Source organism: Drosophila ananassae, chromosome 2L (assembly GCF_017639315.1).
Source record: "Drosophila ananassae strain 14024-0371.13 chromosome 2L, ASM1763931v2, whole genome shotgun sequence".
NCBI lineage: Eukaryota > Metazoa > Arthropoda > Insecta > Diptera > Drosophilidae > Drosophila > Drosophila ananassae.
Window position 1 is genome coordinate 5,032,447 of NC_057927.1, and position 242,555 is coordinate 5,275,001.

A 242,555-nucleotide genomic window follows, 5' to 3' on the forward strand; every position below is an offset into this window, starting at 1 on the left:
GCTTAGCCCCCAATGGGAGTCGTGACTTTTGCCAAATCGATTTAATTTATTTGCAGATTTATCATAAAACGACTTCACGCAAAACAATTTGTTATTTTCATGTTCGAACTTCAGATTATTTTGTTTCACTCTCGATTTATGCTTTCGTTGTCAAATCAATGATTCGAAATGGAAGTCAGCATGTGACTTTCCCAGCAGGAGTGTTTCCATTTATGCTAAAGCTAATTGCTTTTCCAGCCGCCATGCCGCTTGGCATCGTGGAGAACTTTAAGCGCCGTCACAGATTCTAGCGCCCCGACAAGAGTGACCCATTTCTGGTCCACTTCCAATCAAAAGTGAAAGAACTTACCTTCAAATGCATCGCGATAGACATCTCGATGCAGTCGCCATATTTGCCCAAGATGGAAAAAGTAACTCATGGCTTCGCTTTCCGTACTGCTGTCTGTAGTCTGTAGTGTGTAGTCTCCATGGAGATTGTCATTCGCGATAAACATGTGGCTGCGAGGCCCAATCTAAATGAAATCCAGATACATTTGTATCTGCGACCCAGTTTTCATTCACATAATGAAAGCAAAAACTAAAACAGACGGAAAAATAGAGAAGTAGATAGATAGAAGAGGGCCTCTTGTGTAAATTGACTCATAGGCAAATTTTACTTTTCTGGGGTTTTTGCTTTTTATCTTTAGTTCGCCTGGTCGCGCACCGCCTAGTGTTTTGGTTTTTATCGTTTGCCATTGAAATTGCCATACTTCAATTGAGGCTCATAAATTTTTACAGCCTGACGTTTTGTTTATTTATCTAAGCATTCGAGCGTGTCTATTTTTAAATGGCCTGACTAACTGACTTTCGCACCCCGTCACTGCAGCTAAGAAGAAATTAACCCGCCCACAGCCCACCCGACCGAGTTGGCAATTAAACGACATTTGCCAGACGCCAAGACAAACAATGACAATTACATTTACAATTGCTAAAAATGTAATAAATATCCATGATGGGGTCGACGGAGCGGGTATTTGCAATTGTTCTTTAAATTCCGGGTGTTTCTGGGTGGGTTGGCTGTTGTCCCCAAGTGGGTAGTGGGTACTGGGTGGTAGTGGGTGGTTCGGTGGCTGATAGCTGATGGCTTCTTGGCAACGGGCAACGCCCTCCAGCGAGCTATTAATTTTCTCACTGGGAAATTTTTATTGTTCAAACAAAGAGTGGCATAAAGTTTATTACACACTTAGCATTACTCAAATTGAAGTTTTGCCAGTGGGAGTTGCTAAAAGTTGACGCCTTTCTTGGTTGGGTTGGCTTGGATTGGTTCGGTTTGGTTGACATTAGCATTCGATTGCCATTCAACCGTGTTCCATTCATTGTCCGCAATTAATCATTATAATAACGATATGCAACTTAAATGGAATTTGTTTATGAATATTTTAATTAGGCTTTGACAGCGGAAAGTGCTTATCAAGATAATTCACAATATATATTCAACAAATTCTAATTTATCCAAATGATTTTTTAATATGACAGGTATTTTGATAAATTACTATTATTTGTTTATTGATTGATTCTATTTTTTTTTTTTGTGTTAATTAGGGATTTGAATAATGTGTTATATTTAAATGAATAGGAAAGTAATTTAAAAGACTTAAAGCTTCAGATAATATACCCTTTAGTAAAATCATTATTATATGTTTTTTGATACAGATTATGATTATATTCTAAAGTAAATTGAAAAAATAATATTATTTTGCCAGAAATTAATAAATTAAATTCTTCATAAAACAATATTGTGCAATAAATTACGTTGAAAAGTGCAATATCTACTAAAGCTATACCTAATATTTTAGGCTCCCAGTAATCAATCAATCACATACACCACTTGCTTGCAAGACAACACTGACAATAAATTAATGCTTCGATAGCGGCTATCAGCTATCAGACAGACCTCCATGGTGCTGTTGAAATATTGTTTTACATTTACAAACAGTGCCTACTAATTGGCAAAATATTCATGTGCTCTATCTGCACAATTCGAGCAATTTATATTGAAAATTCCACATGCAGTTTCTGCCCCAAAAAGTACGCAGAGCAGCAAGAAAATGAAAAGAAATCGTTGGCCAAGCAAGCAAAAGGGCCAACCAATCCGCCCCCTGACACCATCCCGCCCACACCCAAACATTCTAAATGTTTGGCGCGCTATCCAACAAATATCCGTTCCATATAAAACATGGGATACATCGTTCGTCGTGTTTGGTTAAATGTGCGAGATGGATACAGCCATCTGGAGGAGCACATGCCGGGGCTCCTTTGGGAGCAACTGGGTTGAAAATGACACACCATGAAATTACATTTATGCCTGCAGTGCAAATACTTTACAGTTATGAACATGTCGCTTTCTGCCACCACCGACCTCGATGGGGGGCTGGGACTTCTCTCCACGAGACTGTGTCTAATACACTTGAAACTTTGTTGCCTGGCGTCTCAATGGGTCGACACCGCCAACACAGGCTACGACGAATTGAGGCTTCCAATGTGCGTCCCCAGCCAAATGTCACTCGTGCCACTCGGTGCTGCAACTGCAGAAAGTGCTGCAAAATATTTATACAGTTGCTCCTATATCCCATGCACATTGCTCATACGCAGCGTATGACTATTTGATTAAATTAGTAGGAAAATACACACTCTTCGAGCTTGTGTCCCGGCAGATAGGTACATATTTGTAGGGCAGAGTGGCATAAGCATAAATGGGGCTGCCATGTTAATAATTAAGCTGACAAATTACTTCCTGCGGGATGGCCCAACATGCTCATAGATATCATCTATTTCCCTTCGAGTTGGCTGGAAAGTTGTGCAAATATTTTGCTGCCCCGACAAATAACTGTGTCAACTTCTTGGTCGGCTGCCGGCATTTCTGGGCAGCACTTGAGTTGACTGCCGTTGGCTTAATTAAAAGCGAACTGCAAGCGAAATTCTATCAAATTGCAAATTGTTTCCGCCCGTAACCCGAGCTGGTAAGTCCGGGGGAGGGAGAGACCTGCACTTCTTTGGCTGGGGTTCTGGGGTGCGGCCAGTCAGCTAAACAAACAAGCCGAATAAACGAGACCAAAATGTCGGGGAAAGGGACGAAATGGCTGGCCAGATATATAAGCTTGCAACACCTCATTTAAGCGCTTTGTGTTGCAAATTTTTTGCGTATTAAATTACAATTTGCCACGGCTTGTTTGTTGTTCTTGTAGCTGGAGCAATAGCAGTAGTAGTAGCCGTCGCAGCACCAAACCAAAGCAAACAGTCCGGCGTCAAAAGTTGGGGGAGGGCCGAGGACAGCAGACGGGGAAGCCAACTGAGGCGAGCCCTGAAACTGAAACACAATGCCAGCTAAATAAACAAACAAACAGATGCAATAAACGAGTGCGATTCGGTAACCATATCCCGTCGAGTTTATGCACTCTGTGTACAGACAGCAGATTGAAATGTATCTATAAGTGGAGAGCCCCGCCCGCCTGCTCAGTCCATTGCCAATGCCAGTGGCGGGGTGGAGTAAATTTTAATCTACGTCGACTGACAAAAGAACTGGCTGTAATCAATTACCATCCTGCGAAGTCACACACTTAATTTCCCCTCGGATTAAATGTGTATATGTCACCGGATGTCCGCCCTCGCATATTAAAACATATTCGCCTTCAAAAATCGAACAACAACAGGAATACTCTGGATACTCAAAATGCAATTAAAAGTAATTGCATATCAATGGCAATTGCCTTTTTTCTGACATGAATTTAATGGAATGTCTACCTTGAAGATATTTACTTTAAAGGTTTACGAATTATGAGTGGGTGTGGGAAAGAAATCCACCGAAAACTATTATTCTGAATCTTGGTTTAAAGCGGTTAACCCGCATCATGACTGGAATATCCAGCTGCAACTTCAACTACATCGAATACACCATAAAAAATACAAAAAAAAAACACACACACAAAAATGCAAATTTTGAACGGCAGTGAATTTTTCTTTTGTTTTCGCTGCACTGCAACTTCCGCATTGTTGACCATGAATAAAAACTTAAGTTCTTATTGTTGGGGACACAAGGCACGTGGGCTGGGAAGCCAGCCAGGCCAGCAAATAAACAAACAAACCAACAAACAGAGTCTGGCCATGTTTGCCTCTTCTTACGCCCACGAAGAAGAACTTGTGCTTCATTGATTTTGCGGCTTCTTCTGCATCAAAAACCCTAAAAAAACACAAAAAACTAAAAAGAAAAGACCATCTCTTGGGGTCAAGTGGAGCGTTAGGGGAGCTCTGAATTCTGCGGGATTCTCTCGGTTTCTAGACTTTCTAAATCCAGGACGCCATTAATCTACCAAGTGTCCAGCAGTATGACTAAATTAATTTTTGTTCTGGTAGCCGGCGAACAAGGCTGGAGAACTTGTACTCCGGTCGTGATTTATAGAGCACTCATTTAGAAAGTTGCTCAACAAGCGGCGATGGCGATGGCGATGGCGATTCAGTTGCCTGTTGCCTGTTGCACATTGTTTGGCCAGAACAGTTCCTTGTTACAGTTTTGTCGTGCCGGCCTGCCTGCCTGCCTGCCTGGCTGCCACAGTTGTTGTAGTTGTCGTTCCTATTGGTGTTGCTTTTCCTGGTTGTGCCTTGGGGCCACTTTTCGGCCTAGCTCGTTCTGTCTGGGCCTTAATGAATGACATTTGCTGCTCGAACAGAGTTTGATTGAGTTGTTTTTGACTAGCCATGATGGGCAATTGGCGGTGGACGATGCCCCCGATGGTGGCCCGTTTGCTGCCCCATGCCTGATACCTGATGGCCGATCCACGATAGGCGATTGCAACTGTCAACTGGTTAATTGGAAATCACATTCATCGATCGGTGGTCTCCAGATGCTCAAGTATACCAATTAACTGCCACAAAATAACCTGTTGAGGCGCTGCCCATTCATTCATAAATTTGAGAGTGTAAATCATGATTTGTAAATGGCCAACTGGCCTATGGCTTGCTCTATGGCTTGTTCCATTTTTATCAGCTCTCATAAATTATTAAATGCGCTTAAACGTTTTATCGCACTTTAAAGGGAATGCCTCCCACAGTGTTTATGACAATATTTTTGGCAGCAACAATATTTTATATAGTACATGCTTCGGACGTATGTATCTTCTCATAACACCCCTCCCCCTTATTGGCAAGTGGCCAAAGTGGCAGCAAAAATATTTTTGTATTTTATGGGGCTCTTCGGCTAAAAGCGAGTTTTTATGGCTTTGTTGGCGCTTCGAAGCGCCGCAACATTTTAAGGGTCAGCCGAGAGCATGTGACAAGCTCCATCAGCATCAAGGGCCGGAGTCATCATGAATGTTGTCACATTATATGGGATCATATTTGGTGCATCACGAGCTGCAGTTCTGTTATGAGAAGCTTTGATGGGAAATGAGATTGGTTGGATGTCGTTTCGTTTCATTTTGGTGTAAAGTCTGACTCTTTTCGTTAGAATTGCCAAAGTCACGTATTGGTTGAACTATTTGAAGCTTTTCGGGGCTTGGATTCATGTTACATTCAAATAGGAAGTAACTGAAAACTATCCATCATCCAACTAAGCAATTAGTGCATTTTTTCACACAAACAACAATCATGTCGTGTATTTCAACAGTCTTTTAAAGCCATTTATCAACTTTTCTCGCAAAGTTTTCGTTTTTTCAACACCAAAGCTGTATTAATTGTTTTTGGCCCCAGCTCCACCTCTGGGCATGTCCTTCATAAGCCCCCAAAGGATTCCTGGACGACCTGCCGGTGCTCAACTAAAGCAAATAAATTGAGTTTTGAGCCGGCCATTGAGTGGGAGACAAAGGATGTCCGGCTGCAGGCGCATTGATGTGGCTTTAAGTGTCAGCAATCATAATGAAATATTGGCATAGCTGGCCAACAGTAACCAAAGAAGGTAGTCGGCCCGAGGGCGTGGCTGGGGGGGCTTTGCTTCTGTACAAAGGCCCATGCCACTCGGTGAACAGGATACGCAATACGACAGTGGCAGTGCCGGGACCAGGACCAGGATATGGCGAAAACCCCACTCAAAGGCTCAAAGCAAACAGCACTGGCAAAGAATTCGTTTCATCAACTCGATGCAGTAAACCAACATTGGCAGCAGCAGCAGCAGCAGCATCAACAGCAGCAACAGCAACAGCAGCAGCAGCAAAAAACTATGTACGCAATTCGTGATAAGTGTCAGGAGTGTGGAAATTGGAATGCTCCAAAGGATGCAATAGTCCGGCCGAGTATCTGCATCTGCGATGAGTGCGGATCCTTGTTTGTGCTCGTTTGCTCGTCGCACATGTTACAACATTCGATATGCCTTTTGTGACCCAGTTGACAGTGGCGTGGCCAATAACCATATCGCCACCTGAATGGCGACAAAACAATAACAACCAAGTGTCCCCCAACCCAAGCAAATAAAACGAAACGAGACACAGAAAACGTCAGGCTTTGTTGTCATTTGTGGCACGTTTGCACGCTGATTTGTTGTTACTTTCAAATTGGATAATTGCTAAATTCTTGCTTATTTTATTGTAATGGCCGGGACGATAAATGTAATAGCAGTCATTAGGAGCGGCAATCGGAGCTGCTGCAGCAGCAGCAGCAGCAGCAGCCGTAACATCAACAGCTTCCGTGCTACGTAGGAAACCCAGCAAAACCCAACTGCACGGCCAGCCAACTCCAACTCCAACTCCAACTCGTTTGCCTGGCCAAAGATCCCATGTCTTGGGTACGAGGTCCCAAGTCTGAGGTTTGCTTTGCATGCTGCCACTCATTAATATTGCGCCCCTGGGGCGAGCGACCAAATTGCAGTTACGTGTGGATGTTGCTGAGGCTGCAGCATCGTCGTCATGATGCGAGTACACTTTTATGGCTTCGATTGCAATCTGCTGCGAAATTGAAATCGAATTCAATTGGCAGGGCATCGCACCGAGCGGAGCGTGATTGATAAACTCCGCCTCGTCCACCGATCGTCGACAGCAACGGGGGGCTATTGACACACTTGCCATAAACAATTTGACATCGACTTCTTGTCACTCGCCTAAGCGGGCGCGTTGTATTTCACGGCTGATTGATGGACTGACTGAACTGAACTGTCAGATGGATGGCCAGTTAGTCGGCTGCTAAAACACACCTGGTGGATGGTTTATAGAGCCAAATGTATACGCTAATGATAGCGACATGTCCACGCCCAGTCGAGCGGAAAATGCCCTTATTAACTTAAAAGGTTCCACTGCCACGCCACCGCGAATTACACGGCCATCCACAAACTTTGCAGCCACAAACAAATACGAAAAAGATAAAAGTGCAGGCTTATTGAAAAAGTTTTGCGACAACTTGCACTGCCAACTGGCAGACAAGTGTAAGACAAACTCTGCCTCAGAAGCGACAGTTTCGCTTTGGCCTTTGCAAGTCATGTTCAGAGGACTCTCGACTTTTCCTTTTCTAAGAAAAAGTCCATGGAGTATTTAAATTATTAGAGGTTCCAATATCAACAAGTAAAAAGTAGAGTAGAAAAAGTAGAAAACAGAAATTTTGGCTAAGATCTAGCACTTATTTTTAAGCATTTCTCAGGTAATCTAGAGCATTACCCGTTTCGGGTATCTTCAAGATACACTCTATACTACACTCGCTTTGAAGTTCATCACTTGAGCTGAACTTTGGAGACAAGTGGCACGCCTGGCAGCAGCGAGTCTCTGGCATTTCAATTTCTCAGAGTCTTTTCACCGAAATAAATGTCCCCTCAACCGAGCTCCATTAAACAAATGTTAGCGGGTGTGCGGAGCGGGGGGGGGGCTGTGGATGACAGCGGGTCGCATGATTAATTTTAAAGCTTTGTAGTGATTACAAGGCGGCGTTCTACTTAATTCGGTGCGAGCATCATTAACGAAGCGCACTGCTCCAGTTTCGCCTGACTTTTGTGCTCGTTCTAATGAAATTATTTAGCACAGTTTCCAGGCAGAGCCTCATTACTCGGCGGCTCAATTGAAACTCTTGCCGGGCCAAAGAGGCGGCGGAGCACAATGATGCAACCACCCACTTGGCGGTACTTGACTTCCCGCTTCAATTGAAATGCAGCTTGGGAATGCAGCCAAAGAAATGCCAGTACACACACATGCACTGTGTGTGTGTGCAAACACTTCACAGATACACACATCCGAAGGAGCACCACTTAATTCGCTTGATTTGCCTGAAATGCTCCCGGAGATGCCTTACAGTCGGAAACTGGCAGAAGATAAGGTGCCAAGTCCCCCCCAGGCGCCTCTTCATTTGATAAATTCATTATTTTTCCTTTTTGGTCTGATTTTATTTATGCTCAGTGCTCGCACACATTCTGGGTATTTCCCAGAATCTGGGTATTTTTTTTTGGTGTTTTCATGCCAGCCTTGACAACTGTTGCCATTTACAACTTGAGCACAAATCGAGAATGTACCACCACACGTATCACGTGCCACATGCCACGTGCTTCACGCTCCTAATGCGTCTCCATGGTCTCGTTGTGTGAGTGTTCGCGTCTCTGGTTTGACAGAGTTTTTGGCCATTTACGAGCGTGTATATAGTATATATTATATTCATGGTTGGTGGAATCAGTGGTTTTTGAGGTGGTACTGGAAGTGGGTAGCTGTTGTCTGTTGTAGTCTGTGTGGTAAATCAAATGAGATTCGGCTGAGATACATTTACATAAATCCAGCCAGCCAGTCAGCCAGCCAGCGAGCCCTAAATATTATGACTCTGGAAAAACACGACTCTATCCGCTCCAAATTCAAATAGAAACCGAAAAGTGCCAGCTCGCAGACAAAAAGTTTCGATTCGGCCCAAGTGCAAACAAACAATGCTCTCGGCAGACTAATTATTTTAGCAGCCGGCCAGGAGTGCGACGAAGTCAGTCACAAACTAATCAAAATATTTTCGCAACTTTCCATTATAAAGTGGGAAAAGTTGAAGACGAAGACGCTGATGCTGATGCTGGAGCTGATGCCGAGGCGGAGCAGACATTGCTCTTGTCTACGTTTGCATTTGCATTTGGATGAACAATGAAAGGCAAATATTTTGCTGCTATTGACATTCATCTAGAGAGCAGCCGACAAAGTCTTGCTCCTCCCCTCGTTTGATCCCCCTGCCTCCCCCCTTGGGCATTCAATTAAGACAAATTATGAGCGCGTCCTTTCGCAATTCAAGAACTTCCGCTGGAATGCACAGAAATAGTGGGGTAGTCTTCTTTTCACATACAAGTTTTAACAACTTTATTTAATAACTTGGCATTTATTAAAATATTTTATATATTAGTTAAAAATTTAATAATTAATATTAATAATATTTTAAACTTTTTTCTCGGTGTCCCAGCATCTGGTCAAAGCCAAAGTCAATGATGAAGCTGACAAAGATGATGTCTTCTTGACAATCTACAAAGTGGTCCTTGGACCATTCGGATAATATTTTTATGAACAAGTTTCAGAGATACGCTCGCGTATAGTTATTTTTCAGTTTTTGAATTGTGTGTACTTCTTTTGGAGCCCTGCCCTGAGCTCCATGGCTCCATGTTGCTGGTGATTTATGAATTTAATTAAAAACGCCAAGACGACGACACGGCGAGCACTTTTCGTTTGTGCCGCGACCAGCAGACAGAGCAACGTCTTTGTGCCAAAATAAGACTCTCAATGGCCACGACCCCTCCGAAATGTATTTATGATGGAAAATACGAGTAAAATTGGTGTAGTCCGAATACCACCAGCTTTTGGTTTGAGTTATGTGGGTACGTGTTTGTATTTAATTAGCCACGGCCATGCATCTTCACAAATGTGCGTTTGCTCCGCTATTTGGCCATATTTAAAATGCGCCTTTTAAGCAATTATTTTGGTCCAACGGCCATTGTACAACTCTAGGTGCTCCAGCTACTGCTACCGCTTTATTCTGGTCTTTATTTTGGGACCTTGGCTAACAAGATGCTGCTACAAAGTTGCTACAATGTATCTATATGCAGCCAGAGGAGTGCTATGCGGCAAGTATCTTATTTTGGCTGATGCTGCCGCTGCTGATGCTGATGCTGCTGCTGCTTTTACTGTACCCACATAATCAAGACAAAGCCAAAAGCACCACGACAGACTAAACGCCCCCTTCTCAACTGCCAAGCCTCCCCCTGCCTCACGCCCCATGCCCCACGCCCCACGCCCATGGCCCTTTCTGCCTTTTGGCTTTGTCTGCGCGCTTTTGGCGTGCCATGTTTATCTTTTAACTAATTTTTTTCCATGTTGCTTTTTGGCCCGCGTACTTAACTTTTGTGAGCGCGTGTGTGCCAGAGTTCTGATGTTGAATATCTTTAGTGGAAGTAATGGCCAAGTCGCCAAGTTGCATGCTGCAAAAGTTTGTTTAGCCCGGCTCGTTTGCGGCAAGCGAACCAAACTGCCAGAAGCTCGAAACTCTGCCGCCAAGACGGTGCAGTATCTTTATCAGCGATGAGACTTGCCCGAGTATCTGAATCATTCACAAATGAGTTTCAAATTGAATAGAAGTTTATTTAAAGAAAGGGAATATTAAATACATGCAAGTGGTTATTCACGTTGCTAGAAAAGGTATTAGTCCTATGATTTTCATATTTCTTCTTTTAAAGATTAAAGATCAAACCCGAGATGCGTGATTCCTTTTAATGACTTCCAAATAACGCATTGCGTATGTGGACTAACTCTGGGATTTAGACGCATTATATCATGAGAAATCTTACCCCAAAATACTAGTCATCATTAGCGTGATTCTCCCGAAGGTGGTAAATGATTTTCCCTCCAGACAGTACCAGTCATGACTATTTACCTCTGCGACAGCTAGGGGAGCAGCTAAGCGCACTTGGCGCGATAACCGCGACAGGTTGATGCCGTACTTGATTACCATTTGACAATGTGGCCGGAGAGGAGCAGTGGTTGCAACTTTGGTGGCGCCAGGCTGAGGCAACACCACCGATATCGTGTTTAATTAAATCCGACTTGCGGTGAATCAATTTGTGGAATGGCCTGAAAGCATGTCACGGTCTCAAATTAGAATGGCGAAGGTCTGGGGCAGCCAACCCTGTTTAATTTTTTTTTCTGGTTGCTTCTTGATGCTCAAAGAGCCAGTCCGGCAGTGGGCCATAAATTGCGGATAAGTGCCAGCATATTCGGCTGGGTTAACCCACAATTCTGGCAACTTAGCTCCAGTTAAGATAGTGTCACACAGTGAGCGAAACGCTTCGATAAGATCGGGCCACGTTAACATTGTTGTCTTCTCCATTTGTGGGTTTCCCGAGGCGCACCCCCGCCATATATAGTACACTATACTACAGTATTAAAACGAAGTGTCCACAGATACCTTTGTTTGGTACACATATCTATGACAAATGTACGAGTCGAGTGCGCCAAAGATAAGCAGATACTAATTAATAACTGCCGCCCTAAGGAAAGTCTATGGTGAAATGGATAGGGGGTTCACGTCACATGTTTACTTGCAAAACGTGTTTTCCAGGGGAATGTTTTAAAACTATATTAATTTAAATTCATATTTTATTATTAGTAAAAGAGAAATTAAACTAAGATATGTAGCAATAGCTCACTATCAAAAAATGACACCTCGTTTGATATAAATTTATCTTTCTAAGTTCGTCGTCAGAGAACTCTTTTTAGGGAATTAAAATATCAAAATTCATGAATGTCTCTTGATAAAGAGTAGCATGTAAACTACTTAATACCCTTTTAAGTCTGCAAGGAAACAAATTTTTGTAAGTGGACTGGCAATTTTCATTAATTATGACCGCAGGAGGGGCGCCCCGATTGCAGCTTCGCTGGAAAAACGTGCAAAACGTTTGGCGCTCCGGGCGATTTCAAGGCTTTAGCCAAGTGAATGATTCAAATCTCTGTATGGTGTATGGGGCATGGTGGTGGTGCAGCTTAGGCGCCACCGGTGCCACGGCAGCTGTGGTTGCATGCACCTAATCGGTCGGCGCCATCGTCATAGTTCGCCAAAGATTATCATGGGTCAAGGCAGCGACGTCTGGAATCTGGCGGCCTGGCGATCGCAGCCTGCTGGCGGAACCTGCCTACCCATCAACGCACTGCGTTCACATTCCATTAAATTAGCCGCAAAGGCAACTCCTTATTAGCACCATAATTTAGAATGCACGCCCACAGTCGCCCTGCAACGGCGGCACCAAAGTGGGCGGCTACTGTGCGGTCGCCAGTTTTGTTTGCAATTTGTTAATAGGTTGTGGCATGCAGCATGTTAATACCTAATGTCGTGGACCAAGACATGGCCCAGCACCAGCACCAGGAGCCAAAGCTGGAAGCTGCTAGGAGTTGCATGTAGACGTGGCACAAAGCTGCTGCAGCATTCTCATTAGCCATGCGGTTTGCCCGGACAACTGGCGGACCGGCAACCGGCAACCGGCTGGCTGGCAACTTAATCCTCTGGACTAGCGCTTATGCTAATGCCCCTGCCATGATGTGCATTAAATTTGCACACGGCTATGGCCAAATTAGCCAGAATTGGCCAGTTATTTAAGGCATCTATTAGTCATAAAATCGATTGCCTCGGAGTCTGTGTCTATGTCTGTCTATTGCCCTGCCTGTCTCTGTCTCAGTACCGGGGCTTGGGCTCATTCGCACGCCTCGGCCAAGTGGACGGCAATGGCCCGTACTTGACTTCTGAACCAGCGCCCACCGAGCGTGACTGGACTGGAAATGCTGGCTGAAATGGAGCCGCACCAAACCCAGACCAAAACCCCAAAACCCCCGGACGAAAGACAGGCTTCAAACACGGCCTAAGACAACACAACATGGCACAGAAATTGGCTAGCCAAAAACTAACAACAATGAGCACTGCTCCCCTTCTTGTTGTTCTGTTCAGATAGCCGATCTAAGTTGAGCGCGCTGTTTCAAATAGAATTTTTCCCACCATCTAAAAATAAACTGACTAATGCAATGAGTGTTTACATGAGGGTTGGATGTGGTCCACGACTATATAATGCTCTCCAAACATACTTCTTCAAATCCTCGAAAGTGCAAGATAAATGGGATATTTGTCGTTTATTTGTAAGCAAGATGGGGCGCACATTTATCTTTGATGTAAGTGGGTCTAAGACTTTGGATTCTATTGAAAATAAATGAGGAAAAAATTGGAAGGAAGATCTTGAAGATCTATTCTACACCTAATTCCATTTAATGCAAAGGAAACATTTGTATAATTATAATTACACCTTCCTCCAGGAAATATAGACGTCCAAAATATCAAAAATATTTATTGAAGATGTTAATATTATTAAATATTCATTTGTATTCTAGTCCTCATGGCGCTTTTATCGTTTTTCTATATACCATGCCATAAGTACACCATTACATGATGGCCACACCGAGTTCAAAGTCTAAGCAACGCATTACAATAATTCTGGGCTTCGTGTTGGTTCTTTTGTTCTGTTTGGTTGTTTATTAATTTACCCACTTATATAAAATTTTTGCCCGCTTGCGGTTAAAGCTGGAGTTGGCATTTATTTCATGGTTCAGAGACGTGGGGACGTGTGGGAGCCTCCGAGCGGTCGCAAGTGACTGCAAATTATACGGCCGGACCACATAATAATAAATGAAAATGTCTGTAATTCTCATGTGCAAAAGCAGAAGCCCGGGGAGCTCAAACTGGCAGAAAAGGAAAAACAAACGGACTGAAGCACTCGCTTATTATGCAGCTCATTTGCGAAGAGGAGCCGGCGATTCCCGCGGTCTATACAACTCCCTGTCTTTTTCTCAGCCTCTATCCCTTTCTCAGTCTCTGGCAGAGTCTCAGGCCCAGTCTGGGGAATCGGAAGTTAAGCTAAACAAATAGGCGGCGTGTAAATGAACTCTGCAAGGGGTTGGCTACTGGGCTGACCCATTATTGTCCGCCTGCCTGCTCTCAATCGATAAAGAAAAGTGCTGTTGAGGGAGTTGAGTCTACTCGTACATGAGTACGGGTGTTTGGGTTTTTTAGCACCTAAAACCCAAGACCGGGAGTCGTTTGATAAGTACACAACGGACAGCTGTTCGGGCATCTATCATATGGTAGGGCTTACCGTATGACATGGGAACATCCGGTGGCTGGAACCCAACGATCAGCCCTCGCCCTCGCTCTCGCCAGGGGTTCAATAAACTTGTTGAGCCTCAAAAGTTTCTGGCCTGGAACCTGCCAGTGAACGAATTTTTTAACTTACCTCCTCCAAAAGGGAGGTGGGCAAAAAAAAAGAAGGCTAACAAATTCGAAAATTGTGAGTGGCCAATGGCCAGTGGCCAGTCTGGAGTCTGAATCCCTCACTGGGGACCAGCGATACACTTAATTTTGACAGATTACATCTCATTATGTACACCTCGGGGCCAAAATGCAAGGCAGGCGGTTAAACAAGTTCGACTTCCAGACCGAACACCCCGAGATTGATGGCCAGATATTCGGTTTGCATAGTAATGCGGCCTGCCACAGCATCAAATCGAATTGATCCAAGTTATGGACACTGAAAATTAATTCCCGTTCTCACCGAGAAGAAGGCGATAGCGAAGGCGAAATTATTTGGCATCCATGCCATCCATGATCGCAGAAACAGAACCTAGCTATTCACATTGTTTATTGCACAGCGAATTGGAGTTCATTTATAAGGCAATTTAAAATCAATTTACGTGTTGCATGTGCCGTTAATTTATCAAGAGCAACCAGTCCCTGGAAGTCCAATAGCTATAGCTGGGATAGCTGGGATCTCCGACAAAAGTGGTCGAGGAGCAGCCCCAAGACCGCGACTTTTCAACAGTCCCATCATGGGCAATTAATTAAAAATCGAGCAGACAGTGAAAACGCTTCACGAAGTGGAGGGGCGTGCTGGCATTATGATTTTTTCATTGATACAAATATCGCGGGATGTCTGCTTCTGGTTGCCCCATCATCGCCGCCAACTTGTTGCCCCAGCATGCACTCCCTTTCCCATTCCCAGACCCATTCCCAATCCCGCCTCCGATTTTTATTGCCCGCCTGCTTCTAATAGGAACAAATTTATCAGCTCTGTACGTGCGTTCGACTTAAGTTTGACTAAGTAGAGGAAACTCGGCGCATATCAAAATACGTATATAATATATAATTTATTAGAAACAAATACAGACTACATAACACGTACGCCCCAACCGGAGCAGGGTGTATCTATCACCTGTCGGGGCTTCTTTAGGCTGACTAAGGCTAGGGCTCTATTTCATAATGAGGCATTAGATGAGGATGCTCCAGGATCACAGTATCGCTCTATGGCCGGTCGCACCTCACAGGCAGTAGACCAAGGTCCAGAACAGGGCATTGAACACGATGAATGCCACCGGGAAGACGAACCGCATCTTCCTGTCGATCCACAGGGACACCTCCTTGGGGGTCATGGTAGCGAAGGTTTGCGGGGGTTTCTCCTTCGGCGTTTCTCCCGACGTGTTGCTGGAGCTCTCGTCCTGCTCGTCCAAACTGATGGCAGAGTCCTCCCGACTGAGACTGCCTCCTATAATAATCGGGGTCTCAATGGTTATGACTGTGTTGTTGGGACCACCGCAAGACTTGTCCATGCTGGTGGTGCTCATGGTGCTATCTGTGCGCTTGTATCCATGTCGGCGATGCTTCTTTATGTGTGGCACGAAAGTGGACTTGACAATGTACTTGGTGGTGCGCTTCTTCAGTTCCAAATTGTTGTTCCTCCGGAAGATGGTGTTCACAAAGGCAAACTCAACTAAGCTGCCGAAAATGAAGATGGTGCAGACCAGGAACCACACCTCCGACATGGTCACATAGCCCGTCTTTGAGAGATTGGCCTCCTGGGACAGCGATAAGGTGATAAAGGATAGAAGTGTGGTGCATCCCAGGGTGGTACGGGCCGGTGTTTGATCCGCCTGCAGCCAAAAAGACACCCACGAAATACACACTATCATTATGGAGGGCAGGAAGTAGTCGATCACATAGTAGCCCACTTCCCTGGTCAGCATTATGTTGAATCGGATGGTACTGTAGTTGCCCACCAAGGCGCCATGGCTCATATGGCTGCCATTGGATATGCGGATGGACTCGTTGGTCAAAGAACCGATCAGGTTATATTCCGCCAGTTGCAGCTCGGTGTCGAAGGTCACTGCGTTTTCAGTCTCCCAGCGGAGTTGCACCAGCGTGGTGTTATACATCCAGCTTTCCAGGATCGTGGTGCAAGTCTGGTCGTCAAACGGAAACTTGGCAAAGTTCATCCAACAGTACAAGGTAGCCTGCAGTCGTGTGGATATCAGGACGGTGCCATTCGGGTAGATGGTGGTTAGCTCGTCAGGTGAGCTCGTTCCCAGGACACTGGAAGTCTGTTCGTTGGTAAGAAATATGTGCGGCACCCAGATCATCTTCTTCAACGAGGTCTCCCCCATGATCGGCTGATTTCGGTTGGGCACTAGGCTGGAGAAAGCCAGGCGGGGGTCCTGGTAGCGCAACTGCAGCAGACCTTGGACCATGAACTGTAGAGTGCTCGACTCCACGTTCTTCATCACGTAGATATAGAAGCGAGTGTACACTCCCAGGGGCTGCACCTCGCCATCCTTGTTGTAGGACGTGGGAGGATTCAAGTTATCGTACCGACAAGAGTCGGTCAGGCGCTTGATTAACTCCATTTGCGACAAGGACTCTGCATTGTTCAGCGAAGGACAATCACTGCTGCTCGTTTCTGTCAGATTTATGGATAAATTGTAGGTATTTGAGCTGTTCGATGGGGCCAAGAGCACCGATCCATTGGCGGCTGAAAAGAAATTGTGAATAGGATACCATAAGTGTCAGAAAATAATATGAACTCCTTAAATATTGGCGCATAAAATCGCGTGTGCTTTAAATTTGATCGATGCGTTTTTTTAAGCGATGGAGATATTAAGTATTAAATCGACAATGTCAAATTGTGATAAATGAGGGAATACCTAAGTAAAAATTTTCCTTTCCTATAATTTTGAATTAATTTTTGAATAGCTGTCTTCAATAATAAGATTTAAATTTATTAAATTTAATTTTTTCTATTGAGATTCTATTAAAGCAAGAAGTCTCGAGAAATTTCTACCTTTGTGTAATGAAAATCTTTTCAAATTGAATAAATATGAAAAAATTGCACAATATTCAAGCCAACAAATTCTAAGGATTACTGCTGCATCCTTGAATCCAAATATTAAAAAAAAACTACAGCAACTTCTGCAAATAATACTGATTATTATCCCAAAAATTGACTTCCTAATTGGATAAAAAGGATATCTGTCTGACTATGACCTTAAAACCTACCCAAATTCAAACCAGCTTCGTTTAAACTCAGAACTCCGGCAGCGGTTAATCCAAAGTAGCTGAAAAGTATCAAGAATCCGGGTATATCCATTTTCCACTTAGTCATATTTTGCACCGAACTCCGGACTAATCACGGGACTTAATTAGCAATTTCCTTGGAGTGCGATTCGATTTCCGACGATTTTCTTTTAGGCGCGCTACGATTTCACGGCCAGCCGCCTGGCCTTTTCTCGATGAACTATTTGGCGACAAGTTCGCGGCCGCTTGTCCAGTCCAAAATCGGATGTCGGACGGGTTCGGTTTGGGGTTCGGGCCCGTGGAGCGGTTCGTTCTACGTAATATCTATTACTAACTTATTTATTTTAATTGCGAGCGGCTTTTAATTCTTTTGCCACCCATGACAGCTTGTTCGGGCAATTATTGTTTGGCCTTTGTGCCAGTGACACTGACAGTGGCTCACGGCACATGGCTCCTCCTCCGTTGGCTCTTATCATTTCTGGCCAAAATCGGCTGTAAGCAAAGTGGGGGCTTTTTCGTCAGCCGCCGTGTAATGCCCTTAATTGTGGCTATCACTGGTGCGGGAGAGCGAGCGAGAGCTGACTGGGAATACGAAATGTTTGCTCATGTCTCGGCCTTTTGATTAAGTGGCCAACGCCGCGAATAGGCCAACAACAAAAAAAATACAGCAAGTGACTTGTCGACGCGATTTTTATTATATTTATATATAGTATACCCCAAAGATATACGCTATCGTACTTCAGTTAACGGAGGCGATCGCATAATTGATGATGACCCGATGTCAGAAGCGGTTCGCTGGCGATTTATTTTTGGCACAAGAATTTTTGCAATTGTCCAGCAACAACTAAAGCTGATTTGATTAGCCGGCGCTGGTTATCCAACGGATGTGGATGAGTGCTTTAGTCTAGGGCAACCCACCGAAATCCCCCCAGCCAAAATAGAAAAATCTGGAACACGCAAGAAAGACTTGAGTTGAGTTTCGCTTTTACGCAGCATCTCAAACAATTTCCTTGTCAGTTGAAATGTAACCTCTCCTGGCAGGCATTCCCGTAATGCCCGCCCCTCATCAGCACTTTAATCAAGCGTTTGCAGCCATTGCCCGCCCACTTTTACGAAGAACAACAGCATTGCCGCCCGCTGTTTTGTTCATGATACCCATAAAAATTTATGGCTACAAAACAGATCCAACAGACAGACAGAAGCAGACGAAACTACGCCGGAGTGCATTACGCATGACTGCATCCACACCTCTCCCCGGGATGTCCTCCTGCCCCTCTCGTCTCAGTACCCCGCCAAAAGTATTTTGGTCGTTAATGCACTCGGAAGATGTTACTTCTTCGAGAGGCACGTGGCACGTATGTTCTCAGCCCCGTATCGATGAAGATAGCTGCAAAATGGGCGCAGATTGGACTCTTTAACTCTCAAATGGATGGCTATATCAAGTGTTTACCCGTTTTATCAAACGGCTGATGTTGCATTGTAGAGGTTATAAGGACAAGTGGTCTGGAACTCTATATAACTATTTCTTATTTATTATTTAAAGTCAAAGAAATTCCATGCCAATGTAATTAGCCTCACAACTTGACAGATACGCCATTATTATGGAGAGTATGCAGCCAATTGACTTGAAAACCACCTGAGCACTAACAAGGCAAATTAAAAATGTTTACAATCTCATTTCCACAACACTCTACTGTGATTTGGCTGAAAGTGGGCGTGAAAGTGGCGTTGATTAGATAGAGCCTAACTCAACGATTGTCAATGATTTATGACCGGGTGGAGGTGGAGTGGGCAGCAGTAGTTGGCCTCTTCAAATCAATTAAAATCACTCACCGCCCCACACTGAGCATCAGGCCATGTAAGTGCAGAAAATCCCTTCAACAATTTAATCACCTTTTTGCCGTACCTTCCCAAACCCCATCCCGTAATAGAGTTGAATACTCGCCCCCCGTTCTCGTTCATATTTCATTTTTTGTGTACCATGCTTTTTATTTTGTTTGCCCGAAGTCCATGCTGGCGCATTAATTTAAGCCGCCGGGAACATAAAAGCTGCTCGCAAAACTAAGCCGATTTAAGAGCACATTTGAATTCAAATGCCGCTCGGCGAAATAAAAACTAAACGGATCCCTTAGACCCGTTCCCAGTTCCGCCGCAACCTGGAGTTTAAATGGCACAAAAACTGTCTGCAAAGTTTGCGTCTGAAGTTTTTAGTTTTTGGGCAAATGCAAAAATTATAATCCTTTAACCGGCAATCGAGCGTTGTGCACCGCCCCGAAGATTAAGCCCGAGAAGTGCTTTGTAATTATGCCCTGTAATTGACAATAAACGGGGGATTGGGGATCTCCCAGCCAAGCAGACATCAGGGATAGTTCATTAATTTTTTTACATCAGCACGAAAAACAAAATCAAAACAACTTTATTGATTAAATCTTAAAAATAAATGATAAGGATTTTCAGGTTCTTGCTTTCTTGGAAGTCTTAACCTTACTGGACGTTGCAACTCATTCTTGGAACAAATCTTATCTCACCTGTGGCTTTTATTGTTGCCCATTTTTAGCGGGTATTACCCCGTCGAGCTGGTTTTAGAGAAAGAGGTGAGTAATAGTCGCTTTTGTAATTGTTTTAGGGGGCGGGGCAAACCGCCATACCAATTAAGCCTGGCCAGACTGCCAGCAGACGATGCTGGACCAGGTTGACATTGGACATTGGACACTGGACCCTAGACATTGGACACTGGACAATGGCATATAAATCACACGAATCGCCAGGCAAGGACACCGTGTCCTGGCGTCTTGCTAGCTGGGTTGAGTGCTTGTCATGCATTTGATTCTGGGCGGTCGTTTATTTCCAGTTGCTCAGCTTTTTACAACTGTTTCAGCTGGTGTTTTTCTGATTCCATTCCATTTTATTATTTCTGCAGATTCTCGCTGCTTTTATCGGTTTTTGTGTGTGTACGGAAGGCGGAAGCCGGCAGCGCTATTTTCCGCTTTTCCTTTTGGCCTTTGGAGCTGCTTTGGCCCTCCTGCTTTGGCCCGCTTCGATTTGGCTTTCTTTGTTTCTGGCTGGTCCTCCATTATTGTTTCCTTTGATTTATTTTCGGTTTCAAGTGATTTCCGCCAGCATTCAACACTTTATGTTTGCTCTCTGGGTTGTTTTCGACGCTTTTTCACTTTTTTCCTCAAGTCATTTTCCGTTTTTTTGGCGCTTTTCTTGTTGCATTTTAAGCAAAACTCAGTGCCAACATTTGTCATTTGCGGGTTTGTGTTGGATTTCCATTGGGGGTCTCCTCCGGTTTTTGGTTTTTGGTATTCGGTTTTTGGGGTTTCGGGGTTTCCTTTTGCACTTTTGCTTGGCTTTTGATTTGCGGTGCTTAATCGTTTGCAACGTCTGCGGATTTCGCTTGCTGTTTTTAAATGCAGATCTTGAACGCCCCAGCATTCTGGCCATAAATTTGTTTGGCTCTGCCTGAGAGCTTGAACTTTTTTGGTAGCCAGCACACGTAATTGAAAGCAGCAGGGCGGCAGTGGATTCGGCTAATGGTCAATTCAGTGAGCCAGTTTGCATTTTTCGGTCCAAACTCACCTCGGTTCAATGGCATCGCCTGCACAGAGGCTATTGATTAAGGTCCTGTCTTTCGCTCCCGGCTGGTGGCTTACCAAAAACTGGCCTCGGGCAGCCTCTTCGGGTGCCTTGTAATCTGTCAAAATTGGCAGCATTCTGCTAAGCGGAAGTTCGCACAAAAAATGTGCCACACTAAACTGGTTATTTAATGGTATACTCTTCTGCCCAGATCCGAGCTCCCAGGTCCCATCGCCCATCTCTGCCCAGTTCAATGTCCTCGGTGGGCGTGTCGATTGACTTTGAAGACCGCCTAACTCCTCGTGCTTTTTGAGTTTTGCCATGGGAATGGCATAAACTGGCATTTGAATGAAGCCAGTCTCACACACTAATCTCACAGCTGAGAGCATTTGAAACCGAAAGTTTTAGGCCCGGTCTGGCAAACAATAATTAAAATAATCAACTTTCACACAGAGTCAACGACATTATCTGCGACTTAGGCTCGTTTGCAGCTGTAATTGATCGCGGGACGACAAATATTTGTACTGAAAACTGAGTCCCAGACAGACAGCAGTATCTCTAAGCTGCACAAATAAACACCGAGAGCAGCAAATTCGTATTAAGCGATCAATAATCATTGTAAATACGCCAATGTGACGCCGGCGGCGATAAGGCCAGAAATATTAACGCACCAACAGGAGGCAAGCAGCAGAAGGAGGAGGAGGTGGTAGGACCACAGACATGGATATTCGAGCCGAGGCCAAGACTGGTTTGGGCCTGGCTTGTTGCAGATAAACAATAGAAAAGCATAGACGGAAGGGTCAAACGCTCGGGGCTGTGGAAACCCAAGATATCGGGCCAGGGCGTTCAATGCAACAGAAACCACAGAGATGGGCAGGAGGATGCCCATTGCCGATGCCGATGCCCAATGATGATGATGATGAGCATAGCAAATACAAATTATGGTAGAAAAGCGCTACGTAAATACTGCAATCATTTTAATAGACCAAAAACGGCGGCGCATAAGCCATAAACCAAACGCCAGTGCCCCGACCACAGAGCTTGGACCTCAGACGGAGTCTTGGCCTCGGAGTAAGTGGCCAAAAGCGGACAGCCGAAAGTTTCTATGACTAGTCATGGAGGAGGTACTCTACTTTCCTGGAAGGGTAATCTTAATATTTTAAGTTTCATAGCTTATTTTGAATAACTAATCCAGTCACTCTTATTGCGAAATGTTAACCAAAATGTCTACGATTTCTTTAAATTTCAAAATTTTAGAATAGATTGTTAAAGTGTATCTAGGATAGGTACTACCTACTATTTGCTATCAGCAGTCTGTGAGAAATTGAAGGCGTTTTGAGTACCAAGCAATGGGAGATGCTAAGATGTTGCAATGTTGCGATGTTGCAACAAACTGGCACGCGAGCAGCGAAAATTGCAGACAGCAGATGAGGCGGTTTCCTCCTGCACTTGCCCAAGTTTAGCTCCGAAATTAGCGTAGATAAATATTTTTGCGGAAATTCCCGAGCCGATGACCACTGATCGGGCCGGGTGTATAGTAGTATTGTGTGCTTTTGAGGATTTCAGAGTGGGAGAATGCGAATTCCGATGTGTCTTGATCACTTGCGGTTTACAAATTACAGGCAAAACGCCATGGAGGAGCATTTGTCTTGGATCGCAGCGAAGGGGATCGTCGGCGGTGTGGGGGGTGATGGCTGTCGGTTTCATGGCCGTCTGATGGATAGACAGCTACAAGCGCACTTAATGCGTTCCGCAGTCGTATCTGTATCTTTAGCTATCACTCGCGCGTAATGCCTCAGCGGCGTGCAAGATACAAAGCAGATGCTCACTAACCCCAGTAGTGGGCCCCCTCCTCCTCCTCCGTGCACTGCTTATTGCCCCTCCTGCCACAGAACTCATCCAACTACGACTGCCGCCCCTGTGGATGTCAATTTCGAAGCATTTATTTTCGTAGTCTTTGCCGGCTGCCCGGCTCTCTCCAGTTCCCCACCATCCCCATCACGCTCTCGGTGGAGTTGCTGGGTCTCTCCCAGTGGGCGCATGCGCTCTCCAAGTCTCCACAGTTTGTGGTTTGTTTTGCTCCACTCATTCGTAACATAGCTAAGAAGAGAGAGATTCGGATTGGATAGTATCTTTTATCTGAGAGGTTTTTCAGATATCTTCTATCTTTGGGATATTTTTAAAGCTTGTTATGAATTCAGGCTCTTAGTTTTAATAAGAAAATTCTGATAAATGACCAATAGACTTTTGAAAAACTTAAACAAACTAACAAAGTCTGTTGAACTAAAAAATCAACCTCAAGACTTTAGGTAGAAGCATTATTATTGTGTCACTTTCGAATCAATCGCCTTAGACGGGACTTCCACGAGATTTAATTGACAGCTGAGTTGATAATTCCGTCAAGAATTTAGTGGAACTTATGGAAAACACCCTTAGTCGCATCTAAGTTCCTGGAAACCGTCGAATAGCAGGAAATGGTCCGTTATCAATCAAAGTTGCTGCCGCTAATTCGGCGATTTAAAGTTGGTATTGGAAGCAAAAGTTTCCTAAGCGCTACTTAATGCCACAACCCGTTTACACGTGCTAGCTCGCTCAGCGCTCTCTTGGCGATGTCTCCACCGGGCGCAGAGCACAGATACATCGACAGCCGGCATTTTAAAACTCTCCAAAGTTGGCGCCAAAATATCCCGCCTACTCCACTGACTGCCTCGCAGCAACACCATCCACCACACACTCGCACACAGCGAAGGCGCTCCACGACACAGGTTCCACAGGGGGCTCAGCAGCGCGGCTCCAAGTCGAATTCCGAGCATTTGCTGTTGGACCGTCGCACGTATCGCACGCTTACAGCGGAAGTATCTCGGTCCGGTGTATCGGAGTATCTGTCAGATTCGTATCGGACGCGTACTGGTAGCCAGAGCTTGGGCCTTCATTCGTTGGGGTTTTCGGCTTTCGGTTTCGGTTACGGATTCGGTTTTTTGGTCGGTTTTGGTCCGCTTGATCGGTTGGCTGGACAGTTGCAAGTTGCAACCTCAGGGGTTTTCTCGGCTGTTGCATTTGCATTCGGCAGCTGGCCGCGATTGATGACTCAAAGACTGACTGTCCGTCAAATGGACACTTGCCGCAGCGGTCTCGGTCAGTTAGGTGGTAGCAGTGCAGTCAAGTCCGGCGACCTCTGACCCTTGACATCGAATATAAACCTCTTGACAATCAAATTTTGTGCTGCCAGTTTATTGGATTGAAAGCCAGCAACCGGGTGGGATTTTGTGGCGGTCCCTTGACCAATTCTAAACGTAAAATAAAAACCATCAAAGAGAAACAAGCCAACGGAGAAATATTTCAAATAAAAAGTTCAATTTCGCTGCTTTTATTTTTTTGAAGCTCCACTGTTTTGCCGGTTTTCGGTTTTGAAGCGATATTCGGTCCTGAGCTTGTCGTCGAAGTCGTCGTCGTTGGCGTTGTTGGCGTTGTGTGCGTGGGCTTCATAAATTATACAAGAGCGCATTTTGCGAACGACTTGCAAATAAATAAGCATTTACGCTTTTATTATTGCCCGCCCGCAATCCCCGGACGCGGAGTGTGTGTTTACTGTGAGAGTGTGTGCGGGTTTTGGGGCTTGAGTTCCTTGGAAATCGCTCCCATGTGGCGCAAGCCGAAGGAATAAAATAAAAGCAGCCAGAAGCGGTGGAGATCCAGGCGCTGGCGGTGGAGCAGCCACTTAAAATATCATTTTTTGCATACAATCATCATATATCTATAAATGTGTGCGCCGTCTATGCATGTATATCGAGATCCGCTCTGATTTGTGTGTCCTGATAACGACGATTCCCCCCCAGTGATTGCCTGCATTAAAACAAACAAATAAAATTGCAGGAGCGAAGAGTGTGCGGGACGAAAATCCCATATAAAGCTATCAAGCAGGTAAGCAAAGGCGAAAGGCCTCATATGTATAACCCAGCATGTCTCTCGCACGCACATTGAACTTCAAACCGAGCAGCTGAGCTCTGAGCAGCTGAACACCGAAAGTGCAATGACATTTGCCCATATTAACTCACACGACGGCACTCCCATCAAGACGTCATTATGCAAATGTGTAAATAGCGAAATGAACAGCCGTGTGCCTGCATCCTGATGCATCCTCATCCTCATCCTCATCCTCCATCCTCATCATCGTCGTTTGCATCCTCAACGATCTGCATAATTAGAGCACAGCGGCAATATTCTGGGGTATCTGGTGTATCTGTGCGACCGTGCTGGGTGTCTCTAACTGGCTCTAATGAATAAATAAGTGCCACTAATAGTTTTCGCACTTCCTGTTGTCAGGCGACCGGCAGCTCATCAAATTGCACTCAGCCTCATCTGGTCCTGCACAGTGAACAATTTTTGCCATTATTTCTAAGCCAATTTATACTAGATTCTAAATAAATAAACATTCCAACTCCTAAGAAAATAATACATATTTACACTCCTTAAAAAATAAAAGAAATAACAGACAAGTATTTCTTTTGGTGTCTTGTCCAAGAATAGAAACATAGCAGCCAAGTTAACAAGAGCAGCAGCATCAATATCGCAGAGTAGCTGCAACATCTGCGGCAGCAACATTGCACCATCCATGTTGACAATATTTAATTATGTAGCAGCAGCAACAGCTATATTCTAACTGTCTGACTTCCATACTTTCCACTGGCTCTCTATAGTTCTGGGGGCTGGATAAGTGAATTGCTTTATTGTGGCTTTTGCAGTCAAAGTTGCTGATGTTGCTGTTGTTTCTCTGGGGCGCCGCTGTCATCGTCAACGTCATCATCGTTGTCATAATCATTTTCATTGCTCTTTCCCACACAAATCGGCAAAAAAAGTGTTTTCATTTTCTGCATTTACTTATTTTGCCTTTAAAAGTCCAACTCGACAAAGCGAAAAGAATTTTTTCTTTTGAAAAATCTCAACAGTTGCCATAGAAAATGTTTTTGCAATTATTTCTGAAAATATTGTTATTGCCAACATTCCCATTTCGACTTTAAAATTGCCTTTTCGGAAATTTCTTTTATTAGATTCGGATATGGGAAGAAATTAGATTTGATTGCTAGTTGAAGTTTGAAGTGGAAATGGTCTGGGGCATCGTTCATCGTTCATATAACTGCGACATTGTCACACATTTTATCGCTCGCTTTATGCATGCGAACTTTTTATTTGCACCTCAAACAAAAAAACATTTCCTGTACAACTATTTTGTGCAACGGATGCCGCCGGACCCCGAGACCCCGAGACCCCGGGACCCGGCCGACGACCCTCCTTCCGACTTTGGAGCAACCGGCCCATCATAGACACGCAGATAGGCATCAGATAGAACGCTCGACTGACACGGACAGCGACGAGAGCCGTGCAATGACTTGCGCAAATACTCAACTAAAGTTGGGAAAAAATGAACACAAAAATAAATAAAATTTTTCAAAGAATTTCTGACGGGGGGAACCGCGCAACTTCCTCATTTGCTTATCAGACCATCAGGGGGAATCACAAAGGAGGCGGTGGACTTGGCTTGGTGGGCAGCCTGGTGGGGGGGTAGATGGCTGCGCTTGATTTCACTCACGCAGACTCATCAACTTTTAATTAGTTGTAATTTGTAAATTCAACGTCAAACACCGGCCACGCAGTCAGTCAGAAGATGTCGCCGCCTTTGAAGCTGCCGCCACAACGTGGCAGTCGGATGATGATGTTGCCGCTTTGTTGCCACACTGACAGATTGCTGATAAAAGCCTCCCCAATCCCGAAGCCCACTCCCGAGCGCGTGGTTAACCCTTTCAGCCGCCTCTAATCGCCGGCCAAAGTCAAGCCAACAGTCGCGGTCGCTCCTCCGCAAAACTCCTCGCCATTCAAAACGCCCATCCATCAGCGATGAACGGCAGCTGTCAGCGGGTTCTGGGGCTCTGGGGCTAAAAGGATTGGCCTCGCCCCTGACAATCGAAATTGGCCAGACATTTGACAAAACAGTTTCGGTTATAAATGATTCTTTGATGGTCATAAACGATGCTTAAAATGAGAAATTGATTGTGGGTATTGGACAGGGGCTAGGGGGAACCCAAAAATCATTTCGGATGTCGCATTAACCAGCCTGACAACACATTTTAAAGCACTTTTAAAGCACACCACAATAAGTTGTCTTCGCCGGGGAGTTAAATGGGCGTTGGGAGTTGTTCCCACAACCCTAATCGCTCCTGGGTGCCGTAAATCAACTCGACTGATTCCCATCTTGGCTCGTAGGAGAGCAATAAAATAATGCTCCACCAAATTACTTCAGGTTTCTGTGTCCGCTTTTTTAATTAGTGGCATTATAAATGTGGATATACTAAAACCAAAAACTTTACGAGCTAATTTTATGGCTCTTGCAAATTTATAGACCTTTGGCTCATGTGACACAAAACTAACAACAGCAGCGGGAAAAGCAGCAGCAGCAGCAGCAACAGCAGAAACTTTTCTAACAAGCTCTATAAATCCCCTTTCAGAGTCGAGGCACTTAATTAATTTCTGTAAAAACTTTAAGAACAAAGGGCTGTTCGCAGTTGCCGTTGATGTTGCTGCTGATGTTGCTGTTGCTGTTGCTGTTGCAGTTGTTCGGTTGTTCGTTTGTTCCGCTCAGGTCCTAGCCTAGTTGTTGCACGTTAATTTCCAATTTGAAGCGAAAAGAAAATAGACAAAAAAAAAAGTATACAAGTAATGTCATACGTAGAAGCAACAAAATCAAAGCCCAAAGACGCCAAAACCAACAACAAAATCAACGACAACGACAACTTCTACGGCGGACAACAACAGCAGTAGAACTAACTGCAAATTTGCAGTCAAAGCATTGAACAACCCAGAGATTCAGAGACCGAGGAACGGGCCGAAACGCAGCAGAAGCTTGCACCAGTTTTCCAACTGCAGCATCAGCCGCTCTTCAGTTTGTTGTTGTAGTTACCTGGAACAGTTACCTGGGCGCTAAACAAAAAAGAAAAATAGAGAAAAAAACGAAAACATTGTGAAAAACTGAGCACCGTAAACAACTAAAGCTAAACACTGAACAGAAAATTTTATCTCAAAATTACATATTTTAACTTAAAAAATATATTAATTTCAACACACCTGTAATAGAACTTTTGTGATTAAATAATCCTTGGCTAATGAAAGCCAACTTTCTTGGGAGATAATTTTTTTTTCAATGTTTCAACATTTGTTGGATGCTGGTGAGGCAAGGAAAGGCTTTAGAAAGTAGCCATAGGAGGCAGAGGAGATAGATTGGAGGAAACCCGTTGGCAGCCGCCTGGCTCACTTCGCCTTGCGTGATGCAATTGCCGGGGCCGGAGCGCCAAAAGATTGAAAGCAAACGACAGCCACGTAACTAGAACACTTGACGGTGCTGCTGCGGATGCCTCTGCTGCAACAATTTCCAATTAAAGCAGTTACTGCTGCTTCTGGGAGTTGAAGTTTGAGTTTGGCGAGTTGCTTTGGGAACTAAGACCCGGGAGCTGGGAGCTGGGTGCTGTGAGCTGCAAGCTGGTAGCTGGGAGTTGGCAGTTCGCTTATGTGTCGCTTGCGCAATCATCATGCAGCCACTTCTGACAGCTCCAACTGCTCCGACTGCTTCTATTTGATTTTCTATTGGATCGGCATGGCCTGGCTTTTCTGGCTTCTGGCTTGTGGGCCCTGGCCAGTTTCTTGCGACAGGAAGCCATCTGTAATGGGCCTTAAAATACACATTTTATGCCCAGCTAACCATCCCCAATTAGAGCTTTGGGCTAATTGCAGTGACGCATAGTTGCTCATTACGTTTTCTGGCATTTCCCGCACCCCATCTGGACAGCTATCAGCCATTCATCCATCCATCCAGTATGAAGTTAGATGGGACGCTCCCAGTTGAAAAAAAGTCGGAAGCTAACGGCTCGCAGCGCGGTTCAAAGCTAATTGATCATTAGGTCTATTTCCGCAGTGAGATGGCAGACGTGAAGTTGGCGTTTTCAACTAGTTTTTACCTTTAGTCAGCTAGCTAGTTTATTTTTTTTATAAGTAAGTCATAAAGTGGCAACTTTTATGACAACAGCAACTGACGCGGTCGCGGCCGGGGTCGGGGCCGGTGCCGGGGCGCATGTTGCACGCAATCCTGGACAAACCGAAATTCTTCCTGGAGTTTTAGCTTTTAGTTAGGGTTTGAGCTGGGTTGGGCCAGTAGTTCCATAAAGCACATTTCCTCACATCGACAGTGGCAATAGTTTTTTATAGGTTCTGTAAAGCCAAGAAAGCCAAGAAAGCCAAGAACACCAACAGCAACACAGAATGGACAGCAGCAACAGAAGGCCATAAAAGAAAATATGCTGCATGTAAGAAACTGAAAAAAGACTACAGAACTGGGTGAAATCGATTTGTATACGGTATGTATAGTTCTTTATTACAGTTTTTCAAGTCCGATGAAGACTTTTGTGGAACTCCACCGAAGAAAGAAAAACCTGGTGTAGTGGGTGGGGAAAATGTGCCTTGCTTTTCTCTATCCCCTTGATTGATCATCTAGAAGATACAAAGGTGGAATGGGGCTGGCAGAATGGAAAGACGAGTAATCGGAGATTAGAAGAGTTGCGTGGTCCAAGACAGTGACTAGACAAAAGCCATAACTACTTCAATTTGCACAGAAACAGGTAACAAGCTAAAAACTATTCTGGCTTTTAGATTATTGAGAAAGCTTTAAACCACAATTGGCTTTAATTTTTCGCTGTGCATTCGAGGAGAACGTTAGTGCCTGGCAACCCACCTCGAGATCATTCGAACTCCGAAGCATCAGCGTTGACTGATAGATTTCCCGACAGTCACTGACCCACTGCCCACATGCAAATGAATCCAGTCGAGTATCTCACGGATACACGCGCCATGTATCTGCAGCGCTGATGCAGGAGTGGGGCGATGGGAAATTGGGTCTGCAGCATCCAGATTCGGTATCCACAGTGCCTTGAGCTATGCGTTCGGTGCGTTGGCGTTGAGTGAAGTCTCCGCATTGCCTTTCCATTTTTGGTCAGCCCGGTGGTACACGAAAATAAAACAAGAGGAACACATTCCCCCGAAGTTGGCTGGATGGCTGGCAGGCTGGCTGACTGGCTGGTGCTTCTGTTCTGTTGTTTCTGGCTGAATCTTTTGTTTACTTCACGGTTATTTTTTGCCGCCGAACACATTTGGTTTTTGTTCCACGAAAGATGTTGTTTCTGCTGCTTCAGCTTCAGCGGCAGCAGCATCAGCATCAGAAGCAGCAGCAGCAGCAGCAGCCCAGAGAGGCCAAAGAAACAAAAAGAAAAGAATGGAATACGGGCCAGGCCAGAACAAGCGATCTTAATTTACGTTAGCTCGTTAGCTTGAACTACCGTTAGGCCGGGGGACTGCTCTTTTACTTTTTGGCCTCAAGTGCAGGCCTTGCACTGGGACATTCGGGCCTAGCCTGGTTTTTTTTTTGGCCAAAATGCCGATACCTTTTTTGGGCATTCAACAACGCCTCTACTGTGGCTCATTGTGTCTGCGCCGCTGCGGTTGGAGGGCGCGTGAAAATGTCCATGTCTAGTATCTCAGGCCGGTAATCAACAGTTTGTGGTCAACAAATAACAAAGCCAACTAGAAAAAAGACAAAAAACAAAAACCAAAAAGACAAGAAATAGAAAGAAGTAATGCTATTGGTTTCGCATGCTTTATTGCCAATTGGAAAGTTGGCGAGCCAACTAAGAAAAAGGCTAAGAGAACCCACAGCCCCCAGAGAGTGCCAGAAAGCCATTGAGGCGAAGATTGGTGTTAGAATGTTTTACGGGCCATTGTCTAAGCTGGCCGTTATTGGCCAGAGTTCCAGAACCCCTGAGCCAGAGCTAGAGCCAGAGTCGGAGCCAGAGCCGAGATGCACTCCATGCAAAGTCATAAATATGGCAGCAAAAGCGCAGTTAAGTAATAAATTGTGAACGGCAGGTTTAAGAAAATTGATTTAATAACTGCGCATCATTAAAATGTCTTAATTGCATTCTTCCGCGTTGCAGCCAGAACCAAAGTCCGGGCTAATCATCTCGGTTGGCCATCGTCCGGAGCCATCATCCGATTTAGAGATGGACTTGACCATTCATCAAAGCATCTTTGAGAATCCATCAAATGCCGCCTGAATGCCAATGCCATAATTTTCCTTATCCCAAGCCAGTTTCTAGCTCCGTCCGATGCAGTCGGCTACGGGCAAGTCAATCAATTAGGCATTTCAACACATGTTGTTTACAGTTCTAATTCTAGAAGCGTTTCATTTAAATGCCATCGTGTCTGCGGCAGATATTGTTTGTGGGAGAGTTCGTTAGAGGCAGGCTGAGCTGGCAGGCAGGTGGAGGGGCTATGCGTGGCACGTTGGCAGTGTGAAATATTTTTAAACATGCCGCTCGCTAACGATTTCCTGTTAATCTATGCGGCATTGACTTTAAACTAAATGGAAAACTTTGGGCTGGTCGATTTATGGGGCTTCGTCTAGTTTCGGGATGATCAGCCACAAAACACCCGAAAATGAACTCCTAAATAGCCGCCAGTCACGCTTCATCTTGGGTAATTGAAGCACCTTAAGCCCCTAATGATTGTGTTTAAAACTAAGACCACTCATCAGGGCGACTCTAGCTCTTCTTGGCTTAATCGACCCCCTAACCCATAAATGTTGCTTAGAAAGAAAAGAAAGAAAACGACGGCCAATCAATAATTTCTCAGCTACTCAAAAGCTCATTAGCTGCCGCATTTTGACTGGAAATCACTCTAATGGACCAGCTTGGCGAACAAAATTCCCAGAACACTTGGACAAATCTCCGACTCCGACTTCGACTCCGACTCTGACTGTTTGCTGACCACTTTCGCTGACGGGGCACAGAGATGCGAAATTAAAAGTGTAAAGCATCTCTAATTTGGGCAGGGAAACCGGCGAAACGTGTCTCGAATGCAGTTGAAAAATCAATTAGCAGCGAGAACGGGTCTGGTCCGGTGTCCGGAGTTCGCAGTCCGCAGTGTCCGGACCCGGGTTGAGTGATTAATGATGTGCCAGGTCGAATCATCTACTCGCGGGGGTGCCGAGGGCTACCAAACAAACATTGACAGCTCCCATCAAATGGAGTCGGTTCGGAGCTGTTCTGTGCTCAGCGGGCCCGGAATTTTCTGTTCTGGCCAAATCAGCTTGGCTCATTTTGGCCGGAGTTTGCTTTGGCAAGAGCCAGTTTCCAGTTATCTGCTAGACAGATTTGATTTATTTGCCCGCCCACCCACGAGCAGCAGTTCAACAGCAGCCGCAGCCTCAGCCCCGGCCCCGTCCGTTCGAACTTCAAAGTTTATAAATGTTTTACGAGCGGCATAAATTTAAATTAGCAAGCCAAAGTCTTAAAAATGATGTACATGTATGGCGATCAAAGCAGAAGTAACGATACCCTTTCGAAACCTTAGAACAAACTTTTTTAATAGGAATTAGTTTCAGGTTTTCGTGAAAATCAATTTCCTAAAACGATTTCAGCTTTAATGGGTTTTCAATGGAGATTTCTCTCATAATACAAGATATGAATTTCTACAAATTAAAAACCTTTGATTATGATCATGGACATTACTATAAATAATTTGGTGGCTTAATAATTAATTCCATCTTTCCTTAAGTATATTCGTTCATCATTAATTCCAATTAACAAAAATCAACGAGAAGGAAGATAATAAAGTCTCCCATAAATTAGTTCCATGAGTTTTTCTATTAATGTTAACCGAGACTGGCTTTTAGACTTGAGGTTAAGACTGTTATTACAAGAGTTATTTAATAATTTTTATTGATTTTTTATTGTACTGGTACTAAGGCTAATAAAAAGTCTAACCCCAGAAAAGTTAGACATTCGAAGTGGTCATGGTTGAAGGTTCTGCTCGTGGAGCGTAAAGATTCCCACTGATCGTATAATTATTGGTAGTTGGGCAGGATAGTATAATTTATTAAAGAGCTTTAAACGGTTAGTTCTAAGCCCAATACTAGCGAGACACATTCGGTGGAGAAGAGGCTCTTAGCCGGGTGGAATGTATCCGGGGTTGACCCGTATTTCTGGTTACGCTCGTGCCGGGGAGCGCTTAACCTTGACACCGACCAAGCTAACTTGGCTAAAATCACCGGCCGCCTTCCCTCTCACTCTCTCACACTCTCGCTGACCCCCGTCCCTCAGTAGGCCCCCTTCGGGGCCACCAATCCGTTAGAGTCAAAGTGCGGCCGTTCGTTCCGTCTTGCCGTTAGATTTCGAGTAATAAAAAGTTTTTTTTTTCGTTTCGCTCTCGGTCGTAGCTTCTTTTTTTTTTGCCATTTTGCGCAACTTTAGGTTTTTTATTTTGCTTGCGATTCGCTCAGACAATTGCCCGGCATGACTCAAAACCCAAAAAACAGAAAAAAAAAATAATCATAAAGCTGGAAAAAAAATACAAAAATAATCCAAACGAAATAAATTGCAAAATCTTTCGCAGAGCCAAAGCTCAAAGAAAAGTGCGGCATTTTTTTATGATTCTGTTTGTTTGCTTGCCCCGATATCTTGGCCCGGACTGGCCCGGCCCGTCCCGGCCTGGCCTGGCCCGGTTGTTGGTGTAATTTTATAGTTAGCTGTGTCTTGTAGAACGTGATGCTATTTTCTTTCCGTTGCTATTCTCATTTTTATTGCAAGTGCCCGGCGAGGAGGTGGGCGAACTGAAAGAAATCATAAATTTGCAGAAGCCAAGAGTCTGAATATTTAATAAACTCGATGGGAATCAAGGCAGGAGGTCGAACATAAAAATCATTTCCAATGAATCGCAATTACTTTCCCGAAATCCCCGTCTCCCGTTCTTCCGGTGACTCTTTAAAAATGTATGTCAATTGGTCAATTTCCTCCCCCATGCGAGTGTGGGCCAATTAAATGTCATTTACCTTCTGCAATGGCCGACAGTCCCCTCGCCGATCTGTCCACTTAAACCGACTTTACTCCCATTAGCCATTCGCCTGGGCCAAAGCCTGTTTAAATATTTATAATACAAGCCCAGTGTCCCTGTCCATCCGAACTCACCTCCTGGCCGCATTTGGCTAAATTGCACCGGGGGCATTTTAATTAGGCAAATGGCCGATTTGACTTCATAAATGCAGACATGCACAAAATTAGCGAAACTATATCGCAATGCCCGGCGGCGATTGACAGTTCAATCAACTCCGGGGCGCAAATTGCCAATGCATTGCAATAGAAAATCAAATATTACGTATCCCCCCCAACATTGCCAACATGCCGCCAGCCTGCTGGCTGACTGGGTGACTGGCTGACTGCCTGACTGCCACACCACTCCGCACAGCTACGACCCATTGTTGTGTCAGCGATAACCAAAAAAAGCAAACAAACATGATGACGACGGCGGCGACAGCGACTCCAACACCTTTGGAGTGGCAATTTGTTGGGGCTGCCATTGGGAAGCCGCTGCGAGCTGGCAGCCTGCTCCGCTTTGGCGACAAGCATACTGGGGCGAGTAAGAGTGTTGCAGGCTGACCGGCAATACCCTAACTCTTTAGTATTTTGTCCAAGACACAAGTCTTTTTTAAATTAGTCACCTAAACAACATTTTTCTAATCGTTTAGTTTCAAATATACTATTATTTTGTGAAGAAAGAAACATAGTTTTTAGAGTATTTCAACTTCGAAGTGCCACAAATGGTGCTCGGCCGCTACTTAAAACCCGTTGTGGTCTATGACTCAAGCAATCAATTGCCAGCAATGGCAACAACAATGCATCCATACTGGAGTGGAAAATCAGCAGTCGAGTATCTTAAGAATGACTTAACGGCCTGAAAAAGTTTTCCAGTAGCGGCAGCAGTTATAGCCGCTAAAAATAAAACTGAGGAAAGGCAACAATGAGAGTTGCTAATAGCTGGCAACTTTTGAATTGAGATTGCGATTGCGTGAATGCTTTCAGACGTGTTGCATTTCAGTTCCGGCCAACTTGAGCCTGAACCAATGGCTATGGGGTATGGGGTATGGGTACGATTTCACGTCGGGCTTCAAATGTGTCAAATGCATCGATGGATATATCAGTAATTTGAATCGCTTGCAAAATTTCCATTCGCATTGCGCAAAAATGGCAACGGCAACGGCAAAAATTGCACACAAACAATTATTTGGAAATTGCTGTTGTCGTTGCCAAGCTGGCCATAAATTGTAACAACTGTCGTTTGCATATAAGTATCGAGTGTATTGGGACCCAGTACTCCATACCCAGTACCCAGCAGATGCAGATCCAAATGCAAATGCATCGAAACGAGAGCAAAGGACACCGTTGGGATTGTGGGGGACAAAATGCCAATTTTCATTGCGTTTATTGAGTGCCTGCATGATGATGAAATGAATAGACTCAAGATGGTTATGGCTCTTTTAACTCGAACGGAATAACCCATGATGCTGAATAGAGCTATGATTCTTCTTAGTCCCTTAGGCGGAATACGCAATTAATTATTCATTAAACATATCCTGTCATGTTTTCCATTAATTCTCAACTCTTTTCTGTCGATTCCAGTCACAAATCAAACATATCCAACCAGGCAGGCCCCATCTATCCATTCTCCCTTTAATTAGACACCCGAAATAAATTGAATTAACAGCATGACCATAGACCATACACCATACACCATAGACCATAGACTATAGACTATAGACCGTGGAAAGAAGCGAGATACATAATTGCTACCATGGCCACAAAATGTTTAATTTGTTTATTTTTCGGTTTCGGCGGAGCTCGTACCGCAATTTATTAGCAGGCCGGGGAAACAAAGAAAAAAATTGATTGATCTACCACTGGGCAGGGTTCAATCAAAATGTGTAATGAACAAGCCGGAAAAAAATAACACAAAAAAAACCTTAAACACACAAAATTCTCGATAAAGTTGGTAAGAGATTGGAGGAGGGTGTGTATGAGTCTGGTTTGGTTTTCATTACACTGCCGTTACGCTGCTGTTCGTAGCGGGTTCTCATTTTAATGATACAATTTAAAATCAACGCAGACTCATGATTTTGCATATTTCGAGCATTAAACTTGCCCCGTCTGTGGCGGCAACTGCTGTTGTTGTTTCTGTTGCATTTAGTTTTGTTTTTTTTGGGAGCTGTGCGGAGCATAATTCAGGCATGGTTACCGCAGTTTCCACAGTTCTCAGTTGCCAGTTCTCGGTAACAACAATCAATGCCCCGACGCCCGCTGTGATTTGACCAAAAACTGACGGACTAGACTCTCTGGCCGGGATCTAGCTGCCAAAGCTATCAAATAAATAACCGCGGGACCCGCAGTGAAAGAATGGCATGCCAAGCATTGCCTCTAATGCCCACGCCGATGCCGATGCCGATGCCGCTGCCGCTGCCGATGGGTGTGTCCTGACCGCCTCCCACTTTCCTCCTTTTTTTTTGTTTTCCTCCACCAGCTCCCTGAGAATGGAAAAGAAAAAGAGGAAAAACATTTTGCCTAAATGGCGGGGCATTACTTTTAATTAAAACCAACGCGAGCAGTCCGAAAAATTGAACTTGAACTCTATGACTGCCCCGTACTGCCCGGCACTGTGTATCTAATTTGAGTCGGAGCCAGAATCGAGGCTGGAGCTAAAGCTAAAGTTGGAAAACTGGAGATGCTGGAGTTGAAGGTCCATGATTACACATAAGCTGACATCGCCTCGTTCCACAGTTCGTTGCACAGAGCGCTTCACAGTTTGACTTTAATCAGTTTGCCACAGCAACAAACCCAAGCCGGCTGACATTTGATGTTAATTTGCACTGAGCGAGACGTTGAGCATACGCAGCGTTGCCCGGCGGTATGTCGTTCTGTTGGCTAATTACCTCAAACCGAACTTGTAACGAAACCAATTTACAAGCCATAAAGCACACACGACATCTCGTAATGTATACATTTTAATCGTGAACGCATTAATTAGCTTCATGTAAACCCGCGTTCGTAGGTGTAAATAAAAAAAGAAGTACAATTACAAAAAATCCTAAAACCAAAAACCTGATAATAAAATAAACAAGTTTGTGAGCTATTCCAAATGCGTTTTAATAACCCCGTGTCTGGCTGGATTCGACGTGGATTCTTGCCGCACTGACTTCGCCCAGCCCACGCCCGATTCCAGTAAGTAATTAGCATAAAGCACGTGCGCCGCCAACTGGGTCCCGCCTGCCTCATTGGCATGCTGGAGCCGTGAGCTGGGAACTGGAGGTGGCCGGCTACCTGTTGGTACCTACCTGGTTCGTATCACTCACCTCCACTCACAGGTGCGTACTCGTCACGCCCCCCAAAGCGCTTTGGCTAAAGTCTCAGCCCGGTCTGCTGGCCATCGCCCAGGGCATGTGGCCAGAAACGAACAAGAGCTGGCTAAGCCGCCGCGTCCAGTCGGACGACAGACGTTTGCACAATCCATTTCATTTCGTTCTGCTGCATTTCATTCGGATTTCTCTGCCGCTTGATTTATGCCAAGCAGCCAATGCAGTCGGTTGGGAGATACGAACGATGTCGAGGATATCCTGTAAAGAAAAATAATACAAAATATATAGGTTATAGTTTAAAGGTTAAGGACTAATTGTGTCCAGTTGGATTGCACTTGTGTTTGCTCCAATTGGGGAACCAATTTACCTTCTCCCAACAGCCTGGACGGAGCCAAGTTAATTATAGGGTACCAGTGCCGTGCCGTGCTGACATTTCTAGTGCAAAATCTCGACACAAATAAAGTCAGCGGTGATGGCTAGCCGGAGCAGGAGGAGTGGGAGATTATTGCATTTATTGTCTACCTGCAGATTTATGATCATGCAACGAGCGTGCCGCTTCCACGGCACCTACTCCCAATCCATTGTGGTTGGCCGAAGTTTCGGCCATTGTTACCGGAGTTGGAGCGGTCCATTGCGGTCTGTCCATTTCACGCTTTGCCAAATTGCCAACTTGACCGGCACCAGCACCAGCTCCGGCACCAGCACCAGATGAAAAACAGATAAAGTAATGAAAATGCGGGCAGGCGTCTGCGGTGCCAGAGTCTGTTCTCTGTGCAGCAGAGCTCAGAGCTCTTGTATCTCGTATCTCGGCCAGTGCGCGAACATAAAATGTTATTTAAAGCGAATTTCGGGCACAATTTGTTGTTAATGAATGCAATGTAAGCCGCAATGCTCGGCTGGCCTGGACCGCTTGCCACAGATTTTTTCCGATTTATTTTCCTTTTTTGCCTTGTTTTTTTTTTTCTTTTTGTAGATTTTCAGCTAGCGAGCAGGCGAGCAAATTGCGCCCACAAATGAGGTCAGGCAGCCGCACAATGTGCGCCCCGTTAGCTGCAGCCGCCTCACGTGCTGACTTGTGAAAGTAAATGCCCCCAACCAGCCCCGGACTCTGCTGCGGATCCACTATAGATGTCGGGCACCTCCCCCGTCAGTGGGCCAACCTGCATACGCCAGCAATTTCGTGTGAGCCTGCAACTAACCTTCACATAAATTATTCCCATCAACAGCTGCAGATACCCAACCGCAGCACAGCAGAGTCGCAGCCGGGCAAGTCGGGCATCAAGGCATCATGGCATTCAGGCAGCAGTTTAATGTTTAAGACATCGTGATAAGCTGCAGATATTTATCTGGCTAGCAAATTACATGAGGCAACGCCTCGGTGGGAGAAAGAGCGAAAAACAAGTGCCGGCACATGCAACATGTTGTTGCCACGAAATGAGGTGTCGAAACAGTTGTAAGCCAGTGCTCATACGCCCCGTGGTACGTGGGAAAGAATCCTCCGGCAAGTGCTCCAGCAAGTGACCTTGAAGTAGAAAAGTGGACTTTTTTCGATTCTGATATCATTGATTTATTGCCGTCGTAAGCCCCTTAGCATCTCACTTTAATTGGCTGGCGAGAAATCAATTTCCATGTACGCTGGGATTTGCCCACAAATATTTGCGTATTTATTGTCGGCAATCCATAAACCAAGCCCATTTTTTCCATAGGCCTGCCAAGAGCCATGTACTGGCAATCATTTCGATAACACTTGAATACAAAATGAGGGTCATTAATTTTATAACAAACTATGTTGGCCCGGTTCGGCCAGCTCGGAACACTTGAAAATCCCCATACATACCTTGGCCCATGCCCATGCCCATACCTCCATCCCATTCTCCCCATCCAGATGGAGGATTGCGGCTTATCCGCCTGCCAATGTCGCCTGTCCGACAGTCAGTCAATCATAACCCGTTTTGGCTGCCGTTGCCGTAGCTGCTGCCTTGGCGAACAAATCAAAACTTGTTATCGTTCCAAAAAGATCTCTAGGACCAATAAAATATACGGCTACGGCCTGAGCTCTGGGGCCAGTCCACCTCTGCCTTGTGCCGATTTTTTTGTTGTTCGCTCTTGGCTTGCCGCAAAGAGTTGGCTGAAATTGTCAAGCTTTACGTGTTCGCCCATCAAAATGCTGCACGCCTCATCAGGAAAATGACAAAAAATAAATAAAAGAAAAGATTCACAGAGGACAGTGCCATCAGCGGATGGCAGCAGTTTAATTGCAGTGACTGTAATGTCATTTCCATTTGAACTTGGAGTCAGGGTGTCGCTGCCGGTGCTGCTGATGCTGCCGGTGCTGTTGCATCTCTCCTTCTTTTTGGGTCATGTCTGGCTAATCAAAGACTAGCTGGGTCACGCCCACAGCCATTTATCAGCATCAGACACAGTCGCAGGCTCAGTAGGAGTCATCGGTGTCTCAGTCTCAGATGTTTCCTTTATTAAAAGTTACTTTTCCTATACACAGAGGCAAAAGTTTGAAAGAACATGAAAGGATTGGAAGAATGATTTACTTTTAATTTTTTCTTAATAATCAGATAATAAGAAGGATATATTTTATTGTCAACTCCATCTAACATTGCTAGAGTCCTTAGCCTAATTTTTCAATTTAATTTTCTATTTTTGGTCACTGTACCTTTGGTTAGGCATTTTTGTTTCGCTGCGGCTAGGCCAAACGTGAGCTTATGGTTTATGGCGACTTAATAAGGCTATGACCAGCTATCAGCCTGTTGCCCCGGCCGGCCACGATTGCAGCCCTGTCGGCATCTCCGGCTAATGGCCAAACGGCCAAACGGCCAAACGGCCAAATGGCGAATGTGGCGGATGGGATGAGGATGCCCGGCACATTAGGCACAGCTGTGGAGGGGGAGAGCTAGAATCTGCTAAGAAGTTATGGAAGCTGGAGAAGCTCAGCACAGGGATGCCGCATGATAAACAACCGAAGCGTTTTAAACGGCTTCATTAATCTTATTCAGCTCTGTGCTGCGCTTGTCTATTAAAGCCTTGTAATGCCTGGCGAGACTTCGCCTCCTGCTCAGTGTCTCACTGCTCACTGCTTATAGCTTACTGCTCGGTGCTGCTGATGATGAGCAGCTGTGGCAACCGCAATCAGCGAGCTGCGGCTGAAAATCTACTACCTGTCAGCTTCATGTCATTCCGGCATTTTATGAGCTGTTACTGGAGTCGCAGTCCTGGGCTTGGAGTTAGCCGCCTGGCAGACCGCAAATAGAAGTGGCATTGACATTGGCTGAGATAGAGGGCCTACGAGTGCCGACTGTGGGTAACTGTATATGCCGGCTACTTGCCACTTTCTGGTTACTGTCACCGATGGGTTACCAGACACCGATGGCCAGGCTTTCCTGCAACTGTACAGTGTGTTCTCCCAGCTATCTGCTAGAACGAGTGCTAAGCAATAATTCAATGTTTCAACAGGAGCGGTAATTGGAATTTGAGTTTGTTTAAACAGCTTATTTTTTAGTCAATGCTTTTTAGCCCGCAAATATGCAGTTATCGCATGACGAGACCCTGCATCATTTGTGAGTTCCTGTGTCAGACAGTCTCCTATATCAGTGTCTTCTTCAGTAAACTTGTCACGTCCGTTGGTGGACTGCAGATGGCCAATACTGAACCTTATCGGCCGATTTCCTCTCTGGCAGCGGGCCTCATCATCATCATCTCCATCATGATCGTCATCCGGAACATGACAATTTTCCACGGGCTTATCATTTCATAATGAATTTGTTTTGTCAGCCAATAAATTATGGGCAACACGCCGTTGGTCTACCTACTATACTAGCTATATCCCCAAGCCCTATCCGCATCCACAAGATGTAAGACGAAGAGCAACTACATCATAATCATCTAGCAACATCATTGGCGGCGGCAGAAAACAGAAAACCGAACAAGAAATTGTTGTCCTCAGACTGTGGCGGCTGGGCTTTATCGTGAGACTCGTTGATTTAGTGGCCCGCAGTTTGTTTAGTTATTAGCTTTTGCCCTTTCTGGCCCAGAACAAATTGCATTTTGATTTATACGCCCGGAATGAGTTTATCTACACGCGACACAAGACAGGAAACGAGCGTCAATCCCACCGCCCACATCAAAAGCAAAGGCCTCCTCCTAAGAGCACTGGATGGATGGAAAGGAGGCTGGAAAATTCTGGGGAAAATGCCAATCTGCCACATTTCCACTGTCCCCCCTTCCGTCGCCCTGGCCACATCAAAGGGCATTCAATTTTCAAATAGGTAATTAAGTAAAACGCATAAACCGCACTACACGATATACCCGGCTCAGGCAAGTCGATTATTTACACTCCAGCAACGGCAATGGCAACCGGCGACCGGCAAGAGCAAAAGCGGCAACGAAGTATTCAGATTTCAGTTTGTCAATCAATTTGCCTTCATTTGGCTTCGCTCGCTCGCTCGCTGGCTCGGCGTTTTCGTGTTCAAGTGCAGCACACGGCAAAGTGTATTAAAACAACCGCAAAACGAACGCTTACCTCAAACACATGGCTGAGGGGGTGGATGGGTGGATGGGTGATGGCAACACGGAAGGGCCAAACAACTTGAATGCCACAAACAACCGGCAGCGCACAGCATACAAATTGTAATTGAGTCATAGCTGGTTGATGGGGTTTTTTTGGGGGCGATGATCGAATGGTGGCAGGAGGCTGGCGGGGATTTAAACCAGGAACCGAAATCCCCAGGGCCCAGATCCGGGCTCATTATTTCCAGAGAGCGCTAAGGCCGGTGAACCGCAACAGGAGCTGCGGCACTGCGAAACCAAAAACCAAAACCAAAATGAAACAAGAGCCAGTCGTCGTCAGTAAATATTTAGCCGAACCATAGCCATCCTTTGCCACTTGCTCTACTTTTCCCATTTGCCGCAATTAAATACATTAACGAGGGACATTTTTTAGTGCCTAAATGCCGCTGCCGCCGTCTGTTGACCTGATTCCCCAAAGACGCTTGTCGTTCAGTTTTTCGTGGCAACAACCGCTGGCCAACAGACCTGATGGCGGTATTGACCATGGTTTCCCGCATTCACACTGTACAAAATTTAAGTATTCTTTATAGATATTAACATGCAAGATATGCTAGTCTCCCACTACCCAGTTCACTCAATTTGTTGATTAAATTTGTAAAACATAATGCCATAAAGGGATACTTTTTATGATGGCTTCACTCCAACTGTCCGTGGCTCTTATCGCCTGTCATCAATCTGATGTTGTTAACTAGCCACCCCCTCGGATACATGCTACTTTCCTAGTATCTTTGTGACAGTTGACATGCGCCCAATTAAAAAGTACACTAAGCCCCAATGTTGACTTCCCAGTGACTCATTGTTGGAAGAAACTTTTTTAAAAAGAGGTCTAAGGCATAGACTCTATTTCAATGGATGCACACAAACTGCAGCAGCTGCCACTGACTTCCAAGCCATTAATCAGAATCAGAGGAATATCGAATTTCTAACGAACAGGAATCTAATCGGATTGCCTAATTGCTTGAATTATATAAACGAAACATAACTCGCTTTCAGTGTGTTAATTATGCAAATCGATTCAACGTTCCTGACCCGCATTTAACTTTTGTGTGATTGGTTCACTGAACTCCCCCTTTCTCCTACTCCGTATATTTCTCAAAGACTTCTTCTGAAAAGAGGAGAAATGGGTCAATCGAACGAGACGAAACGAAACCTGTTAGTCAACTCAGAATTTAAATAATTTTCTTATTAATGTGCAAATGAGCTTTGCCATTTGACACTTTTGATTTGGCCAAGAACAGATTCCAAGTCCCCATGGCGCAGCATAAATGTGTGCTAATGGCTAGTCTTTTTTTTTGTCCCCACTTTAGGGCTTCAGTGTCGTTTGACATAAATTTTATGACTTGACCAACCGCCTGAGAAGACGATGATACGACACAGAGCCCTTTTGCTTTGGGCCATAAATACGAGTGTGCTGGGTATTAATGCAAGCCGATTCAATGCAAAATGAAGTGCCAGCTTCGTGGCCATAAAACCGCATCAAATAGGGCTTTGAGATGGGTGTTTAAACATCAATTAAAGCCGAGCGACTAATTGGAGCCAGCTATGTGAAGTATACGCCTAGTTGGCAGATCGCTCGAATGGAAGTAGAGAAAGGTAGCAGCTGGCGTTTAAAGACAGGGCTGAGTGGATGGGCGGGGAAAAGATACAGTGCCTCAAATAAGTAAATTGGATTTACCCCGACCCAGAAGATGCGGCAACTTTGCCTGATTGCCTCGTGGCCTGGGGACTCTCCTGGGCGCCACCTTCGGCTCCTACTCCGGCCGGATACGGCTTCAGATCCAGGCATAGCTATAGCTTTGGCTTTAGTCTCCTCGAGCTGTTCTATTGCTGCTATTCCTGCTACTTTTACAGCTCAGCTGACAATGTTGCCAATGTTGTACGGTAATTTTACATAAAAGCACATAAAGTGCAATGTTTGATCGTAAAACTTTTTTACGACATTTTTCCTGTGCGCATATATAAAAATGCCTTTCAGCCCGGCCAACAGCCAGCAGCGGAAAGCGGATGAACAGGAGGTAGGCCAAGACGACAGCTGACTCCTCTGTGGGTATTTTCCTTTATCTGTTGTGGCGCTTATATTATATTCCCTCCCCTCGTTTCCGGCCGCCCCATCCCCGCCGCATCCTGCCCAGAATTGTTTGCTCATATAAAATTTGTAACACGTGTGTCGCAAAAGGTGGCACCAGATAGAGGAGGATCTGGATCTGGGGCTGGAGGTCTTTGGACGAAGACTCTCCTTTTGCATTTCTATTTCGTTGCGTAGGAAAATTTATGTTGGCCTGCTTTATTGTTTGGCAGCAAGTGAAACACTTTGGAGAATTGCTGCTGCCACTAAATCGAATGCCAAGGTGCGGGCCCGACCCCCCGACTGGGGGTCTTATGTTTGGGGGCGGAGTAATGCCGGCAATTTACGAAGGAGGTTGGCCTCATAACTGCAATTGCAGTTTCCGTTACCTTGAGCTGCAGCTTCTGATGCTGCAACTGCTTCCATAGAGCCATGGCTTCTTCTGTGGCAGTCTTCAACATTTAAGCCCTCATAAAGTTAATGACATGCACAGAACACCATTCCCCGGCCCAGTCATCCTCATCCCATTCCGTGGCTGGGATTGTGCATTGTGTCTCGGAGCTATGCAAATGCAACATCAGCTGTCCCATTTAGTTGCCCCTGCCACGCCCATCGTGGGAGTCATTAAAAATAAAGTAATTTTCACGCATGTGCCAGACCGAATAGAAAATAAAATGCATTTTCCGCAACATGACGAATGGGTTGATTCTATTTTACAGTTCGCAGACGGCCCTTTCCCCGTTAAGGAAAAACAAGAAAGAATATTTCTCTTTTTCCTTTTATACATGCTTTTTTTTTTTTATTTTTTTATGAAAGAAAATGCACAAGTGCAAGGCTGGGAGGAGGCTGGGTGGAGGAGCACTGTTGCAAGAATGATGACGTTACCTTCGTCGCAACCACAGGCTGCCACCACACGAATCATGATAGCCGAGGGCTCTGAATACCCTGCAATCAGCGGGAGTTTGTCTGATTTCCTCTCCGAGTCTCCCAGTTGTATGAATGATTTGTGTAAACAAGCAATTCCGTGAATACGCGCAATTGGAGCCGAGGTGTTGCAGGGTATGCAGAAACAGGCTTCGGGCTGTTGGCCTGTGGCATTCTCAGAGTCACAGGCACGCCCCCTCACAGCCAGCCAGTCAAGTTGTCCTGCAGACGAGACGCTATACTAGCAATTTCTACACTCTGAAAATTAATGGTATTTATTAAATATGATTTTGTTTTAAACATTCTACAGTAAGCTAGGTGTTTCTTAAGATCTTATAGTATAAAAATATTAAATACCTCTGACTATATCAAGTCCATGGCCTTAGTTATGGTCTAAGCTGGGCCCGCGTTTCCAAGTGCAACTGCGACTGCGGTGCACTTTAAGCGAATTTCATTTGTCTGCAGCGTCAAGCACTTGACAATCACTCACATGGCCGTGCAGCTTCCTGCCACCCTGCCGCACTGCCACAGTGCCACTCCGACATCCTCCGGCACCCTTTTGGTCCGACCCCTCTCGGCCGATCAACTCTCTCCCGGCTCCCTTGGCGCTTGTCTGACTTTGAGCTCGCGTCGGTGTTCGGGGGCAGGGTCTCTTTTTGGCCCGGACCGAGTCTGGGCTGTGGGTTGTTGTTTCTGCTGGTTGGTGTTAACAAGTTCCCATGCAACCGCTTAAATATTAACGCACACACACCGACCGACTCATTGGAGGCAGCTGTCGTCAGCAACGTCATCGTCGACGATGTCGGCAACTGTAAATAAATACTCATACAGCACACGGCGCGCAAATCTTGTGTGTCATTGCACTCGATGGTTGTCGCTTGCCAGCAAGGATCCAGCTGAAAAGGGGGGCATCCAGGTGCCGGGGGGATACGTGACTTTACTCGGCACAAGACGACAGCAAACGAAATATTTGCCCGCAAACCGCTACAAATCATTAAAATCATCGAAATGCCAGCGAGGCATAATTAACTGCAACTCAATCAGCCCGCAGAGTGAGGATATGTGAAGGATATGGAGTGGGGCTGTGGTGGTGGCACCTCTCAATGTCATTCCGGGGCACAAGCGTCAATGCAATTAGAGCCCGGCTGTCTCGGACAATCCAATGGGTTCCAGGCTCATTACGTGCCAAAAATAAGTGAGAAAGAAACTCGCTGGCTGAGGGAAGTGGCTCTGATTGTGGGGGCCCCCGTCGAAAGTGGGCGCCAAGACACGCCGTCGACCGTGTTAATTTCTGCAAATGCCTCAAGGTATGCTGGGGCCCCACGCCCAAACTACCCCGTGCCCCGTGTCCCTTGTCCCGTGCCACCATTCCGCCATGCCACATTACTTGTGCCCACTACCACCCTCTGAACACATCTCGCGCATGGTGTATGTAATGTGTGGTGGCTGTAAAATTTATGCCCGCCTGCGGATTGCCAACTTTGCCTGCTTTGTGGCCACGTCCGTGACGATAGCTCTAGGTGCACCGTGGAAAATTGTAAACTCTTATCTAGGGATACTACAAGCCGCACCTAGAGAGAGTCTATTACCTTTTCTTGGCAGTGTACTGCCATGGCCATGCATATTGCGGCAAAGGAATGAGCCGAGCTAGCAATTCTTGGAAATTAGTCGGAGAACGAGACGAGTAACTCGTGAACAAATATTAAGTAATTTTGCACACGCATATCTCAAGAGGAGCATCGAGTGCGTTCAAATGGGAATATTTTTCCTACTAATTCTTGTCGGGATTATGTCATTGGTCGGCTGCATCTTGAGGATCGCCCTTCGCCAGAACCCTTCCATACATAATAGTTCCGACAGTGCGGAATTTCCCCCAAGTCATGCCATGCTCGCACCTTCCATTAACTCTCAGTCATTTGCAGAGTACAAAAAATAAATGCCTTTGCCCTTGGCTTCAATTTTCCAGCTCATTTGAGAGTTATTTACATCTTAGTGCCTGTCCCGGCCCGCCCCCAAACCAATAAGCTCCATTTCATAGTCAAATCAGCCAACTAAATAAAAAAAACGAGAGGCAACCAACAGAAAATCACTGCCTGAAAGCATGGGATGCCATACACCTTCGATATCCTTCCTAATGCCAAAAAAGCCGGCGCGCATTTAATCATCATTAAAGTCTGGGACTGGGACTGGTTCAGTGCCTGGTTCGGGGGATTCATGTTCATGTTCAGGGTCGCTGTCTGGGCTTGAGCAATCCTTCTGATTTCGGAGCTCCCACCTTTTGCCATTTGCACTTTTCGATGCTTTCACGTTTTTCATCATCATTACCAGCAGCTTCTACGCACACAGCCACAACGACAGCCAAAACGCAGCAACGGGAGCGGCAAGTAATAAATAATTTCGTTTAGCCAGCGCTAGAGCCAGGGACAGGGATAGGGCCAGAACCAGGACCAAAACCAGACCAGAAACCTGCCAGACATTGCCCAAAGTCCGCCCCCTCACACTCCAAAGCAGATGTATGTGCTAAAAGTTTGTTTGCCTTTCGCCTGGCTTGGTGTTACTTCCGCAAACATAAACCGGGGGAGAAGCCGTAGGACGACTGGGAGTGGAGTGAAGGTTACGGATCCATTGAAATATGACAAAATGCTGTTTGAGACATTTTCAGTTATTGATACGCTCGTCCGTCCGTTCATCAGCCAAGAAAGGCAGCCAACATGAATGCAAGTAGGGAACCAGAAGGGAAATAAGAAGTCGGGAGGTTTATGATGATGTGAGGAGTGAAGAAAGGCAGACGACTGCACAAATATTATTAATATAGCTTCCAAAAAAAGCACAGGAAAATACAAGGAGCAAAAGCAAGTAGGGGAAAAAGTAGTAAAATCTGACGGAAAATTGAAAGCAAAGTTCGGTCTGATAAATAGACGCTGCCGACGGGTAGGTTAGCTCTGCCAAATGCCACACGCACTTTATCACAAATCAAGCCAAGTTTTTCCCAACCACCCCCATCAGCAGGGGAGCCTGATGGGGGGGGTTCTGGCCAAAAGTCACGCCTACCGCCTACCACCTACCGCCCGCTGCTGCTGCTACTACTGTGATAAATTTGATGGGAAAAGAAATTATGAGGGTGTCGCTAGCTGAAGCTGCCTGAACTCGATCCTGATGCTGATGATGTCCTGTAAACACAGGCTCGGGCATAAAGATATGACGCTATAAATATGCCCGGGCGATAAATTTCCCCAGTGTCATGTGGCCTGGCCCGCTGGGAGGGAAATGCTGCTCAAAAATCGATCAATGGCATATTTATCATATGTGGTGGCTGAATTTTTGGCACCCTCATAGCCCTGTGGTTGAGTTGCCCAAAGTTGTGACATTTGTTGGGCATTTTTCATAGATTTCAAGGAGATTGCTAGCTAGCTAGTCAGATGGATGTATGGAAAGTGAATATATTTAGAAAGAACCTTAATACCGAACTTGGCAATTAATCAGTTTATGGCCAACCGAATTGCTTCCCATTTAAATGTACATAATTTCTAGGCGGGAAGCTTAACGAGATGAGCATTAAATTTAAAGAAAATGTGGAAAATGCCGTCGTAAAAGTGCGGCACATAAATGTAAATTGTAATTTCCGCTGTGCGTCGTCGGGGCTATGCTACTTGTGGGTGGCACAACGAAGAAGGGAGGCTGGAGCGTGTCTCTGGTGGGGCAAGTTGAATGAACTTGTTGTTGCATGCGTTTGGCTGCAATTAAAATAACATACAGTGGGACCGTTCCATCTCCACTCCCCATTCATAGTGGCTGTCATTCACATAAATATGCATTTTAATTGATGCAACTTGCTGCAGTGGCTGCTGCTGCTGCTGCTCATGCTGCTGCTGCTGCTGCTGCAAGTGAGGCTGATACGTTGACAGAGTGACCAAGTTAAAGACACATGTATGACAGATGTCAGTCAACTTGGCAGCCGACTTTCCATTAATTAGGCATAATATTTCATTAGTGTAATGAGCGCCACGCAATGAGAAATGTGCCAGCGTCTAATGAAAGCACGAAACGAGCACAAAACCCCCAAAGTGGGCCCCGACAGCAGCCAACCACTATCGTATCCACTATCCACTATGCAAAACAACAGACTTGAGGTCTGGCCATGTGAAATGTGTGAAAAGCTACCATGTCTCTACTGCACTTGTTTTCCAGATGCAGCTGCTCTTTTGCCTTCTGCCTGATGCCTGCTGCCTTGTGCTTTGCTTTGCCTTTCTGCATTCGCCGCTTTTCATTATGCGAGTGCACATTAATTATTTTGTAGTTCCAGTGCAGCTAGAGCTAAATCCACAGCTAAGACTATAAAAGTGCGAGCGGTGGCGTGCCCGCAGCGAGCTTCTTCGCTCAGGTTGACTGTCGGCGAATGTTGTGTGAAGTTGCCGAGAGATATCAGAGTGGAATACTGTAGACATTTCCTCGGCTTAATTTGTTTGGGGCTCAAACTAATTTGACGGGATCAACAATTGAAATGTTAGTCCGACTTTTTTCCATTTCAAACAGGAACACAATCTTAAGGAGTTAGTCATTGCTTTAATGGGCGTCACATGCAGTTGTCCATCATACTTAAGTATGCTTAAATTTCGACTCCCTATCAGCCGCATTTCTTCTTCTGGGGGGGCCTTTCCGCTGATTCAGGTTTAGGTATCACTGCCCTCGACTATTTCGTCATGATGACTTAAAACTTGCCCATTAAAGATAGGCAACTTAAAGCCTGGCGCTTCTGCTGTGGCTGTTGCTGCTGCCTCCCTGCTGCTCTCCCCCTACTATAACTCTAATGACATAATCTGCTTTTAGGAAACACACAAACACAAACACTGAGTCGCACAGGGGGCCAGGAGAGACGTGAAGCGCCCTTTAACTAATCCGCTTAAGTGACTTTTGTTGCTGTTGTTTTGGTTTCGGCGTTGCTGTTGGTGTTGCTTTGCGGTTTTTGTTGCTGCTGCTATTTGCGCCGTAGGTGATTCTTTGCTGCCTCTTCCACTTCATGCATATTAAACTTATCGCCGGCACACAACCGCAATTATAAAATTATAATGATAATGCCCAGCTAGGAAGCGGCAGCCGCTGACAGTCCAACTGTCATTGCGGCTCTTGCTGATGTTGCTCTTGCTGTTGCTGTTGATGTTGATGTTGCTGATGTTGATGTAGCAGTTGCCGCTGATCTGTGTTGCAGATAAAAGCCAAAAGCCAAGAGAGTTATTAAAGCCAGGCCTAGTCCCGGCGAGACAATGAGAAACTGAAGCAAACCGACGGCATTAGTCAGTGGCTCTGCCAAAATGCCAGAGATAGTTGTATCTCTCTTTGTGGGTATCTGTGAGATATCTTTGCTGGCAAACCAGTTGCAAATGCAGTTGCATTCCAACTAATTACCACGGACGATGATAGCTCTGAAGCACCTGTTAATTACCTGCCTATATTAATTGCCACTTTCTATCTTTCTTTTCCATTGCAGAAAATGTCAAGTCGGCGACTGCCAGCCCGCGCGTCGTACACTTAATATATTGTCTCCGGTGGAAACACACGGCAAACAACATGAATTGCCTTTGTCGCCCGTCACGGATTATGTCCGTGCGCATTAATTTGCTGGATGAAACCGAGTTTATACACGAGATCAAGGTAAGAACACCCTCTTACCCTCCCTGGGTAAACAAATCCAACTCTTTCGCTTTCATTCCTCCCTCACAACGCCATCGCCGAGACTCATCATCATCATTATCATCATCACCTCCACATCGTCAACAACGTTTTGTGGTCTCAGTTGAATGACAAAAGTGTTGCATACTTTGCACGTGCCTGGGAGTTTTCGGAGCTGAAAAATGGTGGGAAACGGGTGTGTTGGGGGGACGAGGACCCTCATCAATATGTAGTGCAGGGCCTTGTGACTTGGCAAACATGCAAAGTGTCATCATTCACACGTCCATAGTCACAGATGTTTGACGCTCCGTCCTGCCATCTATCGCCGGCATCAATCTCTCGGCCTGGCTCTGGGCCTGGCTTAAAACTGCTCACGTTTGCCAAATTAAATGGGTCGCCGGGCTGAGGAAGGAGTGAGATCCGGCGAGTCGACTCGTTGTCGCCCTTTGTCTCCGTCATCGCTGGGAAAAATTGTGCTGATTTTGCACGCCATCTCATAGTTGGCATCATTGTGCGGGCAAATCAAATAAATTGTTGTGATTTTTCTCAACTGCTGTCGTCGCATGTTTGGGTGACATCGCGGCCTGGTTTCTCTGGTCTTTGATTTCAGCAAATAGCAAACCTTTGCGAATCTAGCCAATAAAATGAAAATGAAACTCCACGGAGTTCGCAAAAGCATATTTTTATTTGTCTGGATCTGGAGCTTTTAATTAAAAAATATTTCCAGTGCTTGTATGGAAGGCATAAATCAGTTGAGGCAATTTTATTAAAAAGCTTTAAATCAACTCGTTGACAACTAAAAAGGCAATCAAGAGTGAATATTTCTTCTTTATAGTATCCCATAATTTCATTGTAAGATATTGAAATTTCAGACCAAAATAAAGATTCAGTTTGTAAGAGATTTCTTATCCTTCCACTCACCCAAGGCTATGAATATGTTTTCCCATTTTTTAATATTTTCCACTTATAGTTCAAGGCTTGGGCTAATGAATAATTCTGGGTAATCTGGCGATGTTGGGCCAAGATAAGGCTCAACTACAACATGATGCCCGATCATATTCAATGCAAATTCTTGTCATCTCGGATGCGATGCCTGTGCGGTCTGGGACATAATTAGCTGCGACTTAAAGGGCCGCCAGTTAATTATGCAGATGCCTTAAAGTCGGGACCATAACTATATGTACAACGTACGTACAGTACATACATACATATATAGTGAGTGAGCAAGTGTGTGCGGTAATTGGACCAGTTGAGCGTGAATCGCCCACGGCAAATGAGTCGAGTGGAGTCGAGCAGTTGGTGGCTGATTGATCGACCGACATGGCGTGGAGCCGGGGATCTTAGCCACGACGACGACGACAGACTAGTTTATCCATTCCATTCCGGGAACTGACTAATGACACTTGCATGCTCGTGGCGTGTGTTGCATGCGCAAAAATTGGAGCACGTAAAACGCTAATAATCACAGCTCATCAGCGGGAGATTTATAATAATTTTACAAGATCCCAAACAGCTGTAAGCTCGTTGATGCCAAAACCAAAGCCAAATTGTATGCAAAACCGCCATCGGCTGGGCATAACTTGTGCATTAGGGGGTGTGGCAGCCATTTGACAATGGCCAACTGGGCGGACATCAACAACGGACACCGGACAGCGGACAACCAGCCCAGTGCCCCGGGGGTCATTATTAATGAGTTTAAACTGGTAAAAACAAGTGAGCAAGTGGCAAGAGTAGAGTGGCTGGAGTGGGCCGTGGGGAGTGGGAAGTCGGGAGTCGGCGGAAGCCAGAAAGGCAGAAGGGGCAACGACAACTTATCGCTTGTCATTATTGGCCGGGCAAGTCACCTAGACCCACTGCTCAGCCACATGATTGATAAAAGACTCGCCGACAAATTCCGAAAACCCAGAAAAAAGCCGCGACAAACAACGTTGAAAGCCAGCCATGAATGAAAACTCAAAGAGCCGCTGCGTCGATGACGACGAGCTGATATGCAAAAATGGCAGCGGCGGCCGGAGGAAGGAAAAAAAATGCGTGTGGCCGCCAGCCTCAAAACGTAATTTTATTTACACGCCGACCGGGTGAGACATTGCGGGGGGAGGGCTATGTTTTCATTATTTTTGTATCTGTTGCCTCAGTTGTCTGTCAAGTTGCCACAAAGAGGGAAGGCACTCCTAAAAAATAGAGGCATAAGATTTTATATTTTATATGAAACACTACTCTCAAAAGTACGTTACTAAAATCAATTTACAAACTAACTCTAAATATTTAAAAATATATATAAAATTATAAAGAAAACTCTTATTTCTCTTAGTGCATATTGGCAGCTACTGCGTTGTTTCCATTGTCGTTGTCGTTGCCGTTGCCGTTGGCCGTGTTGATTTTGACGGCTGCCGATGGCACTAAGCACACGCACTTAAAGCAGCCAAACGGTTGCAGTCTGGCATTAATGTTAAAACCGGGAGGAGTGCCCTTTTAAATGGCACTGAGACCGGGACGGAGCGGAGCGAAGCTGGAGGTTACATGAAGCGAACAGCCTGCGGTTGACTCGTTTTGCATTTCATCTGGCGCCAAGTTACTGTCACAGTTATATCCGCAACATCAGTCAATGCTGCAATACCAGATCTCATCTTTCATCCGGCTCCCGTCCCTCAAAAGTTATGCAATCGATATTTCATGGCCATGACAAGAGCTGCGCCAACGTTGCGTATGAGCGATTTTTCGGAATGTGTAAACTTACGGATTATACTCGAGTTGATGAATGGAAAATAAACAAATTTGTAGACTGCTGCACCTAAACTAAGCCACAAAGTTATGAATGAAAATCGGTAGACAGTAATTTGGCTGAATCATAACTAGTAGACATTAATTCATAAATTTCGTTCTTATGGGGAGACCACAAGCATGAATCATTGCAAGGCCATTATCAATGGTATTTAGTAGCATAACTTAATATGAATAGTGTTTGAACGTAAAATAATAATTAATTGGAAAGCTCATATAAATGATAGCAGCAATAATTGCTGTTTGATTCATAATTTAAAATGACTTTATTTATTATTTTAGATTGAACCAGAACTATAAAGAAGTAGAAACCATATGAGTCCAGCGTAATTAAGAAGGATTATTGATCTCAGAAACCCCCAAGTCTCTGAACATGGGACTCTACAAAAATTCAAGTTATTCCAGCATTCCCACAAAATCCTATTGTACATTTTTGACATACATTCCAAGGGATCTTAAAGTTCCCGAGACAAAAGTTTGAAAAATGAAGTTGAACCCGTCAGAGTCGAGACAAGACCTCTGGCGCGGCCCTGGAGACCAGCCACTTAAAAGCTGGCAAAACTGTGACAAATGATTTTGACGACTTCATGGCCCGACATATACCCTCCCCCCCTTACAATAATATACACATATGTATGTATATAGGTAGGTGAGCACTATATATAGACCAAATCTGTGAGTTTGTGTGCCATTTATCATGCTTACCATGCTAATGACATTTGGCCAGGGCGCAGTCAGCATGGAGCATGGGGCATGGAGCATGGAGGCGCAAAGTCAAATTCACGGCGCGGACTTGGCAACTTCAAGTGCTCCCGAGCAGAGCGGCACTTCTTGCTGTGGACTTGGCACTTGAGCTGGCCAAAATGGTATAAGCTTGTTATGGCTGGATAAGGTTATATAATTATTTCTTAACGGTTCCGAGTGGCGGAGTGTGTGGGTTTTGTTTGTCCAGCGCTTGATTCTGTCAATACAGGGTGCGCTGCTGGTCTGCTAGTCTGCCGCTATTCGTTGGTATGCTGCTCTGCTTTTGGCTCTGTGCTCTGCACATGGCCATTTGAGAATTTATGTAAATCATTCCCAACACACTTCACACTGGCCACAATGACAGGCCGAAATGGAAAATGGTTAGTTCGAGTGTTTCACGAGCAAACACTTCAGCTCCAGTCCGACTATGACTGTGACTGTGACTGGGGCTGTGGTGCATTGGTATTCGAAATTGCCATATAGCCAGATATAAGTATTACGTATCCGAATGTATAGACGAAAAGTTGGTCATGCCCCCGAGCGACATTTAATTAGAGTCCCGCTTGAATGTTCACACGAAAAGTTGCCGCAGCTCGCGTCATTGCTGGCCGAAATAAACCTGCAGTTTATGGCCAACATAATTAACTTAAAAGCTTTTTTACAGTCCACCCCGGTCCCCCTTGACACTCCTCCCCCTGCCAGCCAGCCAGAAACAAACCGGACGGAGCCCGCGTCCAAATTGATAATGAAAATGAAAATAAGCAAAGCCCATGAAGCGTGTTTAATGGCTAAATAAATGCCGGCGTCTAGATTTCAGCACCCACACCTCACCTGTATCTATGTATTTGGGGGCGATGCTTAAAGTTAACGCTCGCCGAGGCAGTTATAGACGGTTATTCTGGCCATTTTCCATGGCCAGGCCATTGATTTGACCCTTGGAATCAGAATGAAAATGGCATCATTTCCGAGGCAAATGTTTAATATGAAAAAATATACTCTGGAACAATGGATTAAACTTTTAGTTTAGTGGGGGGGCGGTATGGCCCCGTCTTAACGAAATCCCAAACTCAGCATACTCTCGCTTTTAGCCATCTCGAAACGATGTAATTAATAAGGGCCAAAAGGTTAGACCCAAACGCCAGAATGCTTTACCTTTCTGCAAAAATCAGCTAAACCGTTTTCCGTTTCTGCCCCTTTTTTTCTGACATTTTTTTTTGGCAGCTGGGGTAATTACTTTATCTGTTGCTGAAGTTGCGCTTCGGTTCCTAATAGGATTAACAAAGCGCCCCTTGAAAGGAACTGAAATTCGGCTCTGGCCAAGAGCTCTGGGTTTTCAGAGCCCGTTCGTTGCCTTTCGCAGCTGTCAGAACCATAACTCAGTGTCAAGTCGAGACTGGCTGGCTATATCTGAATATCTGAATATCTGCGTGGCCACAAAGCCCACACCACTGAACCGTCGAACCACCGCACCACAGACAAGACAAAAAGCAATTGTTCAATCGAGAAACCGAACCGAACCCAAGGAGGAATAGAAATAGTAGGAACAGTAGGATGGTGAGGGGCCAACGAAATAGATTTGCAAACAATTTGCAACAATTCAATCAAAAAAACTTTAAACGCAAATACAGAACAGACTGTCAGACGGCCAGACATCAGCGGGTGGCCGGTCGGTCGGTCGGTCGGTCGACAGGCTGTGGATCGGGTGGGTGGCAATACGAAGGGGGATACCCTATACCCTGTATAGTTGACGGCCATCAGATAACTCACTCACTTGGTGGTCTGGTCCGGGACGGCAGAGATCCCCTCGCCACGTCTATCTTTCTGTCAGTTGGCTCCGCTGTTTGTTTGCCAAGCGTTTGAATGGGCCAGGCCAACAAAGCGCCAAAGAAATTCAAGGTGAGCGTGGACCACAGACGCGCAGACACATCCATGTCTTGGCTGCGTGCTTTACGTGGCACCGGGGATAAGCGCAGAAATATTTGCCAGCCAAACAATGATATCCAGCATTTGCACAGACGCTTTTTTTGTTTTGCGGAAAATGCAAGTGATGCCTCTGCGGCGGAAGTCGTAGCTCCATCTCATCCGGAAAAGCCCGAGACAAGTTGAACAGCTAAACAGTTTCACGTACAATATTTCACCTCGCTCGCCCCCTTCGAGATGCATATCGATGGCCTGGCCCAGAGCTGGAATTAGCACTGCAAAGGAAACTATCCTCAAAGAGAATGGCAAGAGGAAAAAAATGCTGAATGTGTGCCGGAAAGATGCGACAAACGTCAACGGCCCACCAAACGGGCCAAAAAAAAAAAAGAAAAAAACATCCCAAACATGCCACATACAACAAGGAGACAAGAATCGTTATAAAAAGTGCCGCTATGTGGCGATGGCGATGGCGATGACGATGACGTTCCCTGTACTCGCAGTACTCACAACTCATATTGCAACGTCGTCTTCCAAAGGCCAGAGCTCCGTGCCAAGCTGCAGCTGAACCTGAGTCAGAGCCAAAGTCACAGGCTGAGTCCCAGGCATCCACATCCACATCGACATCCACATCTAGCATTGTCAGGCTTTGTGCCCGTTTGGCGTGGCAGGCGAAATAAAACTCTCGTAAACAGACAGCGACGTTTCTAAACTGCCAGCATCTGTGCCACAGCGAGGAGCAGAGTCTCCCAAGACCCAAAGACTAATGGTTGCCCTAGAGTCTAGACTCCAAAGACTAGATAAAAATACAAAACAGCTCTGGGAAAATTTTAAAATAATAAACATTTAATTCAAATTGAAAATGCAAAATACAATAGCATTGTATTTAATATTTCCAGGAGTCTTAAGAAGTAAAAGGTGGCTTATTGCAGAGAGCTTAAAAGCATTTAAATATTATTAATTAATTAAGAGAATTAAATATAGTACTTAAAACTATAAGCTATGCCTGGGCAACTCTTTCATGCCACTTCGAAACCATGATTATCCTTACCTGGTTGAGGGTATTCAGCACACGACAGTGGAATCTCAAAGAGCGGCAACAACCTCACCGCCGACAACAACATGGCTGAGAACAACCGGCAAACAACACACACACATAACACAACAAGCCAAAACCGAAACGAAACGAGACGAACCTTCTTTTCTGCGCTGAGCTGCAGGAATTACGCAAATCTCGTTTGTTGAATGTGTTTTTCAGTTAGGTGAAGATGCGCCAATATGGGATGAGCTGGCGGATCGGGTGGGGTCGTGAGCCAAGATGGAATGAGATGAGGAATGGCCGGTGGATGAAGGGGATTCAGCAGGGTTTTCGGAGACATAAATCTGCTTTAGCATTTGGGCCCGCTGCCTGCCGTCCTGCCTAGCCGCCTAGCTGCCTGGTTTTGTGCATAACGACGACACGATGTTGCTGCCATTGCTTTTCTTTCATTTTGTCGCCGTTTTGTCTGTGACATTGCAGGCGGCTGAGTGTTTTCTCTCTCTTTCCCTGGAGTATATCTCTATCTCTTGTTTTAGCTTTGTTTGTTCTGTTTTTTTTTTTTTTCCTTTTTTTGCATGTTTTTATTTCTATTTTTTGCTTACTGCTTTTGGCGTGCCCCGAGCTTAAGACTCATAATGCCGTTATAAACACAAACGAATGCATCTCTGGGTTTTTTTTTTTTGTATCTGTGTTCGCCTCTCGGTATGTTTTTATTTTCTTTTTTTTTACTTTTTTTTTACTTTTTTTTGCTTTGTGTTTGGCTTTGTTGTCAGAGGTCAGCGCACGTTTAAGCCAAGCATCGCAATTATACGCACAATGCAATTGGAGACCCTGCACACACACACACACACACATACACACACTGTGCACCCTGGCAGACATAGGAGATTAAGTATACGACCCGTGGAGGTAAAAGCTTTTGGGAGCAGATGCCGAGCATCATTTTCACCATCTGACCTGACCCCCATTGCCAGTGACTTGGGTTTGTTTTCATTTTCCATTTCTGTTTGTTTTGTTTTTTTTTGTTCTTTTGGAAACACTAAGCTGGCATTTCTTCTTTACAGGCTTCTAAATTAAATGGCGAAAAATAAGGCACCAATCTGCTTAAGCGAAATATCTTTAACCTTCTGTAGATCGTTTCTGCATTAAAATCTAAGAAAAATATATTTTTTCGGTCTATTTTTTCGATCGCCTGGGGTGGACTATATGACCACAGCGAGCCTATCATAGCCAATAATCGTCTGATCTTTGAGCGGAACATCTTAATCGATTTGTAGATCGATTCTCCATCAATCTGCATCAAAATCTAGAAACAAAAATATTCAAAATGGGGGAAGTGCATGGGGAGGACTACAGAGCCCCCAACGATGGCCATATCTTGGCCAATAATCATCCGATTCATGAGCGGAATACCTTAATCGATTTGCAGATCGATTGTTCATCAATCCGCATCAATATCTGTCAACGATTTTTTTTTAAATTTTTTTGTCGAATTTACCCTTTGAAAATGAGGAAGTAAGTAAATTATTTATATCAGGTTTTGGCAAGCTTTAAGTATTAATTTTATTAGGAAGCAAGAATGTGTTTTCACACTTAACTATGTTAAAATCGTGGCGACTTTCGGCAGATTTCTGAACACGCATAGGGCCAAAATTGGGTTAGTCACGTAGTTACAGTTTGGCAAGACTCTGATTACGTTTTAGCCAAAACGCGAAGCTGGGATTTTCCTTGGAAAAAGTGTCCCTCAAGGGGTGAAAATACAGCATCACAGTAGAGTCTACAGGGGGTGGTTAAAAGCCGGCTGCCGGCCAGACATGTGTGCTATATTTTCCGGTTTACCACTTGGCGTTCTCTAATTAAGTTGCATGGCAAAAACTTCTTCTCTCTTGTTGCCGGCAGCTGACAAGAAAAGCAGGCAATCGAGGTTGAGAGTTGGGGACGCTGGCGCTGGGAGGGCTGGGAAAAATGTAAGCTCATTAAGTGTACTTGGCCAGGATTCGATGTCCTTTGGCAACAGCGAGCAAGGCGGCTGACGGGAGGTCCTTCCAGCAACATCAAAGTAAGCATAATTTGATTAAGACATTTTAGCCAAAGACCTAATCATCATTAGCATCAACATAATCATCGACAGGCACATCCGGCGTCTCCTTAATTTTTTTCCTATCCCCTCGCCTGCCTTTCGCTGCTGTCAGCATCAGTTATAGCCAAGGATATATCCTAGCCTCGGCATCCTCATCCACATCCGCATCCGCATCATCCTTTGATGCCCCAGACATAATCTACGTCATTGCTTCAGTTCACTTCGACTCTGGTAAAATCTAATTTATTGAACTCTGTCAGAGAGTAAGAGTTGTGTGTGTAGAGTGGGGTGTGCGGAGTGTGTGTGTGAATTTGGGGCGTTTTAGATGGATATATACGGAGGAGGAAATGAGTTTGCCTCAGACGCTTGTGTGGAAAACCTTTTGGGACTTAAACACTTTTGTTTGCACAAGTTTTTCCGGGTTTCTGGTCGACGAAGCCTTTGTGATTAATTGCCGGCCATTGCGGACCCACACATGTTTACGTTAATTTTTAGCCATAACTTTGCCGTTGAACGACTTTAGACATGCACGAGGCGTAGTTCATTAGGCTGGAACTCGTTAGGGGTGTCTATTAGTTGGGGATACTCCTGTCTCGGCCTCGGCAGCCAGGGATGGCTGGCAAAGCCCATCGTCTCGGAGATCGATGCTTCGAAGGAGATGCCTCACTTTGGCACACTTTAAAGGATATTATTTCGCTCCACTCTCACCTCATCTAGAATTCCATTTGCGGCGCATGCATTATTAGCTCCGTTCGCCTGTCTCAGACTTTCTCACTAAGTAAACGGCAACCGACAATATGATGAACGCTCATGGCTCTTATGCATTTTTAAAATGCACTTTTCTCCTTGTGTTCTACTGTGTTGTGTTGTACTTTGTTGTGTTTTATGGTAAAAGCATTGACAGCAAAAACAACAGGAAGAACAACAGTCTGCGGAGAAAGGACAACAGAGAACCGGTGACAACAAGAAGGACATGGCTTGTGCAGAATATTTCACAGACCATTGTATTAATGTCCTTGCCCACGTTCACGTATTTGTAATGCAATTTGAGGAGCAGCTCTCTGGCAGGATGGTTAGATGGCAGGACTGGCAGGATGGCCTGCAGAACTGCAGCAGCACGTTCACTTAGTCACTGCTGATGTCACTGTCAGTATGTCACTTCGCTCTGCTCCCAACTGTCATCTAATGCAGTCAGCACAAATGCAATTAGTTTTTGACACACACACTCCCGCACAACGTCCCTTGTGGTGTAGAGTTCATGCAAAAATTAACTTTCAAGCGGAGTGTTCTCAGTTTAAAATGTAAAGTCCACATCAAAAGAAGGGATTTGCATCTCACTGCGGTCAAAGTTCATGTAATATTTTAGGCCAATAGTTTAAATTTGATCTGTTCTTCTGTAACCACAATAATGATTCAAAGAAATATAGGTATTTTTGGTTTAATTTTTAACTCCACTCTATTATCTGGCATTCGTAATTCCCAAACGGCAAGTTAAGAAGCTCGATTTCGGACTGGGCCTGAGGTCAGCGGAATGCTAAGCATAAATTCAAAAGGAGTTCAACTCAAAAAAGCAAGTGGCAGGCCGAGTCCCAAGCCAAGTTTGTTCACACTTGCCAGCCATTAAGTTTATTACGCAACAACAATAAAGCCGGCCAATGCATGCAGAGGGAAATGCCGTGTGCAGGATGTTGTGGCCCCCAAAGGGATCCTTTGACCGAGCAGGAATACCATAAATAAAACATGGCAGCGGGTCGAACAGAAACAACAAAAATAATACCAACACCAGCATTGGCAGCAAAAGTCAGACTCTGTTGGCCAGTGCCAAAAAAAAAAAACAGATACCAAAAACGAGAGAGACCACAACAAAAACAAAAGTGCCAGGACGAAGGGCCAGGAATCGTACATGCTGGAGCTGAAGCGCCAGCTGCTCCATATGAGACACACTACAGACAATGAAGAAGCGTCCGTTGGAGGTCGGAGGAAGAGAGGGCGTGGCAGCAGCAGCAGCAGCAGCAGCAGCGGCGGAGGCAGCAGCCTTTGCGGTTAACAATAGCACGCCCCTGGCCATAGTTTGGGTGCTTTTTGCGGTTCCTGCAGCTGCGGCAACCTTTTTGGACCAGGGGTTGATGATTGCGTAGGGGCTCTCCCCCGAGAATAAACTCAATTTATTATTGCTACTAGACAGACGGGCGAGAAAAAAGGGAATTGGCATTTTAAAGCTTTAACAAATTAAATTAAACCAACAGAAAATTGTTGATTGCTCGACTTTGGCCGCTTTCGATTTGCCATAAATTGTTTGGCCGGGGACATTTTCTCTTATTTGCTCTGGCGGCTGTTCTACCATTTTATTTCTTCATTTCTCCATTTCCCCATTTTATTTTATCTGCAAACTGGCTAAGGCATAAAGAAAGTGCACGGGGCTGGGTAATACGGAGGCTGAACCGGCAAAAAAGGCAGCAATTTTCCAATTGAATAATTGTCACTGGGAAGTTTTCACTTTTGTCGGGGCGGCAGAGTTAGCCAACCGGATAGAAGGACAGGACATCGGGACGGGGGCCAGGATGGGGACCGGTTACCCAGTCTGTGGCCATTCAATGGCTCAACAGTTTGCCAGTGTTTCCAGTGTTTGCCTTTACCGGAGCCTTTCCTGCTGCTCCTTCTCCTCCTGCTCCAGCTCCATGCTCCTTGCATGCTTGCTACTCGGTCTTGCTCTGTTTTAACAGCAATTTTCTTGTCTATTTTCAGGATGATTTGCCGGGCCAGGCTCTGCTGGATGTCGTCTTTGCCAGGCTCAATTTAATCGAGACCTCATACTTCGGCATACGTTACATAGACGAGGAGAATCAAACGGTGAGTGTAGTGTGGCAGTGGCAGTGGCAGCGGCAGCGTGCAGCAAGAAAGGGCCAGGACTCAGACGCAGCCACCACACCCACTTCCGGTGGGCAAGCATATTGGTTTTTGAAATTCATTTTCGTTTTCAATGAAATTCATTCAGGCGCGTCGAGCGCTGAAAAGCGAAAACAAAGAGCCCCAGTCGCCAGACTCAGACTGAGGCCAACTCTTTGAGTTTCCTTGGCTGTTGCCTCGGGGCGAATTGCATAATTTCGCTTTCATTGGTCCTGGACAGAAAGTCCTTCCGCGACCTCCATACACGACCTTAACGTTTATATCTTTTGGTCTCTTTACAGCACTGGCTGGATCCTGCATCGCGGATATCCCGCCAGCTGAAGCCCAAATCGGATCCCTATGACTTGTACTTCGGCGTGAAATTTTATGCGGCTGACCCCTGCAAGCTGCTGGAGGAAATAACCAGGTGAGTGGCCCACAAATCGATACAATTATGGGTGGAGCATTAACTATTTAAGCATTTAATATTCCCACGACTCAACTTTTGGTCTCGGCCATATCCACTAAATTGAATTTGGCAAATTTAATTTGTTAATTGATGCACACAGACGCATAATTATAATGAAATAAACAACAAATGAAGCGAATTGAGACGCACGAGTTCCGGAGTCCGGAGTCCGGAGTCTGGACTGCGAACTCTCCAACTCACCAACTAATGGATAATGCATCGTGCAATTAATGCATTTATGCGCGCACATCAAGCAAAATAAATTAAAATAACCCAGTCGTCAGAGGGTTAAATTGAAAAATTGAAAAAGGCCGGCAAAAGCACACCGAAGGGATATGGGGAAATGCAGCATATGGATTTTTGATCGGATTGCATGGGGAAAATGCAAAATGCCAAATGTCGCAAATGCAAACGCAATCGCCAGCGATTATGCTGGTTACCGGTGTGTCAAGGGACATGCCAGAGGACCTGGCCACGGTATCGGTCCATCATCATGGCGAGAGCTCTCATCGGCACGTCATTGCGCCGGTCGGTGTCTGGGGAAGATTGCTGCATTTATCAAGCATTTGGTGTGTGCAAATATTTGCCTTTTATACGACGACACGTTCGTCATAATCATGGCCGGGTGACGGGGATGTGCCACAGGGATAGGAGAAAGGGGACAGAGCTTCGATGGATCCAACCGTTGGCCAAACATCATCAAAATCCAACTGCCGCTGCTTCGCTAATATTAGCGCATATAAATGCATCGAAATGCACTTGTAGCCAACCACTCTAGATGGGGGCATGGCAGTGCAATTGCCGTTGCATTATTGGAAGTGCACTACGGCCAAAGAATTTTGTTATTTTAGCTATACAAAGTCTGCGGCATACAATAAACGGCAATTGACTTTAGACAGGACAAAGTTGAAAATTCCGATGATGCTGGATAAGAGGAGGATTGTCGAACCGGCCAGACAGGCAGACTGTCGGACGTATTGACGATGAGTGGGATTGTCCCAGCATCGAGTTCTGACCAGGCCAAAAAGGATTAGGGAAAATAGGCAGCTTGAAGTTTGGCCTGCAAATAATTGTGAAATATGATGCCGGCTTGCTGCTTTTCAAAATATCCTGGCCTGTCCTTTGTTTATTTGTTCCGTTTCATGATTTCCATGTTACGCCCAAAGTCAACAAGTCGCTTGTGTTTACCTTGGCCAAACATCAAAAGGGATCAACTAATTTCATGCTCAGATTTGTTTGTCAACTTGTTAACTGCTTTGTGTTGTCCTCCTCCGCTTAGTGTTGCTGTTTTGACTAATGAAATTTGTCGTTTTCAGGTATCAACTTTTTCTGCAAGTCAAACAAGATGTCCTGCAGGGTCGTCTGCCAGTGGCATTCGAATTGGCCGCCGAGCTGGGTGCCTTTGTGGTGCAATGTGAGTATAAGGATGGTGTTTCAAAATCAAAATAATTTCAATCCTCACCCATTTAATCCTTAGCCGAGCTGGGCGACTACGATCAGAGGCGACACTCCAAAGGCTACGTCTCCGAGTTCCGGCTGCTACCGAATCAGAGCAGCGAACTGGAAACCCGGGTCTCTGAGCTGCACCAGCAGCTGAAGGGTATGTCGCCCTCCAGCGCCGAACTGAACTATCTGGACAAAGTCAAGTGGCACGATATGTATGGCGTTGATCTGCATCCCGTTCTGGTAAGTTACATATCTGCTGATGCCGCTCATGTGTCCCACTGGGGACGGGTGGTGAGTGAAGGCTCATGCTCCTCGCATGACCCCAAGCTCTGAAACCGCAGCTGGGTCGGATGGCTCACCATCAGACATCAGACAGAGTTTGAACATCCAGCCAGCCGTGTAAAAGGGGTCAGAGGGAAATGCAAAGTTTAATTTCATTTCATGGCAAATATTATAAATCATTTGCTCACATTTCTGGACCCCCAAGTTGGTGGAGTGATAGGGGGAGTGCGAGGGGCAGTGATTACCCCAAAAAACCACGCCTTATGTGTCTCAGGCCACCCCTTACTGATCCAGCCGGGTCTCTATGGTTTTGTGCTGCGTAAGTTGGCACTTCATTTGCATTTTTTATTGCCCTTTACTTTGATATCAAACCTCAATAAATCACCAGCTGTGTTTGTATTCGGAGAGTATGCGGGGGGAGTTTGGGGTCCCCGAACCCTTGTACCACGTACTACTCCACAAGGCTGTGGTATGTGTTATGGATATTGCCACCCCTTTCCACTCGGGCTCACTCGTCGCCCTTGTGTTTGTTTATAGACACAAATCATTGACTATCGCGGCGCCAGGCCGCCGTCTTTTATGCGCCCCGGCTACTTCCCCCTTTTTTTTAATTTAATTAACAGCCGAAATTACATTTATTTCGTCTATTTTTTTTTTTGGGTGGCGCTATAAGAACGAGGTATCCATAAAAATGCCGCCTGCTGCTAATGGGCGAAAACTTTCTTCTTGTTAACACATTTTTTGGCAATGGCCAAAAGGAAACTTTAGCCTGCCTTTGTTTGCCAAAGTTTCACTCTTATCCCACACCCTTCTATCCCCTATTCTCACACTTTGTTTCTCTATTTTTCTCCGATTCTCCAACAGGGCGAGGACAGCGTGGAATACTTCCTGGGCCTGACTCCTAGCGGGATTGTCGTCCTGCGCAACAAGACGACGGTGGCTCATTACTATTGGCCGCGCATTGCCAAAGTTTATTATAAAGGACGCTATTTTATGCTCAGGATAAGCGATAAAAATGTAAATTCTTAACGCACCCAACGACAATGGCATCTGGAAACTGGGATCTTGGTACTGGGAATTGGGAACTGGGAACTGGGTACCCAAAACGACAATGGCCAATGGTGACGATGTGGATGTGGATGCCGATGCCCATCCCAGCCATAAATTTGTTTGCCGACAAGTGCTTTTTACAATTTGCAGTTCGTTCCGCGAGTGAATGTTCGAAAGTTAGCAGTAAAGGGTATTTTTAGAACCAAGACTAACTCGAATAGTTAGTACTCTTAATTACCCAAGAATTAGAATGAATTATTGTCTTTAAGGAGAATAACTTTTTAAAAGCCCAAGCTAAACATTATTTTTAAAGTAAACTGCTGGGTATTATAGGTTCTTCAGAAAAGGGCTAGCTTTTAAAATTTCGTACTCGCATTTTGCAGTGTCGCCAATTTTTTTGTGAGACCTCCTTATGGTGACAACTTTTGGCTGTCAGCGGCATCAAGTGGCGCCAGGAGCAAGAGCAACGTGGGAGGAGCCTAGAATCAGTCGAAAGAGCTGAAAGACTCGTTAGACAACAAGTAGCTGGTAGCTGGTAGCAGATAGAAGATAGAAGACGCTGAATGGTGGCTGCTGAAACTTGCACACTTTTGGGTGTTAACGCTTTGATAATCAAAAAAGTTTCCCAGCCAGTTGACGCACACAAAAGGCGAAACTTTAACATTTTCCTTCAACTTGATTTTTTCCCATTTTTTTTCGGCTAACGGATTCACACTTTTCACTTTGGCAGGGGAGTGAAGCAAACTTTGCTGAGGCATTCATTCACTCAATTTGCCTTCGTCTGGCAACCGGGCAGAAGGAGGACCTGGGTCTTTTGTCGGCATATCCCAGTGAGAGTTTCCCAGTTTCCAGTTCCCACATCCTCGTTTCCCGATACCCCGATATTCCCGGTTCCCAGTTGGCAGTTGCCTCGGTCCGGTCCGTCGTGACTTGACTTTTGCGCTTATCACACATTTGCGATTTTGCAATTTTACAGAACGAACTGAGCACTTATGGCTTCGAAACACCCCGCAAGTCGGCCTGCAAGCACCTGTGGCGGTGCTGCGTGGAGCACCACGCGTTCTTCAGACAGGTGCGAGTGGCCCCGCTGCCCAGCTCCCAGTCGCATGCCACCGATTTGTTCCAGCTGGGATCGCGCTTCAGGCACAGGTGAGTAAATCTGCCGCTCGAGTGGCAGGACCACTGCCGGAAGTGGCAAGTACGAGTAAGAGTTGCAGCACCAGCACGAGTACGAGTGGGTGCAGTCATGTGCTCGCTCCGCCCATTAGATAAAGTTGTAAGTCCCATAACCGAACTCTGAGCTCCGGGGCTCTGGCTGCCTAATTTATTGGCCAAAACCCGAAAGCGCAGCCAATTAAGACGTAACAAATTTCAATGGCCCCGGCACTTGAGTCCAGCTCAGACCCCAGACAAGCCCAGAGTGCACCTCATGTGATTAGCTCATTAAGGGTCAGCTCAGAGTGGCTTTCGTGGCCAAGGGATTAGGGATGGTCTAGGGTTTGGTCAATGAACTGGTTCATAAGAGGATAGCTAGCAAGGGGCTCCTTGTAGCCAATTAATGAAATATTATGTGGCAGGCCATAGATTACTCTTTCCAATCTTTAAAATCATTTCTGATCCAGTTATTAAATTTCAAATTATTACCAGACTTTGAAAAAATGACTTTACTAATACGCACAGTATAATTTTCATTATAAGAGAGCTCATTAAATGAAGACTTTTTGTCGTTGTCCCTGAAGCCAGAAGCCCCAGTACCTCCAAATGAACCAAGTTCGCATGTCAGCTCCTCGAGTTTCCGCAGATCCAATTAGAACTCATCTCTGGCCAAACAGAAGCAGGGTCCGAATGCATCCATCCAGCGTGCATAGATCAAGTTTACGCCATCGCTGCATGGCCAACTAATTGGAAGTCCAATAAAAATGTCGGATCTGCAGGAAGGCTGGCAGGCAAACAAGAAACATATACAAAATTAGGAGAGGGGAAGGGGGGGCTGAAGGCCAGCGGGCAGTCAGCCAAAAAGCAACTCGAGTGCAAAGCCCACTAATGACTTTCTGCGAAAAGAGGCTCCCAGCCAGATAGAGGGGGAGGAGTGCCAGCCAGGAAACTCCAGGCAGCAGGCTCACCAAATGCAGGCAATTGTGCATGACGAATGTGGCAGGGGATTGAGCCAGAGCTAGAGCCTAGGCCTGGACTTGCTCCGAGCCAACTCCTGTTACTGTTCCGGCCATGTTTATGACTGACATTTGCGGTGACTGTGGCTGACCATTTAGTTGCTGCGGTAAACTTTCTTGCGCCGGGCTAAATCGAGTTCACGTGGCCAACCGTAACTCAGTGAAACTATTAACTTGGCCGAGGGAAATGCCACTCCGCTGCCGAGGACCATAGCTTAGGCATTTTCCAAGCCGAAAAGTTTTTTTTCGCAGGGGGCGTCGGCTCATTTTATGACTCTGAGGCCCAAGAACAGAACCACAGCGTAGACTCGACGTTTTTAATTTGTGAAACAAATGAAAGTTTCTCGGTTTTTATTTTATTCCGTCAGGGTTTTACAACCTTTTTATGGTTCACTGTTCATTATTAGCCAACATCAGCAGTCCTCTATGATTCGTACTCTCGTTTTCTGCCTTCTCACTTTTGGTGTTTTATTTTTTTGGCCTTCTCCCGCTTTTGGTTGTTAATATTTTTGGACGCCTTTATGCCTACTTTTATGTTACCCACCACTCGCCTCGCAAACTCGCCTCGCATGTCTGCCACCCCCCGAATTGAACCGACCCGCATCCGCAACCGTATCCGTATCCGCAAACCCTGCCCCCAAAAAGTCGCCCGGACAAGCAAACGGAGAAGGATGAACTTGCCGCCGGACGCTCCCCGCCCGCCTTCACCCGCACCCCCTCCAAGCGCCAGCCGAGACGCGTGATTGATGACTTTTTTAACAGCAACGGCAACGGCAACGGCAATGGTACCATCTCCACCAATGGAAACGGCAGTGGAGCAGCAGGTGGACCTGGAGGCGTCCACATGGGCAACAGGCCGTTGCCGCAGCCCGGTCTGGGCACCATCTCCAAGTGAGTACTCCAAATGCCCATCATTTGTTTTCATTCCATGCACAAAAGTTTTGATTTACCCAACTGCCATGTTTACCAAAGGGTGCACTAAAAAAAACTACCTTAAATCTTCAAATAGCTAATAAGGCATGGACTAGATTTAAAATTTTATCCAGGCATTATAGTTTAAGTTACATAAATAAAATATAACTATTCAAGCCCTTGATCCCGATTAACCTGATGATAAAATCCAATAAAGTAATAGATACTATTCCGATTCAATATCCTTTCTTCCCGTGTAGACAAAACCTTTTCGCTCGTAGTGCTTTCTGCATTTTACCCATTTATATACCAGCCAGATGCTTCCTTTGACGTAGTTGTCCTTTTTCGGCCACTTTTTTTTGTTCCTCAGACGGTTGCTTTTTTAGTAATCATTTTTGGAGCTGGCGCGCCGGAAGAGCTCTCATGTGGCTCGTTGGAGGGCTTCCCTTTGATCTGTTTTTAATTTTCAAACATATTTTTCGGGGCCTGTCTGCAGCTTCATTGGATGCTATTGCTATTGCTATGGCTATAGCTATTTGGTAGCACGCCTCACTTGATTGTATCGCCCCGGTTCAATTTGAAAGGAATGCTGGCGGAGAGAAGCACTTCATCATTCTCCGCCATTACAATCCATTCGATGTTTGCTTTTGACAGGATAGCAACTCCTTGGCATTGTCCTCGCTCAAGTGCCCCTTGGCATGTGCTCTTGCCCAATTTTTGTTTCGAATTCGTGTTCAAAATCCATTTAGTTGCCATTTTGAAGGCAGTTACATTGTCTAGACGCAACATTTATTAAATGTTTTATGGTTGCAAACATCAAATTATATAGACAAATAAAAATCCAACCATTAGTCCGGTCCGAGTCCTTGCCGCACAACGGAAATGTCCAAATGTTGTCGAAATGTGGTGCCAGGATGTTCGAAACGAGTCGGAATGAGCAAAAATTGAGTCATGCAAGGAGATTTATAGTTTCTAGTTCGCACTTTCCCAAACTTTCCTGAAAAGGAAAAAACAGGGAGTGTTCTGGAAGACGAAAGAGCTGTAAGAGTTAACCGAAAGCGATCCTAAGAAGCACTCGAATCAGGCAATTACCAGAGACAATTTCCCAGCTCCCTCGCTCCATTCTGTTAGCTGTCAGTATAAGTGTTGCCCACCATCCGTGCATAAATTACACGCTCAGGTGAGGCTCTAAATAAGGTAATAGAAGCCAATCCCCCGGCCGATCTGGGCTCGTCGTAATCGCTGGATTCCTAGGAGGAGCTGGGATGAGCAAATAGCCCACGTCATTTATCATTTGCAAACAAAGAGAAGCCCAAACATCAGGCAGCCGGACAGGCCAATCAAGCTGCCCCCACACCACTGATCGCAGATCGATCACTTTTAAAAAAATTCGTAGCTCAAATTGTTTTTTTTACTGATGGCCATCGGCAGAAGAAGAGTTTTTCTTCGAGTGCAGTAACCAATTCGAAGCGGGAGCATACATAAATCACTAGGCACGCCTGACCACGTTCTGGATCTAAAGCTGGAGCTGAATCCGCAGTCGGAGCTGCAGTCAAATGGCGACGACTCCTGAGAGTACGAAATGATTGCCCGCTGATTGCCAGTGCGGCAATTACTCAATTTTACACACGCGCATTATTTGTCTGTGTCGATCTCGGCCTGGAGTTCTGGGTTACCGGCCATCCCCCTCGGATGGCTCCTTCTCGGACAGCCTAAATGGCCTCCGGTGCCTGCTGCGATGGTGCTGCGGTGCCGCAATGCCTCAATGCCGCGGACTTTAATCAACGTTTATGTTAAACAATTTAAATTTATGGCAAAATAATGCGAGACCCGAGCGATTGCTGACTGATCCCCCGCTCTTAATCTTCCTCCCTGTCTCTCCTTTCCAGCAACTACGATAGTCCGTACCGCTCCACCTACAGTATACCCACCAGCCTGGGAATTCGGCCCTGCCACCAGCAGCAGCAGAACAACAACTCCAGCAGCTACAACAACAACAGCGGCGGAAACCTCCAGACCCCGGACTCGCCTCGAAGCACCCGCAGTGCTCCCTGGCCCCGCTCCCAGCAGCGTTCGCTCTTCGGCCACAATCCGTCGAGTCCACGCTCCGTCCGGTCGGCCAGTACGGCGGGTGGGGGCCTGCACCACCACCACAGCCACCATAGCCATGGCCACGGAACCAGCCACCATCCGCACCACCAGTCCTCGTCGGCAGCCGCCTCCTCGCACCATCAGCGACAGCAGCGGGCCAGCTCGTCCTCCGCCTCCCACCAGCAGCAGCGCTACCGCTCCAGCTCAGTGGAGAGTCACTCCTCCAACGATTCGCGATCTACTCGCAGGTTAGATACAAAAATTTATTACAAAACTATTTAATTTTAACATTAATTGGAAAAAGGTCAAGAAAACTGAAATAGTTAGTTTATAAAATCACTTATCTAGAAAACTTATAAAGAAAAGGCGTGTGCAACTTTTATCTGGTATTCCATTTGAAAATCAAAAATATTTTGATAATGCCAAGGCCGCAAAATAACTTCAAGATAGAGTCAAATCAGTAGACAGATTGTGATTTGTGGAGCTCCTTAAAAGCCATATTGACTTGTACATCCTGAGACATGGATAAAAGTTGTGCACACGAACTTTGAATAATTATCTTATCTTCAAAAATCTCTTCCATTCCAAAGTGTCATTTGGATATTTATCTTATCTGAAAAGAATTGGCCTTATTATACTCCAACTTAAGAGATATAATTTAATAAATAAACGGACAGTCCATACGTAGGCTACTATCGTGACTGGCGAAATACCAAAAAATGAATGACTAATCGAAGAAAAAAAACTTTTTATCGTACCAGACATAAGCATCGTCATCGTCGCACTTCCGACAATGAAAGTGAATTATCTCGTGGATCTGGACGCTCTGGAAGATCAGGACGCTCCCACCATCGCAAGCACCGAAGATCCCATCGGCACCGAAGGGACTCGGCCGGCGGATCCGATCACGACAGTAATCGAGGACGCAGTTACTCCGGACACCGCAGCTCCTCGATGCGGAGTGGCAGCGCTGAGCTTATTGACTCCACGTCCCAGTGGCGGGAGGTGCAACGTCGCCAGGCAGAGGCAAGTTTGGGCCAGAGCTCCGTGCAGCAGGCGGCGGTTTCCAAGAGCAGCATGGTGGCCAGGAGCTTGCACAGCAACGATAGCCACTCGGACACCCATTCGCATCACAAGTCGCGAAGGCATCGCAAGAACAAGTAAGTTTCTAAAAAATTTTCTTTTCCAGAGCACGTATTTAAAATAGGTTCTCTTTGAAAAGATCTCCTTCGGAGTCACGCAGTCGCATGTGGAATAGTGAACTGGCCAAGCACCTGCAGTTCGATCTGGTGGACACTGAGGGCATGTCGGAGCAGCAGCTAAGGGAGATTCCCTACACGGTGGTGGAGACCAACTCCAAGCGGTCTAACTCAAACCTCAAGATTCACAAGAGCAACAGCAAGAGCAGCGTAGGAGCCAAGAGTACGGGTTCGGGCAACACTATCACCAACGGCAGTGGGTCGGGCAATGCCGGACAGGCCAGGAATCGTGTGGATCGTATCAGAGGGTAAGGATTATATAGTTTTCTGAAGTTATATAGCTTTTCTGACTTATTTTAAATATTTTCATTTCACAGACTTTATTATCAAAGCTCACATCCACACGACAGCAACGGCGTCGGGGTAGGAAACGGAGGTCATGCCCCTAAAAACGGATCTATCAGATCTGCTAGTACTATATCATCCAGGGAATGCGAGCGTAACAATGGCTTAGTTAGGTAAGTAATATTTATTATTAGATAGTTTTTTGGTTTCAAAGTTAAAGGATATACGTGATTCGCCTAGAATGATGTCCAGCATGAGCATGGGTGACTTTATTTCGCCCACGGGCTCCAATCTAAGTCCCTTGGAGAACTCCGCTCTGAGAGTTTCCCATGAGCACACCGATTCCGGTTTAGGAGCAGATCAGGACTATGCTTACTCCTCTGAAAGGTAGGAGCTTAAATAATTATTTAAAACTTACTACTTAGTAACTATTCTCAAATATAATCAATTTGCAATTTAACCCGAAAACTCACAGATCCAGCGACAGCACACGCTATGGCACCAACAAATCCTCGGGAGCCTCCAGCGGATCGCACCGCAAGTCGGGCGGCAGTGCCGGTGGCGGCAACAGCGGCGGCTACAACAGCCTCATGCAGCAGACCGTGAGTAATCAGCAGCAGCAGCAGCGCTCGCTGTTCGCCCAGCAGCAGCGACAGCAGCAGCAGAAGAGCAATTACAAATACGCCACCTCCTCGCCATCGAACACTAACCCCGCGAGCGGATCGAACTCGGGCCTGGCGCCAGTGCACAATCCGTCCAGCGCCAGCCCGAATCCGAATCCTAACGCGAACTCCAATCCGAATCCCAACACTGGCGCCAATGGAAACGCTACTAACCCAACGGCGTCGCCGGCCAATCGGCTGCTCCACTACACGACCTTCGAGAACAACCAGTACAAGTTCAGTCTGAACAATGCCCTGGTCCGGAACTCGAAGGGGGTGTCGGGGGGCAGCAGCAGCAATATCCCAGGTGGTGGGGCTTCGGGTGGTGGTGGTGCTTTCAGCCGGCAGCGCAGTTTCGTAGAGTGGCCCAGCAATCCGGCGGCTCCCTACTATTACCAGGGTCCCTCGACGCACGTGGCCCAGGCCAAGAGGCGCGACGCCAAGTCAGACATCGGAGTGCCCACGCGCCGTCTATCCGGGCAGAGTATTACCAAGACGCAACTCCTGACGGGCGGCCATTCCCAGCTGGCCAACGCCGGCTGCTATCCGCTCCACTACGCCAGCAGCAGTGTGACCGGTTCCGCCTACAATCGACCCCCGGGTCAGAGGTCAGGCGGTGGTGGCGGTGGTATGGCCGGTGGCGGTGGCCCGTCGGGAGGTTTTGGCCTACAACCGGCCAAGTCGGACCTGTTTCTGTCCTACATCCACGGTGGGGAATACGAGCGGCCGTACATCTACAACTACAAGATGCCACAGATGCCGGCGGGCGGAGGGGGATCGGGTGGATCGCCAAAACAGCAGCCCACCGCTTACCACATCTCCGGCTCACAGACCGCCGATCCCCCGCCGCCGCCACCTCCGCTCTACGGGGGCACGGCGCCCGCCAACGACGTCATGTACTATCAGTTCGACAAAGGAGCCGCTCCGTCAACGTCAGCGCCGCCGCCCATTGTCCAGCAGCCGCGTCAGTCGTCGGCTGGCGGCTGCGGCGGAGGAGGCGGAGGCGGCGGCGGTGGTCCATTAGTGTATCTGCAGCATGGCCAGAACGCATCTGTATCTGGCGGATCGTCAAGTGTCGGCGCGGTGCAGCCAACTGTGAGTACGCCTTGAGGTTCGCATGTTGTCTAAAGCGTAAACCTGTCGCATGCTGTCGATGTCCCGTCTCTTTGGATCTGCAACTTGTGTTTTTAGTATATGTTTCCTTCTTCGGTTGCCACTCCATTGTGTTTTGTGTTTTATTCTTTGTTGTTTTTCTGTTTTTTGTGTTGCATGTTTGTTGTGTTACCTTAATTGAATCCGTATTTTATTGGCATTATCGCAGCCGAGCCAAGCACTTAGCTCACTGTGCACCCCGAACAGTTTCGCGTACTTAGCCCGATAAGTCTGTATTACTATATGTTCTGTAGAGAGTTGCTACCCAGCTCGTCCCGACTGCATGACGTATACTTAATTTTATTTTTCTATATTCTTTTCGGTTGTAATTCTAAAGAGCGCAGCTCATATGTACGGGTATTCGTATTTGTGTTTGTACAAGTGTAATAAGTAACTGAAGCTTTTATGTTGATTATTTCGTAAGACTCATTGTAAACACGGGGAGTGAATGGGCCACTCTATGTCTGTGTCCCCATTCCCCGGATTTCCTCGAATCCCAAACCCTTGTGCTCGCCCTTATCTTATGCACACGCCCGCCAGAGGACGGCGGGCATGGGTGGTACTTATCAAAAGCGAGTCTATGTCTGCACAGACGGGAATAAAGTTGCCGCTATCTCGCTCCCAGGATATAGTGAAATTTAATTAACTTAAATTTAAGGCGTGAGACAGTCCCTGGCACTTCGGGGTATTCGGGAGCAACCTTTGAGGGCTTCTGTTTTTAGGATATGTTTTGAATAGTTTGGCGAATCTTTGGCAATAAACAAATTCCCATACAAGGATAGCTTCGAGCCCAACTCGAAAGTATGCTATGAATTCTCTAGTGCAAAACTTTGCCCAATTTCACGCATGCCTAATTAACAACTGAAATATTCCAACTAATTTTTGTTTGGAGCGCAAATAAATTGCCCCAAAATAAAAGACCATAAAGACCCAGTCAAGACAAAGGCTGGATGGCGAATAGAGATTGAGTTACGGGCTGGAGTAGGACAGGGCAGGGAGGCAATAAAAGAGAATAAATAATAAGCAACTATTTGCGCTACATTATCCAAGTTTATATAACAGACAGAACCCCTCGCCGGCACACAGCATCTTCCTTTTTCGGGCTGGCCAAGCAAATAATTTCAACTAAAGTTGATGGCACGAATTTCGCCGCTACCAAAGCACAAATACTTACAATTCTAAAATAAATTCTGTGCCAGCTTCGAGGCGTTCCCGACCGACCGGGTCACACGCATGTGTGTGACTATATAGATATAGATATACTTTCATGTATATAAACATATATCCATGTCCGTCGACATGTGTGCGTGTGTCCCAAATGGCCTGGCAGCAGCCAGAGAGTACATAGAAACATTTTCGAAATGTTTGGCATAATTTCGCTATAAAATAAATTTTGCAAAATTGTTTTTCCTAAGCTGGGAAGCAGCTTAGTGAAGTGAGTGGGCCAACGCCAAGACAACGCCTGGCAACTTCGGCTTCGGCTGCAAAAGCAACGACATCAGCAAGGACATCAAATAAAACAAGCAAATCAAAAATTATGACAGCACAGCAAGGAGCAAGGAAGCAAGGCAGCCCAAGGAGCATGCCAAACACGGAATCCTGGGACAGGGGAAGTTACGGGAATGTGGGCTTGCGGGATATCTTGGGATCTGGGGACACAGGACACCATCTTGGCCAGGCCAAAGAGGCAAACGCCAGAGCCGACCACCCTCAAACGGCGGGCGTGGGAGGGTGTGGTATGTCCTTGCCCAAAAGCAGTTAAGTCAATAAATTTACTGATTTAATGTGGCAAAAGTTTCGATTGTTGTTGTCTCTGAGCCATTCGCCCTGGCTGCTTCAAGGGTTAGTGGTTGCCAGAGGCGACCAGGCTCTCTGCCTTCTAAAAACGCCTGCAGTTCCTTTCATTGTCCTGACGTTTATTATTGTTGCCGCCTTAGAGGATACACCGCACACAAGCACCCGGAGCTAAATCGTAACAAATGCTAGATTAACACAATTGGTAAACAATAAAAGCAACAAACTTCGATGGCTTTAAGCAATCTTCTCACTAAATGATTATTGGCAGTAGCTTGTTTGACAGGAAAAAAGTATAGGGATAAAAAAATCTATTAGATTCATAAAAATAAATTAAAATTATGAAACCTTTTTGAAACGTTATTCAATTGAACAGAATTTTAATTCAATTTGCATAGCTTTTCATTTGAGTTCACACAAGAGTAGAGGTTAAAGGTCAGTGAGCATTCATTAATGTTATGTCAGTCATGGTCAATATTATGAAATTTTCATTTTAGAAAACAATGCAGAGCGCACACAACAAGCCAAACATAAAAAGAGGTAAAAAATATGAAATTGCCAATTGATTTATTGGCAGAAAACATTTTTCCATGTCAAATAGTGCGGAAAATGTAAAAAAAGCTGAAACAAAAGAAAAACTTTAAACAAACACGCTTTTGCATGCAGCATCCGTGCATGATTTAATTATTCATCGCGCAGGCAATTGAAAATACTGCATAGATAGGTGGGGGGATGGCCGCTATTTTTTATGGCTCTAAGCGCCACTTTTGTCTCGGGACCTGCGGGCGGCATATGTCGCGTCCCAGGCATATTTTTATGCATTTTTTATTTCCGAACAAAAGTATTTAAAAATGTTTTATGCATATCCGGAAGGGCGGGCGCCGCGCCGACAGAAAAAAGGGATACAAAACTAAATACATATATGCATAGATCGGGTAGAGGTCGGTTAGGTAGGTAATAATTATCTTTGATGGTGACAGTTGCTAGACGAGGTGTAGACCCACCTACGACATCCAATGTCCATGACATTGGATTCGTCCTGCTGCCTTGAACCCGCGTGTTAATGAAGGGGGCGTTTGACACTCGGCAACATTTATGCCAGACAATTTGATGCATTAGCGTGCCTGTGTGTGTTGAGCTATGGGCGTGTTTGGCCAACGACTGTGCCCAATTAACACACACACACACACACTGACTGCCGCGGGTAAATACTCTCATATACACATATACACCCACACACACCCATAAACCCATAAACGGGGGAAGAAAATTAATTAAATTCCTTTGGCTTTGGCCAACGCTCTTCAAGTTTGTTTATGCAATCTTGTACGTGTTTCCATTAGGCTACAATTCAAAGTTCATTATTGAATGGAAGCGGGCGTGGCACAACCAGCCCCCATTATCCATCCCATCCCTAATCACTCGCCACAGATCCATTCTACCACGAGGCATAAGAGATAAGCTTCGGGCCTCTCTCGGCCAACAAATACGATTTTCAAGTTGAATGCAATTTTAATTAATAGAAAATCAAACAAACTTGTGAGTCCTCCTACCACGCACACAAGCACGCACCGCACCAATCCCAATTTATATACAAAGCAACTCGAACTCGACTCTTGCTTGCAACAAACTTGTAGCAGTTGGCTACAAAAAGCATAAGCTGCCGGTACACAAAGGCCTTACGCTTAAGTGAGTGAAGGATACTCGAACCCTGACACGGTATCCGTTGGGTTTCGGGTCTTCCCGAGTGTTTGTACACCTTTCTGATTTCATTTACAAATGAAACTCACCGACTATGTGTATAGTATGTATGTGCGGAATGTGCTTCCGGTTTGTTCTTATGCTCTCGCATGTGTGTTGACTTTTGGCAAAGAACTCGCAATCACAAAGGCATCAAATGGGCTACAGGCGAACGTGTCTTGAGCCAAATTGAATGAGCTTTTAGCCGTATTGAGCCAGAGACAGACGCCGAAACCACACATGTCTGCCACTTGAATGGCTTAATATGTTGCCTAAATGCAAATCCAGGTTGCTTTTTATGATACTGTATTTTTAACTGATTGGAAATCTATTCCAGAGTTTCATTTATTATAACAGAAACAGAAACTAAGCATAGGTGTTGTTCCTTATTACTAATTCATAGACAGAAATATTAGTTTTTTTAAACCATTTTAAGGTTTGTAGAAAGTCTTAAACAGCATTAGGGAAGCTGGTCCCGTAAATAACCGCCATAGCATGGAGGAAGTGGCTTCCCGATATCCGCTATGCAATCAAGAGCCGACCGCAGGGTGTGTGGCTTTGGCCAAATGGGATTGGAATAGGATAGCCCCCACCGAGCTCCACTTGGCCACCTGTGCGCGTGGGTCAATTCTGTTGGTCAGCTGCTCGGCCCCCCAGGCAGGGCGAGTGCAATCAGGCGAGCCTTTGTTACCATTACCACTGCTGATACCATTGGCATTTGGTATTGTTGATTCTGGTCATTGTTGTTCGGGTATTTTCGCGCAGGTTTTCGTGGCGTGTAATTAAAATTGTGTATCGTGGAAGTTTCGCCCGCGGCCCTAATGATAAATTTATGGGCGGTCGGAGAGTGGGAGCCAACTGGTTTGAGTTGGCTATTTCTATTTGTAAATTAATTAAAATACCACCGAACCGAATTTGGTTGATTTTGTCAATATTATCGTAATTGAAATTTTATTTACCATGTCAAATTGTCGACGAATCGCATGAAGTGCATGTATCTGAGTGCCTAATTCGCAATGTTTGTGTTAGCGTCTACAATTATTATCATAGTCGTGAATGTTATTTTAAATTAGTAAGCCTAATATTGTGATAAATTATTAGCTGAGTAAGTGCATGCCCCGTTGTGCTAAAACTACTGAACAATAGTGTCTGATTAGAGCCCGTACCTCCTGCAAGAAAGCTAAACCTTGTTTGTATTTTCCCCGAAAACCAATCCGAAAACCCCACCCTGTATCCAACAAACCAGACGCACTCGTCGCACTCCTGCAGCGAGGAGGACGAGGCCATGATTGTCCTGGAGGCCATGCAACAGGATGCCCAGACCACCAACGACGAAACGGAAGACACCGATGACGAGGCGGCCGAGGCCGAGGATATGTTTGATGCCGATGCTCCTTTGATGTCCCCAACGGGTAGTCACAATAGCGCCAACAACAACAGCAACAGCAACAACAACACCAATTGCAATAGCAATAGCATCAGCAACTGCATCAATATCAACAACAACGGAAACGGAAACAATGGAAATCGCCACTCGACGGCGACCAATATTAATTTCGATAATTGCAATGCGAATGTCTACAGTGGTCAGCAGGCGAAACAACTAGGGCCAATTACCACAGGCAGTCAAACGTTAAATTGTCCCACATTGAATGCAAATACCAATACAAAGTCCAATAGTAGCCATACCACCTCCAATAGCCATACAAATGCCATTACCACCACCAATGCGAATGCGAATGCGATTCCGACTTGCGATCCCCCAACCAACGTAGCTGCCCTTACCAACAACCACACCACCAATTCCAATATCACCACAGCAGCAGCAGCAGCAGCAGCAACTGCAACTGCAACAGCCGCTGCCGCTGCCATTGCAGCAACAACTGGCACCACAACAAATGCAAATGCAACTGCCACAGCAGCATCTATTGCAACGAATTTGCACTCGAACCTACAACAAAATCAAAACATTTCCTCCAGCTTAGAGATAATCCTATCGCCAATTATCCAAAGTAGTCGACGGTAAGTTTTATATTTTCAGTTTGTTTTCGGTTTCGTTGGTCGAGTACCCTTTGAATCGTAGTTACAAAAGCTACCTGTTTCCGTTTCAGTTTCAGTTTGCAGTTTTTGTAGCTTATAGCTTACCAGATACCGAATACCGAACGACCTTTGACCTGCATGAAACAATGAAAACAATGACAGAATCGACTTCTGTTTCCCCCCTAGTTGGAAATATACATTTTTTTGTACCCAGTTGCAGTTGGATCAAAGTTGGAACTGAATGGGATATTGTGTGTATTTGCTTTTGTTCTCAATTAAGTTGAAGTCTTAGCTTTGAAACTAGCTATGTTACTAGATGAAAGGCCGGGCGGGACGGATAATAATGTTTACTGAAGTTTGCTCCTGAAACCCATTTTCTTGATGAACCCTTCTCATATTGTTACAACTATCGCTGTCAGTTTGTAATGTTCTTGTTAAATATTACCCACAACCCTTGGGTATGTTTTAAAGTTGGATAATGATAAGTTAACTCAACCTGTTGTTCTTTGTGACCCTTGTTTCCCTTTAAATCCCCAGCTATCTGATACATCAATTTTTATTGAATGCCACTGAAAATTTAAAATCACCCGCCACACTCAAACAGACACACAAGACATCTCCTTTAAGTGTGCGAAAACAAAACGTAACGAAAACATTATAAATTATGTATTAATGTGCCCGTTAGGCCCACGCAACACGGAATGGAAGTCTGGGCTGGCTCCGCCCCTCCTTAGGGACCTTTTGCCTTGGCTTCTTTGGCCTGCCCGCTTTTTGCCAGCTGCCAATTTTCAATTGCCTCCCGGACAAAATACGCAGGGGGAGGCGACAACGATAACAATCGAGGGAGGCTGGCAACAACAATGGCAAAGCCTCTCAGGCAAACATTCATTTTCATTTCAATTTCACTTGGTTCTTGCTTTCGTTCTGGATTTACATTTGATTTGACTGCGATGCGTACGCCGTTTGTTTTCTCCGGCAATGTCTCTGGCCTGGCCCTTGGTTTTTGCATCGTCGACTCCTTCGACGTTTTTACGCTTGGCATGGCAGCGGAACGCACAAATATTTATGTTAGCCGGGGTGAATTTTACTAGGAAATTCGACAGCCTATTTACAAATGAATAGGTTAATGTCATTGGAGGCCGGGAGACTGGTTCTCTGGGATCGAAGGAATCTGCTTCTGCTTCCACTGCGATGTTTACGAGCCAAACTTCAGCCAAATTGACTTTAAACATGTCAATTTAAATTTTGGTCCAGGCCCTCGATATCATCCCCGAAAATAAAAGCCATTTCCGTTGGTCCGTTTCTCGCTGGCTGTGCGCCTCATTAACGCGGCCCGAAAAAGTATGCTATAGCGTACATTGTTCAGTCAGAAATATTACTCATACGCCGCATTGCACGGAACCATTGAAGCAACAAAATGACAATTTCACAACAAATTAACTACCCAGCCAGGCGAGCAGACAGGCCAACATTCATTCGGTTCCGTATATGAATGTATGTGAGTAAATGCGATAAACCCAGAGAATACTCATACACACCCCAAAAGCCCAGGACATTTATGTGAGCTGGGAATTGCAAGTAAATGACCTTCAAACTCGATAAGCGAAAACAAAACAAGCGAAAGTGCTAAAAATATACATAAATTTCAGCACACGAGAAGACAAAAACCCGGCGCACACCCAAACACACTTACATGAATATATGATAGGGCCAAAAGCACCAACACTGGCATTCACACTCCCAGGCAGAAAGAACGCACCAACATTAAAATATACGAGGGCTAGGAAAAGCGAGCCGGGTAAATGATATTTCTGCCGGCTCGATGCCCCGATGCCAATGTCTCTGTGCCTCCGACCCGCACATAAATACAAATTTCAACAAAACAACAGGCCACAAAACAAAAATAACCCACAAAAAAATAAGCGATGAAAGCAAAAAGGCACAATGTTGGCAACAACGGCAGCTAGCAAAAAAAAAATACAACAACCAGGCTAGGCAAACATTTCATATCGTAGAAATACTTTCGAGCGAAATAAACAAAATTTTGCAAAAGCAACAACAAAATAACAAACAGTTGAAAGGGAAAATGATTCTTTTCTAGTTTTCAGGAAGTTGACCTACAGTTACTCTTTGACATTTTAGGGAAATCTATCTTAAAGACATCTAAGGACAATAATTTAATATTATTATTTGTAAATACTTGTTAGAACTACTTTATAGCTTAAATGTAAAAATGTGTAAAGTGTATAACTAGTCAGAAACTCCTCAAAATTCCGTGTTATAGTCTAAAGAGTATCACCACAAAGAGTCTTTTTTTTCGACCTTGGTATCACAACGGCCTCCATTCGCTTCCCGTTGCAACCCCTTGGCCCTTGGAAATCGACCATTTGGAGCCCACCGCGACTTGTAGCTAGACCGCATGCCACCGAAGGAAAAGCGGCATCAACAAAGGGTCCTGGCCAAAAACTTTACGCATTTTTGTCACAGAAACCAAATAGAAAACAAAAACGAAAAAGAGAAAAAGTAAACGCTGGGGAAGGGAAGAAAAAGTGCTGAAAATGTTGAAAGTGCCCGAGTGGCAATCGTAAATTTGACGCACATTTTTCCTGGAGGCGGAGAGATAAGCCTATGAATGGCTATATAAAAACTCAACATCGCTGGGCCCTCGGTTTTTGAACATTATGTGTCGAGGGGCTTTTTGGGCTGTTCATTTCGGCCATTTGGATTTCTTTTGGTTTATGATTAAATTAAGTAATTATTTGTGGTGTGGCGCCAACTAAAATGATAAAAAGTATTCAATTTGTGGCAGCCAATGCGATAAATGTGGATTTAGAGCGGCCATAAAGATCTTGGTTGGCACTTGAACTATATTTTTACAGAATTTATTTCGAATTGAAAGCCACAATAACGTATACGCACTGTAGTCGCTAGAACAAACTAACAAGCCCAACTCACACCCATACACTTACACACATGCCTCACAAACTCACACACAGACGCACTAGAAACTTAATGAGAAAATCGAATCAACAAGAAAACTTTTTCTAACATATGCAAATATTTTCTCTTTCTCTCCCCACCCATCCCTCTTTTCTTTTCGACTTTTTTTTCTCCTTCCATGCCATGCAACCGCTACTGCAACTACTGCAACAACTACTGCAAACAACAATGCGAAACTGCAGAGCGCAATTGTAAGCGAAATGAGCACAGAATTGTGAGAATTAGCTAAATTTAATTTGCAATAGCCAAAGCCCGCCGCCCCCAACGACCACGCCCATGCAGTAACAGCTGGCAGTGCCTGCGCCTCAAATCCACCGCCCACTGCATTCTGCAAACTTTGGTTGCAGCAGCAGCAACAGCAGCAGCAGCAACAACAGCAGCAGCAGCAACAGCAACAACCACTCTACGACCAGGAACAGGCTTGGCTCTAGAAAAGAATAAACAGGATCAACAACACGCACAACATGTAAGTGGAAAGTTAAATGGAAACTACATATGCGGGTCCTTGCACAAAAGTATGCTACGGAAAGCAGCAGCAGCAGAAGCAGCAGCAGCAGCAGCATCAGCATCGGTAGTGGCAACCAACAACCAAACAACCCAACAACGAGGCAACATCAACAAAACAGCTACAATAAACAACATTTAAAAGCCGCCGGGGCAAAAGTTGGACTAAAAGTTTTCAGCTGCGTTGCGGGCTCTTGTCGTTTGCAAATTAAATGCACATTATGCCAACATGTAAATAGATAATGTAGCTCCGTCTGTGTATGTGTATATATGTTAGTTTTTTGGAAATTTTCAAAATAAAAACCTAATGGTAAACCTAATCAGCTAAGCAAAGACGAAGTGAATATGCAATGGAAAAATAAAACGAAAACAAAAAGAAAACAAACATAGCTTAAGACGCGAATAATCAAAAAGCCAAAAAAGCAAATGTATCTCACAGATAAACAACAGCAATCCGGGGCTAGGCGGGGCTGGGCGGAGCTGGGCTGGGCGCGTTCAGAGCATAAAAGCAAAAATAAATTGTGCGTTAATGATAAGCGGCGCACATTTCAGCGGCATAAAATTTATTAAAATATGCGCACAAGCCAGACACAGCCAAACAAGGAAGCGAAAACTTAGGCAGCACAAACATATTTATGCTTGCCAGGCACACACACCACACACACACACACACACTCTCCCAGCCATTCACAGACTCAGATACAAAGATACAGATAGCCATTCTAGCGACTCTGCAAGGAAATCGTTAGCGATAAATATAAAATTTTATTGTTGTGCCTGTATATCCGTATCTGCTGTGTGTGTGTGTGTGTATGAGCTTTGTGCGGGCCTGGAAGTAAATTAAATATACGTTTTTATTAACTACTAAGAACCAATTTGATACGCATTTAAATAATGCCCCCTACACGAGGGCACACAAAATTATGTAAAATTTAATTTTACTGCATTCGGAATGAAGAGCTAGCAGCAGCAACCAGAAAAGCCAAATAAATGTAATAGCCTATGTTTGTAATTTAAATAAAATATATACTAATATGAAACACAGAAAACGGATACTCTAGTTGTAGACCTAGCTGAGACTTTGTGTTTTGGCCCCAACTACTTACTTACTTATGCCAACAACGTCCAACAATTTCAATAATATTTATGTAAGCCTAGTTAAATAACCTCGAAAGCGGAGCGGAAACTTTTGACCATATACTTTAAGCCCATTTAAGCTTAGTTTAATCATTTGGACTAATTTAAGTACTCAACTCCTGTGTCTGTGCTCTTGTCCGTCCGTTCGTCTCACTGTCTGTTTAATTATGTAAATATCAATTGACCATCTAGCTGCCCCTTCACCCCATTGTCTAACTTGAACTTTGTCACTCAACCGAAAATCAAAGAGAATCAATCGAAATATTTAATATTACTTAATAGATTGTGTGGTCAGATTAGAGCTACGAGTAGAAGCGAATACGGAATGCATATGAAATATTATCGATTTAGCACTTATACATAAAACATAAAACATATTGCATATTGGTGTAAACGAAAAAAATAAAATAAATTAAATAAATACGATTAAATGTCTCTAACAAGATTTTACAATGAGTGTGTCACTTTTATAAAAATATATATGTATCTAATATATACAATAAAATTACAAATAAAAAATAAACGGCATACGACATTTTATACAAAACATTTACAAAGTCAAACTTTTATTCGTTTTCATCCCGCAATCACGAGTGGCGGGTCGGGGGCGGCCGCTATCTGGGGGCACTCTAAAAAAAGATGCCACCCTGCGGGCCACTTCAACTGTTGTAGCGAAACAGTAAAAAGCATAACAGCATCCCGGTCTGATAAGCGTTCGGCCAATGGACGACAAGCCAGCTGAATTTGAAGGACCAAGTTGGGGGCATCCAGGCGATAAGCAGCCGAGATGCGACAAGACAAAGGCTATGCGAAACTTTCAAGTTGAAGACCATGACTTGAGCGTGGACAACAATGCAGAGAGCTCAGAAATTAGCGAACTTACGCAGCACAAAGAAATGCCCCTCACGAATTATGAATGGCCTTGCATAAGTTTCGCCCAAGTGGATAGTCCAAGGAGTCAGCCAACAAAGAGGGCCATAAAGCCGTCCTAACTGGCTCAGACATCAGATGCCACTGCAGCTAAAAGTGAGAGCTACAAAGGGTGCTTATAAATTATGAGTGTGGAACTTGCTAAATACTACGCTTGCGACTCCAGATAGCATTTAAAGTTGTGATTTCATTGTAAGTATATTTATGAGAACTAGAAACTTTCAGGAAATGTCAGAAAAGTGACACAAACAAAATTATTATAAAAATTGGATGTATTGTTCGATCCAATCTCGAGTACTTAATAAACAGAGTCACCTTGGGAGAAAACTCCACAAGCTGTCAGCTCCGACGAACAGAACAAGACCATTCCATCACATAGATACACATTATAGTTTTTTAGAGCATTACGTCAGTTGAGCCTCACACATTTTTGTAAAAATTCATCAATAGCCGCAAAAAATCCGCAAAACACTCCATAGAAGACACTGGACATATCCGCAGATAGCCAGCAATGGCATCACCCAGCAAGAGCAATGGTATCAGCACCAAGGTCACCACGGTGGTGGCCACCAACGCCTACGGGCCAGACGTTATGAGCGAGATCAGTTACACGGACAGCAAGGTGGTCGGCAACGGCAGCTTCGGCGTGGTCTTCCAGGCCAAGATGGTGCCCTCCAACGAGCCAGTGGCTATTAAGAAAGTGCTCCAGGATCGGCGCTTCAAGAATCGCGAACTGCAGATTATGCGGAAGCTACGCCACGAAAATATAATCACCCTCAAGTTCTTCTTCTACTCCAGTGGCGAGAAGCGGGACGAAGTCTACCTTAACCTGGTAATGGAATTCCTGCCGGAGACGCTCTACAAGGTGGAGCGCCAATATGCCCGGGCCAAACAGACGCTCCCGGTTAACTATGTCCGCCTGTACATGTACCAGCTTCTGCGGAGCATGGCCTACTTGCATAGCCTGGGCTTCTGCCACCGGGACATCAAGCCACAGAACATGTTGCTGGATTCCGAGTCTGGAATTCTGAAGCTATGCGATTTTGGCAGTGCAAAGCAGTTGATAACTGGAGAACCGAACGTATCGTACATATGTTCTAGATACTACCGGGCACCCGAGCTGATCTTTGGGGCCACAGACTACACCACCAAGATCGATCTGTGGAGTGCCGGCTGCGTCCTGGCCGAGCTGCTCCTGGGCCAGCTAATCTTCCCCGGCGATTCGGGCGTCGATCAAATCGTGGAAATCGTCAAAGTGATGGGCACACCCACAGCTGACCAGCTGCACGACATGAATCCCCACTACAAGCAGTTTAAGCTGCCCCAGCTGAAGCCACATCCATGGCCCAAGGTGTTTCGGATCCGCACTCCCGCGGAGGCCATTGATCTCGTCTCCAAGATGCTCATCTACTCGCCCAACCAGCGGGTCACGCCCCTGATGGGCTGTGCACATCCCTTCTTCGATGAGCTTCGCCACGATCCCCACCAGCAGCTGCCCAATGGTCGAACTATTCCGCCGCTATTCAACTTTACGGAGTATGAGCGGACCATCGAGCCGGAGGCCATGTCGCTCCTGCAGCCGCGGCCTGCGAATTCCGCACATGGTCCCAATCAGAATGCTCCGCATCGAAATCGAAACTCAGCTGGCGAGGAGAGTCCACGAAAGATGAGCTCGGTGCAAAAGCAAGCCGGCGGGTCTCATCGCGAAGCTGCTCCGGAGAGCTCGGGTAAAGCTGCTCTGGGGTCCGTGCCGGCCGTCCATCGGCACGAGGTTGGAAACGGCGACCACCTGGCGGTGGGCGTAGCACCGCTGGAAACCTTCAACCTGGAACACGATGAATCCGCTGAAAGCGAAGTGGAGGCAGAGGAGGGCGTGGACGATGAAGCGGACGAGGTTGAGGATGCGGCGGACGAGAACGACTATGACGACGACGATGTGCAGTTCAACAGTGCGGATAGCAACACCGCCAGCGACGACATGGAAGAGGCATCCGATGAGGAGGACCTTGAGGAGGAGGAAGAGTGCGACTAGGACCTTCAATGTGGTTTTAATTTCAAACGTTTCCATTTCATTTTTATTTACAAGGTCCTCGACTAAACCGTCACCCAAAAACACAAAACAGACCAACAAAAACTATTAGTATCTTAAGTAAAACACACAAACTTCCAAACCGGGAATCAAAACAAAAATTTTACGTGAAATTGATAAAAATTACAAAATGACTCAGAAAACAATATATCAATACAGAATTCCAAATAAACCTCTAAAATATTTGAAAAAAACTTCCTAGCGTCATAATAAAGGTGACAATCAAAAAATAAAGTAGAATTAGTTTTCAGCTTTAATTTTTATTCAATGTTAACAATAAAATAAATATTTAGGATTCATGAAAATCACAAATAAAATGTATTATTTAAATGATCTTTTTAATCAAAGCTTCTAACAGAAGGAAACATATGGGCGGGGGGTGAATCGCTTCTCGCAAATGGACATTCGAATGGAAGACCTAAAAATAAACCTAATTATTTAAATGCCAGGACACGAGGGTGGCGCCTTGTCGAGGTCGTCCTTGTTGAGTTTCCACGAATATAAATTTCCGCGCTTTATAGCCGTTCAAATACCCGCACAAACCCAAAAACAGGAGTCCAGCACGCACACATGTCCTGGCCGGAGGCGAGTCACATTTCCTGCCACGTTCTCCTATGTCCTGCGCCCCGCTAGTGCGAGTGTGTGTGTGTTTGTTAATGTGGTAAAATGAATTTTCAGTTTCATTAGTTAAATTGAATAATGGAAAACTTTGTTCGCCGCATTTGACTCATTGTTTTTGTTCTTGTTGTGGCATGTGTTGGCCTTGTCTGGCCTGGAAGCGAAAGTTACACTTCCGTTGGCAGCACAACCACAAGCACACTCAAAGACACACACACCCAGCCATAGTCGAATCCAAATACATACAACAATCCTCCAACTCCGATCCGAGCCGGGCAATAAAGCAAATTTATGCAAACGATAAATTTCGTGAGAGAGAAAATGTTTGTTTTGTTTTGTTTTTGCCAGTTGGGCAGGGTCGTGTTCGGTTGCCTGCCGTTCTGACGTCAAGGGAAAGTGCCGCCTGATATATGCAGGGAAATGTAAGAAGGACGAGTGTAGTTAGTGCCCCTAAGTAGCAGTTACCAATTACTCTCCGTTCCAGCCAAGTGGCGCAATGATAAAGAGCTGTTGAAGCCCGTTTACAGCAAAGAATTACGTTCGTCGGGAAATAAAAATTTAATTTTTGTAAATTATTCAATTTTTAATATAAGGTAAACTTTTAAAAAAAATATTCAAAAAATATTCATATTTACAGTGCAGTAATGTACATAACAGAACACAATGTGGCCTCCAGTGACAGCCATATCTTAACCAATATTCAACCGATCCTTGAAAAGAATACCCTAAACGATTTGTAGTTCAATTCTGCATCTATCTGCATCAAAATCTACCAATGGATTTTTTTTTAGTTTTTTCATCAAATTTTCTGGAGGTCTCCCTTTCAAATTTTGAATAGTCCAAGGGGAGCCCAATATGGTCCACAGCGATGGCCATATCTTTGCCAATATTCTATCGATCATTGAAAGGAATACCTTAAACGATTTGTAGATTCTCCATCTATCTTCATCAAAATGTAGCAACGAATTTTGTTTTAAGTTTTTTTGAACAATTTTTTGAAAGTCTCCCTTTCAAATTTTGAACAGCCCATGGGCAGCACAATATGAACCACAGCGATGGCCACAGATATTGTAGATATGTAGAAAACAAAACCCCACTAAAACATACAAAATTTTCAATTTTCCGTTGTTCCTGCCAGGATATGCCAACTTTAAACTGTGCTTTCATTAAGCGAAAAGTCAAGCACACATATTCACACTCCGGGTCTGTTGAAAATCTTTCGCAACAGCGATTACTCGGCAACACTAACAACTAACCACAGGACCACACGGCTGTGGGAAACGGGAATACGGCTGAATACATAGAGTACGGCGAAGAGTTTGGCGGCAACGGAGGAGTAGACACTCCGGCACGGCTGAGTAATAAACACGCCGATGACTATTTACAAAGTGTTAGCTGCTGGTTGTTGTTGCCTCCAAAGTTGTTGTTGTTTTTGTCCCTTTGTTGTTATTGGTGTTGTTGGTGACGATGTTTGTGTGGGTGTTTTTTGGGGAGTCTGTAGCTAAACCTTTGACTCAAGTGAGATTACGATATGCTACATAATAGAAACTCAGGCAGCCATGAAGTGGGTGCACTCAGAAAAATCTATGAATATTTGTTAAGAAATTCAATACAAAACAAGTCCTTCTTTAAATGTTAATCATAAAATAAATGATAAAGAATATTATACCACAAGTATTTCTTTCAATGTAGAAGAAAGCGTGTGGGGAGGTGTCCTCGGGGATGGTGCGGAGGTGTCTGGAACAGCAGGATCTGTACCTGGCTCCAATGGCAATGAAACATTTTTCGGGAAAAGCAGCCAAGGGGCACATGGCCGTAACTTGCAGGCATTTTACGGCCTTTTGGGCAGCAGAATAGAAAGTGGAAAGCGGTGCTGGGGCCGGTAGCAGGTGTCCGTTGGTAGGGAGGAAGTAACAGTAACTGGGGCCAGGACACCGCACTGTCTGTTCTGCTCTCAATGGCTACTAACAAGCAGCCGCCCAAGGTGAATGCGGTTAAAGTCTTTTCGGTTAAAGCATTCGTGGGCCAAAGCATTTGCATAAACAGTAAAGCCTTCGCACCAACGCCAAACTGACAAAACAAACACAAATACAAACAGTTGTATGCCCAGACACACAGACTGTGGAGTAATCGGACAGGGTCAGGGGGTGTAAGAGGAGTCAGTGGAGTCGCAGGATAAAAGTGGCCAAGAGATTTCCTGTTGCTATTGCAACTGCCTGTCGAGTGCTACCAGAATTATTTTATTTCCGTTTCCGGACACGCACACTTGTAGCCAAGCCAAGTTGAAAATGCGCCTGCGGTTGCTACCTTTCTGCGCCCAGATAAATTTTCACTAAATGCACTTTTAATGGGCTCCACACGGCACTCTCCGAAACTAAACCGAAACGAAACCGGAACATACCAAATAAGCCCCCAGAGATGCCCCGAATAGCAATTCTATTCAATATACATACCCAATCTTGGCTTTATAAATCTTCAAATATATTTCAAAATTAATAGTAAGCAAAGCTAATAATAACTTATGAAGGATCTGATAAATTTATTTCAAAGCTTAATATTTACTTACTATTTTCTAGATAAATATAACAATAATAACAAGAAAGAAAGAAAATCATTCTTTGAAGCTTCGTTTACATCCTTTCCGGATTTGTCATTTTAATTTCCCCAAAAGGAGAGGCCTCTGTTACACTGATTGTGTAAATTTGATCTGCTCATCTCTGGGCCGTGTTTGAAACTTTATATGTTGCTATTTTTGGGGAAAATGGTTGGGAAAAGCATCGGCCGGGCTGATAGGGGGAGAGCTGCGGCTGCGGTTTGTCCAAATAAAGCAGTTGAGTTAGTTATGCGCAGCTTGCGGTTTCGCTTTGACTATTTTTGCGTGCAGAAATTCAAATTGGCAGCGGGTGGGCTCGCAGGCTGCCAGGCGAGCAGTCCGGGCCTGTGTAAATGCCAGACACACTAATTAGGAAATTGTACGCTTTAATGCAGTTTCAACTAAATGGACGCATAAATTTGTTATTGAATTTACACGAAAACCATGACGTTGGCAACAAACAAAAAAAAGAAGCTTAGGATGCGAGGCGACAAACTGAAAAAGTTCCTCACAAAGCCGTGACAGAGCCATGTCCTGGCCACATGCTGGCCATTTATGGACTTGAACTTTTAGCAGCTGAAAGTTGGGAGCACAGAACCCAAGTTTTAATTGGATTTGCGATTCAATTAACAGATTTGTCAGCATGTAAACAGTTTTATGATGGCGCAATAGTGACCGCTCGTCGTCCACCTCTGCTCCGGATTGCAACTGCAATTGCAATTGCGCTTCCACCTTGGCTCACATAGCCGAATGAAATTTATTGAAATTGATTTGCTATTTTAATGGAATTACTGTGGCCATCGGAAGAAGGCGAAGAAGGTGTGCGAGAACATTCCCAGCTCGGCGTTTAATTGAAATCTTTTAATTAGTTTGATTTTCCAATCAAGTGGCATTCAAGACAAACACGAGGCAGCTGAGGAGTGGCCATATCCCAGGCCAATCGCCTGCGGTTGATGGCTCCCACCCGCAACCCGCAGTCCTCCTCTACCTACCCGCATTGTCTCACATTTAAGGAAAGCCAATTAGTTGCAATGCCTTGAAGTACGCTTTTGGGGCTGTGGGCTACTGTCTCGACTTAAGTTCGAGTTCGATATCCATTATGTTGTTCACGTCGATTGTCTGTCGATTACAAAATCCCCTTCCTCTCCCTATAGGGCTGGGCAGGGAAAGCTATGCAAAAGCCACCCCCAGCCCCGAATTGCCTCCGAGGTTGGAGTTTCCCCGGCCGTTGCGCAACATAATCATTATCCTTGGCTTAACTCGAGTGGCAGAAGCAGCACCAGCAGCAGCAGAATGGGAGTATGGGGGCCTGGCCTGACTGCGAAGTGGCAGAGTGGGTCTGTGCCAGGCTCTGCCAAAAGGATTTCGCCTATTGATTCCACAAAGTGAAAGCCAAATCCACATGATATCAATTTGCTTTCAACGTTACGCCGTCGGCGTAAATAACCGAGACAGCCCGCCAGGAGGGAAGCGAGACATAACAGCAAAAACGAGCCCGTCGAAGGGTGGGAGGAAGTTCTCCCCGCCTGAAAAGCTGGGAAAACTAAGCGCCATCTAGCTCCTGGCTGAAACTGCTGGGCAAAAGCGAATCAAAGCCGCGGGGTTCGATGGATCCCGATGAAAGGGTGTTCTGGAAACTCGGGAAACATGGACGTGGATGCTAATGATGCGAGAGATACCCAAGCTTCAGACACATTCGATTCAATTAACTAATTAGAATGCTAACTATCCCAGCACCTAAATGTATCAAAGGAGTTTTTAAGATTCTGCCTTCAAGTATACAAAAAGCGAGTCAGTTTACAAAACAATTTATGGAAAAAGAATGGAAGTCCTTTCAGGAAACTCCTTAACACTCAACTCTTTTTGTTCAAAAAGAAGGAGTTACCTTCCCTCTGATAACTATCCATAACTTACATTAGCTCATCACAGGCATACCCAATTATGGTTGCCCCAACTTCTGTTGCTGGTTAATTTCTTGCCACAATCTGCAAGTTCACAAGCCAAACTCTGCGGTGAGTGCAAAAAACTCAACAAGCCCGCCAACAAATCCATTATGAGCTTATGCCGAGAGCGTAATGTAAACTTTTCACACGAATCTGGATTGGGATCGCAACCGGGACCGGGACAGGGACAGGGAGCTCCTGATTTTCCACTCTCGCCTCCGACAGTGCCGAGCAATTATTTTAAATGCGCCGTCAACGCCGCCAAACGCAAACTAACCAGACAAACAGCGGGGAGTTATCCGGGAGGGGGAAGTCCGGCGGAGAGGCGTTGGAGCGCCGGAGTTGCGACTCCGGCGAGTCAGAGCCGGGAACGTACGTGCATAATTAATTCTGCGCATAAATTCAAGACGCTGCCTCTGAGACAAATGGGGCGCTGGTGAGGGCAGGGTCGTCTCCGAAGGAGCGGGTAAGTCTATGAAATTATAAACTTTATCCTTTCGAGGCGCGAGTGTCAAATGGCGACTGGCTTTTTGATGTCGCCAGACGCGCGCACGACTTTAAATAAATTAAAAACGTGAATGATTGTGGCAAATGGAAAACGCTCCCCAGATGCTCGGGAAGTGTGCCGCCTCTGCGGGTAGTCCTCGGAAATGGGGTTACCCTGGCAAGTAACGCTGGAAACTAATTCCGACGAGGACGAACTATTTCAAAATGTTGCCGATACAGATCAAACAACTTTCAGATAATTAAAACTGAAAGAGAAGAATAAATTGTTCGGTGAGACGAAAGATATCATGAGGAGACTATGGAGACTAGAATGGATATGCAAATCCTGCAAGGGATTCAGAAATGGATATGCAAATTGCTGCAGAAAAAGCAAAGGAAAAAGTAAACAAAATAAGCAAAAACTGAAATGAAGAGTAAGTTAAGGTGAATGGTGAAAAAAGCAAATATGGAAATGCGATTGAAGAGGTGAAAAAATCAAAAGAAAGGAAAAAGTTTAACTAAAGCTGGTACTGGTAGTGGTACTGGTACCACGTTCTTAAGCATATCAAAGCCTAAATAATAACAGACCAAGCGGAATTCAGTGTTCAAGCAACTTTTGCACTTGTCCATTGCCATAAAGAATACAACTAGGGACTGAATGGCTTCACGACTGCTGTCGCGTCAGTCAGCTCTCCTATTTCCAATCTTATGAAAATGCACACAGAACTCCATTTGGACAACCAACGAACATGTTTCTCAAACAAATTCTATAAAAATAAACTTGGCTTTCTAAAACCTGCAATTATATTTTTTTTTAAAAGTGATTATTTGAAAAGTGATTATCTATTTTGCTATTACATACTCTTTTCTCTTAGTGCATTCGTTTCTCTTGAAACTGCTTCCAATATTGTGTGCTTCAAGTACTTTTGCTCTTTGCATTTTCGCATTGTCAGCAGACGGCGTCTGTTCCATATCCTTTGATGCCTGGCAGCATGGTTCTGGCTCCTTAGACTCTTTGGTAATTGAAAACGCAAGTTAATTTCTCACTTGCCTCCATCGTTGTTTGTTGCTTGGTCTGGTCTGTGGGCGTGGCAGAGGCACTGGCACTTGAGGCAAAAGCGGAGGCGAAGGAACGGCCATTGTCGCACTTATTGTATTAAGAAGATTTTTCGGCAAGTTTTCGTAATTAGTAAAGTTTTGATTGTGCGCCAGGCAATGTTCATTTGCGAAATCTCTCATGTTCGCCCGGGAAAGTGGGCCCCTCAAAATTGATTTCAGTCCATGAAAATCAGCATAAGCCGACAGCTGGCAGCACTTTGCATAAATACCTACCAGACGGTCGAATTCCTTTGGATGACTCTGGATGGGAAGGCTATCAAAAGCTGCTTTGCACTTCATTCACTCCAGGGTCTCTGCTTCGGATGTGCGCTTCTCATGTGAAGCCAGGGTCAGCAAGTGCATAAATTTCCAGGTGAAAAAAGGTAACCACACACAGCTTGCTCCACAGTGGACAGAGAGCAATAGAATCGATAGAGAAAATTCAGTTTCCTTGGCATACGATTTGCTGTGCTGGCCAAACATTTATCGTATTGTAAAAAAAAAAAACGCATGACTGCCGGAGAAATCCAGAGACAGTGCATGTCCGTTGTAAGTAGCTTAGAACTTGTTATACCCACCGGTGCGACAAAAAGTGCGCACTTCATTGATCAGCATGCTCGAAAAATATTCAAAATTTGTTCAGGCACAAAGCGATAAGCAAATGTACATACATGAAGTTTTTTCCCCGCCCAGGAGCTGTAATGGAGCATTTGAATTTGCATTTTTGCTCGGATGTGGCAAGAGTTGGAAAAGTTTGCCGCCGCCGCCTCCATAGCGATGACAAAAAACGGTGGCAGCAGATATATCTTTGGTGGCTCGCCCATCACTCGGATGATGATACAGGTGCCAGCTGCAATTGTCGCAGTCACGTAAGGATCAAAAGCGGCACAAAAAAGGAAGCCCAGACATAGAGACATGGAGTGGCATAGATGCGAAAGCAAACTGTCATGTGGGAAAATATGCGCTGCTGTCCTAGATGGACGTACATAGTCCACTCATATCCTGCCAGCACTGCATCCGGTCCGTGGGCTGGACAGCCCAGCCCAGGCACACAAATGAAGCTTTGATGCCATCAAATTGTGTTTGATAGTGAGGCCAGGGGCTGGGCAGGACAGGGCAGGTAGGACAGGTGAGGTGTTTGTCGGTGTTCCATTGATTGATTTTACCCTCCTGCAAAACAAACTAATAAGCGAACGCAATCCCCGTCCAACGAGAGACAAGGCTTTTATGCCTGTGCAACAGTGCGTATGCGTGTTGCACATTACACATACGCACACACTTCCATATACACGTACATGTACATGGACATAAGCGAACACTGCCGCAGCGGTGGAAAGTGCATTTATAACTGTTGCAATCGCTTTTAAGCGCACAACAATGCAGCTTCTACGCATGAACAGTTCCCAGCTGGATCAAAGTTGCTGGCGCACATCGCACACCTGGCACAGGTTCACACACATGCCCTCCCACCTACCTCCTACTTTCTTTGTCAACAAATAATTATTTTCGGGGCGAACGGGGGCGTGGATGCTGAGCCTCATTTGACACTCTTTTTAGTAAGGAACTTGTTTCTCTGATTTACGGTTTCCATTAATTTTACTTGATTTATTAGCGATTATAAAAGATTTTTATTTAAAAATACAATTTATTTTACCAGTTGAAAAAGAATATTTATTTATATTACTAGTTTTTTATTAATAAACTTGATTACATTGAAAATTCTTTCCAATAATCTTTTATTTTGTTTTAAAACTAGCTATGGAAGAAATGTATCTATACATTTTCTTACATGTATCTTTTACATGCACTCTACATCGAATAAGATTGAGTTTGTGTCTTGGCTAAATGTTCTGACATAAACTTGCCATTTTCTTTCATTTTATAGAAAGATTATTTCAGTAGATTATTAATATAAGAACCCTTTTTTAAAATTAAAAAATTGTATTTGTTAAAAAATAGTTAGTTTGTAGCTTATGATTTATACAAAAATTAAAGACCAAAAAATTTAAAATAAACAGAATAAAACAACCCCTTTACTTTTAAAACCTTAAAGCCTACGTTTTTTAAATTTATTTTTTCCCATTAATCACAACACCCCGGTAGTGTAAACATTGAAAGCTTACGCAGGACATGCGCAGAAGGACTCTGCTGACCTTGGGTACAACAAACAAATCTGCAACAGGAGAGGATGGTCCTCCAGAGAACAACCACGCAAAGCACACTGAGTCGGGACTAACAATGGGGATTTGAGTCGTCGTGAACGTGAGACCGAAGACCAGCCAGAGGAATCCAAGAAGCACAAGGGCCTGACATAATTTGAAGGGCCAGACCCGTGACCAACCTCTAAAAACCCTTGATGAATGCCTGCGCGTAGACTGCCGGGGGTTGGGACTTTGTTTTTGGCAGCGAAATGTGTAATTTGAAGTTCGGCAAAGGTTCTCAAAAAAAAAACGTGTTCAGGACGGTTGGACGTTCTGCAAGCCAAGCTCTCCAAGCCCTCTTATCACAAGTGTACACAGAGAATTCTCTGGCGAAGCACTCTAAGCGGATGGTTCTCTCATTCTGGTGATGCTGTAACCACGAGCTCGCTGGCAGTAGAACGCGAACTGTGGCCACGACAACGAAACGGGTCTTGAGGCTGACACTTTTTTCCCACACTAAAAATCGTAAAAAAAAAGGTTGTTTCATGTTGTATTAAAATCTTTTATTAGTTTGGTTCTTTAAGTGATTAAAATGTCTAGGACGTGTTGAATTTAACTGAAAGTGCACCAATAACATTTGTTCCATCCGACAGAAAATCAATCCAAGTCTTTGTGTAAGTATTCAGAAGGTAAACCAAAAAAAAAAACCGTGACATTTTGCCTTTGGGCATCCCCATGGGAAGTGTCTGTAAAGCTATTTCTGGTTTCTGCAAAATTTTCCCACGTCACAAATGGAAATCCATGACGTCACGTGGAGAAGGAAGCAGGTCGGTCTTACCCACCCACGTCACAGCTTCCGAAAGCTTTGCCAGACACTTTGGCGCCCATTTTTATGTTTATTCAGACAAAATCAATCGAAGGCATTATCCGTAGGTAAGAGTCTGATGCAATGTTAACTAGCTATTTGGTCAGTCACTAAAAAAGTTCACGATACGTGAGATTTCCATTTGCCACTTGCCACTGCTAAGCGACATGCACTTGAAATGCTAGTCGCGCTACCTCCGATAAGTGTCTGGGCTTAGAGTCGATCTCTAAATTAATGTGCGTCGTTGGCAGAGGGAATCGGCAGTGGAAACATAATACCCGGGCCCACCTATTCCAGCTAAAGGTGTGTAATTGGACGGACTTATTGGTTTCAGACACGCTGGCCGTATTGGTAACAAACTTGCCGGCCAACACATTTTCGACCAGTTCAAGGTCCCAAGGATGAGGCAAAGCCTTAACCTTGACAGAGAGCCAGAAATTTATGGGCATTTCCGAAATGCATCTTAAAAATGTAATTTAATTAAATCGCTTTAAGTGTTTGCTGTATTTTAAGCCAGCAATTTGTCAAATCTAGACTGATGGCAGAGATTAAGTATGACATTCTGTTGGATTTTCTTTTTAAAGAGTGAGAGATAAAAAATTGATTTGATTTAACATCCTTATAGGGCTTTCTTTAATTTGTATCTGTAGATTATTTGAAGTCATATATTAAAATATATTAATAAGAAAAAATTAAAATATTTTAATGAAGGCTTAATAACGTTATAAATCTCACACATTTAATTAAATATTTAAATACCAGAGCTGATCACATTTGATAAAGTAAATAATGGTATTGTAAATCAATTAACTAACGAGCCGAGGTGCTCTTACACCGACATACCGCCCGTCGCCACACACAAATGAGATTCAATTATCCGAGTGGCAAATGATATGATGCTCTGACATACCTTCTAACCGGCCAGTGTGACGACGCTGGACGCACCGCCAATTGTCGTTAATTCGAGCTTATATACACAAATTACTAATAAAGGGGAGATTAAGCAACTCGATGATGGGCACTTAGCAGTTTTGGAAGAAAACCGGCCACGGATCAGAACCCAAAACACGACCAGATCAAATCTGGCTTCAGCCATTGTTTCTTTGGTCAATAAACTCGAATACCCCAGAGCCAGATTAAGGGTAAAGCTGCTGAAAAAGCAGCAAACATTTTCAATAATAAAAGTTATTTAAATAAATTCGAAATAAGAATTGCAGGGCGTTCTCAGGGTACCACAGACAGACTATTGTGTTTCTCTGATTGAAGAACAGATTGTGGCAGAGACAGATTTGATTTAAGTTATCTGTGTGGCTGTGGCTCGTCCAGAGTGCGGATATATTCAATTATAGATCGGGATATAGATTTTTGTTTAGGAAGCTATAAGGTAGAAACGGGTACAGGTAGTTCTTGGGTACTCAATGGGGGACAATCAGAGAATGTTATCAAACGTACAAACAAACAGAAAACCTTCAACTAAATTAGAGTTGCTCTTGAGCTTGTGCACGAGTATCTTTCAGATAAAAGTTACCATGTACCATTTACCGTCTTGCTGGCACAACAACAATTAAGGGCACACACATAGGCAAGAACAACTTTTTGGCTGTGCCCAAAAAAGCATTACTGTCGAAACCCCAAAGAACAAAAGGTATACCTACGAGAACAGCAAACAAAATGCGGCGTCAGAAACGTGTTTTTGTCAAAATTACAAATTCAAAAAATGCCGGTTAGAAACAACCGAGCCTCTCAAACCGAGTAGCGCAACGTTGAGCTTTTCAGGCTCCTTTCCTTTTCAAAAAGCTTTCAGTTTGGATCAAAACTCCAGCACAGTGAGGAAATAGTATTATGAAGAAGTGTATTCAAATATTCTAGATAAAGGGAAGTCATTAAAATATAAAAATCTGATTAAATATTATCTAAAAAATTAAAAAAAATATGCTTAGTTGGTCAAAGTTTTAATTTCTTGCCACTAAAATGGGTCTCTCCAAGTCCAGAGTATTACAAAGAAGTTCAACAATAGAATGAGACCCGGAAAGAGCCTGAAATCCTTAGAAAACTTTCAAAAGTAATGCTTACTTTTCTTCAAGTGTACAAGGAAGTGTAGGGTATAGCCCGGAGCCGACCAAACCCGAACCCGTTTAACCTCTGGCTGAGATTTCCGCCGCGAAGATGCCTCGGAGCGGAGCGACCGCCGCCGGTGTTTGCCAGTCTGCTGTACCCGCTGACTGCGTGCGGTTCTCGTTCTCCGGCGGAACTTGTTTGACGTAGAATAAAAGCCCCTCTTGGCTTTCACACGGCGCGAAAAGTGCTCAGCCCTCTTAAGCAGGTAGCCGATCTAATCTCCTCTTAAATACTCAGCCAGCGTTAGCCAAATAGCATACAATTTAAGCAGATAAAAAATGTTTGCTCTGCAAAACACTTGTGTTTGTGTCTAAAAAACAAAGAATAAAAAAGGTGTTCATGAAATGGAAAAAATCGGCAAAGCAACATTAGTGAAATATAAATTTTAATTAAAACGCATGAGGCGATTTTGTTCAATCGTAAAAATGCTATTAACAGTTTGTTTTTAGCAATTTATGTGTGCAGATCTATCTTTATGTGCATCCGATTTCTTATATGATGATTTCTTGTTTATACAATTATATATTTTATTTTAGATTTGGTTTTAATTTAACGATCATCTCAGACCTGTTGAGCACCGAACACACGATTCGATCCGGTTCCATTCAGTTTGTATTTTTGTGAATCAAAAGAAATTTTAAACAACTGAAAGTTGATAACAATTTATAGTTGATTCGCATCTCCATTCTGATAGTGAAATGAACCCAGAAACTACAGATATTTTTGTCTGACTTTTTGGGTGATTAAAACTGAAAATCTTTTGAACCTAATTTTACTTTTATTTAATTTGTTTCATAAATGCGGCTAGACATTCGAATAGTTTTAATTTTTGAAATACTTATCAGTCATTTAAATTCTTATGCAAATGAATCAATAATTTCTTAAATTCTAAGCATATCAAATCAAAAAATCTGTAAATATAAAAAAGTACAAATTTGTTCACCATTAACATGAATAATTTAACTACTCATTTGTTCAACCAGCCGTTCTATACAAATATTTAGCACTTAGCCTGAAATTGATAGGGAGAATCTTTTTTTGTTCCACTATGTGATTTATATAGACAATACTAGCTGTTTACTATATCGAAATTAATGGATTTTTTTGGTTCTTTTTTGTTTACGCTTCAGGTGCGCACACGAACTAGGTGTTCTTCCAAAAGAATAGAAAGAAAAGTGAATCAATAATGTATTGTGTATCTTGATTTATGCTTTAATTGGGTCAGAAGAATAGGAGGCTCTATCTATGGGGAGATATCTAACAAAAGAGACCGTTAGATTTCAAATAATAGTTCATTTCCACTGAAATGAAGTAATGACACGCCTTGGCAGTTGCCTTTCACACGATGGCTGGGTCCATGTCGATTAAGAAACCTCCCATGGAGAGTGACTAAGCCGTGCTGCAAGCACAGTTGCACTGTGAATTCCACAGATGCAATTTTGTACTCAAGAATGCCGCAGTTCCCCTCTAAAATTTCACTGGAATTCCGCTATAATATAATTGGAATACCCCAAATACCGATATTCAATTATGATTTATAATTTATTCGCCTGCGGTCGGGGAAATGGCATAAATGATATTGCATCAGTCGAGATCTGGGGTAATTTAAGCCTTTTTTGATCGTTTTCACTCCGTTCGGCTTGGCCGGCCAACTGTTAAGCGAAGAACCTCGGTCGGCTAATTAGGCACCGATGGTCTCAGCTTTTTAGATCTAGTGTTCATTAGTTTGTTCACCTGTTTGTTTTGCTTGTGCCATTCTACCTGTTATTCCATAACTGAATCACACATTCGCTATATGTATTAGTTGTTCTGGCCCCTAATGCTATGCTAATTTATGCGGAGCGTGGGTCCAGTACCGGCCTTTTTGCTTTCGTTTCGAGGAAGTGACCGACCCCTCTCATCACTCCGCCTCTTGTTTAGTGTGTATATTAAAGTAAACAAATGGCGTGACCTAATCCCATAAGTGGGCGGGTCTGGTCTGGAAAATAAAAGGCAAGTCGTTGGCTTTTTATTATATGTTTTGTAGATATGAGACTCACACGTGCCTCACCGAAAGGTCTATCAATCAATCTTCAGGCTCCGCCAAACTTTTACATTACAATAATACAATTTGGGGTTTAACGAACTCCGGTTCGAAATTGTAATCTAAAGAACTCGCTTCCTCATCTTTGCACGCCTGCGATAATAAAGTCACGCCTGATTATACAAAAATGGCAGTTCATCATCCATCTGAAATTAAAAAAAATTAAAATATATGTAAGCTATTTTCCTTAGTGTATATAATACATTAAAAGCCCGAGTCAAGCCCCAAAGTAAAAGTAGAGCAAACTTTTTATTTCAGCACTGCCAATGACCTTTAATTACCTTTCACTCGAATTCGTTGAACGCACAAGAAGGAATTGCCAAAAAGCAGACCCAAAAATAAAGTTGAAGCACAGCTTATGAAATGACATGCAAACATTTCCAAAACATTTAAGTGAGACGTCTTGATAAACCCAGACAAACATTGCGTTAGTCATTAACAGAATATAATTTTCACACCTCGCCTTTAATTTCTCGGCTTAGTATCTTTCATTTCTCTTTCCAAAGAGTGAGCACTCAGAACGCCATTTTTCAAAGTCAATGACAGAAAAACAAAACAGTCCCCGGAGACAAATGAATAATTAGAATCATTATAAAACCGAAAGATACATGAACTCAGGGAAATCACAACCTGCTCCTGGGCTTTGTCCGCTTTAATAATGAACTAAGCTGAAATGCTCGGCTAAAATTAGAATAGAAAACAACGTATAATTTATGGAGCCATAAAATGATATTATAAACAAGCCTCGATAGTATATTTATGTGCTATTAAAGGTGAAAGGTTGCACTACAGAGTGATGCTGTAACAAGCTGCACAAATAATACTCTTTTACTCTTCAATCTCATCAGGTCGCTTTTAAAACCCACTCTGCAGAAGTGACAAAATGGAGACGGAATCCCTGAATCGCAAGAATTCCTCCCGGAAGAGTTCCATTGTGAATGGAAACGGAGATGCCAGCGCCAAACTGACCAACGGAGATGCAGATGGCGGTGATGGAGGCGGAGGTGGCGAGGTGACGCTAAAGGCGAAGATGAGCCTCCTCAATGGATGCACCGTCATCGTGGGTTCTATTATTGGATCCGGCATCTTTGTCTCGCCCACCGGCGTGCTGATGTACACGGGCAGTGTTAACTTGGCCCTCATCGTTTGGGTCGTTTCCGGACTCTTCTCAATGGTAAGTGTTATTGTGCATCGCCCCGACCTTAATTCGATTAGTGGGGCGACGTGAGAGACTCATAAATATTGATAACCTGATATGCAAATGGGTCTTGGTTGTTCGATAACCTAGACACCTGTTGCTGCTCCAGGTGTAAATAACCTGCTGGGAACAGCTGGTCCGGTGGTAAGGAAGGAATTCCAACTGGGCGGAAGAGGGAAAGGACTCTTCCGTTCAATTACGAATGCTGACAGCGTTTGCCTGTGTTGCTTAATGAAATTATTGAAATTCCTGCACCCAATCCAAGGACCCATCCATCCCCCACGCCCACTCACTCAAACGCACACACCCCCACAAAACATGACAGTCCCGTGTCATTTGCACGCCTTGCGGTTTCCCTTCAAGCTGGTTCAATAAAATTGCGTATACGCAACGTGGCCTGGTTCAATAAAATTGCGTATACGCAGCGTTTCCCATGACAGATGACAAAGATGGCTTTCAACCGCAATGCTTTAAGGTCAAGAAAATGTCCTTAATTTAAGAAAAGAAAAAATGCACTCACCCAATTAAGTAAATATTATTTTTTTTATTTCCAGGTCGGGGCCTATTGCTATGCCGAGTTGGGAACAATGATCACCAAGTCTGGTGCCGACTATGCGTACATCATGGAGACTTTTGGACCCTTCATGGCCTTCATCCGACTCTGGATCGAGTGCATGATCGTGAGACCCTGCTCCCAGGCCATCGTGGCCCTTACCTTCAGTACCTACGTCCTGAAACCCTTCTTTCCGGACTGTACTCCACCGGAAGACGCAGCCCGCCTTCTGGCCGTTTGCTGTATACGTGAGTACCGATGGGATACGATTAGAATTAATGGGCGGGGGGCCGCAATCAATGCACTCGCGTACTTGACCTATAGATTAGACTCAATTTAAATGCGTCCCCCGAGTATAGAGCAAATAAACAAACTGAAAGAGTTTGCCATATCAGGCTTATCAGTGTGTCAGAATGGTACAGCGATTGGAGCAATTTGTTTATTTTAGCTCTCAAACATCAAAAATTTCCTAAAGAGTATAAAAAATATTTATTTAACAAAACATGTTATAAAAAAATCTAAGTATACTCCTTTCTGTTGTACAATACGGCTATTAAAATCTCATTAAAAAACAAGACACGTTTGGGTAAACCGCTTAAAAGTCAATAAAGTCCTCTTTGAAGTTTTTCGCTTGAAATTAATAAAATGTACAAGTTTAATGAACTGCAGAGTCTTTTTAAAATAATATTTCCAATGTTTACCATCCTAATTAGGTGTTAAACGATTTTCCGATTAGCTCCAGATTAATCAACTGGTTCAAATCCAACGTTTATTTTGAAAGAGACTTGTTGATTCCGATTATTGGTGTTTCCACTCATTACTTATTAAATAATGGTTTATTGGTGCGGAATCAAGTGCGTTCGCGTGAGACAATAGCCGGGGCAATAAATCACGATTTGTAACATGAAAATCCTCGCATTATTACATCATCCACATGGTTCATTCGCATCTTTGGACTTATATCCGTATAGTTAGCGTGACTTTTTAGTCGTGATTGGGGCTGTAATGTGGGTTAAACGATTTGCCTCAATATCTTTTCATTTCGCCTTGCAGTGGTGCTAACCCTAATCAACTGCTGGGACGTTAAATGGGCCACCGCTGTGCAGGATATCTTCACATATGCCAAAGTAAGTCAGTATAGATTGAATTTCCCGGGACGAAACTCACGCCTTTCTCCTTTAAGCTTTTGGCCCTGTTTATCATCATTGCCACTGGCATATACCAACTGTATCTGGGCAATGTCCAATACTTTACGTTCGAGAACACAGATACCAAAGTCACATCCCTGGCGCTGTCCTTCTACTCGGGTCTCTTTGCCTACAACGGATGGTAAGCGGCTTTGTCACGACTTTAGACTCCCGTCCGAGGGACACGAACTAATTGGATTTGTTTACATTGCTGTTGACAGGAATTACTTGAACTTTATTATTGAGGAGCTGAAGGATCCCGTCAAGAATCTGCCCCGTGCCATTGCCATCAGTTGCACCCTGGTCACCATTGTCTACGTTATGGCGAATGTCTCCTTCTACACGATTTTGTCGCCGGATGAGGTCCTTGGCTCCTCGGCTGTGGCTGTTACCTATGCGGAGCGAGCCTTTGGAATGCTGGCCTGGACCATACCAGGTGAGATTTAAGAGGGATAACCTATAGCAACATTAATTATCTATATATTTTTATAGTTTTCGTGGCCTTGTCTACCTTTGGAGCTGTAAATGGCATCTTGCTGACTTCCTCGCGTCTCTTCTACGCTGGAGCCAATGAAGGTCAAATGCCCGAGATTCTTACCATGATCCAGATACAACGATTCACTCCCACTCCCGCTGTCTTGGCCATGGCCCTGCTCTCCATGTTGTACCTGACCGTGTCCGATATTTTTGCTCTCATAAACTATGTTGGCTTTGCCACTTGGGTAAGTCTTTAGATATTGTTACTCTTATGAGTAATATTTACTTTTAAAAACCTTTCCTTCAGCTGAGCATTGGAGTGGCTGTCCTGTGCCTGCCCTGGCTGCGCTGGGCCCAGCCCAACCTGCCGCGTCCTATCCGGGTGCCCATGGTGTTCCCCATTGTCTACTTGATCGCCACCATGTTCGTGACCGTAGTGCCAATGTATGCCAGTCCCGTGGAGACTGGCTATGGCATCCTGATGATTCTGTCCAGCATACCCGTCTATCTGCTGTTCATCGCCTGGAAGAATAAGCCCATCTGGTTCCAGAAAACCATGGGTAAGTCACTTGGGGCAGTAACCACCCCAACTCCCACCTATTTTCTGCGCCTCCTCTGATTTTTCACTGTTTCACGCTATGATCCCCACCCGTTTTCAATATTCTAGGCGGACTGACGCAAGCCCTACAGAAACTGATGATGGTTGTGCGTCCCAAAGCGACGTCAAAGGTTTTTAAGTTTGCTATTTATCCTAGTTTTACTTTGGTTTCATTTTGATTTATCAATTTATTCATCTGCACCTAACAGATTGCCTGCTCTTTGCACAATAGTATCTTTTATTTCCTAACAAAGACTTAGACCAGGTTATAATGATTTTTTAACAATGTTTACTAACTTTTAGAGAACTCTACTTGAGTTGTACTAACGAACAAGTTTTTTGCACCCATCAAATTTACGTCGCACTTAACTCTAGTCATCTTGTAGATCTAATATCTTTAAAAAAAATGGTTAACTAAAATGAATCTCCATTTTATATTTTGCAGTAAGCCTGACACACTTCCTACAAAAAATGCTCATGGTACTCGGAAAGCAGTCGAAACCAGCTCAGGTGTAAAACGAATGGAGATTTAGATTTCAGGATAGCCAACAGCAGAGGAAAGCATTTATAAGCCCACATTTAATTGCATGATGCATATTATTTAGACAGAGTAAAACGCTTTTGTGTAGCCAGCCAATGATATACATGAAACACACGAAATACGAAGTAAACTACATATATTTTTATACAACTATGTATGGCTTAAGTTGGAACCAGGCCCAGTGTCCAGACCACACTGAAGCTCAATTAGCCACCAGCTCTGGACCCGGACTAATAGCAAAGACTGTCACAAGAGGGAAAAACTACAAGGAATCGACCTGTCCAGAGCTGAACGTTAATTTGAATTTGAATTTTGAATCATTTTTATCGAGCTGTGCAAGCAGAAGGAGTCTTTTACAAAATTCTCAACAAAAAAAAACTGTTAAACTTTAATGATAAATTACTTTAAAAAATCGAAAGCATTTCACACATTTCCGCATTTTAGAAACCTGCTCTAGGCGCAGCTTTGGACTAAAATTATAAATATAAATAAGGATTTAAGCATACCCAAGAGAAGGGACAACACAGCTAGAGTTCACAACTAGAGTTTATGAATATTTTAATTCACATCTGATTTCTTCATTTTATTAAGTGTAGATTAAGTGGCACAGAGATTTTCTTCATTTGGTGTAAGTTAAAAGCTAATTTAGGTTACTCAGTTTGAGGTTTCATTTGTGCATCATAGACAGTCCATCCTGCAACAACTGCCACGAGTACAAATCCTGGTTGAATCTTGAAGCTACCTTATGGCCTCCGATACCCACAGACCATCGCCCAATCCACATATCCGACAAGAGAAACGCTTTAAAGTTGTTGAACGAGAACAGGAACATTGCCAACATACATATTAATACGAATGAATATTGAAAATAACACTAAATGGAAATTGTTGTCTAATTAACCATTTGACCTAGAATTGATTTCAACATTGATTAGTTGTTGTTGCTTTGAGTGTTTTGGCATTAACGGAGCAACTAGCTCCAGATGTTATTCGTATAAAAATATTATTGCCTATTTAGCATTCAACTAACATATTTAACTGTTACACATTATATGGAGCCGCAGCTGGGGAATCGTTTAACTACTATGAAACATATTGTTGACAATAATATTGTATTTATATATAAATGTATATTATATTATATTATATGTATACCCTTACGAAACCTCTGTCTTTCTGAAAATAAGAACGATTAAGTAAACATTGGATGGTCTTTGTCTCACATTCGGAATACAAGTTTATGGAGATGCTGCTGGAGTACTTGGTACTCCAGGGTCATCTGCATAAACCTCTATTCCTCGGTCATTTTCGAATCCTGGGCAGTGATGTACTGAATCAAGCTGAGCCGTAGATTCTCTATTTCCCGCTGCTTGACTTTCTTCTCCTGTTCGGTTAGCTCGTAGTTCTTCGTACTGATATAGACCTTCAGAGTGGAGGCGTAGCCCGTTTTTGCGGCGTCAGATGCTAGTTTCTGAAAGAGTTTTAGTAACTCCTCATAAGTCTCCCGGTTAGTTTCGCCGTCATCGGAATCCCTCTGTGCTCGCTCTCCGTCACCACCGCACTGATCGTCCAGTAATCCTGTAACCATATCCTCATGAATGGACCGCAACTCACTGCGGATTTCGCTCAACTTCTTTTTATACATATTCTTGAAGTGATCCTCCATGGCCAGCTTCAGCTCTGCGAACTTTGAGTCAATGCGTCCGTACCAGTAGGCCAGTCCATTGTAGTCCTCCTCCGAGAACTTGGCAGTACGCCGCCAGTGAAACAGAGAACAGTCTGGTACCGATTTCACCGAGGTGCGGGCGCTAGGAGGATGAATCACTTTGCCCAGACTGGTGGAACTGTGGGACATATGTTTGGGTTCTGGCTTCGGTAATAGCACTGGTGGCTTCTGGGATTTTGAAAGGGCACTGTAGGCGGAATCGGCCAGTTTGAGGATTTTACGCCTGGTATCGCTGAGATCAAGGGCCATGGGCAGTTCAAACATAACCACTGCCGGAATTGGGCATTTCACGTCGAAGGACTCCTTGAGGCAGTCATTCAGCAGAGTGCTCTTGCCCTGCCTGCCCTGGTGTAAGTTTTTAAAGAAATCTGCCACATCCGGTCGCAGTTCACTACTAAATATCTGGAATATGGCCAGATGGATCTTGTGCTGATTTTGTTGCGAATCGCGGAATATAAACTCAAAGTCAAGGTAGTCATCACCCATCCCGCGGGCTCGTATGGTGCTAAAGTCATTGACTAACCACTGAAACAGCTCCCTCGTGCTCTGCATGCTCTTTCCGGACTGCAGGAGCCGCTGGCGATTGGCCACGGACGCGGGGTCCACCAGCAGGTTCACCATGTCGAACTTGCGCACATCAAAGTAGTCCACATTTATGGCTCTAATCCTACTGCGCAGGTCCACCATCAGTTTGTCGACCTCCGTGACCAGCAGGCGGGTCAGCAAGTTTGGGTTGTGAGTTCTCTGCGACGTGAGACGCAATAGACTTCCGTGGCACCGTTGGCGAAACATTTGGCCCATGAACCCATTCAACTCCAATCGCAATTGCGGCTCGAAATCATAGCCAATCGCATCAAATTCCAGCTGTCGATAATACCGCGGAGAATCATCAATGGCCTCCACTTTGAGGGAAGTATTTGGCAACCGGACTAGCATCGTTCTGTTGTCCAGCACCTTTATCTCGCCGTTTAAGTGGTTCTCTTCGATGTAGTTAAGTCGCTTCGTATCCGAAAGGACTACCAGGACATGATGGATCTTCTTAAATGCCAAGCTATTACTCATGGTTCCAAAGAGGTTTTTCTCTAAGCAAAAATTTAAGTTGTACCTATAATTTGGATTGCTTTAAAATAAAATGTTTATATTTAGACAGGTTAGTCATATCACAAATGAGAATATTTTGAATATAAAAGTGGGAAAAACAAAATTTTATTCACCTCATTCTTGGAAAAATAGTGCGACGCTTATAACATTTAACCTGATAGACCTTTCGTAGGCAAACCTTTAAAAAATAAAAACAAGAATTCCCTTTTTTATAAATTTATTACAATGTTTAGATAATAAAACAAGAGATTTTTTCATCCTTAAAAAAAAAACCTTATGGGTAACGCATACAATCAAACGTATCACGGTTAACAATTTTTCTCAACCCAAGACCTACCCCAAGTTTGTCCATCGATCCGCACCAAAAATTTGCGATGTAGGTCCTTTGCGGCTTTATTAGGTTACTGGCAACAGGCTCCCATTGCCTACATCTGTGGTTTCGATCGCATCAAACTCCACCTGAAAGCTCCTTGCTCCATGCCAATATAGTCATAAATATCATAACTTATTTATTGTCCAGCAGTTTTGTTTTTCGTAGCTTTTCCCAACGGTTGTTTCTTCTGCTTCCGCGGTAAAGAGCTCCTTTTGCATTAAGGTTTATTTAATTTTATTACATTTTATTTTGACAGCCTTAAAATAAAATTTTCAAATGAAGACAGTTTAAGCAAAAAACAAAAAAACATACGCAGGGCGGCTTACAATAGCTATCACGAGTACACGAATTCTTCAATTAAATGTTTGGTTTGGGAGCTTAAATCTACGAATGATTGTCCATCAGATCGGTCATTTGCTTAAGGTTCGCCTGCGATGCCTGCAGCATGTGTCCAAATTCTGTGTCGGCTATTTGATGCAGCAGGCCCTCGAATTGGGCCAACTGCTCGTCGAAACGTTGTCGATAGCGCTTCAGCTGTTCCGCCTGCTGGATGTACTGCAGCAAGCACCCGTGGACCAACTTGAAGCGATCGTTTATCTCCCGCTGGCAGTTCTCCAGCTGATGCAACTGGGCAAACGAGGTGCTGGAAGCCTAAATAAGGGTTTAGCTTAGGTTCTTATAGATATTTCAAGGTAGTTACCATAGTATCGGGTTGGGGAGAACGCTGTTGAGTGGCCAAATGGGCCAAACTTAGAAGCTGCACGTTTTTGGCATCCATCTGAGAACTTCTTGCCATCACATGGACCAGAAGAAGCATGTACAGCGGATTGCTGCGCGGCTGGTTGGCGGCGTGGTGCATGAAGGAGATCAGTTCAGTACCTACTACCGAGGAAGTCATAAGGTCATCGCTGAAATAACAGCGCAGTCCACACATTGAAGTTACGCTTAGCTCCTCCAGAGCCACCAATAGCACATACAGGCGGACGGTGAATGACACACCTGTCTCGGACCGTTCCACAACATACTCCACCTCCAGAGCCTCATGACCCGGTCCTGTACTCAGGTCAGCCCTCATTCGGTACTGATTCAACAGCCAGACCATTAACCCATGGGAGTCGGTGAAGGCGCACTGCGTCTGCATACTGTTCCCCGCGGAGCTATTCCTTTCTTCCTCCAATAGCTTTCGGAAACGCACGATTCCCCGCTCGAGACGTAGTCCCTCGCGTTGCAGTTTCCCGTTGACCTGGATCACCAGTGTGTCCAGCAAGAACATCAAATGACACTCGCGTTCCACTCTCAAATGCATCACGAATCCGTCACGTTGATCCACAAAGAGACAGTGCATCAGGGCTGGAATTTCATCACCCTTCTCCTGGGTGGTCAACACATCGAAGCGGAACTTCTGGGCCAGCAGAAGGTGCGGCCTGGATGCGTTCTGGCAATAAAGCAGACGCAAAGTGCGCTCGTCCAAAACATTCACCTGGCCGCCATACTGGAAGGTGTCCCCAGCAGATGACATCGAATGAGGACGCCCTGTTGCAGGTCCACTGAAAGTGTCGCCTCCCTTTTCCGTTGGGTCCTGGTCAGAATTGGTGTTGCTTAGCATCACAACAACACGCGTTTGTTCCATCGTTACAAATATTGAAAATATAAACGGAAAACACAAAAGTTTGCTCTGTCCAGTCAAGTCATTTACAAACCACCGTTACATTAGCGCTTCTCGTGTTGCGTTTATCGGTTAAGAATCGATAGTTATAATACCCTTCACATCGAACATGCTAAAGGTATATACTTTAACACAAGTTTAGAAAATGGTTATTTAATATATATGTTTTCATGTTTTAGTCTTTGATTGTAAACTTGTGTAAGACTTAAGAGAGTGTAAATAAGAGTATAAATATATATGCAAACTTAACATAAAGGAAACTTCGATACTTATTATCTAAAATATAAGTAGCATAATTAACGTTTCTATTAAATATCTCCCCATAAATATGGCCCCCAGCGATCGCCATATCTTAGCCGATTTCCACCCGATTGATTTGTAGATTGATTTTCTGGGGCATCCCTGGGGATCGGTATTGATTTGTAGATTGATTTTCTGGGGCATCCCTGGGAATCGGCTATATCTTGGCCGATTTCCACCCGATTCTTGAGCGGAATACCTTAAACGGTTTGTAGATTGATTCTGCATCATTCTGCATCAAAATCTAGAAACAAAATATTTTTTAGATTTTTTGTCAAATTTTCTGGGGCACCCTTCGATTTTATGATAAATGCATGGAAGGGTCAATATGGCCCCCAGCAATGGCTATATCTTGGGCGATTTCCACCCGATTCTTGAGCGGAATACCTTAAACGATTTGTAGATTGATTCTTCATCATTCTGCATCAAAATCTAGAAACAAAATATTTTTTAGATTTTTTGTCAAATTTTCTGGGGCACCCTTCGATATTATGATAAATGCATGGAAGGGTCAATATGGCCCCCAGCAATGGCTATATCTTGGGCGATTTCCACCCGATTCTTGAGCGGAATACCTTAAACGATTTGTAGATTGATTCTTCATCATTCTGCATCAAAATCTAGAAACAAAATATTTTTTAGATTTTTTGTCAAATTTTCTGGGGCATCCCCTTCGAGTTTATGATAAATGCATGGAAGGGTCAATATGGCCCCAGCGATGGCTATATCTTGGCCGATTTCCACCCGATTTTTGAGCGGAATACCTTAAAAGGTTTGTAGATTGATTCTCCATCATTCTGCATCAAAATCTAGAAACAAACAATTTTTTAAATTTTTTGTCAAATTTTCTGGGATATCCCCTTCAAAATGCAGGAAATGCATGACCTACAGGGCCCACAGAGATGGTTATATCTTTTCTAATATTCATTCGATCCCTGAGCGGAATACCTTAAACTATTCACCAAATCAGTATCAAATTTTAGTTATTTCTAATTTTTTATCAATTAACCAAACCTTTTGAAATTTCCCGCCCTTTAGCACAAATCGATAGAATGTCCGCCTATCGAAATTGTTGCACCACTAACTTCTGTACAAAAATTACCAAAACGTTTTCCTCATCCGGACAAAATAGTGCAAAAGCTCAACAGGTTGCCTTATTTACGCAATAAAATCGCACAAACTCGCGCTGAAATCAGGTCTGGTGCAAATCCCACTCGAGGATATAGCCAAAGTAATGCAGAACAGCTCTGAGGAAGAAACAGCTGCCAGGGCAGGGTCGGAAAAATTTCACCGGCCGCAATTCTTATAACCCGGAACCAAGGCAGGAGGAAAGGAAACCGTCATCAGTATTCCAACACACCCCATATGTACTTCGGGTGGCTTAATTTCCACTGAGATTTGGTGAACAACAAGCCGGATAAATGGCAGCCAAGGAATCTTTTCGAGAGCGACAAACCCAGGAGTTGGAGGTTATAAAGGCAAGCAGCTGTTGAGTACAGGTCCGGTCAGACAAATAGTGACGAAATATATTCTCTTCTTTCATCGTTAGTCTATTTTTGGAGGCGATGTGGAGGACCTCAGGCCGCAGCAAAACTCAGCCCTATGGAAGCCCACGGATATCAGGATTCTGCTCACCCCATTGCGGGACTCCTCCAACGGCCTGGAAGCTTACGTGTGCACCAAGCTGCATATTACCTGTCCGAACAAATACCCAAAACTGTGAGCAGGCTACTTCCATTTAAGGGCGGGAAACCTAAACGAATTAAATGGGTATTTTAGTGTAGAATTTAGACTTAAATCTTTCAATAAAATAATAAATCTAGCACATTGTTCACTACTCACTCTTATCAGACATATCTTTTCATTTATCTTACAATATGTTTTTAAAAGAGCCCAATGCAATTTACTAATTGAACCTGTCCTATTTTAGATCCCCAAAAATCATGCTCGAGGAGTCAAAAGGATTATCAGATCAGCAGTTGGAGGCTCTGCTCAACCAACTCCAATCCCAATCGGAGGAGCTGCGCGGCGAGGTGATGATTTACGAACTGGCGCAAACGGTGCAGGCATTCCTGCTTGAGCATAATAAGCCGCCCAAGGGCTCCTTTTACGATCAAATGCTGCAGGATAAGCAGAAGCGCGAAAAGGAGCTATTGGACATCCAGAGGCAGCGAGAGTCGCTGCAGCGTCAAACCCTCATCGACGAGGTGGAGAGACGCAAGGAGATGTTCAAGACTGAGGCGAAGCGACGCGGCGAGCCCCGAAGAAGCATGAGCGAGTCCAATCCGCGACATCCCAGCTCCTCGGAGAGCTCTGAAAACTCCTCGCCCTACTACCGCGGACACATCTACCCGAGCAAGTGTTTGGAGCATCGTAACACTGAGACACTGTACTTTCACAAGATGGGAAGACAAATCCAGCGAGGCTGTTGCTTAGGTATGATATTTAAAATAATTAGTAATGAAAACTCTTATTATTGTGACATTTTTCCAGGACACTCACAAAAAGGATGCATCGCCTACACAGGCATTGATATGCACAGTGGACAGATCCTATACATAACCGAGTGGAACATCAAGTACAGCCAACTGGAGCAGCCATGTGGGGGCGGTGGAAAATGTCACTGGAGCAGTGAGCTGAAATGTGCTGGCGGTCATCGGGTGGATGAAGTCATAGCCTCCATCGAGAAGCAAGTGTCCACCCTGTCGCAGCTGCAGCACAAGAACCTCATACAATATGAGTGCATTTTGTGCATCAAACGCAAGGAGGGATTGCTTCTATACCTCGTCCAGGATTTTTTACTCGGCACTAGTGTCTTTAGTATTTCCTCCTCGCTGGGATGGTGTATGGACGGCGCTCGCATGGTGGCCCGCGGGGTATTGGATGCCTTGGTATATCTTCACAATAAAGGTGTATCCCACAGCCATCTGTTGGACAGCACGGTCTTCATGGATAATACAGGAAACGTGCGCTGCACCGACTTCTCCCTCGTGCCCAATCTACTGGAGTTGCTAAGCGGAGCTGGCCAGAGCAGTACTCGCGGAGATTTACCCGCTTTGGGTGCCCTCGTGGAGAGCCTTATGCCCACCAACAGCTACGAAATGCGTGACTTTGTGGACAAGTACGTATGGTTTATGCCCTAGAGATATCTTCTAACTCCGTTCCTTCTTTCAGATGCAATTCGGACCGCACACTTTCCGCTTCGGAGCTGCTCGAGCATCCGTTCCTTCGATTCTATGTGGACAACGGGCAACAACAGTTGATACCACTTCCACAGGAGCGACAAGCTCCTGTCCAGCGTACGGGTCCGGCCATGCCCTACCAGATACCCACCCTGGCGTTGAGTCAGTCCCGCCTGCGAACGGAGTTTGAGGTCCTAATGTATCTGGGCAAGGGCGCCTATGGCGATGTGCTGAAAGTCCGCAACATTCTCGACAACCGGGAGTATGCAATCAAACGAATACCTCTGCCTGCTCGAAGTCGCCAGCTGTACAAGAAGATGACGAGGGAAGTAGAGCTTCTCTCGAGGCTGAATCACGAAAACGTAGTTCGTTACTTCAATAGTTGGATCGAAAGCGTAAACGACGCCGATGCGGCCGAGATGGACAAGCTTATGGGTGGAGAGTGGTCGCAGAGCCAGCAGGAGCTTAGTGTAAAGCCGACCAAGTCGCCGCAGCTGGGACCAACTTTGGAGGAAGAGGAGGACGAAGAGGATAGCTCCTCCAGCATGTGGAATGCTTACGAAATGTAATTCGACATACTTCCAATTGGAAAAGGGCTAACCTCATTAATTGAATTATTTTTAGACCCACTATGGATGACACAGATTCGGATGGCATCGAGTTCGTGGACTCGAACGGCAAGGTGGCCGTCTATGATGATGAGGGGGAGGAGGACAGTTCCACGCACGGGAAGTCGAATTCGCCGCGGCCTCAGATGCAGGTCATGTACATCCAAATGGAGTTCTGCGAAAAGTGCACCCTGAGGTGAGTTTTCAAAAGAGTTGGAACTTGAATTGAAACTATATAGTCCTATTGTAGAACCGCCATAGATGACAATCTCTATGAGGACACTGATCGCCTATGGCGCCTGTTCAGAGAAATTGCTGAAGGCCTTTCGCACATCCACCAGCAAGGCATCATCCATCGGGACCTGAAGCCAGTGAACATCTTCTTGGACTCTCACGACCAGATCAAGATCGGAGACTTTGGACTGGCCACTACCAGCTTCCTCGCTCTGCAGGCGCACGAGTACCCCGCCCATGTGCCCGCCCACAACATCACCAGTGCCGAGGATGGCACGGGCACTGGCAAAGTGGGCACAACGCTGTATGTGGCTCCCGAGCTAACAGGAAATGCGTCCAAGTCTGTGTATAACCAGAAAGTGGACATGTACACCTTGGGAATTATCCTCTTTGAAATGGTCCAGCCACCGTTTGACACCAGCATGGAGCGAGCCTCGACCATTATGGCCTTGAGGAATGTTTCCATAAACATTCCGGATGAAATGCTAAAGGATCCAAAATACGAAAAGACAATTAAGGTAAAATGTGTTACTAGATGGAAGAAAAGGAGGGCTTATAAGCGTCTTTGGCTTTTTAGATGCTGCGCTGGCTACTCAGCCACGACCCTGCCCAAAGGCCCACAGCCGAGGAACTTCTCATCTCGGATCTTGTTCCGCCCGCCCAGTTGGAAGCCAATGAGCTGCAGGAAATGTTGCGACACGCCCTGGCTAATCCGCAGAGCAAGGCGTACAAGAACCTGGTGGCCCGCTGTCTGCAGCAGGAGAGCGACGAAGTTCTGGAGCACACCTACCACTTGGGCAGTAGTCGCGCCATGAAGTCATGGAACTCGGCGATCGTCATCGACGACATTGTGTCCCTTAATCCGGTAATCGAATTCGTCAAGGCCAAGGTGGTGAATCTCTTTCGGAAACATGGAGCTATTGAGGTAGACTCGCCGCTTCTGTCGCCACTATCCTCGAGGAACAGCAGTGCCCATGCCAATGCGAATGCTGTGCACCTGATGACCCACTCCGGATGCGTGGTGGTGCTACCCTGCGATCTGCGGACTCAGTTCGCTCGCCATGTAACGATGAACGGCGTGAATCTCATCCGGCGCTACTGCGTGGACCGCGTTTATCGGGAGGAAAAGGTTTTCAACTTCCATCCCAAGCAGAACTACGAATGCTCCTTTGACATCATAGCCCCCACGCCTGGCAGCCATCTAGTGGACGCGGAACTGCTGTCACTTGCATTCGAGATCACCAGCGAATTGCCTCGGCTTAGGGAAAGGAATATCACGATCCGAATGAATCACACGAATCTACTGCGCGCCATCCTCATCTACTGCAATGTTCCGAAATCTCACTATGGAACGCTGTTCGAAGGCACCATGGACTTTATCGAGTCGCGTATCTCGCGCTTCCAGTTCCACTCCAGCATCACGGTGATTATGGAGAAGTCTCGCACCTCGGCTCAGACTTTGATGGACATGTTGTTGGCCAATTTCTTGTTGACCGGGTCCAGAAGCAGCGTCGACGACTCGGCCCTGAAGACCCTAATGCGTGGTAAAGGAGAGGCTGCATCGCTGGCTAGAGGAGCCCTGAGAGAGCTGGAGACAGTGGTTGGATTGGCGTATAGCCTGGGTGTCACTGTCAGTATTTTTAAAGCATAAATTGTATTAGTTACCACAGTAATTTATATTCTCCAGTGTCCCATCCACATCTGGGCAGGCCTGCCCATCAGTTTCGAGCGCGCAAGTACCGGTGGCATTGTGTGGCAAATGACCGCCGATCTGAAACCGAACCGCTCCGGCCACCCCTCGGTGTTGGCAGTCGGCGAGAGATATGACGCCATGCTGCACGAGTTCCAGCGCCAGGCGCAGAGCTTCAACCCGGCTTTGCCCACACGCAGCGTTTTGAGTGGAGCAGGTCTGTCCTTCTCTTTGGATAAGTTGGTGGCAGCCGTGGGCGTGGAGTACGCCAAAGACTGCCGTGCCATAGACGTAGGCATATGTGTGTGTGGCACCCGGCCGCCCCTTAAAGACGTGACCTACATTATGCGCCTACTGTGGTCAGTGGGAATCCGGTGCGGTATTGTGGAGGCTGCCAGCGAATTGGGAGATGAGGCACAAGATCTGGCACGATTGGGAGCACTGCACGTTATCCTCGTGGCGGAGAATGGTTCCCTCAGAGTGCGTTCGTTTGAGAGGGAACGGTTCCAGGAACGTCACTTGAACCGCGCTGAGTTGGTGGAGTTCGTCCAGAAACTGCTGCGCGGCGACGGCATCAATGCGTCCACTGTGGACTACTCCAGAGAGATATCCAGCCAGAGTACTGGTGGAGGAAGCAGTGGCGGCAGGGAGCGGGAGCGCGGAGAGAATGGGCTTTGCACGTCCGGCTCGAATGCAACGATCAGGAACAGCTACAGTCAGCTGCCAAACCTGCAGGTGTCTTTCCTCACCCACGACAAGCCCACGGCCAACTACAAGCGGAGGCTGGAGAACCAGGTGGCGCAGCACATGACCTCCACCCTGGCACAGTTCATCAAAAAGGAGTCGTTCGTTGTGCTGGTGGTGGAGCTGCCTCCAGCAGTTGTCAACGCCATCGTAGGAGCCATTAATCCCCGCGAGATACGCAAAAAAGAGACTGAGCCGGAAATCAATTTTGTGATTGAGAGGTCAGACACCTCTTGTCCAACTCGAATGAATCTCCATCTTAACTTATAACTTATCTTTGCAGATTTCCTAAATACAAACGCTATATATCGGAGATCAATGACGAAGTTTTGGACTATCTGGGCGATGCCAAGACACCAATCGTGGCCTTGTACAGCATTTCCGATTCCTACTACCGCGTCATCATCTAGCCCGCACGACAGCCCCCCCTGGAGTTTGACTTGAGGATTTTAGGACTACCTAGTAGTTCGGACCACTTCTTAGTTCTTAGTTTAAGTATCGAATTGTCTCAAATTCAATTTGGCCAAAATTTTACTTAGGTGGCTGTGTTGCGATGCCATTTAACCATTAATCGAATCAAAATTCGTTTCTACCAGCCCTGTTTTTGATTATTTTTTGTTAAACTGTTTAGTTCGATAAGTTCAAAAGCCATTTTAACTGAAGACAGGGCCGCTATTTATACTTTAAATTATTTTTACTTGATTAAAAGTACCCCCTTACTGATGCTGTTCATGCCTAAGTCAAAAGAATAGTTACAAACTTAAGAAATGATTCCTATGCTTACCGAATTCGATTTTAGAAATAAATTTTAACTATTACAAGTTTGGAACTTTTGGTGGCATCCACCCAGGGAAGCACTTAAGAGGCTCCTCTTGAAAAGAGATTAGCTGTCGAAGAAAGCTTATTGCATCCCACTAACCGAAGGCGATCCAAGATCTGCGTCTTCATCTTTATAATTTTTATACGTAAATGTTTTTAACACAAAAATTGTATTCCTTAAAATAAAGTTGCGTATGTGAACAAGTCTTCCCACTGGGATGCCTAACAAATGGATTTGTACAACTGTTTAACAACCGTGATTCCACATCCTTCACGTTCCGCTCTCCTCGGCGGACTTGTTGTGAGAGCGGGCTATGCCCACGGCCGGTCCTTGGAGGACCTTCCGCGAGAGCCGCATGAAGCCGGAGACCGGATCACGGCCGAAGTACTTGACCTGGATCTCCTGGCCCACTTCCAGATTCAGGGCCGAGGGATGGGCGATCTTGCGCTGGTCGAGCTGTGAGTTGTGGAGCAGCGCTGGCGGCATGCTGGGATAGAGAATGACCATCACTCCCGTGTCGCGCAGCTCCGTGATTTTGGCAGTGTATATTCCACCGAACTCCAGGTCCGGCACTCGCTCCTTGACCATGTAACCCTCGATCAGCTCCTTGGCCTCATCCATTGCCGCCTGCGAAGGTGCGAACACGGAAAAGTTGCTTTCGTCGGCGGCTGTCAGAGTGGCGCCAGTTTCCAGGTAGATTCGTTTCATGTGCAGTCCACTCGGACCGATCAACTGCGCCCTCTGGTGAGGTTCCACAGTGAGGGTCTCGCTTACGGGCCAGCTGTCCTTCCGATACTTTCTGAAAGACCAAAATAGTTATACGATTTTGTAAGAAAAATAATATTTTCAGCTCACCTCGGCTCTCTGATGGCTTCGCCCATGATGTCCAGAATTTTCGACTTGGCATCGGTGGCCTTTTGCAGCGATTCCATTACCACTTTCAGCGGGATTCCCGGGATCTTGAGGTCGGCCTGAATGGCCGTAAAGCCTTTCCTTGTGCCAGCCACCTTCATGTCCATATCACCCATATAGTCTTCGATGCCCAGGATGTCCGTCAGGATTCGATAGTCCTGCAGGTGTTTGGTGTCGTCATTTTCGTACTTCGTGACCAGACCGATGGCAACGCCGGCTGCCGGAGCAGTCACAGGTACTCCGGCATCCATGAGAGCCAGAGATCCGCCACAAACGCTGGCCATGCTACTGCTCCCGTTGGATTCCAGAACCTCGGAAGTGAGTCGCACCGTAAAAGGATAGTCGTGGGGCAGTGTCGGCAGCAGACCTCTCTCCGCGAGAGCGCCATGGCCCAGCTCCCGGCGCCCCAAGGGACCAATTCGACCCACTTCACCTGTTGCATATGGAGGGAACTCGTAGTGCAGCATAAAGTTCTTGGCCTTGAGGCCACCACTCTCCAAGGCTGCTAGGGAATCCAGTTTCATGGCACTCTCGGGGGAATCGAGGCTCACAGTGCAAAACACCTGCGTCTGACCGCGCTGGAACAAAGCTGAGCCGTGCAAGGGCTTGTACAGATCCACCTGGCAGGATATGTTCCTCAACTGATCGTAGCTTCGTCCGTCACACCGCTGCTCCCGCTCGAAGATCAATTCGCGGAAAATCTCCCGGCTGGTTTGGTTGAACAGCTCCCCGATTTGTGAGGGTTCTGTGTCCGGGAAGGAACTCCACACCTTGTCGATCACATTCGACCTCACCTCGTTCACGGCGTTGTCCCGGGAGATCTTGTCGTGATGCGCATCCTGGAAGATCTCTCTTAGCCTCATCTCGCACATACTTCTGACAGCCTGCTCAAGTTCTGGATCCGTCGCCGTCGGTGCCTCCACCTCCCGTTTTTGCCTGCCATACGCTTTTTGGAGACGCTCAATCTCGTGAATGATGAACTGCGCCTCCCGGGTTCCCTGCTTGATGGCCTTCAGCAAGTCCTGCTGCAGCACCACGTTGCCCTTGCCCTCCAGCATCACTACGAGGTTTTGTTTGGTGGCCGACACGACCAGGTCCAGTTGCGACGATTGCAGCTCCCGGCGCGTGGGGTTAATCAGCACTTCACCATCGCAGAGGCCGACACTAAAATGAAAATGAGTTGTTTATGTCGTCTATCGCTCCTTGAAGGTTAACCAACCGAACAGCTCCAATGGGTCCGTTCCAAGGAATGTCGCTAAGCGACAGCGCCATGGACGCGGCGTTAATGGCTAGGACATCAGGACTGTGGACCGCATCCATGGCCAACATGTTGCACACCAGTTGCGTCTCCGTTCGGTAGTCTTTGGAGAACAGGGGACGCAGCGAACGATCGATTAGACGAGCAGAGAGGATCTCCTTTTCCGACGGTCCCATTTCCCGGCGCATGAAATTCATGGGGATGCGACCAGAGGCAGCGTTTTTCAGCCTGTAGTCCACCACCAAGGGCATAAATCCCTGGCCTGGAGTGGGTTTCGCCTTGGCCACGGCCGTCACCATCACAGCCGTGTCGCCCATCTGGCAGACGGAGCTTCCATTGGCGAACCGGGCCAGGCGCCCAGAACTGAATGTCATGTTCCGCCTGAAAAAAGCATTATTTTTAATTCCTGTTGGCTGTGTTTTGGAATGGACTTACCCATTGCTGAAGTTGACCTCCACCGATGGCCCTTCTCCAGTGGCACTGTTGTGAAGGAGTTTCTTCTGACTGTTAACTGTTAAATTGAGGCATCTTAGGCGGTAGTTCAGCAGCTTTAATGTTTTCCTTGTGAAAAGCATGGCCATTACCTAAAAAGTGCCGGCAGTGTCCGGCCAATCGGACTAGGCGATCCCCTGTAATGTTTGGTGTATCACAGCGGGGATATGGTATATATGGTATGAGTTGCAAATTTTAACTTTATTTATTATTAAGTGTTTATTTTGTTGGTAAATATATTGGTAATATTCAGAAATAAACTATTTTTAATTTATATATTTTAATATAGTTACAAAACACAGCTGATAGTCATATGCTGCCACAAGATGTAGTATTTTTGACGGTCTGGCATCACTTTTTATTTTTAAATTCAAAATTGTCAGAAAAAAAATATAAAATATGCAATAAATAAATTAATGTTTAAGCTTATTAAAAAAAGCGTTAAAAATGATTTAGTTTATATTTAATTTTGGTGGTCTAGTGAGACCGTTCATAGTTTAGTAAAAAATACCAGCTTTTATGGTCAGGTCCTACTATCTGGCAAATGAGAGCTATATCTTTTGTTTTTGTCTCTTTCTTCGACTCGCAGCGTTCGGACGTGTTTTCGCGTCGTCGCTAATTGAAACCTGGCTCAAATCGACGGCTTCTGGGCCAAAAAGCTAAAGTCTCTGATCTGTGGTCGCTGCTGCGTGTCTTGATCCGTGCGTGTTAGTCTTGATTCGCGTGTGTGCGTGCACCCAGGTGTGTGTATTGTATTGTGTGTGTGAGTGCCGTAGTGAGCGCGAGTGTGTTGGTGAGAGAGCCGCTACAGCAAACCAAAATCGACAAATGCGGTCAAATTGAAAAGAAAAACAAAAAAAGCATAAAATCATTCTCGGCCAAAGCAGCAAAGAAAAGCAAAGCAAAGCAAAGCCAAGCAAGAAAAGCTGGAAAAGTCTGGCCAAGCCGAAACGCAGAATCCCACGAAAAAGCCGGAAAATTGCCCTCCTTAGGCGTGCCCGCTATCCGCTGTCCGCTGCCCTCTGCCTCTGTCCGCTGCCTCTGTTGACGCCGTCAGCCTCTGTCAGTGTCGTAGTGCCAAAGGAGCGAAAAGGAGAGGGAGAACGAAGAAGAGCACTCTTATCAACTGCCGCCCTCTTATCAGGCACCGCTGCCGCAGATTGTTGCGAAAAAATAAATTCCGAATAACAGAAATTATTAGGAACCGCCCTTCCACGGCATTAGCAGGTGAATTACCGCACCGCAAGTGGAAAGTCAAACAAACAGGTAAGACACTAACTAAGTCGCACCTCGTTAGCACCCCCTCCCCCCCTCCCCCCGCTGCCCACTCCGCAATTTACACACACGTTGGCTGATGTCCTGTGGCATGTCGGGATAATTAATTGCATTACGTTCATCGATGGCTGCCAGGACGAGTTACAGTTCCAGTTCCAGCTCCTCCTCCACCGCTCTGATGGAAATGAAAGGGGGTCGGCGGCGTTATCAGCTGGCTCTCCAGACCAAACAAACAAGCGTTTGAATATTTTTTTAACTCATTACGCTGGCCGCTCTTCCGGTCTTGTTGTCTTGCCGACGGCGTCATCGGAAATGCGTCTGACCCCCAAGGAGGAACTAGACCTCAGATTCTATCACAATTTATGACCAAAACAACTGGCAGTGATAACAAGACGAGTGCCTCATCAGAACCAGTTTGGAAGTATTCTGAATTCCATTTCTCAAAATTAGTTTTGCTTTCTGGATGATTCTATTTTTGTATTTTTGTTTAAAAATAATTGCAGTCTGTTTCTCGAACCAATTAGTGGAACAATTTTGAAATCACCATAAATCAGGTTCACTCCAGCAGGGCCATAAATTCCAATTCCCATTTCCATTTCCATTTCCAGCTGACAAATGCCCGGCCATTAAAAATAGTTTTTTCCGAAACTTTGCTGTTTTTCAAGGGCGGCCCGATCTGACCCTCTATTCCGATACTCTACTGTTGTTATCTTTCTCGAAATGGTTCCGTAATATTCTCAGGCCAGGCTCAGGCTATCTGAGATTATTTCTGTATAATTAAGTCGCGCTTTTGCCGATAAACGTTTCCGTTTTAGTCCCAAGAGTCCCCCAGAGAATGTGTCACAGTACTTGAGAAATAATAACCAACAACTACAGATGGCTGATGTCCTGATGTCCTGATGGCTGAGATCCAATATCGCTGATGTGACCCCATGGGGCGCCCTTTTCAACTGTGACTGTCAAAACTATTGTCACTCGAAGGGCTTGCGTCACAGTTTATATCGACTTGGGAGCGGGTGACGTAGGCAATTGGCAGGAACATGTGTATCCTGTTTGTCCTGTGTGTCCTGTGTGGCGTCTGCCACTGCCAAGACAATAATAAACTACCAAACCCCATAGCAAATAGCAACCCAATCGAATATTATTATCAATGGAGGGCAGGACCCATAAGGAGGGTTGGCCGGGGCCACACGCTGCTCAATCCTGGCAGGATATCGGGGTTATCGGGGTGCCCAGCCCAATCCCTAATTCCAATCGCAGTCCGGGCCACGCCCTAACTCCATCCATCCATCCATCCATCCTTTCGTCCGCGTGCCATCATCGTCGCCTTCTGCTCTAATTTGGCGCGACTTTGACACTTGTTAGCCAATATGTTTTTGGCTCGTGTTAATGGCCCAACGGGAATTGATATTAATTGCTCCTCCTCCCGCTCCTCCCCCCGCTCTGCGTGGGCGTTGCCTTTTTGGTCAATATTGTGGGCCCAGAAAGAACTGCTCGGAAATCAGCTTAAATCAATTTTTTGTTCTTGTGGTTTTTGTTCACTTGCCGGCCCGGCCCGGCCAATCGGCTTACCAGCATTGTGTGCCTGTTTTTTTGTTGTGGCTTTGACTGCTCCCCCCCTGCTCCCTGGCTCCCTGGCTTCTAATTAATCCTTGCATCCATTGTTGGTTTAAAAAATTGAATTGGGTTTCCTGCCTGCCGCCTTAAAGCCAAAGATTGGAAAGTGTTTTGCTTTCAGGCTTCAACAGAAAACTAAATTCAATTACGAGTTACCATCCAGCTCATGCGGGAAAAGTTTCAGGAAAAGTTTATGGAAAGGATGGGAGGAAGGAGGAGCCTCATTAGAACCGAAAGGATTCTCTTTTAATGGAAGCCAGTACCTAACTATCTATTATTATTGCATTTTTCAGGTGTTTTGTAATCAAGAATGCCCCCCTTCTGAGGAGAGATATCCTCCTAGAACACCTGCCCCCCGTTTGATAAAAATTCCAGGTGCTAATCAACTAGACAGCCCTGACAGGTGGGTGGCTCTCCCACCCATAAAACAGAACAGAAGCCAACCTGCCGTAATGACCTTGATAAACTTTCGTCCCATCGACAACTCCCATCCTAGTCTCTTGTTTGGATTTGCTTTCCCGGGATGTGTGTTTGCCGAGGGCCCATTTTATTTGCTCATGTCTGCCCGGAAAACGCTTTACATTTTACCACCGCCCCTGCCATTGCCACGCCCCCACGTCCCCCGCCCTCTCCTGCCGCCCACAAAATAAGAAAATCAGTCATGAGCTACTTTTCTTTTGACATTTTTTTGGGGCGGCTTCCTGTCCCCCAATTCTGCTCAGCTTATGCCGGTTCGACGCTTTTCTTTTCTTCTCTTCTCTTCTCTCTTTATTATTCAGTTTTCCGTTTTCAGTTTTGATTAAAGAGGAACCCTTGTCTAGCACCGCCCCTCCCCCAGTCCTGGCTCACCTTGGCTCGGCTGAGTGTTATTACCACTTTGTCGCAACAACCTTTAAACTTTGCCTGCCAGCCGTCCGTCCATAGAGGGAGGTCCAGAAATAGAAATTGGATTTTTTCGGGGCTGCCTCTGTCAACAGACAAATAGGATATCATGATCCATCAACAAAGCCCGCCCACTGCTCGCTCCCAAAAAATAATGCAAAGTGCCATTGAAACTTGGCTAATGCCAATAGAACCTTAAAAGAAGACAATCACTTGTGCATCGTATCGACCCTCTTCCAGGCGGACTGCAACGCTCCCTACACCTTGACACTGCCGTGGCGGCCAAGTTTGGCGACTTGGCAACAGACTCGGCCAAATGAAATGAAAAGGGCGGAGCTGCCAACAGAGGCAGTCGGTTAAGAGTCGCCCTAAAGCATACCCATTACTAGCAGAGTTTATAAATCATTTAGGCCAAATAGTACTCGTTCTAAACTGGTTTTTGCTTCAAAAGTTAAATTAAAATGTTATTAATTAAAATAAGCTACCACCTTGAACTTAACTATACCAGTTATTCTATATATTATTTTTTATTTAAAATATTTAAAATAAAAATATAATGCAGACACCCTGCCCTTCCCAGCCTGGCCATGACTAATCGGCCTAAAAGGGTATGCCGGCATTCTTATGCAAAAACTCGCTTCTGGCCAGGAACTGGCTTTGGCTTACTCGGCAGACCCAATCCCGACTTGTAGAATTCATTAACAATAATTCCCGGGTGCTGGGTGCTGGGTGCCAGGTGCGAGGTGCGGGGATAAAAGGGGAAATGAGAAGCTGCAGGACCGGCCGGCCGCTGGGTTACCAAGAATTTCTGTTTAAGCCCTAATCCTGGGTGGTCCCCAGTGCAGCGTGGCTCTTGCGGAAGAAATTAAAAATACTATTTATATTTTTTATTAAATTTTATTCTTTTTTTTTGTTCTTTTTTCAGAAAAGCAATCGCCAGAGGATCGGCAGACCGGAACTCTCTCTTCTAGAAGCCAAAAGTGAGTCTCCTGGTGTAGAAAAGCTATTTAAAAGACAAACTATTCGGGTTTCCCCGCCATTTCTAAACTTAGAGGGTGCTGCCGGCTATAAATAAAAAGTACATGTATTGCAAAAAATTGGCATTCATTCAGCGGCAACTAGAGTGGACTTTCCACGACTGTATTGTGATTCGAGGAAGCGCTGCCATTAATTGATTTTCTTAATCGCTGTCAACCACAATTTCAAACTAGAAGCAATAAAAATACTTCTTACTTGATATTTTCCTTTTATTCAAGCTGAGACAGAGTAATTTATCATCCAATCCGTTGGAATCAGTGAGAAGTGACAAGGAAGTCATTGTTTGAAGAGTTCTATTGCTTCAGTTTGTTTCAGGAACTCCAGAGATCTGGGTTCAAAGAGCATGTTTGTTTATAAAATAAAAATAATATGCACTATAAGCCATTAAAAGATAGCCTTATAGATTTAAGTAGTTATGTTTAAGCAGGAATAATATTTAATAATAAAAAGTAAGTAATAAAAAACTGATAATCCCCTGGAAGTATCGTTTATTTTATTCCTTGCCATTTAACAATTCTTTTCTAAGCAGAGTTGCCTAGCTTCCAAGGATCCCTACTCTTATTTATTGTTGTAAATTTTTAAGCATCTGCTCCTGCCGGCTGCCTTCGTCCTGCCTCTGGTGGAAAGTTTCCTCCTTTTGTCACGGGCGGAGAGACACAACATTCAACATTTGTTTTATGCAAAAACAAGGGCCTTTGTTGATTTTTGTGCTCGCACACAACTTTTGCGAAAGGTAATTTGCCAGCGACGCCTCCAAAGGACGATGGGCCAGGTGGGTGGGCGTGGCACTTGGCAAAGGCGATTAGCAACAAAAAGTCAACTTGTTTGAAACATATTTTCCTTTTTTTTTCGTGGATCGGGAAAAAGTTTCTGTTGCATTTTAAATTCAGTTTGATATTTTTTCGAAAAGTCCTGATGTCCTGATGTTCCATTTCTGTTGTTTTTACATTGCACTTGGAAAGTTTATGGGCCACTCGAAGTGACAAAGAAACTTTGCTCCTCCTCCGTGTACTTTCTCACAGCTGTCATTTGCGATCGAGCATTTACAATTCCTTGCTTTGGCCATTTGAGGAGGAGGGAGCTGCGAGCTGGGAGCTGGTATTTGGAAGTTGGGAACCGGGAGCTGCCCCGAAAAAAAAAAAAAACATCCGTCAAACATCCAAGTCCAGGCCGTCGAAGGACTGGCGACGTAATCGGTCGCCTCGTAACGAATTTTGCCTGAAATGTTTATGAGCTCATAAATTTTGACACAACATTGTCAGTCGGATACTACTACTGGCTCACCCCCAGTTCCCAGTGGGTATACAGTATACCTGTCTACCTGGGGGTTTGCTTTCGCGTTCTCCTTTTTTTTTTGTTTTTTATGCGTCTGACAACTTTTGGCACATTTGTCGTACATCAAATTAGGAGCAGAATGGCCGGCGGCGCGAAATGATTGAGCATTTGCATTAAGCTGAATCAACACACAGATACGCACACCCCCACACCGCCACACCACCACACCTCCGAAGGAAGGCAAAGGAATGTAATGTCTTGCCAGTGGCTCAGTTCTCGACTTGCAGAGTTCTCTATAATTTTTTTAAAAAGCTATACTATGACTATCCCTAGCATAAATATTCCACTAATTGTCCTCGCTCGCCTGGACACGTCATCCTTGCTCAATTTGCAGCTATATTGGTTAGCCAAAAGCCAAAAGAAAAAGGGGACAAACTTTGGCCAAATATTGATTCAGTTATTCGAGTTCCATTTTTATTCGCCCGCCAGCCGCCATCCTGGACAAATAAAGAGTTTTCAAACTTATGCATATGCATGCCAGCTCAGCTCGGCTCGTCATCAGGGGCTGTTGGTTTTGCTGCCGGCGACCTGGCCTGGCCACTGGCATTTGCTTAACAGCCTGTCCAGATCCCCGGACAAATGACTCGCCTACACTGAGAGATGGGCCCTGAGGCCTGAAGCCAGGCCTTTGTAAACTGTTTTTAATTAAAAGATAGACACTACTTTGTTTCAAGTGATTCAGGTGAAGCTCAACTGCATCATAATATTAAAAAATGTGAATAATTAGCTTCTTAACTCTTTGGCTTGCTGGCTTGTTACCTTTAAAGTTGATCTAATTTGAAGTTCAGCCTTCGAGTGTATTGATTTTAGAGCCCCCATCGAAGGATACTAGTCCGGGTCATTAGGGGCAACTCGAAATTTTTCTAGCCGGCAGCCGGCAGTCGATTCAATCCACACTGATGGACAATTGGATTACGTGCTGCCATTGCATTTATGATGGCTGAAGCCTTCTGGCTGAAATCCGGGGCCAGCAGTACTCGAATCCATACACTTTTGAGAGCACAAGTGTGTGGATGTGTGCGGATGTGCCCTTGCGGATTGATGAATTCGTTAGCGAGTGTATGTAAAATTTAGAGAAACAAAAAGGCAGAAAGGCAATCGGATCGATTGATTCCATTCCATGCCCACATACTCGTACGTATTCATAGTTCGCTGTTCGATTTGTTTGCAGTTCGATTAGAAGTGCTTTTTGTTTTGTGAATCAGCTGCAATTACGACATTTCTCCGGCTATCTTTTTAAAGGGCAAAAAAGAGATCCAAATGGCATGGCCGGCGAACCCGAAACCGCGCCATTCATGAACCGCCAGAGCCAGAGCCAGCGCCAGAGTAACAACGAGCAGCGGCCGAAACGAGCACTTTACGCAACCGAGTCAGCCTTGTGCCAAAAAATAATAATAGTAATAATGCGCAAAAATAATAATAATGAATAAATGACCAGCGGCGGCGAGCGCAGCGACCAAGAAATAGCCACGATTCGAAAATAAAATGCCACTAGAAGATTACATTCAAATCGCATGCACTTTGCGCTGAAAAATCAATTAATGCAAATGGCCAGAAATAAAACTAAATTAAGAAACAACTAGAGACTGGTAATCCGGTCAAGTAATAAAAGTGTTTTTCCTGAAATGTTATATAGTTTTAAGAATGGGAGATATATAGTATTTTATGTTAAGAAAAACAAACTATAAACTGATGTTTCTCTATTGCATTTCTTTAGATATTCAGTACAAAATAAATATTATTTTTTCGGCCTTTAGGCCACTTGGAATGGAAAGTCCAACATGTCCAACTCTCACGTGGGGCTTCCAGCGAGAACAGAACCTGTTTCTGACAAGGCGGCGCTTGGACTTGCTCAGACACTTTGGAATATAGAATGATTAAATGAATGTTTATGCATTGTGTATGCTGTCGATTCCAAATGACGTCACTGTGACGTCAAACACAAACCGCTTTTATTTTTATTTTTTATTTATTTATTTATGTGTGTTGTGTTCGCTGTACAACCTACCTCCTTGAATTTATAACAGGTGGCGGGGAATGCTGGCGGCAAATGCCAAATTAAAACATGTACACAATGTCAATAATACATCGTCATAGTATTCAAATGAAGTTTGACAGGCACACAGGTATGCGGTGCAGATACCTGTGGACACAGGTGGCCTTATTCCGCAAAGATAGACGTCGAAAAAGAGGCTAGAGACGCGCTTAGCCAAAGGCGACTCGGGCCTTGGCCATTGTGGCTATTACTGGCTGTGGCTGTTATAATTATAGCTGGTGGATGATGGTCTATCTACGCTCTATATAGACTTGTCTATTATTTATTGATTAAACATTGGCTTAGAGAGACACATTATTGTAAACATTGTTTAATTATTCATTTCCAGAATAACTAAAACACAGCGCATTATTAATGCGCTTTATTACCATTTTGATGGCTGCGGTTGCCACGACCGTGTTTACATTTTAACGTAATTAGTTGCATTATTATGCAACAGAAACAATCCCACTGAGATTCTAACCGGAGAGGTTGACAATAGAAGAACTCATATAATCGGAGAATCTGTCGCTGGGACTGTTTCTCAATGAGCGGCGGCGGCGGAGCCCAAGGTCTCGGATTCCATTAGAATACTGAACCACTGGCATCCACATGAATGGGGCACGGCTTGACGAGGGAACTGTCTGGAATTTGTGCCGTCGATCACGAATGAATGGAATTGTTCAAAGTGCCGGCACCCAGCTATAAACATATACAAATTCCGAAGCCATATTGTGGCGATTCAAGTGATGAGAGCAACGAAATTGGCAACGATTTGCTATCAGTTTTGGCCCAGTTTTGAGGCCTAGACCGCCCTTGAGCCACTTCGGTGATAGACAAGACAGTGACCACTCCCCCGAGGCACCCATCTCACATATCTTGGAACAATTGCAAACCTATAACCCAATTGCGTTTGTCGTGCGACGATAATTTTCACACCATTGGGAATGCAAATTGGGGGAGCTCGCCTATTGCGATTTAAAATTGTTTGTTTTGTTTTGTTGCTCCGCTTGTTGTTGTCACTTTGTTGCGGGCTTCTAATTGTATTTTCCAATAGGCCAGACACTGGGCATAGCCGGGCAGCTCTGACTCTGACTCATTCAGAGAGGCCAGCCGTATAACAAAAGAAATTATCACATGATTATCATATGATGTGGCTCGGCCTGTGCCAGTCGCTTTGCAATTTGCATTCGTTATGCAAGTCGATGATGTGTGGGCCTCCCAAAAAGGCCAATGACTTGGTGGCTGCCTCTGGGCGAGTTTTAAACTCTGGCTTAAGGATATCCCTTAAAAATTCAAGTCGAAGCAGCCATCCCATCTCGATCTTCTCATCCTGCTCGGCATCTGGAAACAAACAACAAGAATTCGCATTCGCATTTGTTCGGTTCGGTTCGGTCCTGTTCCTGGTCCTTATCCCTTTCTGGCAACTTATCCTGACTTGTTTGCCGGGCGGCTCCTTTCCCCAGTCTGCCTTGGTGTTTTGCCTTTGGTTTCTGCTGCTTTCGCTCCTTTTGTGCTGCATACAAAAGATTTTCGCTCACCCGTTGTTGTTCTCCTTATTTTTATGTAACGGGCATCCTTAGGGTGCCCCATCGGGGAGGTCTGGCACTCATCCAATGCCAAGTGCATGGGCTCATCTACCTCTCAGAGGGCTGTCTTTGCGGGGCATCGAATGTTCGGATAACCGAGAAATGCATTTTTTACGAATTTTTTCCCCCATTTCTGTGTTCATTTGCAAGAATTCCTTCCCTTATTTGCCAGCTTTCCAGTCACCAGCCACCATCTAGGGTGAAAGCATCAGCATCAGCAGACGAATAGGCGATGGGGTATATACTACACCCGTGGCGTGGAGTAGATGCATACATATAGTACTTCTCGTGTATAATTTCGGGAGGGTGTTTACATACTCGCCATTGAAATGCAGCCAAGCATCCTCGGTAGCAGAGCCGAGCAGAGCAGCTTCCGTTGCATAAATATTACGCTACTTGTGTGCATTCAGCATTCTGTGCAATTTATTTCATTTTACTGCCAACTGCCAGCTTCAACTTCAACTTCAACTTCAGTATCAGCTTCGTCTTTGCTGTCGGGGGCTGCAAATTAAATTTTGTGCGAGATTTTTCAACGCAAAAACATACCTCCCTCTGCTCTCCAATCCAGATCCATTTGGTGTCATGGTTCACTTGGTTAGTTGGTAACCCAGACACGCCGGAGTTCAAGTGCCTGCTCCCCTGTTCTCGTTGATTAGCAGCTGAGCTGGGGTTTTTTTTTATTTTTGGCAACAGATGCCGCATGTATATTTTACCTAAACTGCAGATCTCTGACCCTCTGTGCTCCTTCTATGCTGGCCAATTTGGGAAGTTGCCAATTTTGTGTATGGCCTGATTTTGTCATTGGCCGAAACTTTGTTGCCCAACTTTAATTGCAGCTAATTGTTGTGTTGACAAAGCAAACTTTTACTGAATATCCTCTCATTCTCTCTAAGTACAATTTTGGACCTTCCTTCAAAGCGAATTTCTTGTAGAATTCTTTTGTTTGACTTCCCAGTTTCTTCCTTGATGATTTTCATAATTCAAAGAGACCTTATTGTGTTTGAAATGTATAACTTTTAAGGATATAGCCAACTAATGTTGCCTCATTACGAGCACAACGACCGTTATTGACTCTTGATACACGATGTCCTGGCCAACGAGATTTGTAATATTATTCAGGCTAGTGCCAGAAAATGGCCAGAATTCGAAGCTGGCAAAATATCCAATTTACACAGACCATTAATGTAGTAATTTCTGGCCAAAATTTGCAAATGCTAATTATTTCGGGGGAGGGTCTGCGGATAATTAATGCAAAGAGTCGCCATTAAACTAATAGCTGGGAATTATAGGAATTTCTGTCATGGAAATTTTAACAATGGAATAGTTGTTATTTGAACTATGTCCTCCTCTATCCATTGTTTTGGGAGCTTTATTTATTTAAATTCCTAGTTCTAAACAGCAAGCAGAATAATTTATTTTTGTTGCCAATTAAGCTGCAAGCTCTGTAGCTGGGGGAGTTGCAACATCAAGGAAAAGTTTTGAAAAAAAAGTCGCGTAATTGAGTTCACCCAGCTATCAGCTCTAACTAAACTGACTAGCCAACTAGTAACGAGGGTGGACGGGAAAGTTTCTGCCCTTCGAAAATGTCAAATAATGGCAAATAAATAACACGAAACTGCTTCGAGCTCCGAGCAGAGTTACATAAAAATGTACTCACTCACTCCCACCCACTCACTCCCACCAGTTAGATAAAGGCAAGAAAACTCAAGGCGAGAAAAGTCAGGGCAAGGCTATTGGAGTCAAGTTGTTGGCCATTTGGTGGCCGCACAGTTTGGCCGAATTAAATCCAGTAGGATCATAAACCTTGAGCGCAGTAACCCAGCAAATCCTCACGCTGCTTTGGCTTAAATTGTCTGAAAAAGGGTTTATGTTCATGACATTTTATGAACTCAATGAGAGCCGAAGGAGCCACTGAAAATGAAAAGAAACGAAACGAAACCTTCGTCAGTAATCTACATAAAATTGCAAACAAGTGTTTGGCCCATACATTTGTTCGGGAATTGTTATTGTGATTGCCTGCCTGACTGCCCCAGCCCTGCCCGGCCCGGCCTGGCCAAAAGCGTTTCGTAATAAGCTATCTGAACAGGCTCTAGTTCTGACTCTGACTCTGGCTATGATTGCTGTTAACATGTCGTACAGTTTCCCCCAGAAATTTGTTTTGTACTTGGCCCGCAGGCTCTGTCCAAATAGGCGTGGCTGGCTGGGACTGAAGCCGTCCCCGGGCCGCTTTGTTCTGTTGATTAGGGCCACGTACATTTCAATTAAAATGTCGCTCCCAGGGCCAGAAATTAGGGAAAATCCGACAATCCAACAGGCTGTGCCTGTTTCCATTCCATTCCCCCGCCCAGTTATCTTTCGGGGCAAACTTCCTATTTTGGAAAGGTTTTCGGGGACCGCTGTTTACAATTGAACGCGCTGGAGCCATTGGAACATGCTTCCGCTTTTCACAAGCTATGTATCTGCCTCTCCAATCTTGGATGCCTCGCATTACTCCTCTTTGCCATTCTTTCCTGTATTTGGCATTTGCCGATGGAACATGTTTTTCCAATTTCTGCTTTGGTCTTAAATGCTTTCAGGCCCTTGACAGTCGGATATTATGTGTTCCTTTCGCCGACTCTCCTCCCATCACAAAGTGCTGCATCACACTTGCCAAAAGAATATTAAAAAAAAAAGAGTGTGTAACTTTGACTATAGAACTCTTTATATGATTTTTTTTTAACTAAACCTTACTGTTTAGTATGCCCCTTCCGTGGAAAGAGTATTTTTTTTTTATTTTCCTTTCAAGTATCTGTGAGATTCCCCTGCCTTCCTCGCAAATGCCACTTATTTTTCATGGTGTTTACGCTGATTCCTGGCACTTTCCACTCACACTGTCGGTTCAGGGTAGATTTTTACTCATGAATAGTTAAATCCCGACCATTTCCCTACAGCATTCGTCGCTTTCTCCGAGCAATTGCGTTGCGGCGGGACGTCAGAGTGTTTTCCATTTCTGCCATTTTTTATTAATGAAATCTCATGGCTCAATGAAGCGTAAACCCCCTAAGCCAAGTTCAAGTGTCCTCGAACGAGACCAAGAAAAAGCGGCCAGATCAACCGTTAATGGGCCAGCTTAAGGGCCAGCCGTCCAAACGTGTTTCCTCGCCGGCCATCAACTTTAGTTGTATTGATGTGGATGTGGGCCTGGGTCGGCCGTCTTTCTAGCTGTTTGTTTCTGACTTGGCCAGGATCTGTCAGGCGCTTGATTGCTTCTCCCATTCATAATCCCCGCCCATTAGCTGGCCCCAAAAAATGGTCATGTTAATAGAACGGCCTCCTCAATCATGGTGTGCCGGTGGCAATTTATCTAAGAGCTAATCAAAGCTAACCTGGCATTCCAACCGCAATCCTTTCGGTCCGCAATTAAAGCGATTCGAGTGCAAATTAACTTTGGTGAAGCTCGCCAGTATCGAATAGATTGAATAATCTTGTGTCCAGCCCGGCCCTAGGGCCACTCGGCCAGTGGATGTGTGTGCGAGTGTTTATTTCGACTGTCTGTATTTGCCCATTTATTTGATGCAAACACTGTATTGGCAGCTTCATCCCATCCCATCCCAGTCGCAGTCCGGCGGTTGCTGCCGTTAACCGCAAACGAATTTTTGCGAACTACCACCGAGAATGATTCCCTCATTCTGGATTTTCTCCAGGGAAGTTTGATGATTGGTACACTGCCAAAAATCATATCCAATAAACATAGTATAGAGTGTTGGATATTTAACCCACAAAATAATATAAAAACATTCAATTTTTACAAGTGCTGTCGAGGTTTCAGGTTCCTCCGACAGTCGACTTCATTACCGAAGTGCTCTATTCAATTACGTAGGTGAACAGGCCCAAATGAGGGTGGCCAGGATATCGGGACATCATATTTTATGTGGCAGCCATAAAGCGAGAGTGGCAACCGAATTCCACGCGCAGCTATGCTTAAAGCCCAATTTATAACTGGGCTGATAAAGGAGTCGAGTCCCCCTTCACACGGATGCTTGTAAATATTTAACTTGCAATTGGTTGGGTCCATATATCTTGGCTGCCGTGAATCATTTACTTCGCGTTCGCTTTGAATATTTAAGCCCGTTTCTGTCTTCTCTCCCACTTAGCACTTTCTGTACCTCCGTGTCTCTTCTCTTTTTTTTTATCTATGGCATTATTTATGCTCCACATTTAGCACCGCTTTAGGTGTCACGGCTGAGAGACATATAAAAATAAGTCCCAGAAGTATTTACGTACCTAGGCTGCCTAGGAGCGGCCCCCAGAAGGGTATATTAGTTCCCAGAGGAGTTTATTTTAAAAAATCGCAGATTAAATAATTCATGATGCATTTAAAAAAAAAAAGAGGGAGGCCCATCCTGGAAACGCTCTTTAAAATTCAGTTCCCGCATCGCGCTTAATGTTTAACATTATTTTTATGGTCTTTTATAATTTTCCTTCCTTTTTTTTGGGCTTATTCTCTGGGTGCAATAAATTTCATGATGGCACAGGGTCGCTGGTCTACTTGGCCTGCCCCAGAGGCACTTGACTCGCACTGGCACTGGCATCAATATGGGAGGCACAAAAGTAATTTAATGGACTTTTAATCTATTTCTTTACTGCCACTGATCAAAGGCAGGAGCTCAGACCGTACAGAGCAGAGAGCAGGCGCCACCGAAATATTTATTAAAATGTCGAACAAGAAAAATGTTGATGCATGTTTTTCAGTTTTCCTGCTTTTTTTTTCATGGTACAAATTTCATTAGCTTTTTCACCATTACTTTTTCCCAACGCATCTTCCCCCATGGACTTTACGGACTTTAATTGCCTGTCAATGTTGTTTTTGTGGCAGCGCATAAATCGATTTTTAAGTAGCTGAGCACAAAATATGCTAATCGCGGCCAGGACGGGCTTCAGGGCGACAGGCAACAGTTATAAACGTGGCAGAAAAGTGCGCAAACGTGCCTAGAAAGGACTATCACGAGAGGACTATGAAGGCAGCGAATCTAATGCCCAGGAGTTCCATTCGCTTTGATGTCTTCCCAAGTCTAGAAAAGGGGTAAAAGTTTTCCTGCCTACATTGTTTCTAGCGAGATAAAAGCCCATAATGAAGAGATGGGGAAGAAAACAGAAACAAAACTTTCCTTTTTAAACTTGAATTTGAATTTTCTTTACCAGAGACATATACTTAGTCTCCCAGTGACTTTTGATGGAAAGCCATCGTCCAATTACTAGTTACTCTGCACTGGGCCTGGCCACAGAGAGTCATCAGAAAATATAACAAAAGCGATTTCAATTGAACTAGAAATTGGATGGCTCTCTACGAAGCCACACAATTCAATGATAAACCATTTTTCTTCTCGATGACAACTGGAGTGCTGAAAAGTATGCTTCAATTTTGTCTTTGTGCAAATTGCGTATACGCCCTGTGGCACTTTGTGGTCTTTGATTTGCAGAAAGAAATAAACCCACAGACTCACACAAGTATCTCAATTTCTAAAATTTTATTTCTCATTTTAATTAAGATTCAACGTAGGCTTTAAAGGCAGGATGGGCGGTGGATGGCAGGAGAAGGAAGGTAACCACATTTTCGTGGTTTCTATGTCTTATGTTATATTCATAAATCATTCTCGCATAAATATGCGATGGTCTTTTTGAATTGTTGCATAAGTTTAAATACTTTTCGGCCGTGGGCGGAGGAACAGTTGCTGAGGCTCGCACACAAGTGCCGAGGCACACTATGTGTGGTGGTGGTGGTGGTGTTTGTTTTTGTATTTGTGTGCCTATTGAGGCATGAAATCTCCCCCTCAGCATCCGGGGAGGGGTGGCCTCGCTTTGTTATTGTTCCAGGGCGCTTCGGTGGCAATATGTTTGCCTTATTTCACTTTGCGTTGACAGCAATGACCCACATGCATAAATCATAACTTGTTCGTTTTACACACACTCACCGTCCACCCCCCGACACACACCCAACACTCACACACACACACTCACACAAAGGACAAAGTATTCAAAATTTGGTGAGAAAAAAAATTACTTTCCGGGATGGTAAATATTTTTTAAGTCAACCGACACACATTTGTCCCTAATCAAATAAAGTGAGAAAACTTTGCCACGAAAATAAAACTAACAAAAAGGAATGGAATTAAATCCATTGTGCTGGAATTCAAATGCAATTTATTAAAGCAAAAATTAGCAAAGAGCGTTGTCGAGTGGAGTCAAGCGATGACAGCGTTTGGGGAAATCAAAAGGGAAGAAACATGAATAAGCAAAGAGGAGAGCTTCCACTGCCAGACACACACATATGGGCGAAGGGACCTTTGCATATGCATATCTGAGTGGAAGGGCAAATTATGCATGCAAACGGGTAGAAACAGCAGAGCTACATCAGAAGCTACACGGAGGACCTTAAAGTCCAAGATGGTAGTTTCTCATAATGAAATAGTTTTATTCTCCCCGAAAATGTCCCGATTCTTTGCCGTGTAGAGGACAGATGTTCTGAGAAGTGAACAGGATACTGGCAATCTAACGCTCCAGTGCGCTTCCAAGCATGCACCCGCCTTCGAGTGTATCTGGGTTTCGTATGGATCTAAGCTTGTAAGCGAAGGAATTTGAAACGTTTCGAACAGAAATAGCTCCCCTGCGGTTGGGCTGTCTTACGTGCCTGTGCCTCAGACCGGGCTTGTAACTGGAACGCAAGCCAGCAAGCCGAAACTCAATAATTTCCAATGCGAGGCACTCAATAGTTGAACCATAATTCCCTCCTTCTGCCCTACTGCCCTCCTGCCTCCGAGTCTTAAATTCTACACTGGCAACCCTTTTGCAAGGATGAAAAATGAACAGTCCTGTCCGGGGGGAAGGACAGACAAAAACCAAACCCAATCAAGTCCAATCTCGACCAGTCAACAAGCACAGTCTCCTTGTTTTCCTCCTGATACCGCGTTGCTGTCATGCCAAGAGAATTTAGGAGATACGAGAAAAAAGCAGCTGCACTGCCAGTGTCCTTGCCATACAAGTTGGCCGAACTAGGTCAGTTTTGGCCAAGTTGCTGGCGCGCAGATTCATTGATTGCTATCAGGAAAAGTGGCATACAAAAAAATAGATCCGTTTTCGGATTTCTTTCACAAGCGTAGTCATTAAATTGTTGTCTCTTGGTGTGTCTCTCATAAGACTGCAATACCTAGATTCTTTTCTATTTCGGAATCACAATATCACAAGTCAATGGTGTATCGTCTCAAGCAACCGCAGGTGTCAGACAGCCGCATGTTTGTGGCTTTCTCGAGATTTCTCGATGTCCTCTATCTAGGGGCGCCCCATCCCCCACTCCGGTACCCAACCGCTAATGCTATTGCATTATTACACAACACCTACTGACACGGCTCTGCGGTCGGCTGAGTAGTTAAATATACACAAATACAAATCGGATTATATTTGTTATTTGCTGTCAAGCGGTGGGAAAGTAAGTAAGTGCCGAGTTTAGCACGAACCCTTAAATTGTCACACAAATCACAAGCCAGAAAACTTCGAGTGAGAACTGGATTTCACTGGATACGATTCGTCAGAGTATATTTTTTTCCAGACAAAGGGGTTAAATGGTTATGAATAACCCTAAAGCTTAAACAGGATAACCACTATGAGTATTTTTTACAAAATTATTATGCATAAAGGTCTCGCTTTTAATTAAGTTCCCCTAAAAAGTCAAAGCAACTCGGGGTAAACAGGGAAACTCTTTTAAAACGTTTGGCATTTGTAATTCCGGGCTCATAATGCAGAAATAGGAAAATGCTAACAAAAGCGGCAAAACAAAAAATAATGCAAGGCGGAGAGCTGATTAAAATTTTGCAGCGACCGCAAATTAAAGCGAAAACATTTCGAGGAGTCCGCATGTGTGCTAGCCAGGAGCAGAAAAACATGCGATTCGAGCTGGGGGCCCGGGCTAAAAGTTGATCCTTTGCCGGGCCAACCACTGCGGCAAGCCACACCCAGTCCAAGTCATGGTATATTCCGGAAGCAGGGACTGAGCCACAGCCCCTGAAACACTTCTGGGGGAATAATTAAACTACATATTACTTCTTATTTGTGTTGGAAATATCAACAACTTGTAAAATAATAATTTATTATTGAATTAAATAAAAATTGAATCCCTTAGAATAGATATTTGTTCTATTTATGTAACCACCATTGTGCCATACACCCACGGGTCCCATGCACGTCCAAGTTTAACGCAAATAAATTGCACATTCAGACCAAAATTAACATGACACAGTGGGTGGGGGCGAGTGGGGGCGAGTATCAGCTGAACCGGGCGGAACCATAACGAAGCTTATACACGAAAATATGTGAGGACCAAAAAATAGACGGCGAAAATAGCGGAAGGAACCACCACGCCACGCCACAAGGAAATAAAAACGAAAGCCAAGTGGGGCTATATGACTCGCTTTTCTCAACTTTTTTTTTTGGCCTTCCACGCCCCCCAACCCGGATTGCGCTTTCGTTTGCGTTTTTTGCGAGCATCAGCAACAAAATGCAGACAGAAACAGGATGCAGGAGTCTTCATAATTTACGAAGTCGAGCAACGCGCTGAGGATATCCGTTTTGGGCATAACCATGATTGAGGTTGGCCCCACGTCTATGTCTGTATCTCCGCAGCCCTGTTTGCCTTGCTTGCTTGCCTACTTCCCTATGCATGAGTCGTAGTGGATTACAAACATATCTGCACTAAGAAAAAATCTAGAGAGAAGAGTCCTAAGAACAAACAACAAACTCATTCAGTAGCCCCTTTTCTGTCAGTGCCGAACGGGAAACATCGCGTTTGGCATTTAAATTGATGTATTCCGAGGCTCGAGCTTTGTGGCCATGACTGTCATAAATGTGATAAGGGATGATATGCCCTGTTTTCCCCCGGCCTGCCTCCTTCTGACATTTCGGCCTGGCTTGGCTGCTTCGTCTTAATTAATAAGTCAATAGCCCGAATGCTTGAGGCTGCTTGCGCCGCCCGATGGCACGATGGCAGCTGCTCTCCTCCATAATTTAGTTAATGCGCGCCTAAACTAAGGCTGTTGTCAGACAACCCCTCCAAGGTGCCTCCAAATCACAGATGCTCCTGCCTAACAAAGTGGCACAGATAGAAGCAATTTGCCAGCGAGACAAGGTGACAAAGGTGCGCTGATGAAATTCACGTGCGTGTAATGGTGGTCATAACAAAGGCGGTCTTTGGCTCTACTGGAAATGTGGATACCCTGTAGAAAAAGGCTTATCTCAAAGGACAGTGGTGGTACAGAGAGTACCGTATACCTAAATCGATTGAATAAAATGGCAATAATATAATTATTCCATTTCACCTAGTCAAGTTACCTGTCTAAGGACTCAAGGCCAACCACATTAGCTTGCCTGCCACTTTCCCGGGAAGTGTTGAAGAGCAACACCGCCGTCGCTTAATTTCGTTATGAGCTTCATGCACATTGGCGCCATTTCGTTACATTTTCATAATGGCATCCCTGGCTGCAGGCACACGTGTATGAAGCGTGGGTGTATGTGGGAGAGTGGATGACTGACAACATCGTTTGGCGGTTGAGTTTTTTATACCCGCATCCCTGTGACAGAGGCATTCACGGCAATCAGGCGGGCCTAATGGCGCAAATGTTCAATAAAGAGGCTTTTAACGCGCCCTCCTCGCTCAGCCCCTGTCTCCCGCTCCTGCTGCCGAACTAGACAGGATGCCAGGATGCTGCCTGGCTCGTCAATGTTTTGCAATCTGGCCCCATGCCCGTGCTGTTGCTGTTCGCTCTTTAGTAGTCACCAGAACGCACTTTATGGCCCATCACCTCAGTACTGCACTGCGGAAAATAGAAGCATTTTTTTTGGTCGGAAGTTGAGGGGAAATCAAGCCAAGCCAAATTCAAAACTGAAATCAAGTTAGACACTTTCTTGACAGCAAATCGATATGCCTTGAAGTGGCTATTCTTTGGTTCTCCTCTCACTGTGTGCACACACACCATGTGTAGTATATGTATAGTATGTGTGTGTGTATAAATGAAATGGCCATATTCATGCCCATTCGGGGTCTGAATAATACATGGCAGCAGTAAAAGTTATGTTTATTGGAAGAGCCCAGCGCAGCCCAGCAGAGCAGAGTAGAGGAGGAGGGCTGCTCTCTGATAAAAGCTGAAAAATATATTTAGCTTGATTGGTTCCACCCTCCCATCTTGGGCCAGTGCCTGTGCCTCTGCCTGTTCCACGATTAAATTCTTCTATATTTATTTGGCTACGCATTCCAAAAACAATTAATTTCGCTCTGACTACAAAAAAGTGGCCTGTCCTTCCGCTTCGCACCCGATGTGTGCCGCCTAATGGTTGAAATTTGTTTTGAAAATAAACACTCGCATGGCCACACTTTCATGCTTTGATTGATGTGCCCCGAACTTCCCCATACCTCCCATTTTTTTTTTAAGCCTCCAGCACATGGTGCGGTTTCGGTTCCCGGGGCCATAACAAATAAATCAACGTGCAACTGTATGGGAGTGTAAAGCATCATCGTCATGAGTTCATTTTTAATTAAAAATTGCGCCAAATCCAATAATATATGTATATCGGAGGGGAAAAAATAAACTATAGCACTATCCAATAGCCCTGTGACGCACATAAAACGTTGATAAGTGAAAGCTTAGCTAGAGCACCCCAGAAATAGTAATTACAAAATCATCTGGATGCCATATAGGAAGCATTAAAGTTTATACTCAGCGGCTATGTAAATGCCATCACGCACTTTCGGAGAAAAGTTGAGTCATTCAATTATTTGGCTATTAGTTGCTCGTGACACTCTACTTCGCCAGACTCTCACCCACATGCCCACACGTCGCCACTCGCCCTCGGAGATAGAGTCTCTGCTGTGCCCAAGCTCCAGATACAGATACGTATGTACCTACGCCTCTTGTCAGTACCGGCCATGATTAATAAATGCGACACACTGTCGACCGCAACATTACTGACACCTCCAGAAGGGCCTGCTCCCGAAGCAATCACCCAGGTGGGCTAAGTATGCTGTGGCTGTGACATCCCACTCCCTCCGAACTAGACACACTCATATGTGCACCGGAAGAAATTGTTAAGGGAAGATAGAGCCAGCATCAGCCATTTGCATATGTGATGTAATTGTCAGTGCATGGAGTGGGCAGACTCTAGTCTTTTGTCACAAACAGGTGACAAAACAGGTAGTCTACTGGGGTTGTCTCAGGAGACGGCCGCAAGGCGAACATGAGCCACAAACGTCCAGAGATAAATGGAGATGTGCCTGTGAATATTTAAAATTTAAGAGCAGTCAAATGGGTATTGTGGTTTACTTCTGGCGTAATGGAAGGATAATTAGCTTTCCCCCAGCAGCCAGGTGGATGAATGTGGTATTTGCTCGTAGATATAAGCTTGAATTTGATCATTTGTTGGATGGTATTTTAATTAAATTCCTGGCATTTATGAATCTGTAAAAGGTCCTGCCATTAACTCTTTTAGATTCTAAAAGGAATACCTACTCCAATGTTAATGTTAAATGGTTCCACTGAACCCGCATGAAATTTGAATGACTCTCTTATCCCTCATGGCCCTTGCTCCTTGTCAAATCCAATTAACTTAGATATTTATACGCCTTCATCGCTTCCATTTTCCTTGCAGAAAATCCAACCAGAGAGGAAAGCCAGCCCCGAAAACTGGCCCGCAGTTCCAAAGCATTCAATCAAGCGCAAACTTGGCCAACTTGAAAAGGGCACATTTTCGGATTCGCTAATTCAAATCTTGAAACTAAATGACGCCTGTGTCTGAGAGCCTGCTGCCACATACCGCAACGCTGGACGAAAGACGACGGCCACAAATTAGCCAACCAGTCGAAGACTTCCAAGTCTAGGCCAAAAAAAAAAAAGGGAGATCTTTGGGAAAAGGAGCAAACCCGAATCGAAGCGAAGCGAAAGCGGGAGAAACATCAAAAGGACTGCCCAACAACGTGTGTGTTTGAGCGTCTGCGACTAATTTTTCGAGAGCGCCAAAGGATTCATTAAAAAACCGCCAACCTGGAACTAATGGAATTAGAGAATATTGTGGCCAATACGGTCTACTTGAAAGCTAGAGAAGGTAAGTGCCAGTTCCAGTTCCAGCCTTAATTATAAAGTCAAAAGTATGACACTCTCTTGCTTTAAAAGCTTTAAGCGAAAGCCCACCAATTAGTTATTTGAATACAAAAGAGTCCAATTTAAATATAGTTGGGTCCTCGATTGTGTCACTCTTCCATGCCCCAAATTCAATAGTGCTTCACAACAGCCGCTCCACTTATTTTTTTTTGAATGCCACATCCTTGGAGGGCACGTGCTGAAGTGGCATGCCTGTCACCTTGTCATCGATTTTTCGAGCAGCCCCAGCCTTCCAGGGGGTGGTTCGTTTAATTGTAGGGATTGAAGTTTGCCCCTGGAGCTCGTGACCGTGGCTGTGGCGCCTGATGCCTTCCCTTTTGCTTTCGCCTGGTGCTGGGCTTTATCTAAAGTTAATGAAGCGTTAAATGTTTGCGCTCCAGCAACTTATTCATTTTCATGCTCCATGCTGCCAGGCTCTAAGTGCTCTATTGGACGCACCCGCAGATACACTTTACTTCGTTATCGAGGTCACACTTCGATTGCAAGACCCTCAGCCTGAAGTCTCAGCCTCCCCATCACTGCCAAGTTCAAAAAACTCCGCCCACTCCGTTTTCGGCGCCATTGTTCTGTTTATTTACAGTAAAGTCAACTTTGGCGATTAGGTCTCGGCAAATTTATGCAAAGTTATGCATTAAACGGCGAAAAAACTTTATGCAAGCCAGCCAGTAAGAGTCACCTTCAGTGGAGGGATATAGTTCTGAGAGAGATCCGATGCACTGGCCAACATGTTGCACACCGTGTTGTATCCTTTCTTCCAATCAAATATTTCATTTTAAATGTTATTTATTTTATTGGTGTCTGGCCGATAGTAAAAGCCAACCCCGACCAGCATAAAATGTATCTGGCAGATACTTTGGTTCGTTTGCTTTCGGGCCGCCTCAACAGATTTAAATGACAGAAACGTGCGCAAAATTTCAATTTGTAGTAATGTAATATTTTAGAGCGGAGCAGAAGGGAATGGGAATGGAAATGGGCTGGGATCTGTAGATGGACGGATGTGCCAGGGCATGGAGCAAGGAGCTAGGGGCTAGGGGATAGGATGAGCATACACATTTGCAATACATTTTGCGAGTCAAAAAGTGAATTTGTCTTTTGAAAAGCCGGAATAGCATAAAATGAAGTCGCGCCGCCAAATGCCGACGGCAACGGGAAGAAAATCCATTGCCATAAACTTTTTCCCACCAAACCACACCAAGCACCAGGCACCAGTCCCAGGCATTTCTTTCTATTCCGTTTCGTTTTTCTGGAAAAGTTTTCGCCATCTCCTCCATATTTTTTTGACCAGAAAAGTTATTGCTGTATTTTATACTCCGGCATTTTGCGAGTGCCAGCTGAAGTATGCAAAAGCGAATGCAAATCCCAAGTCCTTACAACGACTGCTGGTAAATAGCAGGGAAAATGCTTAAAGTTGTAGAACTTAAATCTCATAATTAAGTTTAACTTTCGAATCAGTGGGAAACAAGATACTCATTGATTTATGACGGAGTTATACTAGTTATTATATCTCAATCAAGTATTTTGAATTCTGACACCGGGCTATCGTACTAATATCATAGATTAGAGATTGTTTTCCTCGACACATCACATGTCGGCTCACATAATTGCCCATTGTATTGGATGTCGATACCAGGGCCTGACCCCAAACGAGTGTGCAGGCCGGAATATGTGCGATGCAAGTCAAGTAGAAGTCATTGGCTGTCAGAGTTGGTCTGCAAAAGCAATTTCCCCGTATCAGTTGTCAGCTTGTCGCATTATGGGCTGTTGTCGATGCTATCTGCGCCACTTATGTATGTGCCAGTAGATGGGCGCTTGATCCCGAGGTCGGAGTCGGGATCGGGGTCGGGGGCTAGAGCCACAGCTGAAACCTCGGACGTCACTCAGGGCGGGCAGTGCGTCACCAGCCGGCTCTCGCCTTATCGCCTGTTGTTTGGTGGTTTCGGTTTCGTGGCGGTGCTGGTGCTGGTGGTGCTACGGCTGCACTCTGTGATTGTCGGCTTGACCAATGGCCGTCTGGCCACGCCCCAAAAGGTGTCTGGTCCATAGAGCTGTTTCGGCTAATTGAATGCATTCCTTAATGACAACAAATTCTACGCTCGTCTTTGTGCAGCCATTTGGAAGAATTATGTTTGCATTTCCCCGACTTTTCTTCTGGTCTTTACCATTTTTTTCTACTCTTCATCATGATGGTGGGGCATTAAGATGACGTCGCATTAAAATCCAGCAGAGGGGGGAGTTGGGTGGAAGAGCCACAGCCACAGCCACAGCCATCGCCGCATAAATTTCACCCTAATGCCTGGCCATAATGCTGATTATAGCGAGCGGCAGACGCTCCAGACTCTCCAGACTCCAGTGTTGAAATTCCGACTCCATCGTCCGAAGTTAGAATAAACTGAAAAATTTAATTTCGTCTCAGCTAAAAAGTTGCACTGCACTCCGCCAGTTATCAGCTCGAACAAGTGCCATAAAGAGTGGAATTTATAGTGCGATAGCGAATTAAAGTCCTCATCTAGAAGCGAACAATTAAGTGGAGAGGCGACTCAGAAGCTTATCGTTTGGCTTAGAACAGCAACCGACACTTGTTAAGCGGCGACGTTTGATGTTCCCAATCCCTAAAAGCTTTTGCTGAAACTAAACTCAGTTATTTACATAAAAGTATAATGAATTTAATAACTTTAAGAACATTTAAGCGGTACATGTATGGGAAAACGTGATTCACAAACTAAATGACTTTACTTAGCTGTTAGTTCAGAATCTTTATTAATTGGTTATTACTATTCGCCCACAAACATCAATCACTTGTAGGTGGAACAGGTGCAGCCATCCAGTGGAGAACTGAAGGTCGTTGAACTCGGCCCAGTGGTCAACAACTCGCTCCAGCGACTCAGTCAGTCAGTCAGGCAAAAGTAGCCGCCTCTGAATCGCCGCTTGTCGCCGCCAACACAGGAACACGCAAATTCATTTCAAGTGTTCTACACTCGCTGTTTGCTGGTTGCTGTTTGCTGGTCTTTATCGGGTCTAAACAAGCCCTTAGTTATGTTGTATGTATGCTAAGCAGTTAAAAATCTAGATGTTAATTATCGCACGCAATACAAGTGCCCCTTACACTGGCCACCTCACACCGAGACCCGGCCCGGACAACTGTAATTGGCTGTAGGCAGGCTGCCTGGCAGTTGGACAACTCATCAAACAGGCTTTCTCCTGTTGCAGTAGAAGCAACAGCAGCAGGATCCTGTCCTCCAGGGGAATGAATGTGGCGAGAGGCGGAAGGAGTTGTTGTAGGATGGACGGTTGGGTGGTGCTACCATCATGGCTGCAGTGCGGTCTGCGGTGTCTTTTGTGCTCTCTGGCCCTGGGTTTATCTGCAGTTGCAGCACGTATCAGGCACACATACACCATCCATCCACCATCCACCCACTGCCATAGCCCTTGTAGCCAACATCTGACAAAAGCCCTATCTCTGCCTCCCAGTCGCTCTCGGTCTTCTGGTAATGGAAATCAAAACGATTGTTGTTCTGCAAATTGACGATGCATTGATTGGCAAGAAAGCGGGCGAGCAGAGCGATTGTTGCCAATCACCACATTCGCTCTAATTGTACATTTAAAATGCCGTCAACGGAGTGCTGTATTGTGGCTAAGCTCCCGAGGCTTTGATGCTGGAACTACTACATGAATCCAATGCCAGATAGCTCAGTTTGTGAACATTTCCGCTGACGGGCAGAAACAATATTCATTAACTCTTTGACGCTTCTAAGTAATAAATAAGAGTGGAGGAGTTTCTCCGACTGTCAGCTACTCTGTCTGCCAATGTTTTTAATTCATTCTCTCTTCTATTTATTCTGGATTAACATAAAATGATTAACAATAACTCATTTTCCGAGTATATCAAGCAGAAATCTATCAAAGGACAAAATTGAATATTCAAATAGGTGTGACAGCTTCTTGGACTGAAACTTTGTTCATAAATACTATCCGTGCCAGAGGCTATTGTTCTCCACACGTTGAGGAACTGTGGAAATATTCATTTTGGGTATTTGGAAGGAAATCGCATGGCTTATTCCAGTGGGAAACCTCAAATACACGGCCCGGGTCTGGCCAAATGTGGAAACTAACATGATGCAAACAAATCTAGCCGAGCACTTTGTGTCGAGTGTTCCATGTTTATACGATGTCTGTTTTTTTTTTTTTTTTTTGTTTTGTTGGTTCCGCTGTGGGAATTCAAGAGATTGCTTTTGAAAAACCGGTAGCACCGACAGTTGCTGTTGGCTGCTGCCGGGGGAGTCGCACACAGACACAAACTGCCTCTGACGTAGGCAATACAGCAATAATCGGAACAGCAAAAACGGCAAAAGCAAAACCAAAAGCAATAATATGAAATAACATCGAAACGTCGACCCCCGGCATACGAGAATCAAATCGAATCGATGTATTAAGTGACGCGCTGCTGCGTCAGCAAGTGAATATTTAATCAGAATGAGAATATTTAATCGCATTGTCGAAGGCGTATACGGAATATCCGAAATATGAGTATTCAAATCAATTTCTGGCAAAGCATAAATGCTTTCGGCATTCTCTAGACAATTTTGGCAATTTGTCTTCGTCTCCCACAGACACAAACCTTCCATGTTAATTGATTGAAATTGATATATTTTTACGACTGTATTCAGATTGCTATCAAACACCAAATTGTCTTCTCCTGTTTCGATTCCACTTTTACGATTCAATCTAGTTTGAAATTGTAGAATTATAATGAGTCTTATTAGTAAATATAATGCGAAAGGGAATCCCCTCCCTTATTAGGGTCTTTGATTTGTTTTAATTCAAGGGTATTACACCCTTGTAGAGGGTATCACAGAAATCTATTTTTATACGATTCTCAAACATTTTTTAGATTTTATCTATTATTATTTTACATTCTGTAGCGAAATTTATGAACGAAATATTTCTTAGATTTTAGGTCAAACTCAAAAATTAGCTATAGCTATATTTTGGCTTTGGATTTTTTGTTAAGTTTTCTGGGGGATCCTCTTCAAAATGTTGAAAAATGCATGAGGACATTATGGCCCACAGCGATGGATATATTTTAATATAGCCAAATTTTTTGTATTTTGTCAACTATTAGCTGCAAGGGTACATAAACTTCACCTTCCCCTAAAGTTAGTATTCCTTGTTGTTTTGAATATTTCATGACAGTATTAGTGTGCCTCGGAACTCGGTTCAATATTTATTTGGGAAGACCGCAGAGTGAATTCCGGTAGGTATTAATGACACAGTGACAAAATCTGCCAAAAAATAAATTAAAATTCAGTACTCCACTCTGTTAGCCACGACTAATCATTTTTTATTATTCCATTTTTAGCAAATTATTTTTCCAAGATCATAAACTACTATTTGGTAGTGTTTCTCCCAGTGATAGATCATCGTATCGCAACTGTGTCCTTGCTCTGGGTCGGTCGCTAACATGCTTAAAAATGCATGCACTAATGACCGCAGGAACGACAGGTTCATGTAAACACAAATACATTCGTGCAACTACAGAGTGGATACAGTTGCTACTTGCGGCCAAGGGACAACCGGGCGTATGATTAATGTTTTAAAATTTCATAGAAACTCCCCCCGTTTTGTACTCGTCGCTGAGTATTACTGAACCACTAAGCTGGGAATAAAAACCAGCGTAGATGTACAGAGATTGGATTTTAAAGAAGGGTTACCAACAATAGAATTATTTATTTTAAACTCTGAATAATGAATTTTCTTTTATTAATTGAAGTGCCTTTCCTCTCGAAAACGTATTAAATCTGAAACCATTTTTTTACCTTTATCTCATTGGGCCTAGAAGTGTGCGGATTATACACAAAATAAATTGAATCTGTTCATTTTGGTTGGCCATGTCCAAAAATAAAAATGAAAGGCAGAGAAGCCGCCGGGGCAGTTGTTGCTACTCACTGGCCTGGCCGTATCTATAAACGAATATTTAGAGAGGTGGAGCGGGCCGATAAGCAAATCGACTTAAGCGCCATTAGCCTGCCACGAGCCCACGTCTATTGGAGTCGGGACCATAAAGTAAATTTATTGATTGTTTTGACAATTAATTTTTTATACTGTGCATTATTTATTTGGAGCCGTGACTGAAAGAACAAAGCCTCGGCCCGCCTTGGCGGAACAGCATGCAAAATGTTTTATATTTCTTATATTTGTTTTTGTCCTCGGCTATCCTCGGCTCTAATTTATTTTTATTATGTTGGATTCTTGTTTTAATTTGCCTGCTGCCTGCCGCTTGCCGCCTGCCGAAAAAGAGGGCTGCAACAAGCGTGCCAGACTCATAAATTAAAAGCATCAAAAGTCGCAAAGTGATGTGAGTTTTCAGAGCCACGAAGGATTTTCATGTCCCGGGTAGTAGGAGGCGGTGGAGGATGGGGGCTGTGGCAGGGGTGTGGGTGGATTGTGATTAATTCGTCGGCAAGGCAACGCGACGTATGCGCAATGCAAGCAAATACATGCCGACAGACAGACAGAGCGACAGGCTGTCTGGGATTGGGCCCGGCGTAAGCTGCTCTTCTGGTCAAAACAAGCAGATCCCGAGGATAACTTGCCTATTTGTCTTTGTTAAGCAGAGTCGCCCACTGCTGATGCCCATACCAGGACCACCTCTCTGTTCTGCTCTCATCCCCAAGGGTCTTCCTTATGATTGATGGCTCCGGGCGGTGTGCGTGTTGCCTGCTTTTAGGCGCTGTCGCTGGCCATTTTACGAGCACTTTGGCAACGGGGCGATACGAAGAACAATACCCAAAGGGCCGCGAGAGTGAGCCACTGAGCTTAGACTTAGACTGTGTTAAATACACACAACCGACCATAGTGCTAGGCGCGACCAGAAGTGAGCAAGGAATTCGCCTTGACAGGACGACACAGGATCCCCATTCACACCTCCTTTTGCTTGGCGCTCGCTTTTTTACGGGCTGACATAAAAAAAAAGCCAGGAGGAGTCGGAACTTGGCATATTTTATGCTTGCGTCTGCCATGAAAATTTAAGTGTCGCAGTGAAAATTTTTGCTGATGAAAGGAAAGTGAGTTATACGAGCACACTGTGCCCAGTGCTGTGGCGAGTGATGCCAAATCGATAAATATTTATTTCGGTTATTTTACGATTACGCCTGAGGGCTCACCTTTGCTTTAAAGTGTGCAGTCGGCCGTATCTTGCAGGGATTGTCCAAAATCGAGGATAAGTTCATTTGTTCATGGATTTTTCTGCTGCCAATGGTTATTATGAATTTCCTTTATGAATCTTAAACAGAAGAACTCTCTCGTTTGGTTACTTTATCGACCACTGTGCTGTCTCATAGGGGTGCTACTACACCGAATTGAAACGAATCTCCTGTTGCTGCCATTGCTGTAGCTGCTGCTGCTGCTGACAACGTGTCGTATGCGCAATTTTGCCATATAAATGACAGCATTTCAAGTTTATGGCAGTTTGCAATTCTCACGCGCGCTTCGCATATCAATTTCAATTCAATTTTTGACAGCATACAACGCATCGCACACATCCATTATCCATTAAGCCGCACAGAGCGCAGAGTACAGAGTACAGAGCAGAGAGCAGGCAACACTGGGACTGGGACTGGGATCTGCCATTGATATTGCAGTTGCGGCTTTAATTTCTAAAATGCAACCCATGCCTTTACACTTCATTGGTTGCCAAATGTGCCAGCAACTTGAAATGTTGTCACTGGTAGCAGCCGCAGCCGCAGCAATGGAAACAGCACCAATTCCCCAAAGCAAATAAATAAATGTCACCGGCAAGTGGGGATACCAAAGGTAAGCCGCTAGGTTTTTGTCGTTCAGGCTTAAAAGCAATTATAAAATGCAGCGACAGCTAAATATATTTCAGCTTTTCATTTAGCATTTAAATCGAATTGCTGCCACATAAGCATAAACACAATAGAAGTAATGCACTTTGCAGCTGCCCCCAAGCGTCCTCATCCTCATTCCGAAACGAATACATTCCTTCATCTATAAAATGTTGTTGAAATTGATTTTATTTATTGATGGGACAAAAGCCGGCTGGGAATTGAGAGAACTGGAAATGCAATTTCAATTAAATTGTGGATGCCACAAAAGCTGACGAGTGTGCAGTTGCAATTGAAATCTCAGTAAAACGCACCAGCGCTTCAGAACGGAGCTTATTGTTTATGTTGTGCTTGGATGGCTGGCCAGTTGGTTGGATGTTGGCTGTTTGGCTGGCTGGCTGGCTGGCTGACTTGTCGGTGGACTTGTTTGACTTGGCGTTCCTCGGGGACAGACCCGGTCGACGGAGCAATAACAGTTTGCCCCAATAAATTGAGACTGAAATCAGAGACCAGCGACAACCGCTGACGCTGTACAGTGACTCTGGGAGCGATATAGAAAATACTTGACATTCTAAAGGTCAGTTTGTTCAAGGGTTTACTCAAATCTTTAAATACACATAACTGCCATGCCGGATAGTGTTGGATTCAATCTTGTTTATCTACGGATTACACATGAGTGACACCCACATTACATTCCAGCTCATGATTTTGGGCTTATTGCGTTATTAATTTCATGGATTCATGACGTTCCTGGCTAATATGTCATTCACAAAATATCATTTTATGAGTCACACTGATACACACTGATTTGCTGGAATGCTGATGGCTCATTGTCTACTAAGCCCCCTTTACCATAAATCATGTAATTATATTTCAAGTGCCGACTTATGCATAATCTGAGAATTATTTCATACTCCGGCATTCGAATCTTATTAATTAGAATAGTTTCGAATTTTCAGTTAAAAGCTGTGGATTATTGTAAAGTGTGAATTGTCGACATTCTTACAGATATCCCTAGTAACCGTGCCACACTGCGTATGAGCGATGTCTGGTTGCGTATACGCCGCATTGGCTTCCCAGCTCGGCATTCGGTATGCGTATTTAATTATAATTACCACTTACAAGCTGCCTAATGCTCTCAAACCGATTAGTTGGGCGGCGGCGAGTGTGGGATGCTGAAAGAGGCGCATTGCATTGCGATGCATTATAAAATTAACATAAGCCGCTCGGTGCGCATTAGAAAGCGGTGAGGGGCTGCCCTCGAAGGCTGCTGTCGGTTGTCTTTTGTTGCTGTCAATGCATTTTGCCATTGCATATTTGCTTTGTTTGCCTGACAGACCCAGCCGGGGCTGATTGTTCGAGTGAGTGAAGTGGGTGGCTGGTAGGTCGGCTGGTGGCTTTTGTGGGTGGGCGATTGCTTGGATTGTGTGGGGGAGCTTGTCAGCTAAGAATAACAGTCACCCCGACCGAGCTTGGAGATAAACAATGCAAGTCTCCCAAGCTGATAAGTCACATTTTCTTTCCCTCGGATTGTGTTTAATTTTTCGAAATCTGTTTATTCAAGCACGTTGTTTTATTTTTGTTTCTGATTCTGATGATTGCACTCCTACATTTTAATTAAAAGAAGCTCCCAAAATTAATGGTTTGAGAAAATTGTTTCATAAAGCAACTGCCATGTCGTATTTCACTCAACTCTGGCTTGCTCTTATCCGGTTCATTTGTAAAAAGATGCAGATGTAAATCAGTCAGGAGAGAGCGCCAGGGAGAAATTGCCAGTGCCAGCGAGCAGACCTGTTAGAAACTGGCCATCAATCAGAGAGGCCTTTATGATAGCCAAATGCAAATGAAAACCATCAAACTGCAGTCAAATTGCAAATTTCAGTTAAAAAGCGCAAGAAGCAAGAGGCTAGAGCCAATAGTAAATAACAGGCATCGATCATGTTGTAAGGCTGTCAAATGAGCCGCCAAACAAGGCCGGCTGGTGTGGGAATGCGGCATGTGTGCTTGCTTTTTTAGCCGCCTATTGGATGTGGCAAACATTTATCTATCTATCCGCGAGTGCCGGCTCTCAAATGAGGATAGAGGCTGGAGGCTAGACTAGAGCCACTTGTCGACGACTATAGCCGAAATTAAATCAAATGTTTGGCAAAATGTAGAGCATTTAATTGACTGTTTGCTTGGCTCGCCTGGCACTCCACTTGACTGCAATTAATGTCAAGTCGGCGGACACTGATGAGCCTCCAATGAGGGCAACTAATAAAATTCATTCATAAATAATTCAATGGAACAGAATAGAAAAGACTCCTAGACCGGGGGGAGCGGGTCGCATTCGCTCACAGTGTCAATTTATAACAATTTCGCATGCGTTGCCGACGAAAATTGTGCGGCTTAATTGATTTGTTTTGCACCCAATAGAGAGGCAGTCATTTATACACATGCGATTATTTGGCATTTGAATGTTTGAACGAGCTCTGCCAAATTGGCGTAGATTGAGAATAATTGTGTGGCTCGGCGCACTAGTCAGCCCCATTTCTCCTCGGCAACTTTTTTACTTTAATTCGAGCTTATCACAAAGTAATCTTCTATCTCGGCCATGTGCCCGGCTGATGAACGCTCCCAAAATAGACAGCTCCGAAAAAAATACTAGAAAATTATACATGCAAATCCCAGACTGATAAAATGACCCAGATAATTGCCATAAATGAATCTGAATCTGCTACCAAACAACTAAACCCATTTCTAGTCGTCCAGCCTGTGATGAAAATACATAGTTGCGACCAGCCAACTCCCCTTTTAGCCACTTTTAAAGAGCCTCCCATGGCAACAGCTGCGCTCACTCAACCGCTCGACGGTTCGATGGTTTATTACACAAATCTGCTGCAACTTCAAATGCAACCATATGTGCAAGAGTGACTACCAACAACTTTGTTATTCTCTACAGAACTACTACTCATTTTTATGAAATTAAAAATCCTTTTCAACCAAAATTTTTCTATTTCAAAGGGATACCTTTGGTCAAGGGTTTTCTTTAACGAGAACGTTTTTCACACAACACATTTCGTGTTGCAACTAAAAAGTTTTCCACAGTGGCACTCACACGATAAATTATAAAAGGAAAGAGTGAAATAAAAACAAACTGCAATTAGATGGCAAACTTGTTTTAGAAACGCAAGTGCTACTGTTTGGTATGTATAATGAAAACCAGTGAAAGGAATATGTGCTGGGAGAGATTAAAGATACTACCATGCAGACGTTGAGAAATTGTAGCAAAACTAATGGAAAATATATAATGATGGTATAAATATTTCGAAAATAAAAGCAACAAGCTACAAACATATTATAGAGCAGTTTAGACAATAACCTAAGCGGATACACTGTTGCAAGATGCAGAGAGCCAGCCGGTGGCGAAAACATTTCTGAAATTCATTGCTGACACTGAAATATGCAACATTTTGACAAATACAAAGTAAGTAAAATTAAAATTAAAAGGGCAAAGTAAATTGCACTTTAATACATAGAGAATCGGTGGGAGGAACGTGCAATGTCTTTGATCCAATTTGCAATTCCAAGTCCCTGCTCTGCGCTGCGGCATGCCTTAAATGCTTTCCGGTCGAAAAGGGAGGCGTGTGAATGCGGAGGCATTTGCATTACAAATTCCTTTTTCGGTTGAGCTACAGCCAACATGCTACAGGCTTTTTACTTTATTTTATTTTATTTAATTACCAACAACACGAACCACTCAAATTTCATCACGGAACGGGATCGGGAGTGCTGCTGCGAATGACGAGCAAGGACCGCCGGAGCAGGTTAAGAGCAGAGCTGAGCCGGGCGGATCCGCTTTTGGGGTCTTTTGAGGACCTTTGAAAAGGCGGAGGCATCAGCTGCGGCTGAAACCAGCAGCCTTTGATGTGTTTTCTCATCCTTGACGTCGTCATCGGTGCGTTCAGTTCTGTTTCGTTTTCCATTCGCCTCTCGAATCCACGTGCGAGCCTCATGTCCTCCGGCTGTCGGTTGTCGGTTGTCGCTTGTCGCCTGCCGCATGCCGCCTGCCGCTTATCAAAAGGTCAAAGTCCTTGACAACAGAACAGTTGTCTGAGCTTAAGACTGGAAGGCTACTGCTGGTGACTGCCAGAAACATGCCCCACAAAAATTGTCATCCAATGGCTCCCAGCTCCGAGCGATAATGAGTTCAGCTGCGGCACACGCGTCGTATGATTAATGGAAACGAGAGAGTGGGAACGAAATTGAATACTTTTTATTGATTTTTATTGTTTTTCAATTTTCCTTTACTTAATTTTTTTTTTTTTTATCTCTCTCGTGCTGTTGGCGCGATTTTCTCATTTAATTTTAATGAGACGCAGCTCTGTCCTTTTTTCGCACATTTCTGGCCTTTGTTTGCCTTTATTTTTATTACAACATCACGAGCCAGAGGCGTATTTATTTACGAACTCGATTTTCTCGTCTAATTCTGCCTCTGGTGTGTTCGCTTAATTATGAGTGCCACAGAATGGGGCGACAAGCAGATGTCGAAAACATTGTCACATTGCTCGGTGCATGTTTTTATTACAGCTTGTTGTTATTATTACACTTTATTATTTTTGTCTTGGTCGTGCTCCTGCGATAAGGTTAATCAAATTTGCTGGACAATTGCCTTAAGGCCAAAGCACACATACATATGTAGATGGCAGGGGTCGGGTTTGAGTAATTACACATGGCAAGCACGACTCGAGTCGACTCCTGGCGTCGGGCCAATTTTCCTAGATAAACTAATTTAACCAAAAATCAATATTAACCCGGCCAAAACCAACAGACCCCTGAGAGGCCGTCCCAGCGAACTGCATTCCTCAGATGATTGCCGAAGCGAAAAGTGTTTAAACAAGAAAGGAAAGCTAACTTCGGGCGGAGCCGAAGTTTATATACCCTTGCAGTTCAGTCGCAGTCCGATAGGTGGCGCCACGCATCTATATTATTAGATATACAGCGGATCGTATATAGTCGGCCGATCCTTATGAAATTTGGCATATCGAATTATTTTGACCAAAGAAGCATACATTGAAAATCCCATCCTTCTAACTTGAAAAACAACGAAGTTATGCCATTTCCGATCCATCAGTTATATGGCAGCTATAGGATATAGTCGACCGATCTTTATGAAATTTGGCAGATCGTATAAGTTGGACCAAATAAGAATCCATAGAAAGTCCCAACCTTCTAACTTGAAAAACAACGAAGTTATGACATTTCCGATCAATCAGTTATATGGCAGCTATAGGATATAGTCGACCGATCCCGGCCGTTCCGACTTATGTACTACCTGCAAAGGAAAGAAGGGTGTGTGCAAAGTTTCAACTCGATAGCTTTAAAACTGAGAGACTAGTTTGCGTAGAAACAGACAGACAGACGGACAGACAGACAGACGGACAGACAGACAGACAGACAGACAGACAGACGGACAGACGGACAGACGGACAGACGGACATGCTTATATCGACTCAGGAGGTGATCCTGATCAAGAATATATATACTTTATAGGTTCGGAGATGTCTCCTTCACTGCGTTGCACACTTTTGACCAAAATTATAATACCCTCTGCAAGGGTATAAAAACATTTAGCAACACAAAAACGAAAGGCATTCCGGGTGCCGGGTTCTGGGTTCTGGGTTCCGGGTAAGGACTTCTGATGGCTGTTCAGTGTTGGCCATAATTTCCGTTTCCGCCATCAAAAGGGAGATGTAAGAAACCTAAATTGATGGAGTGAGTTGGAGGGAAAAAAATAAAAAGAAAAATGGGCGGTGAATAAAAAATTTGGAAGGAAAAAGCCGCAGCTGTTGCTATACAGATTTACAAAAAGGGGGTGGAATTGTTGGAAAAAGAATCCTGTTACTGATAGTTATTCTCCTTTCAAGTTCTTAAATGCTATTTCTATTCTCTATTTTATCAAATTGAAAGAAACTGACATTTCCTTCAAGTTTCCAAATTCAATTACGCCCAAAAGTTGTTGGCAAAGTTTCCCATTGCACTTAATAGTTCTCATTTTGTAACTTTTTTGTTGAGAAATATATATTTTGTAATGTATTTCTTTCACTATTTGTTTGTAAAGTGGCTGAAATTGTCATGAAATCAACTGAAAACTCACCTGAAATCGAGGAAGGGGGCAGCTGCAGCTGCAGAATTTATAGAATTGGAAAAACTATTTTAAAAGACAACAAGAGGAAATTGAAAAGCTTTCTGCAACACAGCAATTTAATAGGAAACTTCTGAGGCTGAAAAGGAATCCAGTTAAATAATTGCACAGTTCTGAGAACAATAATTATAATTGCCCAGCAATTATACAGGACCCAGCCCTATCCCGGACGAAGTAAAAGTAAATGGAAATTTGTAGGAGAAGTCAGAAGGGTTTGTGTTTAGGGGAGAACATTTTCAAATACAATGTCACAGAAGCAACAGAAGCAGAAACCACAGCCTGGAGCCCTTGAGTTTACTGCTTGGCTGCTGGTGGCTGGCTTCTATGCTGTCTTATGTACATATGTATATATACCCACCGACCAGCCAAGAGACCTGATATATATGTGTATCACTATACTTATGTACGGGTATATATAGATTCGAGGGGGCGACCGACCCGACCCACTCAAACATGCAGCGACAATTTCCTTGAGTAGGATATGAGTTTTCCTTTTTTATTTTGTAGTTTCTCCGCTCGGCTTGTGCAATTTTTATAACAGCAACAACGTCAACGACAGCGAATTATTATAACGAGAAATGCACTTGAACGCTGCCTGGCAAGGATGTATAGTGTGCTGTATAGTAGTGCTGCTGTGACTAGAGGGGACTTGGAGGCCGGAGGAGCCGGAAACTGTGCAACTCGAGTGGTTAACTAAAATGGGAGAAGAATGCCGATGAAAAAGTGTGGCGTGAAATGAACCTCGCTTATAATGTTAATTTAATAAATTAAAAAACTTTCAAGTGGCCATAAACATTGGTGTAAATATTTTTTCCACTCCTTTGTTTCTTTTTAATGTAAGCTAGAAGTTTAATAAAGGAAACCAGGATAATGAACGAACTTATAATGATCGGAAAGTTTTTTGATTAAAATGAAAGGAAAGGAGGAAGTAACTTGTAGATATTTATAGAAAGAGAATGTAATGAAAGCCATTATGATTGTTCAATTAACGATTTAATAAAAATAGTTTTGTGCTCAGTGCCAAAGTCAATATGTGGCATGTATATTCTTTCCCGAATATGCATTGTTTTTGGCTGCAATATTTATGTCTGAATTTGATTTCCATATCCCACCCACATCCGCCGGCGGAATCCCCCACCATTTCATCCGCGTCCGCCATCATTTATTTACAACAAACGTCACGTAGTTCCCACTCTTTTTGAAAAAATCTATTTCACAAGTTCATTTAAGGCTCTGTTTCTGAAATCTTCCCCAGTGCCACTGCCAGTGCCAACTCTCGCCTTTCCAAACAAAATATATATATTTTGATGTAAAAGCTGGCGCATTGCGCCAGTACTGGCCAAATTCTGGTGCCTGAATGTTTCGGCCTGGACGGGTGCAGAGGAAACAAAGCCAAACCGCAGTGTTTTTGTACTCGGCGGAGGTGTACGCCAGGGGCCTGGCCTATCCGGGCCGGGACGGACCGCTTTTGTTGATATTTGCACAATGCTTTTCGGGCATTTCGGCGCTTGTCCACAGTAGCGGCTGCAAAAACTATTTACCAGCTTCCCAATGGCTCGCTTTCCGCTTTCCCCATGTCATGTCAGTTGTGTCAATATTTGCAGTTTTGCATCCAACCATATACATCCATATAGACTCGTACGAAGTGCGACCAGTGGAACGCCTCTTTAATTAAAAGGAGAACACGCCCAGGCCGAAGGCACTGGAATTCTTATCAGTTTTTATATTGGCCATTAGGCCGGAACGTCCGGTGAAGGACGGCAGATTCTTGGCCAACCGCCTTTCGAAGGTTGCTACGTGAGCAGCCCTTAAAGTGATGCACTGAGAAAAATCTGAAAATTACAGGAATAACACCAGCTAATACCAATCTTATCATACAATATTTCTCTCTCTGTCGAGTTGATTGAGCCGGTGGGGTCCAGTTGGGGCCATTGTCTCTGGACAGTCTCAGGTAGCTCGTAACTCGCTTGGGTGCCATTACGTATACGCAGTGTTGTGCTTAAACACGCTTTCTTGGCCATCTCGCGCCATCCACTCGCCATGTTTACGTTTCGTTTATTGTGCGTTTTACGACGACATGTGCGCCATATAAACGGAGTGGAGTGGAGCGGAGGAGAGGAGCGCCAAGCGATCTGCCGTGTGAGCCAGTTTATGCTCATTTATTGGCCAAGTAGCAAAACAAATACGTTCTCCGCCCTGACCCACAACTAAAAAAAAGTTAAGAAATAAAAAAGAATGGAAAAAGAATAAAAGATAGAGCCAGGAGGGTTCTGCTTTCACTTGGCTGGATATGAATAAATTAAACCAAAAATACATATATGTATATGGCTCATACATATGAGAAGCACAACTGTGGCAGGGTTGACATTTTGACATTTTTTGATTTGCCCAAACGTAAGCTTATGACGAGGAAACGTGTAAAGGACATCAAAGGACACGTTAAAATGAAATACAATTCACTTTGCACTTCCAGGGGCTCACAGCTTGATATTACTAAAGCTTTCCCACATCCTCCTCCCACCTTTCAGTGTCGCCTCCCAGAAGTTAACCTTTTACTCCAGACCAGCCCATTTACAATGAGGTCTTTGAGGACTTAAGAAGGTCTAATGACGGCGCCAATGAATCAACTTTTCTGTATAGTTTCCCTTCAAGTTAACTGTTTTTTGGCACTTGGACGAGGTCATTAAAAAAGAGCGGCCAACTGCCGGCCGCAAAAGGCGCCAACTCTGTGTCTCCCGAGCAAATGAAGCCCGAAAGACAAAGCCAACGAAGCGGCAAATTGTGTGCCGCAGGTCGCCTCAGTTGATGGTGGAGCTCCATTTCCGTTGTCTTCTATCCATCTCCGAGTCCGAGAGTGTCTACTGGGGAAATAAAATGAAATGAAACAAATTAATAATGCCCGGCAATAAAATATTTTATACCAGGGCCGGAGCACATCTCGTTGTTTTATGGCCACGCCAGACTAATTTAACTATTGCCCAGCTGCCGAGAAAGAAACAAAATTAAGAGTGAATGTATTTTTTTTAATACTTGCTCTGGGAATGCGGAATTTGGCTGGGCTGGCCTCGCTACTACTTGAGGCAGAATACCTACCGGCCATTGAATGTTCAGCGATGATGCGATTTATACAGATATACTTTTATTTTTATTCGCGTGTGCCACGAATTTTAATGAAATTATTTGAGTTTCTCGATGGGTATTTCAACTTTCCAATGGCAGTCGATGGACGATACTTTGGTTTCTGTTTGGATGAATCTGTTATGTAGCCTATGTATTACACTAAAGTTAATTAATTTAGCATGTTCATGGACCTTTGCCCTCATCTCTTACACTTCCTCTATCGGAAATTTGGTTCCTTCTATTGCTGTAATAAATTGCATTTAATAGCTGATCCCCAACCGGCAAGACGAATGAGCAGTGGACTGTAGAGTAATATGTTCTTGTCAGTTTCGCTGTCTAATTGGTACTAAGAAAATTTACATTTGTGGAACTTAACGATAGGTGTGTGTGCGCATACATGTTGTGGATTGTAAAGCTAGTGGGTATAGAAAATATAAAGATGACAATATGGGATAACTTATAAACTATGTATCGATAGTCCATTCCTAAACATCCCGGGCCCCCCTGAAACACGGTTTCTGAACTGAGTAGTTTCGCAATTTTCGTTATTGGCCGGGTTTTGAGCCGGATGATCCGGACTGCTCGAACCTTATTGTCCTTTCCTTGGAAAGTGTCGATCACCTTCGCTAGATGTCATAATGCTGGTGGTGTGTTGGACTCCTTGACGAGCGCAACGCTGCCGATCGAAATGTTAGGGGTTGTCGTGGTCCACTTAGGACGCTGCTGATGCTTCGCCTCTGCTGACAACTGCGAATGTTGGATTCGTCCACCTACTCTTAGCAGGTTGTCCTTGTCGATGATTGGTGAGATCTTGACCAATTGAGATTGGTTCCCTAGAGCCTTGTTTGCGCGTAGCAACTGGAACTCCTGTTGAAAACCAGCTTGAGCGTGTTGCAGCCACCGAATCCTTGCTGCCTTGATCTCATCGAACGTTAGAGAGTTTGATGTTTGTTTCGAAGATGGGTGCTTCATGCGATGAATGAAGCGCAAAACGTAAGCAAGTGTGTGTATAAGCTTCAGCCAAGATGAGTTGCGATTGAGAAGCTTATCCCATGGGTTGTCCGTCGTGACATTCGTCTGCGCAGCTAGGCAGGTAGTTTTGACTTCGTCTTGTATGCGTTTGTCTGAAAGAGAAGTACAGTTATGAGTATTGTTCAACCTTTCCAAGAATTGTTCCTGGTCCCTCAGCCATGAAGGACCCTTCCACCATAATTGGAAGTCAATGAGCTCGGATACTCCCAAGCCACGGGATGCGCAATCCGCTGGGTTCGATTTTGAGTCTACATGCCGCCATGCATGCTTCGGGATGGTTTCGAGGATTTCTGAAGTGCGGTTCCCAACAAACGTCTTGAGTTGGGCTGGTAAATACGATAACCATGACAGGACTATCGTCGAATCACTCCATGCGTAGATCGTTACGTCGTTGTTCATTAGTCCAGCTTTTATGGATTGCAGAAGTTGACTCAATAGAAGTGCGCCACATAGTTCCAGGCGCGGCAAAGACTGCTGCTTCAAAGGTGCCACTCTGGTTTTTGCAGCAAGTATGGCGACCGAAATGGTTCCATCGTCGTTAACCACTCGGCTGTATACCACCGCTGAGTACGCCTTGGTGGATGCATCTGAAAATCCGTGCAATTCGATTGTCTGTTTGTCGCTTTTAACTAAGCGCGGTATCTGGAGCTTGTGAAGGTTGTCCAGATCAGCTCGCCATTTGAGCCAGTTGTTTGCTAGTTTGCTCGGTAGTTCGTCGTCCCAATTCAAATTCAACAGCCAGAGTTTTTGAAATAGTATTTTGAATTGAACTACGATTGGTGCTAATAGACCGAGAGGGTCGAATATACGTGAGACATCCGACAACACTTGCCTCTTGGTGCAGCGAGGGTCTTTCGATAGGTTTACATTGTACGCCAATGTGTCCTCTCCAGGGTGCCAATGCAGCCCTAGCACTTTGACTGGTGATTGTGAGGAATCCGTGTTATCCTCCGATTTGATGCGTTTGGTATTCGATACCCATTTCCCGAGCTCTAGGTTAGCACAGGACATCAGTTGGACCAGTTCGTCCCTGTTGCGTAGCAGCTCATCCTCACTATTTGCTCCAGTGAGAACGTCGTCGACATAGAAGTCCTCCAACACGATTTTTGCTGCGTTCGGAAACTCGTGCTTATGGTCAGCAGCTAGTTGCTCTAGCACTCTGACTGCTAGAAATGGTGCGCATGATGTTCCATACGTCACCGTGCATAGTTGGAAGTGCTTGATAGGATCTGAGGGATCCTCTCTCCATACGATTCTTTGATAGTCTCTATGTTTTTCGCTCACCCATATTTGACGGAACATCTTGACTATGTCCGCTGAAAAGACGTATTTGTACATACGGAATCGCAAGCACACAGCAAATAGGTCTCGCTGAATACTCGGTCCGATTGAGAGCGTGTCGTTTAATGCCATGCCTTTGGCGTCTTGATATGAGCCGTCGAAAACCACTCTAAGTTTCCGACCCAATACGGGATGATGTGGCAAGTAGAAATTCCTACCCTTGGGAATTTCGCTCGGTGAGATTTCTCGCATATGTCCTAGCTCCTGGTATTCCCTCATGAACTTCACGTAGTCGTTACGTAATTGATGATTTTGTGCCAAACGTCGTTCAACTGATTTGAACCTCTGCAGCGCTCCTTGAAGTGTATCTGCGAATAGTGTTTCGGATACTTTAAACGGAAGTTCCACGATGTACCTGCCTTGTTTGTCTCGAGTGTGTGTTGCAAGAAAGTGTTTCTCCACCTCCTCGTCTTCAGGTTGAACTTCTGCTTTGCGTTGTATGCTTTCCAGTTCCCAGAACCTTCTGAGATAAGCATCGATGTCTATTGTTGTTGTAAGTGCCGTAGCGCTGCATGCGCGTGATGAAAGCAGTGATGTAATTACCCATCCGAAAATTGATGATATAGCAATGAGCTTTCCTTTGTCGTCGTAGATTTTTCTTCCAGTTATAACACTCCAAACGTGTTCGCTGCCCAAAAGAATGTCAATTGGAGCATTTGTGCTAAATTGTGAATCTGCCAATTGCAGATCGTTGAAAACTCGAAGTGCAGACGCGTCAATGGTCTGCCTTTCCAATGATGATGTAATCTTTCCAAGCACGTGAGCCTGGACTACCAGCTGATCTTGCGAAATACGGGATTGGATGCTTATAGTGCTGCATCCCCTTGTAGTGTCTGCTTTGGTTGATGAAATTCCCGTAACCAGTATGCGTGATGGCGTACGAGCCAAACCAAGTGTTTGTATACAGCGTTCAGATATGTACGACAGTTCTGAACCCGTGTCCAATAGGAGTCGGCATGCAACCAAATCTCCCTTTGCGTTGCGAACGTTGACCATGGCCGTCGGCAAGGTGCTCCTGTTCCATCCAGTTGATTGTTGTGAATTTGCAGTGCCTTGTGCACATACCATTGCTGCAGAACCTTCTGCTTGTGCGATGTGACTCGTAGTCACCGTTGAGATGTGTGCGCTAGGATCCTCCTGATCCTCACCAGTTTGAGAGATTGTTCCAATAGCCTGTTGCGTGCGTTGCAGGTGCAACAGTGAGTGATGCTGACCTTTACATTGTCTGCACTTGAACGTAGATTTGCATTTTCTGACCCCATGACCAGGATTCAGACAATTGTAACATAGAGCGTTTTCCTTGGCAAACGAAAACCTCTGTCCTGCTGACATATCCAAGAATTGTTGGCATCCATACAGACGATGCTCTGTAGAATGACATTTGCTGCACTTGTTTCCTTCAAGTACAACCAGCGAATGTGTGACCTTCCTTCCCTTGTCACCGATTGAGGCTGTAGTCTTGCCTCCGATTGTTTCACGCTTGCTGAGCTCTAGTTCCTCGCAACGTGCATCCAAAAATTTGAAGAATTCCTCCAGTGTGGGTGAGTCTGTCTCCACACTGCGCTCGATCCACCTGCGTCGAGTATCTGCATCCAGCTTCTCCAGCGTCAAGTAGATGATCCAACAGTCTCGTCCTGTTTCCTCTATGGCATCCAAACCACGCACTATTTCATTGGCGCCGTCTGACACCTTCCGTAATGTTGCTGTATCCGACCTTGTTGTTGTTGGCAGCTTCATAAACTGCTCCAATAGTGAATTCACGATATGCCGTGGACGATTATATCTTTCATTAAGTCGCTCCCACGCAGTGTTGTAAGCTGAATCCGTAATAGCCAAATGTCGTACCAGATTTGCAGCTTCGTCGATCAGAAGAGATTTCAAATGATGAAATTTGTGCGTATTTGTCAAATTCGCCTTGTTGTGAATTGTGCTCTCATATATGTCTTTGAAAGCTGGCCACTCTGAATAATTGCCAGCGAACCGTTTAATTTGAATTTTAGGCAATTCGCTTTGAGCTGATGCCCCTACCATTTGAGCACTACCTGAATTCGCCGCGTAGGCGTCTCCTCCTTCAGGTCTCGACATGTTTGCAGTGGCTCGATTTGCCGCCAACTGCTCGAAGAGTTGTTGTTGTTGTTGTAGCAAACTTATTATTGCGTCGTTGTTTTGCAGCACGCCGCTGCCGTTTTCACTGTTCCCAATTGATGGACTAGGTCTTGTACCTACCATCGCCGAAAGTAATGCATGCGCCCTTAGATATTTTTCCTCGTAGAATATGTTGTCATGCTCCGGATCCACATAGCCATCTACTTCGTCGAGCATAGCTATTTCATCACCAAATCTATTGAAGTCTTTCCATGTTGTGTTGAGATGCTCCAGCCGCGAAGACACCTCTGCCCGTGTGGCGTTCGAATGTTGCGCGTCCTCAGCCCAAGCCAAGCTCCGTGTGATATTGGCCTTGAGTCTGGCGCGCCCTTTTGTCAATGCTTTTAATTGCTCCATGCCGAGAAACAATTACAAATGAGAACCAATGCACAGTAAACTACAAAACAAATCCGGATGCGAAGGACCAAACAATGATCCCCAACCGGCAAGACGAATGAGCAGTGGACTGTAGAGTAATATGTTCTTGTCAGTTTCGCTGTCTAATTGGTACTAAGAAAATTTACATTTGTGGAACTTAACGATAGGTGTGTGTGCGCATACATGTTGTGGATTGTAAAGCTAGTGGGTATAGAAAATATAAAGATGACAATATGGGATAACTTATAAACTATGTATCGATAGTCCATTCCTAAACAATAGCTGTTCTGTCTATTAAATGCTTTCCATAAAACACATTATTTCTGGCGATTGGGAATTTGATATGATTTTTTGCTTGCTTTTGCATTACCCTGTGCTGTAATTATTTTATGACGCATTTAATTAGTTGGTCAATCGCATTTCAGCGCTCTGGTCGGGTCGATGGAAAAAGTCTGCAAATATGTATCTTCTGATGGGGATATTGCATTGTTCTCGCAATTAAAAGAAGTTGCGTATACAATCAAAAGCAAATTTACATGCATTTCATGTGTGGCTTTTGCTTTTATTTGATTTTATTTCATTTTTTTTGTGTGTTCCCAAATATCAGAACCTCCCGCACCACCCAACTCACCTACGCGGGTGGGATATGGGCGGAGACGCTGCGTTATGCGACTGCCAATCAACTTTTTCGATTGCCGACGGCGTAACTTTTATGGCTTTTTATTGTTATTTTGTATTTTTATGGTTTTTTAACAGTAATAATTAATTTAATGTGCGCTTCGCTGTAGGTAAATCGGCAGCGTAACGCTTGACTCTGACGCTTGAGTCTTGAGTCTGTGTTATTTTTGTTGTTAACCTAACCATACGCCCCCGGGGCAGTCGTCTCAGTTTTTTTGCTCTTTCTTATTTTTGTTTGTTTTGCATTAGCGAGCAATATGCAAAGGTTGTTGTTGAATAATTTGTTCTGTTTGTTGTCTGCACTCGCAATGACGCTGAACTCTGAACAATCAAAAAGGATGATAAATTGGAGGTTAAGTGGGGTTAAGGACTGAGATCTAAAGTATGTAAGTTATTGACAGAGTATAGTAAGTTATTCGAATGTTACCTTTGGGACATCATTGGTGGAAGTACTGAGCTTTTGCTTTAAATTGCTTTAATTATTATTCTACTGCCCATTCCCCCAGAGTCAGAGCTCAAGTTTCAGCTTGACTTCACTGCGTCATAATACATTTCCCCTGTCAATTGAAAGGCTTTCCTATGGCTCCCCCAGGACCATAGTCGTGGCTGTGGCCGTGAGCTTATTAGCACGCACTTAACCTTGGACCACGACTTGTCTTCCAGAGTGGAGAGTGGGCCATAAATAATTGCAGCTAACAGTTGGTGGCCTCCTTTCCTCGGCCAATGTTCGTCAGGCTGAAAAATTACATCAAATTACACTAAAGCAGGGGCCATGGAGCAGAAGAACGGGGCGTAAGTCAGCGAAATAACTTGACACTTATTAATTATGTCACATACTTCTTGGCGTCCAGCGGGAAAATTGATCATAACGAGAATGGCTGGGGGACTATAAAAGTTTTTCCCCAAAAACTTTTAATGCGAATCGATAAATCAGATGGCGTTTAATATAAATTGTAATTCCTTTTATTTTGTAACCATCTTCGGGACTGCTACGTAATCTAGTGTCAACTTGTTGAGTCGTAAATAAAAATGACTAGCATGCATCCGCGCAGACCCATGTCCTCGCTTCCGTGGCTCCAGCGATGGGTCCTCCTCATCCTGTGCGGCGTCTGGGCAACTCAATTAGCCGGCAACATTGCAGATGTCAGTCGATCCGGCTGACAAATTGCATTTGTAAACGCTCGAATTGCTTGAACGGGTTGGTGGCCGGTCCGGGCCGGGCCAAGACAAAAAGCCAAGACGGCCGGGCCAAGAGTGGGTGGGATGTGCGGATGTGGACGCAATTTTTCTTATTGATTAGTTTTAATTAGAAAAGCCATCAACCGCAAATTAGCCTTGCGATGGCTTCATTAATAAGTTTTTATAGCACTTTTCTTTTTCCCGATTTTCCCCTTGCTTTTCTCTGTCTCTTCTGGTGGCTCTTGTTGTTTTCCTTTCGGCATGGCCCGCACATGTACCGAACAGAAAAGAAAACCTCTCACATAATACGATTTATTTGTTTTGAAAATGTTTTCTCGACTTCCCGCTCCCATCTTCCTGCCATTTCCATGTGCCTCGGCCAAACTTTTGCCGATTGTTCGTTCGAGCAATTCATTGAAATGTGGTGTTGCTTCGGTTTTTACGCCTCGCCAAATAATTGCAGAAACTTTAGAAAAGTTTCGCCAAAGGAAGGACAGGTTTAAGGGCAGCTGTCTAAATGTTGAAAATGCCAAGGACGTTGCTTCCAACAGCTCTGAGAACTCGATCAGCTATTACTACTTCAATTCTCCCTCTTTTGATTTTAATAAACTGAATGTATCATCGGCTTTTTACTAAAATCCCCCAATAATCCCATTTTAGCATCGGGGCATAGACATTAAATATTTGCTTTAGTGCCGGGGCCTGTCGGCTAATTGTTACTTGGACAAACTTCGGTAAACCCCTTGAACGAATGCCTCGCACCCACCAGTCAGTAGTCACTAGTCAGTAGTCAGTGGCTCAGGGTTAACTTTTCCCTTTTGCCGAAACTTTTGTGCCTTAATTTCATTTAGCCAAGCGACCGACGGCAGCCATCTGCTCATCCTTCAGGTGGCTTTCCATCGGAATTACGACTAGTGTTGTTGCTGCCGCTCCCACATCTGAACGCCCTTCAAAGTTTTGAGTTTATTTTTGCATAATTGCACAGAGACTAAATGAAATGCTCACGAACTGTACTGCTAGATCCTTCGCAAGTAACTTTAAGCCGAGCAAAAGTTTGTGTAGCAGACGTTGCGTTTGCCAACATAAATAACTGGCTAATGCTTTGCGGCGAGACGGGTCTGTTCTGTTCTGTTCTGTACTGTACTGTGCCACAATATGCATTCAGCGTTCAACGCTCCTGCAGGAGTCCCAGGACCAATTCGCCTTCTCAGAGCCACAGAGCCACTGAAGCGAGAACTGTTCGGGCTAATCCAAATTACAAGGTTAGTTTTATGTCAGAGCCACGCCTGTTTTTTTTTGCAGTAACGGGCGGTATAGGTCGTTGAGCAAATAATGTAGCATACATTTTTGGGCAGCGCCCCACACTTGCGGTCAGTACATTAGATCTTGTACTTTGTAAAGTTTAACGTCTCTCTTTAAATAAAAATTCAATCAAGAATAGTTAGAAAAAGTCTTGAAAAATACCTCATTATGAAAGCTAATAAAAATGAGAAAAATATGCTGGCTAATAATTTACGTTGCCGTCATCTGCAAGTGTTTCAAGTGGAACCCGTGAACACATTAACCTATTTTCCTTGGACTAGCTATGCTTCTGGCTTTTGCACTTCCTCTTCCACTTTGTTGTAGCGTTCTGCACTTCATTTTGACTGTTTCTGACATTTATACCCTCTCACTGGGCTCCATTCTCCATTTTTCGCCAAAGGCTCCTCCGCTTTGCTCGGCCATCCACTTAATTTTCTTGTTAGATTTTATGGCTCTACTATTATCGACTGGCTGGCTAAGCACTGAAAGAAAGGGCCGAGCTGGAAATCAACGCGCCTTGCTTGATATAGTGATTTATTAGATGAAATGATCCTTTTTTGTGGTCACTAGCTCGCAAAAAATGAAACAAAATTGCCAAAAATGACAGGGTCTGGCTGATTGCCTCAGATTTGGAAGTGACTGCCTCAGACTGAGTAGGGAGGGATGCGATTTAATCCAATACATTCAGCACGAACATATATGTATATAAGCTGGTTAAATTTCTGGTCCGTTCAATCAGTGTCTGTGTCAACAGCCGCTCCAAGTGTCACGAGTCGGGCATCAAGGAACAAGGAGAAGAACGCCTGCACTCAATGCAGTTTATTTGTGCTCGCCCTCTGTCTGTTTATGTGGATGCATTTTATGCATTTCACATTGGAAATATTGTTTTTATGGCTCGTTGGCAGAGCAAATAAAACAGAATTGCCAGCATGACATTAAACCAGGCAGAAGGAGAACTTGTCGATGGGGATGCCGAGTGGCAATCAGTGCACACGTCCGCACCCGCTACTCCACCACCCACCACCCACTACACAGACTCTATTGAAAGTACTCACTTTACCTTTGCACTCGTATGTCAGAGGAATCGAAGTGTGTGTGGGTTCGATGCGACTAGGTAGGAATTAGAAATTCTATTCAAATTGTTTTTCATAAATTGTCAATTGTCTGTTGTGGTTGCCAATGGAGCTATTAAATCCCAAACAATCTCTTGAGTATTCCTTGCACAAAACCCAATCATGGCAAACTGTCTCTAAATAATATTCAACTCTATTTTCCAGGTGGTTCCGACAGCAACAAGGGAAAGAGCAAAAAATGGCGCAAAATATTGCAATTCCCACACATATCGCAATGTATCAACCTAAAAGACAAACTAGGTAAGTGAATTATTCAACAAATGCCGATGGCTCCTGCTCAAAGTGTTTAATATTCAACAGATATAAGTTATGGCTACGTGATAGATCAGCAACCCATTGGTCGTGAGCTCTTCCGCCAGTTCTGCGAGAACAAGCGGCCCATATACTTTCGGTACATAACCTTCTTGGATCAGGTGGTCAAGTGAGTAAACTCTTAAATGATAGTTACTATTTAAAGAGAAGTACTAATAACTCCTTTTTCCGGATTGCAGATATGAAATCGAGTACATCGTGAACCGGATATTCATTGGCCATGACATCGGGCGTCGCTTTCTGGACATCGAACCGCAGCTGGAGCTGCGAAACGGTGGTGGCGGAGATGCCCTGGATGCCGAGGCGCAGGAGGAGCTGCTACTGAACAGCAGCAATGCCAATCCAACTGAAACAGCTGAGACTGAAAACTGCAACAATACCACCGCCAACAACTGCAACAACATCAACAGCAAGAGCAGCACCAACTCGCACAGCAGCAGCATCAATCACAAGAAGCTGGACACGCGCAACCACAATGGGGACGACGCCACCGGGAATGGTAGCAACGGCGACGAAGGAGTCGAATGCCTGGACAGCCGCGAGGACAATGGTCCGGAGAAGAGCAGTGAAGATGGCGGTGGTGGGGGCGAAGACGGTGGCGGTGGCGGCGGCGGTAATGGCACCACCACCTGCGGGGGATCTGCCGACGAACTCGTTCTCGACGTGCTCAACGATGATCTCATAGCGCAAGTGCGTACCAAGCTGAACAGCGGCGGCAAGGACATCTTTGCCCAGTGCGTAAATGCAGTGAAGTCTTTTCTCGCCGGAGAACCGTTCCGGGAATTCGAGAACTCTATGTACTTCCACCGGTAAGTAGTAGGATGGGAAAAAGTGGGATGGGAAACAAAAGACTATAAGCGTAAGCCTTTTACAATTTTTTCTGCATTTCAGATACTTGCAGTGGAAGTGGCTAGAGGCGCAGCCCATCACCTATAAAACGTTTCGCATGTACCGAGTTCTGGGCAAGGGCGGATTCGGCGAGGTGTGCGCCTGTCAGGTAAGCCGGGAACTCGCCACCTGTGGCCACTGGCCACATAACCTCGTTAGCACTCCCCACCCCATACCTTTTATCATTCTGTTGCACAGGTTCGGGCCACTGGGAAAATGTACGCGTGCAAAAAGCTGGAGAAAAAACGCATCAAGAAGCGCAAGGGCGAGTCCATGGTGTTAATCGAGAAACAGATTCTGCAGAAAATCAACTCACCGTTCGTGGTTAATCTGGCCTACGCGTACGAGACAAAGGATGCCCTCTGCCTGGTGCTGACCATAATGAATGGTGGGTATTATCCAGTTACCTTAAATGCCCGTTAGCATTCTTGACATGAATGTCGCTGGTCATCCAGTTAGAGTTAATTAAGTGCTGAGACTCTTTATCGGTTAATCCTGTTACTCTCCATTCGTTCCACTTACCCAGAGCTATACTCGACAGTGTCCGTTGTCCTTCGCTGCCAATTATCTAAGAATCCCACATTTGCATACGTCTATTAAAGCGATGACAAATGCATGTGTTTTCCACGCGATGATTGAGTTTGCGATTTTAATTAAATTCCACAGCATTCAGAGTGGAGAACAAAGCGGCTCCACCGGATCAGTCGGCCTGTCCGTCCGTCAATCCAGGACCTAATTCAATTTGAATATCAAAGCCAAAGCCAATGCCAGGCAGTCAGTCAGTCAGTCAGGCATCCAGGGGCGTTGTCATTGTTCGTTCGAGAAACACAATCAAATGTGCATTCCATTTTCCATTTTCAGGCGGCGATTTGAAATTCCACATTTACAATATGGGCGGTGAACCGGGATTCGAGCTAGAACGTGCCCGCTTCTATGCGGCCGAGGTGGCCTGCGGATTGCAGCACCTGCACAAGCAGGGCATCGTCTATAGGGACTGTAAGCCGGAGAACATCCTGTTGGACGACCATGGCCACGTTCGCATCTCCGACCTGGGACTGGCCGTTGAGATACCCGAGGGCGACATGGTGCGCGGTCGGGTAGGCACTGTGGGTGAGTCTCTAAATTGATTGAATTTTATGTCGTTGGACAGCCCGACTGAGCCCTATTATGTTTTGATTCCGTTAACTAGGTTACATGGCACCCGAGGTCATCGACAACGAGAAGTATGCCTTTTCGCCGGACTGGTTCAGCTTCGGCTGCCTCCTGTACGAGATGATCGAGGGCCAGGCGCCATTCCGAATGCGAAAGGAGAAGGTCAAGCGCGAGGAGGTGGACAGACGTGTCAAGGTATGTACTTCCTGCAATCACTTCCAGTGCATTTTAATCAATTTCTTACTGTGTGCCTTTGCAGGAGGATCCCGAAAAGTATTCGAGCAAGTTTAGTGATGAAGCCAAATCTATGTGCCAACAGCTGTTAGCTAAATCGATAAAGCAGCGCCTAGGCTGCCGTAACGGGCGCATGGGTGCCCAGGATGTGATGGCCCACCCGTTTTTCCACTCCACCCAGCTGAACTGGCGCCGCCTGGAGGCTGGTATGCTGGATCCGCCCTTTGTGCCAGACGTGAGTTGATTCATTTCCATACCCCCATCTATGCATGGTATTGAAAATTCCATTTTGAAACGCCGCTAACTTAAATCACTTTCCAATCCAATCCAATCCACCCAACAGCCGCACGCCGTTTATGCCAAAGATGTGCTCGATATTGAACAGTTCTCCACCGTGAAGGGCGTCAATATCGATGAGTCCGATACGAATTTCTACACGAAATTCAATACGGGTTCCGTGTCCATATCCTGGCAGAATGAAATGATGGAAACCGAATGCTTTCGGGAGCTGAACGTCTTTGGGCCGGAGGAATGCCCCACGCCAGACTTGCAGATCAACGCAATACCCGAACCGGACAAGGCGGGCTGTTTCCCCTTCCGCCGGAAGGTGATTAATACTATTTATAGTTTTCTGGATCAACTACAAGTATTCATTTTTTTTATAGAAGAAGCAACCAGCTCGCACGCAACCCATACCCATTCCCGAACATCTGTTAACTACTAGTCACAGCGTGTCCTCCACGACTGTGGAGAGCTGATAGCATAGATCAGTGGAAGAATCCTCCAAACGGACGCCAGATGAGGACGTCAACACATAGCACAATTTGCGCACAGTTACCCCAGATGCCGGGGTATTTAACAAATGAAGCAAATGAACATCATAGCACAACATAGGTCATGGCCTGGTCAACAAAACGCAATTACAAAACCAAAACCGATAGCGGTTTCTTACTCAGTTGACGCGCAAAACATTTTGTACAATTTGTACTTTTACACAAAAGTTTTCTTAAGAAATTGCGAGCTCATTTCAATGACTACATAATTACATGCATAAATTTATAAATGTTTCCACACACCCTAGAGCGTTACTTAATTGAAAATGTGGTTGCATAAAGCCCGCTCACCCAACTACTTCAAGAGCTAATGCCACTTTTCGGTGGCATCCACACGCAAATCTAAGAAAGCTGCACTTCAAATTGGCCGCCAAGTCTGTCACAGCACCACAAACAAATGTTACTTATAAACAACCACGCTATTTAAATGTTGAATAAAAAAATCGATCACCTATAAAATCATCATCAGCAGAAGCATAAAAAGAAGCACTATCCAAGCACACGGCAGAGTAGATGCAACGCCCAACAGAGTAATGTGTAATTTTGTAAAGTAGTTTGTGCTCAACGGTTGGAAGAAGCGTTGGATTGGAAGATGTTCTAGTTAGCATTTGTAAGGAAGTTAAGAAAATGACATGAATACTCGAAAACTTGAATGCATTTTAAACAAATACTTAACACATGATACAAGCTACAACCTAAACAAATACATAAGCTATGTAGTTGTTTACGCATACGTATGTGGATTGTACATTAAACAAAATATAATTATTTATACGATTTTTAATTTTTATTGCCGCACACTTTTGCTACGCTTTTCGTATCGTTCTTTGACCCTTTTCTGTTGCCTAAGTTTAAGTTGGCCAAGAGCAAGAGGTTACGATGGGATGACCTTGTCACTGATATTTGTTTTTGTCATGCAATAAATAATAACAACAAGTTATGGTTACTAATGCTAATTAATTGAGATATCGATGTCACCTAGTGTCTAAGTTTTGTGTAAACGTAGCGTAGGCCTTTTGTAATTAGCAAACAACAAATATGAAAGCAAAACAATTGGAGAATTTATTATGTTAATATTGAAAATTAATTATTAATATTGAAATTATTGGCAGTTGTAGAGATGCCGAGTGCAAGTTTTAGTTACAATTCATTTCATTTTAGGCACAACTAGCAAATTTTAAGGCATACAATTGAACTACTATCAGCACAAGAGCCCGCTAACAAAAATCTGAAAAACACGCCATCAGCCAGCCCCCCAAATCCAAATCCAAATCCCAATCCAATTTAGCACTACAACTACAATAAAGTGAAACCAAACTGAGCAAGCGCCGAAATATTTATCTTTAGCAATTAAATGCATATTTATAGAGCATCGTAAATACCAGATAAACATACATAAATAAATATATTCTGTAAGCGAAATGATACAAAATACAAAGCAAAGAGAAGAACATTCAAAAACAATAAACGTATTTAACTAAAAAGTAATGTGTTTTTATTTTTAAAAAATATGATTTTCTATTAAAAGAGGACTTTATGAAAAACAATACTCAAAATTTTGGACAAGGTAAAGTCCTTCTAAGAGTTTAATATTTGAAGAAATGATAATCTTCTTTCAAAAACATTTATAATTGTGTTTTAAATGTTATTTTACTATATTTTTTACATTTGACTATATTCGATTTTAGTCTGAAAGTATGCAACGAAAACTTATTTTTCCCAAGTAAAAAATTCAAAATTTAAATATGTGATATATTATTCCTAAAAATCATATTTTGAACCACAAAGGCGATCGCCGGCAGTTGTAAATCCTGGTGGTTTTGTGGACTCCCGTGTAATCGAGCATGCATTCTGCTCCATTGTTCTCGAAGGAGATCTCCCCGAGCTTGTACTCCGGATTGAGAGCCACCCGCAGAATGTAGCGCCGGTTGACGGGCACTGTGGTCACATCCACCCATTGGCAGTCCAGGACGTCGGTGTATACATCGGCGCAACCCATTGAAATTCCTGTGGGAAACAAGAGCTTAGTTATGAATGTGAGACCATTGCCTTAACTCACCCTGGGTTGTGTTTCCACAAGTGTATTTGCTACGGATGCCCGGCCGACACTCCGAGTCCATTAGGCAGAAGGATGCTTTGTGCCCCTGGGCCACCTTTTTGTACTTCAAGTCGTAGACATCGAAAGTGGCGAACACGTTCATGCTGTGATAGTGTCGGTGGCACTGGTGCCACACCCAGTCCTTGTAGTTGGCATATGGACTCACGTCAGCCGTGCCCACATTGCTCGCCTTGACGGAGAAACGCAGCAGTTTCCTTTCGGCATTCGGGTTAGTCCTGCGGATCACATAAGCGTCGGCAGACACACACTGCTCCTCCATGGCGCAGGTGAGCCGCGACATGGGCACCGCCTCCAACCGAGCACTCCTTTCGATGTCCCGCAGTCCGATTTCAAGATCAGCCGAATGGCTAACGCAGGACACAACCGTAATGTTCGGATTCCGAGCGTTACAAACGTTTGGATAATGGGACTCCCGCGTGCAATCCGCCAGACGGCGCTCGTTGCCACGACAAAGTGTTCCCACCATTTCCCAAGGATGCTTCTTGCTATCCCCGTGCTCCGTGCTCATGGCGGCCTTGGACGCGTACCCCAATCCCAGCTGGCGGCACACCACATTGCCCTCCCGCATGCTCCAAGTGGTGCTGCAGATACTTCCCCAGGTGGCGCCAAAGTCAAAGCTTACCTCAACGCGACCTTCCCGCAACACCTGCACCGCTCCGCGAGTGGGGCGATCGGTTGCCAGGCGCACCTTCATGTTCCGGTAGTTATTTTCGACATTCAGCCCACGACTGCACAAGCACTGGCCGCACCCGAGCAGCAGGAAGAGGAGGATGAACATCGGTTGTGATTCCATGGCCCACCTGGTAACTTCTGACTGTCTATGCTGAACACCCAAGCCGCTTTAAAGCGGAGGAAACAATGCCCCGAGGGGAACAACTGGAGAATGGGGCTACATATGTAGGAGGTATATTGTGCGTTCTATTTTCCCATCGGTAGACCCACATCTGCTACGCAGGCGGCACTACCAACGGGAACACGTTTGTATACAAAACTCGGCTGGCAAAATGCCTATTCCGAGCGCATGAGTGTGCTCTTGTTTTTTTTCTTTTTTTTTTTTTGCGGTTTCTGTTTTTAAGGGGTATGGAGTGCATTTGTAAACAAAACAATTTCTGTTCGCCTGTTATGACTCGAGCAGCTTGGTGATCGCTTCTTTCAGTTCTTCCGGCTTAAAAACGCCTCGCTCTGTAATAATTCCGGTGATTAGACTGGCGGGTGTCACATCGAAGGCGGGATTCCAGCAGTTGATGCCTGGCGCGGCGATGCGGTGCTCTCCCACATGCGTCATCTCCCGATCCGGTCGCTCCTCAATGATGATGTGGTCGCCGCCGGGTATGGCCAGATCAATCGAGGTCAGGGGGGCGGCCACATAGAAGGGCACACCATGGTGCTTGGCCACAACTGCGATCTGATAAGTGCCAATTTTATTGGCCGTGTCGCCATTGGCTGCCACCTAATGGAGAGGACATGAGGTAAGGCGAAGTATACAACATTATAATACATTTTTTCGTTACCCGATCAGCTCCAACCACCACTCCAGCCACATTCTTGGCCCGCAGAAGAGCAGCCACCATGCTGTCCAGGACCAAGGTGGCTGGGAATTTCTCGTGCACCAGTTCATAGGCTGTGAGTCGAGCTCCTTGATTGTACGGACGGGTTTCTGTACAGTACACGTGCTCTGGAATGTATTAGTTTCAATTTTAAATAAAATTCAACCAACCTCTAGTATCAGTTTGTAATTAACGCTTACCCAGTTTTCCCAGTTCGGCCAACTGACGAACTACTCCTAGTGCCGTTCCATATCCGGCGGTGGCCAGGGAGCCCGTGTTGCAGTGGGTGAGCACCCGAACTGGTCCCGCTGTACCAGTTTGAGCTCCGGCCGCTTCCGCCACACGCTTCAGAATGGCTTGGGCGCCATGTGATCCAATGGCTTGGTTATCGGCAATGTCTTTCTCTAGCATCGCCTCGGTGGCATTCAGGAATCTTTAATGTAACATGGTAAACGTTGGCGGCGCCTTGGGCTTGGGTTGCTTGCTTAGCGACGTTTGATGTTACCTTTCCTTCATTCCGGCTACGTCGATGGTCTCGTCCTTGGTGAGGTCGTTGGCCAGGGCTAGAAGCTCATCGGCGGCGATTTTCATGTTGACCGCCGTGGGTCGAGCGGAAACCAAGTAGTTTAGCTTTCCCTCCACCTCCTGGCGCAGCCTCTTCTTGCTCTCGAACTCCTCCGGATAGATTTCCACGGCCAGGGACAGGCATCCCACGATGGCAATGGCGGGGGCACCTCTTACCTAAAAGTATGGTATTTAGCAATGGTATGATGAGGTGTTTTCTATAAATTTTTAATTTTTTCTGTTATAAATAGTACAATTACGTCGAATTAAATCGCTAACTTAGAAATGGTCGCTCTTAGTTGGGGTTGAATTTGGAAGGAAGATTTTATCAATTACTTAGACAAGGCCGAGAAGATAAGAGGTCGCATGACCTTGATGGGTTTATCAGATGACAGAGCAAAAAGCCACAGTCGAGGGGAAGGGAGTTCCGCGTGATAAGGCGCGTGTTCCCAAACCCTAAACGATCCGGTCCCAAAATGATGCTAAATGAGGTAGGTGTCCGGGGGCATTAGCCCACCAAGAGCCATTCGCCGAGTGACGTGCAAGGAGTAGTTTTATTTTTGGCAAGCGTTTTTCAAAAATTTTTAATTTCAATTACGTTATTTATAGGCGCACAAGAGACAGACGACAAGCGACAACCGACAACCGACAAACGACATACGTCGGAGTGATCATTGCTTAGATTAAGAAATGTACCAATAAGAATTTTAATGGATGCCGCGCATATTTGTCACTAGTGGGCATTTTGAGGGGAACCTCGGGACAGGGCACCTTTGGCACTCACTCACCTGCATCTTGTTAATGACCTTCCAGCCGTCCTCCACACCTCGCACGGCCACGTACTTGGACTGGACAGGCAGCAGCAGCTGGTCGAGGATGTCCAGGCTACCCCGCGAGTATTTGATCGATTGCAGACTCATCTCTCTACCGTTTTGTACTGTAACTGGGAGAAGAATTTGGATTTATTAGTGGCCGAAATTGGTCGAGGCTGGTGTCACACTTTTTTGGCTGCCAATGGAGCACGGAGCCCGCGAATCGCTGGCAATTTATCAGTTATTAGTCGAACGCAACCGCAACCGCAAAGGTTTCCAATCGAAGCTCTCAACGCTTTTCGGCTACGTCTGCCAGGCGAACGGATCACTGAGAAACTGAACGCGCCGCCTGGCGCACTCTGCTTTCGGCTTTGGGCTTTGGGCTTGGGACTTGGGGCGTCGAAAGAGTTTTTAACGATTTTTGGGGCCAATGTGAGAGCGAAAGTGGCGAGAGCAGCGCGCCGGCGTTACACGTGAAAAATTAATCCAATTCATTTGACATATTTTTTGTTAACTAACCGACTTGGTCTGGCATAATCGTAATTTTAATTTGCTTACATATTTCATGACTATTTGAAACTAAACCTAGGGGTCTAATAAGTCTGTTCTATAATCTCTTTGTTGAATTAGTTATCTTATCATACTTTTTATGACCATTTTGGTGATAATTATAAGATAATAATCGGGGCTTACAGAGTAAGAAGAGGGATATTTGTAAGTGGATAGAACATAGAACAAGACTGTAGTTTTTTCTCTGTGTATGATCCCTCGGAGGGGAAGGGACCGGAGAAGAGGCAGTTCGCCGTGGAATCGACTAGACATTGGCGATTAATTCAATCTGACACACTGGCCGGTGCTGCTCTGCTTTCGCCTATTGATAAAGGCTTCGGTTGCTGACGTTGAATTTTCTTGTTGACATTTGTAGGGGAGTCGCGCGGGCCCCAGTAATTAATCGCCCCAGCTTATCTGTCGCCGCACATTATTATTAGGCAATTGTGAGTGCTGGTTATAATTTATACGGCTGCAATTAGTTGGCCCCGCGGTGTGACAGGAACTATTGCATTGGTCCTGTGCCAAGAACATGGCAGATTTATTAAAAACGAGGGGGGCGTCAAACAGCTCCACTGGTCGTGAAGGTGGGTCGCTGGTTTTGTTTTTGTTTTCCCTGGCTGGTGCAGCAACTGGTGGTTGCGGTAAAATAACCTCACCCACCCACACCGAAGCAGCGGCGGCCAGCGAGCGCCAGGTGAGCGCTTGTTATGAAACAATGTTGGATCTGCAAAAATTTACGTAAAAATAGGCGCATTGAGAGCATCACTTACCTGTTACTAATAATTTAGGCAGTGATATAGTTGTGGACTTAATTAACTCCTTGACTTTGGCTCCGAAGACTGGCGAGTGGGGCTCCCTCTTGCAACGTGCTTCCGTCTCTCTTGGCCGTGTGACACGTGTTTGATATCATTAATTGTTAGTATGTTGGGGGCGACAGCCTGCTCTTATAATTAGATTTTTGGAAATGCGCAAATTGCCACTGAAATTCGCTTTCGGCGTTTTATTTACGCGAAAATGTCCAAGCAAAATGTCCCACTGTATCGAAAGCAAAACACTAAGCAGCTGGCGTTCTAGCTATTTTAGGGCAATTTTTAGCTTATTAATAGCCAACTTTATTTATCTGACTTAGTCCAGCCTCTTTAAAAACGAGTTTTTAGTAAGTTTTATGTGAATTAATATTTCAAAAATACATAATTTATTTAATTTTCATTTATTTTTCTATTTAGCTCGTTTTTTCTTGATAAAGATTAAACATTTACCAGCACTGGACTAAAACCAACGTAGTTTCGCCGCCAGTCGCTAGATGGCTCTCTCAGTGGGCGCGAAATTTAAACTCAGTAGTCCGTCAGATTTGTGTTTTTTGGAAAAATAAAAAAAATTTAACAGTCGTCATGGGAAAATCGACACTGTTCCGCTTAGTGCCAGACAAAACGGTCTTCCTGCTGTGCGACATCCAAGAGAAGTTCAGACCTGCAATGCCACTCTTGGATAATTTAATCAAAAACACCACTAAGTTGGTAAGACAGAAAAAGTGGTAGGATAATGGACTGGTTGTAATGCTAATTCCCTTTCCAGCTGGCAGCAGGGAAGGTTTTCCAGGTGCCTCTACTGGTCACCGAGCAGTATCCGGAGAAGCTGGGCAAAACCGTCTGTGAGCTGGACATCGAACATGCCTGCCTCAATGCGCCCAAGACCCGCTTCTCTATGCTTGTGGACCCGGTCCGCAAAAGCATGGCCGATATCTTCGGCGGAAAGCCCAAGACCGCAGTATTGTTTGGGATAGAGGTGGGTAATTGAGGATATATATTTATTTTATATATTAATGATTCTCTTCCCCCATGCCAGACCCATGTGTGCGTTGAGCAAACTGCTTTTGATTTGATGAATGAAAAGATTGATGTTTGGTTGGTGGCCGACTGCTGTGCCTCGCGGCTTAATCAGGATCGGGATTTGGCCCTGGAGCGATTGCGTCATATTGGTTGTACTATTGCCAGTTCGGAGAGCGTAATCTTCAATCTGTTGGGGGACAAGAATCACAAGGCCTTCAAGCAGATAGCTCCCCTGGTTAAGAACGCTTCTGCCGACATGGAGCTGTGGAGGCCCACGAAGAAGCCACCAAAGAAATGAGCCTAGTGGTTTTTTAATCATTGATATTCGCCTTGAAAATGATCCTGATGAAGAGATATATGAGAAGGAATCTTGGTAAAGTGGACAGCCGAAGTTGGCTCGCTTCTCCCACTTCATTTCCAGCTCAGAACATCCACTGGAAATTTGTAGTAATTAATATTCAAAAATTTGGAAATTAAAAATTCAATTTCACCTATTTTTACTTCCGGAAATATGTGTTTTCGGAGGAATGCTGATTACGTTGAGAGGGAAACTGCCGACCGATAAGGTGTGGGCCAAAAACCCAAAATAAACAATCGATGAGCAATACTTTTGGAGGCATTTGATAAGAGACTAAAGGTCCTTAGAGGCAATTAACAATATCTATTCAAAGCACTTGTACTCCAGCACCAAAGCATTCTTGAGAGTCGACATTTTTATGAATATTTGACTAGGCCAATCGGAGATGTTTATCCGTGGGCCTATCTGGAGTGCTGATTCTGCGGATTTCGACCGGCACGGGGGTGTGCAACTGTTATTATTTATTCTGAATGTTATCGACGAGGTGTTATCATCCTGAGAGCTACTGTAAAACTCTCAAAACTCGCCGCGATAAGACGGACAGGGGAGTTCATATAAAAAGCGGTGCGTCGATGCGGGTGGCATTGTGAAAGTGAAACCAATATAGCCACCATGAAGTACCTGCTCAGCGTGACTCTGCTCCTGGCCATCGGTCTGCAGCAGATCGATGCCCACGGCATGATGCTGTCGCCTCCAAGCCGCTCCTCCCGCTGGCGCTACGATGGATCTGCCCCCCAGAACTGGAACGACAATGAACTCTTCTGCGGTGGCTTGTATGTAAGTGGTGGAGCTTCGAGGGTCAATCTTGGAATACACATTTAACATAATGAGATCTATCTCCTTCCAGACCCAATCGAACAACGGAGGACGTTGTGGCCTGTGCGGTGATAACTTCTTGGATGGCCAGCCCCGTGCTAACGAGATCGGAGGTAACATTGGTGGAGTGGGTGCGATCACCAGGAGCTATGCCGCCGGAAACGCCATCACCGTGGGCGTCAAGATCACCACCAACCACTTGGGTCACTTTGAGTTCCACCTGTGCAACCTGGATGTTTACGGATCCGAGTCCGAGGAGTGCTTCGAGAGCAACCGGCTTCGATTCCACGATGGCAGTGACAAGCTGAATATCGGCACCCAGTCCGGCGAATTCGACGTGACTGTTATCCTTCCCGACGGACTCACCTGCAGCCACTGCGTCCTCCGCTGGACCTATGTGGGCGGTAAGTTTCAAAAATCTTATCCATGTTTAGTCTAAAACTAATGGGAATCTTTTCTGTTCTTAGCCAACAACTGGGGTATGTGCGACAACACCTACGGAGCTCTGGGCTGTGGTCCCCAGGAGACCTTCAAGAACTGCGCCGATGTGAGCATCAGCTGGGGCCGCAATATGCTCACCGACCTGGTCAACAAACAGGAGCAGCCCGTGGCTCCCATCGAAGTGGTCTAAGCTCTGTTTCTACAGGGATTCCACAACCGCCAATTAAGTCTGAGAGTGCTTCAAGCCAAATAGTCAGCCAAAGCTAATAAAGAATCGAACATTAAATGGATTGTTTAGTTGGGTTTTTGATTAAAGTAATAGGAAATACGAGATCATAAGAGCAAGAGCATGAATTGTAGAATTCAAATATGAAACTTATTTTTGTCAAGGCGCTAAAAAATGGTTCCTACTATCTCTCTATTAAAAATCCACTTTAAACCTAAGTGTGAATTATTATATATTTTTTTTTATAATTATTGTGACAAGTTTTCCTTAGACCCGATAGCCCCAATAGCGAAATTAACACTTCTTCCCGTCCTTGGACCCACTTCCGCCTTTGGCTCCTCCGTCTTTGGCTCCACCTTTCTTGGCATCACTCTTTCCGCCACTTTTTGCTTTTTCCGCCATTTTCTTACACTTTGCAGCCTCCTCGTCCTGTTTCAAAATGGCGCACATCTTTTTCGTCACCGTCTCCATTTTCTCTTTCATTTTCTCCGCCGATTTCTTATCGCCTTTGGCAGTCTTCTCTTTGGAGATTTTCTTTTTGGGGCATTTCTTTGTAGCTGATTTCCCGCATACGTTTTCCTTTGCCTTCTTGACCAGTTCTGCGCATCTCTTTTTGATGTCCTCCTGCTTCTTATTCTTCGCCATGCCTGCGCATTTTTCCTTCTCGGCCAACTCGGCGCAATTCTTCTTCAATTCTTCCGCATCTTTTGCCTCCTGGGCGGCATCCGCTTTCTTGGCTTTCTCTTTTTTGGCCTCTTCGGCACATTCATCTACTTTTGGCATTTTGGCGCATTTCTTTCTTTCTGCTTCCTCCTTCTTTTTGGCCAATTTTTCGCAGTTCCTTTTCAGTTCAGCTTCCTCCATTTTTCGGATATATTCCGCACATTTCTTTTTTATTTCGTCTTCTTTTGAAATCACTTTCTTGACTTCTTTGCCACATTTGCCATCCTTGTCGCCGCTGCCTCCTTTCTTCCCGCCGCTTCCGCAAGGACCTCCTTTCTTTCCTCCTTTTTTCTCAATTTTGGCGCATTTTTTCGAATCCGATTTTGGGGATTTTTTGGCCAGGCATGTGATATCCTGCAACTCCAGGTCCTTAAGAAGTTGACGCTGCCTCAGAAGGATTTTCGGGTGGCTATTGGAAGTTGCTATTCTTTGAATAAAGTTTCCGGCAATACCTGTGAAATTTTCAAAATAAAAAAATGTTTATGAAAAAAAGCTTATGAATTTTACCTTTTTGAATGAATATATTTTTTCGTATCACTGGCAGGATCTTCTGGTCGTCCTGATTGACCTTCCATTCTTGACTCTCCGCCCTGCTTGGTAGCACCTGCTCTGGACGGCATGCCAGGTGGCTGCCGCGGATGATCCCAATGGCGGATTTCAAGGAACGTTTGTACATTCCCGTGTAGTTCGTCGTGTGTTTTCTGTCTAACAATTTTAACATTAGGGAATCAACAAGAAATTTAAAAATTAGGAAAAATACCAAACACAAAAAAGCTAAGAAAGAAAAAGGTCTAGGGAAAGTGTGTAGCAATTTTAATACTAATTACTTGAGAATATGTTTATGATATATTTGAGTGACATTTAAAACGATGAATTGTATGTTTGTGTATATTTTTTATTTAACAAATGAATAAAGCGAAAGAAATTGGCGGCTTTTCATATTGATTTATGCTTTTTGTTTCAAAATATGAGTGTGCCTGCATTTTTGGCGCTTTCTTCATTTTTTCTCCTATGTAGAAACTACATGCATATGTAGAAACTGACATTCTTAGGCGCTCCATCTATATATAACGATTTATGGAAGGTGGCGCCATCTATGTAATGGCTAACAATAGACAACTAAAACAATTCTAAATTAAAAATTGTTAATCAGGCACTATACATTTTATTAGTAAAATTTATATATTTTATTATTTCGTATTTCCCGCGTTAACTAGCAACCCTATTTTTTAGGTTTCTTGCACTTTTCCTTTTCGGCCAATTTCTTGCATTTTTTCCGGGCCAAAGCCTCGCATTTCTTTTTTAGTTCCTTGCCTTTATCTCCTTTTTTCGCTTTCTTTTTACATTTATCCTTTTTGGGTTTCTTTTTACATTTATCCTTTTTGGGTTTCTTTTTACATGGATCCTTTTTTTCCTTCTTTTTACATGGATCCTTTTTTGGTTTCTTTTTACATGGATCCTTTTTTTCCTTTTTACATGGATCCTTTTTTTCCTTTTTACATGGATCCTTTTTTGGTTTCTTTTTACATGGATCCTTTTTTTCCTTCTTTTTACATGGATCCTTTTTTGGTTTCTTTTTACATGGATCCTTTTTTTCTTTCTTTTTACATTTATCCTTCTTGGCCAGTTCAGCGCACATTTGTTTTTGGGCGAGTTGGGCGCATTGCTTGATGAGGGCGGCTTCCTTTTTCTTCTTGGCCATTTTCTTGCACAGTTTCCTTGCCAATTTCTCGCATTTCTTCTTCAGCTCTGCGTCTTTATCCTTGCCGCCTTTTCCTCCTTTTCCGCCTTTTCCGCATCCTTTTTTTCCTTTCTTCTTCTTCTTCTTTTTCTTCTTATCCTTTTTGGCGAACTTCTTGCATATTTTTTCCATTGCCATTGCAGCGCATTTTTTCTCCAAATCCTTATCCGCGTCCTTGCCCATACATGTGATCTTGCATTCTTGAATATGATCCTTCTGGCGCTCTAGGTCTTCCAAAAATGTCCTTTGCGTTGCGGGCTCTTGGGGTGTGCTCTCCAGCCGTCGAAAAGACCCAAGATCCAAGTCCGTTTTTCCAATATTAAAAGTTGATTCCAGGGGAGCCGAGATTACTAAAATTATAGAGCCTGTCTTGATGAACTGTGTTAAACTCAAATATACTAATTACCTTCATTTCCGATATCTCGGTCGATATTTAATTTCTTCGTCCTGATCTCGATCCACCACTTGTGGGTCTTGCGGTCTTGTGGAATCGCTATGATTGGGTTTAGGAAGCGGGTGCAGGCTCGAATGCATGACGAAGAGTACTTAGTTAAAGTCAACGCGGTACGTGGAAACATTCTATTTGTAAAACCAAAAAATAAAACAAAAATAAAACTACAAATTTTGGGCCGAAAAAAAATTCTTAGAAAAAATTTAGTGTTGCCTATAAAAAGGCATGCCCGAGACTGATTTATTCGAGGAGAAGCATAGCTTAGTTGGGATCGGAATTCGGGTGACTTTAGAATCATGGGTATAATGTGGAGATTTCCATATTTTATGTAGGGAAGTAAGGCGATACTAAGGGGATAAGGGGATATGGATACAGGGGATAAGTATCCTTGAATATGTTTGTCTCCCGCGTTGTAGGATCTACCGAAATCCCGCCTTATACTCTCCTACTAATATACTTAGTTATATAATACTTACCATATTATACCAAAAATCAACTTGATTTAAAAGTTGTATCCTTTTTTCTAAATGGTCCCTAAGCCCATATAACTCCTAATCTTACATCTGGTATTACAGTTTAATTAGTTCTTCTAACTATTGTTATTAACTTTTTAAAGTTTTATTTATTTCATTTTAGATATTTTTACATTTTTCAAATATTATTAATATATCAATTTTGATAAATTTAAAATTTTCTACATTTGGCGTATTAATACAATTTTTATGGTTCAATCAGAGTTAACTTAGTGGGTTTTTAGCATTTTGGTTTCGGTTTGTTAGCCATCCGCTTGCATTGCTCTCGTTGTGCCAGTTTTTTACACTTTTTAAGGATTTTCATCATTTTGTCTCTCTTGGCCATCTTCTGGCAAAGGTCTATTTCGGCCAATTTCTGGCAAAGCTTTCTCATTTTCTCTCTTTCCTTGCATGGATCTTTTCGACAAGGATCTACCGGCGGTGCGCAAGGATCTTCCTGGTAGCAGGGATGTCCCTTGGCGAAAGTTATCTGTCGTTTCTTGCACGGATCAGGGTTGCAGGGATCCTCCTCGACGCATCCCTCTTGCGCCTTGTTGCGGCACGCCTCTTTTTGGCGTTGTTCTTCTTCGCGCTGCTGCTGTTCTTCCATTTGCCGGCATTCTCGCAGCAGGGCCAGCTCCTTGCACTTCTTCTCCATGTCCACCTTCTTTTTTTTGGTCTTACGCTTCTGTTTTTTGCATTTCGCAGCTAGGGCTTTCTTCTTACATTCCTCGTCGATGGCCAGTTGCTTGCACTTCTTCCTCAGCTCAATGTCGCAAGGATCGCACGAGTCTGGCCTTTTGGCCAACTCCTTGCACTTTTTCTTCAGCTTCATCAGCTCGCACTTCTCCTTCATGGCCAGTTCGCGAGAAAGCTTCTTCAGAGCGTCCCTCTTGCGTTTCTGCCGGTTGGCCACCTGCTTGCACTTCTTTATTATTTCCGCATCCTTCACCTCCTTTCCACAATTCTTCATTGCCCTCTCCTTGGACTTACACAGACACTCGATTTTTAGAGTTTTCTTAGAGTCCTGTTTCGGTTCGCTCTTCTTTGGCATTGTTATGTTTTGACGTGTTTCCTCCTCCAGTTTTCGTATCGCAATCCTCCGAGACTGTTGCGTCCGCAGCTCGTCCAGGATATCCGTACGCAAAGACTGGAACACGAAAGCATCCTTTGCCTCTTCTATTTGAATTCTTCCGAGTCGCTTTCTTAGGGGACTTGGAAATGCATTCGGCTGTGTCTCTTCCAGGGGATCTTAGAAATAATTAAAAAAATTTAATAAGTACATCAGTAATAAGTTCTATGATTCTTACTTTTTGTTGGCTCAGGTTGTGGATCAAAACTTAATAGATCTTGAAGCTTTGGCAAGTGCTTGCATCTGAAGAAGAAATTCGGATGCATCCGTCCGTAACACAAATGTGACCCATTGACCCGACTCAATGCTAACGCCGTTCTCTTGAACATACTACAAATTTTCAAACTAACCAATATTTCACATTAAATTTTGAAAGAATCGAAAAAAAAATATACAAAAATTATTTGAATGTCTGCCAATAGGTTATTAGGTTAGTTGTGAAATGAGAGATTATTTTAACTTGAACACATATGTGACGTAAAAATCGACGCCAGAAAATCTAAAAATGGATTATTGATTTGTAAATTGTGATTTAGTTAATATATAATAAGTATTAAAGATTGATTCAAAAAATAAATAATATAAATTCATTATATGAATCCAGTTAACATATGTATTTTTGTAAAATATTCTATTCTATCGTGATCATATAAACGCATATTTTGTACATCATTTAGTTCCAATTTAAGATACGAGACAAATATTCAGTTTTTGTACTCGCAGATTAAAAGAGTATTTTGTGGTTGGGTGAGTAACAGTGAGGAAGAATAATTTTCCGATCCAGTAAATAATATATATGCTAAATCAGCAACAGTCGAGTCGATCTAAATAGTAATTAAAATACAGCCAAATGGGGAAATTTGTTGATAATTCCAATTGATAATTCCAAAGCACACACCATTACCAACATAAATAAATTATTGAATATTTTCGGATTAAACAATGAATTTTATTGGCATAAAATAACATTTCGTATATTTAAAGCTATTTAATGGTAATTTAATTTTAAAAGAATCCTGGTAACTTCAAGGCAGCTTCTCGATCGTTGCAGTAATTTTGGTAATCCCGGACAATCATCCTAATATATGTATTTACAGGCTCCCAGTAAGATAGTACCATCAGTTCGACTTCCCTTGATTGTTGTATCCACGTCCAGAAAGAAACGCAGCCAGGATGACGTCCAATCCGCAATGTCACTTCAATTTCACTTGGCCTTGGTGGAGCGGTCTATTGCATCTGGAAATATCGAAAGCTGTCCCGCCCCAAAATCGGGTTAGTGATTAGGGTCTTGACCTACAAACAACCTAAAACAAAATAACGCCTCCCAGTGTTTTATTTATATTCGTGAAAGGCTGTCGGCGGAGGCGCTACAAAATTTGCACTATCAAAGTTAAGCCGACGCTGATTTGTGGCGCCTTATCAGGCCCCGAGGGTGGTATAAAATTTTAATTGACGCTGAATAATTCCCCCCGTTTTTTATGATGTCGTGCGAAATGGAGAGCTAATCTATAGAGTACAGCTAGCTGGGCTTCAATCACCTCGATATGACATTCAGAAAGGTCTCTCTGATAGTAAAATTGCGATGCCAGAGTTTCCGTTCCGTTTGCCTCCAAAAATGGTTGGGGAAAGAGTAGGCTTTAATCAAGAACTTGTATTTTTAGAAAGGGAATATAATAAAGAAATATTAATTATAATACTATTTCGAAATTGAAGTATATTATCTCTTGGTTGAATTGGAAAATCCCATAGAGATTCATAAAAGTTGTGCCAAAAAATGAGAAATAAAATCTTTTCATTATCGGACACTTGACAAACATCACTAGCTTTTTGTTCAATGAACTGACCCCCAAAACTCACCCAAATCTGGCGGGCAAATCCCGATACGCCGTTACTAAACTTCTGGGTATTGCAGTCGTCGTCCTCAAGGGAGTCCAACTTCTCGGCACAGGGAGGAGAGCCGCCCAAGATCTTGATGTCCCGGCTCTGGTTTTTCTCCTTAAGCAGTTCCCGGGGCGTTTTCTTGGGATTTTTGCAGAGTGGCGAGCCGCCCTGGATCTCAGTTAGGTCCTTTGACTTCTTTTTTTTGTCCTTCTTTTTGAACATGTTAAAGGAAGACTGAGGTAGCAATGGTTCCTGCAGAGAACAGTGGCTCTTTTCCTTCGCGAACGGAAGTCGGGAGGGGATGTCCAAGGTGGCGGTAGTACTGAAGTGGCGGCGACCTACGTACGTGGACATTTTGCGCTTCGGGTCGTCACCTTTCTTGTTGCTGCCCAGAAATTTGTCAAACAAAATTTGTAAAAAGGACTTCTCAGAGGGACGAGAAGGTAGTACATCCGCCGGAGGCTTCGCCGTTTCCTTGTCGAGCAATTTTAGAGCCAGCTCTCCTCGGTCCAGCTCGGGTTTATTTTTATCAGAAGTATCTGGCTTTTTATTTTTTTCGTCAACCTTCGTTTTGGTCTCATCCAAAGACCCTTTAGTCTTCGGATCCATTTCGTCCTCTATTAATTTGTTATCGTCTTCACCATCTGCTGAGCCATCATAATGGGACGATACCTCGCTTGCAATGGGGTCGTAAAGGTCACCTGGAATCAGCTCAGATTTTGGTTGGTAATCGTCCATGTCATCTGAGCCGGAAAACTTTGCTGTTTGGTCGTCCTTCATTTTTTTGCGCCTCTCCTCAGCGGCCTCCATAAAAGATGATATTTTTTTACTCAACTCAGTATTTTTCTTATTGTAGTCTTCCTTCTCCTCGAGTTCATCCTTCAGTTTAGCTATCTCCTTCATGTACTTCTTCTTATCGTCCTTTTTGATTACGAAATCCTCATCATCGATTTTGGAATTCATGGCGAGAAGCTTGGCCCTGTCCTCTTCTTCCTCTTGTATCTTTTCATCCACGAGGTCCTTTAAGGTTGGCGCCCTTATCTTAGTGTTTAGGTCGTTTAGACCCGAAAAGTGATCTATGCCGCCCTCGTCGTCGTCGTCAAGACTTGCCTTGGGAGAATCTTTTGGGACGGGATCTTTCTTAGGTGGATTTTCTAACTTAGACAGAGCCTCCGATGTCGCGATTCCGATTGGGTTAATTTTAGAAGCCAAATCAGTTTCATTGCTAGATTTAGCATCTGATGTTGAAGCTCCGGTCGTATTATTTTTATTAGTTGAATCTGTTTCTTTGGTAGACTTAGCCTCCGATGTCGAAACCCCGATCGGATTATTTTCTTTGGTAGACTTAACCTCCGATGTCGAAACTCCGGTTGGATTATTTTTATTGGCAGGAGCCATTGAAAGAAATTCTTTGCTGGTCTTAGACTCCGATGTCGCGATTCCAGTCGGCTTATTTTTATCCGTTGAATCCGTTTCTTTGCTGGTCTTGAACTCCGATGTAGTTAATCCAGTTGGTTTATTCTTATCCGTTGAATCCACTTCTTTGCTAGACTTAGTCTCCGATGTGGAAATTCCGGTTGAATTATTTTTATTGGCTGGATCAGTTTCTTTGCTGGACTTAAACTCGGATGTCTCGATTTTGGTGGTTTTATTTTTATTGCTTGAGTCCGAGGCCAATATGGCCCGGACTTCAGCCTGACTGGTTTTGGTCGCTTTTGAGAGATCCTCTAGAGTCCACCAACGATCCTGTCCCTTGTCGAATTTGTCCAACTGCTCGAACAACTCTCTTACCCTGCCCTCTTGAGCTTTCGTTTGATCACCTCCTGAGTCGTCCTTAAACATGGCCACAATTTCCTCAGTGGTTTTGGGTTTACTGTCCTCCTTTTTGGTGGAACCCATTTTCCAAAATTGATTCGTGGTCCCCCCAGTCTCCTTAAACATTGAGATTATTTGGTTGGAGGACTGCTGCTGCGATAAGAACTCATTATGGATAAACTCGACAGGCTTCGCATCTACACCAACTAAGTTCATTGGGCTGCCCCTATCCGACATAAGATCCGAGCTACTTATGGGTTTGACAGTGGACTTTACTACGGTTTTGTCCTTGAAGGAATCTGGAGAAACTTGTTTCATGCAAGCATAGGGGGAGTCCGGGTCTGCCTGAATCGTGCGACGCGGTTCATCCATTGTTTTTTTGACTATAACTTTTGGTCTTGCGTCGGAGTCCTTCGCCTGATTTTTTTCAAGCTGCACTTTGTACTTTTCTATCCATTTCTGGACATAATCATTGGTTAGAAATTCTTCGGCAGGCTGTTTATGCTCCTCAGTTCGAATGTGCTCATAAATTTGTTTGAAAAGCTCCGAACTACTCTGATCCCGATTGTCATTGCGGATTTCCGAAACTGGTTGGGCGGCATTTGTATTAGCTTGGTTTGTTTCCAGTGTTCCTCTCGCTGATGTTTGCGAGGCCTTTATTAGACTTAGTACCTCCCGAGCGATTTCGTCTGGTGTTCGTTCCCGGGTACCCTTCCCTTTGGGGCCATCCTGCAGCCGCCAGTTTCCTGCCTCGGAATTGACTGCTGCCTCATCACCTGGAAATCCAGATGCACCTCCTTGATATCCACTCTGGTCTGCCCCTTCTTTGCTATCATTGGGACGCCAAAACTGACCGAAATTGTTGTTGTTTGAAGGACGAATAAAATATTTTTCCTTCGGAGGTTGTGATTGGTTCGTGAGATCCTTGTCGCTCGGAGTTGAGAATGATGATGGTTTTGGATGGAGCGTTTTTGGGCTGGAAGAAGGCTGCCCAGTCTTCCTTAGAGGCCCAGCGGTCTTTCTCTCTCCAGGCAAATCAAAACTGGAGCTCTTTGGATTAACGCCAATAGCCTGGTTTTTGGCGGAGCTTCGTTCTGAGTTGCCTGCCGAGGTGCCAGATTTGAACGGGGTCTGAGCACCTGCCTTCCTTGCTGGCGTACTCTTTATACGGAGGTTCTGATTAGAAGCACCTGTCCTCGATACCGCCTCTTTCTTATCCAGGTTGGGTTTGGAACTTAACTTTTTGTCCGGGTTTTGCGGAACCCTTCTTGCGGGTGCCGAGGATATTGAAGGAGGCGGAGGCACTGGAGGCAACGGAAACGCGGTCTCAGATTTGGCTTCGGCTGGGATATAGTCCGGGGTGTGGGGCTCCTCTTTGGCATCCACCTCATTGGGTGGTTCCTTTGAAGCCGTTTTGTCCAATTTTGCCTTCGCCTTGCGCTTGTTCTTGCGCTTGGCCGCTTGTTCTTCTTCGGACAGAGCCTGAAGCGCGGCCCTTATCCTCAGTTCCTCAGGCGATACAGGTTCGTTTGGGAAAAATTTCGTATAGATAATATCCTCTGAAGAACCGATAAAACCTTTGGATTTATCTTTATTGTTCGGATCTTTGGGGGTCTGACTGTCCGAACCAAGTTCATAGTATATGGGCCCATTGTCGTACCTCGGATCATTAATAAATTCAACAGGAGGTTGGGCAGGATTTGATTGAAATTTTCCATCGAAGTTTTCATTATTTCCCTCGTTCGACGATTTCACATCCAATTGACCGAGTTGGAAGAAGATCGTATTTGGGGAATGGACCCCCGAATCCTGGTTATCCGAAAAGCAAGTTATGGTATTGGGACCTTGCGGCTTGACTTCGACGGGCGAGGGGCGAGCGCTTGGTAGCTCCGGGCTATTTTCGAACGGAGCCTCCGGTCGTCGCTCGGCGGGTACCTCCGTAGGGTTGGGTGGCGCTGCCCCTCCGGCGCCCTTGCCTGGCTCCTCCTTCGGGCCTTCATGGATGAAACCCGGTCCCATATGAATGGGCAAAATCGGGCGCGTACTACCGGGATCCTTCGTTTTCGTCCCATCAGACTTGCCGGACACCGTTTTTGATCCGTCGTGCTTACGGCGGCGCGGCTGAATTGACGCCAGCGACCCCGAGAGGCCGCAGCGATGGCGGTACGAGACGCGCCACAGCCCGAGATAGAAACTAGAGCGGCGGCACGCCGCGATCCCAGTGAGAACGATGCCGGACATGGCACAGCTACTGGGTGGGTTTTGTGCTCAGGTTGGCGGAAGGCCGGAAAGTCGCGAGGGCGGAAGGGGAGTCGACTGATAGACTATTGGGAACTCAACAAATTTCGGTTTATTTCAGAAATACTATGTGTCGAAAGGTTAGATTTAGTATACGGGCCAGGACAAGTGTCGCTTGATTGAGACGAAACAGTTTACTGGGGTTTCTAAGCTAAGCTTCTAGGCTAATATGATCTAGAATTTGCGTGGATTGTTGGCATCCCTCGGCTGCACATGGATCATCACTTTGATGGCGCCTCCCAGTCCCTTCCGAGCTGTTTCAAAGGCCTTGTCCGTGTCCTTGATGTCAAAGTGATGGGTCACCAGTCGCTTTACGTTCACTTTTCCGGAGGACACCAAAGCCAGGGCACTAGCATAGCTGTAGGAAACCAAATGTTATCAAGGATAGTCCAACAATAAAGAACTTTTAAAACAACTTACTCATTACAGTAACGGAAAACTCCTCGAATGTCCACTTCACGAGCCAGGGCGTTGATAATTGGCAGCTTCACTTCCGGAGCTCCCATGCCCACAATCACCACCACGCCTCCAGAGCGGGTTGCCTGAAGAGAATAGATTCCAGGTTAGTCTTCTGGGTCACTAATTCAAACTTCTTCACTCACAAAAATTGCCAAACGGGCACTGCTCTCGGCTCCACAGCAATCGATCGCCTTGTCCGGCTCACCACACATTGTTTCGCGGACCAGTTTCGCAGTCTCCTCGGCGGATTGATCCTTTTTCAGCAGGAGCGTGTGGGTGGCGCCCAGCTCCTTGGCCACATCGAGGCGTTGCTGCAGCAGATCCGTGATAAGGATCTCCGAGGCGCCCATGGCTTGAGCAGCCTACAAAATTGTAATTTAATATTTAATATTCTAACTTTACTTATTCCGTGATAGTTTTACCAGAAGGGTGACAAGACCAATGGGACCTGCTCCCAGGATGATCACCTTGGAGCCCAGGGTCACCTCAGCTCGCCGGCAGGCGTGGACGCCCACGGACAGAGGCTCCAGGAGAGCTCCCTCCTCCATGGAGACGTGGTCGGGCAGCTTGAAGCAAAAGTCAGCGGGGTGCTTGTAGAACCGGGTGAGATTTCCATCGTAGGGGGGTGTGGCACAGAAGACCATGCCGGGACACAGGTTGTACTTGCCCTGCTTGCAGTGATCACAGTAGCGGCACGGAACTCCCGGTTCGATGGCCACACGATCGCCGACCTTCACATTGGTCACTTTCTTTCCCAGTTTGGTCACCACGCCGGAGGATTCGTGGCCGATTACCATGGGCTTGGTGAGAATAAAGTCACCGATGCGTCCGTGGGCCAGATAGTGTACATCCGAGCCGCAAATACCCACACTGTCCATGGCAATGAGAACCTCTGCGAAGAAGGAAATTTAGGTCGTAAATTAATAAACTCATTTTGAACTAGGGGCACGTTATAGATTGACCTTGAAATGTTTCAAACAATCACTATACTATAGAGCTTGTGGAAAACGTTTATTTCGAATTTTGATAAGAAAAATTCCAAAGTCACGAGCTACATTTTGATAATGAAATTAAAAGTTTTATGTTCAAACTAATGTTTCCTTGAAATAACATGTTCTTATCACAAAATCACTCGATCATGTAAATTTGACCTTAAAATACAGTCTCATTGAGGCACTAGGCCATTCGATAGGAAATGTTATTAAATATTAAAAATTATAAAATATAAACTAGACTTTTATAAATTACTTACCATCATCAGCAATTTGAGGAATAGGACGTTGCTCCTAATAAAATTTAATAGTATACTTCGCTTTAGTAATATTAGTGACTAATCCTTTTGAGAGATCCTTACCAATCGCATGTCCTCGATGCCGTGCAACACCGCTGTCAGATTATCCTTGGCCATGTCTATGCTTTTCTCGCAACTGCACCGAACAGACTGAAGAACCAACCGATCGAAGAGCCGACTGGAAACTAATTTTAACATTTTGAACGAACCGGTAGAGGACCCGCGGATGTCTGGATGGCGCCTTATCAGCGGCTGTGACGTATTTATTTGGGGACTGCGATAGCGATGTAATATTCGCACTGCCCACACCGCTTCACACCGTCACTGGTGGGTCAGAGAGGTTATCAGCCCACTCGAACACAGCTATTTTTCTGCCTCGTTTTTTTGTTGTCTGTTTACATGCCTTGTTTTTAAGCCCATTTGATGTTAATGACAGTAAGAATCGGTAGGTGTGTGAACGTTCTGACACACCTTTTCCGATAACTAATCAATAGTTATCGCAGCACTTGAATTAACAGGCAATGACCTTAACTATTTAGTGAGTGATAAGCTAGAGCCCGCTGTACTATCACTACTAAGTAGAAATTCCAATAGACAGTAGATCGCAACTAGCCACTAATGTCCTTCGGTGTCGGTCGTGTACTTTTGCACGATTGGGGGATGTCCTCAATGTGTCATTGTGGACATTTAACAGAACATCAAAAGTGGTTGCGCCATAAATAAGCAGACCCTAGCTTTGACCCCACACATCTAAGAGCACTGTTACCCTCGCCAGACCCGGCATCATTCCTGGCTCGCCCCTGACAGGACATCCTACACCCCCCTGGCAATCCTGGAACTGAACCATTTGTAATTTTTTGCTTGGACAATAACAACGACAAACAAATTTTAGTCCACTTCTGTTTTATGGCAAATTAATGGAGCGACATGCTGGCCATGTTCGCAATGGAACTTTACTCCATGCACTCGAGCCTAGCAGGTGGCCCCAGCTTCCGGACGTCCTGTCTCCCGGCCTCGCCGCCCCGCCAATCCTCCTGCGGGGGGGTCACTTCCCCGCAGTTCGTCTTGCCTATCAGTTCTCGGTTCACACATGCGAATGGTCATGTTTTATTATATACCCTGGGAAGAGGTATTTTGGAATCAGTATTAGCTGACCTAAAGGATAATCCTCTTTTATTTCAATACATTTTTTAGCGACTCAGAATGCTTGATTAATTTATTTAAATTTGGCAAAAAAACGATTAAATATTTTCAAGAATTTATTTCATAGTTTTTCCGAAAGGGTATCAGCCTTCTAAAGTGGAGAACCAAAACTTATCCCCTATGCAATATTGTGGTAGTTGCCATTGCTGCTGTCACTGATGTCGATTGTGTAGTTGTATGGGTGTGTAGGCGTTGGATTTGTTGTTGCTGTTGCTTTCTTTTGGCTCCATTTTGTAGTATGTGTGTGTGTGTGCGAGGGTGTGTGTATGTGTGTGTGGATGAGTATGTGTTGCCAGGGCGGGCTAACATATTGGACATTTATTATTTTTCATGAGTGTTTTTGCTCGTCGAGTAAATTATGGCGGGTCCATGGCGGACGGAAGTGGACCAAAGCCGTAACCCTTACTCACTTACCCTCCTTCTCTTTCTATCTCTATCTCTGTCTTCGAATACGGCCGTACAAATTGGTTCACAATACGTGCGACTCAGCTGCCGCTGTCTGTCCCTCCGCCTGTCTGAAATTTGGCCGTAAAACGCTTACCCGGTTCGGATTCGATCTGTATTTTTGTTTTTGTCATAGCTTTGATAAACCCAATGGGAATGGAATCGGATCGACGGGGCTTAGGAGGCCGATGTTAGGGGGCAGGGTCAGATGGCAGGTCAGGCTGGGAGTTTGGAACGGGGGCAGTGCTGCAGGCGTGTTAAATTAATAATTGCATAAATTTTACATGTGCTGTTGCATGAGTTATGAACGAAGCGGCATAAATCGCGAATAATGTGCACACTGGCCGTGCGAATATTTATGGGCGTGACTGTAAATCATCAAACCATAAACGCACTTGCAACGCCAACGCCAAGCGGTCAACATGTCGCTGGCACTGTTTTCACAGGACACCGATCCTATTGTCCTGTTTTTTCATAAATATGTTCTAAAGAGTGAGAGGGGTAGGTGTTTAAAAATAAAATAAAAAATTAACTTCTAATCTTCTTAATATCATTTGAAATTTTTTTAAAAATGTGTTTATTAATATATTTTAAAAATCTGTTAATTTTAACCTATGGCTAGGTACTTTATAATTCGTTTATGCCATAAATATTTTTATTCACTTGGTTTGTACGGTTCCGTTTGCAATTTCAAACTTTTCGATGCATTCGCACATGATATATGCATAAATTTAATGAAGTGGCATAATTGTTAATATACGATATATTTATATAGATGTGGGTGCAGTCCAGGCTTTTTCTTTTTTAATTTAAACATAATATATATCAAATAAAACAAAAAAATACCAAGAACGATCATAGAAGCCATGTTTTTTCAAAGCCCAAAACTATGCAACATTTTTTGTAGCTTTTTCTTACACACTCATACAAACAGACACACATACAACGTCTTCTCTTCCCAAAAGATTTTGTCTTCGAGTATCCTCCTGTACTGTCTTTGTCAATGAAGGAGTTCCGGCAGCTTTCGGCCATTAGTCTTAATACACGCATGGAGATGAACCGAAATTTGCCCAATAAAAGTTCGATGCCATAAATTAAGAGCGCCGTCCTGCATCCTGCGGCCTGCGTCCTACGTCCTGCGCCACGTCCATGTCGATGGCCCTGGGCCAAGGATAGCAGGCGCCAGCTGCCGGAAGGAGTGGATGGCTTGCCAGGATGCGAGGAAAAGGTATTGGGCGCAGGACCACTGAAGCGAGAGATATGCGATCAGTAAATACGTTTCCGTTTCGTCTGCTAATACACTTCCTTCATCCGCAGGACTTTAATTCTTAAACACCCGCCAGCCTGTGATGGATGCAAAAGTGGCAACAACAACAAAAACAATAACATTAAAAAAAAGAAACAGGGCCATTATTCTCATCTGGTGTACTGTAAACTCGCAACACTTTGATGTTTCAAAAATTATTTCATTTTCTATATCCAGCAGCAGGAGCAGGAGGAGCTGGAGGAGAAACAGGAGCAACAGCAGGAGCTGCTAACCGAGCAGGTCCTGAGAAAAAGCTTGGAGGACAGGACGCGGACTTTAGATTTATGGCCGGGAGCCAGACAAAGTGTCTGCGGTTCGGTCAGAGCCTTCAAGGCGAATTCTGCGAGCCTTTGTGTATCGTCCTTCCCATCTCGGGTGCATCCTGTGCTGCAGGAAAAACGCAAAAAAAAATATATAAAACTGCAGAAAATGTGAGTGAGGGGAAAGGGTGGAAAAACTTGGCCGGGTCATATGTGAGTCAAAGTAAACGGAGACATTGGTTAGTCAAGTTTTTCTTTTCGCAGTGTCATTGCAATTCTCAAGACGAAAGTGCAACCGTGGCGAAAAAATAGATACGTATATACATATAGAAAACCGGATGTCGGAAGCACTCCATTCAATCTGCAAACAAGACGCAACTACGACTGCAGCGAAATGAGAAATTCGTTTTTTATTTAAATTTGGAGTAGAGAGAAAAACATCCTTGTCCACTGTTGCACTAGCTTTAGCTGTTGTTCCATTTGCTGGCTTTCCACTTGCAACTGCTGATGGCGATGGCGATGCTGCTGCGTTTTCCACTGGATCTTCTTCCGGCGCGAGGAAGATGAATGCCTCGCCAACGACAACACGATGACGCCAATAGTTTTTCCCTTCTGTTCGGCCTCAGCTGGGTTTTGGTTTTTGGTCTTCCTTGGCTCCCCTTCCCGGGGCCCAGCCCAGCTTGTGGTCTGAGCAAGTTTTGTTGATTTAGGGAGCCGACAGGGATTCTTGTGCGTAACTATTTGGTTTTGCAAAAGTTCTCTGAAGTGCTCACATAATTTGAAAATTTGTCACAAACGGGATACATAAACTCAAGAGCCCTCGGTGCCGCAAGTTGGTTAAGCAAAATAATAAATAATCCAGATAATCTAAAAGAAACATTTCTTAAATTTGTTGAATTGTATCCACAAATCTTTTAAGGTATTCCGCTCAAGAATCGGATGAAAATTGGCAAAGATATTGCCATCGCTGGGGGCCATATTGTCCTCCCCATGCATTTTTCAACATTTTGAAGGGGATCCCCCAGGAAAATTTAACAAAAAATCTAAAAATTATTTCGATCTTAGATTTTAATGCAGATCGATGGACAATCGATGTACAAATTGTTTAAGGTATTCCGCTCAAGATACGGATGAAAATTGGCAAAGGCATAGCTTTCGCCATATGTCATGGGGTTCCTTCAGGCATTTTTCTGAATTTTGAAGAGGCTTTCCCCAAAATTCGAACAAAAATGCAAAAAGATTTAGTGGCAGATTGATGGAGAACCGATATTAAAACGATTTAAGGTATTCCGATCAAGGATTACATGAGAACTGTGTGTGGAAATCTGATTTTTAGTCTTAATAGACGGTCCTTCCCGATTTTCCTAATCTTTTCAATATCAAATATCATCGAATGTGGAAAAACATAAAGCAAGGGACAAAGATCAGCCATTATTTAAAAGCATAAACACATGACGACTTTTTCGCGTTAATTCACACATCGGCGATATAAATTAAATAATGTGTCCCATCGAGGGGGCGCCCACTAAATTAAAAATGATATAGAGGAGGCAATTTTCACAGTCATCACAGGCATTGTCAGGGGAGCCGACGGGCGTTGGCAGGGAACTTGCCTAATTAATTTCCATTACAACGTGCCATGGGTTGCAGATATTCAAGGGCAGACGGTAAGGGAAAAAAAATATTTAAAATTTTGTGCACTTGCCTCAAGCATGTGCAGGCGATTAAATTAAGTGACGCATTAACAATTGCAGGGCCGAAACTAAATCATTTTGTCGCCACGGCGTCACAATTCACGCCTGCAGGAGTCAGAGGGTGCAATGAGAAAAAAAAAAGGAGAAGCGAGAAGGACACTGGGCTATATCCTTGAAGGCTTTTGTGCAATTTGTCAAGCTGGCAATTGGCTGCCTCTGGGCTGGGTTTTGGGCTTTGGGATATTTGAAGGGTTGCAGGAGCAGCTTTCACTTCCCGCCTCAAAATCGTGGCGCACTCAGGGAAATTGGCTCATTTGCATTCGAAATTTAAATTAATGCAAAACCGCTGAAAATGCCGAAAAATATGTTGGGTAAACTTTTGGCCGGACTCGTTTGTTGTTGTATGTTTCTCGAGGAGTTGGTGGGGGGGGGGGGTGGCTGGTGGGGCAAGGCAGGACATGAGCCCAGGCTGATCATAAATATTCGCCAGGGCTCGTTAGAGCTACGAACGAATGAACGCGACTTCCTTACTAACTACGCACGAAATCAAGTGGGGAAAATTCTCGGGGAGCAGCTGCCGCGCGAAAATGTGTGCGCCCAGCCCAGGGATTCCCACCCAACACTTGGGCCCCCCATCCGCCCCATTCCCGCTTCGACTCCTGGGCCAACGAGAGCTACTTTTGCCGCAGTTCCTTATATTCCGTATTCCCAGGAGCCGGAGCAACAACATTAGGAGGAACATCTTACTCGCCTTTTTAAAATGTCCAATAAAAATTGCCGACACATTTCGCCCATATTTCTTCGGAATCCCATATAAATCACGCGCTGTAATCCCTCATGCTATCGCCGCGTCGTCTTGGCTCTTCTTGCAGCCTCTTCTGAAGGCCCCCGCCCTCGAGTCGTACTCCCCCGTTGGACCACGAATGTTTTCAACATTCAAGGGGATATCGAGGCAGCGAGCGAGGAGTGGAAATGGCAGCCTTCTGACTTTGGCAGTTTGGCAATAAGAAAGTTTTTCTTTTCCCCGTCTTCTGGTGGTGCGGTTACTTCAGCAGCTTCTGCCTGGGCATCGCCATTCGCCTTTTTGTGTTCGGTGGTCCAAACCGAATCTCAAAAACCACCCACTTGGCAGCGACCTGCCCCCTTTTTAGCCATGCGTGCGTGTGTTGGCCAACAAACGCTCACTCCCCGGCCTCATTATTGGGCGCTGGCGATTATTTGAAATTGCAAAAGTTTCATTCATTGCGGAAAAGCTGGGGGCGAGAGGCATACGTAAATGGAAAATATATGTGCCCCGGCCAGATAAATCAATAGGTACAGCCAAACATGTCCGGAATTCACAATTCAAATGAGCAGCTTAGTTACCAATTCACCTAAATAATATGTCGAGCTTTTGGGTTTTGACTTTCTTTAGCATTTGGTGAATTAAACTTAATTTTAGTTAAATTTTATAAAACATAAAAAGTGTCTTAAACAGCTTCTACTCCTTATAATTATGATGGCCGGGGTGCAATGCATCATTTTAATGGGTGGAGGGAGAGGTGTTGCAGCATCAGACATAATGTGGCACTCGCATGCGGCCCTCGTCCTGGAAAACGGTGCAGGAACACGCGAGAATAATGCGCGCATATTGTCCAAATTTGTTCTCTATAAATTTCGTAAACAAAAAATAAGCAAAACGGGGATGGGAAGTGAAAATCGTGTTGTTTCTTCTGGTGAATAAGGTGAGGCAAGAACCGGAAAGGATCAGGTCGGGGTCACCACTTGGCTTGGTTGGATGGTTCATTCGCCGGCGGATTCATTTGAGTGGGCGGTTAGCGAGGGTGGTGGTGTGGTGTGGTGCTTGGGTGGTGCGGTGGTTGGATGGGGAGATTCGGAGGCTGCCGAAAGGCAAAAGAACTATGTTTGGCGAGAGAGATAAAGCAATAAATTCTGTCAGAAATTTAATTTGATAATAAATCTTTGCTTCTAGCGCTACGGAATTTATTTCACTCGCACACTCACTGGCACACCCCATACACACACACACACACACACGTTTCGGGTTGTATATAGAAATTCGTGCACATAATAAAACAAAAAGCAACAACAGCAACAGCAAAAAGGGAAAGAAAGGAACCGGATCGAAAAAACGTGCGTGCATGCCAAGGATGAATGAGGATACCCGAACATGACACTTATGGATGTTCCGCCGCACACACTCGAATCTACATCCCTTTTTCACCATCAGGATACGCACCTTTCTGTATCTGTATTCGGGTGTGTCTATGTAGGTGTTTCTGTGTGTGTAGGTGTGGGTACCACAAAATGGATTCTAATCCGGCACTTTCCCTTTTTTCCCAACTGCCATTTGGCCCTTATCACATTCCGAATTGCCCAAAGCGTTGATAACTTTAAAATGGAAATAAAAAGGTGAACATCTTATATAAGTATATATCACATACTTGCAATATATCATTTGATTGGACATTTTTTGGTCAGATAGGTTACACAGGATATGGTTAAGATGAGAGCGTGATTTTTAAAATTATAGCATACTTTTGGACAGACTGGATGGGCGGGATGAGATGATTTATTTATTAAATTAAAAATATTAAATTTTAGCTTTCTAATTTGGTTATACCTAGAAGAATAATTTACAAAATACCATCCCATTTTCTAGCCATTAAGGATAATTAAAATTCTTTGTCTAGAATCCAGATTATAACCATGAAAGATCAGTAATTTCTTTGTCTGAGATATTTTTGGTAAGCAACCGTGACCAGGCTGTTTAGACACACCAAGGCCGTACACTTTTGACCAAATGGAACAATTGACAGGTGAAAATATGGAGTGACCTATGACCTTGGCCAGCCATTCTTCAGGTATTATCATTGTCCTTGGAAAACGAAGCAATATTGGGTCACTTTTACTTTTATTTTTATTATTTTTTGTTGGTTACGCACAGGTAGGCATGCGATTAATTTGACCATAAGGCGGGGAGAAAGATGAGAGCTCAAAGTCGGGATTTTCAGTTCGTAGCTCATTTCAATGGAGGTCAGGCTGAAAATAAATGTACTGCAAGTCGATGGTGGTGGCACCAAGGAAAGAGCTGGCCAGGGACCAGAGAAAAACAGAAATTTCGATAAGATTTCGCCAAGATGCTGCCAACAAAAGTGTCATAAATCTTGGCGCTAAGGATTGCCCTGTTAAGCGACGGAGAAGGAAATCCCCACGAGAAATGCTCAGCGAGATGAGCCAAAAAGCGAAAGAGTTGTCGAGTTCCGAAAATACACTTGACACATCGCACTGTCCCATTCTGGCTCATTGGTTGAGTGCACTGATTTATTTGGCCGGTTTGCAGTTGAATTTTTGATGCAGCATAAGAAGACGACGGCAAAACAAGATAAATGACGGCCTGGCGACTCTTGGCCATGCGGAGATTTTTGGTTCCAAAAACTAGCTGGCCAGCAACTTCAGACAAACAGTGAGATGCCCGTAAATAAGTATATGGGACTGGCGGACTGGCGGACCGACCGACATACGTATGTATCCCTTTTATCGTCCGCCTCTCGTCCGCCATCATCCCCGTTTGCGAGCGCGACGAGCTGAACCCTTAATTCCCATCATAGATCAACCATTTTCGGTCGTAAATAACCCGCTCAAATCTCTAATTTGTTTTGCCCCGACAAGCAGCCAAAGGTGGAAAACCCTTTTTATCCATGAAACTGAGAGTGAGCTGAGAGAAAGCAGATTAGGTTACAAACAGTTCGTGAAAAGGCCCAAAGTAATGGGGGCAGGGAATGGGATGCAGTGCATCCTGAAACTCCAGTCACTCGATTGTCATTAAACATCTGTTGAACAGTGAGATACAATTTATTGATAAGTCAAAGTCAAAGGCATGCAAATGCAGAGAGTCAATTGAATCGCCATGCCAGACACGACAGATCCAGCGAATTAAAAGACAATATCATCAATTATATTATGGCAAAGGAACGCCAAGGCCCCCAGCCCAGTGCCCCTCGTCGCCGCATCGCATCCATCGGATTCCTTTCCATTGACCAACGAAGCTAAAATACTTGGCAGCGCAATGAATCGTGTCTGGCATACATTGCCCGCAGTAATCCCTTGCCCCAATCCCCAAGCCCATGCCCCATACCTCATGCCACCACCCCTTCCGCGTAAGGCGGTTGCATAAATAAAGAAGCGGACATGGCCCGAGGATGGGATCGGGTCGGATCGGTTCGGATTGGATTGGATTGATCGTGAGTTATGGGTTGTCACCTGTCTGTCGCAGCTGTCAAATTGAAAGTGGATTGCACCGAACGCAACGCAATGTGCCGGGTGAGTAAGTAAGTAATCGCGCAGAAGGGTAATCGCCATCGATTGCCGATAAGAATATCAATTAATGTCGCTTCTACAGCGATCAAGTTCAAGTCAACTTAAAGTTATGCCAAAAGGGAAATTGAGATAAAATATAGAAGGATTATCTTGAGGAGATAGGCCTTTAATATGACAAGAGTTTCATCCATTTAAGAATTAATACAGAAGAGTGTCTAAGACCAACTACTCCGTTTCTAGAGCGATCAAGTTCAAGTCAACTTGAAGTTATGCCAAATGGGAAATTTTGAAAAGATATAGAAGGATTATCAAGAGAAGATAGGCATTGTTTCTGACAAAAGATTTATCCATTTAAGAATTAATATAGAAGAGAGAGTTCTATCTATGAGTTTTAAGGACAAATGTCCACCATATACTCCTTTATAAATCTCTCAAATACACTGCCTTTAAAACACATAATCCCCGACAAGCTCAAGTTTCAGCTCAAGGATTAAATCAGGTTTGTCCAAAAGGCTTCCACTTCTTTTTTGTTTAATGAAAATTAATTGCGCCACCAAAGTCGTGTGTTTGCGATCGCTTTTAATTGCATTTCTTACACTCGCATCCGCCAGTTGGATCCAGCCCAACTGCAGATCCAGTCTAAACCTTTCCGTGGATCTCTCATTCGGTTTGTGGCCAATATATCATGGACACACACACACACATATAGTATATAGAAGTATATACACATAAGAGCCATGCGGGACAAGAAGAACATGATTAATTTCTGACAAATGTGCGACACAAAAGAGATGTGACACACCTTGGACCACAAGATGGCTGGAATGCAAACAGAGAAATACACTTTAAATAAATTTGAGAGGGTTTTTAGTATTTGTACGTTATAAAAAACAAGATCTGAAGAATTCAAACTAAAGCCCAATCTACCTACAAAAGTAGGCTATATTTTGGTAAAAAATATTAGAAACAAATATTGTTTCAAGTGTGACCCCCATTGCCCTCTCCTTGGCTCGATCGTTTCTACGAAGCTGCGTTAAACTTGGCCGGCGGCATCAGGTTGCAGGTTCCACACGGAGCAGCACACGCATCCAAAATGATCGATGTCATGCCCCAGCTCCAGTCCCAACCCCAACTCCAACTCCAGCACCAGCTCCATCTCCAGCTGCCCGCTGTCCGACACCCGTGCCCCATAACAGTGAAGTGGAGTGGGGAGGAGGGAAAAAGTAAGTGACCCTCCCAGGTAGGAGATGCTCGCCTCTATATATCACACAGTCTTATCAACTAGACAAGTTTCGCACTAATTCGTGAGTAATTTTTTATACATTTCATGCGAATATTTCACACCATGACCCACTGCTTTGAAACTCTCCGCATTGCTTGCTCAAAATTAGGGTGACACAAAAAAAATCATGAAAAAAAATGCAGGAAAAATGATGGCGACTGGAATAAAAAGAATTGTTGTCGAATGCGATATAATTCTTTCGTTAGCCACTAAACGGGACTATAAAGATAAGTCTGTCCCAAAAAAAGGTCCTGTGAGCAACAAGCTAGAAAAAAATATGGAAGCCAAAAAAAGGGCAGGAAGGCAGAATAAATATGTGTGTTCAAGTCAAAGTCCCAAAGGGAAGGTGAAATAGACCGCTTTACCGCTTAATTGTTGCAACGTTTGCTGGCCAGCAATTATTTGATAAGACGACGTCTCACATTCGAGCACTGCCACAATAAATTCTATGGCCGCAAAATAAATTAAATGAGAAACTGGCAAATGTTTAGTATAGTTACTGCCAACCAGTATCCAGCCAGCCAAACAAACAGCCAAACAAACAAAAAAAGTTAACTTTTGTTTACTCTCCTCTCACTTTTGGGACCTGAGCAACAGCCAGAAGACGACCAAGTTGAGGGGGAAGAATTTGCAGTTTCTTGAGTTCATAAATTTTCACTGCGGACTTCGCATTAAAACACAAGCACATACAAAACAATTCAAAAAATTTTTCTAGCCCCTCAGGAGAACTCGAAAAGTGCAGTAAATTAATGAATGTTCTTGCCATTCCTCCAGGGTTTTTTGGGAAAAGGGTTTAAAGTTTAAATTAGTTACATACTAAAGAGCATTACTTGGCTTTTGTAAAAATTATTATTAAAGAAAAAACTATATATTTTATAAAGAAAGATGGAATTATTACTATTTTGGCCACTTACTTTTTAATATTAAGAATCTGCTAGCTAGCTCCCAATTACCAGAATCAGAAACAGAATCTTTTAAAGAAGTCAAGGCTGAAATATTCTAAGAAGGCAGATCCAAAAACCAAAAACCAACAACCACATAAGCAAGCAGCTCAAGTTTATAAACTCAAACACGGCCAAAATGAAAAACCACAATAGCAACAGCACTTCATAAGGAAAATATGTAGACTTTAAGGAAGAAACTGAAGCCAGAGGCAAAATGAAGTTTCCAGAGCTCAAAACGGCTACAAAAAAAAAAAAAAATAATAAAAATGGAAACCAAAGAAACCTTAAGGAGCAAAGTTTCCATTTTGGTTTTGAGGGGAGGTGTGCGGGCCATACTCCTTGGGAAAGGGGTGGTGGGTGGAGACGGCCCGGGACGGGATGAGGGCATTCATGTGTTTTGTGACAAACTATCTTAATGGGTTTTCGCAGCTTGGCGGCTGTTAAATGCGATTTTAATTAATTGGACACTTAAGTTAACGACATTTCTTTGGTTCCAGCCCCATCCCACTGCCAACATCCAAGCCCAACACTCTGCCACCCCGCCATCCTGCCATCCTGCCACTTTGCCACCCAATTTCGATTCCGATTCCAAAACCCGACTCCGGCGACTGCACACGGCGAGGATTTTGATTAATTGGCGGACCCGTAGAGCGGGGCCATCCACTCGCCGCGGGAAGGCGACGGACGGACGGACGGACGAACGGACGTAAGCCGAGACGTTTGGAGGTGTTGGATGCTGCGATGGATTTAATTGATGACCATCGCAAGTTGCTCTTTGGGATTGCAGCTTCCAGCTCCACTCCAATTCGTTTTATTTCGCTCCTCGTTCCGACCAAAATGGCGTTGCATTTTGGAGCGTTTGGCCAAAAAGCAGATGCGCCAAAAAAGTAGCTAAAAGTAAGGAATAATTTTAACCAATTTTTTTAATTATTATTTGGTAAATTTTTTCAGAAAATCATACAAATAAATGACAATAATTCTTCCTAAAATAAATAGCAATTATTAAAAAAAAAAACCAATATTAATTTCCAGAAATTCAATTCTATAGATTCCAATACAAACAATCATTAATCTTAATCATTTATCCTTATTCTAATTTAATTAAAAATATTCCCGATTTCCATTTGCCGGCCAGCCTCCCAGCCAGATGATAAATGCCCTCTAATAGACGCGCTTACTCCTAAATTCCTAAATGATTAATAAAGTAATTTTCAAGTTCAGAGCCGGCATAAAACTCATAAATAGAGAGTCCGGATGAGTTGAGTGGTTTCCTGAGTTTCACTCGAGAGCTCGTAAATCCAGAGCCCCGTGATGTGTGCTCCACGAAAAGTAAACGCCCATAAACAATGTTGTTTCTCAATGAAAGTGGAGACCACGTGTAGCCGTAAATCTCACGCTGTCTCGCTCTTTTGGTGGAGCTTGGGGGCTTCTCTAACAGGTTTCTCATTAGGCCAGTGCTGGGGAGCGGAGCAAATGAGTGAAATGATGAGCGGGATTCGGAAGACCGCACTTTGCAGCACTGAAAGGGGCGGGGCTGATGGGCCCCCATGCTACCCCCACCAATTGACCGCTTGCTTTCTGCCCTCTCGTTCCCACCACATATGTTTGACACAGAAACAGCTGCTCTCTCCCACACTAGCTCACAGGAGAGAGAAAGAGCGCCGACTCAGTCTGTGAGTGGGGTGCGTGTGTGTGTGTGTGCGGCCATAAACCATTCCCGGCAGCCATAAAGCATTGCGAGAGCGAGAGAGCGCTACGCAGCAGATGCTGCGCTGCTAGCGGCTCTGCCGGCGTCGCTGCCATGATGGCCGCGACTGCGACTGCGCTCGTAATTCTCCCGTTTAATGGTTTGTTTACATCATAAATAAACATGGCTGAGCTGCAGCTGAGAGCAAGACGGCTTGAGAGCGCGACAAAGAGGGCGAGAGCCGGAGAGAGTCTGCGTGGAAGAGCGGCTCCCGAGTTTTGGCGCGCGTTTTCTACGCTGGAGTTGGGGAGATGGGGAGTTGGGGGAAGTGCCCCATTGATTGGGGCTGTGACGTCAGTACCAGCCCCACTCGATCCAAGACATGACTTCGATCACGATCACGATCGGAGGCAATTAGCTGGCACGGGCCGATCAGAAATTAGCCATCCCCAGATGACTCATAAACATTTTTAATAAAAACAAGAAAGGAAAGCTAACTTCGGGCGGAGCCGAAGTTGATATACCCTTGCAGTTCAGTCGCAGTCCGCTAGGTGGCGCCACCCATCTTATTTTATTAGATATATAGCGGATCGTTTATAGTCGGCCGATCCTTATGAAAATTGGCAGATCAGATTGTTTTCCCCAAAATAGAATCTGTACCAAATCCCATCTTTCTAACTTAAAAAACACCAAAGTTATGCCAATTTCGATCGTTCTATGACAGCTATAGGATATAGTCGGCCGATCCTTACGAAATTTTGTACATAAGATATTTTGGTCAAATATAACATGTGTAGAAACTCCCAACCCTCTAACTTAAAAAACACCAAAGTTATGGCATTTCCGATCAATCAGTTATATGGCAGCTATAGGATATAGTCGACCGATCCCGGCCGTTCCGACTTATATACTGCCTGCAAAGGAAAGAAGGGTGTGTGCAAAGTTTCAACTCGATAGCTTTAAAACTGAGAGACTAGTTTGCGTAGAAACAGACAGACGGACAGACGGACAGACGGACAGACGGACCGACGGACAGACGGACAGACGGACAGACGGACATGCTCATATCGACTCAGGAGGTGATCCTGATCAAGAATATATATACTTTATAGGGTCGGAGATGTCTCCTTCACTGCGTTGCACACTTTTGACCAAAATTATAATACCCTCTGCAAGGGTATAAAAAAACTTGAAAATTTACTAAAAAGGAGATTTGGATATTTTTTTTAGCCAAACCAGTTAATTGACAAAGAGATATTTATTTTGTTCAAAAAAAAGTATCTAAAGCTCATTTATAGTACATAGACAAAAAATGTTCTGCCTTCTACTAATTTTTAAAATATACATATTTATTCTATGGATTCCATGTAGCCTTCAAAAAATATATGACTAGGCTTAAAATTCTCATTAAAAAGTTAATAAATTATTTAAAATTAATCAATAAATAATAGAGAAACTAACAAGCAAATAGACCATTTTCAAAATAGCTACTAAAATAACTAAGTAAATTATAAAAAAATAGTTATAACTACAAGTCTATTAACAAGAGTATTAATATTAATCATAAAAATAAAACCACATCCTACGTGCCTCGAATAAATCTATCTTTCCAGTTGTATCTTTCTCCATAAAGTATCTTCTCCTTCCATGGCAGCTACCGACGGATTTGTAACTGAGGATGACGAAACCGTCGGCTGGTAAGATAGTGCGTGTCTGGAAAAACCATCAGTAGAGGAAAATCAAGGAAATGGCAGGACTGATGTGTCCTGCTAATACAGTAAAGTAGTTACTGGAGTGGAATGGGCCAGGAGACAGCGAACGAACCACTTGTGGCTCACTAATTTCTGGGCCCGAAAAATAGCACGCTCGATGGTCACACAATTACGGATGTAATAAAGTAATTTGCCGTAATTGCAATTGAGCCGAGGGCGCGTCAGCAGCTGCCACTTTGTTATTGCCACTCCCGCCTCCTTGGTCGGCGTAAAACTTTGTCTTCCCGGCCGGGGCGGACCAACCCTTTGTGTCCTTTTGTTTCGGCAAAGTTTTGCCGAGGATAATGTGTGACAATGTCTTGGCACTTGCCGTGCACAGAGGGTGATTTTAATTTAGCCAAAGATTTCCCGCTCCCAGGTAGCCACCGTGCACAACTTTGCTCTAATTTTTGCCGGCAGTCTTGGGCTGCTTAATTATGGACAGGACTGGATATTGTTACCGGGCCCTTGTTCCTCAGCCCTTTCAGCAGGCGGTGTGAGCTATGATGGCTTTATGATCCCGCAACCGAATCCTTTTTGTCCTGGCCAGCCGGCCGGACCGGGCCGGGCCGGGCTAATGTGCTGGTTTAATGCCTTATTATGATGATTATTATGTGTGGCAGGCCGAATTGGCGGAATGGACTCGGAAAAACAAACAACGTCGGGACGGGAACAAGTGTTGAGCAATCCAGAAAGAAAAACAAACACCAGAAATGCCTCTTTCAGATGGAGCCGGGGGAGTGGCACCATAAAAATTAGTCTATAAAAACAAACACCCGGGCCGGGCCGGGCCGGGCGACCCCCGTTGGATAAACAGAAAGCCAGGCTGGTACGAGAGCGCCCCCATATCATGTGGCACCTCATTTCGCCCAGTGGAGCAGTGGGAGACGTCGAGGAGACTCTGTGGCATGCTGCGAAAATTTCCTCATCTCCCCGGATCGAAGAATGGGTGTCTGAGTTGCCCGGAGAACGCTACCAATCGCCTAGGTAAATAAACAAACAACTCTATTTCATTTTTTTGTTGCCCTAAGACTCGGATTTTTCTCGGATTTTCAAATTTATTTATTTTTTAAATAGCCCTCTTTGACGATATCGGGCTGTGATGACTTAATTGTGTATTTTAGTCGCCCCTGAAGGTTATGTTGGTTCTATACTTATCTACAAAAAATATACAATATTCCTATTAAAAAGCATAACCCATAGTAGATTTCGACATAAATTTTGATACACTTTCAAAGGCTAATTTAATTAACAATTTGTTGCACTCACTTATTATCTGTGCGGGCCTTGCACTTGAGTCGGTTCAATAATTATAAATCAATATTGAATCAATTATGGGCTCTTACAATTATTATCTGTAAAGGCAATACACACAGATACGAGAACAACACAGATCCGACAACAAAAAAATTCAAACAATTTTCAAGTGATGCCAACTTAATTAAGTCACAAAATTTATGAGCTCCTTCTGGTTTGGGGCTGCCGGCATTTTCATGGTACACACACACGCTTACAACCCGGAGATACAAATAGAGACACAGAGATACATATATGTAGATGGAGAGATAGAGATACTTTGAGTATGGATACCAGAACTTACCCGATTGACACGCGTCCCGGGAACGCACAAACTCCAGAAATGAAGACACTTCGGTTTCGGAGGCTGGCTGGCAGGGGGGGATTGTAAATCGATTGCCAAACGACGGAGATCGATTTTAACGATTTGTTTTGATATTTTTACGATTATGGAGCATCGTTTGCACAACATAAATAGAACATAAAACGCTGCACATGACGAGGGGGTATGTTGTGCGGCATCGTGACGCGTGCTTGTGTTTCTATTTGGCCCCCTTGGTAGCCAGGACGCCAGGCCGTGGCCCGTGGCCCCCTTTTAAATTCAATTAATAACAAATTAGCTGCAAGTGGCGGCGTGAAGAAATCACAAATTAATATTTCCATTTTACGATGCAGGCTGCTTATATTGGCTCTTAATTGCCCAACCGCTGCGTCTTGAATGTATCTGAGAGATACTTACGCCTGCTGTTTTATTTTCCTCCTCCTCCGCGCTGCTGTTGTCATCTTGACGCTTTCCGCTTGCATCATCATAAATCATATGCGCCACATGCAACGCCGCGCAGCAAAAAATGAGACCAAAATATGGAAAAATATTGTCAGCGTTTTCTGTTTAATTTTGTTGTATTTTATCCTGACTATCCCCGATGCTGTGCGTTGTTGTCCTTACTGTTTTATGGCTCCTAGGTCCTTTGCATATATGCAAAAACTAACGCACTCGTCTCAGCCCAGCCAAGCCGTCGGCATCCTGTCGACTCTAATGCGTTCTCCCAGGCAGAACTAGAGCAGGAAATCTTTCCGGCGGCTTTTCTTCACCGCGTTGCTGGCGTCCTTTTATGATTTATGGCCCCTGATGCTGAAAACCAGAAGTCTTGGGCTGCGGCAAGTTGTTTTCCGTTTCGAGGATGCGACGATGACAAATCGGATCGGTTTATTAGGCCATATGTAGGATCATAAAAAATCTATGGATATTTTCTGCATTCAGGAACTATTAATTTTTCACTCGTACTTACTAATGGAAAAATTCCCATCTTCTATATTGTTTTTCCGAGCTACCCCCTTGGAAATTTCTTCCAAATTCTTAGCATAGTGTTAACTAACTTTAGCCAGATGAGAAATTCCCGAAAGTCACGTGCGAATCGGCATCTGTCTTTGCCGTTCAAATTCAAACATAAATAGAATCTAAAGCCCCCAGATGAGCATTCTTTTCGTGGCCACGGAATGCATCTTGTACTTCACACCCGCATTTCAATCTGAATCCATATGGCTGTCTTAGATGGGACAAAATGGTGGAGTTCCATCTTAGAACATGGGGTTGTTCTCGTTCTGAGCTGCTGAGCTGATAGATACGGAGGAGCAGCATCCCAGATATCGTCCTTTGAACAGGAAGACCATTTCCATTCAAAGCGTGACGACTTTCAATTGAGCATGCTGCTACTAACCCCGCCCATAACTTACTCCCCCTTTTTCCAGCCAGTTGCTGATAAGCCTCAATCGAACACAAATCGATTGCCCAAAAACTGAGCATGATTAATGTTCGAATTATCCTTGGGTCACCCCCTCACAGATGTCAGTTGCAAATGAAATACTCCCACAATCCAGATCTTCCCTCGCCGAGGCAATTGGTTTCAAGAGGTAACTGAAGTGCCGAATGCAGATAAGGGTTCAGAGTTCATATAGCAGTTCTATTTCTTTTCTTTTCTATGGGGTCTACTAGGTAACAAGGCTACCCAAATTATTTATCTTGTATTACAAGACACAATTTTCTACTAAACATTTTTTAAATAAGACTTAGTTCCTTGTTTGGTGAGTTTTAAGTCCCATTTAAAATATCCTTCATGTTCAAAGTTTACTTTTTTAATGACAAACTTCAGTGATGTGGACATTTCACTGTAAAGCAATAAATATTCACTTGAAATCTCAAATATATTATGTCGGATCGCAGCAATAAAGAACAAATATTAAGCCCGAATGCATTTTTGACCATCTCAGGATCTCTGTTCCCCCACCCCCCCAGCTAAAGGGGTGTGGCAACGCCTACGAATTACATTTGGTGCCACATACTCGTACACTCTGGCAGAGGACACGGAAACGAAATAAATCGAGAGCGAAATGAATGGACACAAAAGGATGAATGGTCAGTCATGAAGGCAAAGCCATGCAACACAAGAGGGCGGTGGGGGAGGCTGGGGGCTGGGGCGGTAAAGGCATGCAGAAATATTGAAACGAAAAATACAACTGACAAAAAATTTTATTTCGTTTTATTTGCAAAGCGGAGCACTCCATAAATTTTCGTGCGCTCAATATTGTTTCAGATCATAAATCATGGCTGCATTTGCGTATGGACCCACACACACTCACACACATTTGAAATACAAGCACACTCGCACACACACACACACACATTCGCATTTTTGCACTGCCTGATGCAGTTCCAGATGCGGGCGGGACGGCGAGAGGGCCAGACACCGACAAATGCACGTTGTACCTTGTAACCGAACCCGAACGTTGGGATGCATCACGGGCACTGCAGCAAAAACAACAACTGCCACAAAAAACAACAACGCAGCAAGACTCCAAAAAACATCAGGAAAAATCCCTGCAAGAGCAGCACAGAAAGAATCCCAAATGATCGCGGCTAGTTAATATCCTGTAAAGTAGGTCCCCCAAGCCCCAGAATGTATGCTACAAAAATGGTAAGAACGGATGCTGAATATGAACTGAAGTTAGAGATTTTTTTTTTAAATAATTTAAATTGAAGGAAAAAAATATTCGAAAATATTCAAAAATATAGGTTTTTTTTTATATTATAGTAAAGGTGTTGAGCTATTAATAGTTTTTAATAGCAACCGAATAACTATACGCGTTTCAAATTATAGTTTCAATATATTTATTTTGGGCTCAATTTAACCCTAATACAAGCGGCTCCAATAAACTCCAAATCACAACAAACGCCAAAACAAGAGCTTGCGCAGAAGCTCAACTAAAGCTCCCCAAAGCGCATACGCTACAAATGCCAATAAAGCGCATGCGAAACTGGGGACAAAACAGAGACGAAACATGCTGATAACAACAGCTGCAGCTTAGCATATTATAATTATTTTAGATGAATTCTTTGGTGGCTGCTTGGCCCAACATCCTCCCCCCATTGAAGGGTTAGCCTTCAATAACAATGTCGGAAGGGGCAGCAGTCACATTATTGCAGAGGTTGTTCCATGGGTTGTCCTCCCTACCACAGAGCGCCGACACATCCCGTGATAGTCCACCGTGGCCAGAAAACACCCAGCCAAATCGAGTGTTCTGAGCAATTGGGAGCCCGTGACCTAACTGGATTTGGCCAGCCGACAACAGGTCAAAGAATAAGCCGGCTCCAATCAGCAGGTCCACTCGCTGCGTTTTGTGGAAGTTGGGGTCAGCTAGGTCCATATTACCAGGAATCTTCCAGCCCGAAGCATCTATGTCCTGGCTGGGCTGATAGTCCGTTATATGTGAAGCCACAACAGCCTCAATTTCCACTGAATATGTGCTAAGGCGGGACTTCAAGCACACATTAACCGATGCTCCATCTGTTTCAAATCCAGCGCCGCCGAAACCGGCCACCGTTGTGGAGCATTTGGAGCGGCCAAGCTGAAGTTCATTCGCCAGCCGCGACGAGATGAGATGTACTTGTGAACCGGAATCCAGTAACGCTCGGCAAGGCAGGAAGTCTCCAGATCGACCACGAACGAGTACATTTGCTGTTGGCAGGAGCACTAGCTCAGCATTGCGATCCTGGTTCATAACAGGGTTGATTGAGCGGGATGGGTTCGCACCAGCAACTGCACCGATGGGACGTGAGACTCGTGCGGGTGAAACCTGCCCGCGAGGGTGCAACAGAATATGATGACGGTGATTGCACGTCGAGCAGCGGGAAGCTGAGCATCCGCGAGCGAGATGGCCATCCTCCAGACAAACAAAACAGCGAGCCAGACGCCGCACTTCGTCGTATCGTTCATCAATTGGCAAAGCACTGAACTTTGGACAAGCTGGAAGCTCGTGCGCCGAAACACCACACAGGGCGCATAGAACAGGACTGGCGTTAATAACCATGCATGAGGATCGGTTATTGGACGATCTACCTCGGCCTACTTGGTTGACTGGTGAATACGCCAAAGAAAAGTCAACGCTTTCGAGAGTCCGGCACCTTTGCTCTAAGAATCGTGCCATAGACTCCCAAGATGGAAGGCTGTCATCAGTGCTTCCTGCCAGAGAGTCTTCCCATTTAGCCTTTGTAGCGGGGTCCAGCTTTTGGAAGAGGATCTGGATGAGGAGGCACCCTTGAATTTCGGCCGACGTCCCGGAACTCATGAGGGCCCGCATATGTCCATTGAATCGGTCGGATAACTCCCGAAGAGTAGCAACGGATCCCGGCTCAACCACCCTTAGCTGCAGGATCTCGTTGATGTGAGCCTGGAAGATTAACCGACGGTTGCTGAAACGGTTGCGCAAAAGGTCAAGGGCAACATCATAGTTAGCGTCGGTAATCTCTAGCGCCCTCACAGTCTCCAGGGCTGAGTCCCGCAGGCAGGAAATGAGCCACCTGAGCTTCTCCATCTTGGTCAAGTGCGGGTGACTGTCGATGGTTGTCCTAAATAGGGCGCAGAAATCCGGCCACTCGGCATAGCCGCCGCTGAATGTTGGCATCGGCAACGGTGGCAAGGAGGTGGCTGGTTTGTATGGCATTGGCGATACACTGGCACCGTCGAGAAGTGTGGAGTGGGCAGCGATTCTCATGGAGCGCTTGGCAACCTCCACCTGAATTTCCACTTCCACATCAGTCGCCAGCTGCGAGAATCTCCAATACAAATCACTCCCGATCTCGCTAAAATTAAGCTCCTCCAATTCTTCTTGAAGCGCGGTGAACCGCTCACGCAAACGCTTCTCCACTGACTCCAGCGCCATAATAGTACAATCCTCAATCCGCGCCGCAGCCTTCACTTTATGATGCAGCGCCTCCATCTCCTGGCAGGTGACCTCTGCTCTTCTCCGCAGCATCCTTTCCCGGTTCGCGGCAGCAGCTCCAATAGTCTCAGCTCCAGACTCCATTATTTGATTAAAATGCAACTTGTAACAACAACAAGGGCGTTTTCTTGGCACTTTTAATGTTGATCACAATAATCAACCGGGATGAGATCACGTCGGGGTCACCAAATGTTGAGCTATTAATAGTTTTTAATAGCAACCGAATAACTATACGCGTTTCAAATTATAGTTTCAATATATTTATTTTGGGCTCAATTTAACCCTAATACAAGCGGCTCCAATAAACTCCAAATCACAACAAACGCCAAAACAAGAGCTTGCGCAGAAGCTCAACTAAAGCTCCCCAAAGCGCATACGCTACAAATGCCAATAAAGCGCATGCGAAACTGGGGACAAAACAGAGACGAAACATGCTGATAACAACAGCTGCAGCTTAGCATATTATAATTATTTTAGATGAATTCTTTGGTGGCTGCTTGGCCCAACAAAAGGAATATTAAAATAATTCACAGTGTAATATTCATTAATATTATTAATAAAATAATTACCTTCATTTTTTTTTACATTATTAAAAATTAAGTAATAAACCAGACGTAGTTAAATAATAATAAAATATTATTAAGGGTAGAAATATATAAAAATAATGTAAATTAATAAATATTGCCCATGATTCGTTGGGATCTCCCTCTGACAATGGCAACATGCACTTGTAGTGCATTTGTTTAAAGTCGAGGCCGCTGCACTTGTGCCATGACCCTACTTGCCACCCATTCCCTCTCGCCCTGTCCTCTCATAGATGCCACATTCACGGCGATGCGTCGGCGGCCAGAATGCAAATGCAGAATGAAAGCAATCCGCCGAGGGAGGGGGAATGGCGAGGCAACCAACTGGAGTGGTCTGCAAATGCACATTAACGCAAATTCCGAAAGTGAAGTATGTTGCATTTGCCGCACGTAAATTTAAAAAGCGCGGCACAATAACAAAACAGTGCTGGACTGGACGCTGCCCGCTTGCAGATGCAGATACTACACTCGTATGGTGGAGCTTCGAAGCGGAGCAGGACCTGGCACTGGCACTGGATATGGATATGGAACTGAAACCGAAGTCGGAGGAGCCCCACCCTGGAATCGGGGGCTGGACACCACAGTGCAGCATAGGCATTCGTACTGGACTTGGCCCCGCACACAGATGCACATATTTGAGATACATAAATCTTGCGGATGAGCGTGCAGCATTTGGTGGGGTTTTTGGTTTTTTTTTTTTGTTGGTCCAGCCAGCATTGGGGATTTGGGCCAGAAACTGAAGGAAGTGCGGTATAGTGGGGATAGTGGAGGATCCGCAGCTGGGACTCACACGATTCGGCGGTACGATATTCTAAATATATACGCTTTTAAGTTTGAGAAATAATTCTAAAATATAAACAGCTAACAACTGTTATTTTCGCTACTGCAAATAATATTTATACCCTCCATAATTCTCACACATCCTTTAAAAATCCCATTGCATTCAAGGACCTAAAAAAAAAGGGTCGTACACAAAAAGCATTTCACCTGCAGCCGCCTACAGATGGCGCTTTAACACGGATGGCAATCCATCTGCGGCGCTAATAAAAGATTTCGCTAAATTGATACTGTCGATGGAGTAATTAAACTGCAATTTTTATGAGACATGCCGGACAGAGGCCGCGGCTATCACAGATCGAATAAATTATATTCGCCTGGCCACGCACACACACACACTGGGACACAGGACTCGCATGCAGGACGAGAACGAGAGGCAGGAACTGAAAAAGAGATAGTGCTGGAGAGACGGGGCGAAATCCGTGTGTCCTTTGGCTCGTTTTGCCGGTAAATTTTCCAACGCAATTTTACCATTCTTCCCAGCGAGTGTGTGGTCAGCTACTGCAGTTCCTGCAATTTCATTCTCCCGATTCAGGTCCTGGCCCTGTGGCACGCAAATAAATTTTTCGACCAAAAGCTGTGCAGTATTTTTCAGGCCATTACAATGCGAATTTAATTTAATACTTTACACCCTTAATCTTGGGGGCTATAACACTTATTTTTTATAACTAATAATTTAGTTCGCTCAATCAGATTGTGAAGATCTGTGGCCTAATAATTGTTTTATTTAAAAGGCCCTATGCCAGACACCCAACGGAGGCCTTGAAGTTGTTAATTTTTATGACGTCATTACCCGGCTCGTAAAATTCCCGGCTCAACAGTTGGTTGTGACTCCGGCTCTGTTTGTCTACCCGGTTTATAGCTGCCATCAGCCACAGCAACAGGCAATGATTTTATGAACATGTTTAATGTCTGTTGTGGCACTTTGGGATCCCATGGTCTGGGTCCTGGCCTGGCCTGGGCTTTGGATGCGGATGCGGATGCGGAGGAATCAAATCCCGAATCTCGGCGTGCCGCTTCAAACTTTATTTCGCTGACTTTATTTGCAACCGGAATTTTTATTGTTATGGCGACATTTATGAGTTTTACGAGATTTGTCTGTTTCTCGCAGCACTTCTAATTGGGCGCTCATTGTTTTCGATGTTTGCCTTTGTTACTTGGTTACTGGTTGCCCATAAACTTTCCTGAATCAGGAGTCCGGGCAAAGTATTCATGTTGGCTGAAATATATAGAGGAATTCTGAGTGGCTGAAGTCTGTATTTCCGTTTTGTGGGTGACTATTACAAGGTTACATTGGTTAGTAAATTAAATCATTAATTGTAGATTTATTTATTTAAACAAAAATTTAGTTATAGTTTATAGAACTGGATTTCTTATATTTTAAGTTATTCGTCCTAATAAAACAAGTTAATAACTTGATGTCTAAGGCTCCGTTAGATCCTTGAAACCATTTTCAACATTTTAATTTTCAGACATTTCAGATATTTATGATGTCTCAACCCCCAAAAAACATGGACAGGGAAAGGTAATATTGAGTGGGCGCTGTCATTCAATCCTTCAGTTGCCACAACCCCCGGTGAGGTATTTTTTAGGGATCCAACATTTATGCACCATGTTCTACTTATATTTTTATGACTGCTCCTTGCTACCCGAAACCACAGACACGGGCAAAGGATCCACCGAACAAGGAGAGGTTACATGCACATATTTAAAACATGGATTCTTAATTAGTAGCAAATGTATCCCATTTTTTGTGACACGTAGCCAAGTAGTAGCTCCGTAGCTGCCAACACCACCACCCACCCCACCTAGGCATCCGAGTTAGTTGACACCCTGGTGGGTCCCAGGTCCGGGGAATTGGCCCCGGAACTGGTTGCGTGAGGTGGGTTCGGGTAATGCTCGCTAATTAATCCAGCTTGGTTCGGATTTTCCCGACATAATTATATTTACAGCCGCCATGCGAGCCAAACAGCAGCCAGGGCCGCACAAAGGGACTCCTGCCAGCAGGATGCTCGCTCATCTTTGGCCGAGGGCTTCCTCCTATATATCTAATATATATATCCTCAGTTGGGATGGCTCCCCTCGTTATGGCCGTGGAGCATGCGAGCTGGATGCGTTGAAAAGGATACGCGAGGATATTAAATTAATTTTTAAGTGCGAGCACAAGACGTCGAGTGAGCTACGGTGAGCAGAAGATGAGCCACCAAAGGAATAGGGGTGGCCCGAGGAGGGCGCGAAATTAATGTGCTTTTCTTACGCGCTTCTATTGTCTGAGGGAAACTTTTAGCATGTTTCAGTACTTTCTTATAAAGGGTGATTTTCTAAGGTGACTCAAAAGGGATTACTAAATTTTAGGCTTGATTAAAAAATGTGAAAAATAGGATAAAGAGTTTTGAAGCTAAAATATTCTATATCCAATATAATATGTTGTTTAATCTAAGCTTCTATTTATAATTTAAACAAATTATTTGTTTGCTTTGTTGATCCTTTAACCTTTTAAGCTATACTATCCCTGTATATTTTTGAACTTTTGTTCACACAGCTTGTTTTTAGAGAATTTTTCTTAGTTTCTTCCACTGTTTGCTGCTGAGCTGTGTTGCAAATATAAATAATGACTACATTTTGTTTATTTAACTTTGTTATTCTTCTTTATTTTTGTTACTTCTACTGCTGCCACTGCCGCTGCTTTATTGCTTTCCACGCGGGTGGCGATGGAAAGATGAGTTGGCCCGGAGGCGACGGCCAAGATGACGGCCGAAACGTGGCGAATGGGAATCCGTTGGCAAATTAGTTCCATTGTGGCCGTGGCCTCCAAGCTCATTTCCCATAGAAGACACGACTACTTTTGCTCTACATATTAGCCAATAATGATTAAGACGCCCACTAACTTGGTGTCCAGAGGGATTCTATGGCATCTCCCTTGGTCGGAGGATTTCACAAAACTTAAGTGATTACTTTTTTTTTCCAGCGTCCGGGGAAGCGGAGGCGGAAAGTTGCGGTCGTAAATTTATTAGGCAAAAAACTTGAGTCTAACTTTGGACAGAGTGCGCAAACGCAAGTTTTGTAATTGTATTCATTCAATGAAGTCCCTTCTATGCATTATTCATAGGTTCTATCCATGAGAATCAGGATCTGCTAAGAATCTTTGATGTTTGATAGGAAAAAAGGACATTTCAGATGGAACTTTAGATTCTCAATTTAAGATTCAAATATGTACACATTCTTGATGACTTTGTATTAAAGTTGGCTTCAACACCCTCTTCCTTTGGCCACCATTTTTTGATTAATGTTTCATCTTAACCTCTTCCTGCTGTCCCAAGCCATAAAGCAGCTTAAGTGGGCGTTTTCCCTTACCTGTGACCGAGTGCTAAGTAAGCTTCCTGATTCGAGGGTCTCAGCTCACACCTTGGCGACCCCGACCCATTGGAGCCCCGAGGCCCGAGGCACGGCCAGGAACCAAGCGGGAATAAAGTTATTGAGCATTTAACGAGTTATAAACGCCCAGATGGTCCATCTTCGCCGCATGCGGCGGGCGTTGCAGGCTCAGTGGCAGATGCAGATGGCAAAAATGCATCCACCAGATACGAGCAATGGATTTATAACTGAGTGCCAACAGCGAATAGAGCTTAAGGTGGCCCCTAGCTGATAATGATAATGTGCTCCTCTCGTCAGCAATGATTCTGCTAGTTTCCCAGGTACACACAGAGGTGGGTGGAGGAGGGGAGGGCTTAGAGCTCCAGGATGCATTGCCAGGATAAGCCGGGCCGCGCTCGGTGCTGGTGTCGCTTTTGGGTTTCGGTTGTTGGTTGTCGGTGGGATCTATGAGCTCAAAGTGCCGCCATTATGACGATGGGGCATTGGCAGTGGCAGAGGGGGAGTGCATTTGTAGTCACAACTCGCAGATGCAGCCAGTCCAGTGGACTCCAGTTCTCGGGGAGAAGCAACTGCAACCAAAGCTGCAACAACACCAAATGCTGTGGAGTAACAACAACAGCTGCAGCTGAAAACCATGACAATGAAGGCCACAGTGGTGTTTATGGAGGAAGCAATCCGAAAGTAACTAATAAACTTATTGAATTTTAATTAATCGATGAATATAGTCAACTATAAAATTGATACAAAAGTGTCATGTTTTAATAAGATTTAAATTTGTTATGATGCGTGACGAGTAATTTGTTACCACTGTTCGCCATCGAAGCCTTTTTGGCTGCGAGTCAAGCATTTTGGATGCATAAATCAAACATTTATATGCGGCGCAGCTTCGGCATTGCCTCGCCTTGCCCTTGCCCATGTGCACTCCGCCAGCAGCCCCACCCAGCTCCGCCCCACGGCACTGCCGCCTCCTCTGGCAGTCACACATGTGCAGTGTGCTCCGAGGAGACGGCACTTGAATGTGATTACGCAGCGAGAGATTGTCCAGGGGGTGGAGGGAGCAGAGACCAGAGACCCGAGACCCGAGACTGGCAGACTCGAACACAGACAAGCCCCAGTAATAGAGCCCCCATAGCCCCCACACCTTCCGTCGATAACTGAGTCATGGCCCGGGCATCAAAGGCGTCTCCGACTTGACTCTGACTCCACTGCAAAATGAAGACGATTACGATAACTGTGAGTGCACTGCAAAAAAAAAAATGTACAAAATTGTAAGAGCAAGATCTGCCATTCCCATTTCAAACAGATATTCTATAAAATATAATATTAACTCCATTGGCAATATAATTTATTTTTTGGAGTGTTCTTCTTGGTAAGATGATAAACTTTGGAGTGGGCTACTCCACTGCAATGATGGATATTATTCCTAAGGCGAAAAGTCTTTGCCCAGCGGTGCTTTGCGACACCAAAGCGATTTGCGCTTTGATTGATTGCTTCATTGCGTTGTTGCCCCTGCTGCATTCAACATGATGCCAGCTAAGGATTTTGGCAAAGGATTTTCTCCCCGCCCTGCCTTTGCGTTATTTTTTTTTTTTGCTGACGATACTAAGGCTTGCAATGCGGCATAAAGTATCTTTGCATCTTTTGGGAAAGCCAGCATCTTTATATTAGATATCTTAAAATATATAAAATCATAGGGCTTTACAAATTTTAATTATATTAATATTCTTTACACATTTTTTAGATACCAATTTGGTAACTCACTTTATAAATTTCATCCCAGCAGCCCTTCCCATATAAACAGCTGAAACATAAACCTATTTAACATGTTTAAAAAACAATATTCATAAACAACACTTTCATTAACTTCCAGCATAAGTATCCAGAAGGGAAGAACTGTATTATTTTGGCCATTAGAAGGATGTTGGCCTGCCTTCAACAAGGAAATGAGAAGCCAAGTCTGAGCGAACATTGCAGAGGCATTGGATTTGAAGAAACGACAAATAGTCACGGCTCCACCCCAGTCGGTTGTGGATAAATTGAAATCAGGGCAGAACTCACCATTTGGAAGCTATCCAAAATGTTTTCTTGCTTCCCAGTCCCTCCAGCCGAACAATCCAAAATAATCTCAGTCTTCTCCCCTTGAACCGAGTGACTGACTGACTGTCGGTCTGTCTTATTGGTTGACTGCAAAAAAAAAATATAAAGTGGGGATCCAAACAAAAATTATACGGAAAGGCACATATAACTTTTCTCATTTTTTTTGCCAGCTCTGTTTTGTTAGTTTTGGCTTGGCAGAAATTTATTTTTTACTTAAAACTTTCTGTTGTAAGCAATGAAAAATGGCGAAACAAACTTTTTAGCTTTTCAGCAGAACAAATAGGAGAAAAAAACGGTCTTTGTTGCCGCAAAGTATCGAATTGATTTTGGAAGAAGGAAGTTTGGAATTTTCAAATGCAAACGGCTAATTTATGCGCAAGTTCCGCCTTCTCAGCTTATTTGACTCTATTGAAGGACTTTGTCCTTAATTTATTTACTTTCTTTTTATTGGGTGAAGACAGGGAAGGAGCCTATAAATTAAGGACGACAGAAAATGTGGGAGAAAGCTAAGCAATACTATTAAATAATTCATAAAATAGAAGATACTAAAAAAAATGGCTAACCATACAGGATGATAAATTTTTGTCAACTTTTTTTTTTAGAGCGATCATAATCCTGTAAACTGTTTTATTAAGCCGGAATAAGTGTAATTTATAGTTTTGCGATTATTTATTATTTTGAAAATCAAATTATTTGCCAAAAACTTGAGTCAACAACCAAAAACGATGCCACAAGAAGCCCAGCCCTGCAGCCTGCAGGCGGAAAAAAAGACATCCGACAATATTTTAATAGTTTAAAGCAAAACAATAAATAAAATAAAATCAATTGCTGGGCATGGTTGGTTGCTGGTGGCTGGTGGCATGGGGCATGGGGGATTGCTGACAAAACAAAAAACAAACAATCCAAAAGCGCAAATAATACGAAATGTAATACGACGTAAACGAAAACAATAAATGCAACGGAACAACAACGAAGGCTGTTGGTACGAGTATGTTAGTTGCAATAAAATCGTTTGTTTCCGGCAAACGGCCACTGCCACAGCTACTGCTACTGCTACTGGAATTTATTCTTGTTCGAACAACAAACACAGAAGGCCAAAAACTGCAAATCGGCAAAAGCAAAGTGCAAACATACACAGTCTCTCCCTGGGCGCCTCGACTATTTGCTAAAGTCATTGCGGTGTTTGTCAGTCTCCCAGTCCGCCTCCCGCCTCCCAGCCCCGCCCACTTCGGGAGCAGAGCACACAATGCCAAAGGCAACAACAATTTCAGTAATAATATTCACATTTATGGATTTGTAAGTGGTTCCGCATGACTGACCCAGCATCCTGGTCTTCTATTGGACTGTTTGCATTGTGCCAGGACATTAAGGGTTTCAATAAGGTTCACTCTAATTCGGGTCTACACTTTTCAATTGTTTTATTGATGTGGTGGGTGGGGGTTGGGGTGAGTTAGCATCCCTTGGGCTAACAAATTCATAAGTCACTCACAGGCCACTGACTAGTTTGCTAAGATAAGAGCATCTTGGTCTAAATGGCTCTAAAATTAGGCAAGGTAATTTGGCAATTGAAGGTAAGGTAATTAAATAAATTAATTGTGGGTTTGAGTATCTCTGATATAAAGAGAGGGCTATTATACTTGAGATCTGAAGATCTGCAATCCCAAACTCAAAATACAAAATGAAGTCATTTTCCATTTCCTGTCAACAGCCACCCTTTGGTATTGGACAAAAATGGCATCTAAAGAATTTATGTGGCGAAATAATTAATTCCGTCAGAAAGAATTCGCTGCAACAGAAATTGACAGACTGAATGAATAAATAAAGCGACAAAAGTGCACAGGCTCTGAATCGCTTTTCGATTATGTTAATTTCCCATCGCCATGACCCAAGACTGGGAGGAGGAGGATAGCAGCTACAATATGGGGATGTCTATGTGGATATGGACTGAGACTGGGAGTCGGAGTCGGAGTCGGATTCGGATGCGGATTGTGATTGGGAACGAGTGTGGCACACATGCCGGCAATATGTCCAATGGTGCGTTGGGAATAAATCCAAATCATGCGATCCAATGATCACATTGTGCCGCAACTTGAGTTATGGCGATGGCAAATACACACAAACATCGCACAAACAATCAAACAAACAAACAAACAGAGGCAAATGAATAAACAACTTCGATGCCCGATGATGGCAAATAAATTGCAGATGTGAACACGACAAATATTCAACATTGAAAACAAACACAGATTGGAGTGCAGATTCAAGAAGCTTTTACGCTCTTGAGATGTACGATTCTCGGGTATTAAAAATAAATTAAATTCTGTATGGCACTCTATTTTTTGCCGGCCATCTTTTAGCCATTTTGTGGCCCCAAAATCCTAGGCATTCTGTTTTCTGACCAATGTTGCAGATCCCTCAACCCCGGCCAACTGTCTCAGTCTGCTTAAATAGATGTCAAGCATTTCGAGCTCTGGCATCGCGACAGAAGATTATATTTTTTTCTTATTTATTTATTTTTATTTCCCATCCTTTCTTATTTCTGTCTCCAATTTGAATAACGTAGCCGCATCGTATGTGTGTCTTGCAATTTTTAATGCTATTTGTTTTATATGCCGCAGATTTTTTTCTTCCAAGTGAAATACGTTTTAATTTATGGCCCTTCTTGGCGCACATTATTTGTACGAAAGTTGTGAGTGCTACATGCACTTGGCAGCCATCATACAGGATATGTAAGGAGCGATCCTGTGGATATTTTAGCATGAAAATGGAATAAAAATGAATAAAATCTTTTCCATTTCAAACTATATCGAATCAAGCTTATTTATAAGAGTACGAAATAGATCTGTTCATGAAACCAAAACGAATTAAATCATCAAGATTTGTATCCCATAGCCATTTCCAGGCGCTAATTAATGTTCGAGAGGGAGAAAAGTGTGAGTCATTGACCAATATTGCGCCACTCGAGTTCGGGCGGATCCAGAAACCGAGCCTGAATTGCTTTTCACCATAAATTTCAAACGAAATCGAAAGGAAACCGTGAACATCGTAAACACCATTTGCAGTTTCTTTTCGGGTTTTTGGCTAAAGCAATTTGTAATTTTCCGTATTTCATTCGCATACACTTCATTAACATCAGTCGGGGGAAGAGTTGGCTTCGGTGCGCTTGAATGGAGGCTGACATGGCCGGGTGAGTGGGCGGACTACGCGGAGGGCTCGGAGTGGGTGCATCATTAGAGTCGGTCCTTTGGAAATTTACGTCCCTTTTGGCAGGGACCTTCTCTCTAATTTCTTCGAGGATTCCCGGCATGTGTGGTGGAATGGGACATAGGGGGGAGCTAGCTTTTGGCCGGGAGTTTGGTTCAGTGGTTCAGTTTCGGCTCGCATCAGCGACAAACGACACAAAAAGTCCTTGGCCAATGACAGCGCCAGGAACCGGCAAAAGGAGCTTCTGGCTCACAGCCTCTCTGGCTCAGTGGCAGGCTGAGACAGGAAAATGTTTTTTCACGATAAAAATGATGGATGACATCATAAATAACGTTGGAGTGCGCCCAAACAGAGGGTTTCCAGTGGTTGTTTATTTCGATATAAATGAAATTCCTCTTTCTTTCTTTCTCCGCTTATTTTCGGCCAGCAAGAAGTAAAAGAAAACTTGCTGGGCCCTCCCGTCCCAAAAAAAAAACGAATTTGCCAATATATATATACCATTTTTTTTTTGTGGGTTCCAGGGGGGCCAACCAATGCAAATGGCGAACTGGCGATACCCTATCCATTAGAGATACCTCCCCGGCACTGGCAACAGGATCAATGTAAGATGAATATCTTCGGGGGGTCGATTGGGCGGCGGTTGCCTTGTAATCACATTTCACGTTTCCAAGCTCGGCGGCACTCGTATGCCTTGTCGATGTTTCCCGTCATAAATATCGAAAATTATTATTAATGTTCAACAAAATATATACCTACATATATGTATATATATTTTTTTTCTGTGCTCCTTGTGTCCTGGTTTGGGCTTTTGTAAGTTTTCCAAGGAGACACCATGGTAAGAAATTTAAATATTTTTGGTAAATGTTTAAATGGAATTCTGGGATAAGAACTTAAAAAAACACATACTACTTACTGCTTAGTTGATCAATATATTTTTGTAGAAAATAAAAATACTAATTAAATGTTAAATAAATTAATTCAATGTCCACTGTCACTGTTTTGAAGGACAAATGCCGGCTTAGTGATTGTATGAAAGTGAAATCCTGCCAAGAACCCTGGCTGCATGGGTGTGAGTGTTTATTTAGTAAGTGTGTGGGTGTGTGGTTGCGCTTTAATGATATCCTTATAGCCTGCTAAATTTATGGCGAAGCCGCATAAATTTAGACGATTTTTTTCACGCTCTCACTACAAGGCCCAAAAACCTTATCGCATTCTTATTTTAATGGATTTTTTATCTGCTGCGGCTGCCTCTGCCTCTGCCGCTGTCTCTTGGCTGCCGCTGTTGGTTGCTGATGATGTTGCCTCACTTTCCTTGAGGACATCAGGCTCTAACCGCACTGGCCAAGTGGCTGGGAGTATTTTTCATTTCATTTAACTGTAAGTTGATGCAGGCAAATGGGATTTAATAAGCCAACATTTATTTTAGACATTATTGATGGCGTTTTATTTATCGAGTGGGGAAGGACGTTGGAGGGATCCTGGGCGGGTTGGTGGCTCTATTAATGCTAGCCACCGCCTCCTTATGCGGCAAAACTCAAAAGGATTAAGTCAACAGTGGCGACGAGGCAAGAAGGAGCCAGGGCACACGAGGACACAATGGCTTAGAGAGGGCGGCTGGGCTGGGAGGAGACAAAGGGCAGCCCGAAAAAGATTCACTGCCGCCGCACAATGCGAAAGCCGCCTTCATATGCTACCTCCCACTCTGCCCCCTCTTCCACAAGGATTGTCCGACGATTATTCAAAATGCAAGTCACAAAGTCATGTGTGTGTGTGAGCCAAATGGTGGCAGTGTGATTGTAACAAAATCCCTGCAGCCATGTTGGCGTCAAAATTGTGTACACCGAAAGAAATTTGTAGCTCATCAGACTGTAATCATGTTTGAAGATAAATTAACTTCAATATTTTGGTTTTAATTTATTTTATTATTGATTTAATTTATCATTATGATTTTTTTTCCAAACGTATCCAAAATACAAATCCTAAATATGTATCCGTAATACCACTTTCAATTAAATTCGGTGTTCATAATTTTATGCAAACGGCTCTTTTCCTTGGGAGTTAATTGTAAAAAGTCCCTTTCAAAATACCAAAGCTCCTGTCTTGAATGCAATGGCGGCCAAAGTGTGGTGTAAGCCACAGTTCTATGAACAAATAAATATTATTAATTATATATTAAATAAGTATTGTAATATATAAATACCTAACAAACTGCCAAGCACAATCAGCGTTTGGTTGATTATCAATTAATAGATTCACTTCCCGTCTAAATTGGTTTGAAAACTTTTTTTTTGATTCATGAAAACGCTCAATACATCGAATGTAGCTAAGAAAAATATTCCATTTCCCATCAAATGTTCCAATAAATATTTGTGTATATAAACTTACAGAGGCACTTGGTGATGTTTGAAACTAGGATCGTAGAATGCCTCCTTGTCGTCATCGTTCTTTAATATATATTCGAATTTCTCCTTGGTAGAAACCTCCGGAATAAATGCAGGATCAACGAGCTTTTGATCATCATTGTGACGCTTTACCATATTCGTAAAATGATAAGTCCAGGAGTTTTCAGGCACTACTATTCTTTCGGAGCCAAGGATAGATCTCATCCCCCTTGTTAAACGCCTGGCTTCCATGGTTTTCCTTCTTTCATACATCAGGGTTCTGTGATCCATTATGGTGCTGTCGGCAGCAAGGCTCACTTTCGAAAGAATACTCGCATCACTCATTGTGCTATATTAACTAATAATTGACTTCGGGTGATTCAATAATATATCTACAACTGCTACCAGTTTTGGTTGGTAAGTTTTTTTACTCCGTATGATCCGTGTGGGGACTTGTGTGCTAGTTTTTTATCTTGTCAATTTTATGTTGACAATCATATAGAATATTGTAAAGGGTACTTTGATGGGTATATCCCACAAAGTTTTAAGTTTCAAGTTATATTGTATTTCTTAGTTTAATTATTATTTGTTTCAGTGTAACTCTACTGTGAATTTCATGCCGTTGGCTTTGGATTTTGGTGGAGCGCGAACGTTAGCTCGCACGCCTCTGATGCCGCTGGCTGCAATTGCCGCATGTAAATTCTTAAAGTAGTACTTAGCGCTATTATTTATTATATTCCAACACTTTCAACACCTTTCAACAAGTAAACGAGTCGACCAGCGGGGCAGGACGTGGGGTATCCGGGTGCGGGGTACTGAGAGCTGTGAGCTACGAGCTCTTAGTTTGGGAGTTGGTTTTAGCTTCACTGCGAAGCTGCATGCATTTTGTCCATTGTTGCACTCTGTTAGTGGTGTTGTTGCATTCGCTATTGTAGTTGCAATGTTGCTGCTGCTTTTGGTGCACTCCTCGATGTTGTTGTGTAGAAATGAAATTTATGAATATTGCATGGTAATAAAGTGAAGGATTCCATTACGAGCGACTCATGAGATGGCCATATGAGAGGGTGTGAATAGTGAGCTTTCGACTCTGTTAAAAAAGAATTCTGCATCAAAATATAAAGATTAAATAGAAATTATTCACCTTCAAAAGGATTGTATTCAAGCATCGATCGATTGTAAAAACACAATATAGATGGGAAAACGCATAGTTGCATCCAGTAAGCCCCAGCGATGCCTATATCTTTGCCAATTCTCACCCGATTCTTGAGCGAATAACGAATTGTATATCGATTCCCCATCAATCTGCTTCAAAATCTAGTAACAAAATATTTTTTAAATTTTTTGTTACATTTTCCTGGGGATCCCCTTCAAAATGTTGCAAAATACATGGGAGGACAATATGGGCCCCAGCGATGGCTATATCTTTGCCAATTCTCACCCGATTCTTGAGCGAAATAGCTTAAACGATTTGTATATCGATTTCCCATCGATTTGCATCAAAATCTAGAAACAAAATATTTTTTAGATTTTTTGTTAAATTTTCCTGGGGGATTCCCTTCAAAATGTTGCAAAATACATGGGAAGAACATTATGGCCCCCAGCGATGGCTATATCTTTGCCAATTCTCACCCGATTCTTAAGCGGAATACCTTGAACGATTTGTATATCGATTCCCCATCGATCTGCATCAAAATCTAGAAACAAAATATTTTTTACATTTTTTGTTAAATTTTCCTGGGGGATTCCCTTCAAAATGTTGCAAAATACATGGGAAGAACATTATGGCCCCCAGCGATGGCTATATCTTTGCCAATTCTCACCCGATTCTTGAGCGGAATAGCTTAAATGATTTGTGTATCGATTTCCCATCGAACTGCACCAAAATCTAAAAACAAAATATTTTTTAGATTTTTTGTTAAATTTTCCTGGGGATCCCCTTCAAAATGTTGCAAAATACATGGAAGGGACAATATGGCCCCCAGCGATAGCTATATCTTTGCCAATTTTCATCCGATTCTTGAGCAAAATACCTTAAACGAATTGTATAGCGATTCCCCATTGATCTGCATTAAAATCTAGGAACAAAATAATTTTGAGATTTTTTGTAAAATTTTTCTGGGGATCCCCTTCAAAATGTTAAAAAATGCATGGGGAGGACAATATGGCCCCCAGCGATGGCTATATCTTTGCCAATTCTCACCCGATTCTTGAGCGGAATAGCTTAAATGATTTGTATATCGATTCCCCATCGATCTGCATCAATATCTAGAAACAAAATATTTTTTATATTTTTTGTTACATTTTCCTGGAATCCCCTTCAAAATGTTGCAAAATACATGGGAGGACAATATGGCCCCCAGCGATGGCTATATCTTTGCCAATTCTCACCCGATTCTTGAGCGAAATAGCTTAAACGATTTGTATATCGATTTCCCATCGATTTGCATCAAAATCTAGAAACAAAATATTTTTTAGATTTTTTGTTAAATTTTCCTGGGGGATTCCCTTCAAAATGTTGCAAAATACATGGGAAGAACATTATGGCCCCCAGCGATGGCTATATCTTTGCCAATTCTCACCCGATTCTTAAGCGGAATACCTTGAACGATTTGTATATCGATTCCCCATCGATCTGCATCAAAATCTAGAAACAAAATATTTTTTACATTTTTTGTTAAATTTTCCTGGGGGATTCCCTTCAAAATGTTGCAAAATACATGGGAAGAACATTATGGCCCCCAGCGATGGCTATATCTTTGCCAATTCTCACCCGATTCTTGAGCGGAATAGCTTAAATGATTTGTGTATCGATTTCCCATCGAACTGCACCAAAATCTAAAAACAAAATATTTTTTAGATTTTTTGTTAAATTTTCCTGGGGATCCCCTTCAAAATGTTGCAAAATACATGGAAGGGACAATATGGCCCCCAGCGATAGCTATATCTTTGCCAATTTTCATCCGATTCTTGAGCAAAATACCTTAAACGAATTGTATAGCGATTCCCCATTGATCTGCATTAAAATCTAGGAACAAAATAATTTTGAGATTTTTTGTAAAATTTTTCTGGGGATCCCCTTCAAAATGTTAAAAAATGCATGGGGAGGACAATATGGCCCCCAGCGATGGCTATATCTTTGCCAATTCTCACCCGATTCTTGAGCGGAATAGCTTAAATGATTTGTGTATCGATTTCCCATCGAACTGCACCAAAATCTAAAAACAAAATATTTTTTAGATTTTTTGTTAAATTTTCCTGGGGATCCCCTTCAAAATGTTGCAAAATACATGGAAGGGACAATATGGCCCCCAGCGATAGCTATATCTTTGCCAATTTTCATCCGATTCTTGAGCAAAATACCTTAAACGAATTGTATAGCGATTCCCCATTGATCTGCATTAAAATCTAGGAACAAAATAATTTTGAGATTTTTTGTAAAATTTTTCTGGGGATCCCCTTCAAAATGTTAAAAAATGCATGGGGAGGACAATATGGCCCCCAGCGATGGCTATATCTTTGCCAATTCTCACCCGATTCTTGAGCGGAATAGCTTAAATGATTTGTATATCGATTCCCCATCGATCTGCATCAATATCTAGAAACAAAATATTTTTTATATTTTTTGTTACATTTTCCTGGAATCCCCTTCAAAATGTTGCAAAATACATGGGAGGACAATATGGCCCCCAGCGATGGCTATATCTTTGCCAATTCTCATCCGACCTTAAACAATTTGTATATCGATTCTCCATAAATCTGCATAAAATTCCAGAAGTGAAATATATTTGGAATTTTCTGTTAAAATTTCAAAATTCTTAAAAGTCTATGAAAGAAACTGTAAACTTCAGCGAATGCCATCTGATCCTTGATTGGAATACCTTAAATGATTTGTACATATATTCTTTAATTTTCACTGATAACTGAACTATTTTAGCTAAAATCAATTACATTTTATGAATTAATTTCAATTGCGTGGACTTCTGCCAGCGAATGGCAACCTCAAACCAAAATCCATTTCAGTGAACTCACAATGAAATTTATATAATTCAGAAAATTAAAACAATACGCCACATAAATGCTCACGGAGGCGAACTTCCCAGCTGCGATGCCGTTGTCCTGCATCCTGCGGCGGCCCAACCTCAGAGGCCCGGCCTCTCCAGCCATTCCAGTCGTCTATTCAAATGTAAATTTTTCATGAGCAATGAAATGCGTTCAAATTTCAGTTGGATATACTTTTTATTTCATTTGGCCCTGGCTTTGTTTTGAGAGGCGTTTCCACAAAACGAATTGCCTGCCATATCCTTCCGCGTATTAATTTTTTAACCGCATCACAGCGAAGCGAAAAAAAAAAAAAACAGAAAAGCGAAAATAAAATGTGAAGAGTCAGCAGAAATCTGAGGCAATCATATAGTCAGGACTTGGGTGAAATGGATCGGGATGAGCTGGCTGGGGAGGACAAACAATTGGCGGCCTGTTGCCAGAGAAATGTCGAGCCGTTTGTAATTGTCGGCGCGACCATCAACGCGCCTGAATCGCTTTTAATAATTATTAAAATTATTCTTGTTGAAATGATTATGGCGCTTGTAAGTGGCATGCCACTCCCCTCTTTGCCGCAGTGCCACCGCTTCCCAAACGATTATGCGCGGCATAAATCTTATTTTTTGGGGTTTTCACAGTCAATGTGGCTGTCCCCGAGCTGGGTATTATATTTTGTGGCCCAGGCATGTTCTTCGTCCTTAAAATAGATGTGGACAAAACTATACTTTTTATTTATAGATTGATTGGCTAGATTTAATTTGGATGATGTATAGGGGACTTGAGGAAATTTATTACAGAAAGGGTTGTCTTTCACTTAAAAGAAAATAGAGAGTTCATCCAAAATATATATTTTAAATCGAATACTTTCTTTTAAAGCCCTAGCTACCAGAGTAAAGACATCCTAAAACCTAAAACCAAATGTTAGAGCCAACACGCATTTCGCCAATGTCCTGATTTCGTGTCACGTTCCACAGCAGCAGTGGCAAGTGGCAGTTGGCAGGATAGGGCCCAGAAGGAGGCGGTTGGCGCGTGTTCTGCTACTGCAACTAAGCCCCCGATTTTCCCGAATTTCCCAATTCCCCCCGGCTAATGGCATTCGCGCATCGGAAAACTTGCATTCAAGCGTTTTGTCTTCCAAATTAATTTGGTGTCCAGCAGCTCGGTAGTCTCGGCAGTCCTTTTATTGGTCGGACAGTTGGTCCGCTTCGGTATAGTCCGGGCTCTGGTCCTGGCCAGGACATGATTATGTTTAACATTTCAGCAAACATTTCTAAGCCGGGTCCGGCTGTTTTTCGATACACACAAAAAAAATATCTATTTTTTTAAATTGTTAAGAAAGTAAATATTTTCTAAATTAATTAATGTTTGTTAATTAATGTTTTTAAGTAGGAATTCTTAGCTATTATTTGTTAGGCTATAGCATTTTTTGGAGTGCATCCACAACTCCTTTGCTTCGTTTCAATTAAAATTGGAGCAAACAACGCGAATTCCAGAGGAACAGCGAATGGAAATCGGAGAATGGATGTCCTCCATCGTCGCTAGCTGCACTTAATGCATAAATTCTCTGCAGGACATTTCCCTGGCCATGATAAATTTTGATTATTTTGCATTGACTGCAGAATCTGGCTGATGTAATTGATGCTGTACTAGATTGTTGATTATCCTTCTGTATTCCATGTTTGATAAACTCTAAGTGTTTATAATTTTACGCCAACTAATAAGTTATTTTTTTATTGAAAAAAGTGTCTAATTTTATTTCGTCTTATCACTTCAGCTTCAATAAATCTTGCTTCGTTTTTTATTAAAAAACAATAAATAAATAGAAACCAAGTCTAACCAGACTTGGGCCATTTGGCAGCTGTGGCTGTCAAAATAAAAGCCAAACGCTGTCCGTTTTAAATTGTTTAAACATTACGATGCATTTGGGAATACTATAGTCGGTAGTCGGTGCTGGGATAAAGTTTTTCATTTTGAGAGAAAAATGGAAAAGGAAAGCAAAGGCGTCGAAAGAACGAGAGTGGGCCACCAGAAAGGCAAAAACGGGCCAAACATCCAATTATTTTTCGATTAGTTTCGCTATCATTTCTCAGCACCAACAATAACAAAAAAATATATATACGTACGTATGTATATATGGCGTATCTGAAACCGAAAACGAACCCAAAAATATATATGTATATTCAGGCGAGAGGAAAACTCACCCTCACAGTGGCAGGGATCGAGAGGGGATGGATGTGAGGCACATTTGGTGGAACGGCTGGCAAAGCCGAATATAAATAAATAAAACATACAAAATGGAAATAAATCTAACTGAAAAGCCATAAAGCATTTTCAGCATTCGCAATTTAATATGTTCGAGGGTATTTTTCTCGCACGTAGCGAAGATGAACACCACCACCCACCGGAAAGTCACCCTGGCAAGGCACCACTACCACCACCACCACCATCAGCAACTTGGCTGCAAGATGGTGCCTGAAGGAACAACAGACAAAAGGACATTCGGACAGATGGAAGGACAGCCGAGAGCAGAGCTGAGACGTTGGAAAGAAAAGGAAAATATTCTACTTTGGTAATGGTGTGGAATGGGGGGGAGCTTCGCTCTTCAGGGGAGAAAGGGGCCCGAGTTGAAGTCCCAGCTAAGTGTGATATATTTCCCAAGATTATATAAAATGTTTTATTTGTTCTTGTTGCTGCTGTTTTTCTCGCTGCCAGCCCCACCATCCCCCAATTTTCTTTTATTTTATTTTTTTTTTCTGTTCGTTTTCTGTTTCTTGTTTCTCATCTTTGGAAAGCAAATTGCGTGAGCCAGGACGGGCGAGTGAAAAGTTCGAAAAAAAGGATATTAGGTGTATATATCCGAGTCCTTCCAGCCACCCCTTGCCAGGGGCTTAGTGCCGCAACGAGCGAATGAATTATTTGTTGGCCTCATCTAAATTCTGCCATGGATCCTGATCCTGCTTCCTACTCTTGTTTTTTTTTTTTTTCAAATTGCAGAACTCCAATTTTTGTAATTTTATTCAATTTGATATAGAGTACTTAAATTGAAACTTATTTTTAAAATTCTTTGTAATTATCCTTTGAATAATTGTCACTCTACCACTGTGCACCCCGCCAGAGCAGGTCAGTTTGGTCCAGGGTTGGGCCTCTATCCCCACCATCCCAAAGGCGACAAAAGATAAATCCCAAGTTGGAGCACCAGATGTGTCCAAGTGGAATTTTTAAGTGGCCAGGACTCATCAAGCGCCCATCCATCCTTTTGTTTTTTTTTGTTGCTCAGAAAATTAGCGGGCATCCTTAATGTTAACGTTTTCAGTTTGACGCCGCAATGGATACTGGATTCATGGCTGGTGATGATGTTGCCAATGGCAGAAAATAACAACCATTTTTCCTACTTTATGCCAACTTAAGTGGGTGACAGCTGAGCGGGTGAGTGGGTGACTGTGGGTGGGTGGAATGGGAAGCTGCTGCCGTGGAGTGCGAGGGTCTGAAGATGAATGTGCCGCAGCTCTATAAATATGTATGGGATGCTATATATTAAAACCGACTCGACTCCGTCTTCGTTCTCCTCCTTCGTCCTTAGTCCTTCGCCCGCCAGCTTCGTCCTGCTCCCCTCTTTCCTTTTCCAACTCGACTCGCACAGAGCAAAAACTAATTTCGAAAAATGCCAAAAGAAAACGCAGCAGAATGAGAATAAAAGAAAAACAACAACAGCTCCTGTGTCAGGGGCGAAGAAGAAGGAGGGGAGGACAGAAACAAGAAAAGGACATTTGTGCTGCCTCTGCTACTTTGCAGGATGGGCGGATTGTTGTGCGGCGAGAAGCGGGGTCCTGCCAAGGAAGGAATGCGGTGGAGCTCCCGGGCACCGAACCGGACGGACAGCCCGGCCGGGCCCGGCTCCGTGTCCGTCGTCGGATCCGTGCCCGTATCCGTGTCCGTGTCCGGATCGCAAGCTGCTGCCTTCGTTCTAGTCTTCTCCTTTTTACACTGTTAAAAATTATAATAATTTTTGTACAATTTATAGTTTTCTTATGATTTTTTGAAGATAAAAACATAGATTATGCTGAGGTTTTACAAATTATTTAAAATAATAACTTGACCTTATAGATTCTACTTCCCTGAAGTCTTAAGAATTTAAAGGAATATCTAAGTGATAGAATTACTTTTTCAGTGCATCATTCTATCCTCCGCTGCCTCGCTGTCTGTGGGTACACGAGGGTAATATAACACAACAAAATGCAATAAAGCATTTTGTGGCAACTTGAAGATGCGAGCAGCAGATGCTGATTAAAGGTGTGCGGTTCGGGAAAAGAGGAAGCCAGGAGGCTGTGGGTATGGGGTGGGTGGGTGTTGGTTTTCCTCTGAATACAGACACACCCACACCCACTCACACTCTCATACACCTACACAGACAAGTAGAGAAAACTCATTTGCCGCTTCTACTTGAGTTGTGGCCAGGACGAACCAGGGGGACGAAAGGAAAGTCCTCCCCCACCCCATCTCCGTTTAGGGGTGGAGCTTGGGGGCGGGTTTTTGCTCATTTAAATTGCGTGTGCATTTGCCGGGCACTTCACACTTGAATACGAAAGCAGATAAAGTAATGCCGGGAGCAACGAATGGAAGTAATTGGGTGCTGCCCATAATGAATGTACTTAGAGGAGCTCTTCTCCGGTCCTCAATCCGTTTCTAGACTATTGCATAATTGGCAATGGGTCCATGGGAAGTTCATTATGGGACATACGGTTAATGGATATTGTCTCACCATAAAAATGATTACCAGAGCCGGTGTTATAGTGGATATTCGACAAGATTTTTGAAAGAGTTTGTAGGTTTATCGTTAAACTTTTACGAATTATGGTAAACCTAATATCTTTTCAGTTGTAAAATTCTAATAAAACTAATTTTTACTGCTTACTTTATCAAATAATAATATTTCCGTATAAATTGGAAAACCCCTCGACATCAATTTTGGAGGAACTAATTAGTATGTAGGACCTCACCTTTGATTGGAGGTGCAATAAAAAGAATGAAATTTTGTGTTTCTGCCTCAGGTTGCCATATCCAATAACAAGAGACCCCAAAGCGAAAGCGTTGCAGATCGTGCTGCGAATATCCGATTGGATGGGATCACACGACAAGCGGCGACAAGTGTGCAAATTGTTGCATTTGCATTTGCATTTGCCCCAAACCAGCGTCGTTTTTATAACGCACTGTAGCTCTTGCCTAATGAAACCCGTTGTCCTCACAGCCGGCGGACCGAAATAGGTCCGCCTGCCCCTGTCTTCCATATGGGGACCTATGTCTCCTCCAGTTAATGACAGTTTCGACAGTTTTGGATTTGATTGCATGGAGCTTGGATGGATGGAGGGATGGCTGGCCACTTGCGAAGGGGCTGCCATTGTAATGTGGTTGTTGACACTAATTATAACTGGAATTGGTCGGGTCTGAGCCAATTGGCTTGGCTTCCAATTCCAGGGGTGGAGCAACGATGGGGATTATGAAAAGTATGATTATTTGAAATCAGTAAGTATTTTGAAAGGGTAGGACTAAATAGAGAACTAAATATTTTAAATAATTACCAAGAACACTACCATGGAAAAGTCCTAGGTTTAATTAGTTGGATCTAAGTTGTCCTTCCTATTTTTATTTCTTTGGAACCCCCTGTAGGCCACACCTCTGTTCCCATTGGGCTGCCAGCATTTCCACCTGCAACTCGGTCAGTTTTTCATTATTTTCATGCTGCATTTAGCTCACGTTTTAATTAAGTCGTTGTCGTTTTCGTCGTCGTCGTCGACGACGTCGAGTGGAGTCGCCCATCGGCGACGGCGGGTTCCGTTTCAACTGCAACCGAGACGACACATGCAGCAAAATGCAGCAACTACGGCCACTACAGCAACTGCAGCATGGAAGCAAAAAGGCGGAATAGTAGAAACTGCAACGGCAGCAGCAGTAGCAGTAGCAGAAAGGCAGAAGCTAAAAGTCATTGCAGTCCAGAGCTCGGCACTTGCATGTAAATCTGCTCATCATTGTTGATGGCATATTACTCCTGCACCACCCAACCACCAGCCAGTCAGCCAACCTAACCACCCAGCCCCCCACCGGCAATCCACACCCACAATACACCCAAGCTCTATCCATCTGAAATGAATGCGATTTGCAGTCGGGACATCTCCGAGTTGCAGTCTTTGTTGACTTTTTATGGATTTTCAGTGGAAACATGGGACGGTGTTTGGTCAGTGTTAACACGTTTTGCTTTTGGTTTTGTCCAGCCCGTTTTTGTTAGCTGCCAAATTGCACAAATGCTTTGGAATTTTTATCGTCCCTCTAGCTTTTCTGCGCACTCCTCTAATACACAAAGAAAATATAGAGCCAGAACCAGTCTAGACTCTAGAGTCTAGCGACTAGACCTACCGCACTACTCCCAGCTAGCTTTGATCTTCTGGCTGAATTTTTTGAATTATAATTTATAAATAAAGATCTCATCACCGGGCGGAATAGAGGCGTTCCGCATTCGTCAGCCAATTACTGTGCGACGTGGCCTGCCTCACTTCAAATGCTAATTTCGGGAATTAAGGTATTGTACGTATTCAAAAAAATGTGTATATCTGTACCTGTACCTCCTGGCACGTTCTGGCCGTTTCCTTCAATGCAAATGTGCACTTGAATATGACATAACTCGTGGGGTTTGCCATCAAATAATTAAATAAATAAATACTACGTAGATTATATAATTTTTTTAAATTTTAATACTATCATTTGAACCATTATGCAATCATAAAATAATTTTTTTAAAATAAGAATAAAAACTTTTGAATTATTTTATGCCTTCTGAATTTAAAAAACAAAGTTCCCCAGATTTTCTTGGGATAAATGGAGGGTATTTCCAAATTGTAGCTACACTTGAGTGGCCCAAATCGAATGAATAGAAAAACCCTATAGTGCTTTAAGCTAATTGGGGTATTTCAGAGAAAATCAGAGAAACCCTGGAAGGAAGAATTGCCTCGAGGAGGGATGGACAAAATCAAAGTGGCAATCAGTTACAACTGCAGATTGACATCTGGCCGATTTGCATCTGGGAAGGAAGATAGAAAAAATGATAGTCTGGAAAGGGCAAATCCACTTGGAGAACTGACATATTCCCGGTTGGCTCTTCAACCGAATGCCATAAGCGATTAGGTTTTGTTGATCCCCCGGGAAGACGGGGCCAAAACTTTCCGTATATCTTGGCCACTTGTCCGAGGGTGTTTTCCTATCTCCATGTTTTCCGTGTGTGGGTTGGAACATTTTCGAAATTGAGTGAAACCGATTTCCCCCAGGATTCCGCCACCACCAACCTACACCACACCCCCCACACAACAGCAACACTCCATGTTTGTTTGGCCTTATCTTACCTCAAAACTCATCGAGTCGGATACGGATTCGGAATCGGAGTCGTAGCCGGAATCAGAATCAGAATCAGGCAACCGAAAACGGGAACCGACCCGCAGGACCCACCCACAATCGTTGGAACGGAGAAAATGCGGTTTCGGTTACGGTTTTTCTCTGTTCCCAGTCCGCCCCACCAGCCCCCATATTCCTCCGGAAAATCCAGCACAAAACTTGTTTTCCTCGCTTTTCCTTTTTTTTTATGGAAATGAAAAGAAAACTTTTCGTAGGCATTTTGTTTATTTGAGTTTCTGTCTATTTTGTGTGTGTTTCTGTCAGAGGGTGTGGGTGGTTGGGAGGAATCAATGGAGAAGGATACAAGTTCCGGCTCAATTCCGGCGGCTGCCCAAGCTGTTCTTCCTCGTCGGTTTCGACTTCGTCTTCCGCTAAAGCTGCTTGTTGTTGTTTATTTTATCATTATCATTGGCAATTTCTTTTAAGTGGTGCCAATCTTTTTTCACTTGTCCTGCCCCCCAGCTCGTTGGGGATTACTCGACGCGGGAAGAGCCTGGCCCAGTCTCTAAGTCTGTGGGAGTGTGTGTGTGTGCAAATTTATTGTAGTAATTTTATTCAATCGACAAATCGGAAGTGATTTTGAATTCATTATAGTTCTTGGCCTGTGGGGTGGTTGGTCAGTCATTGGGAAGTACAAGCTGTTGAAGTCCGACTACGAGTCTTTAAATGGTTTCCTTACTTCCATTGGACAATGGAATCGTAGTCAAGGTTCCTGTGAAGGATATCCTGATTGCATCTAGAACGGGCAAATAAAAGGAATATGATTTTTTATCCGCCCAAGCAAAGGCCAGGACTGGCTGTCATTTGGCCCAGAAGAGCTAGAAGGCAAAGTCGGGACCCCGGAATAAGCGCATTGACCTCATAAATTACCCACACACTTGCAGGCACACTCGTGGATACGTAGGGCCAGTGCAGTGCAGTTGGTTAAGTTGCAATGGCAATTTCGTTGGTGGCATTTCCCAGACACTTACACTTACACTTGCACTTGCACTTTCTCCACTCCACTGCCCGCCCGCCTTAATGGACAATTAACCTTGATTCCTGGGACGGCGTTCCGGCGTTCCGTTCGGTTTGCGTTCGCCGTGACCTTGCACCACTAAATTCGGGGCCAAAACACCCTGCCAAGGACGCTGGCATCGCTGCAACAATTATTCCATTTTATTGGTGCCAACTGCAGAGCATTGCTTATAATGCCTGATGCATTATTACGTGCACACGTCGGCATTCGGGCTAATTAGCCGACCCACCAGCCATCCAGCCAGCCATCCAGCCAGCCTCTGACTTTTCCACCACCACCACCTGATGATTTTTGGTCTCGAAATTCGAAACGGTTCGAGGGCATTAATGCGCAACCTTCTGCATTGAGTTTCCCCGATCCATTGTTTCAGGTGTGGTCATAATGGATCGCTCACTTTCGCTTTTCATGGCCGCCGGTCGTCTGACCCCATCAAGGCTACTCCCCTGTCACAACACAATGGCCGAATACAAATCAAAGAACTAAATAAATCAAAAAATAAAACTGAAAGTGAAAATCAGCCGGTGTAGTTCTACAAAAAAAAGAATTCAGTAAAGTACAGGAAATATTTTCAAAATATTTATTTTGTAGACCATTGTTCTGTTTAGATTGCAAATAGAATTTATAGAATAAATACTTCAATTACTACTAATACTTAAATTTTTCATGGTATTTTATTAATTCAGATGCCCGCATTAATTTTAATCTCACTTCTAATTGGACAATTTACCGTTAATGGTTCTGGCCAAAAAGAAAACAAGATTTTGCCCCAAAAGCCAAGTCTTAGAACTTATCACAATGGCGGTGATAAATGGATCGCCATAATGAAAAGTGTAATGATGGGCATTTATCAAAAATCGTTTGTTCTCCGCAAGATGTTCTCGCATATGTATCTTGTATCTGTGTATCTTTGTATCTTCGTATCTGCAGCGCGGCACAATAAAAGTATGTGCATACGGTGTGTGCGAGTATTTGATAATTTTGTGCTGTATCTTGGCCATGAACATGAATCTCTTTTTTTCAAACAGGCAACAAAAAGCGACCAAACGAGGGGGAACCAAAAGTCAAGCCATGTCTCGAGTCTGGTTCTTTTGGGAGGGGTGGGGGAGGTCGTGGCCAAGGGGGATCATCTTCAAGTTGGCCATAAATCTTAGCGAATATTGGACTTTTAGGCGATATCAATGAAATTGTATCTCTTTATCCGCATTATTATAATATACGGATACGACTGCCCTCTGCCTCACCTCTAACTCTCGCCCAGTTCTATTCCTTGGCAGATACTTCACGACATTATGAGGTATTATTTATATTTTGCGGCATTCTCGCCCTCGTCTCTCGTTTCGGCCCTCTTCAAATTCCGGCTTGTAGATATTTCATTAAGCTTTGGACGCGGCCTGGAAAATTTGCAGTTTTTTGTGTGTTTCTCTGGTGTTTTATTTCCAAAGATGCTGCTGCTGCTGCTGCCTTGGGACAAAAGAATTTCACGTGCGGGTGGCACAAGATAGATTGTCTTGACTTTCAAATTTATGTGCGAAATATCTTTGATACTAGCCCGAGTTTCGAGGGCCTCGCTGAGACAAGTCCTTCTTGGATGTCCTCCCAACATCCTCGCTGCGGATTCTTGTACGAAAATTCCATTAGGTCGTATGCTTGGGGGTTGGACTCGGCTCGGCTCTGCCCCGCCCACTGACCCACTCGCCCACTCATTGTCAGTGGTTGCGGCTGCAAGAAAAACACCAACAATTGACGACACCCAGAATCACAAATCATATAGATAAGAGCACACAAAGGAATTTATTTCTATTTTGGCATTTTTTCTGCCGCTTATTTTGCTTAGAATTTTTTCTGCGCTTCTCTTAAGTTTTTTGATACTCTTTGTAAAGAATTTTCGGGTTAAGGAATTAGGTTAGTGGAACATTTTTGAAATTTTTATCTTTTTTACATATTTTCAGCAACGTTTAAGTAAAAATACCACTTTGAAGAGACTTATTTTATTCAAATAGGGGAGTAACTGTTGGGCTTTATCTTTCTTAATTGATATAACAAATAAATATTTATTAGTTAAGATATATTTTTCTTAAATAATTTTCTGTATTAAGTGGATATAATTCATAAAAACAACTAAACTTACACTAAGACTTAAATTAATCTACGGTTAAAAACAAAGGTTTTTCTAACATTATGTCCAAAAAACTAGTATCTATTTTTTCTCTAAATAATTTTAATAAAATTAAATATTATTTTTTAAGGTATTTAGTATTCGTTAATTCAATCCTTGAGGCTGTATCCTCCGCCATCGATATTTTCGGCTATTTTCACCCCAAAGTTATTGCGTTTTAGATTCTTATTTTGGTCCGCTCCGCAGCCTGTGCCCCAGCCTT

At 44.2% G+C, this 242,555-nt stretch overlaps 18 protein-coding genes and 2 long non-coding RNA genes across 34 annotated transcripts; 7 read left to right on the forward strand and 13 right to left on the reverse strand.

The window, feature by feature from the left end:
- Nucleotides 1–15,109: 15,109 nt before the first annotated feature.
- On the reverse strand, nt 15,110–17,669 carry LOC6499986 (pH-sensitive chloride channel 2). Its single transcript, XM_001953447.4, has 2 exons — nt 17,308–17,669; nt 15,110–16,783 (listed from the first exon to the last, which is right to left on the reverse strand). The coding sequence occupies exons 1-2, from the start codon at nt 17,411–17,413 to the stop codon at nt 15,300–15,302; spliced, it is 1,590 nt and encodes a 529-aa protein (XP_001953483.2). The 5' UTR covers nt 17,414–17,669; the 3' UTR covers nt 15,110–15,299.
- A 6,022-nt stretch (nt 17,670–23,691) lies between these two features.
- On the forward strand, nt 23,692–84,401 carry LOC6500563 (band 4.1-like protein 4). 8 transcript variants are annotated; one of them, XM_044714112.1, is made up of 18 exons: nt 23,692–24,825; nt 50,230–50,393; nt 61,718–61,822; nt 62,161–62,285; nt 63,644–63,741; nt 63,805–64,013; nt 64,920–65,072; nt 66,082–66,254; nt 67,922–68,167; nt 70,078–70,527; nt 71,041–71,439; nt 71,502–71,786; nt 71,856–71,996; nt 72,064–72,210; nt 72,299–73,580; nt 78,418–79,193; nt 82,394–82,402; nt 82,457–82,633. In XM_044714112.1, exons 2-18 carry the CDS (start codon nt 50,310–50,312, stop codon nt 82,494–82,496), a joined length of 4,722 nt encoding a protein of 1,573 aa, XP_044570047.1. In that variant the 5' UTR covers nt 23,692–24,825; nt 50,230–50,309; the 3' UTR covers nt 82,497–82,633. The 8 variants fall into 8 exon arrangements, with proteins under 8 accessions (XP_044570047.1, XP_044570050.1, XP_044570049.1 ...); XM_044714115.1 differs by lacking the exon at nt 70,078–70,527; XM_044714114.1 differs by lacking the exon at nt 67,922–68,167.
- Nucleotides 70,509–71,152, reverse strand: LOC123256996. Its single transcript, XR_006506885.1, has 2 exons — nt 71,038–71,152; nt 70,509–70,892 (listed from the first exon to the last, which is right to left on the reverse strand). It is a non-coding gene; the product is annotated as an uncharacterized LOC123256996 (long non-coding RNA).
- A 685-nt stretch (nt 84,402–85,086) lies between the features above and the next one.
- LOC6500565 (putative glycogen synthase kinase-3 homolog) lies at nt 85,087–87,039 on the forward strand. Its single transcript, XM_001953450.4, has one exon. It carries the CDS (start codon nt 85,294–85,296, stop codon nt 86,812–86,814), a length of 1,521 nt encoding a protein of 506 aa, XP_001953486.1. The 5' UTR covers nt 85,087–85,293; the 3' UTR covers nt 86,815–87,039.
- A 9,147-nt stretch (nt 87,040–96,186) lies between these two features.
- LOC6500566 (Y+L amino acid transporter 2) lies at nt 96,187–106,573 on the forward strand. 3 transcript variants are annotated; one of them, XM_001953451.4, is made up of 10 exons: nt 98,809–98,938; nt 101,665–101,990; nt 102,569–102,815; nt 103,621–103,694; nt 103,751–103,896; nt 103,976–104,190; nt 104,247–104,476; nt 104,539–104,791; nt 104,899–104,960; nt 105,275–106,573. In XM_001953451.4, exons 2-10 carry the CDS (start codon nt 101,700–101,702, stop codon nt 105,275–105,277), a joined length of 1,521 nt encoding a protein of 506 aa, XP_001953487.2. In that variant the 5' UTR covers nt 98,809–98,938; nt 101,665–101,699; the 3' UTR covers nt 105,278–106,573. The 3 variants fall into 3 exon arrangements, with proteins under 3 accessions (XP_014766628.1, XP_014766627.1, XP_001953487.2); XM_014911142.3 differs by lacking the exons at nt 98,809–98,938; nt 104,899–104,960 and adding an exon at nt 96,187–96,424; XM_014911141.3 differs by lacking the exon at nt 104,899–104,960 and having other exon boundaries at nt 98,808–98,938.
- On the reverse strand, nt 105,669–108,261 carry LOC6499985. The gene has a single exon (XM_001953452.4). It carries the CDS (start codon nt 108,156–108,158, stop codon nt 106,662–106,664), a length of 1,497 nt encoding a protein of 498 aa, XP_001953488.1. The 5' UTR covers nt 108,159–108,261; the 3' UTR covers nt 105,669–106,661.
- Nucleotides 108,262–108,720: 459 nt separating this feature from the next.
- LOC6499984 lies at nt 108,721–110,309 on the reverse strand. The gene is made up of 2 exons (XM_001953453.4): nt 109,271–110,309; nt 108,721–109,221 (listed from the first exon to the last, which is right to left on the reverse strand). The coding sequence occupies exons 1-2, from the start codon at nt 110,198–110,200 to the stop codon at nt 108,955–108,957; spliced, it is 1,197 nt and encodes a 398-aa protein (XP_001953489.1). The 5' UTR covers nt 110,201–110,309; the 3' UTR covers nt 108,721–108,954.
- Nucleotides 110,310–111,588: 1,279 nt separating this feature from the next.
- Nucleotides 111,589–118,014, forward strand: LOC6500567 (eIF-2-alpha kinase GCN2). Of its 3 annotated transcripts, XM_001953454.4 has the most exons (10): nt 111,590–112,014; nt 112,086–112,255; nt 112,467–112,972; nt 113,030–113,657; nt 113,711–114,283; nt 114,343–114,522; nt 114,577–115,078; nt 115,138–116,190; nt 116,248–117,215; nt 117,278–118,014. In XM_001953454.4, exons 1-10 carry the CDS (start codon nt 111,958–111,960, stop codon nt 117,402–117,404), a joined length of 4,764 nt encoding a protein of 1,587 aa, XP_001953490.2. In that variant the 5' UTR covers nt 111,590–111,957; the 3' UTR covers nt 117,405–118,014. The 3 variants fall into 3 exon arrangements, with proteins under 3 accessions (XP_032306574.1, XP_001953490.2, XP_032306580.1); XM_032450683.2 differs by having other exon boundaries at nt 111,589–112,014; nt 112,467–113,657; XM_032450689.2 differs by lacking the exon at nt 111,590–112,014 and having other exon boundaries at nt 112,114–112,306.
- LOC6499983 (polyribonucleotide nucleotidyltransferase 1, mitochondrial) lies at nt 117,932–120,805 on the reverse strand. Its single transcript, XM_001953455.4, has 4 exons — nt 120,420–120,805; nt 119,946–120,365; nt 118,670–119,890; nt 117,932–118,613 (listed from the first exon to the last, which is right to left on the reverse strand). The coding sequence occupies exons 1-4, from the start codon at nt 120,563–120,565 to the stop codon at nt 118,085–118,087; spliced, it is 2,316 nt and encodes a 771-aa protein (XP_001953491.1). The 5' UTR covers nt 120,566–120,805; the 3' UTR covers nt 117,932–118,084.
- A 172-nt stretch (nt 120,806–120,977) lies between these two features.
- LOC6500568 (G protein-coupled receptor kinase 2) lies at nt 120,978–173,659 on the forward strand. Its single transcript, XM_001953456.4, has 13 exons — nt 120,978–121,742; nt 125,176–125,230; nt 141,915–142,367; nt 168,901–168,996; nt 169,057–169,177; nt 169,248–169,877; nt 169,960–170,065; nt 170,155–170,344; nt 170,818–171,066; nt 171,146–171,303; nt 171,368–171,577; nt 171,686–171,949; nt 172,008–173,659. Exons 3-13 carry the CDS (start codon nt 142,316–142,318, stop codon nt 172,098–172,100), a joined length of 2,169 nt encoding a protein of 722 aa, XP_001953492.1. The 5' UTR covers nt 120,978–121,742; nt 125,176–125,230; nt 141,915–142,315; the 3' UTR covers nt 172,101–173,659.
- Nucleotides 173,660–173,912: 253 nt separating this feature from the next.
- On the reverse strand, nt 173,913–175,087 carry LOC6499982 (lysyl oxidase homolog 2A). The gene is made up of 2 exons (XM_001953457.4): nt 174,235–175,087; nt 173,913–174,182 (listed from the first exon to the last, which is right to left on the reverse strand). The coding sequence occupies exons 1-2, from the start codon at nt 175,085–175,087 to the stop codon at nt 173,944–173,946; spliced, it is 1,092 nt and encodes a 363-aa protein (XP_001953493.1). The 3' UTR covers nt 173,913–173,943.
- A 91-nt stretch (nt 175,088–175,178) lies between these two features.
- Nucleotides 175,179–178,843, reverse strand: LOC6499981 (methylthioribose-1-phosphate isomerase). 4 transcript variants are annotated; one of them, XM_001953458.4, is made up of 6 exons: nt 178,540–178,843; nt 177,194–177,342; nt 176,347–176,582; nt 176,042–176,274; nt 175,806–175,969; nt 175,179–175,744 (listed from the first exon to the last, which is right to left on the reverse strand). In XM_001953458.4, exons 2-6 carry the CDS (start codon nt 177,323–177,325, stop codon nt 175,415–175,417), a joined length of 1,095 nt encoding a protein of 364 aa, XP_001953494.1. In that variant the 5' UTR covers nt 177,326–177,342; nt 178,540–178,843; the 3' UTR covers nt 175,179–175,414. The 4 variants fall into 4 exon arrangements, with proteins under 4 accessions (XP_001953494.1, XP_014766304.1, XP_032305459.1 ...); XM_014910818.3 differs by having other exon boundaries at nt 177,194–177,348; XM_032449568.2 differs by lacking the exon at nt 178,540–178,843 and adding an exon at nt 177,406–177,701.
- LOC6500569 (isochorismatase domain-containing protein 1) lies at nt 177,941–180,083 on the forward strand. Its single transcript, XM_032449569.2, has 4 exons — nt 177,941–178,212; nt 178,996–179,286; nt 179,345–179,554; nt 179,615–180,083. The coding sequence occupies exons 2-4, from the start codon at nt 179,161–179,163 to the stop codon at nt 179,894–179,896; spliced, it is 618 nt and encodes a 205-aa protein (XP_032305460.1). The 5' UTR covers nt 177,941–178,212; nt 178,996–179,160; the 3' UTR covers nt 179,897–180,083.
- A 57-nt stretch (nt 180,084–180,140) lies between these two features.
- On the forward strand, nt 180,141–181,657 carry LOC6500570. The gene is made up of 3 exons (XM_001953460.4): nt 180,141–180,733; nt 180,804–181,176; nt 181,240–181,657. The coding sequence occupies exons 1-3, from the start codon at nt 180,569–180,571 to the stop codon at nt 181,401–181,403; spliced, it is 702 nt and encodes a 233-aa protein (XP_001953496.1). The 5' UTR covers nt 180,141–180,568; the 3' UTR covers nt 181,404–181,657.
- On the reverse strand, nt 181,655–182,984 carry LOC6499980 (axoneme-associated protein mst101(3)). Its single transcript, XM_014910817.3, has 2 exons — nt 182,670–182,984; nt 181,655–182,614 (listed from the first exon to the last, which is right to left on the reverse strand). The coding sequence occupies exons 1-2, from the start codon at nt 182,881–182,883 to the stop codon at nt 181,734–181,736; spliced, it is 1,095 nt and encodes a 364-aa protein (XP_014766303.3). The 5' UTR covers nt 182,884–182,984; the 3' UTR covers nt 181,655–181,733.
- A 313-nt stretch (nt 182,985–183,297) lies between these two features.
- Nucleotides 183,298–184,613, reverse strand: LOC123257628 (axoneme-associated protein mst101(2)-like). Its single transcript, XM_044717384.1, has 2 exons — nt 184,310–184,613; nt 183,298–184,253 (listed from the first exon to the last, which is right to left on the reverse strand). The coding sequence occupies exons 1-2, from the start codon at nt 184,479–184,481 to the stop codon at nt 183,385–183,387; spliced, it is 1,041 nt and encodes a 346-aa protein (XP_044573319.1). The 5' UTR covers nt 184,482–184,613; the 3' UTR covers nt 183,298–183,384.
- A 339-nt stretch (nt 184,614–184,952) lies between these two features.
- Nucleotides 184,953–186,436, reverse strand: LOC26515524 (sperm-specific protein Don juan). The gene is made up of 2 exons (XM_014911951.3): nt 186,177–186,436; nt 184,953–186,117 (listed from the first exon to the last, which is right to left on the reverse strand). The coding sequence occupies exons 1-2, from the start codon at nt 186,325–186,327 to the stop codon at nt 185,108–185,110; spliced, it is 1,161 nt and encodes a 386-aa protein (XP_014767437.1). The 5' UTR covers nt 186,328–186,436; the 3' UTR covers nt 184,953–185,107.
- A 489-nt stretch (nt 186,437–186,925) lies between these two features.
- LOC26515345 (protein phosphatase 1 regulatory subunit 12A) lies at nt 186,926–191,939 on the reverse strand. The gene is made up of 2 exons (XM_014911931.3): nt 187,856–191,939; nt 186,926–187,250 (listed from the first exon to the last, which is right to left on the reverse strand). Exons 1-2 carry the CDS (start codon nt 191,933–191,935, stop codon nt 187,203–187,205), a joined length of 4,128 nt encoding a protein of 1,375 aa, XP_014767417.1. The 5' UTR covers nt 191,936–191,939; the 3' UTR covers nt 186,926–187,202.
- An 80-nt stretch (nt 191,940–192,019) lies between these two features.
- LOC6499979 (sorbitol dehydrogenase) lies at nt 192,020–194,149 on the reverse strand. Its single transcript, XM_001953462.4, has 6 exons — nt 193,806–194,149; nt 193,704–193,737; nt 192,874–193,343; nt 192,595–192,813; nt 192,413–192,534; nt 192,020–192,350 (listed from the first exon to the last, which is right to left on the reverse strand). The coding sequence occupies exons 1-6, from the start codon at nt 193,938–193,940 to the stop codon at nt 192,167–192,169; spliced, it is 1,164 nt and encodes a 387-aa protein (XP_001953498.2). The 5' UTR covers nt 193,941–194,149; the 3' UTR covers nt 192,020–192,166.
- A 33,063-nt stretch (nt 194,150–227,212) lies between these two features.
- LOC6502643 lies at nt 227,213–228,215 on the reverse strand. Its single transcript, XR_004309760.2, has 3 exons — nt 227,689–228,215; nt 227,504–227,626; nt 227,213–227,444 (listed from the first exon to the last, which is right to left on the reverse strand). It is a non-coding gene; the product is annotated as an uncharacterized LOC6502643 (long non-coding RNA).
- Between the last annotated feature and the right edge of the window lie 14,340 nt (nt 228,216–242,555).

Bases quoted from the DNA above. Each gene is read 5' to 3' on its own strand.
- LOC6499986 (XM_001953447.4), bottom strand. From the start codon at position 17,413: ATGACTAAGTGGAAAATGGATATACCCGGATTCTTGATACTTTTCAGC. The intron at 16,784-17,307 runs GTAGGTTTTAAG...ATTTCTTTTCAG, and splicing joins CGAAGCTGGTTTGAATTTGG to CCGCCAATGGATCGGTGCTC.
- LOC6500565 (XM_001953450.4), top strand. From the start codon at position 85,294: ATGGCATCACCCAGCAAGAGCAATGGTATCAGCACCAAGGTCACCACG.
- LOC6500568 (XM_001953456.4), top strand. From the start codon at position 142,316: ATGGAATTAGAGAATATTGTGGCCAATACGGTCTACTTGAAAGCTAGA. The intron at 169,878-169,959 runs GTAAGTAGTAGG...TCTGCATTTCAG, and splicing joins AACTCTATGTACTTCCACCG to ATACTTGCAGTGGAAGTGGC. The intron at 171,304-171,367 runs GTATGTACTTCC...GTGCCTTTGCAG, and splicing joins AGGTGGACAGACGTGTCAAG to GAGGATCCCGAAAAGTATTC.
- LOC6500563 (XM_044714112.1), top strand. From the start codon at position 50,310: ATGAATTGCCTTTGTCGCCCGTCACGGATTATGTCCGTGCGCATTAAT. The intron at 66,255-67,921 runs GTGAGTAAATCT...GCCCCCAAAAAG, and splicing joins GGATCGCGCTTCAGGCACAG to TCGCCCGGACAAGCAAACGG. The intron at 70,528-71,040 runs GTTAGATACAAA...TTATCGTACCAG, and splicing joins GATTCGCGATCTACTCGCAG to ACATAAGCATCGTCATCGTC.
- LOC6499983 (XM_001953455.4), bottom strand. From the start codon at position 120,565: ATGGCCATGCTTTTCACAAGGAAAACATTAAAGCTGCTGAACTACCGC. The intron at 120,366-120,419 runs GTAAGTCCATTC...TGCTTTTTTCAG, and splicing joins GAGGTCAACTTCAGCAATGG to GCGGAACATGACATTCAGTT. The intron at 119,891-119,945 runs GTTGGTTAACCT...TTTTCATTTTAG, and splicing joins GGACCCATTGGAGCTGTTCG to TGTCGGCCTCTGCGATGGTG.
- LOC6500566 (XM_014911142.3), top strand. From the start codon at position 101,700: ATGGAGACGGAATCCCTGAATCGCAAGAATTCCTCCCGGAAGAGTTCC. The intron at 102,816-103,620 runs GTGAGTACCGAT...TTCGCCTTGCAG, and splicing joins TCTGGCCGTTTGCTGTATAC to TGGTGCTAACCCTAATCAAC. The intron at 104,477-104,538 runs GTAAGTCTTTAG...CCTTTCCTTCAG, and splicing joins ATGTTGGCTTTGCCACTTGG to CTGAGCATTGGAGTGGCTGT.
- LOC6499984 (XM_001953453.4), bottom strand. From the start codon at position 110,200: ATGGAACAAACGCGTGTTGTTGTGATGCTAAGCAACACCAATTCTGAC. The intron at 109,222-109,270 runs GTAACTACCTTG...ACCCTTATTTAG, and splicing joins CTCCCCAACCCGATACTATG to GCTTCCAGCACCTCGTTTGC.
- LOC6499980 (XM_014910817.3), bottom strand. From the start codon at position 182,883: ATGTTAAAATTGTTAGACAGAAAACACACGACGAACTACACGGGAATG. The intron at 182,615-182,669 runs GTAAAATTCATA...AAAATTTCACAG, and splicing joins AAATATATTCATTCAAAAAG to GTATTGCCGGAAACTTTATT.
- LOC6500567 (XM_032450683.2), top strand. From the start codon at position 111,958: ATGGCAGCCAAGGAATCTTTTCGAGAGCGACAAACCCAGGAGTTGGAG. The intron at 113,658-113,710 runs GTACGTATGGTT...TCCTTCTTTCAG, and splicing joins ATGCGTGACTTTGTGGACAA to ATGCAATTCGGACCGCACAC. The intron at 116,191-116,247 runs GTCAGTATTTTT...TATATTCTCCAG, and splicing joins CGTATAGCCTGGGTGTCACT to TGTCCCATCCACATCTGGGC.
- LOC26515524 (XM_014911951.3), bottom strand. From the start codon at position 186,327: ATGTTCAAGAGAACGGCGTTAGCATTGAGTCGGGTCAATGGGTCACAT. The intron at 186,118-186,176 runs GTAAGAATCATA...ATTATTTCTAAG, and splicing joins ACAACCTGAGCCAACAAAAA to ATCCCCTGGAAGAGACACAG.
- LOC6499981 (XM_001953458.4), bottom strand. From the start codon at position 177,325: ATGAGTCTGCAATCGATCAAATACTCGCGGGGTAGCCTGGACATCCTC. The intron at 176,275-176,346 runs GTAACATCAAAC...GTTACATTAAAG, and splicing joins GTAGCCGGAATGAAGGAAAG to ATTCCTGAATGCCACCGAGG. The intron at 175,745-175,805 runs GTAACGAAAAAA...CCTCTCCATTAG, and splicing joins TGGTGGTTGGAGCTGATCGG to GTGGCAGCCAATGGCGACAC.
- LOC6499982 (XM_001953457.4), bottom strand. From the start codon at position 175,087: ATGGAATCACAACCGATGTTCATCCTCCTCTTCCTGCTGCTCGGGTGC. The intron at 174,183-174,234 runs GTGAGTTAAGGC...TGTTTCCCACAG, and splicing joins TTGTGGAAACACAACCCAGG to GAATTTCAATGGGTTGCGCC.
- LOC6500570 (XM_001953460.4), top strand. From the start codon at position 180,569: ATGAAGTACCTGCTCAGCGTGACTCTGCTCCTGGCCATCGGTCTGCAG. The intron at 180,734-180,803 runs GTAAGTGGTGGA...ATCTCCTTCCAG, and splicing joins TCTTCTGCGGTGGCTTGTAT to ACCCAATCGAACAACGGAGG. The intron at 181,177-181,239 runs GTAAGTTTCAAA...TTCTGTTCTTAG, and splicing joins CCGCTGGACCTATGTGGGCG to CCAACAACTGGGGTATGTGC.
- LOC6500569 (XM_032449569.2), top strand. From the start codon at position 179,161: ATGGGAAAATCGACACTGTTCCGCTTAGTGCCAGACAAAACGGTCTTC. The intron at 179,287-179,344 runs GTAAGACAGAAA...TTCCCTTTCCAG, and splicing joins TCAAAAACACCACTAAGTTG to CTGGCAGCAGGGAAGGTTTT. The intron at 179,555-179,614 runs GTGGGTAATTGA...CCCCCATGCCAG, and splicing joins CAGTATTGTTTGGGATAGAG to ACCCATGTGTGCGTTGAGCA.
- LOC123257628 (XM_044717384.1), bottom strand. From the start codon at position 184,481: ATGTTTCCACGTACCGCGTTGACTTTAACTAAGTACTCTTCGTCATGC. The intron at 184,254-184,309 runs GTAATTAGTATA...CTATAATTTTAG, and splicing joins CCGAGATATCGGAAATGAAG to TAATCTCGGCTCCCCTGGAA.
- LOC6499985 (XM_001953452.4), bottom strand. From the start codon at position 108,158: ATGAGTAATAGCTTGGCATTTAAGAAGATCCATCATGTCCTGGTAGTC.
- LOC6499979 (XM_001953462.4), bottom strand. From the start codon at position 193,940: ATGTTAAAATTAGTTTCCAGTCGGCTCTTCGATCGGTTGGTTCTTCAG. The intron at 193,738-193,805 runs GTAAGGATCTCT...AAATTTTATTAG, and splicing joins GCATCGAGGACATGCGATTG to GAGCAACGTCCTATTCCTCA. The intron at 192,814-192,873 runs GTAAAACTATCA...ACAATTTTGTAG, and splicing joins TTGGTCTTGTCACCCTTCTG to GCTGCTCAAGCCATGGGCGC.
- LOC26515345 (XM_014911931.3), bottom strand. From the start codon at position 191,935: ATGTCCGGCATCGTTCTCACTGGGATCGCGGCGTGCCGCCGCTCTAGT. The intron at 187,251-187,855 runs GTGAGTTTTGGG...GGGGCGGGACAG, and splicing joins GATTTGCCCGCCAGATTTGG to CTTTCGATATTTCCAGATGC.